This window comes from Strigops habroptila, chromosome 9, assembly GCF_004027225.2.
Source record: "Strigops habroptila isolate Jane chromosome 9, bStrHab1.2.pri, whole genome shotgun sequence".
NCBI classification, from domain to species: domain Eukaryota; kingdom Metazoa; phylum Chordata; class Aves; order Psittaciformes; family Psittacidae; genus Strigops; species Strigops habroptila.
Window position 1 is genome coordinate 4079841 of NC_044285.2, and position 288358 is coordinate 4368198.

General features: G+C 42.4%; 3 protein-coding genes across 5 annotated transcripts; 2 read left to right on the plus strand and 1 right to left on the minus strand.

Annotated features, from left to right (window-relative positions):
- The first annotated feature begins 25077 nt into the window (after window positions 1-25077).
- On the plus strand, window positions 25078-203935 carry IGF1R (insulin like growth factor 1 receptor). Of its 2 annotated transcripts, none has more exons than XM_030496692.2 (21): window positions 25078-26220; window positions 55149-55694; window positions 158341-158653; window positions 161189-161334; window positions 163121-163265; window positions 168369-168583; window positions 170493-170619; window positions 171892-172130; window positions 172608-172775; window positions 172961-173165; window positions 177651-177937; window positions 179210-179346; window positions 179704-179863; window positions 180946-181048; window positions 182432-182502; window positions 183782-184011; window positions 184283-184393; window positions 185847-186006; window positions 188244-188373; window positions 192619-192753; window positions 198924-200101. In XM_030496692.2, the coding sequence occupies exons 1-21, from the start codon at window positions 26127-26129 to the stop codon at window positions 199288-199290; spliced, it is 4089 nt and encodes a 1362-aa protein (XP_030352552.1). In that variant the 5' UTR covers window positions 25078-26126; the 3' UTR covers window positions 199291-200101. The 2 variants fall into 2 exon arrangements, with proteins under 2 accessions (XP_030352552.1, XP_030352551.1); XM_030496691.2 differs by having other exon boundaries at window positions 25633-26220; window positions 180943-181048; window positions 198924-203935.
- Window positions 203936-206596: 2661 nt separating this feature from the next.
- PGPEP1L (pyroglutamyl-peptidase I like) lies at window positions 206597-223268 on the minus strand. The gene is made up of 6 exons (XM_030496697.1): window positions 223130-223268; window positions 217165-217528; window positions 214462-214514; window positions 208934-209050; window positions 208232-208461; window positions 206597-207305 (listed from the first exon to the last, which is right to left on the minus strand). Exons 2-6 carry the CDS (start codon window positions 217322-217324, stop codon window positions 207137-207139), a joined length of 729 nt encoding a protein of 242 aa, XP_030352557.1. The 5' UTR covers window positions 217325-217528; window positions 223130-223268; the 3' UTR covers window positions 206597-207136.
- Window positions 222079-260723, plus strand: FAM169B (family with sequence similarity 169 member B). 2 transcript variants are annotated; one of them, XM_030496695.2, is made up of 8 exons: window positions 222079-222145; window positions 234213-234346; window positions 237123-237222; window positions 243905-243990; window positions 245555-245729; window positions 253508-253690; window positions 256031-256159; window positions 260336-260723. In XM_030496695.2, the coding sequence occupies exons 1-8, from the start codon at window positions 222112-222114 to the stop codon at window positions 260341-260343; spliced, it is 849 nt and encodes a 282-aa protein (XP_030352555.1). In that variant the 5' UTR covers window positions 222079-222111; the 3' UTR covers window positions 260344-260723. The 2 variants fall into 2 exon arrangements, with proteins under 2 accessions (XP_030352555.1, XP_030352553.1); XM_030496693.1 differs by lacking the exon at window positions 222079-222145 and adding an exon at window positions 227211-227286.
- The last annotated feature ends 27635 nt before the right edge of the window (window positions 260724-288358 follow it).

The following is a 288358-nucleotide window of genomic DNA, read 5'->3' on the forward strand; positions in this document are numbered from 1 at the left end:
ATATCCCACCCTACCCATGGTGCTGCAGGACATCCCTGGGACTGGACCACAAAACCCCTAAGGGATGGAGCAGAAAGGGATGTGGTACCTCTTCCTTGGGATGATTTGAAGTTTTATGGACAAAGCAGGATGTGGCACAAGGATGTAAAGGCTCTTCCCTGGACAGGGCAGGAAAATCTATTGTTGTGAGAGGTATTTGGGATGATACTACGAAACCCAGCTGCAATGTGGGCAAGACAAAGGCTTGCAGCTCCCACTCAGCACAGCAGAGTTCCTGACACCCTCATTTACATTTAGCACTATGAAGAAGAGACCATAACCCTGTCTCATTCATGCTCTGTTGTGAACTGGTATTTTGGATACCGGGTCTAAATTAGGTTTTAAAAATAGACCAGTGGTCCTTTTTTTTTTTTTCCTTTCTTGTTATAAACAGAAATTATTATCTCATGGAAACATTTAACCTCACATGGAACCTCATCTAATTTTTGCTGTGTTTATTATAGCCTGTGAAATATGAATGAGCATCACTGATATAACTCTATATGATTATTGAGCTGTGATGGGCCAGCTGGAAAACACTCAGCTGTTTGGATAAAGAACCGAAAGTTCTGATATCACACTGATCTTTATTTGAATGATCCTAACCTCTGAGGCAGATCATATTGGCTCAGAAAGCTCTAGGAATTGTCCTTTTTCATTGAATTTTATTGATTCTGACCCTGGTCATGGCTGCAATTGGGAAACACAGGAGTCGATGGGAAAAATGCATATCAGATTGAAAAGTTACTAATTTACTTGCAAAGAAAAAAAGTCAATTAAAATCCATTAGTTTTACACTTCTATTTGTATTTTTTCAGTATTAAAAATGTTGGTAATGCGGAATGTTAGTATTCATGTTTCCCATTTTAATGCAAGCCTAAATAATATATTTATTATATAGTAAATATAGCAAATATAACCTATTGAAGAGAATATATATATAATATATAAAATACATACAATAAAACTGTGATGGGAAAATTTTGACTGATTCTACAGAAAGGTATAATTTTGTTTTCATTTCATTCAAGCCAGTCTTTCTGCCATTACAAATTTAAAAGCAAAATAAGATTTTAAGCAAACCTTACCAATCCTGCAAACAAGTTTCTGAAAACCGCTGTGATTTATTTAGGATGGGGAATTCAAGGATTATCCTTTTGGCTCTGAGTCTGTACAGCTCCTGGGACACTGGCATCACATTTCAGAGCTGGGTTTTCCAGACATTATTCTAATAACCCAAATGATGGCTGTTAATGCCATGGAAGGGCTGCATGCGTGTATCCAAAGGGAAGCTTTTCAGCCCCCTCACTTAGAACTCAATTGATGCAATTAAAAATAAAGGATGCTAATAAAACTACACAGACTTAGTCTGCCACATCTGCCTTTATGTTTTGAAGTGGAACAGGCGTATGCTTTGCTATGGGATCGACTTCTCCGGGGGTAGGGCAGATCCCTGCCGCCACGAGAGCCACGACTGCTCTGTCACAACTGGTATTTTGGCTGCTCCTTGTAGCACATGTTCAGAATTACTCAGATTTCTTTTATGATGGCCCCGGTTACTGGTTACCCGCGGGATGGATACAGGGGGCCAGAATCTGTTCTCTTTAGACACCACTCACTGTCACTGCATTGACTGGCACTGGGTATCTTTAAAAGCAACAAACTGGGGCATCTTTTCTTGTAAATGAAAAGAGTTAGAGATTATCAGAGAAAATGAGTTTTACAGGTTGGTTTCCTGTTAAGAAAATAGCTGCATTTCTTAAGCACTCACCCTCTAGCTTTCCTCTCGGTGATGGAATACAAATACAACTCCACTGGGTGCAGCAGTTATACCTGATTTACTCTTGTAGTACTGAGGTGGAAATCAGATCTATTGCAGAGCGAAGCCTGATGGCCATTTTCACATAAATTCCTGTTACATTCAGTGGAAAAAATACTTTGTAAAGTGTCCAGGTATGGGACCATTTTTCACAAAGCCCCTGTAGAAGTCTATTGGAAAATGCAATATGTTTAATTCCACTTACTGGCTATTGCCTTAAAAATCCTAAATTGGAACACCCATTCTTTTTCTAGAAGAAACAAAGTTAACACCAAAATATTCTTTTAGTCTGAAAACAGAGAATTATCTGTACAGTTCTCCAGTCCATCGACTGGTGTATCGTTTGTAAAGTGGTTTAACTATAGCAATTGATGGTGGTCTAGATGAGTTTTACTTTAAATCTATGCTTAAAAATAACGTAATTTTAAACGGAAAAGATTAAAATAGTTGCTGAGGAACCAGTTACAATTAATGGTTCTTCATGAAGTGGACACACAAATATTTCTACTGAAAATGGTAAAACTGTTCCAAAGAATAAATCAAATATTGCAAATAGAAGACCAGTTCTACTGTTCTCTTTCCATTAGACTTTTTATACTTTTACATATGATACTTTTGGAGTAGAAATAATGTTACTTAATTTCAGTAATGCAGTAAAAAAGTTTAATTTCGTTTGTGGGCAAGGTTTTAAATATGGAAATAACTAAATAAAATTCTGGGGTTTTTTTCCAGACAAGAAAATAAAATAGAAGAATAATCAAAAGTGCATCTAAGAGCTACAGATGATGAAACCAGAGATAATTCTGTGGGACATCCTTATTATTAGTTATGTTATTTAATAATTGCATTACTTTTTAGGAGTCCAGCATTTAATTTTGGAGTGGTATATTCTCTCCTCAGCTAGACAGATTAATTTGTATTCTACTATCTTGGGGTTTTTTATTGTCTATTCAAAACCACCCAGAAATGAGAAATTGTTCAGTGCTTTGTGTTCATTTATTTAACAAAGCATATAATTTTAAATCTAGGCAGGGGCTGAGTTCTCTCTAGGTTCCCAAATATCCAATATTCGTGATTTCTTCGAAGTAATAACAAAATTGCCATTAAGCCATTTAGATGCCAGCATGTCCCTGTGAGTGAAATGATTTTGTATGCCCATGGGGTGTCATGGAGAGGGGAAGTGTCTGTTGAAGTGACACCCATCCCTGGTTTCTTGGGGGAGTCTCCAACATCTTTTTCCTCCTGGCGCCTTGAACCTTCATCGCAGTAGTCCCATATTGCCATCACTGGGGCATCAGGGCATTAAAAAAAGCCTGCTAAGGAATAGGCTGATAAGCCACAACTGGGGATGTTGCTGATCTATGGTCTGTAAGGGAAAACCAGCCACGCTTACAAGAAGAAAGAGAAATTGGGTGTGAATTAGAAGGTTGGAAAGAGTCACAAAGACCACTCTGGAAGGGACAAACTGCTCCCAGGGGTGTTCAGCTTTGGTTTTTGAAAAGCTGGGGCATGGGATCCGCACGGGGAAGGATGATGCTGAGCAAAGACGTCCTACATGTTCTGGTACTCAGGAGGGAGCAACTGTTCTGTGTTAGGGATGTGCTGGGAGTTCCCATCCTGGGTCTCCTGAACCATCGCCTATGGTGCTGCGCAGAGTCAGCAGGAGCCAAGAGTCACTGTTGCCTCTCCAGTGAGTGGGGAAGAGCATCACATGTCTCACCTACAGGTAAAACAGAAGAGGGTTAATGATGAGAAGCATGTGTTTGACTCAGTGTCCTCAGAGCTAAATAAATAAATAAAGTAAAAGGAGAGGTTTAAGAGCAATTAAACGATGCTCAGAGATGCAAGACCCTTCTGGCTTAACCAGGGAGGGGTGAGCACATTTTGAGAAGGGAACAAAGATTGGAAGAATCAAATTTAAAGCACCCACATGGTGCAAAACCGGTCTGTGCTGTGTTAATAATATACATTTAATTTTATGAGCATCCCAGGCTGCAGAGTTGAGCGATGTATGAGGGGCAGAGTTGAGAGAGCGTGTTAGAGGGCACAGAGTTGGTGCTCAGGAAAAGCTCTTTCCATTCCAGCTAACTTCCATTCACACCAGAAGACAGCCTGAGCAGTTTTAACATGCACTGCACTTCCCGGGCTCCTGGAAAGTTTCCAACATTCATCTTGATGTCAAAAAGCGTGAGTGCTTCGTCATAAAAATAATGTAGGAAGTGATCCAGCCAAAGTAAAAATACACAAAGAGAATGAATTTAGATTTCCACTTGATTTTTTTTTCCCATCTGCCTAATGCAGAAAACATTTAAGAAACAACCAAACTTTGCATCATCCCGAGAGATGGCTCCAGATGAAAGCAAAGAGCTGTGCTGTAACAACGTGAGTAAGTCCTGGCTGATGGTATCGCCATGAAAGAGGTGAGAAGGAGTGCAGGGAGGGAGCTGCTGCTCTGCAGCAAGTGAAGAAGAGTGTATTGCTGATCCACAGATTTAACTTGGGAGGATCCTTCGCAGTGGGTGTAAGATGCAGAGGGAACCTGCTCTCCAGTAGTGTCAGTACAATTACGCATAAGACAACGCTGATTGCCCAGTATTTAAACATTTCATTGATGGTCTTTTAATTAAGCAGGCGAAGGTGGCTGCAGCCCAGCGTGGAGGCTGGGCTGCCCCAGGCTTTGAGTCCTGGGCTCTTCCCTTGATTTGCCAAGCACTGAAGCATTTGCTGACTCGAGGTTAGGAAAGGTGGAGGCACCGAAAGAGCCTCATTGACTCATGATATTTTCCAGCCTGGCTTGTTTGTTTTCATTGTGCACACAAGTCCTGTTTACCTGGATCAAAGATGGCAAAATCAACAACAACACTATGCAGACAGGGACTTGCAAAATTCCTACCCAAGGCATGACTGTGCCCAGACCTGTAGCTCCTGCTTTCTCCCCCATCCTCTTTCTTTCTGCCAGTGCACATCGTTTCTGCCTTACCCAACCTGTGCAGTGCTGTCTGCCAGGAAGCACCCCCAGCCTCCAGTTGCTCATCTCATGAGAGGCAAAATGAAATCCAAGTTTCCCCAGGAGGACCAGCAGCAGGAGATGGGAGGAGGGAGGCACATGGGCATCACAAGCTCCTCCTGCCCTGCTCATGGTGTGGCTGCTGGACCTGCTCTTGTGCATCCCTTCGGACGCAGCAGCCACAACCTGATTTTTAGCTTTGCACTAACACCTCCTTGTCATGATTTATGGAAATATGTGGCCGCTTGAGTGTATTCTCCACTAATGGGCTTTCCCAACAGAGAATACAGATGTGCAGCCTGCATTCCCTCTGTTAGGGTCTGCGCAGCTCCTGAGGGTTAGGGAGAAGCAGAAAAACAATTAGGATGGTCCTGACATTCTCAAAGCTTACAGCAGGCCCTGAATGAGTTTCTGCACAGCCCCAGAGCACAACTCCTGTGTTCCATCAGGAACAGCACCACTAAGATTAAGATCTTCCTTTGCTCCAGCCTCTGGAAAGCTTCTGAACATGCACTGCTCGGAGGAGCCACTGCAGACATCCAGAGCATGCTGTAACAACAGAATTAAACCTGCAGACTTATGCAAAGTCCATCTGCAGTTTATGGGCATGATGCAATGGTCCAGCCTCAAGCAGCTCTTGCACAGGATTTTGTAGTAGTTGCGAGACCAAGGACCCAAACTTGAGAAACAGAAGGGGGCCTCAAGCAGCGCTGTCAGCCCTCAGAAACGAGACAAAAGGCATTGGAAATACTGTTTTCTTTTTGAATTTGCTCTGATTTTAATTGTTTAAATATAAAAGACCAACTGATTCTTCAGTTTAGGTTTCTTCTTTCCAGCTGAAGCCTGTGGCAGCTTCTCTCTCTGATCATAAAGGCAATTTCGTACAGGAAAGGCACTGAATGAAACTTTGCTCAGGCTAAGGAAGACTTTGCCAACAGGATGCCCACCTGTGGTCTTGTCTCAAGACTATACAACTCCACATAACACGAAGAAGCCACTCTTCCTGAGCGAGCCCCATTAACACCTTTCATTTCCTCCTCCCCATCCCGGTGGAAGATTTTATCAGACAATAATTCCACATATCAAAGCAAAACAAAGAACCAAGGCAAAGCCCGCTGGCATCAGCTCAGGTAGCCAATGTACCTGGAGAAATCTGCTCCATGATCCAGTGGTACCGTGCAGTGAATGGGTGTAAAACAAGCAGTGCCTGTTTACAGCAGAGCAAAGCCTGTCTGCAGGCTCTGCAGCTGGGTTGGGTTTTCTTCCTTTCCCTCTCTTTGCTCTGGATGAATAAGGGTTTTTCAATGAGGATCCAGGTTTCCCCAAGCAAAGTCCACCCCACCTCTTGCCGTGAACCCCCAGACACTCCATATGTCATGAGCAAAATATGCGGCACCCTAAAAACCGGAGTGGAGCCTCGTACGGGGAGGACGGGACCTGGAGGGACACCCATGGGTGCTGGGCACTCCCTAGGGCAGGGAGCTGGGAAAAACACCCACCAACAACCCCCCAGCATCCCATGGGAGCAGGGCAGCACTGGGTGTCTCTTGGAACCCCCCTGAGCCATCCCCGTCTGACCGAGGAGAAGCCACGGGTTGGTGGCCTCAGCTTTTAGTGCCCCTAGACTGAGCCAGGCTCTCCAAGCACTGAGGTTACATGCTCAGACACACACATACACATGCAAGCAAAATGATTTCCATGCCTCCACGGCTCCCATTGGATGTGGGTGGTCCTGGTGAGAGGAATGCGAGCGATCGGATTCACGTATCATCTCGCTGGAGACCTCCAGGGATTCTTCTGTAGGCGATTGACCCCGGGAGCATCCGAGCTCCAGCACGGTTTCCACGCACCTCTGGTCACAATCACGGGGAAGAAATCGATTTCTCCCAAAGGAAACATCCCCAAAATGACAAAAGGTTTCTTTTGCCTCCCCCACAGCAGCAGAAAAGGCGGAAAGAATAAAGTGTCACTGAACCCCTCGGTGCCTCACCACGACACAGATTTACATCTCTGAGTCAGATCTTTGCAGCTCCCTGCATATGGTCCGCATGATATGCAGTTCCTGGCTAGTGACTCACTTAACACCAATATAAAGAACACCACGTTTCAGATGGAGCAAGCAAACAACCCGAATTTTGCCGTCTTGGGCTCCAAGGGACACATCCTGACCTGGCCAAGCCTGACCCGGCTCTTGTTGGGCTGAACCAGGAGCGGCTCTACCAGCCCTGACATAGATTTTTAAACTTCTTAAAGTTGCCTTTCTGTCAGATTTTTGGCTGTGCTCGAAAATAACATCGAAGATTACTAAAATGGGAAGAGATAAGAAGAATGGGTTTATCTCATTCTTCCCAGGTTGTTTACTTGGTTCATTCGATATCGCTCTGCGGATGGGGTGTTTGGTTTCAGTGTTTCCACTGTGCGGTCACTTCGGTAGTTTCCTTTTGTTCTTCATGTGGGTATTTTTTTTGTCATAATGATGGAAAGGGAGCAAGAGGAAAAAACCTTTTAAAACGGGATGGTTGAAGCCACAAAAGCTGCAGGTGGGCTCAGTTCACACAAACCAAATCCAATCAGCTACTCATTAATAAAAGAAGAATGTATTGTGGAACTGATTACATTTCCAATGGATATGATGCCAGATGAGCTCACGGTCAGGTCTGTGGTGTCGAGTTTGTATTTTGGGTTTTTTTAGGTAGTTACAACATTTTTAAATCACTTTAAATACATTGAGCAGCAATTCTGCTGCCATTATAGAGGAAAAAATCATAGTAGGGCAAGTTGCTGAAAATACATCATCTAGATGTTTTCACAAGGATGGTTATCAGAAGCCCTATAGAAACATTGCTCTTGGTTTTGTGGTTCCCAGCGCTTTTTGCCTCTGTACCTTCAGAATTCAGAACCTGGAAATACTTCTCCTCTGTAACTGAGCAAACAGACTTATAAAAAACTATAATCTCAGGAATCCCAGAATTTATTCAAATAGCTTTAACCTCTCTTGATTTAAATAGCAATATGAAATCCAAAGCCATTTAATTAATTGGAAATTGCTACACTTAAGCGTGTACAAAAGAATGATCAAAAGGGATGCTACAGCCATTAAATAATCAAATAGCAATACCATTAAGTAAGTAATTAGTGTGTGCAATAAATGGCTAGACTGTGTTAATGAGATCTCTCGTACATCCTGAGTTGAGTCTGATCCTCTGCACAGGAAAGATCACCTAGTGTTGCTGATTCTCTCTTGAGGGATGAGAACACTTCCTTTCCTTTTCCAGGAGATCTCCTACATGCACAATTCTTCTATCCAGGCTCAAGTACCAGCATTTGCTTTCTCAGCAGTCCTTTGCCTAGCAAAGACTTCCAGAATGCTCCTGGGAATTCTGACTGAGGAGAAAATTAGGATCCTTTTTTCCTTATTCAGGGATGAAGCTCTATCATATTCCCTGGTACCATAGCAGGTGGCCACGTGATTTTTGCATGATACCAAGCCATTGACTAGTTCTGAAGAAGGAAGCAGCTCAGAACATACTCACCTGATGGCTCCTCCATAGCTATATGTAGGAAAATCTGGAGGAATAATGGGTGCTGACATTGGTAAGTATGACAGACTAGGTGAATAAAAAAATAAAAACACCATTTAAAAAGAGCCAAAAAGCACAAGTTTATTTGGACCATAGATATGATCTGTGGGAGAATTCATGGCAGCGTTGAGAGAAGAATGCTTCAAATGGTACCCAGATGATATGGTCCTGAAACATCCTTAGACATGTTACCATGTGCTTGTATTACCCTGAGCACCTCGGTGTGCCTTGGCTCCTGTACAGTACACCTGCAGAGCCCTAGGACCAGAAAATACAATTTAGAAAGTGTGAGCAAGGGCTGAGAAGTGTCTTGGCCAAGGTTGCCAAACAGGTCAAAAGCAAATCTAGCAGTAAACCGAGGACTTTGAAATCCTCCTCTGGAGGTGGTTCCTTGGACCATGCTGCTTCCCACAGGAGCAACCCCACAGGCAGAGGATAAATGACGATTCTTCTCCTGAAAGAACCTGGACTCCTCAGTTATACAGACACAGCTGCTGCTGTATCAGACAAAACAACTTCTTTTCCTCTCACCAGTAAAAAAGCCCCCAGGAAAAGAGATTCAAAAGCAACCCAGCTCCTTCTACAAATGATTTCCTGATCTTGACTGCTTACAGTCTACCACCCTGGCTCTGGAAAAGTTAATCCAGGCTATGCACATTCCTGGGAGTGGATCCCACCAGACAATGTAACACTCTAATGAGGTAGTACCAAGGCAACTGTTTACAAGCCTGTTCCAAATGCCTCCCTTGCGTTTGCACCCTCCTACTCCAACAGCAATATTTAGTAGAAACGTCCTAGGTAGAATTCTCCTGGGGCTTATTCAAATGTCAGTCAGCTCAGCAGAAGTACACTGTGAAAGCGGATGAAAACAAAAGAGGATGAGTTTCTGTCTTTCCTGGGAAGCAGAGTGTTTGTCAGGAGAAGGTTTCGGATGCATTAGCGAATGTTCTTCATTTTTGCTAGAAATAAATCATGAGCCCACTGTGCAAAGGGCTGCCCGGAAACCTGTAGTTCATTACCCAGGTCATATTCATGGCAAAAATGTATCTGACAGCCTGTGGCTCTGGTGGGACAGAAGTCCCCACATCCCTGTGCCACCGGTCGCTTTCAACATCAATAGCAGCTCCTCCATGGGGTACCTTGGCTGCTTGGTTGTAACACTGCAAAAGGGAGGGTGGGAAAACACAGTCACCCTCATTAATGTTTTCGCTGTAGCTTTTCTTGTGGTGGCTTTTCTTGCTTTTGGAGAGGAAATGGGTGCTGTTGAGCTGGGGTTGAAATGAATCAGATCTGATGTCTGAGCTGCTTGGGGGACACTGAGAGTCCTCCTGTCACTGCACATCCCAGCAAGGAGGAGTCAGCTAGTGATGGAGAGACACAAAAACTGTGCTATGGGAGGTTCAGAGTGTGATAGATGAGGTTCTGCTGTGGCTGTCTGCAATATTGTCCTTTTCATCCACCTCACACCATATGCTGTTGGCAAAATAGCTATAATATACAGGAATCACTTCAACTCCCATTGAAATGCAGCTGCGTTAGATACTCAGCTGTAATCAATGAAAGAAAAGTACTCGGTGCCTTTCAAGCTGTATGGGGAATTTACAGAGGCATAATGAAACTATTTAGTGTGAATTCAGCTGGGCTGCAAGAATGGGCAAAACGTTCCCCTTCCAAACTGTGAAGCAGAACTTTATCCAGGAGTTACGTAGGTTTCCTGTGATCACCACAAGGAAAACTACACAGAAAGGTCATGGATATTTCTCAGCTGATACGAGTACGTCTGACTCAGACCAGTGGAAATTACAGGATATTGTCTTGGAGGGCTCTTGTGAGTTAATAAAAAGTTTCCTGGAATGATTTACAAATCTGAATTGCACAGAGGAATACAATGAAGGGAAATGGGGAAACTCAGCTTACACAAGGCACTGCAGAGCATTTGTGAGAGTCATTTTCTAATGGTCATGAGTAAAGAGTTGAGGTCTGTGAGTTTCTGGGATTTTGTACACTGCTGAGTACTTATTTGCCTCAATATCCAGCATTTTAGTTACTAAAATAAGTAGTTTCACCTTTCCATTTTCTTCTGCTTTTGTACTGAACCAGTCTGCACTTTGGTCAGGCTGGTGCATCCTTTTATATAAGAGGGTTGGATTAAAACTGCATGCTCGCCTTGAAAATAAATTGACCCTTCAAAGGTTTGTTTGGGTGCCATGGAAAAGCTCAGGAGAGACTGGAGGACTGGAATAAAAGAATAATTGGTAGAATCTTCAAGGAACAAGAGAATAATGATCCTAACATCTGGCTTGTAGCTCTAATGCAAATAGCATAGCAATAAATCGTGCTTTTAAGTTTTTACAATAGAATATCCAGGAAGATCATCAGGCAGGTGACATCAATGGATCTCGGATAGTTTATGCCAGCTGGGAATCTCCTCTTATTTGCAACACAGAGGGGGTGTTATGAAGATAACATGCAGGTGTGGGTGATGTGGAGAAAACACAGCTAGAGGGACGAGCAAGGGGAAGTAAGAGTATACCTGTGGGTATACAGTAAAGGAAAGAAGCAGTTGGTATTTATATATATATATAGACATATATATAGGATGTCTAATGTGATAATTCATGCTTCACAGTGAATGTGAATGGTAGCTGAGGGCCAAAGACAACACGGGTTGGCAAGGATGGACTAGGATGCAACTGGTGGATGCTGGTATGTAATGTAAAGCTGCACCTTTCCCCTGACACATGTCTGCAATCATTTTGTTTTCCTTCCCACATGAGGCCCCATAGCTCAGTTTGGGGGCTGGCCCCTGGAAAACTGCTGTTATGATGCTACCAGGAAGGTTTCATTGGGGTGAACAGGGCTCATGGAGTTTCCCATGGCTGAAAAGGCCTCGAAAGCTCCTGCCACAGGCCCCTGGTTTTGGTAAGTGTCGGCCAGCCACTCACCAAATCTCTGCAGAAGACTTGAGTATTTTCTTCTCTTTTTGTAATCACTCAAATTCAAATAATACTGAGATAATTCATCGCTGTAAAATATTAACCTGGTATACAACATGCTCTGTGGAAGCAAGTCCTGGTATGAAGGTTATTTCCTCACTGTTACATCTGGTGAGAAGTGGCAGGTTTACAATTAAAAGAAAAAAGACTGAAAGAAAGGAGTGATACAGCTGGATATTCCTCTTCTTATTTAGTAGCAGGCAGCTACCGTCAGACTATTCAGGATTCTGGCATTACTATAGAAAAGCCCTATTCAATATGCATGGAATTTTTTTTCATGGGTTTGTGGTGACAAATTTATATAAGTTTATCTGGAAGATTTCTAAAACTAATAGCATTTGTCGTATGGATATTATACAATTAATGTCTAGCTGAAATACCAGCAGTCTACTATTAATTTTAACATAAGAATGGGAACATTAACATTATCTGAATTCCAATTACTGTGGGAAGGAGCAAAATATCACTAATGGGAAAAAAACCCCTTTTCTCTATTATTCCATTCTGTCCTGTGCTCATTGCCCAGATCCTGAGACATGTTTGCTGCAGGAGAGTTGTTTTAAGGCATTGGGAACTCAAAATGAAAGAGCCTTTCTGAGCGAGATGCTCTCAATTTGAAAATGTGATGACATTTGGTGTATCACAGACTGAATTTGTGTTAGCCTTGCATATGTGGCAGTTTATTACCAGAACACAAATTTTCTGAAGTGGCAATGAATTGTACCAACACTGCTACTGTTGCTTTCCACTGCTGTTCCTATACCTCTTAGTGATGGCAAATAAGGGATGCATTGCAGTCAAAATGCTGCTTCTTGCTTAGTCATCCTTCCAAAAAAAAGGAAAAAGTAGTCATTTAAAACCCACTTTTCAGAAGTACAGCAGTACCCTATGAAACTGCGTGGGTAATGCAAGCCGAGCTTGGTCCTGCCCTATAGTGGTGATCTTGGAAACCTTCTCCAGCAGGTTTTTGGGGGTTGTTTGGTTTTGGGGCTTTCTTGGGGTGGTTTTTTGGTGAGTCCTTCTACAGGCATTTTCACGTGGAATCTCAGAGAAGATTTCAGGAACACAAACCTGTGATCGGGTGCTAAGGCTTGTGCAGTGCCAGGAGGCTGCTCTAGGCAGGCTGCTCCTGTGACTCCTACAGAGAGGCAAAGGAAAGTAAAGCCCAAAGGCAAGGCAGCTTTTAACCTTATTTTCCAGCTATTTTCAGAGAGCAGATGGGAAGATGGAGACATGTTCTGCTCTCTGGACCCTCATAAAGGTACAGAGGCTGCAGAAGTGTTGAATGCCAGAGCTGAGAGGAGCATCATCCATGTCTGCAATGAGTAGGGAAAGGACTACGCTGCAGTACAGCTCAAATCTTGTTTATCCCCTGCATGAACATGGACAAGCTGACTTTGAGGAGTGCCCTCCTTGGGGCAGAAGGGAAAGAAGTTCTCAAAAATGCTGATTGCATCCGGGGGTTGGGTACAACACCGAAAGCCTCGCTTACAGCGTGGAGATATGTCAGGTCACACTGTGCAACACTGGAGATGTTTCATGTCCTGACTTGTGATTAAAGTGGGGAGGAGGGATGCTTCTTAGAGCAAAAAAACCTGGAAGGGTCCCATGAGCAAAGAAAACTTATTTTGCAGTTGAAAATGTCTCTTCTACTGCAATTTAGGTGATCTCCAGGCAGCAAAAAGCCAAATTCCCATCTTTGGTTACATCAGCATCAGTGCAGAAACTCCCCTTCAATCACACTGACAGCACTGCAATCCCGAGCAGTGTTGCCCAGCATACACTAAGCATATACACAGTAGAGAGGATTTTTACTAGGGATTAGAAGTGCTGGAAATTGCCCTCTGGTGTGCCAGAATTCAAGAGTTGCAGTGCTGCTCATTATGCAATATTAATAGCGTGATTTGGAGGGGCCACTGCTGCATTTGGGCTCTGAAGTTATATAGCACCATAAGCTACTAAACACATAAAAACATATTACCCTTTAAGATCTTGATTGTCTTCAGTTTACTATGCCTGCTCAAGAGTGTTATGCTTTACAAGGGACAATATTACAGTACATGTGATAAAACTACTGTATCATCACTGCAGCCAGAGTGGCTCGTGCTGTGCTCTGTAGGAACGCAGCCATGTGGGGAAGCCAGGAGGCTTCAGTGTTTGAGCGCCAAGATTAATGCACGGGATCCAGGAAAAAAGGGACTATACAGGTCTACTCTTGTTCTTCAGGAAGAATGACACCCTCTGGAAAGCTAGTATTCTTCAAAGCCTCTTCTGAGCTTCTTCAGACCTGGTAAAATCAGAAGATGCCTCTAAGAGTGATTTATAAAATGATTTTCTCCCCATGCCAGCCTCTGCACATACATTTCTAGTGAGAAAAATCTGATGCAGAATGGTGGTTTAGACCACCAGCAGAAAAAGTTTGAAGAGAAAAAGGCTCCTTTATGGACCACATCTTCTAGCATTGCCTGCTCCATCTGTTGCCTCAGAGAACTTGTGATTTCTTTTTTTTCCTGGGCATTGTATTCATGGTTCTTCTGGCACTGCCTAAGAAGTTGGTAGTTCTCTAATTCATTTTATCAGTTAAACGGTATATTTAAGGTGTGTGATGCACCAAGTGGCACTGCTGCATGACACACTCCTGCCATCTGGCTCCTTGCAGAAAGGCACTTCATAGAAATCCTCTCTCCTGCTCAAGGTAATCAGACCTCTGCCACGATTTCCCTGCAACACACCAGACACGTGCATCTTCTATACGCTTTTTCTTGATCGATGAGAATTTAGATCTAACACATAACACCAGAAATCTGTTCTGAGTTGTCTACCTACAAAAACCAATAACCTGGATTAAGAGCAGTTTAGAAGATCCCACAACTATGGCATGGTTTTATTTGATTTGTGAGTGGTAGCTCCTACTATGAATATGTGGAGTGGAGCAAAGGAAAAGCCACCACCTAGAAAGAAAGAGAGAAAATAGCTGAAGTCTCTTCATCACCCCTGCTCTGAGCTTGCTTTCCCACAGGACATCTCTGATGGAACTGCTCCTGCTGCCTTCTCAGGAAAATTCCTGCAATTCTGTGTGCTGGAAAGTGAAAATAACATTCCATAAACATACACGGGCAGATTTATGCCAACTAGAAGTCTACAAGAGAATTTTTCCAAGGCATATTTGACAGTGAATATGGTGCGACTAAAGGATTGGAGGAACATTTTGACAACTCGACTGGAGAAGGTAACATCGTGGCCTCGTCTCAGTTATTTCTATCCGGATTGAGAAGGTGGAGAAAGTAGCCAGACATCCTCATATCTAGCTCAGCAGTTTATCTTGAATTTACATACACTAATCCATGCCAAACTCTTGTCAGAATGGCCTTCTCTGAGAAGATCCTGCCCCTACAAAGATGGACATCTCCCTGGAAGAAAATCTGCTCCCACCAGATTTTGCTGACAAATCAGAATCTCGAGCCTGAACCCACACATAATTTTGCCTGGAGATTATAATGCTATTTTAATTTTTCTACACTTACTGTAGCAAATACTACGAGATGCAAATCCTCTGGTACGAAGATACAGTTATGTAAGACCTCATTCAAAGTGTCTTATTTAAGAGTGCACTTGAGCATATGTTCAGTTGCAATGAGACGTACTGAAGAGTGAAGGTCTCCAAAATGTACCTGAGAGTTTCAGGGATTTAAGTGAAACGTTATCTAATGCAACTGGGGATTTTTCTCTTTAAGATGACTTAGCAGAAAGAGCGTTTCTTCAGACAAAATCACGTTCCTTTCCAGGAGACATCCTTTCTCAAATGATTCGCATCAGAAGGTTTTCTCAGTGATGTTTAAAAATCTTTGCATAAAAAATACTGTGCCATGAAAAAAAAAAAAAGGAGACTAAATGAATTCTTCCTTTTAAGCCTCAAAAAGAAAAAAAGGTCATCTTGAACAGACAATCTTTAACCAAGGGGAAGTGTGAGTTCATGAGAACATTTCAGATACTCACACTGGGGTACAATAGCAAAAGCAGCTTTGCAAGACTAGCAGGTATTTTTTTCCCCCACAATCTCTTGAAAAGACAGACTGATTCCTTTCCTAGGGACAGCAGAAAAGTGTATTAAGCTTTGGTTCATTCCCTGCATTCAGCGAAGAGAGTTTTTGGGAAAGATGCCCAGATGCTATGGACCAAGTTCAGCTCCAGTGTAAGCAGACAGAATTCCCACTGAAATCAATGGGAGTTGCACCTGCTGACTTTGGAGTTGAATATGGCCCAATATGTGGATACTATAAAGGTTCTGTTTCCAAAGTTTCTTCTGGCTTGTTTTATGGGAATGCAGACCTGGCGCCAGGAACGTCAGAAGACCAATAAATTCACTATGGGAACTTCCAGGCAAATGACAACTCTCTCGCACAAAACAAATCCAGAAGCTCACACGATGCTGAAGGACAAATTCTCAGTGTTCCCCCAGTTCATTTGCATGAATACCAGTTTCAGAAATGCTCTGAGAGAAGAAAATGGGGAGTGTGCGACTGGGAGAGATATGATGGGAAATGCTTTGATTGGTTCGTCCCAATTATTTGGATAAATATTTTAATTATCCCAGATATTTGTTAACTTGCAGGGATGGTGGTCCTAAGTCACTAAGGAAGGTATACTACATGTATACAAGCTATTTTATGGCTGGTCTTGAGAGCTGCTACGCTACATCTTCCCAATTTGGACCGAATTTTAGCTGTGACCGTCTCCAGGGGCAGAATAAAAGTACAGACAGGGCTGGAGGAGCCCATCCAGAAAAAGCAGTAGCTTGAATGTATCCACGTGGCGTCGAACACAGAGGAGTTAACAAAAGCATTATGTAAAGGAGACAGTTTGTCTCTGTTGAGGCTGGTAACCGGGATTTGAACAACTGAGATTCAAAGTCCATTCTTCGGAGTAATTTCTCTATTGTGGAACCAGTCTCCTCACATAGCACACATGTTCTTGGCAAGTTGTCTGTAGGTGGTGGAAATAGAGAAACAGAAAACTAAGACTGCAAAGCAAGAAATTATCTTGGATCCCTCACATTAAAAAAGAAAGAAAAGAGGGGTTTAACTCTTCTTAAATTAGAAACAAACCCAGCATTAGATCCATATCCTGTATTCTGATCTGACCTATTTGAAGTAGGTATTTCTGGTTCGAGTTCATTTCATCAATACACAAACCAGGAGCCTTCTATACCTTTGACTTATGTTTTTAAATGCAGTCTTTTTCTAAACAACATGTCGAGAAGGACATAGAGCATGGGCATTGTGCCCACTCTGAGCACTCATATGTGGTATAAAAATAAGGGCAAAGGAATGGGGTAATGGCAGTGAGTACCCAGGTGCTGATGGAACGGTGTCTTTCAAAGGAATATTGTAATTCCTTGTATTTGGCATGCCCTGGAAAAGACTGTTTAGAAATTTCTTTTCCAAGCTGCTTAGGATTAACAACCTTCTTTCCACGTCCTCCATCTCTAGACCAATATTCCTTCTGCTGACACTGAACCTATGTGAGTCATCCCTGTTAAAATATGTGGTGGTCATACAGTGCACCAGCGTGCACACACACACATACACACGGAGTAAATTAGGGGAAAATTGATGTCAAGACCTATCGAGTATGAAAGGCCTTTTAAAACCAACCTTCAGAATCTGCTAATATTTACACATTCCCAAACCACCTGGAAATACGTTCCAACTGCTTGAAAACATTTTCAATATCATTTAAATGTATATGCAGCCATTCACAGTGGTACCTTAATTTACCCTAAAATCTAATGATAATTTGGTCTCTTACGCCTGGCTCAATCCTGGCTTTTATGGGAAGTCAAAAGTCCTATTTGAGCCAAGAAGGAGTCAGGGGGTTTTCTTCAACAGTTTTTGGTTTTTTTCTTGCATTTTATGCTGGGGATCTAATTTATTTGTGTTAAGGCTTTTCCATAATCTTTCTGAATAAACAGTTTTCTTTCTTCTTGCAAAAGTAAGATAGTTTGGATTTCATTAGGTCTGAAGAAGTTTTAATGCTGGTGTGTCACCGAACTGATGGAAACATGAATAAATGAAAACATATATTCATGTATGTATGGGGGACATGTAATGTTCATGTCTTTTTATGCTGTACAGAACTCTATCAAAGATTTGGTACAAATGAATACCTACCGCCCTTAATTTAACCCAGTATTGACTTTATTTTGGGTTCCATTTAGACATTTCGCCAAACTACAACAAATAATCTTAATTTTCATATATCCAGCTATGTCTGGAGTCAACTGCAAATACAGAGAGAAACCCAAAAAACCTAGAAGCATTTGCGGTTCTTTTAATTCTTCTGCAGGTAAAAGGGGTGAGCTTAAAGTCACTAGAGTCAATCTGCACCTGTGTTTCTTCCTTCCCAGTAGCAATAATTACCCTCTTTACGAATGAACTGTGACATTTAATTGCCTATAAACACATTTTAAGATCTGAGGATGGATGTTACTATTCAGTTGGAAAATGCAGCAAGTTTCTTACAGGCATTGCTACGATCACAGCACGTGCCTCTCGCTGCTGTGCGTCAGCATCATGTTGGCCCAGAGGGCACCTGGATGAGCCTGGTGTATGTTCAATAGGATTCACCTACATCCAAAGTTGAAGAGGTGAAAACCCAAAGTCCTCAGTGCAAAAACCACATAGTAGGGACAGATCCTTTCTCTCCATGGGCAAACTTCTACATGGGGTAGAAGTCTGATCCCTCTCCCAGTTAGGTTGGTGGAATTCTTGCAGGTAATATTACATACTAAAGCTCAAATATATGTTGATTCAAAAGAGTTAATAATACAAGATTAATAGCTGCTATAAGCACGTTGCAGACATCAGGAGTTTGTGTTATAAAATGTAATAAGCACATCAACAGATGGTCTGGTAGATGCTTATAAGCCACGGTTACAAGCCCGTGATTGACCTGTTGGACTCTGCAACAATCTCCACAACTGACTAGCCATGTATTCAAACACCCCCCAGTCATTCATTAACTCTTTGTAAACTATTTACTCACACACCATTAATATACAGCATGATCATGTTGCCATCGCCTGCAACAGGAGCAGGATAGAACCCTAATTACTTGCCACAGTTTATTAATCCAATACATTAAGAGTAGGCACGTTTTGACAGCCGTGGTGCTGGCACAGGGAAGCCAACAGACGTTGGAAGCGAGAGGGAGCTGCTCCCCTACACCCATCACGACGCTCACCTTCGGGGTGTCTTTTTGGACTCATTTATCACATTCAGAAACAAAAATGGGGAGGCAAACCTGAGGTTTGGTAGAGCAGCGAAGCTGCCCTTGCTGTGCCATGCCGCGAAGGCTCGGCGCGACTGCAGAGCGCATCGGCAGCCTCTGAGAACGCTGTCAGAAAGGCACAAACATCAGCATAATTTATCGGCGGCTATTTTAGGCAGGTGCACGGGAACTCTAAATATATGGCATTCACCGCTTGCTGCAGTTGCTATGGATATGATATCTCAGGCCTGTAACTAGGGTTATAAACGCTGTTGTGTGCTTATTATTGTTGTTGTTATTAAAACATGAATTTTATAGTTATTCCTGCTCAGCTGCTGCCCCTAAATTGTCCATGTAACTGCATATTTCTTTGGTTGAAGGAGGGACGTGTATTGGAAAGAAGTAATAAACAATGCCCTTTCTTCCCTGCTGCTTTTTCTTTGCTCCAGAAGGGACCAATCTTAAGCCACTGTTTGCAGTAGTATTAGGGCCAGGAGAATTGGAAATCACTCAGAGCGAAGGAAGTGTACCTTGTTTGGGTCTATCTATCCGATTAGTATTCTGGTATGGAGAGGGACTTTTTACAAGGGCATGTAGTGGCAGGACAAGGGGGAATTGTTTTCAATTGCAAAAGGGGAGAGTTAGATTAGACATCAGGAAGAAGTTCTTTACTGTGAAGGGTGCTGAGGCGCTGGCACAGGGTGCCCAGAGAAGCTGTGGCTGCCCCATCCCTGGCAGTGTTCAAGGACAGGTTGGATGGGGATTGGAGCAACCTGCTCTAGTGGAAGGTGTCCCTGCCCGTGGCAGAGGGTTGGAACTGGATGAGCTTTGAGATTCCTTCCAACTCTAGCTATTCTATGATTCTATTGAAGTCTTGCACATATCAACCTCCTTTTTTTTTTTCTTCCATTTATCTTAAGATGCTGGCCTCCTACAGCTGCAGGGGTTCTGCTGTTATGGAGAGACGGCTACTCTTCGCCCAGGGTTGCAGATTTGGGAAGGACGGCTGGGGAGGGAGAGGCTTCACAGGCACGCAGACCACTGCAGAGGAGTTAACGGCAACCTGCGCACCCTGTGTCCATTCGAGTGATTGCTCCTGTCCCCTTGCCAAGAGGAGACTGAGCATTTTCCTGCAGTCGGGAGCCCGTGAAGGTCATTGGTATGTGATGCAATTCACAGCAGGGCAAAAAGCAGCAAACATGGTAAAAATGGGCCACCCGCATTTTGCCTAACATTGAAGGGCTTGTTATGAGCTTATAAAATGCAGTTTATAAGTGGAGATTTTGGGGGAAAGGAGTGAAGTTCAAGGATTTCTGCATGTCCTTCAGGTGTACAAATCACACTCACCCAAGTTGTGTAAAATACGTAATTCCTACCTAGCACACTTACCTACCCACATCTACCTACAACTGAAATGATCAGCTTGAAACAGAGCCTGAACAACGTAATCTGTCAACATTAGGAGCCCCCGGAGAAGAGGAGGTGGCTTCAATGGGTTCTTTCTGCAAGACCATGCAAGGAGCTGCAGGGACCTTCAAAGAAGCAGACGCAGGCAATGCTCCGTGACGGCTGACCTTCGTCCTGGGGAGCTGACACGGTTGGAGGAGGCAGGAGAATAAATTTCAACAGCTCCCTTACGCTGGTAATACAAAATGTTCAGATGCTTAAAGGTTATGACAAGCCAGCGTCTGGTAAAGAGGTCAGTCTGCCCTGAAAGTGGTGCAGAAGCCAAAATAAAGTCTAGTCAAGCCTATGTGGAGTACGAGCACTGAGGCAGGGAAAATAGTGAGGCCTCTTTCTCCCCAGTGGTGGCCCCAGAAAGCAGCGGTAAGGCTGCTGTTAAAATTGAAATATGGCTGAGTATTAGGATATTTGCCTTGGGCAGATATATGTTTTGAGAGACCGGGGTCAGTGGCTGTTTTAACCGCGTTGTTTCATCCCCATTGCCACACTTCCTGAGTTTTCCACTTAAGCGGCATTTTAAACAGGACGCAGGTATGCTGGTGGCATTCGGCATCACACTCTGGAGGGTAAAATGTGTGTGTATTCATGTGTTTCTTTCTGTCCATCTGTCTATCTCAAGGACCATAAACCAGCAATGGACAAAGGGGAGAGATGAAGACCAGTGCAAATGGAGAGGAGGAATGGTTGTAGAACCAACAGGACAGAGGAAAAAGTAATTTTCTACCACCAGGCAAGATGGAGTCATGACAAAATGATTTCTTACAGTAATGAAAATCCTAGTTTAGACTTTATGTGCAAAAATAAAGAAGGGGAAAGCTTTGCACAAACCTGGACATGCAATATACATTGAACAGTGAATACCTTGTTTTTAAAATGTTTTATTTATTATTGGTGGCCTCATGCAGGAGACGTTGCCAAGGATGGGGACCCCAGTGAATTGTAGGCAATAACAAAAGAATGGTGACTCCTGCAGTTTATAGCTGAGGCACTGGGCAAGATGCATCAGGCAGAAAAAGTAGGAAGAGATGGAAGTCAGGGGGAGAATGACCTGACAAAATAAACATGTTAGAAAAATAATGGATGGGTGGTTTCCCCAAATCTCAGCAAAGATTGCAAAGTTGGAAGTTCCAGCAAAACATTTTTAATCACTTCTCAATCCAAAGAAAGGTTTAAGCCATTCAAGCTGCTTTTAGGATCTGAATGGTGTTCAGCCATAGGATGCTGGATCCGGGTTCTCAGTAAATAAAAACTTCTCACCATTCATATCAACCTCCTTTGTGCAGGTCTATAGATAAAAGCAGAGGCAAACAGTGTTGACAAGGAAACAGATTTCATCATGAAGCACCTTTGCACATTACCATGAAAATTAACTTTGATTTGTCTAAATTATAACTTTCATTTTGTACATGGTGTATGTAGTGCAGTTTGCCTGAGGTTTCCGTCATCAAAGATATGACCACGCTGTGGCTGTACAAGTTGAAAAATCCTGTCTTAAATATTTCTCCTGAAAATAACAGGACCATTCCTGGATAAAGACACCAACATACAGGAACTGAATCTGATTAAAAGTGTGCACTGAAGCTGAGTGTGTGTACATGCATGGCTGGCACTGAGACCTGCTGAAGATGTGAAAGGGTAAGGACACAGCACAGCTCTCAACCTTTACGAGTACAGAGCTATGGGCACCTCAGCATTCACAGAAAAAGGGCCTCTTCCCATGTACGTCCACAGCACAAAAGGTAAAGACATCCTGGCAGAATCCAGCCAAACCATTCCAAATTGTGAATTTCACATTGGCAGCTTGGGAGATGGATGACATTCATGAGGATGGAGAGCACTGTGAACGCTTTTAGTTCAACGCTATGCTGTTGTTATCATTTGGGGTTTTTTCCCTTTTAAAATAATCTGACAGATTCTAGAAACAAACTATGTTATGACACTTACAAGACTGTGCTTATAGGAGACTGTAATCTCTTTGGGGCACAGCACATCTTTTTGTTCTCTGCTTGTAGGGCACCCAGTACATCGTGCTTGTACCCACTACAATGTGCTTGTCCATGACTTACCCTATTCGTCAAAGCAATGAAAGAAAGGCTATTTTACAATAATAAAAGTTCTTTATGACAGCAGAATGATAAATCATAGACACCCAGTTCCCACTTCAGCTCTGAGTGTACACAACAATACATTAATTTGTAAATAACACATTACAATTTATTCTGCATCAATGCCATAGTACGCAGAGAAAGGACAGTTGTTCTGCTCAGTATCTGGCACTAGTATCAGGCATAGCAAAAATAAAAATGTACTGGACACGAAGATTTTTCTAGTCCAATCTAACTGAAGCCTTTAAAGCCTGTGTGCAGTTGATAAAGTCTATGGTAGACATGCGCATGGCAGTCCAGGCCAGTTTTATATATAAATGCCTGATTTTCCTGCACTGAATCTCAAGAGGGTTGTGCTACCACCCAAAGAGACACTCACCTATGCTTTGACTTGCTGAATTATTGACACAGCCCTGGATACACATGCATATGTGCCAATTATGCCTCTATTGTACTCAGTAAGGATTTTCCTCCTGACTTCTCTGACGCAGAATAAAACCTTTTCATCTTTCCTAAGGGGCATGAGAGCTAATGTGTAACTAAGACAGTAATACTGGACCTGACAGTCCAGTAATAATAATTCTGACAAGGCAAATGGTGTAAAAATGGATGGAGAAACAAGAAGAGAAGCATGTAAAAGGTTGTGGAAAACGATGCAGTAATATAACTGAAGGCTATTGTAATACAAGATGTTCAAGAAGAATTTAGGCTTAAATGTAAAAACTTTTGACACATTAATAACGTGACATTTGTGTGTTTCTATGTAGATTTTTCAAACTAGAAGATAGCTAATGCTCACAGATGTCTGCTTTCTTATACTCCAGCATCATTTTGATATCTCCCCATGCCAAAGTATTGCAACAAATCTGTGATTACTCAGGCCATCCATATGCCATGCAGCAAGGCTACTATGAGCTTCAGCAAAAGAGTGGGAACACGGCCCACATCTTCCGATCCCAGGAAAGCCCAAACTTTTTCTGCTTCAACTCATCCCGTCTCTCCCCATGCGAGGCCTGGGTGTACAATGTCGTTGTAGGACACTAGTGAATGGTGGAGGAACGTGCATGAACAATGTTGGAGCAGTCACTGAAGACTGTGGGTATGGAAAGGGTTTGATCCCTCAGGTGAGCCAAGCCTTGGCATTCCCTCGCTCCTGCCTCAACTGCACCCCTCAGCCCTTTGGCTGTGCTCAACCCTGAGGAGCAACTGCAATTAAATGCAGTAAATTCTGAATCCAGCTCCGGAGTCCTCAGTACCCGAAAGACATGGACCTGCTGGAGAGGATCCAGAGAAGGGCCACAAAAATGATCAGAGGGCTGGAGCACCTCTGCTATGAGGAATGGCTGAGAGAGCTGGGCCTGTTCAGCCCAGAGAAGACTCTGGGAAGACTTTATTGCGGCCTTCCAGTTCTTATAAGGGGCCTATAAGAAAGATGTGGAGAGACTTTTTAGGAGGGCCTGTTGCGATGGGACGAGGGGTGATGGTTTTAAACTAAAAAAGGGGAGAGTCAGGCTGGATGTGAGGAAAAAATTCTTTGCAGTGAGAGTGGTGAAACATTGCCACAGGTTGCCCAGAGAGTTGCTGGACGCCCCATCCCTGGAGACACTCAAGGCCAGGCTGGATGTGGTTCTGGGCAACCTGATCTCGTTGAAGATGTCCCTGCTCATTGCAGGGGGTTGGAACTAGATGATCTTTGAAGGTCCCTTTCCACTCAAACTATTCTATCAAATAAACGAACAGACCACGTGGAAATCAAAGCTGCGCGTTTCTCTTCCCTCCTAACTCCTTCCCTTCATTTTTAAACGATTTTTCCCCCATTTCTGCACAAACACGGAGCTGTTTCCACCAGCAGCACGGTCACTCCCTGTGCTCTCCCGCACTGCAGGATGCTCGCTGCAGCCACCAAGCCTCCATCTCCCCTCTCCCCGCACCCGAGGCCCGCAGCAGCCCCGGGGTTACAGCCGCTCCGTTCCGTTCCGTTGAGGTTCCACCGCTCCGCCTTTTGCTTCGCGCCCGCTCGCGCCCCGCCGCCGCCGCCGCCGCCGCCTCCGCGCGCGCCGCCGCCGCCGCCGCCGCCTGGGCGAGGGGAGCCCGCGGGAGGGGGGGGGGGGGGAAGAGAGAGAGGGGTTGGACGCGAGCGCGCGCCTCCGGGAGGGAGGGCGCGTGCGCGCGCGCGCGAGGGAGGGAGAGGGCGGGCGCGAGCCCCGTCCCCGTGCGGCCGCTGAGGGGAGAAGCGGCGGCGGCGGCGGCAGCGGAGCGACACCGGCGGCTCTTGTTTACCAGCGTCGTGCAACGAGGAGCTCAGCGCCGAGGAGGAGGAGGAAGGAGGAGGAGGAGGAGGATAAAAGGGGGGGGGTAGACGCGGCGGAGGAGCGCTGCGAGCCCTGCTGCAAGCGAGCGGCGGATTAATTGGGAGGAGCAGCGGCAGAAGCAGACCCTTCCCACCCCCCCCTTTTTCTCCCTCCCTTCTTCCCTCCCCGGAGGAATTACAGACCCTTCGCAACAAGCTTCTGGGCTTTGACCTTCAGCAAACCCGGATCGCCTTCCTCGTCGTCGTCCCCCCCCGCCCCCCTTTCGGCTTACACACATACACACACACACACACCTCTTCCCGGCTCCCCCTCCCCCTTCCTTGGGCTGGGCAGCGCGGGGGGAAGGTTTGCAGCGCGCGCACCCGGAGGAGGAGGAGGGAAGGGGGAAAGCAGGAAAAAAAAGAAGGATTTACAAATTCGTTGGGTGGTTTTTGTTGTTGTTGTTGTTGTTATCGTTCTCCTTTCTCCACCACCACCACCACCCCCCGCCCTCGCCGCGATGGCAAGGCGGCTCGGAGGGATGCGAGGAGGAGAGCTGCGGGAGGAGGAGGCGGGGTGCTGAGCTCCGGTCGCCCTGCTGCTGCTTTGTGTGTGTGTGTCCTGGATTCCTTTTATTTCTTATTATTTTTCATTTTTGGAGGAGGGGGGGAAAGAAGGATCCTGTGGCAGCGGCGCTGAGGAGAGGAAGAGGAGGAGTGAGGGGGGGGGAAGTCTTTCTAATTCATTTTCGATCCAAACCTTGCGTTTGGAGCCTCTGCAGGCAGCCGGACTTGCGGCGGTGGTGTTGTGGGTGGTGGTTGTGCGTGTGGGGTGTTCCCCCCCTTCCCTCCCCTCGCTGAGCGGGGAGAGCAGCCGCGGGGATCCCGCCCGGGCAGCCCCGTCCCCGCGCCGAGGGACGGCCGGGGAAGCTGCTGTTGTTTTGTAATAAGATTGCCTTGGGTCGCACCCCCCCCCACCCCCCCGCCTCCTCCTCCTCCTCCTCCTCCTCCTCCTTTTCCCTTTCCCTCCGCGGCCCTCCCAGTTTTTTTGTGTCTCTCCGTGTGTGTGTTTGAAAATGGAGGTGGAAGATGCAGACTGCCAGCCCCGATGTGCCTCATGTTCGCGGCTCCCGTGCACCACGTACCGCTGCCGCCAGCGCTGAGGGGAGACGGCGGCGCCCCCCGCCCGCCGACACGGAGCCCGCCCCGGAGACAGCGTCGCCCCGGGGCTTTTCATGCCTTGTTGTTGTTGTTGTTGCCGTTAATACATCTTGAATATCTGGTGTATTTTTGGTGTGGTTGCTCCGGAAGATCAACACCCAGGGACCTCAAAAACCCCTCCGGTTTGCCAGTCCGAAGGGTCTTGTGTTATTTTTTTCTTCATTTCTTGAGGCAACGTGGATTTATTTATCCAGCCCCGCTTACTCGTCCGCCTTTTTGCCTCCTTCGATATTTTTAGAGGACGGAGAGAGAAAGGAAAACGAACAATTTTGGACTCTTTTTGCCGTTGTTTTTGTTTTCGGAAAGGGGGATTTTGTCCAATTAAAAAAAGAGGAATGAAGTCTGGCGCTGGAGGAGGGTCCCTCGCCGTCGTCTGGGGGTTTCTGCTCGTCTTCGCCGCACTTTGTCTGTGGCCAACAAATGGGGAAAGTGAGTACGGTGCGTGTCGGACGGGGGTGGGGGGTCGGGTCGGTGGGGGGGCCCCCAGGACGTGTGAGGGGCTGCTGGGGAGGGGGTTCGGTGAGGGGATTCCTGTGTATGTGAGGGGATCGGTGAAGGGGGGTCCCTGTGTGTGTGAGGAGATCCCGGTGGGAAGGGGTCGGTGAGGGGGGGTCCCTCAGTGTCTGTGTGAGGGGGTCCCTGTGTGTGTGAAGGGGGCGGTGAGGGGGTCCCTGTGTGTGAGGAGATCCATGTTGATGTGTGAGAGGGTCTGTCGGGGGGCGGTCCGTGTGTGGATGTGTGTGAGGGGGTTAGCGGGGGGGGGGGGGGTCCCTGTGTGTGTGTGAGGGGCTGCGGGGCCCGCGCCGTTTCCCGCCGCCGCGCCGGTTTCGCCCCTGCCCGCAGGGATGTGCGTGTTTTGCTTCGGTTACGCGGTTGCTCCTCGGGCACGTTGAATAACCCGGGGCTGCACCCCCCATCCCGCCATCCCTTCCTTCTCCTGGGGGGGGGGCGGCTGGTTTTACAGCCGGGGCCGGCAGAGCCGCAGCCCCCAGCCCGGGGCGGGGAAGCGGGGTCGTGGTGCCCGCCCGAACCCTCCTTTGTGCTCCCCGCACCTGACCCGCACTGCTGCTCACCCCTCCACAGCACGGTGCGGCGTTCATCCCTCCGCAGCCAGCGCTGCGAGCTGCGTAGTAAACACTCGCAGGCTGGGAAAGACTTTTCCCCGCATGGAAAGAGCTTGATCTTTGTCAATATTTAGAGGCCGTATGCAATAACCTGCCATAGCGAGTGAAGAATTCCTGGAAATAAGCGCCTTGCCTGCCTTTTATTGCCGCTTTACTGCCGAGGGTTTCACCCTAGCTGCTCGGGGTGCGGGATTACGGTGGCATCCCGCAATCTAAAGGTCACAGTCTGCTGGTGTTTATTTTCTTAAAAATTAATTTATAGGTCGGTACTTTACGTTTGTGCGTAGATAGAAAGGTTTGATGGTGGGGCTGTGCTCTTAAAGGTGATTCTGTCTTTTTAAGGCAGCTGTGTTGCACCGAGCCTGAAGGTTTGTGCCGCTGACTTGCAGCGTGCGAGCTGCTTCCTCCGTGTGTGCGGGTGCTGCACCGAGGAGAACGCGGCTCCTTGTGCGGGACGGGGATGTCCGCATCCCTCCTGCCCTTCATCGCGTCCGTCTGTCTCGCTTGGCAGTTGCAAAAGCCCCGACTTTTGTTTTTGTGCGTTTCAAACCTGTGGTTCTGTTGCAGTGCCCGCCCCTTTCGGGCGCAGGGGGAAATAAAGGGGGCAGGGATGGCTGGCGCTGCGATAGATCAGCCCGCGATCATCACCACATCCATCCCGGTGCTGGGCGGTGTGTCGGGCTCACGATGGGTTGAGGATCTCCTGCATGAAATGAGCCTTCCCGTGTTTTCTGGAGTGTCTCTGTAGGCAGGGAGATGGTGGCTTTGGAGCCCAACCATTTTAAAAACTGCTTCCTCTCTCCTTCGGCGTCTGCAGGAACAAGGATGATTCTTTACTGCATCTTGATGCTTTAATTTCTTACGCTGTGTGTTTTTCAGCATACTCCTTGAGCTGTTGTGTGCATCTCGCTTTCGAAAGGGAAAGGAAGGGGGAGATCAATCTTACGCATTTTAAATATAAAGGGAAAGAATTCCGCAGCTAGAAAGGCTTCTCTAAAAGCAGTTTAAGATTGAGAAAAAAGGCAAGTTCTTTGGATGCACTGACAGTGAGGCTAACTACCAAAAAAAAAAAAAGTGAGCAGGGAGCTCATAGATGGAGCCTGTAATGCGCGTTGAGTAATATTGTGTTTCATTAGCCGGTGAATGCCAATTAACTCCTTGCAATTTAAGGCCCAACTTAGGCTTTGCGTTGTAATGGCAGGGCCAGCTAGGGCTGGAGAGTCACAGCCTTACTTCCATGAGCTGAGCTTTATAGCTAGAGCTGTTTTCAAGAGGGAAGATTAATCTCTTTAAGTTTAAACAGAAAGCCCCAGTGCCCTTATTCAGGGAAGGGCTTGCAAAGCATGGAGTAGCGTGGAGAAACAGAGCAGGAGGAGGAGATCCGGTGTATCCTTCAAATGCTGGGATACACGCTTACAGGGTTTTTTTTCTTGCCTTACCTGGTGCAGAACACCTTGAAATAGAAGTGCTTGCCCAGCTCTGGCAATAAAACAGTGCAGAAACAGTATGTTAGGATTTTAGGCTCTAGTCCTCCGAAGTGTTTGCGGTTGCCACTTAGCTAAAATGACCCAATTAAGAACCTCCCAGATGAAATATCCTCTTCTTCAGATTTAGGCATTTAAATATGGGAAGATATGCTGAAAAACTTGTCTTAGCTGAATACTGTCTCTAATTGATCGCCTTTGTAGTTTACAGTTTAATAGCCTTTGTTTTCACGAGTTATTGCTGAAAGAATTTTGCTGTTAGGGGGAAAAATGATCTCCAGAGCAGATGTTTTGCATCTCTTCATATTCTTCTCTCTCCCCACAATAGGGGAAGGAAGATTAATCTTAATTTTTATTTGTTTTTCATATATACTGTGTCATAGCTAAAAGGCACTTCCATTTTCGGTCAAACAAGCAAGGCATTCCTAAATAGGAATACAAAGGAGTTACAACTGGAGGGGAGAGACCCATCCCTTTAATGCTAAATTATATAAAATCTTTTCGCGGTTATATGACAGAAACCTCTCTAAAAGGCAGGTAGCTTCAGTGGAAAGCTTCTGATTCAAAAGCAGTCATTAAAAAATCCTGAGAATTTCCTGAAATTTTGTTAGGACAGCACAGAAATGAAAATAAAAAGACCCTTTGTTAAGATAAAGTATGTGCTAGTGCAACAGTGCGTTTGATATGTAAAGCTACAACTGTTGGAGGCTGTTTCATCCTAGGGGTGGGTTTAAGATGAAGCATAAACACAGTGTTTTCTTCCTTTCCTGCCTTGAGCATGATAGGGTTTTGATTTTCACCTGTGTGTATATTTACAAAGGGAATGTCCAGAAGGGAATGGGTTAAACGTTTAGGGTAATGATAATGGTTTTAAGTCTGATTATACTTCAGAGTGATGGATATCTTGATGGATCTGTTCATGTTAGCTCTGAGCTTTTGTTTGTCAATCCAGGCTATATTTTATGTTCCTGATGTTAATAAGCACTAGCTCATGCTGTACGTTTAATCCCTCTCCCAGGTTGCTTAGTAAAAGCCCTCATGACCTCCCGAGTGTCAGCGTTACACGCACCTTAGCTTTCACATCAACGTTTCCATGTACGCCTCGTGGTTAGTGAATGTTGTTAAACGGGAGTTGGAGAATTCCTGTTCTAATTGAGGTTGTGAATAGAAAATGCCAGTGTTTAAGGAACTGGTGTCAGTTGGGTTCACCAGAGAGAGGAGAGGAGGAAAGTGTTGAGGGCGTGCTGGAGACTGGAGTCCATGGGAAGGAGCGGTGAGCCAGGCAGTACTTTGGCTTTTTTGATTGTGTTAGATTGTACTTTCAAAGCGTTTCCATACCAGAACTGGAGCAAAGGCTTGCATGACTCAGAAACTGAAAGGGTTAGGAAATGGTAGTGACTTAGCTAATATCAGGCAAAATGCACTGAGAATGTGAGAAAGGAGGGGAATGGGTGTGGAAGGGAGATGTGCGTTAGAAGATTCAGTGCTGAACCAATGTTTCAGAGAGAGAAATAATCTTCTTTGTGTAAAGGGAAGGAAATTTAACCTAGTTCTGAAGTATGTTGTGAGAAGTGAGGAAAGGAAGGGGCTGCAGAGAGCGAGAAGACGGATGAATCAAATAGTTTAAGTTCAGTACAACAGAAGGCATGATTTGTTGGGTTTATGAGGGAAATTGTTCAGATTTGATAAATTATTGTGTTTAATTTTTAAGTCAGTTTTTCCCTGCCCAGTTGTGCTTTCAAGCTAATCCTAGAGCATAGTTACAGCACAACTCCAGTGCCACTGAAATAGTTTTCATCTTGAAATGTAACATGTAAAATCCACTGTTGAGGAATTTCCATGTGATGATTTTTGAATCGTTCTTCACTGGCAAATAATTAATTTCTACCAGTATATGTTACCTTGGGAAAAGTTGTTTCAAATCCTGTTTGCTTTTCAGCTAAACTGGCATTCAGTAAGAAAATCTTGGAGGAGAAGATATTTAATGAGGAGATATATTTGTTTTAAGCATCTACCATTTAGAATTAAAATGTATTTCAGGGCTGAAACTGTTCACTTAAAAGGACAATTTCAGTTCATGTTTAACTGAAGCTTTTTTTTCTCTTCCCCAATATTTTTTTCCCTCTTTACTCTGAGGTAGATTTCACCAGTGATCACTGAAACTATGAACTCGGTGAGACCAGAAGAGGCAGTTTTGTTAAATGATTAATTATATTGTGTGTGTATTTCATCCGTGTGAATTGTGAGCTACCGCAAACTTCATTGTAGAGAAGTTTCTTTATGTTCCTGAACTTTGAGAGAGGGAGGAAATAATATATGCAGGAAACCTGTTTTTCTCACACTAGATGTTAACTTTATGATCCCACGCAGAAAACAACTTATCTAGCTCATCATCTCTAATGGCCCCGAAGTCTATAACTTACAAAATGCACTGAATTAAATTATTTAAATCAATGTAGAGTGTTTATCTAGATTATCTGTAGTTAAATTAATGGACTGCGTGAGCATTATTTTACTGTCTTGAAAAGGTGATGACTGAGAAGTAATGGCTACTTTCTGAAAAAGTTCTTCAAACTTTTGCTTTATGAAATTGAATACATTCTTCCTTGGATTTTAGTGTAAAGCATTTCCCATTTGGAAATGCTTTGTGATGTTATCAAGTAGCAGCTGTTTTTTATTTCTGTGTGTGAGCGCACACATAGGAATGGGTAAACTGCACTTTGTTATTGCAAACTATTGTGTATGCTGAGTTTTAAAAAAGCTGCAGTTTGAGTAATTGTCTCGAGAGTCTCATAATTAAAGTTGCTGCAGATTTGTAGTTTCAGTTTATTTCAGATCTTTCTGACTAAATTGAGCTTTTAAGGTTTCTTAGTTTAGGAGGTAATAGGAAAAACTGCTTTTAAGAGTTACGTGTTCAGAAAGACTTCAGGAATGCCATGATGTGTTTGAAAGGTAGAAATACTGTTTTACTATTTTGATATATTTGACGTGTATAATTTTTCTATCACTGTAAATTGTATAGACAGCTTCTTTGTGTAGGTTACTTGGATTAGTTTTTATGATTTATGAAAGCTACTTTAAAAAGAATAGTTTCATATATTTTTTTTTCCTTTTATTGTACAAAAGCAGAACTCAACAAACAGCATTGATGAAGACACATTTGTGGTTGTTAGCCAGCCTGTCTTGTGTGTGGTTTTTTTTGGGCTGTTTTTTTTCCCTCTTAGCCAAGTCATGACAGGTACAATCTGGACTGATTTCTGTAGTACTATATTTGTCTTTTTTTGTGTCCAGAGCTGTCTGAGACAGACTCTGAGGACCGACAAATGATTAGCAACATACAGTGTTCATTCGTGTGTTTCTGTGCTCTGTAAACAGAGTTCTGCCAAGTCCTTAAACTCAGGAATAGGCTCTAGTTCCTTTAGGCAGGACTTGTTTTTGCTAAATAAGTTTGATAATAGTTTGGCTTACTCATTACTTAAGGAAATACATTCTGCCAAACCTAGAGTTAGCATGGTGGTGTTCTGGGAAGGTTTAACTTGACTTCATCACTGAAAGTTTTTCTTCTTAACCTTTGCAAATGTTAAATATCCCCAAGGATACCTTTGAAGATACCAATTAACTTCTTCAGTGTTGATATCCTCAAGAAGTTGCTGTTGTGGCACAATATTATTAAAAACATGCTGAAAAGCAAAATTGTTATTTATTTACGGATTGATTTGCATACAATTTGTAAGCTTCAGTGGAATATAATGTTGTTTATTGATTTTGGGATATCCACATGTGAACATTTCCTACTGCTCTGTTCCTTTCTTGGTAAACCTGATGGTATGAGCAGAAATAAGCATCTATATGTTTCAGTAACTCCCCAGGTAGTTTTTCAAGGAGACCTGTCTTTGACCTACCCAGTGAGAAGGGACCTTGCACTCAATAAAGTACCAAGATTGTTCCTCTAGAGGAACAAATCCACTGGTAAATATTTTGGTAGAATAGCAAATGAGTGCTTTTGTAGCAACACAAACTAATCTTAATAACAACTTGGAGGAATAATTCATGTTAAGATTGTCATTGAAGAGAAGTGCTAACCAGGTTGTTCCTCAAGAGCTTTATGCTGTGCTATGGAGTTTAAAAAAAGTGTGTATTATACAAATAAGAAACTTCTAAAGCAGGTAGTAGGTGAACTGCACATGTTTTACTGTAATAGTTTACAAAATAAGTGTGTCCTGCTTTTGTGAATACTTAGTTTGTGAAGATGTGTGTTTTGGTCAAGTCCAGTGACCTAATGAGTTTGTTTGCTGTGTGTTGCTAGTGAACCAGGTATTACTGAAACAGCTCTGTGACCAGTCAAGGCGACTGTTATCTGCAAACCTCTTATTGGTGCCATTACATGCTGTAAAGATAGCTCTGTTTACTTGGAAGCTGAGCATCAACTGATGAAAACACTTTCTCTTAACAGGTAGGCTTTTTTGGGAGTTCTTTGCGGAACATCCCTTCTCCCTACAGAGGGGAGCAGTGTCAAAGTGTGACAACATCAGGCAAATGCAGATAATATTTAGAATTCTTAGTGACAGAGGCAGACTTTACGTGTATGTTTTCCTCTGCTGTTGGACGGGTGGTGGGTCACTTTTACTGGTTGTTTTTATAAGCTTTACAGGGTTTTTCCTTCAATAAGAACAGTTCACATATTAGTACACTTAAGCCAGCTACTTCCACAGTTGTGTTCAAATAGCAGAGGGTTTGATTGGAGGCAGGAAGGAGGAATTTTCTGAAGTTGAGAATGCATGAGATGAATACACGCTGAAGTAGTCAGAGATCCCTTGTACTTTATCAGAGAGCAGTCTGCTTGAATGAAAGGTACTGTACCTGCTGTTAAGTTTATAAACTTGGTTTATACAGATTACTTTTTAAATTATTCATGATGCTACATTACAAGTATATCTGACAGGTTTAAAATAAATGGCTTGATGGTAAGAGGGAGCATGCATAAATTACAGCTGGGATAATGTGTTCTTTGAAGTATCTCTTCCATTTGTTACTACTGGAATACAGTAGGTAGCTGCAGCTGAATGTGTGATTCTCAAGTACGGAGTACATCATTATCTTCAAACTGTGTTATAGTGGCAGTTCTTATATAAGACAAATGAGATGAAGTGGCAGGAGGGCTGAGGTGCTTGCTTTGTATTTAGTTATAGACGCGTTGCTGCTCAAACAGGGAGCGTATTTATGGGGTGAAACTTCTGTAAGCACAACAGCTGAAAGGGTCTGCTGGTAGCTGTGTTTGGTACAGTTAGGATAGCATCACATTGTTTTATTTACTTTTTTTTTGTTAGCGTTGCTGTGGGTTTGTAAGAGATGTTGTAGCAAGGTGCTAGGAGGTTTTTCCCTTATGCTTAGTGGGACGTTATATCTGGTTTGCTTATGGATCATGGTATTTGGCTTGAGAAGGCTTCCTGATAGGTATGCACAGGAGAACTTCGCAGGAGCTGAACTGTTGTGTTTGGAAAAGGTTATTGGTGGGGAAAGAGATGCAGAGACAGCTTCCCCAAGCATGAATTGACACAGTGCGGCTTTTCCTGATTTTATAACTTGTTATATTGGAGGAGCAATCTCCCAAAGTAGTTTGTGGTGCAGAAGAAACCCTGAAATTGTGTGATAGAGCAACCCTCAGAAATAGTCAGAAATTTCTCTGGAAGTTGAAGGTGGTCTTAAAGAGATGGATAGTTCAAGTCTTAAGTCTTAATCAGATGGGAGCAGCATTTTGGAGAGAGGTCTGGTGGCAGCTGCTCCTGGAAACAGCCTATAACCAAACTTTTAACAGAGGATTGGCTTGGACTTTGGAAGAGCTTTATCCCTGGATCTCACTGAGGTGGTTTCTTCATTATTTGCCTTGGCTTTGGTTGAGAGTCATCTCCACATTTTGTCTTTCTAAAGATAGTACTCTTTGCCTCGTTGCCACTCATCTCATCCCCTTGGGTCCTTCTGTGTGAGAGTAGTGTGTACCTTGAAAGGCTTAATAAGCACATGGCAGACACCTCACATGCGGAGCGGAGGCACTGGCACTGCACTGTAGGAACATTCGCACTGCTCAGCTGATCCTAGAGTAACATTTGGCTGTAGTATGAGAGTTGAAATCATGATGGAAATACCACGTTTGTCCTGTCACTTGTGCTCTTTGCCAGTACAGAAATTACTTTTATTGTAATGTTTTTGTTGATTTCTCATGGGGCTTTTGATGTGTAGTTAAATTAACTGTTGTCTTCTCTAGTCAAATTTCATGTATCCCACTGGGGATTTGGTTTGTTCCCCAAAATACTGATGGGGTTAAACAGTGTGGATTGTTCTTGTTAAGCTTTCAGGTGGCTCTGCCTTTCTTTTAATTGAGAACTAGTGTTAAGAGTTAAGATGATGCACAAACTATGTTAAGAGTTCACAGACCCACTGGGATGGAGCAAGGAGCCCAGTGGAATTGCGACGGTGTCTGGCTGCCACGATGGGATTTTTATCTGCTGCTTCTCTCCGGTTGTTCTGTATCCCCAGCAGGTGGAAGCAGTTTGTGGTTCTGTATTGATTGCAGTTAACTTCTTGTTGCTCATGCACTTTGGATATGGAGATTTTGGTTTAATAAGTTATGTTGGTATTTGCTTGCAGCTCTTCCAGTGGCTACACCCATGATGAAGGTTGGATTTGGGCAGTTGTCACTGTACAAAAGAGCAAAAATGGGGTTAAAGAAAAGCATATTTGTTGTTCCAGACTTGAGACTTGGCTTGGTTTGAGACTGACTCGAGCTTGCCTGGGTCCTGTCTGTGAGTGACTGAAGGTTTTGATTGTTTGTTTGCCTGTTTTCTTTCTTGTGTGTGTGCTAATAAAATGTTTGTGTTTTTGTTATATTTGAGTGGGCTGACAATGGGGACAAATGTTTTCATTGATATTGTTTCTCCACAAGAGGCATATAATAATGTATTTAATAATTAAATTAGGCTATGAGAGTCCCTTTCAAAATTCAAGCTTGTATATGCTTCGATGGGTTGTGATTCTAAGATGCGGCCAGCGTTACTGGTGAAGGAACAAAGGTCCTTTCAAGTCGTTTCGGTTGTTACCCTACAGAAATAAGGCACAGAGAAATGCATTTGAGTGTGTTGTGTATGTGGTGGTGATCTGTGCTTCAGCAGAAACACATGTGAAATGGACATCTGTTTTTAGATGGTTTGTGTTTTGAGTATCTCTTTTGGTAGTTCATTGTTTAAATAAACATGTTGCATTAGCTGAAAGGCTTCAGTGCCAAATGCCCACTGATGAGATGTATTAGGGTTTTGTTGTTCCCAAGCCGTACTGAGAAACAACAGCTTTACAATTCAACAGATTTGAGGAAGATTACAGGAAGAATTTGGGGTGGATCGCAATCAGCACTTCAAAAGCAATAGCTTTGGAGTAACTCCGCTATAACACAGCACAGCCCATGGAAAAACACCGTCATCTTAACAGATGCAGTGTTATTTTGGAGATTCCACTGTATAAATACATGGACTGTGGTTAAATTGTGATGGCAACAGATGCAATCTCAGCTCTTGATTCCTTCATCTCTTTAATACTTAAAGATACTCCACAAAGTAAAAGAAGAAAACAACATCAAAGCTGAGAATTGGCCTGTAAATTGTTGGGGCTGCACCTTTTGGGCCTTGTTTCATTTCAGATATGTCACTGCCGATTAGACTTGGGCAGAGTGAATGCTCATCTCTGTGAGGGAGTCTGTGCAAGTGCTGCTACTCACGGCTTATTGTACAATTTGCATATGAATGGAATTATTCAGCTCTACTTAAGAAATGTCAGCAAGATTGAAGTCGGAGTTGGTTAACCTGGCAAAAAGATATTTCCAGTATTTTTCGTGAAAGAAAGTGATATTATGAAGACAAGAATTACACATTCCACTGGCTAAGCCAGCATTGTCTGAGGATTTTCTTGGTGGTTTTGTAGTTGCTATCAGTGGCTTTATTTTTAAATTTGTCTTGCAATACATTGCAGTGTTTGAGAGCAAGAGAATTGGAATGCAGGAATCCGATGTTGTATCGTAATGCCACACAGTTGTGTTCACATTTGTTTTTCTTTCCAGATTTGGTTTTGTATAGATACTGATTTGACAAGTATAAATTGAGAGCAAGAGTCTATTTTTTTTATGAACAGCAAATAAAGCATAGCAAGATGTTGTTGTCACTGCTTTCACCTCTGTCCATCCACTAGTTGGGTAGAAAAGCCTGAAGTTATATACTGTAACTGGATTTTAAAAAGGGACCGGATAATTTTTGTGAGCAACAACACTGGTAGTCATGCATGCTAAAATAGGGAGTGATCACATCTCGTGCTTCAGAAGCTGACAGTGTGCAAGGGTTGGGGAGAAATTGTATTCCTCCTCCGGGTGTTTGTATTTCCCTCCCCGTTTGTAAAACACAGAGAAATGCTGAGGGATTGTAAAGGGCTGTGTGTTTATAACATTGATGTGACTTCAGATGCTGGTGTGGCACTGTCCAGGTGAAGGCACGTTCACTGGGGAGCTGTGTGTTGTCAGCCATTCAAATACTACTCTGAGCAGAAGTATGAGGATGGGGGTGTTGGAATTGGCTGGCTGATAAGGAGATAGTATATTACACTAAAAATAAATCCCAGATCTTCAAAGGCGACTGTTAAGATTACCTGGTGTCACATGCAGTTAGAATGAAGCAGAAGTTGAGGTGGTTTGAGCATGGTCTGGCCTCCCTATGAGGCTGTGCTGTGATGCTGTCCATTCGTTCTATAGGACTTTCCTTCAGGAGCTGCACTCACAGAAGTGTGCAGCTATTCACTATTTTCTTGCTTGTGGCCGTGGGCCTTGTTTACTGCAGTATCAAAATACTGTTCTGACCTCGGGATGACTGTCACTGCTCAGTGTCTCATGCCTCGAGCTTGTCTGCAGACACCCTCGCAGCTTCCCCCAGACCTGGGGAGATGAGATGGTGTGAATCCTGTTTAATAGGGGGAAGTGGGTGGGAGAGAAGAGCAGAGGGGCTCAGGCTGGGGGGGAAATGCTGCATTTCGGATGTCTGCATACCCTGGTTGGGTCTGTCCCCCTCTGTTCTCCTGTTCCATCAATACCCAACCTTTTGATGGTGTCACATACTCGCTATGTGGTACCTTGATGTATTGGTTGAAGAAGAGCATGACTGCAAAGCTGGCTTCGTTGGTGTCGAGCCTGGTGGCCAGGAAGTGATGAACATAGTTTTAGGCTGTAGGTCTGTGGGATGCTGTGCACAGTCATAACCACCGAGGTGTTCGGAGGGGGGAAGAGTTCATTTTCTCTCAGTTGATTTAACTAGTGAGTTACACTGGCTTATGGAAGGGCGATGAGAGCCTGAGGGGTGGGACTGTGTGGTTGAGAGTGGATGAGGGAGCAGCAAAACAAATGAGGATGAATATGTTGCCATCAGCCATCTTTTCAAAATAGCTGAATTATTTGTATTGAAATATGGGGAGTTTGGTTTAAAATATAGTTTTAATCTCATGTTGCATATTTTTAGCTGGATTTTTTTTTTTTTATTGGCTGACAGCTGTTACACCACCTTGTGTCACAAATACACCCTTTTGGAAAGTACAGGGTTTTTTTTGCCAGTGAATAGCCTTTGCCATTTCTACACATGCGCGTAAATAATTGGATGCCTTGGGTACATTTACTCAGATCCTTAATTTTTATGCTTAAGCAACAAAATGGCCAATGATGTATTTTCCAGTAGATGACTTTTCATTTGTGTTGGTTTGTTTTATATGGATGGAAAATGGAACTTTAATCCTAATGCAGAAGATCTCAACTTTGAGATTTATGCACAGGCGTGACTTCACAAAATCAACAGAAAGAAATAGTTTGTCATTGTTTCTCAAAAGTTTAGAGCAATACATCTCACCCACTGACTGTTTCACAGGTTTCTATGCAGGAGTCCTTTTAATTTAGGATGAAGTGCTTCTTGAACTGAACCATTTGAATAAACTGCAAGGAGGCACTTCCAGAAGTAGCTGTTGAACGTAAAAGCTATCTTAGCCTTTCAACAAAGGGTGGCTCCAAGAGCCAGTAAATTCACCAGTCCAAACTTTTTTTGTGTAAATTATACGCTTTCTATTTTTATTTTATGTAAATCACAGTAGGCACATACGCTGTTATAATTCCATGCTAGATTTGTAATTAAGTTTATTTTTGGAAGAATGCATTTAAATAGTTTATAGAAAATGATTTTCTATTTTTGTAAATGAAATAATTGGTTTTTATTGACTTCTAATTTCATGCAAATGTGGGGTGGGTTTTTTTTTTTCTTTTGGCTTGGAGGTTATGTAAGCAGAAAGAAATGAACGATTTGAGGGTTCTCATGAAGAACAGAAGATTTGTTATCACTAGCCGGGGCACTGGTAGGCAGGGTTAACTCTTACTTAGGCACGTTCAAATCACGTGATGGATGTTACAGAATGTGGTATGATGGGTTTGTATAATAAACCTTATTTATTGATCTTCCTGCTTAAGCTAAGAAAACCAAATTTTAACTGTGTTTGGAATCTGACAGGGAGATATAAGGAAGATGGTCATAATGTTGTGATATCTCCAGATGCCTGAATATGTCGCAATCCATGGCAAATCCGAGTGTTAATTGTGTGCAAGCCAGATCTGCTATTTTTAATTTGGCCTCGCTATCATGTCTCTTTGCAGCTGAATTTGAAGGCTACAGGGAGCTGGATGATGAGTCATTATTGAGTTAGTAAAATCACAATTGATCTCCATTTCCTGTTGATTCCAAAATTCCTCAAGTGTGAAAGCTGAGAGTGACTGATGGCTTCTTGGAGGGGAGCTTGAGGGTGGAATGTGGAAGTGACTTTATCTGAAGTAATTCAATGCTGCCCTGGGTGTTAGCACAAAAATGTCTATAGTGAGAACAGGTGTGTGTCTGAGATGGGAGGCTTTGAAGAAGGCGAGATGGTCTGGCTCGGTGAGTGACCTAGACATAGTGTGAGTCTGGGCACTGAAATACACCCTTAAACAAGGTGGAGGGGAAAAGGTTTCTTAAGTGGCTCCTGATAGAAGCTTAATATTAAACTTTTAGTGGTCTCAGGACTGGAGATGTCTTCTGCTTGACCTGTGCTTCTGAATGTAGCTCAGAAGGTTCTGTCTTGAAAGCCTTTTGCTCTCAGGTAGTAGTTACTGTGCAGTGTGACTGCAGAGTGACAGACAGTGGGGTGTAGGGACAGCAGTGTTGCGTGATGGAGAACACACTGCGTGTCTCAGTTGTTGTGTGTCATTATCTTTTTATGGATTTTTGATCTTGTCAGTCTGCAGCCTTGTTCTGTTCTTGTGATGAAATTGGATTAATGCTCTTTTGGCAGATACTAATTGGAGACGTTGTGGTAACATGTGCGGGTAGGACTTAAAATTTCTTTTTTTTTTTTCCCCCTTCCTAGAACTTACTGTTGGCAGAACTTTGTTTTTTTGTTAGAAACTATTAAGTTACATTACTAGACTCTGCCCACATTGCATATGTGAGAGTAAATTCTGCTGAAAGGGGATTTGTTGGAAGAAATCAAAGGGAGGATATATACTGTTCTGAGTTATATTTGGAAGATAGCTATAAAGAAGCCTTAAAGTATTGCTTTAGGAAGGGAAAACTTGGTCTAGTTCCCTGGAGGAATAAGAGGAGGTGGGAGGTAAGGCTGTCCCTTCTCTGTTTATTGCATCCCTCCAAATCCTGATTATAAAGAGTTTTTCTGAAGGGGTATTTGGGAAGGCAAAAAACCAATCAGTGTTCTGTCCTACGACTATTCAGATGGCCTTTGAACTGTTGAAATTTGTCATGGGTGCACACCCTGATACACTGTATTAAAGCAGAAGTGAAGAACTAGGAGAAAGAGAAATAGACTTTTTGCCTTGGAAAGTGTGTACAAGCTTTTCTCACTGTTGCCATATTTAGGATTGTAGAAAACTGAGAAGGGGGAAAAGGAGGTGGTTGATCTTGCTGTCTGAGAACATCTTCCAGGCTTCTTGACAGGTTAGGTGTGTGGTTTTCACATTCAGAAAAGCTGATTCAGTCGCTCTGGCTTTTGCAAGAGAATAACTAGAGAAATAAATTGCTCTGAGAGAGTGTGAAGAACTTTGCTTTCCTCTAGAAGCTGCTGAGCAAACATGGAGCACTGAGTTGCATAGTTGAAATTCAGTGAAGCATGGGGAGGACACTGCTTTGCAGAGAGGTATGATGTTTCTTCAGGATGTTGTGAATTCAGAAGTAAGAGTAGCCACGCTTAAAAGACATGTCTCAGTCTTACTGAAGGCTGCAGGAGCTGCAAGAAGGCTTTATTGTGAGTGATCATGGCAGTTCTCAAGGCTGTTGCTCGCAGAGAATCTTCAGATACGTAAAGCCATACCTTGGTACCTTACACCTTATCTTGCAGGGTCCGTGTTGATGTGTCCCAGGACAAAAGCACTTTGTTAAACCAATTAAATGCATAATATTTCTATAATACTCATGTTTTGGAAAAACCAATATGACCAGTTTCCTTTTGAAATGACAAGAAGCCTGTTGTGCTGACAAAGTAGAATGCATTAGGAAGTGATGCTTTGTATCCTCTCAAGAGTAATGTGCTCTTGTTTTTTCTTAATCAGCAGGATGTTCTCCTGTATGTCAGATGTCTCGGTTGTTTTTGTGATCTCTATTGGAGAAGAGCAAGGGGGAAAAAAATAAATGTCAGAGAAACAGAGTAGGCTTAAATGTTTCGGAGCAGCAGAAAGCTCAGCCCTGTGTTCCTCTGGTTCAGTAAAATGGGTAATCACCACGTTGGACACTTTGTGTTTGTTTGTGTTTTAAACAATAAATAAAAGAACAACTTGCCCTTCAGAAGAACATAATGCATAGCCTGCTTAAATACTCCGGAATGTAAGGGATATAATTAACCCTTTTCCCTTCAGCTTGGTTATGTTTCAGAAGGCAAGATGTTTAAAACATCTGAAATCGCTTATTTACCAGTTGGCTGAAGTAAGGATTTTTCAAGTTGATTGCCTGAAGATCAAACCTCCTCTTCCTCTCTCCATTGCCTTCCCCTGTTTCCTGACCTGCAGTTTCCAGATTTGTTATAGCTCTAGTACTGATGGCCTTTGTTCAGAAACCCCCAAACTTAAAAACAACCATTGAGGAGAAAAGTTTATTTCCTGTTGCTCTTGCTCAAGGCTATAGAGAATAGATCTTGGAAGTTTAGGCACTTGTTCAGGCCTTTCAGAGGAATCTTTAAAAGATGCTTTGCTTTTGATGCAGTGAAGGGCAGTGACTTGAAAGGACTGACAGCACAGCCAGGGTTTGGCTTATAGCATGAACAAAACCTCTTGCTGTGATCCTGAAGGATTTTACTTTGCTGACCAAGTGCTCAACCAGCACAAATAGGTTCCGAACTGTTCTCTCAAGATAGTTTTGGTGTGATTCAGTGAAGTGGGCTGAGAGGAGACAGAACCTGAAATGCTTCCAACTTTTTGTTCTCCCTATCTTGACTCTCCTTGAAGAATGTGAATTAGTGTGAGAAAGTGTCTGTAGCTCCCACTGGGTCAAATAGAGGTTGAGATAAAAATACCTATCTCTGTGTGGATTGTAATATTGATCGTCATGTGGTAAATAAATCCTTGGCAGCAGGATCACCAAGTTTTACACTTTATTTGTAAGTTTTGGGTCCCTCTTGCTGCTGGCTCTGTGCTCAGACCTGCTTTTTGTTCTTTGATGGGTATCTTCATTACTTCCTTTTGACCAGCATTTCCTTTCTTATAGAATGTCACACTTAGGGTTGGTTGATGTGACTGAAGCTCACTCGGTCTATTAGTTCACTAGCTATTTAGCACTTAGAAGTTTTCTTATTTGTGCTGCCTTCTATTTTCCTGTTTGGTTTAACTCAACTTTGGCTGTCTGAATTGAGATTAGAGCATGACTCTTCAGTGTTTACACAATACTGTCTTCCTGTGTCCTCTATACCAAATGTAGCTTGAAAATAGTCTGCAGGCCAAGTTTATAGTTTGCAGCTTTGTCTCTCTGGAGGTGGCTGATAGGTACAGGCTTTTGCAAAGATTCTGGGTGAAGCCAGAGCAGGTTGGACACTGACATGTGTGACTTCAGCCCTCGTGCTGGGGTGCACAAAAGCATTTTACTCTGTGGCAGTTTTTGGCTGTGTCAGGGTGATCCAGTGTCTTGGGCAAGTAGAGGGCTAAAAGGGGAGGGCAGGTAGAGCTCTTGTGGCACTCTGAGTATGGGAAAGGAAGGTGGTGATGGGAACAAGTCTGCTTTTGCTGTCCACAGAGGACACCGGAGATGACACTGGCTATGGTGCCACCCGACACAGTCATTCCTGTCATGGGAGACTCTCTTTTTGGGTGGTCGCCTTTTCCAAAGCAGACTAGAAGACTTTGTGTTACAGTCTGTGTACGACCTCTCTCAGATCTGGGGCGGTTCATGAGTTCAGGAGTTTCCTGTGTCCTAAATTGCCGGATAACTGTGGAGGAAGTAAGGAGACTAAGTCCTAGTTTCTGCATCTGAAGCTGAATGAAGCTGGCATGTGGTAAAGCAAAGCATAGCCTGCGCAGATATGTTTTCTTAACACGAAACCAACCAGCCTTGCACAAATACTGTGGTTTTCTTTCACAACAGCACTGAGAGGCCAGTGGAACTGTCGGACAAGTGAGGCGGGGCCAAGGACTGTCCATCAGCTGTGCTCTCCAGATGATTTTGCCTTCAAGTGGGCAGTTAGAAAGGTGTATTCTGGTGTTTTGTGTCTTCCTTTGTATTCAGATACTTTTAACCTGTGCTCTTTTTTTCCTCCTGTTCTGTTAATTTATGTTTTTCGTCCTCAGATCAGAGCTAGTTTAAAGCTTTGCACTATAGCTGTGTTTAAATGTGTATGTGGCGCAGTTACCCAATGTAGTTGTGCCATCGAACACCCGCCCCATAGGTGCAGTTTATGTTGGCAGGAGCTGTTTGGCTGGTGTGACCTCATGTTGTTTGGGCAGGCAAATCAGAACTACAGGCAGAACACTGTTGGTTTGGGATGGCTGTAGTGGCACCTTAGAGGATTGGCAGCTGGTTTTACCATACATCGGTGAGGAGGGGCAGGATCGGGGTGCTCTAATCGATTCTGGCATTTCAGAGTTTGGTGAAAGCTTTCTTGTGTCCGAAGGAAGCAATCATGCCAAAAATTCATTGAACGTCAAATAGTCTGGATCCATAAAGAGATTTTCTGTGATGCAATCCTATAGCCTGTTCATAAATCTTCTGAGCAGCTTCTTGCCTGTACGACAGTTTCCTTCTTGTGAAGAGCTGTGCAGAATTATTTCTGCTAATGGTCCCTCTGTTTGAGAGATGGTTACTGAGCATCAGGTAGTGTTTTCTTGTTGGTCTTGCACAATACACAGTGGCTGTGTTGTTACTCTGATGAGTTTCAGAATGCAATGAAACTAAAGAATATGTCATTCAGGTTTAGGTATTTAAGAGTGTATTACAGGCTTCATGTGGTTTCTCTCGCTTCCCATGTTCTGTCTTATTTGTTGCAGTGGATGAAGTTCATTGTTTAAAGTAATTCTTAATTTCTCTAAGGAAACACTTTTTTTTACCATAGCTTAATTATAAATATACTTACTAAAATAATTTAAATATTAAGTAGTACACACTTGTTAACAAAGAGAGCACTTTGCTGAAGAAACACACTCAGCGGGCTGTGGTTCCAGGTGCTCTAGTGCTAAACCAGCTTTTGACAGCAGCAGCCACTCCACCAGTCTGCAGGGAGGGTGTTTGAATTTTAATTCAGTCAACCAGGTCATGGTGGTTGAGAAGTTCCATTGCAGTGATGAAAATCTGGGTCTGAAAAGATGTTCCTGCCCCAGATGAAAACTGACTTCGGAGAGGATGAGATCTTTCAGGATAATGATCTTTCCAACAATCAGTTCAGGTTATACCTAGTAAAGCGTGTTTAGATTCACTTTCTCCTGGTGAATCCCTCATCTCCTGTAACTTCTTGCATCCCTTCTTCCAGCACTTCCCCCAGTTTTGGCTCAGAAGGGGAGCAGAAAAGGCAATCCCTGATGATGAGTTGCTGAATGAGATGTATTTCTCTCACCCACTTGCATGCACTGCTCTCCCACTGGGTGGATTTGTTAGACATGCGTTAGGGCAACTTTTTGCATCCCAGGCTCTCCAGAAGTACCTGCCAGAGGATGAATAGTAATTCTGCTTGCTCTGCCATTCCAATCCTCATCTGGTAAAAGTGGATATTGTAACAATAATTGCAGTTGCCAAACAACAGAGCTCAGTACAGCTAGGCTGATTAAATACCTAAACCATTTTGTTAACCAGAATTACAACAGTGTGCATAGGCAGCATCTAAAACTGTATATAGGTTTGGAAATCCAATGTCTTGGGCAGTCTGCAAGCGTAAAATGGAGAGTGTGGGCTGAAATGTCACCTTGAACTTAAAAGCCTCATGAGTAAACCTCTGGTGGTGCTTTTTGTAACAAGGTGTATATTTAGTTTTCATATGTGCTTTTTCCCTCTTTTACAGCGAAGGTCAGTTCATTGTGGAACAGAAGATCTGCATATCTGTGTTGAAGATCCTGTACTTGGGATTGGAAGCTTTTCTCTATGTTCAGAGAAATGAAAACCGTGGAGTTTGGTAGCTGAGTGTGCAGAAGGGCTCTAGTTTTCCATGCTTAACCTATTTTTATCTGGTTGCTTCTCACCTGTATGCATTAAGGGTGCTTTGCTTGTGGTGAGACTCACTTTGACTGGTATTACAGAGGTGTTTTCACCCCCGGTTACTGTGCTGTGGTGCCTCTGAGACAATAAATACCGTGTGTGAATGCTGCTGCTGTAGTATAAAGGACGCTTCCTTAGTGGGGCCGTGTTCATGATACTAAAAGCAAATCAGAAGCATCCACTTGGCCAGAAAAGTGAGTTCCCATAAGAACTCCTGCTGGTGTAGCTCCTCTGGTTTGTATTTGCCTTAGATTTTGTGCTGGTGCAACTGTTTTAGGTTGATAAGACCTGAACTACCAGTAACCTTGTCTCTGGTGCCAACCCATGTGTTTTACCTTGTATTAGAAAGGAAGGTTCTTTATTTCAATCCAGTTAGCTCATGACTGGAAAGCCCCACGGCACCTGCATACATGTAATTTAATACCTTTAAAGCCCTTTTTGGGGATTGCAAGTTGGTCATATTTTAACTGCCTTGAGAAAGCAGGTTACAGCACGACCGATATGATTTTAAGCTGCGTGGCTGCCATGTGAAGGGAGGGTGGAAGGGCTCCCTGTTCTGTGAAGTGAACTTTGGTAACACTGTCTTTTTCTTCTGTGCAATTTGAGTTGTATTCATTTATTTTTTTGTGCTATCATAAGTCTCCATTCAGGTGGAAATGCGGATTTAATGGAAGTTTCAGTTCAATTTGTTAAAAGAGAAAGATTCTTATGGAGGGATGTAGGATTTCAGTGTGTGATCGCATAGAGGTGGTTAGCACAGGGGAGTAGGGCCTTGTGCTGCATGTTGCTAAGAGTAATTGCATCAGACTTCTCATTTTTCTGTGGATCAAAGTATAGGTTTGTGATGACTCTATTAAATCCTTTTGCTGGCCATTAGGGATGCAATTACATGTTATGATACTGTTTTACCAATCTGCTTCTAATGAAGCCTCAGTGATCTGGCCTGGTTGGCCAGTCATTGTTTAAAAATTGGGAGAAAAACACGAAAAAAAATCCCCAAAACTTGTCAGAGGTGTGTTTCCTGGATTACTGCAGGGTGGCAACTCAGCAGGCAGCTGAAAGCATAGTAAAGTCTCCCAAAATGTGAGTTGCCAAGCCCAGCCACATGATGGATTTTCATTCTGGAAGAATTGGCTGCTCGTCCCAGCTACCTAAGTGTATATCCCATAGGTTCCTGTTAGCCAGTTGCTGAGTCACTTGGATGTGCAGACAACTGTGTGAAAAATAAATAAATAAGGGCTTGCACACAACTATATTTTTTTTTTTTAAAGGTGGAGAACAGTCCCCAGGAGAGACAATTTCTGTTAAGCTCTATTGTCATCACAGATTGTGAAACATAAATTCAGTGTTATAAACAGCTTGTAATTTCAGTCTTCCATTTTTGCTTTAGCAGGCATTAAACTGAAGCTACTGGCATAGGCTTTAAACATTATTATTACAGTTAAAAACCTGTTTTACTCTTGTACTTATTGATCATAACACGACACCTACTCGCTTCCATGTCATGTATTTTGTATGGAATGGCATGCTCTTTATTTTGTGGTGCTGTCAGAAGAGTGATAATGCAGGGTAGGAAAGAGTCTGTCTTCCTATGAGGATGGAGCTTGTCTTCAGTGGGTTAGGCATTACCTGCTTTCTTCTGCAGGTGTTTCTTTGTGTTTGACTTGGACAATTTTCTCAAGCTGGCAAACCTGACCCTACTGTGACTCCAAAGTGTTGCACTGTAGTTAATGGAATTATTCTGGAGTTGCATTCAGCTGGTGCTTCCAACAGCTTTACCTTCCTTGTGAATACACAGAAGCATCTTGCCAGAGGTCTTGCGTGTTCAGCTCCAACCATAACGTTCCAACAGTGGCTTTCAGTGTTTGATTTATATATTAATGGGCATTAATGGGTGAGGAATTCACTGTAGTTTTATTCTTTCTGTTAGCTTTTTGTCTTCCTTGGTTGAGAGGCAGAGAATCTTGCAGGCGTTGTCCATAACCTGGGCACTACAGATCAGACTGGTGCTGCTTTTGCTTGGTTTGGCAGTCGGTGTGCTGGGGTGGTCATGCAAGCTCAGCCACTTGGATGTTATTAGCTCCACAATACCTTCCTCCATTTCTGCCCCGTGTACCCATGAGGATGAACAGAAATCCATGCCAACTGAGCCACTCGCTCGTGCTTTGCTATTTCAGTAGTAGGAGGTAATGTATGTGGCTTCAGAGGAGCCCCTGAGGGATGTGCTGGGTCAATGCAGTCTTGGTGAGAGAGGATTCATCTGGGGATGACTGTGTCATGAGGATGTTTTCACGTGAGCTAGGCTAAATCTAGACCCGCTTGCTCTGGTGAGCTATGTTAGAGAAGGCATCAATCAATATTATTAAAGGGATTCAGTTCATTTTGTTGGCTCCATTTTTTGCTAAGCTGCTGTTCCTGTTGACATTCAAAGTAAAATGTTGGCAGAGAGAAAGCAAGTGAGATGAGGGACAGAAATGTGATTTATTCTGTAACTTTTTTTTTTGTGTAAACTTATGGGGAGGTTGGAGGAAGTTCGTGGAAAGCAGCAATGCCAGAGATATCTTTAGCCAATGACAGCTGAAATTGCAAGAGCAGAAAGGCAGAGCCAGTTTGGAGTTTATGATGTGGGTTGTAGTCCTTCTGTGTGTTATTTTTGTGAATGTTTTGTTCTGGTCAGCTTGGTAACACACTGGCCCTTGGACATGGAATATATAGTTAGTAGAGTGGTAAAAGAGAAAATTGAAGTAGGATGTGTGTATTTTTCTAAGGGCTATGGGAGACGGCGAGCACATGTGTGCGGAAGGGGAAACCAGTTGGTTTTAAAGGTATTCGTGCCAAATTTGATTGGTCTCTTGTGGCACCACTTTTTCCTTCCAAATGTGGGAGAGGAGAATTCTGTAAAAGGTTGTTAGGAATGGTGAGTGACACAAGGTAAATTAATGATAATAGACTATATTTCTCAGAAATGACAAGCTGCAATGAAATATAATCTCCAGTCCCTGAAGTGTTTAGAAGATCATAGTGGTCTGGCTTTGTCCTCCAAAGCTTAGCTTTTAATTAAATGAAGAAAAAACCCCAAGCCCTCTTCCTGGGCCTTAGATGTGTAAACAAGAATGTTCTCAAGACTTACATTCAAATGGAAACAGTTGTTTTTTGTTTGGGTTTGAGTATTCCCTTTCATGTTTTGCAAGCCAAAGATGGCAGTTGTGCTAGTGCTAGAAATACAGAAGTTGAAATTCAGTTATGGACTTGCTTAGGAAAAGCTAAAATGGTGGTTGTTTTCTGGATTCTGGGGTGCCTTTTATCTATGTATCCCCGTGTAGAGAGATGTAACTTCATGGAATCTTGGTAAATGTAAAGCAGTACATGCAGCATATTTGATGACAAGGAATAGTTCAGTGGTTAGGGAGACAGCTCACGTAGATTTAGTTCCCTCCTTGTTACTGGTTCTGACATCCCAAGAGGTAACACAGAAGCCTGCTTCCCTGGGAAGAGATCTAGTGATTGATGTGACACATGCAGGATAGGTGAGCTTAGAGAGTACAGAAATTTTGTGGGAGGTTGTGTAAGTACATTAAAGACACTAAAATATATATTTCATTCATAGTGTCACTACGAAGGCAAAACCAAGAGCTCAGTGGGTGGTGGAATCCTGTGTTAATGTAAAGTGTCATAAGCAATCTCTCCAACCACTGATTTCTGTGAACTCCACATTTAATTTCTTCTTGCATAGTATGCAATTAAAGAATCCTTAGACTTCTGTAGTAATTTTTTCCCTTGTGTCTGCAGATGGTGCAGCTATGCTGAAACTTCATGGGCTCGCAGGGAAATCATGATTGCTAATGGGTTCCTTCTCAGTCTTTCTGCTTAAGCCCAGGGCATAGACTGCAGTACCTCTCTGTTGAGTGATGACTGAGTAACAACGCTTCCTTATTTTTCTTCTTCAGGGCTGTATGACAGTCCTGATGGTTTTCTTAAAACAAGCATAATACTCAGCAGTGAGAATGAAGAGAGAGGTTAAGGTCAGGTTTTACATTTCCCTGTTTATAATCTGTATGGGTGTAACGTTTTCAGGCTGTTCCCTCTCTGTTGCCACTGATGCGTCCTTCCGCTCTTCCCAACAGTTGTGTAGAAAAGGGGCTCCCTTTAAATCAGCTGATGGCCTTTATCATATGTTTAGTTCCTTTTTGCTAACCTGATTCAAACCAGTTTCTCAGATAACAGAGAGATTAGGATGCTGTCATCAGGCACAGTTGTTCGTTAACCTTCAAGTGTCTGCAAGGGATTTTTCTGAGCAGTTGGGTTTTTTCCAACATGCCAGACAACCCCTCTATTGAGTTGATCTGATATATAGTAAACATGTCCATATGCAGGCCATTGTACGTTACGTGGATGTAAATCCACCCAGTGCAATAAATGTGTTCCTTGTTGCTGCGAGAGAGGGGTGGTAACTCTAGAGATGCTTGCCTTAAAGAGGATGCTGCATGCTGGGATCTGCGATGAGGGCTGCTGGACCGCAGCCACGTTCAGTAGCTGCTTTGGACCCTTTTTTTATAAGGACCTGCCATAGATTAAAACTAAAAAACACATGATGAAAAGGAAGTGGCTCTGTTGGGAATAAATAACAACACTGTTCAGAAGATGTGCTGATCTCCCAAAAAGGCCCACAGCACTAAGCTGACATTACTGAAGGATGACGTGGTCAAGCCTCTTTCATTAGAGGAGCTGGGGAGAGAGCGAGGTTACTGTGTTCAGTAACATCAGCTCTTCGCTGACCAGAGAGCAGCAGTAGCTGTCTGGAAAGCGGTGCTCTCATTTAAGTGGAGCGTGCTCGGAAAAAGCCACTATTGGCAAAGTGAGATTTTTCTTGCGGTGGTGGTGGTGTGAGCAAGCTGCTCTCTAAAAGTAGAACTCGCCACAATTGTTTTGTGTATTAAGCTTTGTAGTTCCTTCTTTGTGTAGGAAATCATCCAGCGCTCATGGTAACACACTGTACTTGTTACCACTGTACAGAGTTTCAGCGTAGACGAGAAGTTGAGCAACCTCATGCCCTCCCTTAAAAGAAGCTTTTTGAACCTTATGGATCACTGACTGTCCTCAGGATGGGTGTTGTAACTCCTGGGCAGCAAAGGCAGTACAGGACTAGAACAATTGCTGCACCCAGTGTCTCAGTCACTGAGAGCTGCCTTGGTGCTGCTTTGGCTAAAATGTGTTGGTATTGAGAGAGCTGGGTAGTGATGGTTGCTCCATCTTTAACTTCTGGCTAGTTGAGAAGAGAGAGGCCAGGCTGTTCAGTGCAGTACAACCTTTCAACACTACCCAAAGAAGTGAAGGACCAAAGGCGAGGCTTAAGATGTGAGAGTGTGTATTTTCTTCAAGAAAACCCTGAACAGTTGTGTTACTTCAGAGCTAAATGGAGTAACTGGGAGGAATACAACATTGGGAAGCAAGATCTACACCATGATGAGATGGTTTCTTGTAGAAAATGAATTCTCTTCACAGTGAATATGTGAACTGTCTATCCTGCCCTATAACACCTCAGTATTGATAATGCGTTAACTGCTATGAATATATGTACAGCTGTGACATGCTGTAGCAAGCAGAAGTTGCATGTTAGACTGAATGTTGAACAGCAGGCTTTCTGTAGCATCCCGTTTTGCAAAAAGGATGGTTCCCTTGCAATACTGAAGGGCAACAGGCAAGTGCTTTTAGGAGTAGCTAGTGACCTGAAATATCTAGTGGGTATATAAAAAGAATAAAGACCTGCTGCATGGAGTAGATGATTATTTGATGATAGATGAGGATCAAACAGCAGGTATTTCTCAAGGTGGCAAAGTTTTGGTTCTTTTTTTTTTTCCATATCAAAATGTTTCTAGGATCAAAATGAGCTTTAGCAAATCATAGTTAGGGTTGAGATGAAACTGCTGGATCACTGTACTCTGAGCTCTGTGTGTCACACAGCGCATGGCTTTGGTCTGCCCAGTCTGTGTGTACTCAGTAGTGTCAACTCACTACCCGGGTGCTGTGCAGCGTGTGTGTTGTTCACAGCCTCTGCTCTGCTCCTTGGTGCCCCAGCCTGGAGCAGCTCTCAGGAAGGAGACTTGCCAGGAGATGCTGCCAGATGAAGGAGCAGGCTGCAGGTCGCATGAGTTACTCTCCGGCGTATGAACCTGTTACGTGCAATCATTTTTCCTTGTAGTTCATTGACCCCATCTTGGTTACATGATCAGAGCTGGATCTGTTCTCTGACTAGGAATGGGCTGCAGGTCCTCAGACTGTGTATGGAGTGGGCTTTTCTATTGCCTTTGGAAATATACTTGCCCCTGGGATGATCCTAGAAAATAAAGAGCACAAGTAGGTTTCTTCTTAGGCAGTAGATGAAGCTCAGTACTTTTGGACTAAAGCCCTCCTTCCAGAGAGGCATTTCTTGTCATCTAGGTAAAAAAATGTGTTGCTGCTTTTTGGTGTTTTGCTGTATTGGGCAGTTATCTTTTAAACAAGCAAATAGTGTATTTCTTTAAAGAACTAATTTCTGACTGAGGTGTTTAGTGTAGAATAAGTCTGAGAATGATAAGCAGTTTAAGGAAAGGCTTGGAAATCTGTAAGCCCCTGAATGAAAACAGCATCAATCCGACTATTGGTAATTGTTATCCTGCGTGTTTATAATCTACTCCAGACTATTGGGGCAGGGTAATAAACAGATGTTGCATTTTTTCTGTTAGTGAGCAGAATAAATACGTAATAGTTACGCTCAATTCAGAATTGGGAATTGAAACAGAGGTAGGTTACGCTGGTCATGTTAAAAAAGCTCTGTAAGCTGGAATATCAGAAACTTTCAAATGGAATAGCAATGCTCCAAAGAGCATTTTATGTGCACATTGTTGTGTCTGACAGACCACTTTATAGAGTAAGTCCATGTACTCTTTCTCTGAAACGGGATCCAAAGAAAACACGGCACAGCCAAACAGCCAAATGGAAAGTGTAGTTGACTTTGAGCTCTGATTAATTTGTTTTTCTCATAATCCTTTTCAGGGCAGTGAGAAAAACGTGAGAGAAAGCTGAGGCATCGTGGTATGATTAACTTCTGTGAACAATGTCAGCTTTACACAAATTCCTGCAAATAAGTACAACAAACCAGAACATGTACCTTTTTTCCCCAAAAGTCAGTATGGACCAAGGTGCTTGTCCCATTTCGTGTTTGGGGCTCTGCAGTTCTCATTGTACGCATGAAGTTCTGCAAAATGTAACTCACCGAATGAACTAGGAAGTTCTTAAACCACCGGTGTCAACAGCACATTAATCTGTAATCAATTTCTAACTTAGAGCCCACTGGACTTTATCCTTTTCCATATTAAGGGGATGATGTTTCATAACTGAGGGGAAGAGAGTGCGTACTTTTGCCATAAAGTTCTAGAAATCTCATAGATTTATAAAAGCATTAAATATCTAAAATTAAGTAACTTTCAAGCTGAAAGAAACATACAGCTAAAAGCAGTATGACTTTTAAAGCCCAGCCTCAGAATAGATGCATGAACAGATATATAATGCTTTAGTTAACGGTTGCTGCCATTTCTCTTACAAATTGTTCTTTAGGGTATTGTAACTCAGCTGTTTTTAAACCCATCACTCTGGATCTTTGCCTACAAAATGTCAGCACAAGTGCAAATTTTATTTCTTTAACAAAATAAAGGGCTTGGAGCAGTTGGGCTTTCTAAAATTTCATGGCAGTAAAATAAATTGTGTTACTTTGCTTTGCCATCCCAGGAACCTCCATACTGTTCACCTTGTCCTGCCAGCAGGTAGAGACAGAAACCAGAACAGTTCAATTGGAAGAACATTGTGTGTTCTGACTTGCACCTCTTAAACAAGAGAAGCCCAATATTGGAGCGTAAATATACTCGTAATTGTTGGGCTGTGCTTTGAGCTGAGGGCACTGGAGGGTGGATGCAGGGAGGGTTGCTTTAGAAGAAAATCTCACGAGTTGCAAGCAAGACGTGGATATCAGCTCATTGAAGGAGTTTAGTCTGAGTTGAGGTTGTCTTTCCTATAGATTCAGGAGGGAAGCCCACGTCTGCTCTCACCAGTATTTCTCTTACCACATCTACTATCCTGGAGTACTTTAACATTCCCCATCTCCCCTCTGGCTTCTAAAGCTGGGTAGTGCCAACCCAGTCACCTTTTTTGAATGTTTTCCTGAAGTTAAAGCCTTGGCACATATTCCAGGCTGTAGTATGCGATTGTTCTGTAGTCAGTATATACTGAAATAGGGATTTCCTAGTTCAAAGTGTTACTGTTGGTACATCAGTTTTGGTGTGTGTGTGTTTATTTTTAAAGGTTTAGGGAATGAATGTTCTTGCACTTAGCTGGTTCTGGTGCAGCAACTCACCTTTTAATAGCCTCTGCTTTCAGCTTGGATCTTTATAGAAGGAAGATTAGGTAATAGTTTGTGTAGAAAATATCTGTTTCTTACCGAAGATCTCACCCTGTTGGGTTTTTTTAAGTTGTCCCTCTAACAAGAAAGTCTTTAGTCTTTTAAAGACTTAAAGTCTTTTAAGTCCTTGTCAGGTATTAGAGTTGCTGTGCTTTTAGCATGTTCATGTTCTGGGTCCTTTGTTAGCTTAAGTTATTAGTCCTAGATAGATAAGTATTGTGGGATGGAAGGACTGCTTTCTATTGTCAGTGCAATTGCTGAATCTCTGGACAATTTGTCTGGGTTAGAATTTAAGGGTTTTGGCTCCAGTGCTTGTTTAGACCTTTTCCTTGTCTGAGGAAAAGACGTTGTTAAAATAATTAAGCCTAGCATGCATAAAAAGGAACTTTCCACAGAACTGAATGCTTGGGGCTTATTCAAGTTTCGTGTTGCTTAAATAAATTGGCATTTTACTCTATTTGCTTACAAACAACTTACCTATTCTGGGGAATCTTTTTCCATGTTTTCCACAAAAGACCAACTCTGAGGGTTTCCAAAACCAGCAGCTCTCTACGCTCTGTAGTTCTTTGTTTTACATCAAAGTGCATTTTCTGTGTCTAATTATTACATTATTAGTACACTTCTCTTCCAGCCCCTTTAACATTTTCTTTGTTATATGTGTCTAATATACAAAGACCTAGTATATAGAATTACTAGGGAGTAATCCTTTTGGTCATTGTTTTCTGGAGAGTGCGTCGAGTTCAGCCGGCTGTTTTCAAGGGAAATTCCTCACTGGGATGCTCTGTTCTTCTAAATACATTTATTCTGTGTTTCTTAGAAACTTTTTTTTTATCTTGGTGCAAAAATTAGTGCAACTTGGTTCACTGGAACACGCAAACAGGAATCCGGTGCATTAGCTACAAGTCCAAGCGCTTTCTTTTCTTCCCAGTCACAGTACAGGCACTGCTGACCACCTTTTCATGGATTTCGTGTTGTTGCTGACCTACCACAAGACTAGTGTTCAAGAATTAGGGCTAGTTTGGCTTGTGACCCTGGGGAGAAAGAGTCACTTGAGAAAAGTAGTTCTCTGGAAGGTGTCCCCTTGATTTGCATGTATCTTAAGAGGGGTGGGTGGTAAATTGCAATGTAATGACCAGTGGATCACTTGCTATAATACCTGATTTGAAGTCATGTGGCTGAACCCCTGCTCTGGTCACACATGTCATGATGTAATTCGAAGCAGGGTGTGCAAATGCATTTGGTTTATCTTTATGTTCTTCAGTCTAATGCAGCTTTTTTCAACAGCAATAACAAATCCACTTTTTTCTGTGCTGCGTAATATGGATGGGTTGTGTCTCTGCTGGTCCTGGTAGTGTTCATAGTGATGGCTTAAATGAGATGAATGTTCAGTGTAGGTGTAAATCAAGTCATCCTTTCCCATTTTAATATTGCAACCTAATTAAGAAGTTAAGGATTTTACAGCCGTCAGAATATTCTACTTTCATTCTGATTTGAAAAGGCTTAATAACACTTTCTTTACTAACTTGCCTTTCTCCTTTTCCTTTCTCAGTTTGTGGGCCAAATGTTGACATTCGCAATGACATCCATGAGCTGAAACGCCTGGAGAACTGTACGGTGATCGAGGGTTTCCTGCAGATTCTGCTCATCTCGAAAGCAGAGGATTACCGCAACTTCCGCTTCCCAAAGCTCACTGTCATAACTGACTACTTGCTGCTGTTCCGTGTGGCAGGCTTGGAAAGCCTCAGTGATCTCTTCCCCAACCTCACAGTCATCCGTGGGAGGAACCTCTTCTACAACTATGCCTTGGTTATCTTTGAAATGACCAATCTTAAAGAGATTGGGCTTTACAACTTGAGGAACATAACCCGCGGGGCCATACGGATTGAGAAGAACTCTGACCTGTGTTACCTCTCCACAGTGGACTGGTCTCTCATCCTAGATGCGGTGTCCAATAACTACATCGTTGGGAATAAACCTCCAAAGGAATGTGGGGACTTGTGTCCAGGAACAATGGAAGAGAAGCCATTGTGTGAGAAGACATCTATTAACAATGAGTACAACTACCGCTGCTGGACCACCAACCACTGCCAGAAAAGTAAGATTTGAGTAGATAGTGTTTTTGTTATCTCTTTGTGAAGTAAACGTTTAATTTTATGGTTTTACTTTAAACTCTTTAGCAACTTAAACTTTTATTCTGGTCATGTGTAGTCCACATAACAAGTTACCCAGTTACCACACATATATTCCTTCCAGCCAGTAAAGGATCATCTCACTTGATTTAAAAAAAAAACCCCAACAAACCAAAAGCAACAACAACAAAACAAGACCCCACAAACTTCCTGGGTTACTTCCCCATGGAAAAGATGCAAAGTAAGTGTAGAACTAAAACCATTATAGCAAAGCTGGAACCAGTTTTACCTCGCTGGAGGGGGCTTTGAACACCATCTCCTCCTCCTTGCTGAAATGGAGTTACGTGTGTGTCCAAGTCATTGCCACCCTGAAGCTGTTAATTGGACTCAGTTTGACTTTGTTCTTTGATTCCTTTGGCAGGCACCTTCAGAAATTGCTATAATGGTAAATTCTGTACATGAGAACTTGGTTCCTGAAATCAGATTTTACAGTACAGTCTGTAGTGTCAGCCAGTCAGTGGATATCTGGACTCTTGGGGAAATTATCCTTGCCTTTTTTTGTTCCTATCAGGCATGACAGGGGTTATGCCTTTCTGATAACAAGTATTAGCAAAAACAAAACCTGATCTCACTTTTTAAAAATAGAGTAAACAAATTCAGAGTTTACTCAAATAACATGATTACATGGCAGGCTTTTTGAGTTCATCCTGTAACTTCATGAAAGATGAGCCTTGCAGTATCAGTAAGGCTTAATTACAAGCAGAGCTCACTGGGAGGAACAGTTCCTAAATTCCACATGCAGTCCTGACCAAAGCTGCTGTACTGATAGTAAACACCAGTGTGACAGAGACCAGGGACAGGTCTATATTCAGATTACCTTCGTTTGGGGTCACTGCTTTGTAGTAAAGTGGCTCATCAGTTGCTTGTGAAACCCACATGTTCATTTAGAATTGAAACTAAAGTACCTCGTAGGGCAGAGTCAGTCAACGCATGCCAAAAATACCTCTGGAAAGAAGGCATTTATAGGGCTGTGCTTTTATTGATACTTCTGAAGGGAAATAAAGTTTGTTTTTAAACAAAGAAAACAAAATCCCTCAGCCTGGTAATGGGGGACTTTGTGACATGTCCAAGGTGAGGGACGTGAGCTGTGTTGCTATGAGTTGCTAGGGTTCTGCATGCCAAATTTATGTCTCCATCAAGAGAGTGTAGCTCTGTTGTCTACAGAGAGTGACCTGGGTGATTCCTGTGCAACCTCATTGCCTTTAGTGGTTTGAATGGACGTAACTAAAGTGTATTTAATGAAATGTAACAGCTTGCTTGCTTTCTGTTGTGTGCTCTAACTATTCGGAATAGACAAAAGTAATGTGCAAAACTTGCTGACTTTTAGGGGGATGTTAAAATAATTTGGATCCCAAATGCACATGACAAGATGTGTTTAAATAAAATGAGGTCATAGTTATACTGTGACGGCAGCACTTTAAGGCAAAGGTGTTTTCTTCTCCTGTATGCTTTCATCTTCCTTTTGTGGGAGATTGTGAAGAAAACAAGTATTGGAGAAGAACCTTGAAAGGCTCGTTAAGAGCATTAGACTGTGGATAAAGAGTGTAGGTTTAGAGTGTCTTGGGGTGCAGAGCATATAAAGAAATGAGCAAGCTCTAATCAATACAGAGGGTGAGAAAGTTGAACCTGTTTAATCTGTTTGTCATGATAAGCTACCGACTTCGAGGAAGAAGGCTTTAAATTTGCCAACCATTCATCTAAAAAGAAAACAACCCCAAAGTACTCCTGTTCTGAAGAAAAACAAGGGAGGTATAAATGTGCAGTTGTTCAAAAGGAAGCTTTTTGTCTCTCCTCCTAGATTGCTTGGACGCTTTGGCAATGAACTCTTGATCTGGAGAGGATTCTTGCAGTACAGAATTACACAAGACATGAAAAAGAATAGAAGCAAAAGACGCTGAAGTTACTGAGTGTTTCAATCTGCGTTTTCCTACCAGTAGAGAATGACACCTATGTTATTTTCCAGGGAATATTTTTCTAGTGTAGTATCTAATTTAACCCTGACATTCTCCCTGTGCGTCACAGTCATGTTAAGCTGAAAACGCTGTCTATCACTCAGGGTTCCTTTATGCCTTTTTATTTTTCTTCTCTCTGGATCTGTGGAGGAGTGTATATTAAGTCTCTTTTGTCCTTGTTTAGGTTTTACGCTGAAAGATCTGAAGTTGGTGGGTAAATGTTGTGTGGGAACACTCAGTACTTTAAGTAGCCTGGCTTCTGTTTAGTTCTGTCGTTGAGTGGAAGTTGTTTTTTTCCTTCTTTTTCTTGCTCACAAACAAAGGAAGAACCCCATGCTTCCTTCAGTATAACTTGTGCAGGAACAATGTTGAGGGTGGAGGGAGGAGAGAGGGAAGGATATGCTGTGTTTGACTTAGAATAAGCCATTGACATTTCTATAGTAGAACAAGCTACAAAGAAGCTGCAACTTCTGTGTTTTTTTCTTATTTCTTAAGGCTCAGCCTAAAGTGTTATCAGCTGCTCTGCCAGTTTGGTTGCCCTGGTTTCTGTGTAGCATACATACATTCCTTTACCTTGGAGTGCCCCAGGCAGCAGCCTCACGAGTGTGCTCGCTTTGGAGCTGCGGGGTGCTGTGCTGGGGTTGGCATGCTATCATCTCTCTGACTGGCACCTACTTTCCTTTTGGCATATCACATGCCAGCTGTACTTCTCTTGAGATGCAGGTCCACACAGAAGGATCCCTCAAGGTAAACGGAGAATACTGATGTTGTTTACATCAGTGCTTGTGCTTTGGGGCACAGGTGCAGATGGAAAAGATAAAAATTGAGAGTCCAGACATACAAATAAGATCATGGCTCTCTTTTTCCTCCTCCTTTTTGTGGCAGTTGTGACTGCAGGAGATGTTTATGGAAGCTGCCTGCGTCTTGCTAGCGATTGATGTGAGAACCAGGAAAACTGTTCCTGCTGCACCCCCGAAAGACTTTGACACTCTTGTTTTGCCTGTCCGTTGGTCTACTGGAAAGAAAACTTTGGTTGTTTTCTGTATTCCTTTTGCTGATGACTGAGTCCTGAGGTCTGCTGCTTTAGTCACTAGGCCTTTGTAAGCCTGCAGAAACCATATGTAAATTACAGCCTTGAAAGCCTGCCTGGAAGTTCAGGATCCCTTGTCTACCATAACCTTTGTTGTGTTTCGCGAATAAGTCCAACTAATGCTTCCTGAGATGCTTTTGCATTTGCTGGGGCCATAAGAAATGAACTAGTTCATGTGGAAAAGCAATAGCAAAGCTAGCAGTGATCCATATATAACGTACATGGTATAAGGATGGTTTTTTTCTTTAACTTCATCTTAATTATTTGTCTGCTCTCCATCCACCCTGCAGTTACGTTGGAGATGCTCTGTCAAGCATTAGCTGAAACCCTTCCTTTCGTACTCGGATAAGAGAAAGACTAGGGGTCTGGTTATGGGGAGGACAGACTGTCAATACCTGCTTTGAAGGGGTAATGGCGTTAACTACAGCTTCTGTGCAAGAGCACAGCCTGGAAGTCTAGGTCCTCCCTTTGTGAGAGCAAATTATGGTGCTGCACAGAGGGGATGAAGCAGTCATGCTTCCCATAAAAACAATGAATGTGTATCTGAATTGCATGAGGGACCTTTAAGATTAGATTTGTCACTGGCATAAAAAAAAGTAGGTTTAAATTGGCATTGTAGAGAGAACGTGGATTAGGGCCATAAGCGTTAAGCATTTGTTTCAAAAGAGGCGAATTTGACGTGCAAAACAATAGCTCACATGGACCGTGCTCCACAATACAACAGAAGACGACTTTCAGCTTCCGCATGTGTCAAACTGAAGACCACAGAAAAGGCATGTGAGGATTTGGAGGCTGATAAAGAAGCAGATGGCAGCTGAGCACAAAATGTTTTTAATGAAAATGTATCCTTACTCCTTTTTGAATTGGTTTGACAGTGGCCTGGAAAGATACGGTGTATGTGCGGAATGAGGAACAGGAGGGAGAAAATGACAGTGAGTGGGAAGAATGGTCCATATGTACCTTCTACTAAAATGTTTAAACATATGGAGACAGTAACATGATGTATTCTCACAAATATTCGGAACTTGCTCCTGTTTGTTTACACGGAGCTCAAAAGATAATGCAGTTGAGTGGTATCATTTGACATCACTTCATTGACTTGTGCAGTACTTCCCAGGGTAGCCATCTGGGAATGTGCTCCCTGTTGATTCAGCACAGTAGTGGTGAAAACCATGTGCTGGGATTTTTTTTTCCCCTCCTCTCCTTTTTCTCCCTTCTCTGAGGAGTATTCACTCTCTTCCCTTGTCCTTTAGAAATACTGAGCATGTGTGAACTATGTACACAAGAAGAGAGGGAGAAAGAGGTTGGGAGCCAGAGATGCCAAATCAAATTGCCTTTATTACATCTGTATGCTTTTTTCTGTTTGCTGCTTCTTTTAAGGTTTTTTATGTGTTTTCTTAAACTCTGAAATATAGTAAAAATTGCATATATCGGAGGAGAACATACTTTAAAAGTTACACTCCTTTTAGCAAGCATATTTAATGTAGTACAAGGTTAAGTGAAGCTGGTGTGTAGTGCCAGTCCTACCTTTGTTGGGCTAAAAATACAAATATTGTATAAACCTCAGCATTGAAAGGGACAGGTTGTTTGTCCATTTGGTTGCTGTACAAACTCACCAGCAAATAAACATCAGCTGAAAGGAATAAACAGAAGGGTAGACAATAAAAAAAAAGGCACAGTTGGTGTCACCGAGTTAGAAAAATCTGGAGCATGTTAAAGAACTGTTGTTGGTGTTTTCATTCTGAATGAAGTTTTTGCCTGAGCTTCGCTCCCCTCCTGAGCCTGCTCTTGAGCCAGAGGTTTCCCAGAATTTTTATTATGGCTGTGAGAGCATATTTAATGAGGAGGCTGGAATGGCCACAGAGCGGTTCAGGCCAATGTGCAGTTAATTACTACAGCAGTGGTTTATATTCTGAGAAAGGGGCTAAAATTAAACAAATGTATACTTGGCATTTTGCTTTGTTCTCTTGCAAAATGCCATAACCTGGGAAGAATATCTTGAACCTCACAGCCTGCACTAGTCACCAAGCTGCTAATGTCACTAAGTGCTAATGCTGAATACTCAGCCTGGCTTCCTAGTTTCTCTTGGCACTGCGATGTGTAGTGTTTTTGAGAGGACTTCAGATCTTGGAGTTGTGTTTTCCAGTACTGAAAGACGTGATGCAGTTAACCAGGCCCATCAATGACACTTTGCCATGGGTTAAAAAAAACCTGGTAAAAATCCCTTCAAAAGTTTAGACCATTCCCTCACATTTTGGGATAAAGAATTAAAGGATAAAATTAGAAGTGTCTTAGGGTTTTTGTCTTCTACTCACATGTACACACACTTTTTGCCTTCTCTCCTTAGAAAACATTGTATTTTGCACTTGCTTCAACTTGCTTTATCTTTTTCAGCCCAGAGGTGTGTTTATGCTCACCAGGTCATACTTAGCTATATTCCAGTGACCATCCATGCTGTTGGATAAGTTTATTTCATTTGGTGTTATTTATGGTAATAGTGAGGGGTAATTAATGTGTATCATTCATTGTGGAATGATACAGTAAATGTTGCCATGTTTGCATTGGAAATTCAGTGCCTGTGAAGTGATGGTTGGGAGGTTAAATGTAGATGCTCATGGATTCTGAGTAACACAAACTCTATTTTGCAAAGAGACCATTCTGATTTAAGAGAAATGAGGATTAGCAGTTCTAAAGCTCACAACAAGCTTGCTCAAATGAGGAATTGGAGTCAGAGTTTTTTGTGCTTTATGTAAATGCATCTTATAGTTAAACAAGAGCATGATTGAAACCTGCCTGGACAGAAAGCATTTCTGGATCTGCACTGTGCCTGTTTTTCATGGCTTCGGATGTTTGCCTCATGAAACTTTGAAATCATGAGTAATGTTTATTGCTATTTCAGTATGGATTTACTTGAATTGTCTCATGCCAAGCGACTGCTTCACTGTCAGAAAAACAACTATAAAAATATAATTGGAGATCACTTGTAGGAAATAGCCATTCGCTGGCTTTATGGGTTGCATGTATGTTAATTCCTCAGTTCAGTTTCTCTGATGCTCTGTGCTAAAGGGTGGAGAAGAAAACCAGTGCCAGTCCTTCTTAGAAGATACAAAAGCATCACTAGATTGTCACGCATACAGTGTGCAGTCTTTATATATGTAGTGCTTGAGGAGGAGTCCTGGTCTGACCTCTCAGTACATAGAGGCTCATGGGAGAAGGGAATGGACTTGGTAGCCCAGGGAGCCTGAGGCTGTGGAGCAGAGGGGGATAGGAAAGTGATCACATTCAGTGAGGGTTTCTAAGATGTTGCTTATTTATTTCAAACTTAAAAAAACCCCAAACACAACCAACCAAACCCTTTACAACCTCAGTGACATCCTAAAGGTACTTCCCAAAGCACTGCATGTTAGTGTTTTGGATTGGTTTACAACACTTCTGCTGTTCTTAGTGACTTGCTTCCATTCTAGAGGAGACTGAGGATGATGTGTTGTTTAGAGAATCATTTTCTGTTTTACCTTCCTGTGCAGCAATACCATGTTAAATCTATAAACTTAAATATGCATCTCAATTCGAACCAAGTCTTTGATTAACCTACTTAACGTAGACTTCCAGGCCCTGTTCATGTATATTAGCCAAATGTTTGTTAATAAATAGTTGTGTTGGCCTGTTAATTACATGTAATTTTATGACGAATTTGCAAAACGACTGGGAGCTGGGAATAGCTAGCAGCGTTATGGGGAAAATGTCAGGGAAAATGTCAAGTGCAAAACCAGAAGAAAGCTGTTTTTGCTGGGTTCTTGCAAATGTCGCAGGGACAAGGCAAACTCAGCCTGGCTGAGCGTTCTGTGCAGTTCTCTGTGGCTCTTATCCATGCAAGGAGTCTGGCTTTAGCGGGTTGCTGGCTTTCCTGGGCATTTCTGGTTTGACAGTTAATGCTCCTATGGATGTCTGACAAGGGCAAAACTTGAGCCACAGTCTTTTTATCTTGGTGGGGGCCCTAAAAAGGTCTGTCCTCCACCCAGCTGTCCCTTTCCATGGAATGTATAGAAATACATCTTTGGTGGTGCCTGACCTGCAGTTGAATTGAGCTGAAATGGGCTGCAGGCAAGTTTGAAGGTGGATATGTGAGAAAGCTCACTGAACCTGCCAGCCTACTTGTCGTAAGAACTAAAGGTAAAACTTGGGTTCAACCCTGGATAGGAATCATGCCCTCTAAAACTTCTGAATGGTAGGCACCATTTTCCTTGTTTTCCGTCCCCAAATGCACATGAATGTAGGAATGAATTGTACTTCAGCATTTTCATACATTGTTTTCATGTAGCAAACAAGTTTTTCAGTGTTCAGCAGTGACGAAGAGCCTTTGTTTAGCCTTCCTTCCCACTAATAGTGCCATTTCCTTCTCAAATCTGTTTATGGCTTTGAGAATTAACTTATAATATAAAGATGCTCAGATAATGGTGTGTTCATACAGATTGAATTGCCTTTTTCTTCTGAGGTGAACTCGGCCTGGTTCAGTTGTCCACTGTCTCTTCCTCCCCCTGTTCTCAGCATTTGGAATGGAATGTGCATGTGCTATCAGCCGAGCGCTAAAAATGAGTTAGCAAGTAGCTTGCCCACCATAAAATGGGAAGGGGCTGAGGTGCCAGAACCTGGATTTCTAAAGCTAGAAACCATATGCCAGTCTCTCAGTTATTTTGTTGTTTACTGTTTCTTGCTGGGCAAAGTGAACTTGTAGTTACCTGCCCCAGACCTAGTTCCATATGCCCTGGCTAATTATTAAATGCATTTGTATAGCCCTTGACAAGGTAGGTGGGAGTGAATGCAGCACATGACTTGAGGATCCCTCGTGGAAAGGCCAGTGATTTTTTGGAATTTGGTTGCTGATTTGCATGTTCAGAGAGGTTTGAGAGGCGACTTGAAGTTCTCCTTGTTGCTAGTTAAAGTTCAGCTTATGCTCTTAGGTGGATCAGCCTGTAGTTTGTACACCAGTGCGACCTCCCTGATGTGTTTTTTCCTTGTTGCAACATATTGGGTTTATAGGCGCTTAACTGTTCCCTTCTTATAAACAGTCCTCTATAGCTGTTGGGACTCATCCCTTCCCAGCATACTCATCCTCCCTCCATTAATGCCTTCTCTCACTTTTTACTAGCGTAACTCAACTGGGGGGTCTGTTTCTCCTACTTTGTTTTTCCCTGGTTAATGTGTGAGGAATACATATGGATGATTAAAGGTTATAGTTTTGGGAAATGATGCCATTTAGGAAGCATGTTTGAAGTGTTGAGCGCGTGGAGAAAGTCTTTTATATCAATGCAGGCCTTGGGAGGAGGAGATGTTTTTCTATGTATAGAAACTTCCCGTATAGGATGGCAAGAGAAGGTTGCAGGGGGATTGCCTGTCTCTTTAAGTGGGTTTATAATTGGCTAGGAATTTTTGTCAGCTTAGTCACTGCAGCATTCAGCGGATGAGGGAAAAAAACCACAGGCCCCAACCGTTACGGGCCGTGGATAGGCTCTGTCATCCCAAAGGAATGCATGTGAACAAAACACTTTGTGCGGTGCAACCGTTGGTCTAAACAGTGTTGCATTCTTAAAGCAGGCTCTGAGTCACATGGAGCAGATGGATTGTTTCACTAAAATGGAAGTTATGTATCACTGAGCGCTCGGATCAAGCTTTTAAGTGTGGTTTGAATAGGTCACGATATGCGAGTGTGATGAAGGGGTGTAAAGGTAAAAAAAAAAAAGGCAAGCTCCTTGTTCTGCGGTTGGAACAGTTTCTGCAGCATTAAAAGAGGAAGAAAGGCTTTTGCTGTGTTAATTACGAGGCTGGCACACCGGCCTGAAGGTTTCTCTCTAGACTTCAGACAAACATGGTCGCAATTCCACGGTGCTTTGTGTTCAGCTGGGAAGCTTCATGCTGCCCAAACTAACCCAAAGAAACTCCCATTGGAAGGGGGGCGTGTGTGCAAGGAAAACACCAAACCAAGCCCCAAACCTATTTGCTCTTCTCACAATGAAACCAGCTGCTCAGCTCTTTTTTTTTCCCCCAGCCTTTTGCCCAGAAATCTCTCTGTTCTGTTTAGTACATTGATCAGTGAGAGAGTAGCACTGTCGCTGTGGGTGCCTTTCCCTGGTTTTTTGGCTTTATCTCTTCCCTTTAAGGGATGTGAGATGATCTGATAGGAGCATTGCCAGTCTCCAGCCTTCAAAGCGTGCAGAGGAGGAGCTGTGACTTCTGGCTACACAAATTCGGAGCTGTCAAGTGATTTTTTTAGTTAATTTCCGCCCCCCCTGTTTTGTGGGGAATCCTCTTTAAAGAGTGGTCTCAGATTCCAGGATTTAGCAGGAAACCCAGCCTCCAGTTGGTGGATATTGACAACTGCTGTCATTTGGCAGGCTGTTGCTGTTCGGAGTAGAGCAAGTCTGGAGGTCTTAATCTGGTTATCGCTAGGGCAGGTGTTTCAGAATCAGTGCCTCCCCATGTAGTATTAATTGAATCTTAAATCATTACAACACAAAAGGGAAACATTGACTAAATTCCCTTCCATCTCTGGAGCTTTCCTCATGAAGGCAGCACATGAATAGGAGCTCTGCTAGAGAAGATGGTTTACTTTCTAAGTGCGTGATGAAGGCTGTTTGGCAGAATGAGAATTGACTGGTCCGCGTGAAGCACTACACGCAGAACCGAAATTGCAGTGAGTCACTGTCTGCTCTTGTCTTTTGTGATCTGAGAGTCTGGGATAAAACACTGCAGTGGGTGTTACAGATAAAACCCAGTATGCAAATCCTTAATTCAGAGATGAAACGTTCTTCCTCTTGTACTCGCTGCAGTTGTTTGTGTGCATCCATTTCTCTTCTGTAGAAAAGAAATTAAAATAATCAGTAGTACCTTGTTCCAGAAAATGGAGACAGTGGTGGCAGGGGAGACAAAGACCCCTTCCACCAAACCAGCTGTGGCGAGGTTTCAAATTCAAGGGCTGTTTTAGGATCAAGTGGTTTACAGAAGAGTATAAGGACTTGGAGCGTATCTTACAGATGGAAAAAACCATTCTTCCTAGTCAAAGAATTTATTCTTTTCTGCCCATAGGAAGCTTCTTTGTACAGTTCAAATTGTCTGCATGTGGCAGATGATGTATTTAGGTGAAAAGTGAAATACAGGTGAGCGAGTGAGAGGACATTTTTGGGAATACAGTGGATCAGTATGGCAGTGCCTGGTGAAAGGGGAAGGACACTGAGATCTGTGGTGATTGCAGGTCCCAGCCTCTGGCCTCTTGTGACTTGAAAGTTGGGCTACCTGGTTTAAAGGCACATGATGCTCTGTGAACTGGTGTTGCTGTAGCACGGCACTGTTTGCATCATACTAGGATCAGTGTTCTGTACCTGTGGTGTGCTGTTAGATTGTTGGATACAGTGCCCATATGTTTCCTGATTAGATAAACTTAACATCATGCATGTAGTACCAGAACACTTCAAGCTGTGAAACTTTCTTGCTTTTCTTATCTACTCATTAAATATTTAGTGAGATGGTGGCTGGCCTGTGATGGGGGAGGAGGAGGAAATGTTATTGAACAACGCAGGGCTTCCAGTCACCATAAATGGTGCAAAGCTCTGTGCAGATCCTCCAAGAGATGTACTTTGTTTACATAGAGCATGCTTAATAAACAGGATCAGCAGTAGGATTCCTTCAATGAAACTGCAAAGCAAGAAGTAAAAACATTTGCTTTCCTGTATGTGCTGAGTGGGCTGCGTGATCTGACCTGCATGCGAGGGTGCTGTCTGGACAAAGAATGCCATGAGCAAGTGGACAGCTATTTTGCAATGTTATCCTACTCATTCTTCTAGTATCCAGGAGACATCGGAATTGGTGCGAATAGCTCTGTGCCATGCCTGGTTAAACACAATGCCTTAAAGCAGGAGTTGGAAAAAACCCCTTCTAAAATGGTGACATTCCCATCCCCAAATCTTGCTAATATAGGCTGAAGGAAGAGTTTCCTTCCCTTGTGTTCCCAGCAGCAAGTGTGGTAGTAACTTGCCTGGGTTCTCGCAAGTCCTGCTCCTGTCCTCCTTTTAAGATCTTTTAAGACCTCTGCCTTTTCTGTCCTCCCCTTCCAATAAGCTCTTGAGCAACTGGAGCCTTCCCTTTGCCTGCATGGTCCTTATCACCGTTCCCACAGCAGCACAGAAATGATGTGCCTGTCTATTCCATTCTGCTGCTGCTCGGTGAGCTAATGAGCAGAGGCACTGCAGCTGCCAGGAGGAATTCCTTTCCAGCAGTTTTGCGAGAGAAGTCAGCGGGATTAGGGCCTGGTTAAAACTTGATGTTTCAGCAGATCTGCTATGCAAACCATTTGGGTGAGGGAGAGAGCAACCAGAGTGGCAACCAACTTTGCTTGAGGCAGAAACAGACTGTGGGAACAAGGAAGAGACTGTCTTGTTCTTTAGAAACCAGAGTGCTGCTTAGAGGGCTTTGCTGTGCTTGAGTACATACATACATATACATACTTCTTCTCTGCAACAACACCCCAAGTTACTGTCTGCCCTGGCTTAGAGGAAACAATTATTTCAAAAGCCTTTCTTAACAGCCTTTTGAGCTGCTCTGATGTTTTGCTGTTTTGGATGTGCCTGCTCGTGCCAGATCGTGCACTGGATCTCGCCATTCTGGAGCACCTACTTAGTTATCTCTGCAGGCAGGGAGCATCGGGCACCTCCCAAGTATTTAAAAATAGAAATAAACATTTCATACTGGCTCTTCCTTCCTTGATTAAATTTATAGGGTTTGTGTTGGGCTTGTTTTGGTTTGTGTGGGTGAGTGGGTGTGTCTTGTGGATGAAAAAGTAATTGCAGGAGAGCTGGAGTCAAAGGAATATGTTTCTGCAGTAGTTTGGAAGCCGCGAGGTCTTTGGTCATTTTACTTTGTGGAGTCAATTTACATGGAGGTTCTGCTTTCTATGCTTTTAAGATGTTGTTTTTGTTCCCAGTGCCTGTCTAGTGAAATGCAGCTGCTGCGGGAGGCTGCAGTCGTTGGGCCATTACCATGAAGCATTTCAAGGTCTCTCTCCAGAGACTTCAACTGCATTACCTGGAGGAGTGGGTGCTGAAAGTAGATGTTATCATGGTACTGTTGGAAGGACAGTCTGCAAACAGTAGCTTTCTAGGATATGATTATTGAAGGGTAGTGTTGGCAGTAACCAATAGAGGAAGAATCTACAGATGTGATTGTACAATATGTTCTTGAGTACAGTTAGGTGAAGCAGGTGCTGAACTCTTGATTGATTTTTCTCGTTAAGCACTTTGTTGTGCTCCTAATTTTTTTCCATTCTTGTGAAGCAGGTGAGGTTTAACCTACCTACCTGGTGCAGTAGTGAACACTTTAGACTGTTTTATGTAATATGTGGAAAATAAGATTAGCAGAAATAGCAAAAACGCAGTGTTTGTGCTGCTGCAGATGTGAGAGCTAACAGGACACCCAGAGGCGAGTGATGAACCAGTTCGACAGGGACCAGGCACTCTGGTTTAGCAAGCTGCTCTATTCCCAACACAAGTGATGGATGCAAGTTAGACAGCGATTGCAAACTTGCTTGGTTGACTTTGCCTCAGTGCTTCCTGAGCCAAGCTGCCTTAATTACATGAGGGAATTGCTTCTCAAAATGACTTCCAGGTAAATCATTATCTGTACTTGAATGACTGTTACATCTGAAGCAGTCCTGTCTCCAGGTGAGGAAAGTATTCCTGAGGGTCTGTTCTGCATGCATTTCCTTTGGAAGACCTTTATTGACATGTTCACGTCTGTTTTCTGACTTGTTGTATGGGACTGTGCAAGGAAAAAGTAAGTGTAGAGAAAAAAACTCTGGGCCAGATGGTCTGCTTTGAAGTATGCATCGTAGAGGGCTGTTTGATTTGTCTTCAGCACTGCGTTTTGTGAGTTTGAGCTGCAGAAAGCCTCCGGAGTACAGTAATGGTTCAAACCCTTCACGTTCTGTAGTGTTTTAAATGATACATTGCTCTGACAAACTTGTTGCTTCCAGTCAAAACGGAGGAAATGCTGATCTCCAGTTAGCTGATGAAAGGCCTTTGCAGATATTGATAAAACATGAAGAGTGCAAGCGGCCTTCAGAAGGGTTGCCTCTGTAGACAGCTGCCTAACTGAAATGACAGAGTTAAGTCTTTTATGTTATTACACATAAGCCTTTTCTTACATCTCTTAGTGCTGTAGTTTGGGCTGTGCTTTGGGTGGATAAACTACATGGTAGCTTGAGTCACAGTGGTGCACCTATCCACAGCTTCAGGTAAAGCATAGACTGAGGTGAGCTTGTGGAGGTCTGTCCTCATTAAGTGAGCTTTCAGTATTGAAACATCTCTTGTTCCTGTCATGTTGTTACTCTCTGGACTTTCTGCCAAAACCAGTTTGCAAACCAGAGTATCTAAATTAATACTGAGTATTTCTCTGTGGATGCATCATGTTGCGTCTTCCTCCATCCTGGGACAACACTGATAAAATAAAAGGCATCCTCCAGTCTATAGGAAAGATTTTTGTCTATATCAACTTCCTGTAATTGACAGAACTGTGCTGCAGCCTTGCCACTGATTTATCTTGTTTCTTACTCCCTGTGTCATCAGTGTGGGTTTTCTTGGATGAAGCAGTGGGGTCATACTTTAACATAAAATATGGATTCTCATTTTAATGCCTCACATTACAAATATCTCCTGGGAGAGAGGCTCAGCTCTTTCAGGATATAGTAATTATATTAAAAAAATGGTGAAATTTGGCTTTTTAAGTGAGATTCCCTGATTGATTTATTTCATTTATCTTAAGGAGCATTCTGGTCCACAGCTCTCTGATGGGCAGTGTGACAGCTCAAACGTAAGGTGCTTGAAACCAGGAGTCCCATTGGAAAATCTAGGCCAGCGGATTTTGCCAAGTGTAAACATTGTCTCATGGTGTGAAAACAACCAAACAATTTTAGTTCATTAATGTAATTTACTTGAAGACAGACAATGAACTTGACATGGCTGTTTATACCCAGGCTTTTATGCCAGTCGTTTATCTGATTGATTTTTAAATTGGTTGGTTTAGAGCAGGCCAACCCGAAGTGGCTTAATCTATAGTAGTAATTCCTGGATTGTCCAATTACACTGGATTTATTTATTTAAGCAGGCACCTTAGAACTAATCTTCTGTTTGACTTCAGCAGGAGTTTCATTGGGCCTTTCCATTGCTTTTTTTACTGAAACCTGGAAGGCATAGAGCCTTGGATTATTGCAGCTATTTCTGCAGCTAACTGGAGAGAAACCCCAGCATAACTGTGGAATTGGGTCCCATTCAACTCCCACTGGAGCCAGCCGGTGGGTATACACTGTGATTTTACTGTATTTCACGGTGAAAGCTCCAAACCCAGCATCTCAATCTTGGTGATCTGCCCTGGAAGCAGAGAGGGCTGGGAGAGATGCTGCACTGCGTCCTGGTTTGGAGCAATCTCACCAAGAATGCTCGTGCTCTGTTCAGAGGCAGAGCTTTGTGAGTTGCTCCCTCTCTAACAACCACAGCAACTCACTTTTGGGGGAAAGCAGGCATTGCACTGTAGTTAGTACAGCCCTCTTGTAGCAGCTGATGTCTTGTCAGTGTAAGTGGCTGGAGAGCTCTTCCTCTCTCCGCTTGGTTCCTTCCACCTCCCACATCTTCCCGGTTATAGTCAGAACCGCACCTGAGCTGAGTCTGTCTCCTGCTGCCTTTCACAAGTAGTTGATGAAGATGGAGAGCTGTTGCATCTGAATTCCCCTCTAGTTCTGTGGGCTTCAGAGCAGCTTCACCCTGTGCGTGGCTCACGTGGCTGTAATTGGGATTATGGAATCTCCCCAGTCCTGTGCGTTCCCCAGAGTTTGTTGTTGTCAGACCTCATTTTACCCCCCACACCCTTCTTCCTCTTTTTTGTTAATCCCTGAGTTTTGGAAATGTCTGAATAGTGTTTATTGCTTTTATTGTTTGGGTGGGAAAATGGCCATGGAGCTTTGATTGTTTTATGGCAGGAGAAGGGCCTTGTGGAACCCCAGGCACTTCTTTTTTTAACCCCAACAAGGAGTGCAGAAAAGAAACCAGTAATTTAATTCCAAGTGAAGAATTTCTTGCTGGTTCTAGCCTAGGGACATGATTTATTTGAGTCCAAAAAATCAACCAGAAAATAAATTTAATTACTTTCTAATAAGTTTTGTTAAAGCATGGATCAGTCTGTACTGCAAGTGAGCTTTGGAGCTACTGGTGAGGGAGAACATAGACTTGAGCTTTGGTGGTAGATGAAATGTTGGATGTCAGCGCTTTCTCTGATAACAGTGGTGTTGAGAACTGCCCTGGCACACCAGATTCCCCCGCATGCCTGTAGCTTGCTGTGTAAATTAACTCGGGACTTCAGCTTGTTTTGTCATGCCTCATTTGGAAAGTTTTGATTTGGGAAGGGGAAAATAATGCTGCCTGCTTCAAATCTAAACCAAAAGTGCAGGAAGCTGGAGTGGCTGATTTTGAAGCTTGTGAAAGAAGACTTACATTTTCCTTCAAAGAATGTAACTTAGTTTTATCTTGGTATATCTTTGAAAAGCTTGATCATTAGTATCATTAAAACATCGGCAGGCTGATAAATCATGACTTGCCATGTTTTTTTTATTTGGTTGCTTTCTTTTTTGGTCACATTCCTTTCTGCAAGAGGAAGCCCTTTCTCCCTGAACTTGTGATGTGTATTAATTTATTAGTTTCAGAAAGATGCTGAGCAATGCTCCTCATGCTCTGTAGCCTTAGTTTTTCCTGTGGGTGAAGAGAAAAATGCTTGTTTACTGTACTCCCAACAGTTTAAAAAGGAATGTTTGTAGATACTTTGTGTCTGTGTTAATTTATATGCTAAACACTGCTGATAGTGATTTGAAACATGTCAGGTTGTTGGATATTTAGTGTTTTCTGTATACAGACATTTACATACTTGGGGTTTAAAGTCGTAGTGACTATCCCTGGTGAGAGAAGTCAGGTGATTTATTACTATTGTTCTCTACATGAAATACTTTGAATAATCCTCAAACTGATTTTTTTGTTCCCTTTTCCAGGGTTTTAAATCTTTAATTATACCACAGTATTTAGATTAATCTGAACTTGTTCAGAATTGTGAAGGTGTTACCTATACTCTGGTAGATGAATTGTCTGCTCTATTATGTTTCTGTGTATGGGCAACCATTTAAAATGGTCTTTCACTTGAAGATGTTAAACTGGGCTCAGTTTATACCTGTCCTGTGCTTGCTTTATGGGAAAGACACTGAAGCTGCAGTGCCCCATCTGTCTAATAAGGAGGATAAACTTACTTAACATGAATATTGTGGTGCACCAGTTAGTGTTTGTGAATGTTTCCAGGTACATTTTAAATACAACATGCAGAAGTGATGAACATCTTGCTTGGAAATTTTGCTGTTAAATGCATTTTTGTTACCATATGAGCTTATTTTCTTCTATTGCACTGGACCAGTGATGTGCAGGACTATATTAGAGTGATGCAGCTTGCTGCTTCTGGAAAATACATCTGTTTGGGTGGGTATGCTAGAGGTTTTTTGGAAGCACATGTCAAGTACATTAAGCAAAAGAGACTTACATTCATCGCTTGGGTATAAATATCCAACGGGACAGCTTACAGAGTTCTCTTCCAGCACGTTGCTTAAAGACTTGAGGTATTGTAGAGGAAGGAAATACGAGAAGGAATACCTGCTTCTCCGTTATTTTAACTTGCCGTTTTCTTTCCTATGTCTACTCATATATCACAGAAGAATAGAATACATTGTTTTTTGGAGAAGGGGAACAAAAGTATATTTTTCAGCTAATATTCTGATTACCTTAATCTTTATCATATTAATTCCTGTTGCTCTGCCACTACTGGTGGAGAAGTAGCTAATGTGAACTAACTGTATTTGCTCTGGAAAGCCTGATTATTTATTATTATTGTTGTTTTAAATGCATCTCGGCAAGAGAGGGTGATGTTACCTGTGAGCAGCTTGAATGAAATGCTGTACGAATAAAACTAGCTCTTCTAAAAGGCTGAAAATGTGAAGCATCCTATTTTATAATTCATTCATGATCCAGCTCTATTAGGAAATGATCTGGTTTAATTGCTGCATTTAAAATGGGACAATTACCAGACCCTTTTCACATCTCCAAGACCAGCCTAGTTAGACATAGAAAGTACGTGAGCAGTGTGAATCCAGAATTGAATAGTCAAGGAGAATGGGAAGGTGAAATCAATTATCTGCTAAAATGCTGGTGCAGGTCTGTCTTTGGAAACATGAACTGCTATTCTCATACTTGCCAGGAAGCCTGCAGTGTGTATGCATCCTGACAGTGTTGTTTCTCATTGTGGGGGCAATAGATGTTTAAAAAATACCACCTGCCATGACTGCCAAAAGCTCCTACAAATGAACCCTCTTCTTTCTTAAATCTGAAGTTGAAAAGTCTCCACTTTGAGTTTTATAACAGTGGTACAAAAGCTGTTTGTCTCCTTTTAGTGTCTCTATCCAACCGAGCTCAGGTACGAAGGAATAATGTATTTTTGGCCTAGGAAAATGGGTCAATTCTGTATTTAGTGTGTCTGTAAGTGGCAGTTAGTGAGTAGCCTGCAGAAAGAGAGAGTGACTTACTTTAGTTGTTTTGTGAACATGTCAGCCGTGCCACAGTCCTGCAGTGTCTGACTTGCTGTCGGGCAGCGAAAGGGAAAGCATCATTTGACACAAAATGACAGATTCGGTCAGATTCATTTGGTCCAGGTATCACTCAGGAATATATTATGAATAAGGTTTTGGTGCATATTTGTTTTCATTTTCAAGAAGCAGAACAATGTTGACATATATATATATATATATAGGAATATATATATGTTGATATATTTTATAGTCAGCTCTTGAAACTTGGTATCTAGGACCATCCCTTAGTAGTCTTCTAGGAGCATGACTGTTCTTTGGGGTGTAGAAAAATTGGGAAAGGTTTTCCTGTGAAAAATAAAACAAGACTTTAGCAAGCAAAAATTTTATGGAGAGGAGGTTTTGTTTGTTTTAAATGGAACAATTTCCCTCAGGAATAACTGGTTTGTGGGTAGCAAATAGAGAAATGAGAATGTTGGAAAGACAGAGGTCTGTGTACATTTGAGACTGAACATTACTGAGGTTCTTGTAAGATCCTGTCTCAGAAAATACGATATGGCTTGAAAAGGTAAAGGTAAAGTCAACTGGAATGAGTGAGGCTTAGATCTGTGCATCGGGGAAATCATCCTGATTCTGAGAAGCATTTGGCTGTGGGATAATGCCATTGGAGGGACAGGAGGACACTTGTGCTCATGTATAGGGAAAATGAGATACAGAATACTTAAGTGACTTGATCAGATTCACGCGCCTAAGTACTAGCGGAAGGACAGTCATGCTGCCTATCTGCTAATCCAGCTAGAAGGTTGTGCTTTGCCAGCTTAGTGACAGCAACGTGGCCTCCTTCCCTCCATGGATTTGCTATACTTGTGGATTTCTAAACTACAGAAACTTTGCCGTGCATCTGTCGTAGGTGTAACTACAGACTGACATCAGAAGGCAGCATGGGTTTGTTTTTCATGCTCCTTCATTCACCTGCTAGAATTGGGGATTTACTGAAGTGTGAGCAGATAGTGAACATTTCATTTGTGGAAACTAGAACAAAGATGCAGTAAACTTAATACTGAAGAAGCTGAAGTCTTTCAAATAAATTCTCTGGGGAGTCATCCCTGTGTGCTGCCTTGACTGAGGAAAGATTGACTTGGTGAGGTTACGTTTGTAGAAACAAACATGTTTTCCAGGACCCTGGCTATAATTCATAGTGCTTTTGTTTATAAAGGCTCTTTCTCCTGCGCGTTGGCTGGAGCTCTGTAAGTGGTCTCTTTGCTCTGTTTGGATTCCCTGTAGCTGGGTTTGCATGGCTGGAAAACACATTGCTTTTGTGTGGCTCATAATCCACTGTCTGAGCATCATCCTCTAGTTTACTCACGAAGCAAACCTACGTTAATGATGCAGCGGATGAGTTCAGCCAGCAAAACTGTTATCAATGCAATGAAACGAATCCAAACAAGTAGGGAAACAATGAGCTGCCTTTTTTTCCCAGCTCTTAGGTGGCAAACAAGTCTCTCTTTTGCTGTGGCTTGCAGATGAGGCATCAGGATTGCTGTTCTTTTGTTGCAGATTAGTGTTTTCTTGTCTGACACACATGGACTAAGCTCTTTGGTCCAGCACGGCTGCTCTGCCAAAGTCTAGGGCTGGACACTATTGAACTGTGACCTGCAAAAGTTTACTTAGTAATCTTTCTTGTCCCCATTCCACATGGAAGACTCCCCTGGAAATGCTTAAGGGAACAAAAGAGGGTTTGGAGGTGGCTGGTTGTTGAAAGCAGTTAAGTTTTAGTAAAACTGGGCCAATTTGAGAGTTACTGGCACAGTTCTGTGAATTTACTCATTTCGTTTGGCTTGTTTTGCTTTTTGGATGAGACCTACATGAAAGGAGAACTCTGGATAGCGAGGAAAAAACTATTTTACTATTTTAGTTGCTCCTCCTTGTCAGTCGAGTAGTGTTAAAATCTCCATGCACCAGCAATGAGAAGGTTGCAGACTTCTTTAGGCAACACTTGCAGAACTGGACACAAGACAACAAAATTCCCCTCATCGTCCTGCCAAAAATAGTAAACCTTTAAAAATACGTGAAGCATACCAAAGGTTGTAAGTATACAAAGTTGTTGCATTTTAAGAGTGCCATGTTAGGTGTGTTGTGGCATGTTTGTGTTCCTGTACTGCAGGTGCGGTACCTTGGGCTGCCTTATTGAATCTTGGAAGCACAGGAAGGTCACTCCTGCTCAGTACTGGGAGGGAGAGCTTCAAAGAAAGCTTAAATGTTGGAAGAACTTGACTGATTCAAGTTGATGCTCTATTTTGAATTACTGATGCTGCAGCTTAGGACTGGAGGTTGTGTTCCAAGTGGTACTTTTTTGACTTGAGTGTTCAGTGGAGATCTTCACTGCTTGAATCAGCACTTGCCACCGAAGGTATCTGGAGAAGCAAAGTGTGTGTAGTTCAGGCTATGCAACTATGTGATGTTTTCCTTGCTTTTTCAATTTAATACTGTCATCATGGCTTTGGAAACATAACGGTGATGTGCTATTAATCACTTCCAGAGCAGCTGCTCTCTTGCTCCCAAGGAGTGAGTGAAAACAGTGATACTGTCTGCGAAGCGTGTTGGGGTGGTTTGAAATGAAAAGCATTAATAAACTTTATTTAGATCAAGCAATCTTTTTATTAAGTATTTGAGCCCTGTGCTACAGGATGATATTTGAAGACAAGAATTTAGGCTTAGAGTGATAGTTGTACGTTAAGAAAAAGAAAAGTATTATCCACGTTACATAAGCCCCAACAATTTGATGTCTGGGAGTACATTTATGTGAGGATCATGTTAAAATTCTGCAAGAGATCACCTTTGCACTTTGCCTGATCTGAAACCCTGCAGTGCTTGAAGTTGTATCTGAAGTTTTCTTTCTTTTCAAGTCATTACAAATTAAGCAAATAAAAAGAAAAAGGACTAGCCATGCTTCTATGCATTTAAACAGAGGATATGTGAAGTATCTGGATCTCAGATTTGCACAAAAACAATACATTCTTTCAAATAATTAAATATTTTACAAATTAGTCATACTTAAAGTGGCAATTTTTTGAAGCAACCATATGAGCATTTATTGAGCTAAAAGAGCCTTTTGTTGCTTCAACTGTGATCGACGTTAGTTTCTCTGATTCATCCACCCATCGTTGTTGTCTTGAAAACCCCTTAAGCTTCGAGATGCCCAAAGAAGTTTCATCCTCATTGTGGGGAGCAGTGTGACTTGTTAAAAACCCCAACCAAACACCGTCGTGTGTTCAGCTTTGGCACACCCACCCCGGGATGAATTCCTGGGCTGTGTGCTGGGCTGCAGCGGGATCGCAGGGGAACGTGCTCCAGCAGCTTGTGTGACCACACCTACGTAAGTCAGCGTCGAACGGGAATTTTTGGGATTCTCTTGGAATCCCAAACTTCATCTGGGCATTATCTTTATTTATAACAAACGCTGGAATAATGAGAGCTGCAAACCTCTCTTGCTCCAAGCAGATCTACTTTTTAAGCACTGGTGCAGTGAGGTATGAGATTAGAAAGAGTGAAAAAGTCAGGCAAAGCACTTGGAGTTTGTAAGAGTAAAGACACATGTAGTGTTATGTCTCTGTTTGAGGAATCATGACCTAATCTTTCTTGTAAGTATCAAATGAAGAAGGAAAATGTGCTTTCCTTGTGTGCGCCACATCAGCACCTGCAAAAAGCTGACGCTTAGTTCCTTTAAAACCAAAAAGGCTCATTGGTGGCACTCAGTGTCAATTTAGGGTCTTACTGACGTATTTCTCTACCAGTAGACATTTGAAACAGTAATAAAAATATCTTGGGCCTGGAACTACTTAAATTTGCTATGAAAATGAAGGCCACTCTTGCATCATTACCTCTTCATTGAAGCTGCTGTTCCTTCTCACAGCTGGGTTAGGACATGACCCAGTGGTTCCAAGGTGGCCTGGGCTGGCTTTCTCATCTGTAGTGCAGAGTGAGACTGATATAACGGCTAAAGGGCTTATGGTACACTGTGAAGAAAACCTTCCAAAGAAAAGAGGCAGTGAGGAAAATAAAACCTGTGGAGTCAGAAATAAGTGTTGATGTGCAGGTAGGGTTTATTGTTTGTGTTTGGGTGTTTTTGTGTGTTTTCATTCTTGGGTCCCAATTTGAATTCCAGGGATCTTGTCTTAAAGGGAGCCACAGTTGTTAATGATCACAGGAGAAGAGTGGATGTTCAGGGGGGTGTAGGGTTGGTAGAACGTCTAATGACTCTCTAGTAGGATCTGGGAATACAAGAATTGTGTGAGGGTTACTGCAGTGGCAATAAAAAGTGATATTTCATAGGTATTAAAGGAGGACACCTTGAAGATGCCAGTCATCAATCCAGGCACAGCTGCACAGAGATAGCTCTGCTTCTTTCATTTCTTTATTTTCCCTCTCGGTAGCATGCCTGGCTTAAATGCTTCCTTGCCCTGTACCAACCTCTGTGCTGATACAATTGTTCACGGGCTCGAGCAGTGACTGGGAGCAGAGAAGTCCATCTGGGTTAAAAATAACTTGGTCCCAGAAAATAAACTGTATTTTTAACCTGGCTCAAGTTTCCTGATCCAGAGCACTGCGCAGCTCTGCGAACACTTGGAGTGACACAAGCGCAAAGGTGCTGCAGGGGTCCTTGGGTGCAACTGAGGCAATTTAAGCCAGGTTTTATGTTAGACCCCAAGTGCAATAGGCTTGGCAAGGAGATATGGAAACCAATTTCTCCTGTTTCCCAAACTTGCAGCGGAGGGATGCCCGTTGTGGGAGTTTGGGGCCTTTTTGAGTGCTGAGTGTTCTGTTAACAAAGTAGCATGTTTTATATTGTCATTTAACTAATAATGCTTATTTTTCAGCAATAATAATTGTAAGAAATTCCATCTCTTGTAATACTGAAGTATTTTAGTGGCTTGGGGAGCATCCGGCGTGCGACACGAGAGACAGAAATGGTAGAATTTGGAGGCTCACGAAGTGTAATTCTACACGTTGCTTTCTCCTCGGCACTTGGTAGGTCTCTGCTGAAAAGGTGGGATAGTTTTCAGGGCCTGTCAAGTGGGGATGGAATACCATACCTTTTAGAGATGTCGAAGGGCTGCCAGTGATCTGTGTGTCACTCAGTGGAGACCTTTAGTGTAAGTGCATGTCATCCACTTGATCAGATGTGCCAGTTCATGAGTTGTCTGTCTATTGTCTCCTGTCACCCACCCTAGGTGGCCTCTTTTTCACATGTCTTCCACTCACTGGGGAAAAAAAACGTGTTGAGCCATCTTCTAGCCCCAGCAGTGTTATAGAAACAAGCCCGGTCTGTTGGACTTGCTTTTAGCAGATAAAAATTGGAATAATTCTGAAGCAAAAACGTCTCTTTTTCAATTCTAGCGAAAAACAAGAGCCCTGCTTATCTTGCACATGAATAAAAACCAACCCCATGAACATGTAGTTGCTAAGGAGTGAGCTGCATCCTGCCTTTCACATGTAAATTCTACCAGAAGGCTCAAGTCTTCTGAATGTGGATGTGCCTGATTTTAGGCTTCTCTGGTACAGCTTACATTAGTGTCGTGTTTCATAGAATCATGGAATGGTTTGGAAAGGACCTTAAAGCTCATCCAGCTCCAACCCCCTGCCACGGGCAGGGACACCTTCCACTAGAGCAGGTTGCTTCAAGCCCCTGTGTCCAGCCTGGCCTTGAACACTGCCAGGGATGGGGCAGCCACAGCTTCTCTGGGCACCCTGTTCAGGATGTGGGGAAGAGGATGGAGGTGCCCACCTTGGGCCTATAGGATTTTGCTTTCATGGTCTTCAATATGCATCAGGTTGAGATGACCAAGTCTGCCTTGGGTCAGTGTTCTGCACTCTTAAGACTTTGCCTGCATGTTGGGTTGAGGGCTGGATGAGTAAGTGTCATCTCCCACCTTAGCCACCAGCATTTTAGAAACAAGGGATCTGTTTATGACATAGGGTTGGGGGGGATGTTGGGTTAGTTTTTGAGTGTTGGTTATTGAAAAGTGTTAGAAAGTGGAGTGAAACCATTTCTCCTGGTTTTTTCCTTGCACTTCACAAAACTCTTCTACTATGGTAAACCTACTTTCAGTTCAGCTAGGCATCTAGCAATGGGATTCCTTGGTTCCTAATATGGCAGATACTACATCTGCTTCCTGTATGTTATCAGACGTGTTTTTAGGCCTGGGTTGTAATCTGCAAAGCTCTTGTGGAACTGGCCCTGGTTATTTTAGAGGCTGTTTCAGTCTGTGGTCTGGAATAACACAGTAATCAGGGACTCCAAGTGGACAGGGCTTAAGGCGATACTATCTGGGGGTGATGAGGAGCTTTCTTGGCAGCACTTAGCCTGGAACTGTGTTTTGCAAGATACGAGCCCAAGCCTGGATTTTACTGGTTTTAGGGTGAAACATGAGAAGGTTGGTTTTACAGGTTTTTCTGTGGAGATAACTCCAAGTGAGGGGACTTCATAGAGAGAGTTTCTCTGTGCCAATACCTGAATAGAATGTGATTCTTCAGGGCTTTAATTTTTTTTTACATAATTACCATGGTTTTCTATGTCCTTTTTTTTATCTTGTTAAGAAATAGCTCTATTCTATTTTGCTGTAGTCAGAAAGTGTCTGTTTGGCTGTGTCACGAGCGCAAGTTTAATCACTTGTATGAAGTGCTGATTATCTTTTAGCTCAGGAGATGTGAATGATTTTCAGATGTATCCTGATTTCACACTCCCTTTTATTTTTTAGATAAGAACAAACATCCCAATTCCTGAAAATTCTCATGTGTAATAACCCAAACTATTTGTGTAAGTCTGCTACTGTAAGAAAATGTGTGTTGAATATTAGACACTTAATGTTTGACAAAAACCTTCAGAGTGGCAACAGTGGAGGAGGTGGGGAAAATACTGTTTGTTTGAAGATCAGTGCACCCTGGAGAAGAAATTTATTATGATAGTATCAGAGTAAATAAAGTCCTCCTTTGGTGTAGTTTTGTTTGTGTCTTTCTAATTAGCATGGTTCCTTGGGGGTTAGTTTCTGGTGGAGACTGGCCTGTATGGGTTTATAATAAGAATATAATAAGATATTTATTGGTTTTATTCTAAGCAGTTTTTTTGCTTTCTTTACAACTGATGTATGTAGCACTTTGGTTACCAGCAACAAAAGAGAGAATTTCTTATTAATCATTCTGTTCCTGCATTGCTGAGATCAGCACCCTGGTAAATGCTTATTTTTACATAGGAGATGAACAAAGCCAGCATCTGTAAACTTTTGGGGTGGTTTAAGGGTGTAGCTTGTTCAGGAATGTGTGTCACTTCGTCTTGTGCAGTGGAGTTTCTTCCACTTAGTTGGCTGTGACCGCTGATCACGGCCTCTCCTGGTTGTGCATGGACCTTGTCATCTCCCCTGGAGTCACCCAGGACTGAGAAGCTCCACTGGGTGTTGCCAAGGCAGACAGCTGCTGCCCAAGGCTGCGAGGTGATCTCTTGCACCATTACTACCCCTTCCAGGCACAGGGAACGTGGAATATTGCTCCTGTGAGTAGAGCGAGCTCCCTGCATCGCAAGCCGGGAAGGTGGGAGGCAGTTGAGAAGCCTTTGTCCTCTGTAGGGCTGTGCTCTGTGCTGCCTGTCACCTCTGGAGCCAGGAAATAATCCCTGCTGCTTGTCCTGCCTGCTGAAGGGCTGCCTTGCCTTCCCCAGCCTAGATGTATGGGGTTAGACTGCGCACCAGTTAGTCTACTGATGTACTTTTATGAAGAATCGAACCAAATTGCTTTCCCACTCACGCATTTACAGATTGAGGAGTAGTTTTTCACATAATTCCATGAATTATTGATTACTCTGGGCTTCCTTTCCCTCTCGGATCCTGCTGCTTTCATTGAATGCAGTTAGAGATGTCCCTGCTCTGCAGCATCACCAGATCTGTGTGGCGGGGAGGGGGAGTGTTACGGTGAGCTAACAGTGCAGCCAGCAGAAGCCTTGTTGGACACAGTGATAACTTAGCACTGATAATCACCATTTATTTAATATGCTTCTGTGGTTAACAGCAGATAGGCAGTAACTCCAGGTCGCTGTGACATTGTTTTTACCTTGAAGAAAGCAGTGTGGTTGGAGAGCTGTCTGATATGTATGCCTGTGTTCTCATGTCCCATCCCTGTGGTGTCAGGCTGCAACAGACTTACGTTGCAATAAGAGAAGTTTACTAAAGCTTCCAGTATTTCTCTTGCATTTTTACTGATAATGAAGGGATGGGGAAAAAAAAAACATATGGTATTGGCGTTATGTATTTTGCTTAGAAAATAGCATGTTGCAGCTTACCTGCATAGCAGGATTCAGAGCAGAGACGTGGAATTTTCTCTTGGGTGGATGATGAGCTTGTTCTGTGTGCTGCTCTCGGCCCAAAACAACCATTTTATCTGTGACCTGAGTGTGTGTATTTTTTTTCTCATTTGTAAGAACTGAACCCTGCTTTTCTGCATGACTCCTATGCCTGTAGCTGACATTGCAGAGGTTCTTTTCATGGTAGTGTTCTCTCCTGTACAGAAACCCACTCCTGCAGCATAGCATGTGGCATGCTTCTGCAGCGGCTGCGTTTCAGATCCTATGCAAAAAAAGTGCCTCTCATAAGGGAGAGGCTGTAGAAATACCCATAATGTTACTGCTGCTTGAATCCTGCCCTTGAAAGGAAGAATGTTTATGGAATCTTGGTCGTATTCTTTAGGTCTTGCATTCCTCAGTAAATAACAGTATTTGACTGTAAAATACCATTTGGGGTTTGAGTAAGGAAATGCATGAGAGGCCCAAATGCATGAATCCGGGATGCTTTCCTTCTGTGGCCTGTGTAGGGGTTGGGTCTGCCTCTGGGCAGGGAGGAGAGCAGGCAGGGAAGTCAGTTTGTGAGGCTGCACTTTAGCTCTTTCTTGCCTATCAAGTGCTTGAGATTTACATTGTATTCCCTCTTCTCCCTCTGGAAAAGAAACACTCCTCTGTCCCTACTCTTTTCATGTGGAATGAAATGAAGTCAATCTGGGATTTTTATCAGCTGGGGTGGATGCTCAGTGTTCTGTGGCATAATGCTCTCAGTAACAAAATACACTGAAGTTGATCCTTTCTCCTCTCTGACAAGTAACGAGGGGGGTTGACTTGAGGCAGGAAGCATCTTCCCATCCTTCTCGGATAATCTAGTCAGCTTGGAAGGGCTTAATCACTGTGGCCTGGTTAGCAGTGTTCGCTGTGTGCAGGCAGGGAAGAACTGCAGCGCTTATCACCCCTCCTGTTTTTCCTGTCTTTGGAAGCTTAAAACTGTCACTCAGGAATTCCCCACACTGCAAATCCCCATTTCTTTTATGTGCTTGTGTTTCCTAAATGACCTTTATCTGCAGTGACAGGGCTTTAGTGACCAGTTGATCTGGATCTGGGTGGCCACTCTCTCTTATCTTGCCACATTGACTTTATTTTTGAGAGTGGTCATAAATGGAAATTACTGCAGTTCTTGCTGACTGACTGTTTGAATCCTGCTTTAGAAAGTGGATAACAGGTTTTAGATAAGAACCCTGAAAGAAAAAACAGGAATTGGGTCTTTTCGGGCTGTATGCCCTTCTGCTGGTTGAATATGGGAGCAGCAAACATCTCTGCCATTACCAGTAACGTGAATTCCAGCAGATCCAGTATCCTGTGATGATTGTGCTGACATAACTTGTGTTACTCAGTGCAGAGGACACTGAGTTAACTGATGCCATTCACACAGTTGCCTCTGATAGCTCTGTTCACCATCTCTCCTTTGATCACATAACATTCCAAAGGTGGCACATGGATAAATCTTGTTTTAGAAGCTATGGTTGTTTTTTCCCCTTTTTAATTGATAGATTTAATAAAGCAGGTGGAACCCATGTGGAGGATGTCCAGCCTTGTGAGGTCAGGCACCAAGGTCTTGGTGTCCTGTGGCTTGGTTTGGTGACTGTCGCTGTCACTTAGTGAGGAATGGAGAAGACCCGGAGTTAAGTAGCTTTGAAAACCCACCAGCAAAGAGCTGAACCTGCTCTCTGACACACACCAGAACCTTCTGAGGCGGGAGAGGGAGATGGAAAATGTCACTGAGTTTGAAGGCTCCGGTTGCACACACTCAAAAGGGAGAGTGAGGCTTTGCCGGCAATTCTTTGTCCCTGTGGATCTAAGGCGTTGAACAATTAGTACTGTGTCAGTGTCAAACGTGTTTGAAATCTCTCCAAGGCTTCTAGCTTACGTCGAAGTCCATGTCAGTAGTTTTCCATGTTAGAAGGGATCCTTCTAGTTCAAACTAGGTGCATGTGTCAGGACAGTTTAGTTTACAATGGTTACCTGTGCCTGCCAGGCTGTTAGGTCAGATAAAGAGCAGGAAGCTGTGGCTTTCCATGCCCATTGCTCTAATTTTTAACCCACTGGAGGCCAGAGCTGTTGTCTCTTCCCAGCTCATGTGGATGTACAGCACGTGTTCAGAGCATGGAGACTTCCCTCGCTTCTTGGATGACCTTAAAAGGCATCTGTCAAGGGTTTTTGTTTTTCAAAGGCGTGTTGATTGTAGGTTGGGGCCTTTTATAAGAGCAGTACACCACCCAAGCTTAAAACTATACACTGTGGTGGTCAGGAGAGTCCGGTATGCACAGTTACTCCATAAATACCTTTGCAGGTCATATGTGGACCATCTCCAGGATGTGTTGCTGTATTGTCTTACCAGAATGACACCTTCTTGAGCAGTCCAGGAAATGGAGTAAGTAGTTGCAGACACAAAACCTACATATAACCGAGGAGGACATTACTGGCATTTGCAGGGACCTCAGTGATACCATTTTTCTCTATCTTAATGAAGCATTACAGTTAGTTTACATAGTGATAAATATAATAATTATTGTAGCCATGGCTGTGTGCCCAAGATGCCTGGAAAGCTGAACATGAAATCTTTTTAATGGCATCATAATGGCCTTTGTAAGTGTTACAGATTTCCGTGTGTTATGTGTAATAAATAATGCACATTATTTTCCAGTGGACTTGTACAACTCGACAGTGTGTACACACAGAGAAGACTTTATCTTGAGAAACTAGATTTTTCCTGTGGCAACTGTCTCTGGTTGGACAGTGGAAACCAGATAAGCAAACTTACTATACTGGGTTTGCTGGGGAGCAATGTGCATTTGTGGAAGTGGGGGGAGATGAGATGGAAAACACATAGTAGGCTTTGGAGAGTAAGTTGGGTGCCTTCCTCTCTTTGCTAATGTATATTTGTGCATTAATTTCTGGTTTGTAAATAATACATGTCGCAAGAATACACAGACTTCCCACAGTATGGCTTCCTTCCCTTCTCCCTCTTAAGTCCCTCAAAGGAAACAATCTGTAGCCAGTGTAAGATGCTTGTTTGTGGATTCTGCTTCACTTGGCAAACCATGACTCTTTTCACTTTGGGTCTCATTCCTGGCAAGGGTCAAACGTTTAACTACAAATATCAGCAGGAAGCTGTTGGACCAGGATGCATCAGTCAAGAGAAAAGCTGTTTGTATTTTTTTTCCTTGGCTGCTTCTGGCAGATTTGAATTAAAAGTATGTGGAGAAGTGTTAGGCCCTTGAATTTTTAGTATTAAAGTGTCCTCCTTCCTCATGTTTAAGATTCTACACTGAGAGTGTCTGCACCACAATAATTTGAAGATGAACGATGAATTGTCAGAGTTAGTGCTGAATCCTGTATGGTCCCCACCTTCCTTAAGGCCAAGGGTTTCCAGCAACTCTGCAGTTTTAGGATACATGAGTCAAGTAAGAGTTAACAGTCAGACTGTTAGCATCTGAGTAGAACAAAATACTGCATCCATAGCAACTACAAATGAGACAATACTCAAATCAGTGATTTTAAAGATTTCTTTCTTGTGCCATATTTGTAGTGCTCTATGAAACGTAAAAGGAGGAAAAATAATGAGAAAATATTTATATCTCTGGTGACTTTTAGATTTCTTTGACCAATCTCAATAATTTAGATCATTACTTGTAAAGAGCACAGCATCTCAAAAGCATCTGGTGTGGTGGTGATGTTAGTTGATGAAACCCAGTCTTAGACTGATTTTTTTTCCTGTGGTTTTTTTTTGATGTTTTGACAGGGAAGAGAATGAAAAGGAGATAAGAGAAAAAGGGTGGCTAGTGAATAAAATAAATAGCCTTGTCCTTTAGGAATCCAGCATACATGGTCTGTGTCTCAAGGAGAGTTTTTTAAAGCTTCATTCCTGTGAGTTCAGGGTCTTTCATTATGAATATTGCCCAGCAGAACCTTTCCAGCATATCAGAGTGCTTTACGGTGTTTGTCCCATTCCACCTGTAGCCAAGGAACACTGTACTTACCTGACAGCCTTACAGGGGAGAACAACAACGTTGTCAGGCAAGAAGGAAAAGCTGACATCTCTGCTAGGCACAGTATTTTCTCTTTGTAAGCCCAAAGCAACCTTTAAGTGTGAAGAGTTTTGATGTACCTTGTGGAGCTCACTACAGACTGTATGTTCATGTTCTTGGATTTACTATGCTTTGTACAGGGGAGATTTGTGTGAAAAGAAATATACACATAATGCACACACAGATTGAAAGGTCTTCTGTATCATGTGCAAGGTGATTAATCTAGACAAATCTTCTGTACTTTATCCTCTTGCCACCCTAGAGACTACCAGTGTATAGGGCTGAGTAATTCCAGGTTACTAGTCATTGATCACGTCTGATGCTGCTCTAATTGTTGCTTATACTTCATTTCTAGTCTTAACCAGAGATTACTTTGGTCTAGCCACAGTGTCCAGATGCCTTTTAATTGCAGTGGTCAATATGTTGAAATTGTGTGGTGGATGTGGAGGTCTCTTGTCCTTTCCAGAGTTACTGGAAATGCTGGTTATGTACTCAGTCATGTTGAACGTGATGGAATACAGCTGTCGAGTGGGGAAGGACGTGTCCAGATGCTTCAGCATCTTGCAGAAAGCCGGTGTGGTCTCTTGGTTCAAGCTCAGAGCTGGAGGTTATCCCGTCCAAAGCTCAAATTCGGGATAGACAATATACTTCCTGTGACCTCAAGTCAGTCGCTTAATCTGAGTAATCTTACTTTGTGGTTTGCTTTCCTGTTTAAGGTAGGAGTGATAGTGTTAGCTGCTGCTCTCTCAGGTGTGTTAGGATTGTGGGTTAAATTTAGTTAAGACATGTCAGGAAGAAGTAGGAGAGAAGTGTAGTAAAAATGCTGCCGTTACTGAAATACCATCCAGGAGTAATCATCTTGCTAACACCTCCCAGCCACAATTGTGCTTTAGAGAGGGAGTTTCAAAGTTTGAACAGTTGAAGGTAGAACAAGTAAACTAATACTGGAAGGTTCTAAGTCATGCTGAGGTATGATTATTATTGTCATGTTGTCTCTTTTAATCATCCAACACGCTTGTTTGCTAACAAATCAGTTCCATCTATCAAATGAAGCTGTCACCTGAAGGCTGCCTGCAGCATTTGAAAGTAATGATTATATTGCGGGGGTCAAGTAGGTATATTGGTAAGGAGGATGACAGGTTGCAGCTGAGCTGGAGGCATTTCAAGTTGCCTCAGCTTCTGCACAGAGTCTTCACTAAGATAGGCTGTACACCCAGCTTGGATTACCTCCTCGCAGCTCCTGCTGTCTGCCACAGATAGTGTTTCCCTCCAAATGCTCTGGAAGTGAGGGATAACTATCAATGGAAATTTGGACTGCCTAAATCGGCTACTGCTGACTTTGCTAAGCAAGATAATGAGTTACCTCTCCCTGATGTAAGCGCTTAAAGTTTTTTAAAGGCTTTTAAGTAAGTACTAGTTAGGAAGTAGTAAGGAGGGAATTGCCCACTCTTCTTCCCTCTCTTTTTTGCCTTTTCCTTCTTTTCCTTTTTTCCTTGGAGAAACCGTAAACCTGCTGTGAGTCTGTAAAAGAGGAGTTTTGGGGGGCTGGAGCCGCAGAAGGGAACGGTGTTGGATGTTTTGCTTCTCCCTTGCCTGGAATGCTGGAGATTGAGTAACCAGGGTATCGTCTGGCATATCTGAGGCCAGCGCTGAAGCTTACAAAAGAGCTTAAGTCATTTCAGTAAATGAATTTAGCTGTTGTCCATCTACATCCTGTGCTTGTTGAGACTTTGCTGATTCCCAGCTGTTTTCTGCTGCTCCTGTGCCAGCAGTTGCTCCACCTCCTCTCAAGAGCTGGTGGAATAACTCGAGTGCCGACTTCCTCCAGACCAGGGCAGGTTTGCCTAAGCCCTGTGAGCGATGGGAAGAGCAAGGCTGGCTCAGGCTTCTGCAGTGGGCTGGGGGAGCTCCTGCAGTTCCTTCCCTCATCTTTGCAGTTGGGTGGCAGTGGCTTCTGTCGTTGCCATTAACTGCATTTGGAGAAGTGATTTTGATATCTTTGGAAGCCTTTATCTTTTGTATTCACTTAAGCGCACCAGTTGTAGTGCAGTAGCAGCTTGCTGTAGTAGAGGAGGAGGAGGGAAACTGTAGGAATGCTTTCTACAAATTGCTCAGATTTCCTGGAGGCAGTAAGGGACAAGAATGTCATGGTAATGTTTAAATCTATGTGAAATGGGGCCTTTGCATGTAGGAAGACTGTCGTTAGTAAAAGAGTAGGAGATTAAACAGGTGCTTATCCCAGAGGGTGCGAATTTCCAGAAAAGGGGAAAGAGAAGTTGAGATTTTTGTTCTTTTCAACATGCTGACTGTACCGTCCACGTTAAGATTCTCCACCCCATCATATCTATTGAGGAGGATGATTTGAGCTTTGTAGAGATCAGTCTATAATCTCAGTGGTGAGTTCTATATTCAGATCGATCCTATAGGTTTGGAGTGCTACAGAATGTGTTCAGATTTCTCTTTCAAAGAACGAGGACAAAGATGCTGTATATTTCCCACAAATTATTTGTCATGGACTGAAAAGCCATTTTTTCCTTTCCGGTTATTCTGTCCCTCTGATTCAGTAAAAAGCTTCAAATGGAGTCTTCCTGAAGACAGAATGTTTTTATTAATTTTGAGGTAGTCAAAGTACAGAGGCAAAATCCCTAGAAAGTTCTTCTAGTGCTCCGGTTTGTAACAAACACAGCCTTGGGAAACTGAAGTATTTAGGGGATTATGTTATGATTTGCTTTGAAACACAAGGAATTGAGAGGCAGGGCTGAAACGTGCTCTGTGGGGCCTTAAGCTGTTTGTATGTGATCTTTTTGCCTAGAGTGGAGGAAAACCTTTAAGCCTGCATTCAGTTAGCATTGGGTGATGGGGATACACAGAGGAGACTTCTGATTGTAACCTGGGAGCCTAGAAACGGTTTTAAATGGAGAAAGTGATCCAAATATGTGCTCTTCTTACTGAAATGCAGCCATCCTTAGAGCATCTCTCTATCCATCTGTAGATGCATCCCTATAGAGCATCTATAGGGTCAGTAATCGTCATAAGATACCACAGGTTCTGCTGAGATGAAAGTAGTGTAAAGGTAGAAGTATTAGTCTGAAGTCTCTCCAAATACTGGAGGTGTTTTTTGAATCCTGGAGGAAAACTAGAGAATAGTTTAGCTTTTTTTAATACTCTTTCCCTCTCTGAAGAACTCCTCCTCCTCAGTCAGCTATAATTTTAGTAGCACAGGTTAAGACTGGTGGCATTGATTTCAGCGTAGCTTCTGCCACTCTGTGGACAGAGGAGCTTGTTGTGTGTGGTCTGTCTTCACGTTTCCTTCTCTCCCCTCCTTCTCTCTCTTCCCGCCCTGCTTGTGCTGTAATACTGAGACTCTGCAGTTTTTCAGTTGTAGTAGCTGCTCAGTGGGAGTGTGAGAACTTGTGATGTAAAGCTCAGTTCTCACTTTGGAATTCCTTAGTAATTGGTACAGGAAAACAGAGCTTTGCTGAACTGCACTAGCAGTGAACTGGTGGTGAACCGGCACTCACTGGCTACTCAGTGATACAGAGCTCATCAAAATAAAGAAATATCTGTAGAAGGCATCACTTCATTCTGGCTATCTTGTTCTCAGGCACCTTCTAGCTCTGGAAATGCTCTCACTAAATAAAAATAGCAATACTTTTATAAAGGTTTGACAAAGCAGAGGAAGACTTCAACAAAACTTAACTGGGACTCACTGCAAATAAACCCTTTTAAAGTGAATTTTTGTTTTTACAGATTAATGGGCTCGATTTGTTTAATACGAGCAGAATATCTAAAATCAGAAGGTGCTTTTTGCATGGGTTTATGTTCTTGCATATATTTCGTTCTCAGTTTTGAAGGTTATGTTTTCTGAGCAGCGCTTTGGAATGTGGAACAAGTTGTGGATACTTAACTTGGCAAATAAATCTGTCCACACCTTATTTTCCTTTTGGGAAATTTGCTGGGAGTGAGGTGGTGTGACAGCAAGGGAGGAAGATGTGGCACTTGTGGGGAAGTCGCAGACACCAACACAGCAGCTTGTGATTGAGCTGCTATTGACACTGGGTACCAGCAGTACCATATAAATAATGAAATCTAAAAGGGTATGAACAGGCTGAGAGGGGTTCTCTTGGTTTCAGGTGAACAGGAGTTGTTCTTCATGCTTGACAAAGACTAGACTTTAAGATTTGCATTGTTGGCTTAGGTGTGTTTATGTAAAGCTGAGTTCTGGGGCTCGGTGATGCAAGCTTTTCAAACCAAGGTGTTGTGTTTGGAGGTGAGCCCTTTCTAACTGTGATAGCGAGAGCGAAAGTAGAGACTATGACAAAGCCTACATGGTGAATGTTATAGCGCAGGGAATAACCTAGTGGGTTTTATCCAAAGACTGTTTCATCCAAGTTTCTCAGTCAGAGATGCTTTTTTTGAAAGCTGTTGGTGTCAGTTTGGGGATAATGAAGGGGGAAGAGGATTTGGGATTAAAATTACTTGCTGCCTGGTATGTGCTATAGATAGCTGTGAAACAGCACAGTTTGCTCGGGGACAGCTTTGCTACCTGGAAATAGAAAATAATCCCCGAGTGAAGCTGTGTCCTGCCACGCAAATTTTGTAAAGAAAGGAGCCTTGTCTGCAATGACAGATGAATCCGCCCAAGTACGGGGCAACCTCTTCCTTCTGTGTGTTATCAGAGGCTTGCAATCACAGCCCTGTGCTTCAGACAAGTGTTTTCTGCACTTTTATGGTTAAAAAGAAATTAAAATTGTAGATTTGGGAGTTTAAAATAAAATCGTGTGTTTGATAAACGACCTTTAAACTTGTTTCTAATAATGTGACAGCTCCAATATACATAGTGTAAAGGAGCTGAAACAAATCCCTCTAGGAATGAAGTACTGCTCTGCCGGTGTGCTGAGAGCAGAACAACAGAGACATTCAGTGGTTATCTGGGATGCTGAATAATAGTTTTCCATCACTGAAACCCACTATTTGCTTTGGTCTGTTGTTTTTCTGGAAAAAGTTTGTTTTCTTTGCCTGGTGTTCCTGATAAAGATGTGTCCAAACCAGAACAGTTTATTTAAATCTACTTTTGTATCGAAATACCGATTTATTTCTCCAGTGGTCAGTTGGCCAGTATCTAGACTGTGAACTGGCACTGGACTGTAAAGCACTTAAGTACTGTTGTTCTAACAGGGTCACTGTCAATTTAGCTTTAGCTCTAAATATCACTCTTGTTTACTTAAGAAAAGAAACAAGGCAGTGGAATTGCCTGATAGGAATAAGAAAGTTTTCTATTTTAATCAAACATTGTTGGTTTATATCCTCATCTGGGAAGGGATCAGCTCAGCCCAGCAGCACTGATCTGGAATGCTTTTGCAACTGAAAAGTGAAACTGAGAAGTGTGACTTTTTGGTATGGGGGTAGGGAGCGTTTAATTCACTGAAAAGCAGGAGAAAGAAGTAGTGGAGAAGGAAAGACATGGAATGCATTTCCAGTAAATTTCGGTTGTGATGGCTGATTAAAAATAGGTGAATAATTACAAACAACAGTTCTTCATGCTGGCATTCAAGAATTCAGTATTTTATAGTCATGTCCCATGCACATTTTCATTCTCCTAGGATAATGTATCAATCTGAGCTAACAGAAGAGTAATATCTACAGTATGATTAATGCGGGACTTAAACACCCCTTTTCTACAGAATAACCCCTTGATTTTGAAAGGCAACCCGAAAACATTGAAGCGTCACAACTCCTCCTCGCACGCTGCAGTCTGCTCCGTAACATCTGGGGAAGCGACTTGCTCAAGGTCACAGTCCTTGGCATCGCTTGAAATAGAAGTCCAGTGCCAGACTTGCTGTCCTCTGACATAACCACCAGACACGCTTTCCCCGAGCACATTCTGGAGCCGTGATGACTGCTCCTAACTTGAGAACACGAGGAAGCTGTGTGGAGGAGTCACGGTGCAGGTTTCACCAGCCGTGGTTTGAGTTTCTGCATACACAGAGTATGTTTTGGGTATGAATTGGCACTATACAGTCAGGTGAAGGTATAGGAATTACCTGGAGAACATGGTCCACATGAAAAGAGTTAAGGTGAGGAATTGCAGTTCTCAAAGTGAATCAGTTTGCTTCATGTAGTACAGCAGTTCAAAAAGGAAAAAGGCTGAAAACAAAGTGAATGTGAACAGTTAAACGTCTCCGTTATCATTTTACTTGGATTTTGATCTATCAAGCAGATATTCCTCAAATTCCTTCTGCTCTTGATGAATTACTTGAGCAAACATAGACTTTATCAAGGATTTATTTCAGTCTCTGGTTGTCTGCAGTCTGCCTGCTGGTTTTTCTCACTGAGACACTGCAAACCTTCTTTCCCCTCTTTGCTTGGCTAAAACTAAAATCTTTAACTACAGAAATAATTTGCAGAGTTTAAGTAGAAGAGATGGAGTACTGACTTGCAATAGATTGATGTTTTCTCCTCACTCCTAAAGTCAGCATAGTCTTTAAAACAGCAAAGCTGCTGCTACCAGAATTTTAATACGTTGCTAGGAGTTGAAGTTAAAGGGTAAATTTTCGTTGCTATATGGACAGCTTGTAACAGGGCTCGTGAAGAGCTAATGCACGAGATGAATATAAACCTTTGTTCTTGATGTAATTTTTTTTTCCCTCCTCCCTGGGTGTACAGAAGATTTGCAGCTTGTTCTGGGAAAAGGATGCAAGAGGAAAGGAGTAGGAGGCATTCAGCTACAATTTCAGAGGTTCCTAGAAACATTTGTACTTGGCTTGGTCACCCAGTGCTGTGATGGGAAGTGCCACAGGTTCAGAGGCTGGGTTGTGTGGATGGCACAGCTTCCCACGTAGCTTCTGCATCTGGAGTTTTCCCCAGGAATTGCAGTTTGCATTGTGGCTGTGTTAGAAGCAGGATCTGTGCCACATTTATTCAGCTATCTAATAATCCCAGTCCTTGTCTTCCAGGCTTGTGTACTGCTGATCTACACTGATTTTGGTATGCTGTCCTTTAAATGTCTTCAAATCCCAACATACCAGGCAGCAATACAATGTACTGTGATACTACTTCGTTGCCAGGGTAGACCAAAAATGTTGTCACTTGTTTATTCACAAATCCATTGCAAAAATCCTGCTTGGGGCGTATGTGGTGGGTGTTTTATGTGGCTGTTATCTGGTGTGGGCATTTTGTTTTATTATGACTAATCAAATGTCTCGTAAGCATGCTCTTGACTCGAGTGGGTTTCGTTCCTGTGATGATTTCACTTTAAGCTCTTGCAGGGAGCAGTGAAAGGAGAATACTATTTCTGAGCGCTAGAGTTGGGAGAAGTTTGTCCCGAGCTGTGCAAACATCCAGGCTCCCTTTCCTTTATATCTTGAAGAGCCTCCTGGAACACCGCAACAAAATGTGAACCAAAAAGTCTTCACATCTCTCCCAGTTGTTTGTGTTAGGTAAACTTAATCTGCAGAAGTGCATCCCTGTGGTGTCCAGCAGCCCCCTGAAACATGGCCTTGGAGAGAGGATGCAGCATCTATTTTGCCTGAATCAAATTTGCTAATCAAAGGGTGCTGTGTATGTCTCTAGGAAATCTGTGAAGAGTAGGTGACTTGTTTGTCATAAGCTCAGAAAATCCTAGACTGGTTTGGGTTGGAAGGGACCTTAAAGCTCATCCAGCTCCAGCCCCCTGCCACGGGCAGGGATACCTTCCACTAGAGCAGGTTGCTCCCAGCCCCTGTGTCCAACCTGGCCTTGAACACTGCCAGGGATGGGGCAGCCACAGCTTCTCTGGGAAAAGTCTGTGCCAGCGCCTCAGCACCCTCACAGGGAAGAACTTCTGTCTAAGAGCTCATCTCAATCTCCCCTCTGGCAGGTTAAAGCCATTTCCTTTGTCCTGTCCCTACAGGCCCTTGTCCAAAGCCCCTCTCCAGGTTTCCTGTAGCGCCTTTAGGCACTGGAGCTGCTCTAAGGTCTCCCCTTGAGGAGCCTTCTCTTCTCCAGGCTGCCCCAGCCCAGCTCTCTCAGCCTGGCTCCAGAGCAGAGCTGCTCCAGCCCTTGCAGCAGCTCCGGGGCCTCCTCTGGCCTCGCTCCAGCAGCTCCACGTCCCTCCTGTGCTGTTGCCCCAGAGCTGGATCAGGACTGCAGGGGGGGTCTCACCAGAGCACAGCAGAGGGGCAGGATCCCCTCCCTGACCTGCTGTTCACGCTCTGGGGATGAAGCCCAGGATACAGTTTGAATATGTACCGATGTATTTTGGTCTTTCTAAACTTATTATGAGACAGTGATGTGTATATACACATCAACAGGAAATAACTTTGAAAAGGGGCTTGAATGTTTTAAAAATCCAGGTGTTCTTGCAGTTACTTGGTGGTTTTCAGGTTTCAAGAGCTGTTTTGCAGGTACTTCCTATCTGTCTACAGAAAGCTGCTGAGACAGTCCACTTGCCTGTTGTGCCTTGGTTGTGGATATCCTGATTCCACTTGAAACATGGGTTTATGAAATCCAGTGCTTTGCATTTGAAGTAGCAGGATTGGGTTGTTTTATTTCCAGAGCCTGGTAAACATCTGTAAGTGTGTCAGATGCCATTTCAATGGTTTACTGGAGGAACAGTTGGCAACACTTGGAAGTACAGCTGATGGCTTCAGCTATCTGAGCGTTGCATGTTTGTCAGTGGTGCTGTAGAGGCGAGCAGAGGGTTTGGAGGGCTCACAAGCAGTACCTTAACAGTGGTTTTGAATTCCCCCTAAGGCAATAGCAGACTTCTGAAAACCATACAACAGAAAATATTTGTTTCATGTGCTCTGTTGAAAGCCTTTGCTTGCAGTTTCTCATGTTACTAAGAGAGATGGAAATAGACTGTAAATGTGGTGTTGTCTTTTCCTTAAGTTTAATTCCTTTACACGCTGGCTAAGATTCTTGTCTGCAATCAGTGTCAGGTTTTTGCACATGGCCAAATCAGCCTGTTGAGAGGGGATGGAGCACATCCCACTTGGTGAAGTCTCTTTATCTGTCCCTGGAGGGAAGGAGGCTTCAGATCTACCACCTGGACCCCTGCTCCTCCCTCTTAAACCTCGCCTGGCTGCTGGATCTCTCCTGGCAGCCATGGCTGGCTTGGGAAGCCTTTCATTGCTTCCTGGAGTACTTCCTGAAAAGTCTTTAGGGGCTCAGTGAGATAAACCTGCTCATTTCCTCCACGGTTTCCTGATGACTGGTCTGCAGTACAACTTTTCCTGTTTCTAAGAGGGGGGGAAGCTTTTCTTTGCCACCCATTTGACCAGCCAGTGACAGTTCTGGGGTGTTCGTTCATCCATTCTTTTGCGTAGCTCTGTTTTACCTTTCTCGTGTTAGTTTTATTGTTCTTACCTCATCCAGACAGTTTAAAATGAAGTGTTTATATTTTGCCAAACCTCTGATGGCTGTAGGACTATTGGCACATGCTTCAAAGTGGGCTCAAACACACAAGTGGTAAGTCCTTTCCTTCCATTGCAAAGCAATGCTGCAGGTGGTAACTTTTTGCTGACCTCGAATCTACCTAATAAGCTGTTTTGTAGAAACCTTTTCAACTTCTGCTGTCCAGGGACAGATTGTTTTACTCCCTGTCCCCTCCCAGCAGACTTCTCTCTTTGGGATCTCTGTGCTACAAGAGGGATCCCAGTGATCTAATCTCTAATCATTGAGACTTCCAAATCATCTGTTGCATTTGGTAGATTCACTCATAGTTTGTGCCCAGAGCTTCCCTCTCAGCAGAGTGAAACCCACCTCATCTTTGCTGGTTTAATTGCTCCTGTTCGTGTTGCTGACTAGTACAAAATAGAAGGTACTGAAATGCATTCATTTAATTCACAGGTTGAATATATTGTGATCATGTGTATTTACTGTATTCCATGTATGTGTGCAGTGTTACATACAAATGAATAATGCATTTGTACTCTTAAGTGCTTTGTTATACTTACAGAAGGGGTGTGTAACGTGTAGTGTGTATCTGCTGCTTAACTGTTCAGTATGTGCAAGTCAGAGTTTGGGGCTGGAAAACTCATGAAATAGGAGTTCTGGGTTTTGGTTGTGTTACATCTCTCCCTGCTGTAAAGGAAGTGTAGACCTAAGTGTTGCATTTTTATGTGTCTGTAAGAGCTTGTATGATTTTGTGGGCACATACTGACTTGAGTTTGGCCTCATCTAGGTATTTAAATTTGGGGAAATAATTTAGGGGAAATTTGAGGGCTCAATCTGCAGCGCAGGACTTGAAGGCTTTGATGGTGAAGCTGCTTTGTTTCTAGTGTCTGAGAGCAGTTTCATTTCACATGCCCATCCTAGCATGCGCCTGCCCTAGGAATGCCATCTTTCCAGTGGTCTAATGAATCCTATTAATTTAATTTGGAGATCATTGATGGTACAGAAGCAACCTGTATTTTACTACATCTAAAACCACACACAGACAGTGACTGTGTGCTCAGATAGCAGTGCTGGTATTTTGGGTTTAGGATCAGTGTGTTTTCTGACCTGTTAGGCAAGTTACTGAGTCCTGTCTCCTGTCGTACACAGAAGCGCCTTTGAAAGGCTGAGACCTGAGCTCTGTAGTCTTTGGCTTTTGAAAAGCTTGAGCCCGAACACGTGGTTGTGCATCTTGGAGTTGCTCAAATCGTGTGTCGCGCTGTATTAATTCCCTTTTCCATGAAAAAGCTCTTTCTGTAGCTGAAATCAGCAGGTAGTCTGATATTTCATATCATCTGGTGATGCTAGCTTTCAGTAGTCCACACAAGTCCTTACCGGTAAGAACTTGCGGCAGGAGAGGAGGGCAGGAGGAGTGCAGTAGATGGCAGCTTGTCAGTTAAATGAGTATTTCTGTTTCTAGTAGTATTGTATTCACTGGGGGGAGGAACTAAAACTGCTTTTCATAATCTCAGCATCGCTGAGTAGCTGCAAACCCAACAGCTGCAAGCGTCTGCTCAGTGGGGACCTGCTGCTGCCAGAAGTGGAGCTGATAATGATGAGCAGCTCAGCAGTGTAATTAAGGTCATATTAACTCCAACAGCTCCTCCTACCTTAAATATAAGAATGCAGGAAACCCATCGTGTGGGGATGGGTCCTGTTAGATAGAGAGCTCTGAATCCTGGTGTTGAAACACAACGGGAAGTTCAGAGAAACCCAAGTTGATCATAGAGGAATGTTTGATACAAACATCCTATGCTTTCAGGACATCTTTCACGTCACATTGCTGGAGACAGTTCTTCAGCAGCCCGTCCACAGCACACACAGCTCTGTGCTGCTCTGGAGGATTCCTAAGAATAGCTGGAGAGGTTTTGTTGCTTCTGAAACTGGGGGAAGGTGGTGTATAAGCTATCATCTAGTGCGTGCTGTGGTGGGGAGAGTGGGTGAGCAAGGCTGAGACATCCAGGAGATGCCTTCCAGCCCTGGTGCTTTTTGCTGAGGTTCTGAGGCGTGATTTGTGAAACATAACTGAAAAATAGTGTCAGTAAATGCTGACAACGTTGACTGTGTCATCGAAAGGAAAGTCATGCTCTGTTCAAAATCAGGGGGGTGTTAAAGGAGCGCAGAATTAAGTGCTTGAAGTAAAACCACATGTGGTATAGGTGTGCTGTAAGGGTGCTCATTTGTTTCATTTTCTGTTCAAATGACTTGTTCTAGCTGGTGAGACATCTTTGGAGGAGCTGTTGTCTTTCAGTCTGCTTCTCCAAATGTCAGATACTCTTCTGTATTGAGTTTATGACCTGTAAAAGGATAACATCATAATTTTAAGCTGTTCCAAAAGCTGCTCTGTACTTGACGTAACTTATACAACAGATCTTTAAACCAGAGATTTTTGGTTGAAATGCTCCTGGGCTGAGACTTGGGAGTAACTCAGAGCCCAAAGGAAGTCCTGTGAACTAAGCAATAAACTCCTTAAAATAGGGTTCATAATGCTAATTCTTCACTGTAGCAGCATTAGTGGTGGTTAAATGTGTAGTAGGCAAATTGATTTTTTGGGTGTCAAATTAGCTGGTTTCCTTGATGCTGTGCTTTGGCTGAAACAACCACATTTAAGAGTTTGGAAGAAAATCCCTAAGATAGCGCACTGGTGATAACATCCAACCTCGTGCTGCTGAGAAGTTATTTATTGTAGCTTAGGAGCTAACTCTCTGACCAAATGGATGGTTTATCACAGCCTGACACAGGGTCTCATTTCTTGCAAGGGCAAAATGACAAGTTCATCTATGCAAATACTCCTCATGTAGCCCCTGAGCAGAGGGCTGTGCTGCTTTCCTTCTCTATACTGTGATCTAAGTGTAGCTGTAAGTAGCAGCAGTACATTTTTCAGTGGTTATTAAAATCCAAGAATCCTTTAGAAGAGTGGCCAAGTGGGGTTGAACTGGATTTGCACCCCATACAGGAATAGCCTGCTTCTGTTGTATTTGCTGTTGTATTTTAAAGCACTGCAAAGTCAAACCTGCTTGGAACAATAAGTTTCTAGTGACTTTCCAGAAGTATAAAAGTATTGAATAAGTTTTCATCACTCTGTTTTGTACGTCGGTCCTGTCATGAGGTGGTCAGTTCAAAAGCTTGTGTGTCCAGTAGACAGTGTTGCAGGGAATGAGGAATGAGTCCGGTATGCCAGGCCATTAAAGCTTTGTAAGGTGCTTTTCCTGAGTCCAGTCCATAATTAAGGAAATGACTGGAAATCTTGCCCTTGCACTTTGGGTTTAATGGGGTTAGAGTGAGGGAACTGTTCCTCGCTCCGGCTTGTTTTGATGGCTTGAAATTACATGCAACTGTGTCACATCTGTGTTTTTCCCCTTTTCCCTTTCTGAAATGAAAAGTGGCCACCTCAGGAGTGTTTTGAAATCTTGCACACAGAAAGCACTTGCATATCCTCAGGAAAAGCTCTGTTCGGGGCTTCTTTTGCATTCTGCATTTTGCATTGCATTTTGCAAGTCGTCATTCCTTAGCAAGGAAAGTAATTACGTTGTTGACTGAAAGCCTGTTTAATCCTTTGGAGAACAGGTTTCTGTGATTGTATTTCCTGCATGTTTTTTTTTTTTCCCCTTGCACTTTTTTGAGACGTGAGTTTGTTTTGCATAAAGATCAACAAGTGTTGCCTTTAAAAGGTTTGTGATGTCTCTCATCATGCATACCTGGGGAGGATTCCTGCTCCTTGTTACTGGGAAGCTGGAAGTACAATTCCTGCTCCAGGTGGTTGATGAGAAGTCAGGCTCTCCGTGCTGCAGCGCTCCGAGTAGAGGTGTTTTCCTGCACCAGAGGCTTTTCATGTGCCAAGGATGTGTTTTTCAAAGCAACACATGCAAATCAGTGTGTGTTTATGAATCTCTCTCAGGGTGTGGCTGGACCAGGCTGGCGCTTTCTGTACTCAAAGCCATGAAAACAAACAGCAGCAACAACAACAGGGGCGAAGCAAACCCAGTGCTGAGGAGACGGGAGCGTGTGCTTTTAAACATGGGGATGAGGGAGGGTAACTCGGTGCCTCCTTCTCCCGCCTTTGCGAGGCCCTGTGTCTGTTTTAAGCTGCTCCCGGCACTGCAACCTAGCCTCAGCAAGTGTGTCAGCGTGAGGCACCTCGAAAGGGGGGAGAGGAGAGGGTGGCCTGTTTCTGCCCTTTGTGTGTGTGTGTGTGAAGAGCAATGACATGGAGTTTGGCTTTCCACACAGCTTCTTAAACGCGGAGCCTCCCCAAGCCTCAAACTGAGGATGCTTGTTTGCCGTGAGACCAGAGGTTTTATTGTTGCTTGTATCCCAGAAAGAGGTTTCTCCTGGCTGTGTTTATGAGGCTGTGCTGTTTGAGCTGGCTGTGATTGGGAGGAAGGAGGGAGGCAGTGAGTGTTGTGCCCTCTTGTTGTTTTTCTCTTGTACAGGAAGAAAAAAGCCGAGGAGCCTGTCCTCCTCCTCTGAGTCAGCTGTGGTTACCGTTTGCTGAGTAGGCGAGCATGTTTTGAAGGGTAAAGCAGCTTCAAATTAAGTCAGCTAAACACTGTGCACAAGTAAGTTTGGGGAAGTTCCCCCACCTTGGATATTCTCTTGCTAGAGCTGACACTTTGGGGTAAAACTGGTTTATGATAATCACTGAAACAGTTCTGTGCATTGGGTGATTCTTTAGCTAAACAGGAAAACAGGTTCTGTGCCCTGGTGAGTTTTTCACTTTGGTAGCTGGTGTTACTGCAGCAAGGTGGGGAACTGAGCTGCAGTGAGGAAGTATGATTCAGTATCACACCAGTAGTATCATCTCCCTCCTGTAGGTACATCCAGACCTGCTAGTACAGCAAGGGTGAGCTGTCTGCATGTGTTCTGTGCACATTAAGTTGGGTGACTTGTGGTCAGCATGAAAAAGAGGGTTTGGAAGAGGTCTTTGTAAAATGAGAAGAGGGGAGGCAGAAGTGAGCATCTTCCATGTGGTGGGATAGAAGGCAAAAGGATGCCCAGGGAGTTCCTGTAGGGATCTGACAGCACAAAAAAGTTATCTGAGAGTTGATAGATAAATGTAATCGTTTTATGAAGCAGTCCTCTAATTACTAGAGATATTAGAAAATGACACATAGAGAAACCCACTTCCACCACGTTCTGCCACTGTTGTGTTTGGCCTGTCGTTGTCATACACACCAAAATCATTTAGTTGAGAACTTCACTTAAAAACCAAACTGATATGTGAATATTTGTCTTCAGCATATGCTTTAAGAATGTACTGTGCTTCAAATTTGTGATTAGTCCTGTTTGTATGGGTTGAGTACTCCAGGGAAGTGGAGTTGGCACCAGTTCTTTCCATCTGAAAGCAAATGTGTGCTCTGTAGGGTGTGCTCTGTAAGGTGTCCTGCTTCTCTTTTCCAGTATCAACTGTGGAAAGTACTGGGACACTTCAGGGAATGTTCAACTGAGCCACATGCAGATGCTTTTAGATCACGTGGTGACAGCTCCAGTCTCAATTGTCAGTGCAGGGTTGAAGTGTTAGCTATAGGTGATGCGTGGACTGACCGGTGAGCGGAAAGGTGGGAAATAAAGAATATCCCAATCTCCATGCAGCGATAAAATGGGTGACCTGTTGCTGAGATAAAGTGGAGGTAAGTGAAGTTCCTGTTCTAGCTGTGACTCAAGGACTGTGCTCCGGGGCTCAGTGTTAGGACTCAGGAAGCAGGTCATACTGGCTTGATTTGGGATATAATCTCCGCAGTGTTTTGCCCGAAAGCCTGGCTCCAAACCATGCACCTTGTGATGCTCTTGTTGCCAGTGTGACAGGAAATGTTAATTCCTTACTTTGTCTTTAGTTGCTATATCTTTGCTAGCAGAAATAGTCTGTTCTTACTTTGTGACAGAGATGGAAACTCATTTGCTCTGCTGTTTTGTGTATCTTATCTTTTTTTTCCTGCTGAAGTCAACATATTATGATTTTAGTGGTTACTTTTTGGACCAGCTGAGCTGAAATGAAACGTAAATGACACTGTGTATTTTACCAGCACAACTGGAGTTCTGAGGGTACATCCTGTTTGTCATTTTGTTTTGCTGTTTTGTTAGGACTTTGATCATGGTGAAGTTGCAAGAAAGTACATAATGATGTTTAGGTGGAAGAGGAATGTATAAAAGCTGTTTTACTAATCATAAGACAGTGCTCAGCCTGTGTAAGACTTTGAGCTGACACCCTGAGGAAAAAAAACCCAGGAAAATATGTGGGCTTTCTGGCTGGATGCAAAATTAACATTTTGAATGGATATTGAATACTAAGATGTCCCCTCTAGAGTTTCTGGTTCAAGCTGAACAAGTTATTTCCATCACTGCGTGTTGTCTTGGGTCTTGGTAAATTGCTGAGATTTGAGACCAAGTTTCCTCTTGTGAGATACGATCACTGCACTTGCAGTTTGTGGCTTCTGGTTTTTGTACTAGAAGTTTAAGTTAGCTGTAGGGTGTTGGGGAGTTCTTTGTGGCTCCTGATGTTAGAGTACATGTGGTGTGGAGACTCTGTGGACCCTCCAGGACAAAAGCATATCTCTGTGCTGCTTGAGGTTGTGGAGGATGAAGGTTAAGACAGAGAACGACTCGTTCAGATTGTCACATTTTCTGTACTGAATGTATCTGATTCATGAGCTAGAGGAAGAGCTGTGATTTGTGGGCTGGAAAAACAACCAAATGTGTTACCTGAAAAGTTTGATCTGCTTTTGATAGTAAAGAGCAAGGTATTGAAGAACTCTAAAGGATACCATGCTCCAGAGTCGTGTGGTCTGTTGTTTGGGGTTTTTCTTTACGTTAGTAGGCTATTTTACTTCCCTCCGAGGCTGTCCAGAGACTTTCTCTCATCACATAGTACCTCTGCTAAAGGACTTATTTTTGGGGGCAGATGCACAAAACATAAGGAAAATCAAGCAACTTCCTTCTCACTAGGTTGTTTCCTAAAACACTGCAGCAACGAGCAGAGGTTTATGTGCTGTAAGAAGTGCCAGTGCTGTGAAAAAGGTCAATTGTTGTGTTTTCCTCATAAAAGTGCTTCTTTGATTGTAAGTTGTGACATTGCTTTGTTCATTGAAGCAGTGCTAGGATACATCCGCATATATGATGTGTGTTTATGTATTATATGTGTATATATGGATATAAAAACATTAGTATGAACTTTAGTTGATACTTTTAAAATGTGGTCAGTGCACACCAGGTTTAGCTCAAGGCATGTGGCCTTGAGCACTGAGAAAGTAACTGTTTGCTGGGTGTCTTGGCCAAGCAAACAATACAGTCTAGACAAATAAGGCCAAACAAGCAGCTGAACAGGCACTGCCCCCAATTTATCTCACTGTTTCAAGTGCTGATATAGGAATATGTTCCACTTAGCACGTTGTGCGTGTTTTCATTTCTTCTTGCTGTAGAAGTGCCCAGATGATGTAAGCGGGAGATGGTGTTACACTTCTGCTCTAAGCATCTTCTGTCTTTGCTAATGCTGTTTTAATTAAAACAGTTCCACAAATGGAAATGGAAACGATGCCCATAGAAAACGGGTGCTGGAGCATTCATTAAGAAACGTTCCCCTGCAGAGCTTGTGGGTTCTCAACCCTTTCTTCTGGAGTACAAAATCTTTTGGTGATCACACCTGTGGGATACAACAGTTGCAAATGATTTTCATCAGATGCCAGTGGGAATTTCTCCCCAGAAGTATGCTTTAGACAGAAACAGGCAGCTCTCAAAATACTTTACAAATGGTTCATCTGGGGAGAGATGCCAGCTGTGGTTGATGCCGTTGGATCTGATAACAATATGTGTGCTCTTCAGGGGCTGTGACTATGGGTGAAATAATTGTCTTCTGGGTTTCATGGGTGTGTGACAAGAGGGAATGGAACCTGAGAGGTGATGTGGAGGGAAAGGGGGCCGCCTCCTGCATTTTTTGAGTGCCTTTTGTGTGAATATGAGCTGATTGATACACGCCTGGAGTAAACAGTCATCTCTCAGGAGTTTTACTGCCTCTTTTTTGGTAACTGAATACATCCAGGTGGGTCAGATGTGGTAATGTTATCTGGTTGAGAGTTTGGAAACCCTGTTTTCTTTTGAAATGCCTGCAAGATGATGGATCACTGCTGAGGATCTTGCATCATCTCACAGTATTCTGTGGGCACTTTTATGAAACGTTGACGTTGAAATATGTGTGCCTTTAATCCGTTCGATTCAAGTTTGCACTTGTGTTAATTCAAGGCCTTTTTAATTTATTTCCTGGTTTAGAGAGAAAACTGTTGCAGTGATAAAGATGTATCTGGGATCTTGCGTTAGTTCTGTGATACCTCTTTTTCCACTAGTGTAAATGTGATCCATCCTTACTTCCTACATAGTGTAAGAGGAACAAATGAGCAGGGCATGCCGCCTTCTCCTACTCTCAGTTGGTGAGATGCCTGCTCTCACTTGCATGCTGTTTGGGCTGAGGGCCCCCCTGGAGGTTTAGCAAAGCGGAAGAGAGATGTTATTTGTCATCTTTTACATTGTCAAATGAATCTAATTTTGGAATAAGGAACTGCTTTCTTAAGGGGATTACTTATCTTCTTGGAAAGTTGGCTGTAAAAGTAAGTCTGTTATTAAACGGCTTTGTAAGAAGTGGATTCAAACTGCTGATTTATTGTTTAGCAGGAGAATTGTTCATTGTTCAGCAGGAATTTGTTTAGCAGGAGAACCAGAAGTGGGTAACTCACACTGATGGTAGCAATTTCATTAAGTACATTTATTTTGTGATAATGAAATGAGGTCTTTGGTCAGGCCTTGGCTCCCTTTTACCATCTATCATTAGTTTTGGGTTAATGCTTATGAATGTTTTTTTTAGCATTCCTACATCTGTGCGGGTCCTGAGCACGCTGGTTTCATCTTCACCCTCCTTCATGCATCTTCCTCCTCTCCACATTTTCTGTTTCATTTTTCTTCTCCCCTTTTTTTTAACTTTTTGGGAATTCCCCTCTACAGCTACGAACAGGATACTGTATTGCCCGTGATTTATTAGTACTGGTATTGTTATGGCACGTTGGAGTCTCGTTCTACCTAATTAAAATGTTCTGAAGGAATTCTGAGCTGCAGATAACAGGAAGACAAACGTGAGGAGTAATACCTACTGTGCGCTGGGATGCATAGGAAAGCTTTCCCATTGCTTTTAAGCTGGCAAAATTTGAGGTGATGACTTCTTTGTGAAATCTTGTTTGTTTCTCTTTCTATATGTGCATTTACAGAGTCTTTTCTTCAGAAGCCCTGTCACAGAATGAGGACGAAGGTAGCTTTGAGAAGTGGGGCTGGCAGGAGAGGTGCTGTGTGACCCAGCTAAGATGCTGGAACTCCTCTTGCCCGATGCACACACATCTCCATCACTGGGCACCAGTAAAGCCATTCTGCTTACATAGTCTTCAACCATCCTGAACTTCAGGTTGAGGAAGAGGTTTGGGAGAGGAGAGAGAGTGGATGGCTATGGGAAAAGTGATTAAATACTTGTTGAGGAAGTTGTGTCTGCGCATGGGCACTGGGCTCTGCAGCTGGAGCTCCCAGCAGCCCTTTATGAATGAGGCACCAGAGGGGGAGGAGAGGATTGCAGCTACAGGAGCAGCCTGCTGCTGGGTTTCATTCACTTCTTGCAATCCCACTGTAATTGACGCTGCGTTTTGGTAATACTGTGTCCTATTCTCTTTAAACAAAATACATTCCTCCTTTTCCTAGCTATGATTTCCTTCTATGCTGTTTCCTTCCTGCTTCCCTTGCCCTTTCCCCCCTGAAACTGACCCCTATGTTAAAGGTTGTGGTTCCTGGCTTTGCTTTTCCTTTAAAACAAATGACGGAGCTGCTCCATTTCTCTCCTAGCCCAGGTAGGAAGCACAGGCAGAGCTGTGCGCCTCCTCGCTCAGCTCCCCTCATGCCCCTCACCGCTGTGTCTGTCCTGCATCAGCAGCCCCTGACATGCTCTTGTCGCAGGAAGCATCACCCTGGTTTGAGGCACAGGGAGAGCTGGGTGAAGGGCACTGTGGCTAGTGCAGAGCTTCCCCTCCTTCCTCCTTCCAGCTACTTTAGGTAGCCCATTATTTTCAACACTTCAGACCCCTTTGTTGTGACTGAATCGAAGCGGGTGACAATGGCACCCTTGCTTCCTATTCACAGGAAAATGAAGAGACAAGCCATTGTCCTGAGCATAATTGAGCCTCTATCAAAACAAACACACAAAGAGATGGGCAACTCAGTTAAAGCTGCTTGTTTGAGCTGTAACAGTGGAGGCTGCTTAGGACTAGAAACCTAATTACCAACAGTAAGCTTTTTAAAGCCAGTGCAGCATCCCTTTTTAATTTAAGGCGTGCAAGTTAAAAACAAAACGAGGAGTTCTTTTTGAGATACTGGATGTTACTCAAGTAGTGATGTTGCTGATGACACCTCACAACCCACCTACTTCCCAGTTCTGAGGTTTTTTGTTTTAAACACAAGCAGGTCCACAAGAGATCAGAATAGTAAAAGAATATGCCCTCAGCCTGGGCAGCAGAGACAGCAGTTTCAAATAAAAGCTTAAGAAGCTCTTGCTTGGTCAAGTTTATGTTGTCTTGCAGTTTCTGTTTGCCCCAGTAAAGCTGTGGTGTTAGCTGTTGCTCTTTGTCTTTTTAAAGGCTTAAAACATAACTGGTCATCTCCCTGAGATGTCATGTCTGAAGAAAAGTGTTAAGGGATGAGAAAGCTGAAATGACCTGGGAGGCTGTGGGCTGGGAGAAGCTTCTACTGGATAAAGTGCAGCATTTTTCTGTAACCAGGCTTCAAAAGAAGTGCCTTAAAGTGGACAAAAATACCCCCATTTTTGTTCCTTTTCCTTCCTTAAGTGGGAAGCTTTGCAAGTCATTTCCAATGTGGTGGTCGCTTGGCTGTAGGAGAATGTAAATGTTTGTGTCAGTTAGTGGCAAGTTGATGCTGCTGCTCATCGTCCTCCTGACTAACAGCCCAGTCTCCTCCTTATCATCCTTGAGTAAAGGGCAGTGCATGCAGGGTTAAAACAATAAAAAGCTTGTATTGTTATTTCCAAACAAGTTGGTATTTTGATCAGCTGAGGATGTGCTAGGATTTAATCCACTTATCCTTGTGCTGAGTAACTGGTAATTTCCTGGGAGATATTGGAAAGTGTGCATGTGGGGAGGCAGGTTTTCCAATAAGGAAAATCTTAGTGAAGAGCACGGATCTCCAAGCTGGCCTGAGACTTCAGAAGGACTTAGAAAGGCTTATTTGGCCGGATATGGGAAACTGATGAAGAGGTTGGGAAGTGTGGTGAGGGAGACTAATTTCCTGTTTTTCTAATGTGATCCTTTGGGAATTGTATTGTCCCAGGGATGGATGGATGGGAAGGGTCATCTTGCTTTTTTCCTGTTCATACTGCAATTCCAAAATATTATTCTAAAACAAAATGTTCCAAATTAATTCTAAAACTGGGTAAGCACTTTATATTTTGGAGCCAAATGCTAAACTGTTGGGGTTGGTTCAATGTGGTGTTGAGCAGCTCCAATTGCTGGTGGCTGTGGTTGTGAAGTGAGGGGAAGGCAAAAACATCACCATGTGTTTGGGCAGATGGAGCTGAGCAGAACTCCCCTCCTCAGAGCAAAATCTGGCCAGACCACTCTTCATTGTGGTGGTACCAGAGTAAGCAGTGATAAACTTCTAATGGTATCAGACTAAGGAATCTGGTTCCCTAAGATCCATACCCTTCTTGTGTTGGAGTGAAGGGCTTGTTTGTGACTTGTATCCATTAATGCAGGCACAAGTCTCTGTCTGAAGTGTTAAGGGATGAGTAAGCCGAGGGCTTATGTGGGCTTTGAGAAGCTGGTTAATAGTGACTGGAATGAGACTTCAAGTTGCTACAAAAGATGTCTGCAGACTAAGTTAGTTTCTCAATGATGAGCAATACACATAATGGACTATAGCGCAGAAATCAGTTTTCATGTGAAGAATTAAGTACTTGGGGCGTAGTCTGGAGCTAGGAGTTGCACCTTCGAGATCCAGCAGATGGGAAGCTTCTGAGCAGTAGAACCAGGCAGACGTGGCTGTTCTGCCACGCCAGCCTGCACAGAGTCTTACTTGCCTTTTTTTTCCCCCTGAAAGTCAACCAAATCAACACTTTGTTTCTGTGAGTGTAGGCTGTAGACATGTTTAATATAACCTCACCAAGGTGGTGCACAGGCATCTGCAAAATCTTGCTCCAAATGTTTCAGAGAGTTTGTTGGGGCCAGTTTTTATTTAAGCTTTCTATAAACAAGGAAGATACAGGAATGTTTGGGGTTTCTTTTCTGGAAGGTCCTTCTCGGTGTCTCTCTCTGCAGTTCTGTATCACTTGTGTTGGTAGGATGCTTAACCAAGCACTTAAATGCTTTGTGAGGTTGTTGGTGTAGCTCAGGAGATTACCCTTGATGCTGGAACTTGTGATCTCTCTTGGACCTGGCTCAGGAGGCAAGCGCAGTTTGGGGGGTGGATGGTTTGTGAGTTGTCGTCAGCGATATCGCTGCTTGTAAATTCTTGCCTGGCTATTTTTAATATTTGGAAAAGTGTAAAGCCTGTCAGCGTGCCAGTTGTATAAAACCAGGGAAGAAAGTGTAGGAAAGAGCTCATCTCGCACCACGTAAGTGAGCTCTTCCTGTGGAGGTTAAGTAAGTGGACTCTGAACTCTGCTGATCAAAGGCAGGCACACTTAGCCAGCGAGGAACTTTAGAGGTTTAGCTCCAGGCAACGTGCAGTGGTTGCCCTCCAATTCTGAGCCCTCTGCTAATAAAACTCCTTTCTCCTTCTCTGGGATTTACCTAGTTGCACATGAGGGACTAGGATTTGGGAAGTGGGGAGCGATGTATTTGTGGCTTTGCAGTTTCAGGCATGTTCTTTGGTTCTATTTAGTGAAACTGAGCTGAAACAAAGAAGGAAAATACCTCTTAGTTTCCTCATATTAATATATTATTAAACAAACAAACCCATAACAATTGTCAGTTATGTGGAAAATATATTGGTTTATTTTGTGGTTATCTTTCCTTGAAATTAAATTCATTTGTTGCCAATGGGAGCCTAAATGAAAACTGAAGGGAGAGAGGGGAAATCCCGGGTTTTCTGATCTTTATGTCTAGCACGAGCTAAGCCTCTGGTCTGTGCTTGCTAGGTGATTTCCATTTGAGCAGCTTGAACATAACAAAATTAAGGATTCAAAACGAGCCCGTGGGGTAAACTGATGGACTATTCCCATTCTTCAGAGGGAAACCACGTGGAGGGAGCCCAGGCTGGCTGCAAGCGGAGCTCTGTGTAGGTACGCGGAGCTGTGACCTTGCTGCAGGTTAAAACTGCGCACGAACTGCTGGCTTGGATACAGCTTTCACTTCACACGCTTCAGAAGAAGCCCTGTCCTTGTGCATCTTGACTGCACCTGGCTTTAAAATCCCCCTGTGATCTCCACATGAATTCTTTTTCCTGTAGCATACGCACTTAATGCAGTGCTTCCAGGCCAGTTTGGTGTTTGAACATAAAGAACACGTTATCTGCATCTCTGCCTGTCTCACTGATTTCTTTCATTGCAGAGCTTTTTTTGCATGACGTATATTTGTCCTCCCTTATGTCTGGGGCAGGAATTTATCTGTGGTTCAGCAGCAATGGGCTGATAAATAAGGTAATACTGTGTGATACTGTTACGGGTTGTTCTGGGCTTTAGTTGATGCTGTGCTGCTGCAGAAATGTTTTAATTGCCACTGACTTGAGCACTTTTCTAAACAAATTAAAAGAACCCCAAACCCCAGCACCAAAGCAAAGCATGAAACATGCCACTTCAGTGTTCCTGTATGCTGGAATCTTTGCCTTGGAGGTAATTAAAAATATAACAGTTCTCCTTAATGGGATTACTTCACAGCTGTGTTTTTTACCAAGCATGTCTGGGTGCAGCTGGTTAAACAGAAACATCATAAACACGAGAAATGGCTGGTGTTCTACCCAGAGGTTCTTAAATATATGTGTGTGTATTTAAGAGCAGATCCCGCACAGCAGCTTGAGTTACACCAGGTAGCCCAGAGAGCTTTTCAAAGTGACCTTGGGAAGGACAAGTGCAGGTAGGGAGGTGCTGGCTTGGCTTCTTATGGCAAGAGCACCTCTGTTTTCTGGTCGTGTGCTGTATAGACCATGTTTTAGCTGCTGGGGGCAGTGGGATTGGGTGTTATTTGCTTGTGTAAGTTTTGTGGTTTTCTGTTTTGGTTTTAGTTTTGTTTTTTAGACTACTGTAACTTGTCTCCATGCCCCCGTGTTCTCCATAGATAAAAAGATGAACTTGGACGTGGGTCAGACCTGTAATTGCTTACCATTGGGGGTGACGTGCTTTGGTTAAACCGGGCCCCAGCTAAGATAACCTTGCAGTTCGTCCTTCTCAAATCATCGTAACTGTGTACTGGGGACTTGACATCTCATGGCCAGGGATGAGAGTCTTTTATCGTCATTTGAGCACCCTGACTTCACCGAAAGACTAAACTCTACGAGGCAGGCTCATAGGAAGAGCTGTACAGAATGCCTTGGCAGCCTTGAACTGCATGTTTACATAGTTTTTCAGTACTGTTTAGGTACTGGCTCCTGGAAAGTGCTCTTGAAGGAGTCCTGTTTAGAAAGAAATGAGTTTTGTTTTCAGCTAAAGTTCATGGCAGTTTTGTCTCCCTGCTATCTCTCCTTCCTCAACAATCCAAACACACACAGCACACAGCGAGCAGCTTTGCCTCTGTGTGTATCCCTGCCATGTGGGTGCAAAATACTTCCCCGTTTCAGCTCTTCAGGTACAGGTTCAAACCTATTCCATTTTTCTTCTGTAGTCCTGTAATACTGATGAGTGGATCAAGGTGTGCTGGTTTTGTTCCTGCCTTTGCTCACTGGTGGTTTTCAGGGCAGCTACTTATGTGCCTCCAGCTCTGGAATGAACAACCATGGGAGCCCAGGAGCAGAGGCAGTGGGTGCCTGCTGTGATTGTCTGGCCTCTCTTCCTTTGAGTGGACAGATGGGTCAGGCAGAAGTAGTTCTGTTTCTCAGTAACCCTTCTACCAAGGTGGCGAGGGTGGTAATGAAAAAGGCAGCATCGCCAACCTTTACCTTAATGGCAGGGTGTTGTCTATGAACACCTTGGCTTATATCCTGGTTAATTTAAGCAAAACAAAGAAGTGGTGATAGCAGAGAAGGTTGTTGACCAGCGATATTTTGGCTGTTGGCAGGACTGGGAGACAGTCTGCTGCTTCTGAGAGAGCACAGAGCTCTGAAGTGCAGCCTTGGAAAAAAACAAATCCAAAACAACAAAAACCCCAGCAAAATCCCCCAAACTACCCAACCAACTCCTCTGCAGAAACACAGTGTTCACTACTGGGTGTTTGCAAGCACCATGTTACTACCTTGGGTGCCTGTTGCTGAAGGCTTAGCTTTTGTTTGCATGGATTTTGTGTGGCATGAGGAGCCCGGTCTGGAGGGCAAGTGATGATGAGGCAGAGCTGCTCAGGGTCTCTCTCTCCGGGGCCTGGTCTTTCAGGAGGGCTCTGTTCGATGGGTGAAGGCTTGAGACAATATAATATACAGCATTTCTTTCATGTTTGTTGTCTCCATCTCTGTCACTTAAAGAGTGCCTCTTCCTGTAGGCCCGGGATGCTGCGTCTTTGTAAGAATCAAGGTCTGGATGATGGGATCTGAATAATACACTTCCCGGTGCTAAAACAGAGACTGGTAGCTATAAACCTAAATGTTACGTGATGAGCCCTTGATGATGCTACTCTTCATAAATAGGGAACCAGGCAACGTGCACGTGGAGGTTGTCTCTGGATTTCTTCTAATGTACTAGAGTACTGAATGTACCGTATCAAGTTATTACATGCTGTTTTCCTTCCTTTGCCATCTGTTATCTGTCTTCTGGTCCTTATCTTTAACTCTGCAAATCCTCTTAGAAATTTCTTGAAAATACTGAAGGGGAAGCTGGCTCTTAGGTAATGCTTTTATTCACAGAGCGTTTGTTTTTATGTGCACCACCCTCTGTTTCATCCTGATATCTTTCTGTGTATTTTGGGTGCAAGACTAGTGTGATCTAACTTGACTCCAGTAATATCGTGTAATGTAAGAATGAAGTACTTGAAATCCTAAGTTCCGTAAGCTTGTCTCTTCCTCAAAGTAAATATTAAATATTAGATGCACCAGCCTTTTCCATCTCACATCTGATGTATAAACAACCTATTGTCATGCTCATAGAAACTTCGAGCCCCTGCTACACGTAATACTTGAGGACATCCATGTAGTGGTCACCACCTTACTTTGTTTAATGTGCCAGTTGGTGAGATATTGCCGTACATTTATTGTTCTTGAGGGATTTAGTAACTCAAAGGGCAGCCCGAGTTTCCTTGATGCTCTCCGTGTATGATACTGGTGCTCCTCCGTTGGTGTTTCAGTGTTCTCACAGTGAAGTCTTCTGATCTAACAAATAAGGGGGAATAAGATGGTGCAGGCAATAAGATGCTAATGAAGTTTATGGCATTTGGGGTGTGAAAGTGAGCTGAATTCATGTTAAGAGCATTCAGTTATGTGCTTCAGTTTGTTTCTAGGATAAGAAACTACTGTCTTGAAACGCTGCGAGTCCTTATGGCTGCAGAGCTGCTTTTGAGTACTGAGAAGTTTCAAAAGGGGTAACAGAAGGATTGTTCTGTTTGTGAGGGTGGGAAAGGACATTCCCCCCTTCTTTTGGTAATTCAAAATCCCTTCATTTACTTGTTCTCAAAATGAAGGCAGTCATAAGTGATAGCTGAATATGATACTGTTTGTTCCGTTTATATAAATTGTGCTTTGAGTTGAGTTCTGGCAGCTTTGCTGAGTGGGAAGCTGATATGTTTGGCCTCTGTCATGGCTGTGTGGGCTGTCATTAGGAGGTGTTTTGCAGAAGTTGCTGTATCTTACCTTCTCACTTGGTTATAAAGCTTAAACATGCGATCTGCCCTCTCCCAGCTGGCACTGTGTTTGTGGGCCTGAAGTGGTTTTTAAAAGCCTTGGGTTGCCAGGCTTGCACAGAACATAGCTGGTGTTGCAGATTGGGTGGGAACTGCCGCACTATCTTGCTGCTTTTGTACCCCAAGTATTTTTATTAGCGAGGTACCTGCCTTTGAAGGATGGATGTAGTTATGAAATACTACGCTGCATTGCAAAACTGGGTTTCCACAATCAGATAAGCCTAAACACATGATCCTAACCTAGGCTAAATACTGTTTCTTGCTATTGGAAATCAAGCGTTGTGCTATTAAAGCAAAATGTGATGAGGTGGAAAAACATCAGGAGTGTGAGGGAAAGAGAAAGTTGTCAGGTCAAATGCTACATGAGGGACTCTGTTCGAGAATGGTTCCTTATGGTACGTGGCTCATCCTGTAAGATCACAGAAATAAAGCGTGCCAACAAATTACCTTTTAAATAGTTGAAATAAATGAACTTACAAAGGAAAATTACATCTTTTTTTCTGGCTATTTGCGCGTGTGAGTTAAGGGCAAACTTCATGGAGACGACGACACTGGTCACGCAGATAACGTGGGAGGTGCTGGTCAGTGTTGTCAAACAGCTCTACTACGTGTTAAGAGGGGAAATGTAATTTCTACGTTCTCCAGAAAAACACTGGAGCTTTCCCTCTAATTTATCTGTATGTGTAGAGGAATTTTAACTTGCATAACCATGAAATTCTCTTCAGGGTTTAGGCAAACATTCGTTGTGGAGACCTACAAAACATCAAGGCAGAAATGAGCAGAAGAGCAGCTAGCAGATAAGCATTGCAAATGCTCAGATACTTATCTGAATCTTTTTGGTTTAGAAATTGGGTTTGGGAATCTTGGGAGAGCCTGTTCTCACGATAAGATGCCTTGTAAAGCCCAGACTCCCACTAGTCAAACTCAGCACACTTCTAGCCTTTCATTTAAGGGCTTGAATCCCTTTTCTGAACAGAGGTGATGTGAGATGTGCCTTGCATCTAAATACTACAGTTAGGGTCTTTGGATAATTTGTTCTCAAGTTCCATGTCAGAAATAAGAATTCTGTAGTGCACTTCTTGGTTTCTGACATAAGATGTCAATTTTCTTTGGCTATAATGAAGAGTCTGTAACAAAAATCACTCTTCCTACCAAGCATGATGTTAATAGGAAAATGAGTGTTTCTCCCAGACTTGCTCCAAGTTTTATGCCCAAGTTTGTAGAAAGGCAGATATTGGTCCAAGATGCAGTTCTGGTGAAGACTGGCTTTGGAGATGGCAGCGGAGGGTGCTTCTGTCTGCTTCAGACCATGTTGGCAGTAGGTGTGACTGACTTCTGCTACCTGCCTTACCCTGACCCTCCTAGGAACCATGAGCAAGCACAGCCAGGAGGATGGGCTCTTGTGGTTTTTAATGATGCTCAGGGTTTGGTGATGTCCAGATAACCGCTAGAACTTGGGCAGCGCAGGTATGGAAAGTCCCGTGTGAAGGTGCTCTTTGTTCTTTTCTCACTCGTGTGTTGCAGCACTTGCGTACTTTCTGATGATTTAATGCTTTGCGATCCAGGCTATTGTATATTGTCAAGTCACTTCTGTTTATGATATAGAAAAGGAAGGTAGCTTTGCTAAATTAATGAGGGGTTTTTTACATTTTCACAATTTGCTCTTTACTAACCCTGAAGACAGGGACAGGAGAAGCTTTCTTGCATCTCCAGGTGGCTGAGAAATTTTGCCCTTGTCCACCACTTGGCCCTGCTGATCCACACGAGACCCCCATCTCCTAAGCCCTCAGAATATCAGGATGCGGCTGTACCAGAGATCACTGTTCTCCCCAAACTGAGAGATTTACCAAGGCCAGGTTGGAGCTTGTCACAACAGAGGTTGCTCACAGTCATTGTGGAATGAACTTCTAAAGCAGTTTTGGACTAATTTGATTACCTGCAGAGTCCATTGAGAAATACTGTGTTTATCCAGCTTTTCACTCAGAGTAATGTCTGTAAAATATATCTATAAAAGCTCCAGGCAGAACCTTCTGTTACCTGAGAAAAGGAAAACACACAGAATCTCGGTAACCCCAAACTAAGCTCTTACATGTATGTATTGTGGAAACATGTTAGTGCTCAGTTGATGGGTGGTGGTTTAAATCTCTCTGCAAATTATAAGTAATGAGTTTGAAGTTAAAAATAGACATTTATGTGTGGAGAGCCGGGGGAAATACTGCTGATGGAAAATAAGAAAGGTGTTTTCATAGAGAACTTCATTAATTTTATTTAAGTGCCTTGGTGGAGTTTGGTGGAGTCTCTATTAGTTTATGTGGTGTGGGCACCCACATGTTCAAGACATCTTAAGTGTTAATGTTGAGAAGTGGCAGGTATTGGAGTTGGAGGATCTCCAGGGCGATGAGGGGTGCAGAGGAGCTGGTGGTGCCGCGCTGGGGCTGGTGGAGGTGAAGCCAGACAGCTCTGCTGCAGGGCAGGGAGGGAACACCTCCGCCTTGGGATGCTCAGTGTGCTGTGACTGTTGAGTGACTTACAGGAATGCTCCTTTTGTAGGAAAGGAGGATGTTTTTCAAACACACTGTCATGTCTCAAAGCATGTTTTTCAAAGCAGGAGCACGTAAGGTCAATGATAAGGTGGTTTTGCTCCATTAGCTTTTTCCCATTTTCTATATGCCTCTTTATGCCTTAGCCTATAGAAAACCAGGCAGTATCCGTCTGTAGCTGCACTTAAGAAAGTTTTTTAACCGTGTATTTTTATTCTGTATTCTGTTTTTCCTGCAAGTTTTGAAGCAGGCGCTTTGCATAAATCTGTCTTAAATCTGGTTTGATTGCTGTGGCTAGCACCTGTCTCTTGCTTGCTTTATGCCTAGTGTGGCGGGTGCTTTGAAGTGTAGTTCAGATCAGTTTACCTGCACTGGTGCATTTATTTCAGTCTTTTTGATGCCCTTCAAAAAAATAACCAAGCAACCTGATTTATTGTTAACTGGTGTGATTTTCTGTGCTCTTGCAGCTGGCCGTGCATGCTCTCGTTTATTCTGTTACAAGGAACGTAGAATCCCCGACTGGTTTGGGCTGGAAGGGACCTTAAACCTCATCCAGTTCCAACCCCTGCCATGGGCAGGGACACCTTCCACTAGAGCAGGTTGCTCCAAGCCCCTGTGTCCAACCTGGCCTTGAACACTGCCAGGGATGGGGCAGCCACAGCTTCTCTGGGCACCCTGTGCCAGCGCCTCAGCACCTTCACAGGGAAGAGCTTCTGCCCAAGAGCTCATCTCAATCTCCCCTTTGTCACTATCAGTACCTGCCCTTATAGAAGGTCCCTCTCCTCTCAAAGCTGATTTAATGCTATTCAGTTTACAAAGAATAATGTGTTATATAAATAGTAAACTATGGTAAACATTTGGTTTTGGGGAGATTACAGTGCTGAGATGGTACTAGTACGGGCTGCTCGTATCAAGTAGAATTAATGCATATTTCAGGCAGGGTTGGGCCCTCCTGTTCCTCTGGCTCGGTCGTTTCCCACCCTGAGTACTTCCTGATGCCGCTGACATGTATATATACAAGTTTTGAATGTGCTTATCTAGGAGGTGGGGTAACAGCTGAATAATCTGTTTGGAAGCCGTGTTTTGCCCAGAGCTTTGGGACCTGCAGCTGGGGTTTGGGCTCATCGCTCGCTGTGTGCTGTGGGGCTGTCTGGGACATGAAAGGCAGCAGGAGTGCCTGGCTGGGAGCTGGGCAGTGCTGGGGCTCTTTGATCTTGCTGGGGCGGGTTGTTTTGTAACTCCTAATGTGAAGGAGGAAGGTGAATCAGTCCGGGAATTACAGCTCTCAGGTTTCCTAATGGGTGACTCCTTCAAAACACTTTATAGGCAGAAAAAAAGGGTCTTTTCATTGTTTTCTTTTAACATCCACAGAACAGCTCTGCCTGGTCTGTAGTGGCTGCCCTTGGACAGCGTTTATCTTAAAGCCATGGAGAGGCCGTGCTCGTTCAGGGGCTGGGAGAGCAGTGCGATGAGGCAGAGGTGCAAAAGTGGGTGCAGGTCGATGGCTGTGAAGGCCACCAGCACCCCCAAATCAGTCCCACAGCACTCACATAGAATCCTCTTCTGTGGAAATCAGTGTTGCTCCATGTGAGGTCTGTGTGGGCCTGAGGGGCTTTATAACAAGCTGTTGTTTGTTTGGTTTTGCTGCCTTTTTGGGGTGTTTTTTCTGTGTGTGTGTGTAGCAGGAGCCTCTGATGGCTGCCACTTCAAAGTCCCAGCGGAGGGACAGCATGGGAAGGCGAAGGAGTAGGAAGGGAGCAACGCTGCGGAGCAGGAGCGAGAGGCCCCGAGCCCTGAAAGCCGGCCTTTGTGTCCCCCTCCCCCTGGGCCCTGCCTAGGGCAAAACATGACACAATCTAGCTATTGTTTGCTTGGAGAAGTCCACGGCATCCTATTGCAATTATTTATGAAAGAAAACGTTTGATGTTTTTGTGGAAGGTGGGTGGGGGAAGCTTGACTTCACCTCTCTTCTTCTTTGGAAGTTCATATTTCTTCCTTCTGCTCTTCCTGTCCAGTTGTTCCAGGGTTTTTCTAAACAGCAGAGAGTGCCCATGCCCGTCGTCTGCGCTACAGTGGAAGTCTTGCTATTAAAACAAACACACACCCCCCAATTCTGCAGAACTTCATGCGGTGTCATAAATAAAGATACCCACAAGCTCCTTCTAGGGATTTGGTTCATGTCCCTCACACTTCTGTCTAGTACGTTTTGCAGTGGTAGCATTTGGAAATGTTACATCTTCCACAGTTTTCCCTGGAAATGTAGGCGTAGTGAGAGAAGGAAGGAGCTAGGGAGGATCCAGGAGATGGTGATCCTGATGGAGAGGCTCAAAATAAATGACATGACTTGAACCCATTTTTCTCAGCTTGGGGCCCTCTCTGCAGGTGATGTGGAAGGCATCAGGAGTGAGGATTAAAAGTAACACTAATAATTAAAAGTCTTTACACACTTGCAAAAGAGAACTAAACCAGAAAATACTAAATGAGTAAATGCCCAACACTTGTAATACCTTTCACTTTGTGGCAGTACTGTGCAAAGTAAATCATAGTATCACAGACTGCTTTGGGTTGGAAGGGACCTTAAAGATCATCTTGTTCCAATCCCTGCCACGGGCAGGGACACCTTCCACTAGAGCAGGTTGCTCCAAGCCCCTGTGTCCAACCTGGCCTTGAACACTGCCAGGGATGGGCCATCTCAGATCCATTTTCCTAAAGGGCAAGCGGTCCTTCTCGATTTGTTGATGTTGAACTTGAGAAACTCTGTTCTAAATGATTGATGGGCTCCTATAACATGATTTCCAAAAGAAATCTATCCGAGGCTGATGCTCATCAGAATTACTTCACATAAATTCTGGGAGCTTGCTTCATGTGTATTTTGGGGATATACTTCATTTTAGGTGGTGGATTTGGGAACTTCTGTGCTTGTTATATTTGATCTATCTATAGGACCTGTCTCATGATGCCTTGTCTTGTGTGTTCTTGCCTCTGGCATGTGATGGAAGAGTCCTCTTGCAGCAGTGACTCCCCCAGTCCTCTTTGAATCATTTTAGGCTGATACTTGTAGTAGGTTGGTTGAGGGAATATAATGAAGGCTCATGGTGAACTGCGGTGGTTAGTAGGAAACTCCTATAATCCCATAGCCTAAATCACAGTGAGGGCAACTCAACTTCATAATTCTTTGAAAAATTAGTATCAGATCAGGGAGTAAACATTTTCCCTTTGCCAAAGGAGCTGAAGAAGTGCCATCTCTCTGGAAACTGTAGGACAGTTCCCCAGGGCCATCCCTGCTGCAAGGTATGCTCATGTATGGTGTTGGATGTTGCTGGTGTGATTGTTGGTGAGAAGCATGGGGGAAGAATGTTCTTGTGAGTGATGAAAACACATTGCTTTGTGCAAAATGAGCTGGGAAGCGTGTGATAAATGAAGAGATTGTTATGTTTCAGGCCCTGCTTAACGATTGCAGCCTGTTCTGCTGAAGTCAGGAAAAGCTTGCTGAGCCAGAAGGCTCACTGTGGTGCTCCAAGCGTGACCTACTCCCTTGTGGTGGTAGCAAAGAGCGCATCTATCTTCCAGCAGCTGTCTGGTGTCTGCTGCAGAGGCTCAGACAGACTAAACTGTACCTGCACCGTCCCTGATGCGTGTGGGGTTTACCCTGTTAACCCCCATCGACATGCATCGATGAGAACAGATGCTGCGTTTTCAAGTCAATTCTCACGTGGCAGCAAGGAAACTGGTCGCTGAGATCACAGTTGGTGGAAAATACCCCTATGAAATACCATATTCCAAACCACACAAGGTAAACAGAAGAAAACCTCGCTCCTGTGTTTGCTTAATTTCACCAGTGTTTTCCACCCACCTTGTTACTGTCTACAAGGTGAAGCCAGAACAGTTTTATAGCATTTCTATTTCATTTCCACATAAAAGCATTCAGTTTCCTTGTGTCTAAGGAGGGCTGAATTACTGTCTTAGTAACATGTGCTGTGGTAGGAAGCAGGATATATTAGAACTTAAACTATTAAGACATAGTCTTAACAGGAGTTCTGGGTTTTTGGAGATAGTTTTTAAAGTAAAACTTAACATCTTGATTGAGTGTCTTGAAATACACTCTCTTAATATAGAAGAAATAGTGGCATCACAGCATGGAAAAATGATTAGGCTAGTGATGCTGTATGTGAATTTAGGTACAACTAAAGTTACGTTGGCTTGAGTTTAAATAGTGGCTCATGGTGCATGAGAAGCTTTTGTCTGAAAGCTTTTCTTCACAGGATGTGTTAGGACAGCAGCGCAGCCTGTCTGAAAGCTGCGCTCCTGCATGGTTTGCTGCTCGCCTGTTTTTATGCATGGCATGGGTCAGAGACTCAGGATTTGCAGAAGAGCCATCTTGAAGGATGTATTTCCCATACCCCACACCATCCATGTATCCTTCCCACACGGATGGTGTGGGGTATGGAACATACGCTTCAAATCCCTGAGGCTGGAAGTGTGCAGAACATGCATTTTGTAAATACAGGAATTAGTTTCAGGAGCACAGTTGTATTTGCTTGCTTATTTTGTGTAAATTGCTCATAAAACACGTTTAAATGGCAGGCCCTGTAGGTAGGGTTTTGATACATCAATAGGCGAGCACAGTACGTGTGGCTGGGATGAGTTACTCCCTGTGCCATGTTATGAACTCAGGCTCAGCATTAACTAACATATTTTTGTACTTACTTGAAACTGATCTTCTGCTTGATTGATCTGTGTTCATGTGCACATGAATAATTCATGCATATATGCATTTGTAGGTATGCAGGCACACACATCCCAGTGCTTATGCGTGTGCTAGATAGAAAACATTTGGTTTGGTAGGTACACAGAGGCAGAGCAGCCCATTTTCAGTTTATTTTCCCAAAGCTTTGTTGTAGACCAGATATATTTTCCTACAGTTGTATGTGCTATAAAATAATATTTTTCAAGATGGGGAAAACATCAAGTTCCTTTCATTCTGTGCTCTTATAAAAATCACTTGAGAAATTAACATTCTTTTGTATCAGGTTACAGGCGGCCGAGTTCAGGAGGGGCGATAAGGGGAAGCAGGATGTTGAGTTGGAACAAAGGCAGCCTCGCGCTGCGGAGGGGTAAACAGGAGATGATAGTGCCTTGCGTTAGATCCCTTATGGATGCTAACATATGGATGCTAACAAAAGAATGGATCCTCAGGAGCAGTCTTGGGAGGAATTTGCCCTGCTTGTACGCTCCTCATACATGTTGTGTATCCATGTATGATTGCATGTGTGTGCATGGGTGGCGTTAACTGCGTTACGTTGCATGCGGTTTCCATTCTTCAGTCTTCAGGTCTTTCTGCAACAAACCTCGTAAGAGTTTTGCTTCAATTCTTGGTGCCTTGCTGTAAGGCCATGACCCCAAGCCACACAACCACCTTTCCCCAGCTCAGAAAACCGTCTTTAACCAGAGAAGTATCAGGTCTCCCCATTTTGCTGCTGCTCTCGTGCAGGGAAGCCCCAAGGTGGGGAGGGCAGGTCAGGGCTCTGATGTGCTGCCTGGGCCGAGCTGCCTCCCTCCTCTGGACTCGGCGGAGCTGTGTGAGGTCTGGAGGTCCCCGAAAGGGGGAAGCTGAAATGCAAACACAAAGCTGAATAATAAACTGATGTCACTGGCAGCCAATCCGGAGGGTGATCCTGTGCCTGGCAGCCCCTGTGCCCACGGAGCAGCAGCCCCTCCTCGCCAGTTGTCCCTTTCTCACCGCCCGGAACCACTGAGGATCAACCCTTTTGAAGTTTATCGTTGGAGAGTTAAGTGCACATAAAACACAATTCACCGCTCCTGCAGTTCATGAGATTCCCAAGTTTCCCAAGACCATAGGGCTGTGCAGAAGCTCTTACAGCTCTTTCATGAAGCACATGATGAGCAGGCAAACTGATGTTCATCTTTTTTACAACCCTTGCACCTAGTATATGTGGTGTTACGTGATTCCTCCTTTTGATGTGTGTGGTACACCCTTCTTATTTCCTTAATTTTGTGCTATACATTTGAGCCTTATTTTTCATTAGCAAATCCCATAGATTTGCTGCATTACTCATGTTATTTCTGTTCCCTCCTATCCAGTTAGCAGAGGCTGAATTGTGCGTCTTGGTAGATGAAGCTGTTGGAGGCTCTAAGAGCTGTTTATTATTTCTGAGTGAAATTTAATAGGTTTTCAAACCAGAGAGCTGAGGCACCCTTCCTGATACTCCAAACAGTGACTGTATGTACAGTTTGAGGTAGATTTAAAAAAAGGATAAAGAATATCACACTGTGTGAGGACATTGGCACCAGCCCGAGAAGATGTGAGCAAACAGATCGAGAACAAAAACTTAGTCTTAGAGGATAGATAGGGTCTTGTATTATTATTTCTAGTACTGTTTTGTTTTGGGGTTTTGTTTGTTTGTTTTTCCCCTGCACAAACATAAATGGTGAGGAGGAGGGAAGGAGGAATATTCTGCTGTTACATTTTGTCTGCATTTGGGATAAGGAGAAGTAATGTCAAGGGGCACTGATGGTTTTAGGTTTTCAGTGGTCAATAATCTTCTCCAGTCCAGGTACTGAAATGTCTTCCCTATTTTACTCTACGTTGACTTTCATGCGGCATGTACAAAAGATGTTTGATCAACTTCCAGGGTAGCCCTGTGACCCAGTTTGCGATGCCTGAAACTGTTGTTGGAATGGAGCGTCAAGCGTGAAGCCTGGGAAACATTACAAAGGTGTTGTTAAGGTTGTGCTTTGGATCGCTTTTGTGAGGGTGAGAAAGTAGAAAGAGCCTTTATGAACTGAGAAATCACAAGGTGAAAGGCTGTGAGCAGTTGGTTCCTCCTGACCCGTGGCAAGTAGCTGTAACTCGGAGCTGCTGCAGGCAGAAGCTGAGCAGTGGAGCAGCCTGCGTGTGCTCTGGTGGCGGTGGGAACCGTTCCTATCATGACCCAAATGAAAGGGTTTTGTTTTCATAGTGCGGTATAAAAGTGATTTAGTGTTTTGTAATTGTTTTCTTGGAGGAGAAGAGATATTTATGTGAGCTTCGGTTAAAGATGCAGCTACTGTAATTCATTTCTGAAGGGGCTGGAAGATTTTGTAAATGTATGCAGCAGCTTAAGGTAGCTGTATTATTAGGAAACCACACAGGAGCTATAAATCAAAACGCATCTTTGAATTTATGTTTTTCTTCACTGCCAGGTGTGTGGAGAGCTCCCATATCATTAGGCCAACGGGAGAGAAGATTTAAGATTTCATTCCTTTTCATAGTTTTCTTCTTTTCTTATAAAGAATCCTGCTGTAATGGCAAGTATTGACATCAGAATAAAATGCTTTAGAAAAATAATTAAAATAACATGACTCATTTAAGTTCCTCTTGGGTGGTTCAGCAGCATTGATGCTGAGGGTAGGAGGATGTTTACCATGTTTTATCACTATCATTGTGTTCCAAAACTGCTTAAAACACCTAAAGAGGTCATAAAATATTCCAGCTGCTGGATGGCTGTTGGTGTGGATGTCTGTATGTAAATGTGTGTGTGTGTATAGAGGCATGGAGCATGGATTTCCCATTCGTATGAAAATTAAATGAGCCAAAGGCACGTGAAGTGTTTCACATGAGGTAGGTGGGGGAAGATGCTCTGAGAGGATTCAGTACCACTGTGCTGTTTGCTGTTTTGCTGTTTCCTGTGCTTGTGGCATGCTCAGATAGGTGCTTTGGAGCTTCTGTAATGAGCAAGATGAAGCCCAAACAGATCTGAGTCCCCTTTAAACAGAGAAGTTGCAGTTTCTGTACTGGACAGTCAGTCGTTATAGGGTGTTGTTGAAAAATAGCAACTTAAACATGGTTTCCTAGAGGTACTGTTCTGCTTTCAACTAACAAGTGCTCAAGTTAAGTGTTTCTGTTTTTAGCCCATCTAATTCTGGGAAAGTCTTATATAGCTGAGCTGAAAACTGAAGACTAGACATAATGATCTTCATACCCTCAACTGTGGCTCAGAGTCATTCCTGATGTGTTAAATTGGTAAAGTTTGTATTGTAATAACACAAACTGGAGATTTGTGGGGCCAACACAAAGACCGTAGATATGTTTATTTGAAGAAGTGTGATATAAAAGTGCACAGCTATAAGAAAGCTGGTGTGGCCCAACCACATTAAGTGCATGTGTATCCTGCTCCTTCATTGTGTTTTGCAGCCATAAACAGTCAACAGTTCTTCTCATTGTTTGTGGTAATAGAAATCATAATCTGACAGAGGAAGTGGCTTATTCCTTTACATAGGAAATGTAAAGTCAAACTGTTGAGTTGTTAGTATGCTAAACTTGTACAAAACTTCTGAGGTCCTTTAATAAGTGTTATGTTCCTTTGTTGGATTTGTGAGCAGCATGAGTTGGAAAGCATGTCAGCAGTGCTCCAAGTCCCCATTCGGATGCTAGACTGGCCTTTTGGGTCACGCATTGGGAATTTCTCAATGTGTTTTACTTGTTCTGACTTGCTTGATGGCTTGATTCTCTTTTAATAGTGAAGTGTGGTGATTTGTGGAGGGAGGATTTCCCACTGCAGCATCAAGGTTAGGGGATGCAATGGTCACCCAACTCATAGGTGATGACTGTGTTTTTGGCATCCTTCCCACTTCAGCTTGTGTGCTACACCTTGAGAAGTCCCTTCTTTGCCAGCAGGGACACTTGGGTAGATGAATGGGGTGGTGATGAGATTTGTCTCCTTTTAAAACACAGACTGGCGTTGTTTATAAGAGGCCAGATTAAGGAGCTGGGGATATAATTGTAGGCAGTTGGTTAGAAAGCGTTGGCTGATGCTAGTGTAGGAACTGAAATCATACAGCTTCTCTTTCCATCAGAGTCTTCTAGCGTGCTGCATGAGCTTTAATTTTATGTCAGTAATATATCCAAAGCTGCATTCTGAGGTTGGGCTTCACTTGTGAGTAAGCTGATATTAAGTTTAAATTGATAGACAGAGTTACCCAAAAGGGCTTGGCTATGTTTCTGCTTTTTGTTCTCTCCTTCCTCTTTCCCACTTCTGTGTTGCTGGCAGCTGAAGTGACATCTCTGCAGACATCCCCACGAGTGGCACAGCTGACCGCTCGTTCCTCAAGCACTTGGGTGTCTTAACTGAGTGCTGCAAGGCAGCTCGGCTGCCCCCTCACTACACTTTGCTTTTCCCTGGGGTACAAATGCTTTGTAGGGAGCCTTGTGGTCTCAGGTTAAGTTCTGATGATGGAAGGAGCAGTGAGCAAGGTGAGACACAGAACATGCAGCTTACATGGTCCAGGGTTCAAATCTATGGCTGATGTTTATTTGAAAGCACCCTGAACGTGCTCCCTGTTGCTGCCTGACAGCACTGTGTGATGGGAGCTGGTTTTCAGGTGGCTTTCTGTGAGATGCTGGTTGCTGGTTCTTTCTCTCCCTTTCCTCCCCCCTTGCAATTCTTTCAGTGCTGTGCAAATAGATAATTAAAGTGGACCCTTCCACATAGATGACAAAGAGGCAGTTTCTGTTGAGAGTGTGTACTGCTTTTTAGCCAGCGTTTTATTCTGGTGTTGCACTTTGAGCTGCTTGCCTGTAGAGGGACGATCACTGCTTTAATTCAGTTGGTTTCTCTAAGAAGCAGTCTCTGAAGAATATTGGAGGTTTTTTTGTCCCAAGAAAGCATCGTCCTTGTGACTCCAGGCTGTTTTGGAACATTTTGTGGCTTCTAAATCTTGTAACGTGTACCAATTCTGACCCTAAAAGAGGGTGGCGGTATTGGCACTGAGTCTATTGGAAGTTTCTTCCTGGGTATGATCATGCCGGAGACCAAAACAATTTCAAATGGACAAGAAATTACATTAGGCGACTTAAGATCTTAGCATGGCTCAGTGAGGCTCACTGTTGACACTCTGTTTTCACCTTTTTTTCGTGGAGAAAATGGTGTTTGTTTTTTAATACAAGCTTTTGATGATTTCACAGTGTTGAGACTTGTAGTCCTCTCATTCCCAACTATACCTTCCTCTACATCAAATGAATCTTGGAAGTACTGAGACTAATAAAATACTGTAGAAAACTCTTAAAACTAGGTTAAAAAAATAATGAAACCAGCTTTTTAATGAACTAAAAGAGAAAGTGACTGACCTGTACTCAGGATTCCCTGATGCACTTCATATGTGCCTTCATCAGGAGCGGGATCTGCCCTTGAACGATGGGTTCTCACTCTGGGATGTGATTTCTGGATATGCTTTTTTTTTCTGGCACTGGAGGCTGTTGAGTGTGGAGCGAAATCTGCTTTTAGAAACTCAAATGTGAGTGTGGGCTCTTGTGGCCAGTTTTGGACTGGTGAGATTTTTGTGAAGCAGAACTGTCTTGTGCGGTGTTTGGTTGCAGTGAGGCATCAGGAGGGCTTCTTTGAATGGAAAGGTGAAGTTGTAAAGGCTGACTTCCACTTAGAGGTACTCACAGTGTGCAAGCCCACCTTATTTATGCCAGTCTACCATAAAAATTTGAAATCCACACATAGTCACGTGGGGGGTTTCTATTTTTATTTAGAAGTAATAACTTTAAACCCCTCTGAGATGTCACGTTACGTCTTATTGTAGAATCTTGTAGATCAAGTTGTGAACTGTTGAGGGAAGTTGGTTATTAATGGGAATACAAAAAGCCAACACGGACACAATGAAAAGTGGAGGTGAAATGTGTCTCTGAAGGGAAAATGCAGCATCTAAAGGTAGAAAAACAATTTTTTTCAAGAAGGCACTATTTCAAAGGCTGAGGTTTTTTGAAAACAATTTGGTGCCAGGAGCTTAACCTGTTTTTCATAAACATGGCAGCCAGTTGGAGCCAAAACAAACAGTCAAGGTCCTTACATGAACCGAAGAGAGGAATCAGAGCTACCCCAGCTACAAATTGTAAGTGCAGCTTAAGTGTGAGTCAGAAAGGCAGCTCAGGAGCAGGACTGGGTGCTGTGTAGGGCATCCTGCTCCCTTCTTCCTCAGTGCTCCTCTCCTTGGGGGTGTGTAAGAAAGATGCATTAGCAGAGGGAATTAGAGGTGATCCGTGCTCCAGCCTGAAACCAAAGTGGCTGTAACTTGACAGAAGTGGAAGGAAGGCCAATATAGACACTGTTGCATGTGAAAACAGTGTCAGCCAAAAGTATTACTGTGATGGATATTTTTAATCACTCTTTGCTATCTCTCCTTTTTGCCTTCTGCAGCACTCCCTGCCAAAGATGTCATTTCTCTATATGCAGTACATGTCTCAGGTCAGCGTCCTGGCCTCTGGCTGGCTGGATCGAGACCCATTAAGCTTTGTTGGAACATGTCCCTGCTTTCAGTGATCCTTGGAGTCCAACAGTGTTTCGTTGAGGGAAGCTTCTAATGCTGAGGGCTACCTGGAAACTTGTGCATGTAAAGAGTTACCAGTAAAGGCAGGGAAGAGCAGGCTGTGTCCTTACTCTGAGCGCTGCAAGATACAATGAGAATCTGTTATTTTTAGGAGCATCCTTCCCGTACCAGCTTCCAGAATATCAATGATCTTGTACAGAAGAAGATATGGTTGGTTTCTGGCCTTTCTCCCTCCTGTGAGAGCTAGGCTGAGTCTTCTCCTGGTTTGTTATAAATTGTAATCTTCTGCTCTGTCTTGCTTTTGGGTTGGTTTTTTTGTTACGCTCTATGAGGCTTCTGAAAACAACTTGGTGCCAAATTGGCTGTGTTAGATGGTGAAATACTGAGTGAAGCTTCAGAAAATAAAGATATCCTGTCTGCTGAAGGCATGGCCCACATGGTTTATAGTCAGTATTTTGGGACTTGCACAAGTGACCCAACGTAGAGATTTTATGGAATGGATGTAGAGTATTGGGAAGACTCTGGGGTTTGTGGGCATCTTGGGCAAGTCCTTCTATGCCTGTGCTTCAATTTTCTTGTCTAAACCACCTTTATAAAGATCTACAGGCAAAGTCAATGGGTTTTGCTTGACTAAAGAATTGCAGATGCTAGTAGAGATATACACTGGATGGTCTTAAAATGGCCTCAGCTGTCTGAAAGATTGAACAGCTTCTTGAGAGGTACCACAGCTAACCATCATAGCGATTGGATTTCATCTGCTTTTTGTACGCTTCTGTTTGGGAAACAGTTCCAGTCTATTCCAGAAAGAGAGCTCAATTACAAGCAAAATCCCTTTCTCATGGATAAATATTTCGAATTTCTATGTGTTCCTTTATACTCAAGTATGGAAAGGACAGACAGGTGAGAATTACTCACAACCATAAAATGAAATGGAGTTTGAAGTTAATTTTAAACTTACCTACATAACAAACCACGGGTGGTAGGGTTTTTCTCTTGTTTTTACTCTATCCGTGCGAGGAGCATCAAACTGCACGTTATTTACAAGCTGTTGCAGATATTGGACTTTTGCATGACGTCTTCACCTCATAAATGCCTTGTTGGAAAGAGAAGAATAGCTGGTACATTTCATTTTCCAATCCTCCAACTCCCACAGACGTACCCTGGTTATCTACTTGACTGTGTGGCCGCCTTTGACAGGAGATGTTTGCTAAGTGAACTTGCAGGAAGTACTCGGAGACACATCAGCTGGATGTGTGCTCAGTTCACTATAAACAAAATACTTGTCTTTAAACATAAACCAAAAAGGAAATGAAGCAAGGAAATGTTCGTAATGGCTCCTTAAGGAGTGTAAGTAACAATGCTGGTGTTGGTGCTTTCCAAAAAACATCATTTCTGCCTGTTAAAAGGCTTTTCTGGTGGATGCGGAGTCTTCACGATCACAGCAGAATTCCTGTAGAGGATTGGTACAGCATGGCTTTGGCATTTCTAAAATGGGCCCTTTCCTCAAAACGTAGGACCTAAATCACAGCTCCAGAATCTCTATATTGCTGGAGAAATTGCTTGAAGAGAGCAGGTAGAGCATGCTTGGAGAGTAAGAAAGAGCATGCTGCAGGGAATGGGGACTTCAGCTAACATGGAGCCCTGCTGGCGAGGCAGCCCTGTGCGTATTTGTAGTATTGGGGTTTTTTATCTGTTTTCTTACTGAAAATCAACAAGACTTTTCTTGCTGAAATCAAACCAGCTTTTGTAAATGTTCCCAGTTGAAATAGCTAAATGAGAGAATCTCTTTTAGTAGTTTCAGTGAGGAGAAATCAGAGGGCAGGACTACTGAGAGCAGTGATTTAGTAAGTACTTAAACCTAAAGGAGAATAAATCTTGATTACTGGAAACAAATCTCATATACTTAAAGGCACTTGGGAAGAGCTTTTAACTACCTGTTGCATAAGTAAATACTATGCAGGCAGACACTGAAATTAATATCAATGTGAATTCCATGTTGGGCAATATACAGAATATCCCATTTCCTTCTCTTGTCACCCCGCAGCCAACAGGTGTTGCCCTGGGTGCAGCGGTGGAGCCCTGTGAGGAACCAACTGATGTTTGGCAGAGCACAAGAGAATTCCTGAAATACTTGAGAACTTCTTGGAAAGCAGCTTTGACTGTTTGTTACCGCTTTGTTTCTGAAATCAATGTTGGGTTCCTTAGCAGACAGAAACCAGTGATGAGCCTAATGCTGGACTTCTCGCAGCCATGGCCTTAGGAGGTGGGGGCTTGATTCCTCTCTGGAAAGGAAGAGCTTCTCTCTTCATTTTTGGCTTTTGGCACATGTTACCAAAATATTTGCAATGCAGTAACATGTATTCTTTCATCTTGAAAGTGGGAAATAAAACGTATTTGTTCCTATATGTAAATACTCTTTTCCCACAAAAAAAAATAATGTTTGCTTTGTAAATCCAGTCTGGTTTCCTCCTCATGGTGGGAATTCCTGGCAGCTCTGTTCCAGCAGGCAGGCACATGCACTGTCAGGTTATCATGGTGCCGAAGTAAAAGGGAGCTCACAGCACTTCCCCTGATGCTTGCATGAATAGGTGAGACTTCTTGAAGAAAGGCCCCCAGCGTAATGGTTAAAATGACCTTCTTAGGAAATGCCATTCATGCCAGAGCACATAACCTTCCTCCCCATCTCTTCCCCGGCATAGGAGGGGCTGTGGGATACAAAGGAGCCTGGGAGAGGGAACGCACATTTTTCTGTACAAAGGAAGCTCAGAATGCCATGGTGCATACATGGGTCTCTGTCTTCCCCCTTAAAAATGTTTGGGTTTTTTTTTTTTTACCCTGTGATCAGAGAATTTTTTCCTTATTAATTTTACTTTGGGTGGAGAGAAGAGGGAAAGATCTATTGTTTGCATGAAAGTCACTGCTGGGGGCAACAACTGGGCTATTGTTGGGCTGTAATTCCAGTCTGGCGCTCCAACAGGAGGTGAAAAGGAGGAAGAGGGACAGGAACAAAACCAAGTATTAACTCTGTAATAATCTCCTGTTGTCTACCTGAACAAGAATAGCCAGAGGTTTAGGGTTTGTTTTTTGCTCCCTCCTGAAGGCAAATCAAACACAGTGTTGTTACAAATGGTGATGCTGCTCTCCCGGGAGCATCCGGGAGAGGGGGAAGAAGGGAACTTTATTTTTCCCCCTCCAGCTGAGGGTATGCAGTTATTTTTCTGAAGCCAAAATCAAAACTGTTAGTTGAAGGCAGAAACAGGCTTCAGGAAATGCTGTTTCTTCTGGCAGCAGGAGACAAAGATCCTTGTTCTTCAGACCAGCCTTTGTAGAATTCAGAACAATAATAATTTTTTTGAAGTCTGATAAAGAACAAGTACTCATTATCATAATGTGTTAACAGAGCTATAATTAAGATTGTTCTTGTCACTTTTTTAATGTACCCTCTTCCTTTGGGAGATTTTAGTTGTGGAAAAGAATTACTGTGTATTTACCGTTGGCAAGAAGAGATTTGGGGACCAAAGGTTTTAAAGCAGCGCTGTTTGCTTTACCGGACTCTTACGTGAATATAAGAGAGAGAGAAATTGAGGAAGGAGAGGAAAGATCCTGTGGATTAAGTCAGGTGTTGCTCAGACTCTGTCCAGAGGAGGAAGCAACCACTTCACTAGTAGCTTCTTGCAAACATTCTGCCTGGCTGATGTTTCTGGATTGCCCGAAATGTCCCAGGATTGCTTTGGAATCACCATTGCATCCCTCCCCAGGGCATGCTGACAAGACATTTATACTACCACACTGGTATATATGCTTCTGCTTTGCAGGAGACCCTGCTTTTGAGGGTTTGTTACTTTGATTACTATTAGAAACGTTCATTTTTTTTGTGCGTTTGGTTTTTTTTGTTACACAGTATTGATCTCAAGTGCTGACTGCTTCTAAATGCTGATGCTCTCCTGGTCCTTTGAGCCTCTTGGTGGAGAAGTCACGTGTACTCCAATGAAGACTTTTAATATTCACTTCTCATTTGAACTGTGACTTCATCCTCAATGAGACATGGGATTTTAATGGTGTTTTCACATGTGGCCCTGTGAGGTGATAGTGCTGGGGAGGGAGGAGCTGGACATACCTGAGATCTGTTCACTTTGCGCTTGATGGCTGGTTGCCTGCCAGAAACAGGGAATACTTTTAATTTCTATGAGCATTTGAGATTTAAAATGCTTACTCCTTGTTGTCAGCTGTAGAGTCTTTGTATTTAAAACAAGTAATCTTCTTTTAAGTTAGCATTTCCTGAAGGAAACTATTTGGCTATTGTGAAGTGCTCTGTCAACAGTGCTGCATCCTCACACCAGCAGAAGAGGAAGGATTTGGTGTCATTACCCAGAGGTAGGGAGAGCTGACACAGAAGAAATTCCCATGAACAGAGCTTTCTGCTCCCTACTCTTTTTTTCTTTTGCACAGATGGGTCTCTTTGTTTTTGGTTGAACATTAATCAAAAATCAATTTATGACTCCATGTAAATGGTATTAGATAAGTCTCCTTTTATCTATGGTAAATAAAAACGTTGTTCAAACATGAACAAACAACAGTTCTGGCTTGGTTTGAGTTTAAAAGAAGATTGGGAGAGAAAAATATAATTAAAATTGCAGATTTCATAATTGAATGTGTTTTTCTTTCATGAGCATATTTAGTTTAACTGTAGCAGGATAAAAACCATACTGGAACTAAACATCTAAATGTCTTGCATAAGAGCACAAAAACAGGATTTGAGATATATTCCAAGAGGAAAAAATGATTTTATGAGTAAAGATGAGATTCCTGAGTAGGTAAACTGTAACCTTACGGGGTGATGGACAATTTGCAGTTTGAATACCTTGATTCACTTCAAAAGTGAACTGAACATTCACCTTCAGAAATATAACAGTAATGAATTTTGAGTACAGCTGCTGGCTTGGAGGAGCTGAGGCCGTTTTCCTCTGAGACTGAATTACCAACCCGGTTTGGCCAATGGATGCTGGTTATGGAAGCACCGAGTCTGGAATCACTAGATTCCAGGAATCACTACCACCAAACACTTCATTCATTTTTTCAGTTGGGTTTTGTAGGGAGGAAAGGATTGAGCTACCTGAGTTGCCATTTAATTGTCCATTAGATCCGTGTCCTTGGATCTGGGTGTCTGTTAGACTCTAAGGGTAATGCTCCTAAATTTTACAGTGGGAAAGCTGGTGTGGAGTTAAAATTAACTGCTGTGGAGATCAGTGAGTTCTGCTGTCCCAATTCCAGAGTACCTGCGAGTTGTGCGATAATGCTGAAGTGAAATGCTGCTCTCTAAATTAAACATAGTGTTTAAATGGTAATAAAGACAGCTGGCTTGTAAGAATGTTGATTAATATAAACCTATTACTTTTATTTGCAATGAGCCATGCAACAGTTTTAGGGCCTTCCATGCTATCAGTGCTGCCTTACAGCCATTGACTCTGGTGTAGTCATGTGAATTTACATTGCTTGAAGATAAGACTTCTCAGGAGACCTGTTGTCCTCTCAGACTTATTTTTAATCATAGCCGGCATAGAAAAACAAAACACAAGACTGGACTGGAGTCTGGTATGCCTTTTATCCCTTGGTCTGGAAAATAAGTTTTGGAAAGGCTGATAAAGAGCAAAATTAATTTCTTTACACTAGCAGTATCTCTGGGTGGTAGAAGGAATGTGGAGCTACAGTCCAGTTATTCCTAGGAACTAAATGTGGGCTTAAGCATTTTACTCGCAGTTTGTCAGACAGTAACTGTGATTTTTAATTCTCTTTGTTTTCTTTCTTCAGGCCAAAGCACTGAAGAAAGGTCTTTGTTTTCATGCATATGTGAATAGTTGTGGGTCTTTATCATGAGTCTTTGTACCTTTTCTAGTTTTATTCCATCCTTTTTGAGCTGAAGGGATCTGGGTTGCAATCCGTACTTGAGATGTGGGCAATAACATTTACAGTGTTATAATAGAGGTGCTTTTTTTTCCTTTTCCCACTATTTCATCCAAGTTTTTAGTGGTGTGCAGTATCTGCAGTGCAGAGTCCTCACTGGTGGCGTGGATTTTGGCCAGGTCACCCCTCTGGGTCCCACAGGGAGGATGCAACTGTGTTGAGAATAAAGAGAGGTATTCCTTATTCCAAGTGGGCTTGGGCACTGTGGCTTTCTGTTCCGTGATGAGAAGTGCTGGACCATTTGTTGTGCACAAATGATGTAGTAGTAGTTGGAAAAACTTCTTGGCCAGCTTTGACTTGTTCTGTTTGTTAGTTTTGTTTTCACCCAGAGTGCAGGGAAGAGGATTGAATTAAGCTTTAGCATCCTCTGTTATTGGGCCAAATGCCACTGCTTTTGCTGCCAATAAATCCTACAGAAGATGTGTAGGCATGAGGAGTGTGGGAGTTTCAGAATACACAGCATCTCTTAATTGACACGGGATTTGTAAAGTGCAGCTTGTATAACTGCTGATACCTAATCTCTCTTGTCCTTTCCAAGAGACACGTTGATGATCCATATGCTTGTTGGAGGTGTGTTTGTTTAAGGGAGATAAGAATCGCAGAGTTGATCAGAGATGTGTCTGATTTGCCTGCAGGCGGCCAAATTTGTCATAAATTCAGAATATTCTCTCGTTAGATGAAAGTTTGATCTTTTAAATAAGACAAACAAACAACAAAGCTGCAGCATTGGTGAGATGTCCCATCCCTGGCAGTGTTCAAGGCCAGGGTGGACGGGGCTTGGAGCAACGTGGTCTAGTGGAAGGTGTCCCTGCCTGTGGCAGGGAGGTTGGAATTAGATGGTCTTTATGGTCCTTTCCAACCCAAACCATTCTAGGATTCTATAATAATAGAAGGTTACACCATAAAGTCAGGTGCTGTACGCTGCTGCTCCTCACAACTAGGTGGATGCATGAAATACAGCTTTGCAGGTATTTGGTTACTTGATAGGATGTCATTTCTCTGAGTGAATCAGCATGTCAAACCTTGCCTGATCCCCAGAAGCTGTCATACTGCTTTCCCAAGCTTCCTTGTGGAGGAACCTGTTAAGGACAGCAGCTACAATAGCTTTGGCCTTTGGGACTGGAGGGCGATAGCTCATACAGGCAGCGCTGCGTGGGGACTCAGGAGAGTGTCTCTAGGAAGCAGATGATACCTGAGTCATAGAATCATTGAGGTTGGAAAAGAGCTTTAACGAGTCCAACTGTAAACCTAACACTGCCTCATCCACCAAAAGTCAGGCTTAAGCAGCTCAAAGAGTAAGTCTTCAGACACTACATATGTCCAGGAGAGCAAAGGGAATTGGGAGAGAGTGGAAAGGGTTTATAAATATTTCATTACTAGGTATAGAAACAAGGTATGCTGACATCTGTTTTTCTTCTACACATGCTGCGTACTGCATGTGGAATAGCTTCAGCCTTTCTTGTGGCACTGTCCTCCTTAAAAAACAAAGCACACACAAAATCCCCACAAAACAGTGGAAGTGTGAACCCCACTAAGCCTACAGACAATAAGCTTGCTTTTGTTAACTGTTAAATTCTGAAGACTTTGTTTTCCCTTGGAGCCTGTGCATCCCAGGTTGAGATTCCCTGCTCTGGGGGTTTGAGGCAGCAGCCTGGTGGCTTGGGCTCTGGTTTGGCAAGATCCCGAAGTTACTTCCTAATTTTAAGCACAAGTAATGCCATGAAATTTAATGTAGGTTCTTCATAGCCTTCAAGTCAGTTGGGGGTTTTCTTGTCTTCCCTGTATCAGGCATTTAATGGACAAGACTTTAAAGCGAGTTCTGGGGTGATTTCAGTTCCTACTTACATTGCAGATGGTTTACAGCAGGGTTTTTTGGTCCTCCTTGTGGGCGCTTCTGGTTTCAACCTCAGCACCCTGACAATCCCCGTGTCTCCCTAATCTCCTCTTGTGTATTTGAACAAAAGAATCAGTAGCGTGGAGCTGGGCGCTAATCTGAGAGCACCTTTTTCTCTGTCCCTGCATTCCCTCCCATGTACTTTTTTTAAATACCCAGATTTGGAGTGTGATGAAAGGGCTCAGTCTGGTTATTCTCTGTTTTGAGAGGATAGAAACAAAACGCCAGTCAAGTTTCATTTAAATTTGTGTTTAATTTAGTGTTCCTTGATGTGTGATGTGTTGGCAGTGGTGGTCGTGATGTTTCATAGAGCTGTGTAAAAAATTAGGAAACGCTGTGCTATTTTAGAGCACTTGAAGAAATTGAGGCCAAATTTGTGCTCCCTTACGATACTCTGTGTGTTGCCATTGACTTCAGAACAGCTAGGCTTATTTTCTTTGTGTAGTTGTGCAGTGATATGAAGGAGGATGACTTTTTTCCTGGTGATCTCGTTTTTAGATTCTTTCTTTTTAATGCTGGGGGGACTGGGAGTTTGAGATGAGTCTTTTTTGGTGCCACTTCATGGACTTTCTTTTATTTCTTTTTTAACATTTCCTACAATGCAAATCACTTTTAAAACTCGATACAGGAGCCCGTCGTGTCTAAAATACTCCGAATGTTTTCAAAGCTTAGCTAGTTCCTGCACCAACTCTGTGCCTCCCAAAAATAGTCACCTGAAGTGAAACCCAGAGGGTGAAATGGAGCTGGGTTTCGGTCTGCCCTGCGTGCTGTCTCCCCACACGCCTGCATTCCTCCGGCCGGGGGCCTGGGCCTCTTTTGAAAGCAACCTTTCAGGCTCATGAAGCTGCATTGTGTAAACATCTTCAGCAATAATTTATTCTCTTGAAAGAGGCCAAACTAATCCTCCCATCCTGGTTTAGAGCTGCCTGAGATGCTCGTCTGAGCAGCACGTTTTCTGTCTCGCAACAGGCGTGACATCACATGAATATAGCAGCATAATGTGGTCAAATACCATTTTAAGCAAATTTGAAAATCCTCCCCCGAGGGCTGGATTTATTGGGAATGTTCTTCCCTCATGTGTCTGTTATCAAGCTAAATACCAACTCTTGGTTTTGCTAGAATGTTTCTATATGTGTAGAAGAACCCCCGCTGATGATTTCACTGTGTTGAGAATTTCCCTCCCCTCTTTGTTTTCTGTCTCGGAAAATGCAGTTTGTAAAAGGGAGGAAAAGATCTTTATGAAAATCTACCTGCTTGGAAAATAAGTGAATTCCTTTCTGAATTTCAGAGTGTTTTGAACACAGTTTGTCGTAAACAAATCCAAGAATTCCTCTGGAGAAACATATGCTTTGTTATTTTTTTCCCTTCTTATAGGAGCAGCATTCTTAACTTTTGCTTTACGCTTTTCCAGTACAGCCTCAGCAGCTCTGTGTTGTTTTTGTCCTGTAATAACACCCGCCAGAGCAAGGACATGGCATCTTTGGGGTTTACCTCTGTCTCCAGCCCCCGGGAGGTTGTTTACTACTTTCTGCCTGGAATAACAGGCTGGTCCCAAGGATCCTCCTTGGGGAGCAGGATTATTGACTTCTGCCAAAATACCACCTCTGTGCCCGGCCTGGCTGCAGGGTTGGCGGCGGCGGGATGCTGCCCTTGGGGATGTTGTCCATGGGGGTGGCGAGACACTGGCCATGCCCCATGGGGCAGCGGGATGCTGCCGGAGGGGTGTGGTGGGATGCGGGATGCTGCAAGCAGCGCCCCTGGCAGTGGGAGTTCAGCCCATGTCTCCTTTTGGGGAGGGAGGGGAATGAAAACAGTGAGACACTTTTCAGGAGTGAGGTGTGTTTAAGCCTATATTTGGATGCTGCGCCTCTTCTAAATTTGGTTTCTCCTCATTAATAGAGGAGCTGTTTTAATCGCCCTGTAGGGAAAAACATGGGGTTGCTGTAGGGTGGGTTTTTTCCCACTTTTTATAAAAGGGCAAGGTCCGTTTTGGAGGACTGGAGGGGAGGGAAGGTGGAGGAAGGGGTGGAGGGCGGGAGGGAGGGTCTGCTCCTCTGAGCTCCTTTGTGTGGGGAGCCTCATGCTTCCCTCTTCACCTCCTGCTGGCTGACGAGGGGCACTGGAATGGGGGCAGCTCCTTTGCTTACTAATAAAGGCATTGGGGCAGAGATGGCTGCGGGGACGTGCACCGTGGCTGTGCTGTGGGAGTGGGAGCTGCGTGGTGGTGTTTACATCTCCCCTTCCCACGGCAGCCTTTGGGTTTCCCACAGGGAGGTGACTGTCCCTGGATCGGGGGAGCGTGGAGAAGGAAGCGTGGCGGCGTCGTGTTAAAAGAAGTGTTTTTGTACCTTTTGCCGTGACCTGAATCTGGTTCTCCCCTTTGCAGCAGCACGATGTGCTCGCTTGCGGTGGGTGTGATGGAGGAGTAGTGGATGGAGTTATTTGTGTCGGGGATGTTGGGAACGCGTGGAGTGGAGCTGTGCGTGGGAATGGGGCCGCTTGCCTCCCAGGCTCCTTTGCCAGCCGCCAGCCTCTGTAGCGCCGTGCTGGTACCCAGGCTCTAGCCGGGCTCACTGAATGATTAGGTGTCTGTCCTTGAGTGCCACAGGTATTTGTATTTGCCTACAGGAAACCTGGAGAGGGGCTTTTGACAAGGGTGTGTAGTGACAAGATAAGGGGGGAATGGCTTTAAACTGATGGAGGGGAGATTGAGATTAGACATTAGGAAAAAACTCTTCCCTGTGAGGGTGCTGAGGCGCTGGCACAGACTTTTCCCAGAGAAGCTGTGGCTGCCCCATCCCTGGCAGTGTTCAAGGCCAGGTTGGACACAGGGGCTTGGAGCAACCTGCTCTAGTGGAAGGTGTCCCTGCCCGTGGCAGGGGGTTGGAACTGGATGAGCTTTAAGGTCCCTTCCAGCCCAAACCAGTCTGTGATTTATAAACTCTCTCTCGCTTTGTGACAGGGTTATGGTCAGGATGTGGATGGCAGTGGATCACACTTGAACGTTGCTGTATCCATCAGGGTGGCTGAGGGGCCTGGTGATTTTGTCTGCTGGCCGTGTCCTAGTGACCTGCGCTGGTGCCAGCATCTGACTTTGATGTAATGACCAGCAGAGACCTTTGCATCTGTGCAGTTGATGATTTGCAGTAATCACTTCCAGTTGCAGCAGGATATGGAGTGTGGCTGGATCCTGTCCTGGCTTAGGGACATGGTTTAGTGGTGGCCTTGGCAGTGTTGGGTTAATGGTTGGACTCAATTATCCTAATGGTATTTTCCAACCTAGACAATTCTTTTCTATTCTTTAGGTACCTCTGTGGAGGTCCTGATGGAAGTAAAGTTTCAGAGAAGATGCTGATAAGTATGAACAATACAAAAGAGATATAGGCCAAAAAAAGCAGCATAAAGTTAAAGTGCAGCAGGGTATAGCAGTAAAATCATAAAGGACTTTGGGTTCTAAGCTTAAAAATCCAGGTACCCTAAGGAAATACAACAAAATTGGATTAGTTGCAGGAATTAATTCATTTTTGCTAACTCCTGCTATTAATCATTTAAATTATCTGAGATGGAATTTATGATTGTAATAGGTACTTCTTGCTGTATTTCAGGGTACTCTCCCCTCCAGTAGTTTGACCTAGTTTACTGGTGTTTTAATTCCACTCTCTCATCTTCTTGTTACCAGCTTTGTCAAGTCTTCTAAATATTTCACTGTCTGCTCCATTCCAGGGTCAAATGGGACAAGCATTATCTTCTGGCTAAAGAGAAACTGTGCTGAAAACCAGTGCTAGTGAAGTCCCTTAGTAGTTCAGATACATCCGATGCATCTGACCTGAAAAATTACTTACATGCTCCAAAATTCACCCACACCTCCCAACAGCATCTCAGAAAAGATTGTTCTGCTGTAAAAATCCAGAGCTTACATCCTTAGACCATTCAGTTTTAGGGCTGCCCACCTTTCTATCCCTATGTGCTGAAATAAGGTGGGGGTTTTCTGTTTTAACTTCGAGTAGTTCTCTGTAGTGAAGATGAACTTCATTACTAGAAGTTGCTTTTCAAGAAACTTATTTGCCATTTATGAATCTTCTGTGGAGTTCCTGCTGGAATTATTTGTTTGAGATGACTTTCATTGTGTTGCATAAATGCTGCACGTGCTCCAGAGGGAAGCAGCAGATTCTGGAGGCAATATGTGTGCAGAGGAATCTTGCTGTGTTGTGATAGCACTCGGTTCCAGGCCAGATGTACTTCACTAATTTTTTTTTTTTTAATTAAATGCAAATGTTTTCTGCCTTGTGTTACTGAATTTCCACCAGTTTAATAAGATACTTTTCATTTGGACTTATTTATATGAATGAAACACCTAGCAACATACTTCTTGTTATTAATCTATCTCCTACCTTGTGGGCCAGCGCAGTTTCCATGGTGTTTGAAAAATGCATTAGGTAGATTCCTAAAAAGCTTTTGAATGTGTATGTGCTGTTAACTGGCCTTTCTGTAATGATTTCCCCCTCTCATTGTACCGCTCCAGGCTGCACGATGTAAAGCAGAGCACAGTGCTGGTGTGAAGCTCTGTACAGGTGCTGCTCATGGTCGCTGCCTGCACCACCCCTTTGGCCATGTCCAGCACTTGGTTGTATGAGTGCCCCCAGTGCAGCTTTCCTGTTGGTGTTGATGTACTTCAGGCAGTGCTGGCTTCCTGACACATTGAGAGTTCAGCAGACTTGGGGTTTTGTGAGCAGGAGTTACTAAGCTTTCATTTGGAAATGAATCTCCCTCTGCTCCTGTGAAGGCTTCAGGCTGTGACCTGCATCCTCAAGGTTGTCTCCTCACTGCGTCAGAAAGGGATAAAGTCACATCACTCTTCCAGCTAATGTTTACATTTCTAGCTGATGAGACAGCCCAAGTAAAACAAATGCAGACTGTGAAAGTGCTTGAGTAGCTTCTATCTGTCTCTCTTCTGGTTTCCTAGCCCAGAGCAGGAGGCCACACTGCCTGATGCTCCTGCATCGCTCACCTGCCTTATACAGCAACCTGGGCTGCTCACATGATTCCCCTCAGGTCCATCATCACAACATCAGCTCTGAAAAGCGTTGGTGTAAGTTATTACTCAGTGCATTTAAAATCAGAGTGCATCTAAAGCCACTGGATTTACTACCTGGATCTCCAGATTCATTGGTTGTCTTTTCAGTGAAAGAGAAATAGCTGCTGAGGGCTGATGGATGGTGGCTGGCCTCTGCAGCAAATCAAAACAGGGTGGGAAATGAGGGTGGGTAGTGTTTGACTGATCAGTAGCACTGACTGTAAGGAGCTTAAAAACAAAAGGAATCATCTTAGAGTGGCTGTAACTTGCAGGAATTCAGGATGTCTCACTTGTGGCTGTAGAGAAATCTCTCTTGCAGCTCTTGTTTTTATATCCTTTGTCCTTTGCCTTGCTGTTAGGGTTGGGCCCTTATTTATTTATTTCCTCCTCCTATCGGCAGCTGCAGTGCTCAGACTGGAAGGCTGAGATGCTAACAATGCACTGCCTGCTGCCAAGAAAGGAGGTATTTGCATTCATTTTCACTTTCTTACTCTGAATACAAAAAACAAATGACCCCCCTGCGGTCCCACTGAGTCCTGCCTCCCCTCAGATGTAAATACATGTGCCAGCACATGATTTAGAGTGCTTACTGGTGGTGTGTTACAGACATCAGCTTACGAGGCAGGGAGCAGAAGTGTCCTTATTCTGTGAAATGAAGCAGTTTTATAATAATCCAGAATAGCCATATTAAAAATACTAGTAATAAGTTTCATAGCAATTATTTAACAGGTTCTTATTCTTTACTCATATTTTTTCTCAATTATTTTGTTTTCCTCAAAATTGCAAATTGTTCATAGTGATCACATCAGGAGCAGCCGGTGTACAAAAAACCAAAATTGTTTGGTTTTCACTCTTTAAGTTAACAATGCAAGAATGAGGAATGAGAGACTTGTTTGAAGCCCCTACAAGTGCAGCATTCGAGGTGTGGAGCTGAGTGGCGGGTGAGATAATTTAGTGGTGGGGGGAGAAAGAGGAAACTGGAAAAGCCCAGAGATGGGAACTGCAGGGTTTTTACATTATAAAATATTGATTAAAGCAGATATCAAAAATAACTCTATTGCTGTGGCAATTGGCTTTAAGCTGAAAGAGAGGAGATTGAGATGAGCTCTGAGGCAGAAGTTCTTCCCTGTGAGGGTGCTGAGGCGCTGGCACAGACTTTTCCCAGAGAAGCTGTGGCTGCCCCATCCCTGGCAGTGTTCAAGGCCAGGTTGGACACAGGGGCTTGGAGCAACCTGCTCTAGTGGAAGGTGTCCCTGCCCGTGGCAGTGGGTTGGAATGGGATGAGCTTTAAGGTCCCTTCCAACCCAAACCATTCCATGATTCTGTGGCGCTTGTTTTTCGTGTCTGCTCAGTTTTTAGTAAGCCTCTTGTTCAGATTCAGAGCACCGTGTAGAAATCCACAATGCCATGTTTTTTTAATGCATTAAATGATCTACAGTGTGTTCCTTTTGTGGTTGAAACCCCACTGCCTCAGCATGAAGAGCGCACAGCATACATGTGTCTTTGTTTAATTCAACATGTTTTCCTCTTTCAGTCCTGGAAATAGGACATTTTAGTTCTTCAGTCACTGCCACAGCAAAGTGGTTCAGGGTGTTAGAAAGGACAGGGAAGGTAAAGGCAGATCGCGCATTGCTCACAGGTACGCACTTCACATCTAGGCATGTAAAGCCCATTTGCTGTTCACCAGCAGCTCTCACAGGTATGTGTGTCTTGAAGAAATCACACCCAAGGAAGCATATTCCTGCAGTTGTGAACTGTCCTTCTTCGTGTGCAGCTCGTGGCTGGTTTTTCCTCCTGAAGCATCAGTGTGAGGAATCAGAGGGCTAAAGAATATAATAAATCTGCTGGTGCTTGTTTAGAAATATCAAATAACCTCCAGTGTGGGATTTTTATCTGACTGTCTTTGTGGTGAGAGAGGCAGAGAAAAGACAGTTGAAAGCCCACGACAGCGTAGCCTGTAGGAGCTTTACAAATTGATTCAGATGTTCCATTCAGAGCTGAGATTTGATACAGGGTAACGGAATCGAATGGCTCAAAATAATCTTTCATTGATTTTTACGGTGAGAAATCTATACCTGCAGAATCAAACGGGTTCTGGTGTAAGATCTGCCTTTAAATCTGGCTTTGTTTTGTGCATGTGTGCTTTTAAAAGCACCTTTTTTTTCCCCTGCGCCTTGAATGGCTGCTTCTGCTTCCCTTGTAGTCTGAAATCAAGAAATGCGTGCTGAAATGTTGACAGCCTAAGAATGCTTTACCCTGTGTAATATACGTGTTACACGTGCAGGGCTTCGAAGAGCTATTTCTTGTGGGGATGTGCTGTGGTTTCGGGGGCACGGTGGCTGTGTCCCCTGCCCGTGGAGCTGGTCCCCGTGGGGCGCAGCGGGGGACGCGCCTCGTGATGCTGCTCCAGACTCATAAACAAACCATCACGTGGCTGCGCAGCCCTGCAGAGCGGTGTGCCGGCAGCGAGGGACAGCCACGGCACTGTCCTCATTGGATTTCCCCTCCGAGCTGGTGTCCATTGGAGTGTTTGGGAATGAGTGGTGAATGAAACAACACAGGGTGCCTTTCTGCCTCAGCTTTTCCGTGGGTTTTTTTCTTTTCACTTGTGGGGTTTGGGATTCACAGAGAGTCACTGAACCTGTAAGAAGCATCTCTAAACACAGGTGCTTGCAGCGCAGCCTTTGCTTTTCTTTCTTGGCAAAAATGTTAGCGTGAGCAAGCACCATGCACTTGCTGCCACGTGAGGGAATGCAGAGGTGCAGATAAAATAACCATTACACTTGAGATTTTCAAGTATTGCGTTCTGTGTATCTTCCCCCCCACCTCCCATTTAACCAATAGAGGTTTTATTAAAAATGGATTACTCTGCTTGCTGGCATGTTCTTGGTTGCCCAGAGAAGCTGTGGCTGCCCCATCCCTGGCAGTGTTCAAGGCCAGGTTGGACACAGGGGCTTGGAGCAACCTGCTCTAGTGGAAGGTGTCCCTGCCCGTGGCAGGGGGTTGGAGCTGGATGAGCTTTAAGGTCCCTTTCAACCCAAACCAGTCTAGAGTTCAGTGTAGTTCCTTAGACCCGCCATGTACCCAGTGGAAGCTGCAGCAAGGATTCAAGATGATTCTTTGGACCAGTCTGCTAACCCTTGATTGTAAATGATTAGACTTCAGAAGCATTTAGCTCTAAATGTGATTATAGCTCAATTTCTGTGTTGAGTCTTTTGATTTACAGTATGCATGTTGTAAATGAGTAATATACGGCCCATAAAACAATATATGCTGCAGTGCTTCGTTAAGAACATATCTTGGATCATGAGATCAGACTTACAGCTGAATACTTCTTAGCTGTAATCTTCATCTTTAGACACTGGAGCTCAGCAATCCTTCAGTTTGTTGGATGCGTGTCAGCGTTGCTGATTTATGAAGCTCACCCTGATTTAAACCAGCAGAAATTAGATGCGGGCTTGCATGAACTTCGTAGCTTCTGGTTATTGATAGGGTTGCTATTAGACTGTATTGACGTTTGGGAAGTACCAGGTTCATGATGATACTTCAGTAATGGTTTGGAGGGAAGAATTTACGGGGTTGCATTTTTAGGAGTCTGGTGTAGGGACGAGGCTCGAGGAATGCGGAGTGCGCAAGGATACATCCTGAAGGATACTATAGGCCAGGAGGGAAGCAAGGGAAAAGCTAACATACAGCAGCACATGGCAGAGCGAGCAGGATCCTGTCCTCATCTGTCCAGAGATGGGACAGATGTGAGCAAAGCTCCATGCTGCTGTGCAAGTGAGATGAAATCTGAAGGAATGAGAAACCAGCCAAGGGGCTTGTGGACTTGTAGAGTTTCTTTTAAGTTTAGCTTGGCAGATTTCAAACTACACTTAAAAAGATTTTGGTTTCCAGAGACATTGCTATTAAGTTATTTGTGCTGAGCCTATTCTTTTTTTTTTGTTACCCATTGCACCAAGAACCACAAAATGCTTTTGAAATCCTCTTTTCTCAGAGGTACTTTGTGCTCAGGAACACATTAACCTGGTAATGTCATTCTCTAAATGACAGTTTTTAAGCCAGATACACTTGTTCATTTTATAGGCAGTTTGGAGAAATCTCCCTAGTTAGGATGAGATGGTTTGGACTGTGTCCCAAGCTGTGCAACTGTGGGCAGGTCATGCAAACTCCAGGCTCCTTATCTGTGCCATGGGTGAAATCCTGTTGCTTCCTCACTAGTGTGTTGAGTAAGGCAGATAAATCCACCAGTGACCACGGGGTATTTGAACACTCGTGGCTACTGGTGGCTGAGCAAATCCAGTCATGACTGACACCGGTTGTGTAGTAGAGGTTGTATCAGACATGGAACAGTGGGGACCAGAGGTGAAAAGATGGGACTGAATTTATGGGAATCGTGTGTTTCAGGAAGTGGCCTAACTCTGTGTGTGTGTCTGTCTCACAGTGCAAGAGGTCACCATCTCTCTCCAGTGAGCATGGCAAGCAGAATTGGGTTAACTTTTCTTTCTTCAAGTGCCAAATTCGGCAGTGATATCTCTTTAAAAACAGTTCTTGGCATGATGTTAATTCACAGACAGTCAATAGTGGAAGCCTGTAAACTTGCCCAGGTGGCACCATCTGCATCTGTGATTAAAAAAACAGGAGGATGAAACAAAGAAAACAACATAGTTTAAAGAGCGAAATTAATTTGTAAACCCATTTGGCTTATTAGTTAAAAAGCCTCCGCAAAACCCTCCGAAAGCCCTTGAGTCAGAATATCAAAGGTAGAAACTTTTGGAAAAGATAACTTGTGTACATTTTCTTATAAGAATCCCAAGTTTCTGTTTTGCATCCTTGTCACTAATGCAGTTTACAATACTCCTTCCAGCTCAGTCTTACAGTTAAGAGATGTAGTGCTGACTTTGTGTGGATCTGTCATGTAGCACCGTAAAGCTGTTGGCTCAGTACTGTTCCATCAGACAAGTCTCACTTCTTTTCATGCTGAAGATGGTGATATTTGTTGTCATCCTTTAAAGTCTGCAGAATCTTCACCAGAATATCTTTGTGTTTGATGTTACAAAGGTATTTTGAATTTCAGACTAAGCTGTGGTCCACTCTCAGAGTTAAAACATCTATTTCTTCGTGGTTTCTGACATATCCACTGGTAGAACCTTTTGCATATAGCCCCAAAGCAAGCTGATTTCTTTTAAAAGATAATTTTGCTTCTGCTTTGTCTTTTCTCTAATACCCTGGCAAGAAAATACTTGAACCTCAAGTCCTCTGAATAGCGTTCTGCAATCGTGTACTGAAGTCTGTAATTCAGGGCTTGTTGCATTTTAAAAGAAAATTATTATGTTCATGTAATGTAGTGTCAGGGGCTTTTGCATATCAAGACAAACGGCTTCTATTCCTCAGTCTTCTGTTGCAGCCTTGAGTAACTCATCATTTTTTACCACATCTCTTCCCCCCCTGCCTTAAAATGGGCACCGAAAACAACCACTCGATTAGCTTTCATGCTTTGTAAAGCATTTTGAGAACTGCTGATTAAAAAGCACTGTATAAATGTGAAGTATATATTTTTCTGTTACTAAGCAGTCATGAAGTTTAATTTGGAGGAACCAAGGCCAAGAAGCTGATGTTAGTAGGAACAAGCTTTTTAAAACCTGGGAAAGGGGAGGTTTGTCAAATGAACTATTAGTTGAAAAGCACTTCCCAGGAAAGGTATAAATGGATTAAAAGTTTCCCATGTGGGGAAGGACATGATGTGGGGAGGAGGAGGGAGTAATTAGTCACTTTGGAGATCCTTCGATAGCAGTTAATCTCCAGCGCCAGCATGGCCACCAGCGGATACTACATCCTTAGGGATGATCTCCGAGAAGCTGCTTTACTTTGTCATCACTTTAACAAGCCACAGTGCCTCGATAAAGGGCACCAAATGAATCTGAGAAATATTTAAGTTGAAATATGTATTAAGGGTAGTAGCTAGCCCAGCCCCCTTACTTTTTCTTTGTGTCATTCCTAATTCATAAAAACAAACCATAGAAAACCCTTGAACTTTGTGCAAAAATCTGTTGCTCTATAATTTGCAATTTAAATGATGCTTCTATATTTGACTGCAGGCAAAATCAGCCATTCTATTCCCATCCAGTTTAATGCTTGTAGTTTTGGGTGTGTGTGTGGGACATCCTGGAATGCTAATTATTTTTTTCCCCCTCCTTGTTTCCTGTTTCATAACCGTCAACAAGCATGGTTACTTTCAATTCCCTTTTATTGTTTTTCAGTGAAGGTTCTGTCTGCAGACTTGGGTTTATGTTGTATATGTATTTATCTGCAAATCTGCGACTTACAGAATCAGTCTGATTTCTAAATGGTGTGTTCAGGGTAGTGTTTGCATTGTTACAGAAAACTTTATTTAATACATATGGAAGTTTAGGGTCGTACAACTGCAGAGAAGGCAGGGCATTCCTGCTTGAAATAGAGGCAATTCCATTCATTGCTTCACTTTGCAGTCATAAATATTCAAAGAGAAATGCCATTTCTAATGATGGAATTGGAAGGTGTTTCTCAAATTGAGTGTGATCTTGATGGCAATACTGCATTGTCCCTCTGTGGTTGGCCAACACCAGCCACTGGGCTGTATTTATAGTCACAAGTATCTGGACCAGGAGTGATAGGAAACTTTGTCACAACATTTCCCAACATCAGCATTGAATGTTTCTGGAAATGACATGATAGTGACAACCTTAGCATAGCCAGAAATACTCATGTTCTTGGTCTGCTTTGTGTGCTGTAAACATACACCTAAAAGGACTTCTGAGTGGCATGGCTGGCATGTTCAAATAGATCAGTAAAAGGAGGAGGATGCACTTCCGAATAGTAAAATGACAGCTGATCATCATAAGGAGTTTGAAAATGGGAAGCGTGATGATGCTTTCACCCATTTGACCTCAATAACAAGAGATATTTGCAGTTGTTGGCTCAAGGAGACCTGTAACTGGTAGAAAAGGTAATTCCAATCTTGTTTACTGCAGTGTTATTGAGAAATAAAGCTTAGAATTCATTAGGTTTTCCATTTGTGTTTGTAGGTGTCCCATAAATTTAATAATTTCTAAGGCAAACGTGGTTGTGAGAAGTCTTCACAGTCTGTCTGAAGTCTGCACAGAGAAGCTATAAATACTTTTATCACTGAACTGTATAGTGCTCATTTGTTTTGGGAACTGCGTCTTCTGTACCTAATACTAACCCTCTGCAGAACAAATTAAATGCTTAATGGAATTTTAACATTAAAAGAGAATTAGAAAAACCTCTAGAAAAGGATCAGTCAAATTAGAATGCTTTTGTGGAAGAATATCTATGCTGTAATTACTGCAACATCAACATTTTAATGGTGTAAATATATGGGGGGGGTTTATAATTGCAAAAGATAATACTAAGCTTTGCTGTATTTAGTTCTTCAAAGACCTTTTTATAGTTTTCCTCCCTGATTTTGATGGATGAAAACAAATATTCCATACTTGAATCCTTCCCTCAAAGTGAAGTGAACTTTAGGTGCTTGGGATAAATTTAGATCATTTTTCTTCTTGCTAAGTAGGAGGAATTTTTAATACCTTTTAAAAGTTTGTCTTCTGTTATGGGTATGCAAAACGATGGAAAACAGTTAGACCAGTAGCATTGCTGCTTAGATGGGGAGAGGCACAGGTTATGTTCATTCTTTGAACATCTGACTCACCGGCATTGTCCGTTCATCTTGACAGCTTTATTGCAAAGCAATGAAAGGTTGAATAAACTGGGGGAAAAATAATAGCAGCACTCTCGGCAGCAAAGACTGACCCTGGGATGAAAGGGAAGGAGAGGCCAGTGCTTCCCTTCTGTGCCTCGGATGGGAACTGAGCTTAAAACCAGTGCCGCTCAGCCTTTGCTGGGATGACTTCAGCCGCGGCACGTTGGTTCAGGTTGTTGTAATTGTTTGCAAAACACATTCAGGGCTCTCCCCGTGCTGGTACTTGTCCTGAGCAGTGTAATGTGTAATGTGCACACAAAGCAGACGCTAAGCACCATGAGGGTTTAGGGTAATGTTGCTTTGTCGCAAGTACCTGTGTCTTCAGGTGCTGGTGTTTATGTTACTCTGCTCGGCTTTCAAAGCAGTAATTATACTGAATGAACCAAAATACACCTTTGTTGATCTCTGCCCTTTTTTCCTTCTGGAATCTCATTTTGCTTTATTAGGGTGATTGTGGTGATTCTTCTCTCTCACATAAAATATTTTAAGGAAAAAAATTATTTTGCTAGAGGAAAAGTTTCTCAGTTCAGTTAAACAAATTAGGCCATGTTGGTCACTTGCTTTCGTAGTAATGGTTTTTGTTTAGTGCGTGTGGAGGCCTCATCCTTTTAAGTATAGTCCAGATCCTGCCACGTTTTCCTATGTGAAGCATGTAGATCCACACATTAATTCTCCTGAACATGAATATGGTCTGACTAGCAAGTACTAGCTCAAGTACCACAACGGATCAAACTCCATGAGAGTTATACCCCAATCCCAGTGACCACAACATGTTACGAATTTGAAAAATCTGCCTGCGTCTTTTTCTCTTCTGCCTTTTATATAGATACTTAATTGAACATACACAGGATCTGCAAATTAGAAACAGTTTCTGTGCCCCGCAGGTGCCTGGAACATGTTAAAACCCCATCGATAATGAGGCACCTCTATCATGGCAAAGACAGACTTCTCTCTGGGATATATGAACTAGTGAAGTGGGTGTTTTCTGTGGTTTGTTTTGTGGTGGTGTTTTTTGTGTTTGTTTTTGTTTTCTTAAGATGAGACATGGTTGGGGAGACATTAAGACATTCATACAGATTGCGAGTGTCACCTGGTCCTCATGAAATCCATCTTTTCCCTCATTTTGCTGCATTTTGATACTTGAGACAGTCTCTCTCTGCCACCCACCTGAGGTCTGCAGTGTGCCAGCATCACTGAACACTGTGTGGTCTCGGGGGGGAATTTGGCTTAAGTTTGAGGGTTTTGTCTCCTTTTGATTCTAAGAGGCCAATGAACAGTCAGTTAGACTTTGTTGTAATGGCCTGGATGTCCCTGGTGCTTCTGGTGTGTCTGTAATGTAGGTGGCTGATGGAGCTGCTCAGCATCCAAGTGCTTTGGTTTGCAGGCACTGCTAAAATAAATAGGGTAAGTGTGTAGCAATAGCAGTATTTGGGCTGTAAATGGGCCTGGGCTGTAGACGGTGTATCAGTAGCATCGATACACAATCCAGTGCCAGTTAGGCATGTAGTTGCACAGAAATGGCCTCTAATACCAGTTTGAAGAAGAGCTGCCAAAACCACAGCACTCAGGGCCTCTCCCTCTGAGTTCGGCCAATGCTCGAACGAAACAGGCCCCAGCTTGTTCCTCCGGGACACAGGCCTGCCTTGTTAGGAAATCGGTGAAGTTTGGGAACCCACAATACCTCACATAGCTCTGTGTACAGTAACGGAGGGTGGAAATAGGGCCATAGGCATGAGCAACCAGACGAGTTATAAATATAGAATACTCTCTCAATTCCAGTTTCGTTAGTCATGGGAGGACAGTGAGAGTTTTATAAACTTATAAGGAATATACAAACAGTTCTGAATTTAAAATAACTCTGTATAATTTTTTTAGTGTGTGAAAAGAATATTCTTTTTTGAGACCATCCATGTAAGTATCTGCTATACACAGAGTGTAAGGATCTGCGTATTTATATGTTCATGTGAATGTGACTTGTAATGACAAAAAAAGGTACCGGAGAAGAAAAGTGTAGCTCTAACGTGCCAAACTCTAGCAGAAACAGAGTGGGAAGCAGCGTGCTTCCCGCTTTGTGTCTCTATCAAAAACATGAATCCCCCTTTTTTCTCTTTAATAAATGCCATCTGATGCAGCCTCCAGCTTCAGAGCAGCCGGGCAGTACAGCTGAGCTGGCTTTGCTGCAGCCTGGAGCCCCTTGTCAGATCCAGTGATACAGCTCACCTTGACTGTCCTTCCTATAAATAAATAAATAAACCTGGCTGGTGCTCCCTAATCTGATCACAAATCCTTACTACAGGAAAGGATTTAGAAAGACTGAAGCAATGCCATTAGTTTTTTCCACTCATACTAATAGGAATTCCTCAAAAGCGTGTTCATGCGTGTAAGCAGAGACAACTCACGCATCCAAGTATTAACTGGGTATTTGACTACATGGCCAGCAGTGGTGTGTGTTCCATTTGTCCCGTGAGTACATCTGGGTGATGGCGTAGTCAGGCATGGTTTTCCTCATTCAGTTTATTTTATCGGCGTGTTGGAAGAACTGAAATAGTTCTGTTTTGTAACAGAGGATGGTTTTAAAGGTAGTGCACTAAGTGCAGGCTGGATGACATAATGTCATCCTCCACTGGGGTGAGAAGAAAACACCGAGCAAACCCTGATGATGTTCCCATTAGTGCCCCTCACTGACCCAAGTCACCTTTTTCCGATGTCTTCTGATTCAGGAGTTTCAGTCCTTTGCTTGGCTTGAGCCAGCTGGGGATTCAGAGCTGCTGAACTTGCAGCTTGGGGATTTCTTTGGGCTCATAGCAATGCCCAGTGCCTCCGTAGATCGGGAGCATCCTTGTGCCTCTCAAAGCCAGCTCTGCATCCCGGCTCAGCCTTTTCTAGCCACAAACCATTCAGTGACCCACAAGCAAACAGGCAGCCATTGCTGCAGTTTTGTTCTTTGGAGATCAGACCACAGGATGGAGTTAAAAGTTCATGTCCAGACAGCTCAGGATGATTTATAGACTATGAAAGCAATTTACATCAGGTCTGGATAGATACTCAACATTGTCCCTTTTCCCTCTGAAATGCTTCCACCACAGTCGTGGTGTAGGAGAAGAAACTAATTTTAGTACAGATTTCAAGTCAATTGTAGAATTTCTGCTGTAAATCTATTAAAGTGCATTAAGAGATGGGTTAGTGTCTGATATTACAGTCTGCTTTTGGGTCCTACAAACTCTGGAACCTTCTGTATTGCCTCTGTGTTTATTGTAAAGATTCAGAATGAAAAAAAACTATTCCACGATTATTGAAACCAACGGAAGAGCCACCTTTAGTTGTGGATCTCAAGAGCACAACCTGTAATTGCTGTCAGTTTTGCTTATGCTCTCTTGTATTTCTGGAAGTCACGAAGGGAGTACTTTGTTTAATTGTTTTGAACACAGTTGCCTTAATACTGTTTGAAGTGATGATGCTCTTACCAGGACGCCTTCACTTGCAAAGGGCAAGTAGCATAAGTGATGACGTACTCCCAGATTTACTAGTCCTTAATTTAGAAGAAATGCACCCACATGTCTGTGATAACTTCCCAAGCCATCAGTATTCTTGCATCCCGGTTTGCCCTTCCATTGTAATTCTCTTTTCTCAGATTCCTAAATATCTAGATCTTAATCCTGGTTTTAGTGGGCTATCTCACCAGCAGGTGAACAACGTGAAAGAACTTGCTCTGTTGTAAACCACGTTGAATGTTCTTGCTCTTTCTGGCTGTTTCCTCAAGTTTTCATCTTTTTGATGGTTAAAACTCAACCGTATTTGTTGTTAATGGAGGTATCCTCATTGGAGATGAGCAAAAACTTTCTATGTTTCCCTGCTGTGTGTATTGTAAACATGAGTTTTACTGAAGCTTTTTATTTTCCACTTCATTTTTAGTGTAGTTAGCCTTCGGCCAGAGCAGTGTTGGTGTCTGCCTCGAAGATGAGCATTATGTTTCCTTGCTTGTGCCAGAATGGTTAAGCCTGTTGATGGGCTTCATGCATAAATGTGAAGAGCAGTCCTGAACTGAAGCAGGAGTTGAATCCCTCCGAACCAGTGACTTTGGTTTTGCCCAAGATTAAACTGCTGTTATCCTGCAGCATTAAGAGAACTACATAATTTAGTCCAGTGTGATAATGTTATCAAACTGTCTTCCTCCTTTAGAGTAAAGCTGGAATGTGAACAGTATTCTTCCTTCAGCTGGGGTTTTGCCAGGAGATGACTGACCAGCACTCTTTGCTTGCAGTATATTAATTAAATCCTGTAAATCTTATTGCCTTACACTTGCAGCATTTGGAAGACAGGCAGATTAAATCTAGTTTTAAGCAACAACAAGCAAAAACCCCAATATATTGCTCGTAATCTGGAGTGAAAAGAAAGATAATTTGCTTCAGAGCTGTTCTGCAGCAGCCCTTTTCTTTCTTCATGTGTACTAAAGAGTTCAGGAATTTCAGTTGCCCCTTTAGAAATGTGAACACGTTTGCGACCACGAGTAGTGGGTGACTGCAGTCCCATCCCCACTGGCACCACTGTTACTGTTGTGATTTTTAGCTTCCAGTGGGAAATTTCCCTCTTCATAGAGGAAATGTTTCTAGAACAGTGCACTACTGATGGTAAAACATTCCCAACCAGTTTGTTTACTTAGTGTTGCAGATAGAGTAGAACTGGCCTGAATGCCTTAGATAGCTGCTTGTGTATACGCCTCAGTTGGGTTTGTTTATGTTCTGAATTAATACTGGTGTGGAAGGGACAAAACAGGCTTGTTTTTTTCCTCTTTCTCTTGAGTGCCAGCTGCAATGATGCCAGTCTGGGTTGTGCTGGGCAACATAAACTGTTTTGAAAGAGAATGCAATTCGTGCTGCCTGGGTTTGTCAATAAGCCGTGTTTATTTGCACCTTCCTCGTCGTTAGCATTACGCACTTCGGAGCAAATGGAGTAACTGTACTATCTATGGGTTCCTGTTGACTGTGGTTTGAGATGGTTGTTTTCTTCACTTGGGTTTCCATTTGCTCTAATTTCAGTGTGATGCGAGTAGCTGTAATGCTGCTTGAGCTTTTAGCAGGGTTGATTGCTTCACTTGCAGACCTGAAGGGATGGGAGGTTTTACAGTGCCAAATAGCCTCCTCGAGTCTTCTAGTCACTCTAAATGAAATGGATTTAGCATACGTTATGTATCACATCTAGGAAGCCTGGAAGCTGTTTTGAGGTGTCTTCTAGGCTAAAGAATAAATGATAGGTGGCCGAAAGGGCAGGTGTCATCAAACTCCACTGTACCCAACTGAGATACGCCCTGGGTTGTTTCCATTGTTGGTTCATGTAGGCTGCTCTGTTGGGTTCAGCTGGGAGAGAGAGCTGCAGGTTTGTTACGCTGAAGTATGTGTGTGTGTGAGGGATTATAAACCATGCCAGGGGCCTTTGGCCCCTCGGGGCTGTGCTGATGTGTGTGAAATGCTGTACGTACTGAAACTGTTCTGAGGGGAAGGGAAAATACTGATGTTGAACAAAAAGACCTGTAGAACTAGAGGGCATGCAGTACCTTACCACAACAATATGTTCCAGCAAAGCGTTTGTTTCATGGAATGATGAATGTTTCCTCCCTGTTTACTGCATCTGAGAGTCTCCAGGTGCTGAGTGGTGTTGGGCTTTCTTCTCTTAACCTGTCTTTGCTCCTTTCTGCTACTTCCTTTGCTCTAGAATCGTCTACAGGTGCTTCCATCTGAGCAGTTGGATCCAGCTGCTGCACAACTGGCTATTCGGGCGTTCAGTGCGGCATTGGCTTTCAACCAGAAAATCCTGAGGAAGGGGTTACAAGAGTAGATTCCTTTATCAGTCTTTCATATGATGAAAAACCTGAGCCTTTAGTGGGCTGATCTCAGGTTCGGCAAATCCTTGAAGTTATTTTGAGGTTCTGGAGGCTTCATCACACCTACTCTTTCACTTAGGGGATGTGGTGTGCAGCATCTGCAACAAACTGAAATACCAGTAAGCTGGAGACCAAAAAGCTTTGTGTGGAAGCCAACCAGATGTAGTTAAACTTCAGCTGGATTTGTATAGTGGGGAGAAAATAATTCACGGAATAACTTCAAGATCCTTGGGAAGGTCTGCCAGATAAAATGGGCTGGTAACGACTAGGATGTAAACATGGAAACACATGACTAGTGAAATGATGTCAAGTCAGGCATAGCCTTGCAGGCTGTAGACTTAATGCTCTCCTCTCGCTTCTTGGTGAAAGTTTGTGTAGACCTGTCCAAATGTTTTTACTGGTGGGCTTGACTGTGTATGTACTAGAGGTTTAAAGAGGAAGGAGATGATCACTTTCAAGTCCTAGTATCAGTGCTGGGTTGAACTGAACCTTTCAGATCTGGCAGTTTATTTCAACATCTCCCAAACTTTGTGCCTTAACCACTAGAAAGCAGTTCAATATGGCAGCGGGTTTTTCCTTCAGGATTTCCACTGAACTTGAGATAACCAGTTTTAGAGTGGAGGAAAACAGAAGAGACAATACACCGTTGTTAGTATGTTGCTAGTACCTGTTTCTGTAGCAAAATATTTTATACAGCTGCTCGGAGTGGTGTCTTCAGTTCTTTGCAGATGAGGTGTACCCATGTTTCTGTGATCAGAACACGTTACTGCATGTGTTTAATATGTTTATTTCCTTATTGCAGCCTTTATTCTGTAGTTATTTGATTCCAGCCCTGGCCATGAATCACTGAAACTGGATTTTCTGACTAATGTTTCTCCAGTCTCTCTATTCTCACCATATACTGGGCAAAAGAAATCAGGTCATGTATAGGCTGCCTGAGCATTTGCAGTCAGCTGTTTGAAAGACCGTACCAAAGTTTAGACCATTAAAATGCAATACTTTAAAAATTGTGTCATGTAGAGGGATTAACTATCCAAAAATGACGGCTTTTTTTCTTGTCTTTGTGGATAAATTTAGACAGCTAATTTTTTCAGTAGTTGGCCAGAAGACGACGCTCCCTTCCTGCTCTGGTTCCTTCTCAAAACCAGGCTTTTCCCCCTCCTTTTCTCTCTGAAACATTATTTTACGTGAAGGATGCTCTAAAAAGGCAGGAGCAGTATAAAAAAGGAAGGATCAAATATCGTTTTACAAGGAGAGAAAGAATCTTTAAAGAATATTTATCCCACACTTGGCAACCTTTTGCTTGCCCGCATGTGACTGGCGCGGGGCCATCCTTGGCAGGGGCCGGTGCCTTGGCTTGCCAGGAGTCTTCCTCTTCTGGCTGCATTTTCCCTCCCTGTGACTGATTGTTTATTCACCTGATTTTTCTGTTTCAGCGTTGTTGGAGTCAGGGCATCTCGGAGATGATAAGAACACTTTGTCTGTCCAACTGTACAGTAGCCATGATGTCAACGCGGAGCATTTGCAGCAGGCTTTAGCGCTGAGCGTACTTCAAATAACAGGGAGGTATTAGATGTCAAAGTTACTACCACCTCCTTAGCATGAGGCTGTCTAAAAAGGAACTGCTGTAAATACAGAGAGATGATTTGTTTCTTGCTTTTTTTGGAGAGTTGTGTTTGAGGATTTCCCAACCTTGCTTTGTGTTTGCAATTTTGGTTTAGCCTCTTGAGGATTTTAATTCAGAATAATGAGTCTGAATCTCTGAGTCAGATTCTCTTGGAGCTCCTCTTGTTGGTAAGGTCTTTGCATTTAGTTTTAAGCTATCTCAGGTCTGAGTCTGATTTGCTCAGGAGGTGGGCATCTTGGAATGAAGTATTTCACCTATTTTGTGAGTGATCATAGTATCCTAATAGTATTTGGAGAATCTCCTGGATTTTGTTGACAAGGAAAACTTCTCATTTGAAGGAATCAAAGTGAAGCATAGATGGTCAAAGAAAGTACTGTTGTTGGTTTTGCTCCAGTGAATTTGATTTGTGGCTGTTGGTACTCTTGTAATGCCAGTCTCTGAAGATCTGTGATTATTCAGTACTTTCACTCCCTCAGTGTAAATGGACACTCTGATCTAGTCAAGCCTCTATCTAATAAAGTCATGAAGGGTCTGCCCTTCTCCAGGTCTTGTTTTGCCTGCCTTCTTCCATGGCTGCCCTCCAAGGTCTCTGAAATTTTCCATTATCTTGGTAGCTCCACGTGATGACAATGAAGCATTTTTTGCCCTTGTGCTTGTCAGCAGGGATTTGTTCAGGCGGTTGGGACTTTCTGTATACGGTCACCAGCCTTCGAGATGCAAGGCACTTTTGTACCTGGCTGATAAATTCTGTCCCCAAATGTCAGCCCCCTCTTTGCTTATGTTTGTCTCTACAATGTCCTTTGGACTGAAGTCAGCAAGTTACTGAGCGTATTTCAGGGGTTTTTTTTGGCAATAGTATTTTGGAACTTGCGTTTTAAATGCTTTGGTACAAATCTGGCTACAGATTTGGTACAAATCTGGCTACAAATCTGTTAGCACAGTTTGGGAGGGCAGGGGGGAGGATAGATGGGGCTGGGTTGTAAAGCGAGACATTAGTAAGATTTAGTTTAGTAAGGTTTTGATACCAGGGATATCTGAGGGAACTGGCGTGTGAGGCAGATAAGGCTTTGTATTGTTCAAAATATATCCTACACACACAAAACTTCATGTTCTGCCTCTTCAGAGAAACAGGATACCCGTATTGTCTCCAGGCTGAAAACTATGCCAACGTTAGCAAGAACAAGGAAAAAATAGGACTGAGGGAAAAGCGAGATTGCTGAGCTTTTAAAAAATTATCTTTAAAAAGTTTTCAGAGTTCTTGTTAAAATGGTTGTGATTAAAATATTACTGTAGTTTTGAGAACCTGTTTCCCTGGTTGCCTTTTTCATGTGAACTTGTGTATCTTTCTGTGCATCAATTTATATTTGTGTAGACGAAAGTCAGCAGATTTACCAGGAGATGCAGGGAATCCTGTTTGTACAGCAGGCTGTTCCTGATTGGCAGAGGCATTAAGGGAATACAAAAGTCTTTCCCAAGAATGAAATAAACTGAGTCTTTTTCCACTTTATTTATCTCAATCATTAATGTAGCAGGATTTGGGTTTTAGCAAATTGTCTAGATGAAAACAAAAAATGCGTGTAGTTTATTGATACATCTAGTAATGAACTTGATGGAGGCATGGGGGGGCTGTGTGTGTTGTTATTCTTAGTAAGGCTTTGAACTGGAAATGTAGCTACCACATGAAACCCGAGTTCTGGCACCCACTCAGAACAGCAGTCCATCTGCTAGCAAGATACACTGAGTTTTTAATCCCTTAGCAGTGGCAAATGCAAGTACTGGAAACCCGAAGGCGAGAGGCAATTTGTGATGTCTTACTGAAGATGGCATTGGGGCAGACTTTACTCCTTTTGCAGCAAGTTGGTGTCAAAAAAAGAATAGACACCTGCATGCTTGTTAGTTTTTGTGTGAGGGTTTGGTGTGTATGGGTTTTTCCTTTTCAAGAGGGAAAAAAAAATCCAGCATCGTTATGCAGTGCATCATTTAGCAGTGATTTTCTCTGCATTCCTGTTCTCAGTCGTCTTACAAGGAACTGGCTCTGTAGAATTCATCTTAATTTGGCCTGTATGTGACACTTGCGCTACCTGGGCAGCATTTGGCCATCCTCAGGCTTTCACCTCATTGTTCTCTTAGTTTCCCCCCTCGACTCCCGCTTTTCTGCCTGCTTTCACTCTGAATAAATGAGTCTACAGCTATGGAGCAGTGGTGGTAACAACACTTAGAATAGCAGTTAGAATAGCAGTATGGGCAAGGAACATGTACCTAGGCTATCCGTAATGCAAGCTGCTTGTGTTAGTGGTACGTGGCTATGTATATACAAGTAACAGCCTTGTCAGATGTAAGCAGGCCTATTTCATAGCTACCTGCTTATATAGGGGAGATGCTGTCAGGTTACTCAGGGAGTACTTGCAGGTGGAATTTCCTCCACAAAACCTTCCTTAGTCTTAATTGGATAAGGAGAACCCAGCTTTATACCCAGATGCTTAAACTGCTGAAGTTGGGTAGTGAATAAAATGAAGCAAGATCAATATAGAACTATTTTGTTAAGAAATTCAAAATTTTCTGGCAGTATCACGAGACCTTTTCAAGGTGGACACTACCTTAAAGCTGGCAGAGGGTGGCTTCTTATAATCAAAACTTGCCATAAGATGTCTACATCCTGATACAGAGCTATGAACAGGCTCTGCTTAATAGCATTATAAAAACATCCTGTAAAGTTTAGACCTCATTATGTGAAGAGGAGGTGGTTGAGATTTTAGGGTGTTTAGTCCTGCATTAAAACACTGTAATTGCAATCTGAAAGATAAACTGCAATGCAGAACTTTTGTGTAACTGTTACAGTTCCATTAACGTCTCTCTCTACAGGCTGGGCTCTGCTGTTTCCGTGTTCATTTTGGGATATGAACTTCTTTGCTGCTTATGTGTGTTCTGCTCAATCACTCAGTTAAAATGTCTTGTGGTGCTTTGCTTGGATCTCGCTGTAGTTGTACTACTGAAATTCTGTGTTATTGCTGTTATTAATGGTACTGTGTTCAAGCTAAGTTGGAAAGTGGAAAGCAGTTACTTAATGCAAACCATATTTCCTATCTGTGTGTGTTTACAGAGCCCCTGGCACACAACCCTCATGGCTAAAACATACAGGCCATACAGGGCTGAAATCAAAATGCTCTTGTTCTATAAATAAAATGCTTCCACTTCTTTTGATGCAGCAGCGGTGAGCTCGTCTGCTGACCATTCTGCTCTTTGCTTGTGTCTTCCAAGCTGCAGTGCGTTCACTTAAATCAAATGTCTCCATAAACTTGCACCCCATTTTTTAATCCCTTTGATATTTTGTTCTCTGATTCGAGAATTTGGGGATAAGGCAGAATTCTGTTACGTTCTTCAGAGGAAAATAGTAGCTCCGTGATTTCATAGTATTTGATGTGGATGATGATTTGATATGTTATTAAACCTCATGCTGCGTATGTAAGCAACATTGGGATGCTACATTGGGGTCAACCTAACCATTTGTGCTACAGTATAGCAGTACTTCAGTGTACAAGCGTCATTAAGTTGTTTAAAGGAAGTTCCATTTCTTGCCAGTAGAAGACCGATTTGAAGTACAAATAGGAAAAACAAAAAAGGCTTAGAAAGGCAATAAGCACTCAAAAAATAAAAGTAACGATAATACTAGGTCTGTGAAAAAGGTTCCAGTACTTGACTGCTTCCATTACCCTTATGTTGATCTTGCTTCCAGCAGTTTTCCTTAGTATTTAATTGGTTCATATCATAAATTTGATCTGAGAAAATGATATTTTCAGGCAACTAAAACTGAGAAAACCAGACTTTAATCTGTCAGTTTTACAGGAGTTGGTTCTTCTGCAGAGATTCTCTGGAGCCCGGGGACTGAAAGCACAGACTTGCGTGGATCAGGGTTTTTCCTTTAATGCCATTCGCTGTATTTAACAGCTCTTGCTCTCTCTGTCTTGCAGTGTGCCCCAGCTCATGTGGCAAGCGAGCCTGTACAGACCAAAATGAGTGTTGCCACCCCGAGTGCCTGGGGAGCTGCACGGCACCCGACAACAACACGGCATGCGTGGCCTGCCGCAACTACTACTACGAGGGAGTCTGCATGCCCACCTGCCCTCCCAACACCTACAAGTTCGAGGGCTGGCGCTGCGTGACCAAAGAGTTCTGCTCCAAAGTCCCTGCCACCGAAACAAGTGAATACGAGAGGTTTGTGATTCACAACGATGAGTGCATGGCAGAGTGTCCCTCCGGATTCATACGCAATGGGAGCCAAAGGTAATGCACCTTCTGGGAAGTCCACCGGAGTTGTCATGTTTAGGTTTTTCCACCCGCTATTCTGTGGCAGCTTGTGATGCAAATTACATTGGGTAGAAATTAGAACATACTATGGGGAATTGCCTGACTTCCTGGTAAGGGCTTGCTTAGATGAATACGCCACTGAAAGTTCTGTGTGTGGACATTGCATGTCAGTTCCCACTGGTTCTTCTGAAGGACTTGAGGAGGGCATTGTACCAGTACAATGCAGAACCAGGTCTTCAAGTAGACTGTACACAATGAAAGTGAAAACCCAGGAGCACAAGGCTGGAGTTTGGCTGATGACCATTATCACACAGAACAAACCATAGGAGTTACCTTGTTTTGCATATTATTTGCTTTACGTGTGCTTGCGTATTTGTATTCTTCAGTGTATTTAATTTTATTTCCCTTTTCTCACTGTTTCCAGAAGATAACAATGTTAATAAGATAACAACAAGATAATAATGCATCAGCTGACAATATTATACAGAATAATTTCTTGCAAGAATGTCACTCACCTGCTCATATTTAATTCTGACAGTTGGTGTGATGTGTGCTTATGATCATCTTATTTTCCCAGTAGTTTAAGCAAGCAGCTTTAGATGCCTACTGACCCTTGGAAGTCATGGACTTGGAGTAAAGGATAACATTCATAGTGCTTCAGTACTATGCTAAAAAAAGTCTTTGTAGGCTCTTCTAAGATGTTGGGTTTTTTGGAAAGGTGGTTGTGATGATGCCTGCATTAGTTGTGTGTTTGTGCATGCATGCGTGTCATCTGTCCTTTCGATCACATCATAAGGCAGTCTCCAGTTGTCATTTGGATGTAAGCAACTTAACACTGCCTTTGCTCCAGCCCAGATACTCACCTGAGAAATGTTTCTTTTGTTATCTCCTTGAGCTTGTAGTACCAGCTGTTTGAACCACTTATACTGAAGTGCACGGCCACGCTATCTTATCTCAGTGTTGTGCTCTGCTGCAAGGATTGAAAGGAGCTGTAATTCAAGGCTAGGGAATGTTTTGTTCCCCAGAGGTGGTGTTAACAAATAGTTGCAAATGGAGAGCGTTTCCAGCATTCTTTGTATGTTTAGTTGAATGCCCCTTGCTTGTGTCGGCAGCTTTTAGTGGTTTGTGGCATGTTACAGTGCAGGATTTTGAAATAGGAGCTTACTACTAAGAAAAGGAAGCTTCTTCCTTTTATTGTTTATGCATGGAAAAGTGCTGTTATCAATTTACATGTGTCTTTAAGCCTCAGTAGTACCCTCAGTATTTAAGAAGAATAAATAGGAAGTCCATGTTCATTAGCGTTGTCATCAGAAGCCTTTGCCTGTGGAGCTGGGTTTGGTTTTTTCTTTGTTATTTTTCCCCTCTGAAGTGTTAAGGTGGAGTTAAGTAATAATGAAGTAAGAAGGAAAGTTCTAGAAGAAGTTGAAAACTAAGGATGACCTTAGATTGATGAAGACATTTACAGGAGTAGTGGTCAAGGGCATGTTTCATGTGTACATGAAGTGTCCAGTTTTGAGATGAGGGTGCAAACAGTGTAACATGGACCCTTGAAAAAGCTGCTGTAGCCAAAGGCTGGGCTGGCCCGAGTTCTTGTTCCTTGAGTTTGGCCACTAAAAAATGCTTATGAATGCTTGTGAGTAAAGCAGCAGGAGCAGTGAGCCTGTGCTTCAGTGTTTCCTCCAAGGAAGTTTGGGCTGTGTCTGTCTTGGAGTTTTATAGTCATTGGTGGACCTGTTCTCTTTCCATCTGTATAATCCCTTTTGAACCTTCTTGGACTTCTGTCCCATCTCTCCAATTCCTGTTGCAAATTAGTTTTGCCTTGCATCAGCATACATCCTTCTGTTTGTTTAGACTTGCTGCTTTAATACCTCTTAAACTATAAGAAATAGTGACTAATTTGCTGCTCGCTTTCTCCACATCACTGATGACTGTATGCTCCCACAGTTGTCTTTTCTGAGTTAAAATAGCTAGGATTGTGGAATTCCCTAGTGCTGAACTTCAAATGTTGGTTTAAGGGCATGGAGACAGACAACTTTACAAGAACTTGAACAGTATTTTCCCGTCTCCGGTTCCTGGCTGGCCTATTTGTGGAGGTTGGGCCTGGATCATCAGTCTTCCCAGCACTCTGAGGCTGCCTGCATCAATTACACCCAGAAAGACCATGTTTCTCACTAAGTTAGAGAAAATGCACAAACGCAACGGCACTGGCTTTTACCTGAAATGCCTTCAGCTTTGGAAGGACCACAAAGCCTTTCAGAAGCTGCCAGGCAGTGGTTATGGGTGTAGTCATTCACTCCCGTGTTGCTGTAAACGGGAGGGATGATGTTGCAGCCTCTCTGGAGTCTAGTGGGCAAGTGTGCTAAGTTATCTGCAGCCCTCTGCAGAAGTGTGGTTAACTTTCATTCTTGAAGCTTTAGAGGGAAATGTCTTCCAGAATTTAACTCGGAGCAGCCCTAGACTCAGAGTTCGTGTACTGTTGCTTATTTTCACTCTCCTTTTCTTTCCTAACAGCATGTTCTGCAGTCCTTGTGAGGGGCCTTGCCCCAAGATTTGTGAGGACGGGAAAACAAAGACCATCGACTCTGTCACATCAGCACAGATGTTGCAGGGATGCACGATTCTCAAGGGAAATCTGCTGATCAACATCCGTCGTGGAAGTAAGTGTTGCCCTCTCTTTATGAACCTCTGATAAGGCTGCCTTTCATATTTTCCCTTTTGTCTGTCAGCATAATGATAAGAACATTAAAAACTCAGCAAACTGTTTGCTTTCCAGTCCCATAGCAGTGCTTCTGTTTGATTTGGCCAACGGTAGCACCATTCTCCAACATGTGGATGGAACAGGGATTCAGCTACTGAGTTAAAGCTGCTATTTTCGTTAGCTTTTTTGGCAGGATAGGGAACCAGGATTAGGCAGTGAGATGAGCAGTAGTCTCAAAGGAATAATAAAGGCCGGAGAAGGTGGAAAAGTTGAAAATCCTTGCATCTGGGTAGGTAAATAACTTGTCTGCTACTAGGGCATGGCACTGTAAGACTGCCATATCCTCCCTTCTGAAGGTAAGGTGTGGTGTCTTGCTAAAACATGGAATCCAGGGTGCTGGGAGCTCATATAAAGCCTTGCACTGTGCTTCTGGATGGTCATCATTAGTGAGCTGGCCACCTTTGTTGCATGTCTTGAACAAGCGCTGGATTAAATTTGTCAGAGCAGTGATTCATCAGCCAGGGAAGTGTTGACAGCTGATGAGCTCTTAAAAGCAGAGTAAAAATCCCTGTTAGTTTTTATTGGAAATGTATCTCTCTATGGAAGGTCCCTTTTGGTTTCATGAATAAGGATGAATTGAGATATATTTGATTCCTTTCTTCCTGTCTGAATGAAAACTTCAGGATTTAGAAACAGCAACATATGGATTATTTCACTCATGGTCCTACTGCTACAGGTACAATCTTCTTTTATGGGAGATGTTCCAGTTACCCCGGGGCAAATGTGGGAGTTTACTATTTTTTTTATTCAAGTATTATCTTAGAGTACTGAAGAGCATGTGCTTCCTCCCATCTTATTTGGTATGGAAACCAACCTTTGGTGTTTGGTAATTGGGCTTCCCAGGTATCTGTTAGGACTTTGGTTTGCTTATGGCAGCAAACACACCCCATAGCAGCTTCTTCCATCCTGAGTGCATAAAACTTCCTCTAGCAACTGCAGTGTAACTTTGCAGGACGATGACACCAGGCAGTGGGCATGGGCCAAGGGTTGCTGGAGATAAGGACTGCAAAGCTTGAGCCTTGTGAGGGGTAGGGTGTTGCAGACCTAGGCAGGGACAGTATAGTTCCTAGGGAGAAGGCAGTATTGAAGTGTAGAGCTTGCCGTATGGTCATTCTAATAATTTATTATAGAAGATCACCTTTAGTGAGTTATATGGAGCATGCTCCATGCATGGCACAAGGATATCCTTATGGTTTTATCTTTGCTGTTTCATCAAGAGTTTTCAGTTTTGTAGCCAAAGCTTTTTAGGTCAGTGAAAGCAATGATTTCTGCTCCAGAAAAGACCAGTAGCGTTATCTCCAGCCTTTCATCTTCAGTCTCCATTTTCTAATGGAGCTTTCTGCCTGAGCTTTGCTCTGTAGCTGGAGAGCAATTCCAGTCCTGTGGATGTGTACAAGGGTCTTTTCATCCCTGCTAGAATGCTGGCTCAACATTTGGTGCTGGCTTCAGAGTGCGATGTCCATGGAAAAAGCAGGTATACCAGTGTGGAAAAGCAAGACTTGATTTTGCCCTTCAGCCATCTGTCCGCACAGGCAACAGCTACTAGGGAAGGAATACCAGTGTCTCTGATTTTCAAAGACAACAAATACAGATATTTTCTTTCACTGAGCTAGTACTGCGTTAAGCAGAAGAGCAGTTACAGCTCTGAATTCTGCAACAATAAAATGACGTTTTTCTTACTGTAGATAACATTGCCTCAGAACTGGAGAATTTTATGGGTCTGATTGAGACAGTAACGGGGTACGTGAAGATTCGTCATTCCCATGCATTGGTCTCCCTGTCTTTCCTGAAGAACCTGCGGTATATTCTGGGAGAGGAACAGGTGGATGGGTAAGTGTTCAGATACTTGTAGATGCAACTTCATGTTAATAGAAAGCCACAGAGAATAAATCTCCTGATAAACATTCACGTGCCCTTTACAGAATCTTCTCTTCCACTCATATGCAGTGTTTCTCTCCTAATGAACACCGCTGCACAGTCATTGCTCATTTGCATTGCTACCCAAATCAGCATATTAAACTGAATATATTAAGAGTATTTTTATGGTAACTTTGCTTTTCACTTGAGATTTTCTAGGGAGGTTCTTTACATTGATAAATTGTCTTAATTTGTACAAACAATTGGATTTCCTTACTGTTGGCTTTTAGCAGAGTTTTATGGAGAATGTTGGCTGAAGGGAAACCTGAACTTTACTAACCAGGGAGTGCAACTGGAAGTGACCCAAGTAGTATGAAATAGGTTGCAAGTTGCAATTGTTTGCAACTCCTTGAAATGCTGACACTAAATGAATTATCTATTGAGCAGGAAAAAGACTGGGCAGGAAAAGTAAAGTTGATCCTTTGAAATGTTTGCTGTGGATTATATTGCTTCTATAATTGTGATACTTTCTGGTGTATATAACTCCTGTTTTCCTATAATGGCAAGAGATAGTCATAGAATCATGGAATGGTTTGGGTGGGAAGGGACCTTAAAGCTCATCCAGTTCAAACCCCCTGCCATGGGCAGGGACACCTTCCACTGGAGCAGGTTGCTCCAAGCCCCGTCCAACTTGCCTTTGAGTCGAGGCAAGAGTTTTAATCTCTGTGGAACTTGCAGTGCTGAGGTGTGGTGATGGTCCTTGAGCAAACTGCCTTGCTCTTTCTCTTCCTTAATCAAGTAGCCATCCCAAGTTTAAACTAGGGTGCTCTCGGGTAAATAAATATCCCTCAGTAATGACAGAACTATTAAATGAAGAACTTCGGGAACTCATACAAGACAAGGTGGTGGGAGGGTCATGGGAAAGGTTGCTTGTGTCTGATTTGTCTGCCCCAGCAGGATAAAGTTACAGCATGAGGGATTCTTCACAACCTCCCTCTTTCTCTCAGGCTAGTCTTTGGTCAGCCCAAAATTCTTAACATTCCACCATCTGACAGAGCCAGTTAAAGGGCAGCTCTTCATCCTGCACTAGAGAAGCAGGCTGTCTTTCTCAGGAAGAGCACTGGCTCTATAGAAAAGCTTGTTTCTAATTGCAAATCGTGGAGGCTTGTCACTATCTCGAGCACAAGGCTTATTCAGCCCACTTAGGATGTGACCTGCTCTTACAGGTACTCCAATCATCGATTTGTCTTTTCTTCTCTCCCCTTCTCTCTTGCTCTCTTTGAGTTTAGCTTTGTGCTTCAAGTAGCAATTATGTTTATGGTACCTTGTGTATCAGCAAGCAGAGTCGATATGAAGGGAAATGGCAGGTTTTTAAATCAGACTCCCAAATAGAGAAGTAAATAGGTGCAACTTTGAAGAGGAAAACAAGGCTGAGTGGGGGAGGTAAAATAGATCTATAGTAAAGAGCTACTTGTGCTAAAATTCACCCTTGTTAGGAAATTACTGCAGTTATGTACTTTGGGTCAGGGGCACTCTCCTTGCTTGGAACACACCCAGCATAATTTAGGCATTACCACAGCCTAAATAACCTTTCCAAAAATACTTAGGTGTAAATAGGCACCTGGCAAGGAGAGACTGAGCTTGAACAATTACTTTGTCAGAGTTAGGAACAGCAGGGCGGGGGGATCTTAACCTGGGAAGTCCTGGGCTCCTGGAACAATGGCTGTTTATGGCAGCATTGCCCTGGGGGCGAGAGGGAGGTTAACTTAGGATCCCTTGTGGTAGTTGCTCATTACACAACTGATCCCACCACCACCGTCCCTTTTTTACGTTCAACTGGACTAACAAAACAGGACTTCAGTGTTTCCTTTCTTCCTTATTCATTTACTAGTGCCTGCCTTGGTTATCACAGAAAATTGAAAGTTTAGAGGGAATTTACTTTGTTTTCGGAGTGTTTGTTGCTTGTTTTGAACACTCTGTCTGTAGTGAATGTGCTCCCATGGCAAGGAAAGAAATCTCTTTGCAAACACGGAAACTGGAATGGAGATGTGCTGTACTGAAGGATTTAGTTTTAGTGGGATTTTTTTGTCTTCCTCATCATCGTAGCACTGGGAGATGAATGTCTTCTATTCCTTCTATTCTATATGTCCTGCAGGGTTGCTTGTGTTGTCCCAGAGTAGTTGGTCTGCCTTAAACTTCTGCTGCCTGTCATCTTCCTGTATCCAGCTCATTCAGAGCCCTCTGCCAGTTCTCATTCCCTGTTTGGTGCAAGTCACTTGTCTGTATGGATCACTCATTGCTCTCTTATTAAGTGTGCTTATCTGGTCATTACCCCTTCCAGGAGCTTTTTGCATCCTGTACACTATGGAGGGGAAGTGCAGGGGGACTGAAAGCTTGTTGAAATGTTTTCATCACCCACACCTCCTTTTGGTTTGGATCTCATGTTCTGCCTCATAGCTTTACAGGAGGTGAATGTGCACAGATGCAGCGTTGCGTGCAGATACAGTGTGAAGCAGGCTTTGAATGTATGCAGTCAATAACTAAGTGGCCGTGGGTGCTCTGCAGTTGGGGATATGCATCATGTTGTGGGAATTCTCTCCTGTGGGTGTACATGGCTTGTGCAGGTCGCCTTGAGGCTTTTTATGGCAAGCCTGGGACCAGATGTGCCTCCTACTCCTGCTCAAAGGTTTAGCCTGTCCTTCAGGCCATAATCTCCAGCCATTCCCTTAGTTACTGTCTCCAGGGCTTGACTGGCAGTGCTTTGTTTTCCTACAGTGAATCTTTTATTCTTTCCACGCTATCTTCCTTGGCATCCTGATTTTTTCCACAGCTGTTAGAGCCAAAGTCTGATACAATCTTTATTTATAACTTTATTTATAACCTAAGCCCTAAATGCACTCTGCTCGCCCTCTGCTCCACCTCTCAAGCCATGCAGTGCTGCACCTCTCCTATGACTGAGACTGTGTATAGCCCTCCAAACGTGATTTCTCTGGTGCTTTGAATGGTGCTAGAATAACTTCCACTAATTTATACTTCCAGTGTATATCTGAACCCTTAGGACCTGTTTACCTTGCCTCAGATGGCTGCTCAAACTCGTGCAGATGGCTTTAAGGTATGAGCCACAGTAACTCTCAACTTTGGCCCAGTCGCTGTACAGTTGTGTAAAGCACCAGCATGTGTTTGATTTGTCTCATTTATTCACACTCTTAAAAGCTCAGCCACGTTGCTTTGATACAAGAACTATCTCTAGTCCCTGCAGCATAATTGCCACAGTTGTGAGCAGGAGACAGGCTAGGCTGTTATTAAATATTTAAGGTGGTTTCTGTAGAGCCACACCTCTGCTTTTGTTGTATTCAGTTTCAGTCCAGCTTTTTGGGTCTTTCCTGAGCAGTTCAGTTGCCATCACTTAATCACAGAGCTAATTATGGTGAGGTGTCATCTTTTTCAGCAGTGCACAGGGAGCTGCAGGGATTTTAGTCATCTGTAACAGACTAATGGTTGTCTCAGATAAACACAATTTTTTTTGGTGATGTCTGTCAAATCCCTCTTGCAGTTTAGCATCCTTGTTCTCTCCTGGCAAGATGCATTTAAAGCATCATCATGTATGTGCTGCCTTGTCAGCTAAGCACATTCTTCTCAGCATCTGTCTGAAGTGGTACCAGTATATTGACTTCATCATCAATCAATTCCTGGGCAATGAGGGGACAGTTAGAAATAGGAGAAACCACTTCTCTTCCACATTGTTCTGCAAATGCACTCAGCGTTTTGGTATGTTACAAGAAACTGCAACAGTGGTCTGTGCAACCGGAATGCAGTTTCCACTTCAGGTTGGGTGAGGGAGGAATTAATGGTAGATTTTAAATGAAATAGTTGGAGGAAAACCATATATGAGTAGTATGCCAGCTTTATGGCTCGTCTGCCATGTTTATCCTGCAGAAACTCTACCTGTAGTTAAAAGGATTTGTAGAAAGCCTAGTTGAACTGCGTTGACATGGGCTCACCAATGCAAAATGGCTTGCAGAGGTTGCAAGGCTCTGTTGTGTTACTAACTGATTTTATGTAGTTAATGCTGGTGGGACTTTTCATAGAAGTATCATAAATGCTGCCATGATGGGTTGGTTTGATTTAGGTTCATCAGCTATGCAGAACTTTAAGTCATTTTCCAGTTGTGTGTTCCTATTCCTACTATCCCAAAATCTAAGTGTCTTTGCAGGTGGTGTCTTGCTGCCTGTAATGTTGCTTCTGCTGCACTTGGTTTGTTGGTTGGGGTTTTTTTCCCCAATTCAGCACAATTGGGTAGTACCAGGGCTTTCTTCTCAATATATAATAAGATTTACACACTCAACTTTTGTGTTTAGCATCTGTGGAAATACAGGATGTTCATGTTATTCCAATGCTGTGCTTGGGGAGTGGGCTCAGCACATGCTGCTGCGTGGGTTGTTTGTCCTGTACTTTGAAGTGTGGATCCTGTGCTGTGCAGTCACTGCAACTGTTCCCTGTCAGGTTTTGATGTATAGGTGGAACTGTACTTGGCACAGCGTAGGAAATCTTTATTGGGCCAAGAGGTGAACTAAGGCAGAGAGGGCAGGAAACCTTGCTGTGCAAACTCTTATGGTTGCTTTTGTAAACACAAGCAAGACAGCTGTGGTCACGATTGTGTTTTATTGTCAGAACCACACCATGCTTTTCCTCCCATAAGGTCTATAAGGTTATTGCTTCCCTTTTGCCACAAGATGGAAAATCCAGTGTAGAAACCTGCTGTTCAGAGGACGTAGATTCAATTCCTCATAGCAGCTTCTATATGATTATTAAAACATATGTTGGAGTGGGCTTTACATGATGTGATGTCAGCCTTGGAGTCCTGTGTTGCAGTCATTTCCCTGCTCTCTGACCAAAGTGGGTATTCAGGGAAAACTTGCCTCATGGGAGAGAAGAAAATCTTTTACTCTGCTGAAGAGCTGTTTAAAATAATAAGAGGAAACGCAGTGTTTAAAAGTTTTCTTATATTAAGGTATTCTGCGTTGGAATTGGCTGCGAATTAAAACTAATATTTTTCCTTAAAAAATAACCTTCTAGGAATTATTCCTTCTACGTGCTTGACAACCACAATCTTCAGCAGCTGTGGGACTGGAACCATCATAACTTGACAATCAAGGAGGGGAAGATGTACTTTGCATTTAACCCTAAACTGTGTGTTTCTGAGATTTACCGTATGGAGGAAGTTTCAGGAACCAAGGGGCGACAGAGCAAAGGAGATATAAATCCGAGGAACAATGGGGAGAGAGCCTCTTGTAAGTAAACACTGCCACATTGTTGTCCATTACAGTACCTAGAGTTGTGAAGTTTACAGTAGGCTTTCAGTCATTTGACTTGTTCAGTTATGAAATGTAGCTGTGAAAATATGTTCACATGTGTGGAAAATTATGTGGTTACACAGTCACTATCTCATCTGTAAAAACCATTTGAAGAAGATGACTGCTTTTCAAATACCCTCTTTTTGTGACAGCAGCATCCTATAACAATAGGAACCTACCTGGGAAATGAGAAATAAAATGCAGTGTTTTGGTATATCCAGAAAGGAGTAGCTTCCCAGTTTCCTTTGCAAATGTACATCATTATAGGTATTTTCCTCTCTGATACCTACTTTTTCTTGATACTGAGGAAGCTGCTGGATAACAGTTCCACAGACACTAAAACTGCTGTGTTCAAGCTCCTTTTCAGCTCCTGCTTGAATATTGTACCTTATTGCTAGAAATGCTTGTTGTAAACTCTGTGCTTTAGTTTCAAATTGTTTGCTTTTGAATTGGGAACACTTTTTAGAGTTATGCACTGTTCTTAAACTTCGGTCTCTGCATTTCATTCTGTATTCTGCAATGGCCATATTTGTTGGAGAGTTGTCTTTTGGCTTTGGTAATCTACACATCAGCTCTCCAGGTGTAACCAACACAGTCAAAAGCAATCTCTCATCTAGGAGTTAAGATGACAAATTTGACCTCATACTCAAACTCCTAGACCCAGCAGTGCCTTTTTCTCTGGTCTGTTTGTGGTGTTCTTGGAGCTGAGTAAATTAGAATGGATCTTGTGTATAAGTCAAGTCCCCTTGTTCTGGATGGTGTTTACAAAACTAGGACACGTACTCTGCTGAATGTCTCTTTAGGCGTGATGCATAAATGCAGATGGCATAGATCCTTGTTGTAAGCACACTCCATTCTTTGCACACTGAATAGAGCAAAGGCTTGCAGTCCTCGAGGAGTTACAGACACACAGCCAGGCCTTACTACTGCTGAGGCTAGTGCCAGCCGCTGCCTGTTCTTTAAAACAAACCATTACAGAAAGCTTTCTGACTCTCAGAAGGGGAAAAGAATCAACAAAAGCTAAACTGCCTTTGAAAAGATAGCACCAATAGTGCCAGTGTACATGAGGGTGAAAACCCCTTTATTTTCACAGGCTTCTATGGAATGTTAGAAACTAACTCATAGTTGACTCTTGGAACACAATTTCTTCATCCAAGAATTAAGTTTTTAAAATGCTATTTTGTTCTGGATTGGAAAGCTCAGTGAGTTGGGAGTGGGAAGCCATTCATTTCAAAGCTGCCAGCTTCCATCCAGCTCTGTTCAGAAGAGTAGCTGGAAGCTGCTGCCATCAAATGGTTGTGCCGTATATGAGCTGAGTTTTGGAGTTCTTGGGCCAGCCTCTCATGACTGGGAATGTAAACTCCTTTGTCCTTTCCATGTTGTCCATTCCTCAGAAAAAGAAATTGTAGTTGTCAAAAGTTGTCCTGGAAGTGGGAGCTCGGAGGCCAGTTACTGCTCTGTGTGTGCACTGGAGTTGGATGATAAATTTAGTGCTTCTAAACCAGTCTTGTGAATAAACAGGACTTCATTCCTCGCTCAGGGAGAGTCTGAAGTAGTTTTCAAGAGCTTTCTGATGATACATTAGAAGAAAATTTGCTTCAGAAAACAAAATAATGAGTAGCTCCAGCATGTTCTAAAATGATTGCCAAGGTCACTGCTTACCCTTAAGCATCAAATGTAGTAGGATGAAATACGAAGCTCTACAGAGACAAAGGCTGTTGGCATGCTGTGGTATCAGAGGCGCTACTGGAAAGGCTAATTAGCTAAAAGTGATACCTGAGAGAGAGCAAAAACTAATAGGTGATGTGATGCTAATTCTGTTATGTCCTGTCCTTTTGTGTTGCAGGTGAAAGCCACATTCTGCGTTTTGTTTCCAACACTACGCTCAAGAATCGGATTAAACTGACATGGGAACGGTATCGCCCTCCAGATTATAGAGATCTCATTAGCTTCACTGTTTACTACAAAGAAGCGTAAGTAGATGTTGTCCAAGACAAATCATGACCAAGAGATAGTAGACAGTTCCATTCTGACTGATGGATACCTCATCCAGTTTACATATTTCATCCTCGAGTCCTCCTTTTTGTCTGATTCTTTCTTGGTGGAGCACAAGCCCCCTTTTGGAAGAGGATTTTTTTGACGGAAACCTACAAATGGATTCCAAATCCATCAGAAAGTTTCAAGTTTGAAACAAATGAAAAATGAGGTGGATGGTTTGGCAGTTCTCAGGGGTCTCATGTGGAGCTCTTCATAAGTCATGTCATCTTTACGAGATCTTTTCCTTCTCTAGTCATAGTACTGACTACAGAGCATCACAAATTGGAATTTTGCTCTATCACATTGATGACTTGTCTGATCAAGGTTTTGGGTTATTTAGCTTACGTGCCTTTTGTAGTTGTCTGCATTGGTATCTCTTGATAATGAAGGAGTGGGGCAGTTTCTAGAAAGATCCTAATTTTTTGGGAGGTGACCCTGCCTCTGCACATCCTTGCAGTGTCTCAGCTTTAAAATAGTAAAAAATACAAATAAGTACACCAAGAACTCCCCAAGCAGTTTGGAGGTGTGAAAGGGAGATTCAGAATGCTGGTAATGACATAGGGAGCAAGACTGCAAGAAACAGAAGCACAAATTGTTCAAGTCCAGCATCACTTGAAAAAGAACTATCATTGTGGCAGTGTACTATGATGCAATAAACTTAGTGCTTGATGAGTCTGTAGTAATTAATAACAAGAATAGCACTTCATATACTCTTGCACCAGTGTGGCAACTTAGGAAAAGTAGAACTATATAAGTGTGTTTGTACTGTGTGGAAATAAAAGGGGCAGAAAAGCCTGTTGAACTGGTCAAGGCCAGTCATGGAAGTTTGAGTTCTTTATGGTAAGACGCTCAGTCACTATCAATAACTGGTTTGAGATGCTTCTGTTTCATATGTGCTTAGCTAAAGTCTAAATGCCTGAAGCATTTCACTGTCTGTTTTGAATAAAAACAGATAAATTTAGTGTTTTCTTGGAGAACTTTGCCTTATTGCTAGTAACTGAAGATAAGACCTGCAGCTAAAGCTGAACTCTGAATTTTGTACCACTTGGTAATAAATACGAATTTTATTGTGTTTTATTCTGCTATGGAAAACAAGTAATCTTTATTTGCTTCATTGGGCAACATTGAAGTGAGGCACTCTCATAAATATATGACAATTTTTAGGAGAAAATAAATATCATGTACTATTTTTTCTTTTAATATTTCAGACCATTCAAAAATGTGACAGAGTACGATGGGCAAGATGCGTGTGGCTCCAATAGCTGGAACATGGTTGATGTTGACCTGCCACCGAACAAAGAGAACAATCCTGGAATTCTACTGCAGGGACTGAAACCTTGGACTCAATACGCCATTTATGTCAAGGCTGTTACCCTCACAATGATGGAAAATCATCATATTCATGGAGCAAAAAGTGAAATTGTATATATCCGAACCAATGCTGCAGGTGAGATCCTGGGCTCTTGGGTAAGAGGTTGATAATGCTGCAGGTATGCTTATTATAACAACAGAATTATTACGCAAGTTCTGTTGTTAGTGCAGAGATTGAATTTATGTGCAGGTAGCATGTATAATGATAGAAAGCTTTCAGTAATTTCAAGAGCATTTGAACTAAAACTTTGTGGTGGTTCAGACAGTTCTTTCATTGGGAACTCCAGGATATAACTCCAGGATATTTTTGGAGTTAGGATTTCAGACTGTTTTCCTTTGGTGAAGGTTAGATTTAAGTACAACTGTGTGTGGTTGCAGATGAACCCTTAGTAACTGTTGTTAGCAGGGCAGCAGTAGGAAATCTTTTCTTTGAAATAGGATGGTGTTTTTTCCTGCAGTATAGAAATGAATTGGGATTTGCTTTGAAAGCTTGCATTGGAATACATTGTAGAATGCTTTAGATTTAAATACGTTTTCTTTTTTTCCTCTCCAGTGCCATCCATTCCCTTAGATGTTATTTCAGCATCCAATTCCTCATCCCAGCTGATTGTGAAATGGAATCCTCCCTCTCTTCCCAATGGCAACCTCTCGTACTACATCGTACGATGGCAGCAGCAACCTCAGGACAGTTACCTTTACAGACACAATTACTGCTCCAAAGGTAAGAAAACAAAATGTGGTTGTGTTGAAATGCCTCTGACTCTTACCTGCCAGTGCATTTGATTGACAAGAGCTAAAGCCCATGCCCTGCTTCACGACTAGAAGGGAATGGCTAAACATGGATTGTTGCTGTATTCATAATAGGGAGAGAAAAGAAACAATCTGCTTCTGTTCTTTTCTTTCAAGATAAAGTCCCAATTCGAAGATATGCTGATGGGACCATTGATACAGAAGAAGCTACTGAACCCACCAAGCCAGAGGGCTGTGGGGGAGAAAAAGGACCTTGTTGTGCTTGTCCCAAGACAGAGGCAGAAAAGCAAGCTGAGAAGGAGGAAGCAGAGTACCGCAAAGTCTTTGAGAACTTCCTTCACAACTCCATCTTTGTCCCCAGGTAATGGATTTTGGACACTTTCTCTTTACAAGTTGGGCTAATAATTTCATTTTTTAACATTTCTTAGAGCTGAGGCCTCCTGGACATGAAAGCATACATAGATAACATCTGAAACACATAAACGTTGCCTTTTCTATGAGACAATCTGCAGCCTTTCTTTGCAGTTTCTCTTATTCGCTAATTTTCATCTCTTTCTCTCTCAATTTTAGCTAATAGTAAGGGTTCTTACCTATATTGTTCAAGGGCTTGAGTGATGGTTTCTTTTCAGAGTCAAGAGTCACTTGAGCTATTTCTCTAAAAGGGTTTCGGAGATGAGCAACATGTGGCAGACAAAGGGTTTCCGATGTGATCTTTCTCTAAATAGCCATTTAAGTGCTTGTGTTCCCAATCTGAAGATTTATTTGCCTTTGCAATTGAGGGCATCGTCACCTCGTAGCATTGAAACTCGTCTTCCTTTCTCACTGCACTAATTGCAAAGGGCATATTGGTTTCCTGGATTCATGCTGCATAGAAGTATTAAATATGCCCACTCTTCCACAATAAACACTACCGCTTACACATTAAGTGGAGTAGTAACGATTTTATGCTGCAACATAGAATAGATACTACAGAATTAATTGGTGATTTTGATTCTTGAGTTTCCAATTTATCCTTGACATAAGCTGTTCTTTCTTCAGATAATTGGATCCTGGGTCCTCGCATGCAGTGTATAGCTGTTACGTTGCAGTCTATAAGCAATCAGATTTCAATCATGCATGTTATCTCATTGACTCTGCTGGCAGGTCAAGTTTGTGGTGAATTACCGTGTTTGAGAACTCCAAACTGTAACATTGTTGCTCACTAAAACTGGTTTATATCACTCTCCATTGTGATTTTTTGGACGTTTATTCATGGATGTGTTGGATTGACTTGTTTGGTGTTGGGACTGGGATAAGTGCAGAGCTTTATAGCTTTATCCAAAAAATGAGGAATTAAATACAGCCTCTCTTTAGAAGTGCTAAGTATTGTATCTGAGCTATGTTTGAGTCGCATTTACCATTTGTGGTTGAACTAGTGCAGTGTTTCCCTACTGGTGATGAGAACCAGCAGCAAAGAGAAGTAACAGCCACTGTGACTGGTCAGGTTGTAATTCCTGAGCCATGTCAAGTCTTGGAAATGTGATCTGATTCTGGGCTTTATGAAATAGCACAACAAAGAGTTTTGAAAGGCAGGTGTCAGGTTCTAAACTACTTGAAAGTCTGTTGCAGAGGAATCTTTTTATTTCACCAAAGCTTTGTCATATAAGGAAGAAGCTCTTCCCTGTAAGGGTGCTGAGGCGCTGGCACAGGGTGCCCAGAGAAGCTGTGGCTGCCCCATCCCTGGCAGTGTTCAAGGCCAGGTTGGACACAGGGGCTTGGAGCAACCTGCTCTAGTGGAAGGTGTCCCCGTGGCAGGGGGTTGGAACGGGATGAGCTTTAAGGTCCCTTCCAACCCAAACCATTCTAGGATTTAAAATATGTTATCTTCTCCCAAACTTTCTTACATTCCCCTCCTCCTAAAGGAAACTTGCAGAACCTTGAACTCAGTAACAAATGAACTGACCAGTTCACAAAGAATTTCCTGAAAGCTTGTCTGTTTCCCTTTCATTTTTTTTTCCTTATCTTACTGCCATAAGGGTGTGTTTTGTAACAGCAAGGGCAGATAAAGTACAACACTCAAATAGCTGCATAGCTAAGCAACTTTAAAGAGACTGTATGTCAGGGAAAATAAAGATTATGAGCTAGTGAGACGTCTCCATGGGACAAATCTAAGCAGCTTTTTACTTGATGTCGATTTTTTTCGCCTTTCCCAAAGGAGAAATTAATTAATGTGTTAATGTAAGTCTCAATAGTAGTATTTGTTTCCAGTGTTCTACCTGTCTCCAGGATATTATGAAAGAGATCCAGCATGTAATACAGCGTGAGAATATTTGACCGAGTGGTTTTAAGCTTGTTGATCAAATCTTGTCTGCAACTTCTTGATGACCCCATTTGTGTTACTGCAGTGGTGAGGTAGATTTCAAACATTAGGACTCTGCTTAGTCTTGAAGAGACAAAACCACAGGAGGATGAGTGATTCTTCCAAGTTTTTTGGTTCCCCAATGAGCAGGATCAGATGGGCTCTGTATGTAGTAGAAGGTATCTGAGAAGTAACATTAAAATTGCCATCAAGTATGAAAGCAGTTAGCTTTTTTGTTAAATGACCCTCATTTTTTTTTTCCTCCTCTTCTTAATTTCTTGTTTTAATTTTTTATAGTGTTATTTTTGATTTTTCTCTTGTATTTCTCTTCCTTCCTCTCCTTTAACAGAATAGATGAATTTTCATGTTTTTATCTCTGGACTTGTCCTTATTTCCTTGAATGAGGGTTTTTGTCTTTATCTGTGCCTTTCACAAAAGCAGGAAGCTGCTTGACCACGAAGCAATGGTGTCAAAACTCTTGATGTTTTAATCATGTTTGCCTTGTGGTTATCCTGCAGGTCTTTTTCTGCTCCTCATATGACACTACTTTCACCAGCAAGTTTTGTGTTGCTTTCTCTTTTTTCCCCAAAGGCAATGTTGGACTGTACATCCCCCCACATACCACCAAAGAGTTGAAACTTGTGAATCCCAGTGATAGACCAAGTCATGCCTTTGGGGTTGTTGCATTGGCGTGTGCTTTTGTGGTTGATTGAAAATGAACTTCCCGTTTTCACTGCTTTTATCACGAAATCTGTGCAGATGTTCATCAGTTCTGTCCTAGACCTCCCGTCTGCTTTTAGCAGTTCTAAAGTTTGTTCTTTCCATTGAGTTAAAGCAGTAAATGAATACTCATCCTAAGCAAGGTGAATAGGTTTAGTAACTTCAGTAAGTTCCAGTGCAGAGGAGTCACGAGTGCTTACATCTCCTATGGAATCCCCCCATACTTCACTGACAAATGAAGACAGTTGCTTGTATGTTGCTTAAAAGAATTTCTCGATAGCTTAGGAAGTCTTTTCCTTGTCTTGGTTTATTTCTGTGCTGTGGTTTACATAGCACCGGAGAGTGTCAAAACGACTACTCGAGACATAGTAAAAGGATTTTGGAAAATGTTGTAGTGAACTCCTAAAAAAGAAGGGGAAAAAAAAAAACCACCCTTAAAATTTCATCCAACCTCTGCCAGAAGATTTCAAACCCAAGTCAGCCTGGTTTTGGCTCTCTCTGCAGCATGCTGTTCTGTGGCTGAGTGTACTGAGATGGTATATTTGACAGTGAATTAACTTCTCCTGTTGAGTCATCTTTCTTCCTGTTGTGTGTTTGAGGGAGGTCTTATGTGCCTGGTTTGTAACTGGCTCTCTGGCAGAAATCTGTTAGACCTCACCCTTGTCCTTGATAACAGTTGCACTGGCCAGGTACTAAATGGGCACTGGCTAAGAGATTCAGGTGGGGTAGGATTGAAGCCCAAACTGGTTTTGTAATGTGACTTCCTACGTTCTTTGACTCCCCTGGTGCATTGCTGTCCAGGCATGAGCAGTCCTGCAAGCTTCAGAGGCATCAGGACAGCAGGAGCTGGAAAAGCCAGCTTGCCCCATATAGTTAGTGCTCCTCTGCAAAACAGTCTAGGATCTGACATGAGGCCAAGTGACAGGTCTAACCTATGGCAATCATGCATTAGGTTGCTAATACTACCCAAGTGTTTATAAGAGCATTTTCATGTTGACCCTTGTACCAGTACTCAGGCCTGTCCTCTACAACAGCTTCTTAGACTGGAGAAATTAGTGGTGTTGCTGTAGATGGTCAGGTTTGTAACTCTGCATAAATTTCCTACAGATGCCTGTAAGGCAAAGCAAAGTTGCTCTTTGCTATACACAATATTAGTGCTGCGCTTTCTCACGTAACAGGATTGTTCCTTTGCAGAGCTTTTGTTTGGGTGACAAAAATAGACACATAAATTACCACACATGAATGGTGGTTAACACTCGTGGTCTTCAGCTTCCTTCTGGTTTTTTTTTCTCCGTGCAGTACATTCAGATATCTGTAATTTCATTGCAACTGAAACAAAAGTTAAGCCTACTGAGAGTTGGCTTTGCTAATCCAGCAAACTCCAAAACAGTTTTTTCCCTAACCTTTTCAACCTTTAACATCTGATTTTTATTTTAAGCATCAACATTACTGTCACGAAATACAAATCTAGGACACTTACTGAATAACAGTGAAGCCATTTTTGCTACTCAGTTTATTGTGTGAGGTCAGAAGTTTGCCTGTTTATCTTGAGATGTAGTGTGAGCTTCAGAGGTCTGGTTGGTGTCTGCCCAAAACAGAAAGAGGTTATGCTGACATGCTGCAGGTTCGGGTTAAGAGAAAGCTTTCATCTTGTTTTGCAGTTTCCTTTATTTAGCTTTTTTAATAGTAGTTACCTGTTTTACTGGGATTTTTGGACAGTTTTCCTGGAGCTGGAGAAAAAATGGGTTTTCTCTAAAGAGACTTCTCCTTAACCTGTTTGCTCCACAGACCCGATCGGAAGCGGAGGGACGTGTTCCGAATCGCAAATGCCACTTTGGCCACTCGGAACAGGAATGCGACTGGGACAGATCACTTCACCAATGTTTCTGACGCAGAGGAGAGTGAGGTGGAATACCCCTTCTTTGAGACCAAAGTGGATGGCAAGGAGAGAACTGTCATCTCCCATCTCCAGCCTTTTACTCTTTACCGCATTGATATTCACAGCTGCAACCACGAAGCCGACACACTTGGTTGTAGCGCTTCCAACTTTGTCTTTGCAAGAACCATGCCTTCAGGTATGCTCTGACCAGTGCACAGCTTTGTTGTATTTTCTGGGGAGAGATCAACCTCAGGGGGGACAAACTCTCCAAAACCAGGTAGAAAAACATTGAGATATAATAAAAAAATTCTAGGCAAGAAAATAAATTGATTCTGTGTATAAGTTTATTAGAGTAGGTTAATGTCCTTGACTGGTCTCTTGTGTGTACTGAGTCTGTCCTGTGATCTAGACAAAGGTAGAAGTACATGCCTCGACTACTGAGATAATTGTGAGAGAATCTGTTTCCCAGATTAGGTGAGACCCAAAGACATGGTGGTTGAAAGGTTTCATTCTTGAGTTCCTTGTGTGCTGACTGAAGACAGGGGAACATTTCTCTGCTAATGTTTCGTTTTGCCGTGTTCACTCTGAACTGTTTGCAGATGTTAAAAGAGTTTTGCTGGTGGGAATGCTCGCCAAATGTTTGTTCTGTGACAGAATGACCATGCATTTGTCCAGCCTAGAAAGAGGAGGAGCACTGTATTGCTTTGTGCCCATCTAGAGTACTTCAAATGGGAAGCATTGAATGCTGTACTCGTGTTTGGGACTTTTACAGATTGTACTTCTTCTCAAAAGAATAGAGATGATTTTAGTGTAAGCTCATATGCATCCAGCAAAGAGCTTCTGAATCCAGCAGATGTCTGGGAATATTTGATGCAGAATGAGAGCAATTTTGTTTTGTTTCTGGAAGAAAGACTGTCATAATCCGGATCCAGCTGTGTCAGTAAAAAGGCAAAAAGTATTGCTTATTTCAAGGAAATAAGGAAATCTGTGAGATCAGGGAAAAGGAAATAAGTGTTCCCAGATTTTTTTGCACATGGCTCTGAAAATTAAAGGCTGAACAATTCTGTTTTCTTCTTCTAAACCTAACAACTGTATTGTTGAATAAGTGGTCTTTTTTTCTTTAACTGAAACGGTCTTCATATTCCTGTTCCTGTGAGAACAGCTACCTGCAAACTTCAGTAGAGGTCTGGAAGGAAAAATCAGATGCTGATAAACAGGGTTTTGGGCACGCAGAGGCTTTTCCTGGTGAAGCTGTATACGCTGTGCTGTGTTCCTGGTAACGAGCAGTTCAGACTCTGCTAATCTCTCCCTGACCAATGCATTTTGTTCTCTGGATCTCTGCATAGCCCTTACTGCAGTGCTTTGATACCTAAAGAATACTATGAACCTTTCCTTTTCCTCAACTGTTGCATAAGTTCCTGTTTCAGTAGTAGGTGTCCTTCTCACATCACTTGTAAATATTTTACAGAGGGAGCAGATAACATTCCAGGAACGGTAGCATGGGAAGCAAAAGAAGAAAATACCGTCTACCTGAAGTGGTTAGAGCCTGCAAACCCCAATGGGCTGATACTAATGTATGAAATCAAATATGGGCAGCACGGAGAGGTGAGGATTTGACATTTCTTCAAGAGTTACTGCTTGTAACTCATAATTTATACACAAAATTATACACATAATTTATACACTTCTTAACATGCTTCTGTGCAGTGCTGCAGATCACAGATAGGAATTGCACCTTCAAACACTCAGCACCAACCAGCATGTCATTCCCTTGGTTTGTTTGATAATTTTGAATTCTATGTATCTCCTTAAGGTGTTTGAACAAAAATTGATGAGATGGAGCTTTCAGTTACCAAAATTACCAAATTCAGTTACCAAAATTAGCTTATCTTGCAGTTACATTGTTTTCTTAAGAATGAAGGAATGTGGAGATATTAACATGAACTGTAAATTGCTTTTTAGGAGAAGCGGGAATGTGTTTCCAGGCAGGAATACAAGAAGCTTGGAGGAGCTAAACTAACCCACCTGAACCCTGGAAACTATTCTGCTAGAGTCCAGGCCACTTCATTAGCGGGAAATGGGTCATGGACTGAGCCAGTCTCTTTCTATGTGCAACCCAAATGTAAGATGAATGTTTGTTGGCTGCGTCAAACTGGGGGACTATGGTCTTTTTAATAATAACTGTTATTACATATGTTTACGTATGTGACTGGGCATATGAGTCTCTTGCCTGTACTCTGAACACTCCTCTTTTTTGCTGATGCTTCTTTGGGAACTCTTCTCTGTACCATCTTTTCAGCAAGTGTTGACAACCAGGAGGTGCATCTGAGGTGTGGCCCGTTTTTTGACACTCATTGTATTATATATATGAGAGGTGCAACCAGGTGGTGGGTGTGTAGAACACACTGCTGTGGGGCACAGCTATGGTAAGAAAGTGATGGTAGCCGTAACAACATGAGTTGTATTGTACAAAACTTGTGGCAATAAGGGAAACCTGCTTCAAACTGCAGAATAATACAGGAAACAAACAATTTGTTTAGGTTTTTGGCTGGCATGTTTTCTTAAATATCAAGATGCTTTTTCATATGTGACCTATTACAAGCGACATTTGATAAAGATAACATCCTCATGAAACGGTGATGCTGCTCCCGACAGTGGGAGTAATTTATATTTTTGGAAGAACACCACTGTAGTGTCCACAGAGACCCTCTCAAGAACTCCTGTATTTAGTCATAGAGCAGATGTATCCACAGAGAACTGTAACTCCATCTTTTATTCCTTTTTGGTTTTCTAATTGCTGGATTTCGAAGAACTTAAAGAGCAGGGTGTGTATATTATGAATATAAATATAAGCAATTGCAAGGTGAACAAGGTGAACAAAAAGTGGAAAGAAACTGAATATGCAAGTGAACAGTTACATATTGTTCACTGAGGTCTATAAGTCCTTAAGCATAACTTGTGAAACAAACCCCAGACAGACACTGTTCTTGTACAGAATTAATGCTTTTTCACTGCCTGTTTTCTTGTTCCACTCATCTGCAGTCAGGGAGTGTTTCTGAGTACATTTTTCCACATCAGACAAGAAAATGAGTACTTTGATTTCTTCCCTGTATGGAAATACACTGAGTGGGTTTTGAATGTTTCTTTGTTAATGGAGATTTTATAGAAACCCTGATACAATTGTTTTCTTGTTGGTTGCAGCAGCAAACTATGGGAACTTCCTGCATTTGATAATCGTGCTCCCTATTGCTTTCCTGCTCATCATTGGGGGATTGCTGATTATGCTGTACGTCTTTAACAAAAAGAGGTGAGTTGTATATGCTTGCGGTTAAAAGTGCAGGAGGGGAATGTTTCATTTCAAATCCATGCCCATGAAGTTAGTCATTATAAAGGGAAAAGGCATTCAGATGACTTGAGAAGCTGAAGTAGATTCTGTTTTGTTGGTGTGTAAAAGGAGGTGGTTTAGAGTTACCAGCAAGTATCTGGCTGCTGCTTGAGATGTCAGGATACTTTTTTTACAGTATCATGTTTGAGAGGGAAGAGGAAGGCTCGTCAGGAGCATATCCACTAGGGCAGTGATGGCAGACTGAACCTATATAATCAGAAGATTTGACTGAAATATGGGTCAATATAAATGATGAAAACTTAGTTTCTGTTTGGGTTAATTTGATTTCATGCAAATTCTAGAGGTTTTTTAAAGTCTTCACATCCACTTGAAAAATCACATCCTGGACAGAGCAGTCCAAGGGACTGTTCCATTGATTCGTTTTCCTCAGTTTTGTTCTTTGTAACTAGTGATTTTTTTTTTTTATTATTATTATTTAATCGAAGTACATGATGAGAGCATAATACAAGTCAGTGCCAGTGTTCAGCCTTGCCACTTCCTAGGTATGGAGGCTTTTTATTACACTCATATAAATGACGCTCGTTGAGTATCCCATTATTTTCAGCTCTAATTCATTTGTAGCACTGCAGACAGGAGGACCAGTTCTCCTCAAGCACTCCAGAAAGGGCTTTGTAGCCAGTGAAGTACAGTACCTGCTTGGCTTTCCCTTGGGCTCTCCTAGGTGAAATGCCTGTTAACTCATCCTTCTTTAAACTGTTGTTATAGCCCAAAGAACGTTTTGTCTTTTGATTTTCTAAGTCTGATAATTTTGGATCTACAACCTGCCTCCTGCAAGAGCTCTCACAGTGCTGAATGTGTCTTATTCTGAAAACCGCCCCAGTAAAATGTGTGCGTGTTTTTGAAATAAAATAGAAATGTTTATGAAATAGTCGAGTGGAATCCCCCATTAAAAACAATCTTGTCCTTTGCTAGATCACTTCTCTCCCACAGTAGAGCAGATGATGTTAAAGTGTGTTCTCAGCCACAGGTCTCCTGGGTTTATCACCATACAGCTGCCTTTCTTAAAGGAAGTTTATCCAGCAGCTAAATGTACCTCATGTCTACGTTTTTCTGGTGCTGATTTGGTATAGACTGCAGGCTTCCTGGGAAAGCTATTCTGGGTTGTTTTCCCATTGATTATGTGAGGTGGAATAAGAACCTGGTTTGTCCCCTTTGTCTGAAAAGCTCTCCATGTACAGTAAATATTACTCTGTGGTTGAGCAAATGGTGGAAAAGCTGTAGAAGAGGTGGTCTGAAATATACTTAGGTTTAAAGAGTAAAAAACAAACAAAAATATTTCAACAGGAACAGTGACAGGCTGGGCAATGGAGTGCTGTATGCTTCCGTGAACCCCGAGTACTTCAGTGCTTCAGACGGTAAGTGTGGCCTTACACTTCTGCTGCTTTTATGTATTCTGTTTGTGTCCAGGTTTGGAAGGTATGAATCTGGAAAAAGGATGTTGTAAACCAGCTTTCTCTCTTTGTTTTTTTAGCACAGATGTGAATCCATCGTCGATAATATGTCAGTGTCACCTGTCTATTGAAATTGGGGAGGGTTTGACATTTTTCCTGTAGTTTATTCAGTGGAGGCAAATTTGGAGGCAGTAGTTTCACTTTCAGAGTATCGTCTACTCATCCAGTGATGTTTTCATTGGAATAAAGGAAGAATTCATGAATTCATTGTCTTTCATGTTTGCCCTTTTAAGCCCCATTCTGACTTGCTGGAACAAATCCGCTGCTTGTTTCTGTGTGCTTCTCATGTGGAAAATAGTAACACTTACAAAAACCAATTCTGTCTCCTCATTTCCCATCCCAATAAAACTCTCTTTAGCCCAGGAGGCTAATGAGCTTAGCCTATTTTACTGTTACATTTTTTTATAGTGGCACCATTAGGGTTAAAGGTCTGTCAGTGTTCATGCTATAATCCTCTGTTTTTGCATCCTGTCATTTCACCCATCCAGAGCATGTGACACAACTGTCCCCTCCTTTGGTGACTGATAGGGAGCAGCATCAGTGACTACTCAGATGTCTTCTTGCCTGAGGCAGTCCTCCCTCCTGGCAGACACCACCTGGGATCTCTCATCTGCCTCAGATCAAAGACTTGTGGCAGCAGCAGCAGGTTCTGCCTTTACTGGTGCAGCAGTGCTTGTACAAGTGATCAGAATTGTTTCATGCAAAGAGCCTACTAGATCAGAGAGTCTCTTCTAGTCATAAAATCAATCTGTTAATAGAGAATACAGCAGACACTGAACTGATACTGTTGATTAAGTACGTTTGATGCTGTCTCGAAGAATTAGAAAACCAAGGATCCCAAGAAAAGCTCAAGCCTGAAGTATTGATTCAGACCTCTTCCCACGCTGTTTTGGTGCCTTGAGGTTCCTTCTTTCTATCCCATTATGTTAGTACCATAGTAAATCCACTTCAAGTCCATCTACACGTTTATTTGTATGCCAAGCATCCATCTATCTATCTATCTGTCTGTCTGTCTGTCTCTGTATGGGAAAGACCATGGACTGTTTGCATGAATTGCTCAAAATCTCAGCATTGTTTAGTGTGTTTTACAGTAGAACTCTTTGGGCAGTTGGTATCATAAAGTGGTCAGTGATCACACATCTTGGAAAAGCAGAACATTATGGTCTGTTCTTTATCTCCTTAGTGTATGTTCCAGATGAATGGGAGGTGCCCCGTGAGAAGATCACCATGTGTCGGGAGCTTGGTCAAGGCTCCTTTGGAATGGTGTATGAGGGAATAGCCAAGGGAGTGGTGAAGGATGAGCCAGAGACCAGGGTGGCCATCAAGACTGTCAATGAGTCTGCAAGTATGCGTGAGAGGATAGAGTTCTTAAATGAGGCCTCGGTGATGAAGGAGTTCAATTGTCACCATGTGGTAAGTTGTGAGAGTGCTGTGATTCATACAGCTGTGGTGCTTGTTGACATGAGGGTGTTCAGGGTGTTCATCTTCACTGACTTGGGATTTTAGGTTCAACTCTGTGCAGATTTATAATGTTACTGTGAAACAGGAGTCAGCAAGTGAAACCAGATCTACTTTCAGACCTTTCCTGCAGGTTCACAGATGTTTGGGGCTACATCTCAACATGAGTAAATGGTTACTACGGTTCAGTTAGCTGTATTTATGACTGAACATTTGTCTTTTCCAGGTTCGGCTGCTTGGTGTTGTTTCTCAGGGCCAGCCTACACTGGTTATTATGGAGCTGATGACACGTGGGGACCTCAAAAGTTACCTGAGATCATTGAGGCCAGACACAGAGGTGAGTGAGGAGCTGCTTGATGTTTTTTATTTCTTCAGTTAGAATCATCTTGAATGGAACAGCCTAATGTTGGAAGCAGCAGGCAATTAGCCTTTCTTGCCCTTCTCCTTAAGCTCTAAGAACAAAACATGAGCTGCTCTGTGATCTGCAACACGTTTTTTCATGAGGTAGCTGTTGCAAACAGCCCAGTGTGCTGCATGGAATATGTCCCTTCTTGTGTTACTGAGTCCTGTTTTCTAGGTTTGAATTAAATCTTGTGTCTAATCTGATTCCTCATTAAGATATTAAACTAAAAATTAGCCAGTTGAAGCAGGCGTGGTAGGGTCATTGTTTCATGTTGTATATCCTGCCTGTTGCCTGTGCTGGGAAGTAAAAATGTAGTCTCTTAGCTAACCTGCTACTCTGATATGTAGCCCATCAGTCTAACAGCTAAAATTGCCACATATGATAGAGGGTCTGAAGGACAAAGATAACATGTAGGTCACTTGCCACTGAAATCATAGTAGACTATGTAGAAAATGAGCTCAGTAACTTTTGCCCTTGATCTAGAAATTCAGATGCAAATAAACGAGCACAGTATGTGCACAAGAGAATGAATATGATATAAACGGAGGGCATTGCATCTAGCAAGAACAGATTGATTAAGTGATTTGATACAGAAAATAATCATACTGAATACAGGATTCAGGAAATACCAGTAGGACTATGGAACTAAAGGCTTGATTAGCATCTATGATTAATAAAGTTTCAGGTTATATATAAATAGTTTTGGTTGAATTCAACAAACTTCATTAAAAGGGACAGTGACATGATATAAAAATCACCAAAATGACGAGCTCCGTGCTTGGCTTTTCTGTCTTGTATGCTGGTGCTCTCCAAAGCAGCCAGTGCTTGTCTGTTCCTAAATTCCCTGTCTTCCTTGATGTGGAGTGTAGAGTTGAGCAGACTCTTCTGAGGACCTGTATGAGGAGGAAGGCAGGATGCTTCAATAAGATGTGGGTGGAGGGCTTGCCTGATCACTGGCTTAAGTGATAATTTAACCATGCAGCTCCCATACCCATCTCTTCCTCCTGGGGATCCAACTCACATTGGTCCTTCTGGGCTTTCTTGGTTTTATCTTCTTGGCTCCCATAGGGATGGATGTCCATAAGGGTGAGCATTTAAACTCCATAGGTGTAAGATATCCTTGTACCAAAAAGTCTTTCTGGATTGTGTTCATTAAAATAGAATGGCCTGTTATAGAACAGCTATTTGGGAGTTATGTTTGTAACCCGGCTTGATATGGCCAGTTTTCCCACTAAGCTATGGTGTACATCATCATGAGTTTCTGTTTCGACTGGATCATGTCTGGCTGAACTGTGATAATGTGATTTAAAAACTAATAATAAGAAAAAATAGTATCTTGCAGTTTGATGTTTTATTTTACCTGTTTTATCTTCTTAATCTTGCTCAGAATAATCCTGGCCAGGCCCCTCCCACTCTGAAGAAGATGATTCAGATGGCAGGAGAGATTGCTGATGGGATGGCATACCTCAACGCCAACAAATTTGTTCACAGAGACCTTGCTGCGAGAAACTGCATGGTGGCAGAAGACTTCACAGTGAAGATTGGAGGTGTGCTTTCTTGACTTCTATACAAACAAAACCCATCATCCTTCTAAAAAAATCAGCATTTTAGAAGGCATTTTCATGTTCTGAAAGCTGCTCAAAAGACCTTTTAAAACTTTGCTCTAGTTTAAATTTCTGAAGCATGCTCCTTGTGAAGGCTTGTTGTGATTTTGAGACCTGTGAGCAATCAACATGGAGTTGAAACTCTTGGAATACCTCTACTTGCTGTTGTTCCACTGAGGAAATAGTATAGTATGTGGGTTTAAAAAGAGCTAGTGAAGCAGTGATTGAAGGTGCAGATGCTGCAGACATCTGGGTGGATGGTGTCATTGCCACTGGTGTGTCATTCACTTGTCTGTTAATGTGCAAAAATAATTCCACCTCCTGTTTATTGATTCAAGGATAGGAATTTTAGGATCATTTTAAAGTATATCTGATGTAGAAGTGGAATGTAAAGCTTGACTTCAGCTGGGTGCTTTCCAGTCTGAACTGGAGTTCTGCTTTCCAGACAACAGAATGGCTTTTCTTCTGCTCTGCTGTTTTTCCCTTCACCATCCCTCCAAAATAGTGTCAGATGAGTTTTTTCAGACTTCTCTCCAGAGGATGCTTTTAAGCTTTTGGCTGTTTTTGAGTTGTGCATATTAAAATAACATGTATAGCAACAGCCTTCTGCTGTAGGAAACTAATTCTTTTTCTCTGAGCTTAACTCAGCTATTTTGATAATTTGTGTAAGTAATCCTGTCATTTGGGAGAAAGAAAAAATGATTTCATTTTGAGTCAGTTAATTAGGAAATAAGATCTTTGGGGGATTTTGTGCATTTTCTGCAGGTTTGGGGGAAGTCAGCCTGAATCCTTCCCATTCCAGCTTTCTCCCTCCTCTTCCCCCTCCCCAGCATGTTTTACAGTTCTTTGAACTGGAGATGGTGCATTTCTTCCCTTTAACATGGTACATGGTTATTGCAAAAGCATTTCATGAAATGTGCTGCACTGCTCTCGTTTATGTACCAGTACTGAAGATCCCTTCATGGAGAAACAGTTTAGGAGCATTTTGACTGGAACACGCCAACTCAGATGTTTAGATCTCAGAGGAAGAGCTTTATGCTACACTACCCTCTGCTCGTTGCCTATCTGTTTCTTATTTGCATTACATCTTTAAAGAATTTTCCATTCAACCAGGATAAAGTCACCCTGGTGTGTGGGAGTGATGGAATAGCTGCACAGATGGGCTTTTTAGTCATAATCACTGAAGGTACCAGTGGTCCCTAGCACACAAGGAACGAGAACAATCAGTGGTTGGTCACTCATCCAAGCTTGGTAATAACGACTTCCATGGACTGGTAATAAAGACTGTGAATGAGAACTGGAGGAATTCTGTCCTCTTTTCACTCCACTTTTCCCAGAAAACAAGGGGCAGCTTCAGGTCTCTGTTGGTAAAATGGATTTTGCCCGGAGTCTGCTGTGTTAGCAGCCAGCATTTAATATTAGTAAGAGATTTGATGCCACCTGATTTATTAACTTTCTGGTTAGTGTCTGAAAACACAGTAACCGGTTTAAATAGGCTACTCCAAAACCCAGCAGTTTCATGTGTGTCAAACTGATAGTATAGGGAAAAAATGCTGGACTAAGTCTGAGTTACAGTCAGGAGACACGCAGTGTTAGATCCAAGTCTTGCAAATGCTTGCATGTTTACAGTTAAGGACGTACGTATAACACAAAGTACGTCTTTAATATTGGCCTGTGTTAGTCATAAATGAATCCTCTGTAGCATTCGAGATGGAATATTGTACAGGAATTGCAAATTACCCTTGGAGAGAATTAAAAAGAGAAGCATTTCCCTCAACGTTTGAGATTCTTCAATTAGAGACAATAGTATTAACTGCTAAAGGAGCTCTTTACACTCTTTAAAAGGAAAATTGTTGAATTCAGAGAACAGATTAGTGAATTATATGACCTTCAGAAGATGTGGTTTCCTGCGAAGCTTGAGCATAAATCCTGGAACTTTTCATATTTAAATCATTCAGACTGCTCACCTACTGAAGTCAGTTGGTTTTGTTGGGAGGGAAGCTAACCACAGCCCTAAGGCAGCAGGTAAAAGGCAGGGATCCTGGTAAGAGATTGCAGATTCTTTGCACCAAACTGTGATTCTGTGCTGGTTTCAATGACTTGTAGTAAGGGAAATGTTCATCATTTTATCCTGCAAACTCAAAGCATTTACACCTTCTTGAAACATTTATTCCTTCTAGATTTTGGCATGACAAGAGATATCTATGAGACAGATTATTACCGTAAAGGAGGGAAAGGTTTGCTGCCTGTCCGCTGGATGTCCCCAGAATCACTGAAAGATGGAGTCTTCACCACGCACTCCGATGTCTGGTAACAAAAAAGGGGCTCTGAAAAACTGGTTTAGCCCCTCTTCTTTCTAGCCTCTTGTTTGGTAGACTTAACTAAATGTGCTGCTTCTCCTGTCTTCTCAAAAGTAGCTCTCTTTTACCACTGGGAAGCATTCTGCTTTGTATTCCATCTTTCCATTGCAAAGTCAGGAATTCATGAGGTTAAATTCTGCTCTCAGAGAGCAGGAATAAATGGATATCCCACACTGGAGGTGGCGGCATGTTTCCTGCTGTGGGTTGTAAAATCAGTTGTGCAGTGAAAAATATTTCCTTCACCTGGAGGAGCAAGTTGTTGTTTTCCAAATTGTCGTTCTTCAAGAAGAGCATTAAAAGTTGCCACGAATACAGAAAGGTTCCTAGTACTGACCTGCTTTTCTATCAAAACCTTCTGTGTAAATAACAACTCTCCTTTCCCTCAGACGGGTTGTGTACACCAGCAGGTTTTTGTCTTGGGAGATCTCCCCTGTGTATATCCTTCTCCATTTGGAGCTTTGTTTGCTTGTTTTATATACCGCAAGATGCAGAAATAGTTTATTCTCTAAAAGCACATTGTCCAGTTGTTGTATTTGTGAAATTATTAATAGAGGCATTCAGGGTATTTCAAAATACACTTCTTAGAAGAAATAGTACCCTGGAACAATTCCCCTCACACACTCCCCCCCCAAAACTTTTGCAGATAGGTAGGGAGGACTTGGCAGCAGATGAACGTGTACTGGCAAAACCTCTACTCTGTCTTTTATGGTTTTTCTGCCTTCCTAACAAGATGTTTTTACTGCTGATCTGTTGCAGAATTGGCAGCTGATTGCCTCCAAATGTCTAGAAGTCAGTAGGAATGGTATTTTAGTAGTAAACTGCATTTTCTTTAAACAGCTTGAGGATTTTGGAGTCGGTGGACTGTAGTCCACAGCACCAGCTTTGAGTGAAAGGTTCATAGAGGAATCATGTAGCAAGTGAAAAAGCAAAGCACCAGAATGCTGCATAAATTTTTCTTTGCATATGGCTAGTTAACTTATTTATGAATCCAGTAACCCTCAAACTTGGAAGTAGATGAAAATAACCACTTCTAGTTGATGGGGAAGCTCTGTATCAGCCATTTATCTAATGGAACAGCGCAGGCATGCTTTTGGCAGTCTCCTGCAGTAAAAGAACTTCAGGACTTGTAATGGCTTCACAAAGCAGACAGAAATTTGGAATATAACACTAGAAATCCCCAGGTGTAGAATGAGCCTGGAGTTGAGGAGCTGGCAAAACCTGCCTGTTATTACTGTGCAACAGAACTGCTAAGCCCAGCCTTTGGTATCAGAAGTGGACTACAGCAGATGAGGTGTTCTGCTTCGGTGACGCACTGCACTGGTTCCATACAGGCTTTGCTTTAACCCAGAACTGTTAAGTGACGTTACTGATTAAACATAACTCAAAATCCAAACAAAAAACTGCACAGATGTGACGCCAGATCAGGCGTCAGAAGTAAATTAGTGCTTTAGTTGTTGCAGGAAGCACGTAAGTTCTCCTTTCAGTGTTAGCAGGATTTGGCATCAATCGGTGATTCAGGCCATAGCAGGGTTGAGCAAACAATATTGCCACTTATCAGTGGGACAGGCTGTGCAAGATGTCATAGCCAGAAGTCACATCAAGTAAAGTGGCTCACTGATTATAAGATTGGAAAGTTTAAAAGGAGGAGGAGGTAAAATCTGACAGATTTTTACTTGAAAGCATAGAGAGGAAAAAAATGTTTTATAGAGAGTCCACAGTTCTCATCAGGATGTCACAGTTCCTCCTTGGGATGGTTTGTCGTCTTAATTGTGACTTACTCTGCAGTTTGGTTCACATAGGTGTACTGTCTTGAGGTACAAAACCCCTGGTTCAACATGAGGAATATGCTGTTTGTTTAGTACATGTTTATATTTGTGTTTGCCACATATATCCACAGCTACAGATTCAGGAATTTCAATCTGAATTCCAATGCAGTAGAGCTTGACTTACCACTCTCATGAAGTACTCTCTGTTGACTTGATCTGCTTGTGGCTAAAAGGATCATTCTGGTTTACTTATCAATAATTTTTAGACCAAATACTGTACATTGAAGGTCTCTTTGCCAGGAAAAACTACCCGACTCCTTGTATTGGTTCAGATTTTGAAGTTACTTCATGTAAACCATGTAACTTGGCTCTTTTGGAGGCCATTTATTTTTGTCAAACAGTAAAAAATGTTGAGATTGCTTTTCCTGCCTGTTTAATAGGATATTGTGACATCTGGTTCTGTGTTCTTCGAGATCAGTTGTAGAAGCCAGAATGTCAAAAAGACAGAACTGTGAGAGTGGTCAGAGTCCAAGATTTATAAGCTGTAAGGTGAAATGGCAAACTGCAGAAAGAGCATCTGGAGGTTTTGAAGGGTGGAGCTTTGTTTTAGCAATTCATTCTTTTATTGCTTTTCAGACTGAAGGATGAGGTAATTAGACAAGACTGTTTTTGTTGTACTTAGGGAAGGAGAACATTTTAATGCAATACTGTTCAGGGTGAGGGTGTTTTTCTATAAATAAGTCTTGAGCATCTTGCATTCTTTCTGAACTGGTAGTTGCCTTGAAGGAGCAACATAAGTTTATTTGTTATGATAATATGACTAGTAGGTGTGCAAGGCTTGTTCTCATTATTCCTGCAGTGATCGGAGCAGCTTCAAAGGCACCAAAACGTTGAGCTGACCCTCTGTCCCTCCCTCCCCTGAAAGACAAACAATTGCAAGTCTGTTTGTGGCTTCTGGCTCCAGATGCAAACCATTTCAGATACAGCGGAGAATGAAAGATAAAACCACTCTACCATAACCAGCTAATAATACTGGACTCCTGTTTTCATAACAATACCCTATTGAAACAGTGCTGGTTTTCCTCTAAGCTTGACTCAGCAGTTTAGCTGCAGAAGACAAGACAACATCTAGATGTTCTTTCTTGTGCACAGCAGCTCTAAAAGTAGATGACTCTTCAGCACAGACAGTTTGAGCCATGTCTGCTCAATAAGTTAATTTTAAATGGAGATATTTTTAGCAAGTGTCAATACTTACATCCAAATTCCCCAATTACATAACTGTGCTTTCTTCACCAGTAATCAATTCCTATTATTAGACTTCTTGTTTCACTTCTGCTGTCCTTTGTAGTTAGTTGGAAGGAGCTGGAAGCTCTGTTTTGAGACCATAGTTACATACATGTTGCAAAAGGGATAACTGGGTTTCTCCTGGGGACTGAAATGTTTTGCTTCTGAAGCAGCAAATTAGAGTCTTGATACAAGAAGCTGGAGAACATTCACATTTCTTCCATGTCTCTTTCAACAATTGGCTTTGTTGCTTGCCGCTGTGTGTCAAACGCTTTGATCCTCACTTTGCACCTTTGACTTAGAGCGTGGAAGGAACCAAAGCAGAGGGATAAATGGAAGGTATTACCCAAGAAGTGTTTATGTGCCTGGGGAGCAGAGGTTGGTGCGTTTGCCTGCTCCGTGTGGTAAGGCAGATGAGAGGCGCAGGTGTCTGGTGTGTGTTTGCTGTGAGCTCTCGGCTTGCTGGAGCAGTAACAGGGAAATGCAGCTTTTAAATCGGATTGGAGCAGCTCAGGCATTTCTGATGAAAAGCTGCTTGTGCTGGAATGAGAGCTTACGGTTCTGCCTTCTCCACTGCTGTGGGGTACCTGACGTGGTACGTAGTGATTTAGAGTTTACTTTTATAAATGTACAGGGGTTTTTTCTTGTTACCCCTGTGGTTTGGAGGGGACTTGTTGAGCTCACTTTTAATAACCAGCAACTTTGCCACTTGCTTAGAAGGTTTCACAGAGTCATAGAATCTTGATTCCCTGCACCCAGCCACACAGACTCTAATGATGAGGTCTGTGTCCAGCCTGGAAGCACAGAGATAGGAACAGGATTTTTTAAATTACTTTTTTCTTTACCTGCACCTTTCCTTTTCCCCTGTTCTTCCCACTTCTCCACTGTTCTTCCCACCTCACAGCATGCCTGAACTCTGAGTTCAAAGCCATGGGAAAGGGAGATGAGATGCGAGCTGGTTCTCCAGGCAAGCTCACAGCTTAGATCTCCTCTGAGTTAGGAGGCTTCTGGTCAATGCAGTGAGTTTGCGGTGGCTTTTTTACTGTTGACCTGTACAGAACTGTTGTAACCAAGGTAGCATCAACCTGAGAAAAACACCCTTGTGAATATTGCGTGGATTCCTAAAGTTCTGGTTTGTTTTCCAGGTCTTTCGGTGTCGTACTTTGGGAGATCGCGACGTTAGCGGAGCAGCCCTACCAAGGCATGACCAATGAACAAGTGCTCCGCTTTGTGATGGAAGGAGGCCTGCTGGAAAAACCAGACAACTGTCCCGATATGCTGTAAGTGTCCACAGCTACCAGTGTTCTCAGTGCACAGTTCATTCTTCCTGATCCCTTCAGTGTCCTCTTCTGCCCTATCTACCACAGAAAGGGTTAGTAAAGAGTGATGGTAATGTGAGGTGCTGCTTGAACAGTCTTTGTCAATCTAGTGTTTTATAGTAATTAGACCAGAAAACAACTTTGCTTCTGGCCACAGTCTTTCTTTGGGCCATCTCCTCTAATGAGGAAACAAAAGCCAGTCTGTGTGTTCATGAACAAAATTGTCATAGGACCACAGAACCGTTTGGGTTGGAAGAGACCTTAAAGCTCATCCAGTTCCAACCCCTGCCATGGGCATGGACACCTTCCACTAGACTAATAAAAGCTCATAAGTGACATTTGCTACAGCAGAAGACTTTGTGCCTAAACCTTGCCTCTTCTGCTTAAAGTAACTCTGTTGAGCATAAAGAGAGAAAAGAGCATAGGCCAAGCTGAAATGTGTTGTGCATGAACTCTGTGGGATTCAACTTTAGTTCAGCATCCAGATAAAGGGATGTGTCGTTCCTTTGTCTGAAGCAGCATTGGATCTATTTCGGTCACAGTGCTCATCACATGGAGATAAACAAATCTCCCCTGCTAACAGTTTCCTCTCTTGTAAGCACGGAAAGAAGTACACAGAAAAACCTTTGCCTTCCCATAGAATCAATACCAAGCCTTGAGCAGAGGAGGGTGTGCAGTGCAGCAGGCTTCAGTTTTTAGCTTTACATTGTTGAAATACTTCTGCTGGCTTTTGTGTACAGCAGTTTCAGTTGTTCAGACTTTATTACTTTGATATACTTCCCAAACTGGCTTTTGGGGAGGAAATACTGTGTCTTGCAGTTATTGAAATTCGTTGGAGGCCCATGGAAGGGATACAATCACTTAAGGGCCTCAGCTGCTTGGGATTCTTAGGAAAAGAGCTTTTTTGGCTGGAGCTCTGGCTTTGGTTTCAGATGACAGGCAGCGTTGTTTTGTTGTTTGAGGGGGGCGGGTGGGATATGCAGGGGGAGGTGTAGCTGCCATGTGATTCCTCCGTTTCACATTCTTTCCCTTCCATGATGCTGTGGAGAATTCCTGGCAGTCCGACGGACTGGACATTGTTTAACATGGTCAGAGCTGTGTAAGGGGAGGGGTGGGTGGGCAGAAATGGGGGAAGAACAGGAGATGTGAAGGAATCAGCTCCCCAAGTCCATAGGGGGAAGATACCTCTACAGTGAGGACATTCAGCATTAGAAATTGCCCATTAACCTGAGGCATGTGTGCTGTGAACAGGGGGTAGGAGGGGAGTCACTGCATGAAGCCGCTCTTACTGCAGCCCACCCAGCCCGTTCTCCTTCCTCCTCTTCCTCAGAGATACTCCTCTGCTTGCTGGGTGTTGCTCCTGGATGAATCCATGTTCAGGGTAACTGGCTTGTGAGCTGGGAGAATTTGGTTAATGCCTGGTAGAGCAAATCTTTGCACCAGTCTGTAACAGCAAAGGCTTTTCTATGCTGATTTTAATGAAGAAGCTGTTCACACGTTAGTTGTAGCCACCAAGACTTTAGGCTGACACTGCATCAGAACAAGGGCTGAACTCACAACTAAGGCACATCCAGTCTAATGGTGTCTTCTTTTTGGTGATTGTTTTGTATAAAACATCCTGAGTCTGTCCAAAATGAAAAAATAATTAAAAGAAAAGGATGCGTTGACCTTAGCAGCTTATTGTGACTTGCTTTAGCTCCCTTTCAGCTTGTTTTGTCTTTGCCTTAGGACAGACAGTCAAGTCTGCTGAAATTCAAATAGGCTGTTGTAGGAATAACAGTAGGGAGCTCCAGGAATAATCTTCACCTTTGTTCCATGCATTTGGCATTCAAAGAACCTGTTCTGCGTTACTATGGTGCTTTTTTCTCTGCATGTTTTCGCTGCTTTCCCTGTCTTCATCCCGTTTGCCCAAGATGCTGTAAAGATGCTGTGTAACGCTCTGTAACCTGACAGCTCCTGCCAGTCCTGAACCTCGTGTGTGGCTGCTGGCAGGGACAGAGACCTGGGCCTTGGCAGGATTCCTCTCCCCTCTCCAGCTGTCTGGTAATCTGCTTCTCAGCACCAGACCTAGAAAGAAAATCACTGAATGGACATGAAGGTGCTTGTAGCAGAGTTGCAGAGAGCCCTAACATTGAACATGGATCTTGCTATGCATCCCTCCATATTTCAGCCAACTGCTTGCTCAAGTGCTTTATGAAACCCTTTGTAAAATAAGGGATCCTGTTCAAAGGCCGGTTTCTTGGCATGTTTGTGCTGGTGGAAGGTATTTTTCAGACGGTATAAATTCTTACTGGTGAAGATCAACAGGTTTGTGATATTTTAATATTAACTCTATTAACTCACAGTATTAACTCAAGATGTCCAGAAAGCAAAGTCCACCTGCTGTAGGGAAGTCGATGCACTTCTTGTGCTTGGTACTGTGGAAAGCAAGTGAGAAAGGGAGCCAGGAACTGCACTTTTACATATCTCATGTGCTGTAGGCTGCAGATGCAGAGATGCTGTTTTCGTTAAATCAGTTTGACTTGGAAACAACTAAAATTAGCGGCAGAACAGAAATCTACCTTTCTGCAGAGAGAGAGGACTGCACTGACACACAGAAACCTCCAGAACAGGTGGAGTTGGTAGACTCTGATGGCGAAGTGTCGATGAGAATAGAGAGAAGAATCTTGCTGCAACTGTCACCAAATCTACTATATTTAACCTTGCAGATGATGTGAATGTTGGCACAGCCGTGCACGCTCCAGCCACAGCACAGCAGTTCTCATCAGGGCCTCTCATTGCCACCCCCCCCCGCATGAATGCTGCATGGTGTGAGCAGTCCTGGACGTTCCATCTCTCCTAAGACTGCAATGCCAGTCGTGCCTGTTAGTGGCTGTGCTTTGCCAGCCCCTGGTAGCAGCAAGTCAGTAGCTTTGAGCTGGATCAGAGACAGAGGACATGAAGAACTGGAGAGGTTCTTGCTTGTGTTGGGTGCTTGTGCAGAGGGGGATTTTATGGCATGGTTGTCTTGTGGTTCCAAGAGGTGGTAAATCCCTGTGAAAGGGCTGAGCACAAAAGGGACAGTATTTCTAGAGGCTTTTTTACTCTTACACAGGGTGAAACAAGACTCAGTTCTGTTTTTGCTACACCCTCTTGGCATAGTTTGCATGGTTTTACAGACAGAACCATGCAACAAGACAGATGGTTCAATGAGACAGTGCCAGGAGAAGCTTTGCTGTTTTTCTCCTCTTCCTGTGTAATAAGTCCTGGTTTTATGTACCACCATTGTTACGGCAGTGCTCATCAGGTGATGGCTGCGTGGCAAGAAGGTTTGTTACAGCTGAAGCTCTCAGACAGCGTGTTCCCGTGGGGCTTTTAAAACTTGTGGAGGCTGGAATTCCACTCTGGTTTTGAAGCAGAATTGCTTCCCCCACACGTATTGTAGATGACGAGACTATTTACGCATTGCTGATGTTCCCTTTGTTCCTGGCGAGCGCTCGGTTACAAACCAGGGTCTGCTCTGCAGAGGTAATGTCAGCGTGTAGCAACAGCAGAATAGCAGAGGGGAGGCCCTTTGCTTTTCCCCACAAAACCAAGTCTGATGCAGAGCACAAACACTCAAATGGAATGCAGCTTCTGTAGTAACTTTGCATTTTCTGCTTTTTACTGTCTCAGTGCAAGAAGTAACTCAGTTTCTGCTCAGTTCTCTCAGCAAAAGCTGCATGAGACACACTGGCTCTTCCTCTATCTCATGACGATGCCTTCAGCTTCCTTGAGCTCACTTGCCGCCAGTCAGCAACACACTTTATAAAGCTGCTCAGGTGCTGTTAACAGCCTGTAAATTCTCCATTGTCTACTGGAAAGGGTTTGGGGTTTTTTGTTTAAGATAATGTAAACAAGGCCTTGAATCCTCACAGTTAAAAAAAGGAGAAAAAATCCTTTTATGGGAACTCGGTAGGGTTTTTAAATCTGGAATGGCTTAAAAGAAACATCACATGTCCTTGTTTGTGCTGATGTCACATGCATTACTCCGCTGCTTGTGGTATCTCCTTAGCACTGCCCTTAGGCCTCAGGGCGAAGCGCCAGCGAATATCCAGTGTTCTTGGCTCCAGCTCCCGCTTCTATTCAGGGACGCAGCAGTCAGCTGGAAAGGAAACAGCAATGAAGTAACAGCAATGGATTTTATGTATTTATGTCTCAAGCTTTCCTCCCCGTTCGTGGCTGAGGGTATAGTGCAGTTTTATAGTTTGGCTTCACTTTCGCTATGAAAGACCTTTTAAAGACTCAAAACCAAGCAATAGTTTAACAGTGTTTATGTGTCTACGTGCCTGTCACAGTACAGTGCTGAGTACCGGGGCAGTTCTCCCAGCACAAACTGGTTTTGCCAGCTTCTTGTGGGTGTCACAAGGCCGTGCTCAGGTGGCTGCCTTCATGGTTCATGCAGAGCGGTGCCAGCTGAGTCTAGCAGGACTATTTGTGACTTTAAATGCGCTTCAGTTAAGATTGATTTTGTTGGGGTTGAAGTGCTCTCAGCAGTGTTTGCATCCCAAACACAGCAGCGTTCGGTCTCTTTGCTGGTTCACGTCTGGTGCACCCGATGAGGAAATGCAACAGTGTTCCCCAAGGAGCGAGTTCCTTGGAGAGGGGATTGCTTTGCTTTGGTTTTGTTTCAGGCCAGGGTTCCCAGAGTCACCAGACTCTGTTGTGGGCAGCAACACACAGCAACAGGCTGCAGAGTCCAGGGTTTTCCAGGGACAGCCCTGTTGGAAGGTTTGTTCTGGAGGCTGGGCTCTGGAGTCGCTCAGACATCTCTCTGTGATGGACTCAGGTGCTGTTCAAAACAGCAGCGAATTTGTGTTCAATTGGGTTTGTCTTTTTAATTAAAAAGTAAAATAAGATCATTCCACACACTGATGATCTAGTAAACTGCTGCCTGGGCACAAGGCAGTGAGAGCTAATTTAAGCATCACATAGAACGTCTTGCTTGCTTTCAGGAAACCTGTGGAGGTGAGGAAAATGGTATCATTGGTTTGTAGAACCAAAACTGGCAGTTCAGGTGGTCTGGCTAACGGGAATGCTGGCAGAGGTGGGAAGTGGCCAGGAAGTTGAGGGGATCTTTCTGGGACTGGGGTCTCAGTGCTGGGAGGGAAGTCAAGAGACATGAATGAATCTGTGCTGTGTTACTTCAACCAAGAGATTTTTCTTCAGTGTTTTCTTAGATCCATTCTTACTCCAGCACACAAAGCAGTAGTTTTGGCCAGCGGTGACTTCTTACATGCAGCACGTTCCTCTGAGTGCTGTGTACACACAGGATTGGCTCAAAGAATTAATGTCAATCTTCCTTTTCTTATTTAAATTTGTCCCATTATTTGGGCTGTAACAGAAGACAGCCCTATTCCACCTTCACAGGCAGTGAAATCCTTTCTTGTGTTTAAAGCTCAGGGCGATCTCTCAGGAATATCCAATTTTGCTGTGTCATGAAAATGCTGTTTTCATTATGTAGGTATTACTGTTTCATTTTGTGGTTTTGTTTTGCCAGCGTGGGACATTGTGCAGATCTAATCGTGGATGTGCTTAAACAGATGATCTCACACTCTGTGAAATATTAATGCAGCCCTGGCCATAAATGAAAACAACATAATTCTAAAACAAAAGATTAGAGAATGTCTTCGAGGGATTACAATTAATTTTAATGTCATTTTCTTCTTTCAGGGGGGGAAAAAGCAGTGCTTTACCTTGCGTGTATTTCCTATTTTCATGTTTTCCAAGACAGTATTGATAGGGTAGGGATGGGTTGTTTGGGAAAGAGACTCCAAGAGGCATTGTCATGTAGCTGTATGGGTGAGTGAGCACAGGGCTTTTTGGAGGAAGAAGAGAGAAATAACCAAGTCAGAATAAAAGTGCAAAGTGCTTCTGGATGTTGGGTATCTATGAGATGGTTTTATGGGCAAGCGAGTGGAGAAGGTGGAGATAGGAGCTGTTCTAATCAGCGATTAGGAAAAAGGTTGGAATGTGACGGGGATCTTGGCCTGTAAAGGTTCTGTCACTTTGTCGTCCACCAGAATTGAACGATTCCATCACGGCTGGTTGGGCTCCAGCCAGGGCTTGTAAAACACCTCAGTAAACGGTTTTACTGTGTGTTTCCTGTGCAGGTTTGAACTGATGCGCATGTGCTGGCAGTACAACCCCAAAATGAGACCCTCCTTCCTGGAAATCATCGGTAGCATTAAAGATGAGCTGGACCCAGCGTTCAAAGAGGTCTCCTTCTTCTACAGTGAAGAGAACAAGCCTCCGGACACAGAGGAGCTTGACCTGGAGACTGAAAACATGGAGAGCATTCCTTTAGATCCCTCCTCCACCCTCCAACCCACTGACAAGCACTCAGGACACAAAGCCGAGAACGGCCCAGGCGTGGTGGTGCTTCGGGCCAGCTTCGAGGAGCGACAGCCGTACGCACACATGAACGGGGGACGCAAGAACGAGAGGGCCTTACCGCTGCCCCAGTCGTCGGCCTGCTGATCCTTAACAGCCAGAATCTCACAACACGGAGCAACACCTGCATTGGGGGAAGAAAGAAAGGAAATCACAATGTGTTCAAACAGCCTACTGTACCTCAGTGGATCTTCAGAACTGCCATAGCTGCACTTGGGAGAACCCTTTTTTCAGTAAAACAAGTTGTCGTGGTTTTTTTTTTTCGATATGCAAGCAGATGTTTGTTTCAGTCCAGGACTCCATTCATGGGGCGCACAGTTGGCCTTTTAAAACTCTGATGTTAACACTTCATAGCAACAGAAAACTTGAGATCTGATGTCTCGCTCTTTCTCCTTTCTCTCTCTTTTCTTTCTGTCTCTCTCTCTCTCTCTCTGCTTCATAATGGGAAACATATCTGCGTGCAAGTTCAACCGTACAGCACTTTTGTCAGATCAAAGATAGCGCAGGCCGGGGGGGCTCCGGGACCCTCCAGGCACCTGCCTGACACTGTAGGTCTTTATAGAAAAAAACAAACAAACAAAAACCCCACACAAAAAGAAAACTCAACTAAAAAAGACTGGATTTTTAATGTTGCTCTTTAATCTTTTTAGGAACACGTAAAAGAATAAAAAGGGCCATCATTCGTCCAAGGTTGTTCCCATTTTCAACGCTGCCAAATTTTGCCAAAAAAAACGCCTGAACTCTCTTGTTTTTTGTTTTTTTGGGTTTTGTTTTTGTTTTGTTTTTGTTTTGTAGGCATGAAGGAGCACAGTAATCAACTGCTCTGTCTAAAAGAGATCCTGACCAATACGTTCTGTTCAATCATACACTGGTATTTAAAACAGAAAAAAAAAAAAAATCTTAAAAAAAATAATGAAATTGTCGAGATCTTTTTTCAAAACTGGACAAAATGTGATTATTTTCTTTTCTTGTGATGGAGAAGATAAAAGGGATGGGGTAGAGAAACAGCCCTCCCTGCCCCCGTGCCCCCATCCCGATCAGTTCTGGACAAAACTGGCAGTGGTGAGCTAAACCAACACGTGCATTTCGTACACAACAAAAGGCAACCGCACGCCAAAACCGACCCAGGAGAAACCTGAAAGGAGGCGGCAGAGATCTCCGGCGTGGCAGCCTGCCCTCCCGCACAGGCTCGCAGGAAACACCACCTACGGAACATCGATTGGAGAAGACACAAAAAAGCAGTAACCGGATTCAAGTACATGATGCTTTGTTGACCTTTTCTCTTTATTATTAAGACTTCTCGAAGGGTCTTGCAGTTCTATGTTAGACCATGGATCATTTGCATACACATTGTCTTTTGTGTCACTTTTATAACTTTTTTACGGTTCAGATACTCATCTATATGTCTGTACAGAAAAAAGCTGCTATTTTTTTTGTTCTTTATCTTTGTGGATTTAATCTATGAGAACCTTCAGGTCTGCCCTCCTTCCCTCCCCTCCCACTTCAACAGATTTTCTTATGCTTTGTACTATAGTGTGTAACTCTTTACTTCCTCCTTCCCAGTAACTGATACCTTTCATATGATTTGCCATGAACTGTTTAATGCCTTTTTATAAATACATTTCCTCCTCTTTTTTTTTTTTATTTTAGTTTTTTATTTTTATTTTGTTTTCTCCTCTCCATTAGTTGTTTTACAACATCTTGGCTGTGTGGGCTACAGGGCTTTTGAGGGGGACATGGAGAAAGAAGGGGGACACCCTGCACGGAAACAACTCGAGCAGTGCTGTGGTGTGTTGAAGTCCCGGTTTTCCTTCCTTCCCACTATCCTCTGCCCAGGCAGCGTGCGAGGCTCTTACAGTGCAAGGCATGATACAAACTCAGGTCAGAAAAAAAAAAAGAAAAAAAAAAAAAAGGTTAAATATTTAGTACATTCTTGTTCAGTGTTTATAGTCATTGTTGTACAAGGGTCCTTCCCCTCCTTCCCTCCCCGCTTGTTTTGGTTGCGGCACACATCCACCCGCCCATCCCCACACACACTCCCCCCACACAGACACACATATATATATGTATTTTGTTTTGTATTTGTTGGGTACAACAGCAGACACCAGGCTTTTGGGTCACTGATTTTTACAAAGACTATTTTGAACCCTTCTACCCTGTGAGTAAGAGCTGTACCGGTTGCAGCTGGTGATGCCAGGCAGCCTTAGGGTGGCCACTGAAGCTCCAGCAAGCCCCAGCTCTTCACTTTCGTGATGAGGAAGCCCTCGGGGAGGGCCCTCAGGCTGCACTTCGCACCCTGGGGAAGAGAAATGACACCAAAACCAACTGGAACCCAGCAGGCTGTTTCCATGGGGCTGGGTGGACAGAGTGCAGCTGGGGCCAGTGGCTTGGCTAGCAAACAGTTCAGTGTTGGCAGCTATGGAAACCTGTACAAGTACAAGCTTGTTGCTTAAATCTTAGACCAAACCTCAGAACAAAAGAAAACGAGTAAGCTTGTTTGTTCAGTTGCAGAAGCCTTGGTGACAGGGGAAGGAGGGGGCCACCAGAAAGTCTGCAACCACCGAGTCATACCAGTTGCTCCTCTTAACGTTAGTTACAGCATCTAAGCCTTTGTTTAGCACTGATCCAACCAAACGATGGCAGTGAAGAGGTGGTTCTGGGATGGAAATGCTTCAATCTTTTTGAGTAAGAACAAAGAATTAAAATAGACTGATTGCTAGTTTTGACTGGAGATTTGAAAAAGTTTGTAGTGCTTTTTGCTTGTGTAGTTTAGGTCCCATTATCTTCTCTTACCTCTGTCCCATAGTTATTTTTCCCTTTTAAAAATGAAAAAAGACAAAAAAGTTAATTAAGAAGGTATTCTATGTAGGATTTTTTATTTATTTTTGTGATATCAGTTTAAATCACTGTAGAGATGCCCCATAATAAATTTAAATACTGAGATAAGGGTTTTTGAGTATGACGGGGACAGTTTTTGATTTTTTTTCAAACATTTATCTACCTCACTCTTATTTTTTTATATGTGTGTATATAAAAAAGAATACATCTCACATTTCTCAGCAGCCAATAAATGCCGTTGATACTGGTAACCTCTCACTCCATATACCACATGCTCTAGGTTCTGGAGGGGAACAGTCACTGCCTGTCACAAAGGGTCACTTCAGAATATTTGCCTCCATTCCAAGGAGTTTTTCCAGTTCTTTGGCTCAGATTCATTACTGTGAGGAGGAATCCCAGGGCTGTCTGACTTAGGGTGACCATTCTTGAAGGAAACATGAGGGCTTTTTAATGCGCTCTCCTGGCAGTCCTCAGGTCAGCAACAAAATGCTGTGTGGTTTGATGAGTTGGAGACACAGCTGACCTGATACGAGGACTTCAAATCATGAGTATTTGTTGAAATCTGTTACAGAAATCGGTTGATTACAATGTTTGAAGGCCCAGAATTGTAGAGTGAAGGGAATGGTCTTTCTGTTTGTCCTGCAGAATGGGCTCAGTCATGCTGGATTTTCCTCAGATTCCACAAGCACCAAAAAGATATTTGGCTGAATCAGCACCTAAAAATGAATTGGCTCGTACAGCAACAGCATTGCTGGCTTGACCAAGAAACCTGCCCCAGGCTGCCTGGTGATACTGCTACATCGAGTTTACAGCTTCGGATCTTTGCTGCTTCTGTTTCATGAGAGCACTGATGATTTTTTTCGAAACGAACGTTGAATTGATTTCTCTTAATGTGCCAGTAAAAACTCAGTTCCCTTTTCTTCCCCTGTTTATATGCTTCATATAACTGTGGATTCTGATGGACCAGCCATCAAACTTTAACTGCCCTCTGACAGCGTGTAACTGGTTTACAAGCACACAGGACTAACACGAGCTTGCCATCAACTTGATGTATAATGTTTCTCTTTTTCCAGCTCAGGCAGCTGTTGGTGCAGGTGTTGGTTGTGGTGTCTGAATAACGTGGTGCTTGGCTACTACGAGTTGTACCCGGCCTCCTGAATACGCAGTGCTGTGGTTAAGTACTGCAGAGTTGGCCTTTGGAGGGAGCTTTTCTAGCCCCAAGAAACCAGCCAGATTTAGTGTTTTTACCGGGTTGGGCTTGGTTTTCCATTTTTTTGGAGGCTCCCGTGACCTTTTGGTGCAGTGGCTGTTCCCCTCTCTTGCACATATTTGATTACCACAACTGGAGATCCTCAGATCTTTCAGCTGGCTAGGAGGGTTTTGTTAAAACTGTCCAAGTTACTGGTTTTTATAATTGTATGTAGGTGGTTTTAAAATGCATTAGGAAGAAACACTAACGACGTAGCACCCATCACGATAAGCATTTCAAAAAGCACTTCAGTAGAAGACAGTCACGTGACATCACGTCCACACGTGTGATGACAGTCAGCTCTCCTGGACCAAACCACCTTCATGATACCATTGCGTTCTGTGTTTGCAATTCAAGCTTAATTCCCTTTTTGTTCTGTTTGTTTCCATAGCTTTTTTTTTTTGTTGTTGTTGTTGTTGTGTTTTGTGCGTTTTGAATAGCTTTATTCACATGGGTTTTTCATGCAGACTTCCCTTGGACAGTAAATCAAGTTGTTTGTGCATGTGAACAACTGAGAATTAATGTTGGCTTGATAGAGTCATAATATGGTTTGTAATGTTGTTCTTCCCTGAGACCACTGGCTTGTCTGGTATGGAAAATTTATTTAGAACTTCAGCTATGTTTGAATAAAGTGAAAGTAATCCAGTTTGTTTATAAATTGCAAACAAAAGCCCACCCAGCCCTGAAAACCACCTTTTTGACAGACGGTACCAAGATGTTTTCACGCAGCAGGGTAACGCGCTGGCGTCGCTGCGGGGAGCGGGGGCTCTGAGTGTGGTGCTCGGCTGTCGTGCTCCCCTGACTCGCATTTAACAGCTGCTCGGTGGCACACAAGGTGGTTTGGTTGCAAAGGAACGTGAACACGAAGTGTCAGCTGCGTGGTACTCAATAAGATGCTCTTTCAGGGGAGTGATGAAGCAGCCGCAGGAGCCGAGCGTGACGGGAAGCGCGAGGCCGGCCGGTGTGCACCGAGTCTTTCCCAGTGCGATGCCTCTGCTTGTCGAGGCTGGCTCAAAGCCATGTATGGCTCTAGGGGTGTGCACACTGATGATGCTCCTCTTGGTCTTGAAAAACAAAGGCATGAAAGCCCAGTTTGCCCAGGACGACTGGTCACCAGGTGGAACTGCTGTCAGGTCCTCTGGGAACTGCTGAGGGGTGTTGGGCACAATCAGAGTCTAAGTGAACAACACTCCTGTTGTTGGTATAACTCCATACATATATATCTATATATACATATATATATCTGCATATGTATATCTATATTATAGATATATATCTATTTAAACCCTTTTCATTCCATTAGTACAAGTAACACTTGTTTCCTGTTATTATTATTTTGTTTGTCAACCGTGTATTTAATCACTGGGCTGAACAACAGCGGAGGAAGGTGCAAGGGATCCACTCCTTACTAACCAGTGATAAAAGCCAGATATTGCAACTTAACCCACGAGTAGTTGTGCAGACAAGAATTTAAAACTGATGTGTAGAAACAACACTAGTGGCCAGGGGTGCTGAAGATACAGAACTATAAACAGGCAGGAGGGCTTCCAAGGATGCCTCGGTTCCGAGACTGGTTGCTCAGAAGATGAGCAGCCTCTGAAATTGAGCGTGGCCAGGTAGATCAGAACCGAGAGGCATGGAAACAGGATGTGGAAATGGGTATCTACAAAGACACAGGGCTTGGCAGAAGTTGGAGGTGGCTTCCTGAGCTTCATCTGTGGGACAGCATCGGAGCTCAGGTATCACAATTCTGATCATTGGTACTTGTAACTAAACCTCTGGACTTCCCATCTGGAGTGGTAAATTGATTGCCAGGAGTTTAACAGTTGGTGTCATCAGTCTGTGTGAATCTGTAGAGTTGGTCTGTTCTGCAAGTACCTGAAGACTATCACTAGTTTGTGTGTGTGCATATGCGTGCGTGCTCATCTTTTATTTTCTCTGTCTGTGTTCTGTTGATTAGTAATCCATTAGCATTTTCAATAGGGCTTTAAGTCCAGTAGATTACGGGTAGTCAGTTGACGAAGATCTGGTTTACAAGAACTAATTAAATGTTTCATTGCATTTTGTAAGTACATAGAATAATTTTATAAAATGTTTGTAGTTTATAAATGCCTAAACTATAATTTAAGGGCACTTTCCTGTGTCTGTGTATGGGTGTGTCTGTCTGTGATCAGTTGTTTTTCACGGTACCAGTTTACTAGCTAGCTTTACGATATGCCAAAAAGGATCCCGAACTTGTCCAATCCGTGGCTTGTCCCTCTTCCCGCCCGCCCAAGCTTTGTGTCCCAGTATACAGCGAGTGAATAAAGGAGTTGGGGAAATGTTCTGTATCTTCAGTATCCTGGTCTTCCAGAGCCCTCTGGTTGGGGTGGGATCATCTTAGCTGGTCATTTCACGTTACTGTCTAGGGCAGTTGGCTTAATGGATTACAAGAACCTCACTGGTCGGGGAAACAGAACGGGTTTTGCTGCTACCCAGGCTGACGTGTGCGGTGCAGGACCGGCCCGGCAGCGGCCACGTGGTCTGAAGGATGCGACTGTGCAAGAGAGAGAGGGAAGGTGGTTTTTGTAATTGCTATTCAAGAACTGTTTGCTGAGTTCTTATCGCTCTGGAAGTTTGTGTGCAGCCTCTGAAGCTGTTGAGCACCGTTTGAAGCTTTGTTGAAACGAGCAAGGCAGGGTCCCTATTTATTGTTATTTAAGAGTACTGATGATCCCTTCACCCTCGCTCCCCGGAGCTGGCTGACCGCATTGCTGAAGGGTTCCCAGGATCTAGATTCTGTTCAAAAATCAGCTCTTCTGTTTGCTGAACCAGTGAGGTTTGAGATGAAAGGATTGGCCAGAGTTTGTCTACCTCTGGGACAAAAACAAAACTAGAAAGTGCTAAGGAATGGATGCAGTTGCAAATACATTTTCCAATTTTTCTTGTTTAAATTTTTTTAAGAGAAAATTAAACAATAACATGGCCAATTTATTACATAAAAAGACTTGCTGTGTATAAATTATTCCTAAAGAAATTCCTGTGTTTATATTAAAATGAATCAGTAGATAAAAAAAAAAAAATTCAAAATGTTTTTGTATATTCTGTTGTAAGAATTTATTCCTGTTATTGCGATATACTCGGGATTCTTTACATTATGAAAAGAAGAAACTTTGTCTATTTTGAATGGCTGAAGCTAAGGCTCCTTTAGTTTCTCTTACTCTGCTTTTTTCTAGTAGTTTCAGTACTACATGATTTAAGTTAAATAAAAGAATTCTGTATGCATTTGCCTGTTTCTGGATTTGTTTCTCCTTACACAAAGCGAGTACGGGTTGGAAAACTCAGAGCAAACCACCTCTGTTTTAACTCTGCCTTTTGGGGCGGCATTTAACTGAGCTCTGACTAAATCTCAGCAGAGATCAGTGGTGCCACAATCTTGAAATCAAAGGTATTTTCCAGGGACACTGAGCTTGTGGACCCTTTTCTGATGGGACCTTGAGTACTGGTTTGCAGTAGGTAGTTCCCTTGAATAAGGTAAGCCTTTCTATTTAACTACTTCTTTATTTGAGGAAAGCCTGCTAGTTTACCCTTGCAGCAATCCATAGATGAGGCATCCAGCACGTGCTTGACAGTTTTCTGCAACAGTCATTGGAAAAGGCAGTGGCAAAAAACAAAAAGGCACTAACTTGGTGTTCCCAGTTCCTCTGGTTCTTGTCATCAAACTAAAATAAGGCATAATGGTGGCCCAAAGCCTCATCAGCTGTCCTTGTTGTTAGGTTTATCTGTTGTCCTTTTTATATGATGCTTGAGGAATGGGCTTTTGTTTCGCTGGAGAAATCCTCTTTTTTTTTTCTTACATGATCCATCTCACTCCATCTCTTCCCCACACTGTTTCAGCATTTCTAGGATAATGGTCTGTAATGCTTTTCCTAGAAAGTCTGCTGTTACCGATGGGGATAATGGAGGCACATGGATGAAAGCTGCTCTTCCATTGCCGTAGTACAGAGAAGCGTAGTAGGTGTAATCACAGATGTACCTGCAATATTAAGGTAACAAAACCAGAAACCTGAATTAACAGTAAACTTTGATTAAATCTAAATATTCTTTAAGTAGCCAAACCAGATCTGGTTTATGAAATTATTCAAAACATATTTGCTTAGTGAATAAAGGAAATGCTGAAAGAAACCAAGTTTGAGAAACAGATGTTCCTTATCTGATGGTTTGGTTTCTCAGACACCCTCTCAGAAGGAACTTTAAATAGAAAACAAGATATACATTCTTTTCTAGGCTCCTATAAACCAGGTGAGATGGGAAAGGTAACATCCAGCCTACTGGAAACTACCACCATGTAACACATAGAGCTTTTTGTGTAAGTACAGTCTCACTATGTGGAGGGGTTTTGTCTTAGCCCCCTACCTGTGAACTTGCAGGTGCAAATCCTGACCTTAAGGGCCAATTTAGTTTTTCAAAACAAGATGATTTACTGTTTTGTTCCCCTTTTAAATGAAGACTCAGGTAATTGCTACAGTGCTACTGAAACACACGACGAGCTCACAGACGTGGGTCTGAAGGTACCTGTAATTGCTCTGTTCCTTGGTGTATGTGTTTACGTTTTGTATCCTCCCAGTTGGGAAAAACAGATTAAAATCTGGTACTGGTCGGTATTGCTTTCAGACTCTTAATAGCTCAGGTTTACTGGGGTTATTAATCACAGGGTGTGCTGTGTTGAAACTTGTTCCTTTTGGAATTTAGAAATCTATCGCAAAATATCTACTGGCTGTAGGTTTTCTGGTTTACATAAAATTTAAATTCATCCCAATTTCATACTTGTGCCCCTCTGCAGACTTTGCTTTGAAGTGATTGTGGTTGGAGGGAAAGTCACTGCAAAGATTCTTCAAGGTTAAATGAGTTTATGCAGTTACTTCTGCTTTCACTGTGAGCCCCCGACACGCAATGCTTTACCTTCCTGCATCTCTAGAAAAGATTATCTCAATCTCTTCCACTGAAATGTTTTTCCAGAGAGTCTTCATATTAATTGCAGATTCAATCTTTTCCGGGCCATCTAGCATGCAACAGGCACCTTCTGGGAGAAAACCACAAGCATCCATCTCTTGGTAGCCTTTGTTCTTCCCACACTGCTCAAGGATGATGAGTCCTTTGGCGGCTGAAGCCAGCCCAACGTGAACAGTAAGCTGGTTTTTCCCACCAGAGTGAATAACAGGAAATTAAAAACAAGGCCTGTTTTTGAAAAGCATGTAATGCAATAGTGCCAAACATGGTGTGAAACACTAGCTGCAAGGTGGGGAGTCTTGGTGTAGCTCATGCCTAAAGAAAACACTGATAAGAGATTATAAATGAGAATAAAATCATGCTTTAGTCTGGTTTTGTCAGCTCAGGACTTCAGAGCTCGGTACCTTTTCTGCAGTTCGTGGTAGCTTTTTGTTTCCCTTTCTTCAACACTGTTCAAATGTCACAGGGTTAAAACAGCACACTAATTACTGTGTGCTCCAGATTTCAGTTTGAAACCTTTACCACAGTTTTAATAGTCACTTCCCAGAGTTGTCTGATGCACATATTGCACAATGCTCTTCTGGAGATCTTTTTAAAGATCCACTCAGAATAATGACACTCATAAATGAAGGCAAAAACTTTCCAATTACTCACTAGTGGCTTGAGAGTTGTCCATATCTTGAAGATTTGCTCCTTTGCTTTTTGGTAAGCCACCGGCAGCTGCATGGTACGGAGATCTATGTTATTGCCAAGGCCTCTCTTGGACAGCTCCTGTGTTTACAAAAAAACCACCATGGACTTGTGAGAGCATTGGATTTCTCAGACTGGGATAAAGAATCAGGCTGATACAACTGTGGAAACACCTGAAAGAACGAAGTAACACTGTCTAAGCCTGTGGTTCCTAACCACTGTCTGCAGTGAGAATCATTTGTTTAATGGTAGGCCCCCCTTTTTTAGCTGGAAGAGACTAAAATGTGCTAAACCATTTCCTAATGGCACAATCCATGTGTTTTCCAAAGGGATGCTCAGTCTGCAGTGGGTGGGAGTGGTTATTGCTACGAGGCTGGACCATGGGGAACAGTGACATACTCGTCCACACTTGGAAGCCTCTAAATAAGCTTTGATGTAGGCAAGAGCTGTTCCTCTGAAAGCTCTAGTAGATAAACCTGCACTATCAAGAGACACAAATGAAGGACAATCCACATTAGCTGTCCACTCCAGCGATCTGCTGGCTTCAGCTGCTTTGGGTAAGCTGTGCTGGAGGTGTCAACATGAGAAAGGTCACATTTAGACTGGGTTTAATTTCTTTTTTTGGTCTAGAATATGTTTCTCTAGTAAAAGGAAATGTCAGTTACTGGGAATTGAGGTGGAAGAAACAAAGGCACGCTGCAAAGCAGCAGGTTGGCCAGGTGGTAGAAGATGGTCTGGAGAATCAATGTCATGTGGAAAAGACTTGAAATTATGTTGTCAGTAGAACAGGACTAACAAACAAGCCTCTAATAATAAACCTCTAAGTAGGAGGTGGGCGGCTGCAGTAGCAGGATGCAGAAGGAATGCTTTCTTCCTGAAAAGTAAAATGGTGGTTGAAAACCCCTGTTGCATTTGAGTAGGGCACTACCCAAGGAGAGTACAGAGGAAGTTTCTAAGGGGGCACAGGCAAAAAGTCAGCAGCAGGGATATGTGATTAGCCCAAAACCCTGTAACTTTTTTATTACATGTTATGGTTTTCATTTCTCACTAGGGATACTTGGGTGGACAAGACCCAGAGTTCCAAGCTGTGCTAACTGGGAAATTTGCCCTTCAACACTGGCTTCCTATATAAACTGTTCCAATTTTCTTGTCAGCGGAAGCATTGATTAGCTGTGCTCAATAAACTATTTGACACAAGCAAGGAAACAATGCCTGCAGGGAAGTAAACACATTCAGAGAACAGTGCCAGCCTGTCTTGCTCTGGGCGCTGACAGTCTTTGAGAGCCCATTGCATCATCTTGTTTAAGAATGCTGTACTGTGTCTTAGCTTCCAAAAAAGAAAACCCCAGCTGGTTCACAATTAGCATTTTCTTTTCTAAAGCATCTTGAATTTTAACATTTAATGAGATTCTTCCTTTTTAGCTGTAAAGCTCAGAGGACTCAACTCCCCATAACTTCGATATGGAATGTGGAGACCCACACTAAGGTGTTAGGCCATTCTTCTCCCATGCTCTCTGGATTGATGTTCTGTTGTCACCATCTGTCATGGGAGAGACATGCAGAAATGCTTCAGTGCAGGACAAAACCGGTCCTAGACCAAGAGCAAAGGGCTGGGAATGTGTGCCAAACGAAGACAGTTCACTGTGCCCTCAGCTATTTCAGCATGTTGTCAATAATGTGTATAACTTTGTTGTCCAAGAATCCTAACCATGGGCTTATGCCCCTTTAGAGCAGATGTTGTGCAAACATGGAACAAAAAACCAGATCACTCCTTGTCTCAGCCTTAACCAAAACTATTTTTGCATTTAAGGTGAGAGACTGAAGATGGTTAGAGGAGGATAACTGCATCTGGAAAATAGAGCTCACACTGGTGAGGTCATTCAGTAAACAAGTGCCTGTCTTTTGTAGTTGAAAGAGCAAAGAGAACTTCAAAGGAGGACACAAGTTTTGGAGGACTTTCTTGTGGGAAAAGTGGTTCAAAAGAAAGCAGGAAGATTCTTTGCTGGGAAGTTCTTCTAACAGAGGTATGAAATCCAGCATTATCAGCTGATGACCTTGAGTAGTTGGTGAGTTGTGGTTACAGCCCTGGTCCGCTGGAACTCTGGCCTATGTTGTTACACAGCCCTCCCCAAAGAGAAGAGATTTGCAGAGCACAGTTGTGCTCAGAGGCAGTGGTTGTGTGTCTCATGGTGTGTTAGAAGCATCTTGAACTTCTAGAAAGAAAAATTGCTCCAAGTTTGCCTGAGTTTTCACTGGTTTGGGTTCCCGGGCAGGGGGCTGCATGTGTTAATTTGTGAACCTCATTCAAAATGTCTTGTGTTGGTGCAGAAAGAAGACCAGGAGTTATCAGTTGACCCAGTCAGTCTGCAAGTGTGTTGCAAACAAGGGTTTTCTGTTGGGTGGGGATTTTTTGTTTTGTTTTGATTTTAATCCTGCAGATATCATTTAAAAGCTTTCGGGGTGTAAGAAAGTTCCAGAACAGAAATGGAGGCATTAAATAGCAATGTCTTCTTAGTTTCACAGATGATGAAACTAAAGCAGAGAGGGAGAGAGACAGAGAGATTAAATGACAAATTTCCAAAGACGACATGGTCAGTGGCAGGATGAAAAACTGCACCCAGAGATCTGATCCTCATCTCCTGATAGCAAACATAGTTCCCAGAAGCAGTTGGAAATGTGACCTCTTCTTTGCACTAACAGTTTAATTACTATGAATGTTGTCACTCAGCTTACATTTGTGCCCTATTAACTGGTGACTTTGACCTTGGTGGTAGACTGTCCTGATAGGTTATTTCACTGTTAAGTTGAAGACAGGAGTTTCTGGAGGAGATGCAAGTCACATCATGGGTTATTAGGTTTGACCATCAATGTGTAATATGGAAGAAATAATTTGGAGGATCTGGGATTCTGCGGGTCCCACGTGGTGCTGACAGACTAACACATCATGGTAACTCAATATGATCTGTCAGCAAACGTAGAGTAAATACTCGGTGGTGTTTTCCTTCACAGCACGTCCCGCGCTTCCAGAGTTCAGTGGTGTTGGTGGAGCTTTCGTGCATGTTGTAGGAGGGTATTTCAGGTGAATGGAGTTATAAGAACCATGAAAAACTTAGTGAGACAGGCTTCTGAAAGAGAAGCTGTCTTACTAGTGCTAGACACCCATGTTGGGCCATGTGACAGTGACTGTAAAAGCTCTGCAGCTTTTCTCAGTGACCCTGAATTGGCAGGTTCACCTGTACTTTCTGATCCATTTGCCTCTCCTCTTCCCTGAACACTCAAGGAGTACTTGCTGAGGAATGAGAACTCCAGGGATGAGACGCTGATGAATGCCTTGTGTGTGGTGAGAACTTGTGCTGTGAAAAGAACTTGAGTTCATGCAAAACCAACAGGGTTCTCCTCACATTCGTGGAAAACTGTATCTTCATATAAAACAGGCAACACGGGAGAATGCACTGCTACTTCTGGTGGTATTCATGAGAAATCCAAGAATGCAGAGCAAATGCTCTTCCTAAACCAGCAGAAATCAAGATTTGGAGAGTTTTAGTAACATTTATCATCTGATTCCTGAGCATTTCAGAAAATGGAGATCAGCTTATTCACCGAAAAGTGTAGCAAATGGTTAATTTGTAAGAGAAACAATACCCCACAACCATTTTTCTGAGTGCCCAGTGAGGGCACAGAAGGGATACAACTACTGGCATAGGCCGTGTGCTCACTGGTCAGTCTCTGATCCTCCCTACAGCAAAAAAGAGGTTTGGGAAAACAGCTGATCCCATCAGCAAGGCTCTGGTCTGGCTGCTCAGTACTTTCTTGAGTATAGAATCATAGAATCATAGAATCGTAAGGGTTGGAAAGGACCTTAAGATCATCTAGTTCCAACCCCCCTGCCATGGGCAGGGACACCTTGCCCTAAACCATGTGGCTCAAGGCTCTGTCCAACCTGGCCTTGAACACCGCCAGGGATGGAGCATCCACAACCTCCCTGGGCAACCCATTCCAGTGCTTCACCACCCTCACTGTAAAGAACTTCTTCCTTATATCTAATCTAAACTTCCTCTGTTTAAGTTTGAACCCATTACCCCTTGTCCTACCACTACAGTCCCTAAGGAAGAGTCCCTCCCCAGCATCCTTGTAGACCCTTGTAGTATGAGTTTGAGTGTGCTCTTGCTCGGTTCTCAGACTCGGCAGGAGGGTTTTATGCCTCTTTAGTGATCCATGCAGGAACCTCAAGCCAAGACAGGATTACTTCCAGATGTTAATACTAAATTTTGCTATCTTTAATACATGTGCACAAGCTTCCTGAAGACCGTAGGGCTACTCTTGTGAACAAGGCTAATGGAACAATACCATGAGATTGCTATTTAGCATGGAGAAGCCTATCAAAATTCAGAGTACTTCCAGATTTGCAGCAAATTTCCCTGATTTGCCTGGATTAACCACCTTTGCCAGGGAACAGGAAACCAATGCAGCATCCCCAGTATGAATACACGTTAATTCCACGCAGAGGGGGTCACATCAGAGGGAAATGGAATTGTTCTCCTCCATACACAAGGACTGACATCTGTTTCATTACGGAACGCTGGAGCAGCCAGCACATGGCGTTGATACAGAAAACTCATCGGTGTGTTTTGGTTTAGGTTGTTTTGCTTGCAGATAAAGAACATGGTTTATTTTCAGCCCAAAGAGGATGATCTTGTCCCCAAAATTAGAACCAGTAGGAATCAGGAAATAATGAGCAAGACGACTGTCAACTGACAACTATTTGTGGTTTAGGGGACATGTCAAGTTGGACTTAAGATAATTTATGGATCTCCTGTGATGACTGGGGTGTGGAAAGGTATCACAGAAGTATTATTTTTTCTTGTTAGGCTACAGGGATAACGTCTCCCATGATTCTGAGTGGGGTAATAAATTTATTCTACCAAACACCAAGCATTCTTCACGCAACAAAGCCAGAATAGAAAACACATAGGGGTTGGTGGAGTTGCTACAGCTTTGGTCTTTGGTCATTTGAAAGTGGAAGCCAAAGTTGAAACATGAAAACACACTTAGAATTGGCATGCTTTAGGTTTTGTGTTCCTGACGTAAGCAGAGAGATCTCAACAGGCTACACCTTAGTGAGAAGGAAATCACCTCACACAGACATGGAAAAATGAGTTATGGTATGAGATCATGTGTTTACTGACCAGAGATAATCTGTGGTATATGCATTAGCTGCAGAGAAGGCAGCCTGGGTAAAAATACCCTTTTCCAAAATCAAGAATAATATTTTGAAAAGTGCTTAAGCAGCACACAAAAAAAATCTTGCAAATAAAATAATGTTTTACTTCTTAATTATCCTTTCTTCTATGTTGGGAGTCTGCTCCATGAGGCATAATTCTGTTTAATGAGTCATGAGAAATAACTTTGTCGAAGGGAATGGAAAGCCTGAAAACGATTGTACCAGGATTGCCACAAAACAAAACACCTCCCTCCCTTTTTTCCATGCTTACCTTCACTGCTTCCCAGCTAGAATTAACCAGGTATTGTCTAAAGGGACCAAAACCTGAAAAGAAAGAAAGTGCTTCTAACCTATACTTGCTCTGCAATCATAGGTTAGGTGCAGACATGTATGCACACACATATTTGTTCTTTATCTTCATATTTTTGGTTATGGAGGTTGAGTTTTTAGATAGGATTTAGCCTTTATAGCACTTCAGGGATTAGTATTTTAATTTTTTATGTGCACTGATATAAGAACTAATCTCATAATCTTCATTCACGTCAAGGCTTTCTTATGAGATAACCTTAACTGAAGCTGGTAAATGTACTGGAGCCAACAGGATGGATCAAAGAAATGATGATTTTGGGCGAGATTCATCACTCATAGAAACACTACGACTACAAGATCTGGTGTTAAATGCTCCCACGCCACAGCCAATTCTTGTAAGTACCATTCTTACAGTTAAAGCTCATGAAGATTGGCATATTTAATGAAAATGATTGAAAGAGTAATATTTTATTTCATTTATTGTTGGGTTTTGTTTTTTTCTTTTTAATACCAAGTAATGAAAACTTTTCTCTCAGGGAAGATGTGCTTTTTGTGGTACTGGGCAGAATCTCTTCCTTTGCTTTTTCCCCAGAGGAAAAGAGAAGAGGAAAGGGAAAAGGACTTTTTGAATCCAAAGTACTACATTCAATTTTATGCACCCTTTTTTGTGAAAGACTTTTTTTAAATAAAAAGGAAATAAAACCCCTCATTTTGGGCTAGATAGGCGTTATATCATTAAAACGTTTGATGGAAAACTCCCACTGTCTTCATAAATCTCAATTACTGTTCTCAATCCCGAGTGTTACCAAGTCTTAGATACTGGGTGGCCAGAAAACGAGTTTGGAAAATGGTTTCAATGCTGTAACTCTTCAATATTTAAAAATCCTTAAATGAACAAATAAATACTTGACAGCCTATGATTGCTATTTTTCACAGTGAAAAGTACTTGTATGCGAGGACAATTAATCCTAAATGCAGGTTTATGACGGCTTAATGCTAGACTTCAAGCATTTCTTAATTTCTTAATACTTATTTCATAACTGCTTCATCTTTTCTCTTTAATATTATGAAAAGGCTGATGGTGCTAATAGTTTTGACAATGTTTTCCCCAGGTTTAAGTTTGTACTATGGGAGGGAACAAGGGAAATAGTACTCATTTCACATTAACAAGGAAGATAAAACCTCATTAGTGCCACTCTATTCTCTGAGCAAAATTAGGGTGACACCTACTCCCTTTTGAAGCTGTATAGTTGTTGTGCATGTTTCTGTACCTGTGTGTGCGGAACTGTAGAATTATACAGAATTATATCTAAAGGTATTAAAAATCTCACAATTAAATACATGCATCTCAGTGGTGGCCATAAGAAACTACTGCTTAGGACAAAATTCCATGAAAAAATGGCTTAAGGTAAGAGTTTTACAGTACAGAACTACCTGCAACAACTTGGAGAGCTAACTGGCTTAATATTATTAGGCACTACATAATAAACTGGGCTCAGTGCCGGCAGGTTTATATTATGAGCAGGTGAAAATGTGACAGAGACAATCTCTGTAATAGCTTAAAGATGCACCTGTGTCTGTAATGGGACACGCTAGTCTAAAACTATTTGAACAAGTAGATTTCTGTACCTCAATGGCTATCTAAGGGGAGGAAAAAGCTAACAGGATGCTAAGAAGTGTGCCCATCAAGGGTATGTGCCATAAATGCCATAGGACAGAACCAGACTGTCAGCCTTTTAAGAGGTTAGCAAAAACATCTCGTTCTCTCCTCCACTCCCACTCGGCTCAACTGCAGTGGTGTCTAGAGCAAGCCAAACTAGTTCTGCCCATCTTGCAGCTATTAAAATTAAAAAAAAAAAAAAAAAGGTGTTTAATTGAAAACAGCAAGATGCAAATCTCTTTGATGTAGCTTCAACCTCATTCCTATGTCCTCAGATGACCTGCAGTGGAAAATTATCCAGCAACTCACATGTCAAGATATGTGTAATCGTTGCCTTTAGACGAGCCAGTGGCAACTAGAGGAGTAGCGAGTAGCAGCATTCCTTAAGAGCTTTAACCTTTTAAAGCTCAGAATTCTTTAGCTGGTGGTTCTGCCACTATGATTCAGCAGTAGTTATAGCCAGCAAGAGAAACTCCAAATTTGGTCCCTTGTGCTGCATGTTCAGGCATGCTCCTTTGGTATATTTAAATTTAATGGTCTAGTTTAGCGGTGATGAGGCAGCATGTCCTGTTTAAAACTCCCTTACTTTGCCATGAAACTGAGACCCTGAAACTTGCCATGTGTTGCTCTAATTCTGGACACTGACTATGTGACATTGTGATGCAACCTGGTTTTCTTGCTTCAGAGCTCCTTTTGGGTAAGCTTTATCTCATACTAGCCTGCACTGCCTTGAGCTATGTGGTTTGGATCAGAGAGAATGTCAACAAAGATTAAGACATGGAGAGAATGAACAACAAACCAAACTGGGTGGCAGTAAAGAGGGCAGGCTGCAGTCTGTTTCCTGACATGCATCTGATTTTTCTTAGGAAGGCACAGCAGCAAGTTATTTTCCATTTGGAATTGTTAGTATGACCATTTGCTACTTTTTTTCCCTCCAGCGAACTGTTTATGACAAAGACCAAGCATGTGTGCATACCATCTCTGGCTAAAAGAAAAAAATCTTACCAGTTACAACCACACTGTTGGAATTTGAATCCATGAAATCTATGTTCCAGAAGGTGAAAACTTCTTGTCTTTCAGTTCCAACAGTATTATAATTCATGTATGTGTGGCAAACTTCTTCATTTGGGGCACCTTTTTTTCCTTCCGACTGCGAGGTCTGCATTCACATGACAGGGATGACTTGTGATTTACGTAACTTTCAAAGCAAACATTGTTACGTCTCTGTATTAAAGATAGAAGTCTGACTGACAGGCTGCTGACCAGGACTATCCCAAACTTCTTCAGGCATGCAATAGTATTTAGGAAGGACAGGAAAGGCTTAAAGAAACTTCTTGCAAAATATCCAGCCACATTTTTCATCAGAAACCTGTTTATGTACAAGTAAACCGAAAATTAATTGAATCAATTTTATTCTATCTCTGTGGATATTCTATTTTTAGCACAGTTATAATTCACTTCAATCGTGAGGAATGACTTAACTACAAAAACATATCTGTCCATTTCCACTGTTCATAGACCTTTTCTTACTGACTTAACTCAGGGGTAACTTTGCTGCTCCTCTTCGTAGCAGTTGTTAGCCAGTTTACTCATCTTGATCTTTATCTTATGCTCTTTCTAAAAGAGTCCAAGCACCTTCAAAACACCATTAGCAAAATGTGAGTATTTGCTAATCCAAAACATTTACAGAGTAATATCCCTGAATAGGCAACATGTTACAAAATCTCACTCCAACTTGCAAGGTCAAATGAACTCTAGAAGCTGGGTTATGGCCTGCTGAAACTGGTGAGCTTAATAACTGGTCTGTGTTCATTAAACTGAAGCATGAGAACCAATAGGGGAGGGCCCGAAATCAAAACATATGCACATTGTCACTGCCCAAAACAAAAGCATATGCAAGTTCTCTTGGGAATTATAACTATGTGGGCAGAGGGTTTTGCTGGGTCTTGTTTTGAGTAGGAAGTGTATGTGTGTGCATGTGAGAGAGAGAGAGGGAGGGGAGAAATATGCTAAGAATAGAAAGCCACTATATAATCTCAAGGGAATTGGTAATTGTGAGACCTTAAGGAAAAAAAAAATCTCTGAAGAAATCTCTTGGATTGGGTGGTGCCTGAATGAGGTTTGGAGCTATGGGCTTTTTCTGTCATCTAAATCCTCCTGTGCTGAGACACAAAGAAATTTGTGGATTCTTTTAAATACAAAGACCCTGATTCCACCAGCCACTTCTTCCCCTGACTAATACAACTTGCAAATTAACTTTTACTCACTGCTGAGGCTGAAGGAGCTGCTCATCCAGCAAACAGTTCTCTGCAGCTTTAAATAAGGCAAAATCCGCCACTGACATCAGTGAATTACATCTAAAATTCTCCAGTTTTGGTTTTTTTTAAATCTGAATACAGGTCTAATGAACAAAGCATATGCAAGAAATAAAGCAATATTTAAGGCCTACAGTTGCTTAATTAATTTCCTGCATGAGAATTTATGTATTTTGTTTAGTACAATTTAGCTGCTTTATAGATATATATGAAGGGTATTGCTTGGATGCTGTAAAACAGTAAGTATTTTATTAAATATTCATGCACAGCGTAGATAAAAGCCTATGAGCTCTGTGCACTCTAAAATAACTGATGTTACTTGTTTGGACTGTAGTACTAGTTTTCAAAGTTTTCACAACTCACGAAAGAAGGTAGAAATAAAGATGGAACAAGGAAGATTATGTCATTAATCCTTTATGAAGAAACTGATAGAAATCCCTCCAAGACACTTTCTAATAACTCATCAGTTGAATATTGTCTTCACCAGTTTAGTCCCTTTCCATAAGTAGAGGTTTGCTGATTTGGTAGTAAAGATTCCAAGATCTTTCTAGTGGTTTTGTATGCTTGTGCAAGTCTGGGAGGAATGGTAGTGGTTTGAATAAACCAGGAATTTGACAGAGTGCACCAAAATTAGGTCTTGCAGTGATTTAATTTATTGTTTCTGTTCCCCAGCTTTATGTGCATGGTAGTATACATGGAGGAATAATGTGTGTAAAGCATGAGCACTACATTTCTGTAACATGCAGAAAATAAAGGAGAGAGTAGTTCAAAAAAGAATAAAAAATCTTCTGGTTAGGTCTAAGTTCTACTGAGAACTTTATTCAGAATGAAACCTTTTCTTTCCTCTAATATTTCTTCAGCTGAAGTTGAAGCAACTCCTGAAATTTTTGTGACAGTATGACTATAGCTTTACTATTAGCACTCACATGTGTGTATGTGCCCATAACAATAGATACACAAGTCACTGGATACTTGAGGTCTGTGCAAATTAATCTCCCCATCCATAATTAAGAAACCAAGCCCTGGATATTTGAAGACAAGTCACAGACAGAGCTGACTCAGCTCAACACTAGTTGCTTTTCTTCTCTCTATACACAAATGTGATTGGCATGGCACTCCTCCTGAGGTGAAGAAGAAATGGAAGCAACTCGACTATGAAAGCCCTGGTTATCACCTTGAATATGTTTCTGTAGAGTTGTCTGATTCATTTTAAAATTGTTTGAACTGCTGAGTTAGAGTAACATATATTTTCTGCAAATGCATTCTGACCACATTGCAGAACTGCCAGAACACTGCTCAAATAGATTTTTAGTACTGATGGTAACAAGAACTGAATATGGCTCTTCATTTAGAAACAGCTCTTTAATTTTTATCTCATTTATTATTACTTACATATAGATTTTTTATTTCTTGTTATTGGCAGTCACTGACCAATGCTTTAAACTGTTAAGTGTTTAATATATTCCATTTTTTATCTCAGCTGTTCAACATTTAATGAGAGGAAGGAGAAATCAAGCTGCTATGCTATTTAACATTAAACTATTATGGGACTTTAAATAGAAATTTCAGGATCTAACACTCTATATTTCTTTTCCATTCTAATAAAAATAAATGATCCTCAAGAAAGACCTAACATAGTCTTCAGGTAGATGGAAAGCAATGTCACAAAAAGAGAGGTGACAAACATTTCAGTGTAAAGCTCACTCTTCCCTGTGGAGCAATGCCTCTTCTACAGCAAACTCCATAGAAATGGTAAATGGAACAATGTAATGGCAATTTCACTTACCTTTCTTTTGGATAGAAGGTGTTACATATTTTATGTTGTTGCCTTATTTATATTAGCTCTTTTGCAATTGATACTACGAGTGTATACCCAATGCTTAGCAATAATGGAAAAAAATGAAATTGCATGTAATATAAATGTGGCCAAGCTGTTGGGTGATTGTTATCGTTTCAGTTCCTGTCTTCTTGCAGTATTAGCAAAAGCCAACTGCTGTGTATGGATGGATTGTTAAGTTTTATTTTTAATTGTTTATAATAGTTTAATGCAGGGAGAAAGTACTTTAGCAGGAGAGCATGCAACTCACGATCAGTGGGTTGCTTTTGATCAGGTGTCATTTACCGTGCACAGACTCTGCATGCAGGATACACACTTTAAGTAATTATTTATCAGCTGATATGCAAAATAGATAACTAGGCCTAACAGATTACAAAGGTAAACAGTAATATGCTTACCACTCCTTATAAAAAAACTGAGGAGTCTTAGCTGGCCTGAAGTTTCCAATATGCTGTGGAAAGTCAGTCTGTGTCGTTTGTTGGTATGGGCTGATCCTCAGCATTACTGAGTTATCTTCACATTTTCTGCTTTTCTTTCCTCTGGCATCTTTTCTATTGAATCTCTCACCAGCCAACAGTAGCACTTCTGTGACTTTAGCTTCTTGTCTTTCATGCCTTTAGCTCATGTACTTTCTCGTAGCTTAACAATTTTCTCAGTAAACCTCAGGCAAGGTCACACAGCAATGCTGCATCAAACCGGGCTGAGTGTGACATGGGGAGTGGTGGAAGGTACAAAGCTTCTAGTGATCATGAGATTGTGCTGAAATCCACTGATGCACTGTAACGTGTGGTTGTGTGATACCTGTTTTTGGGGAGCATCAGTGTATGAGCTGAGATCGCTTTGTCCTGTTGAGGAAAGAAAATACAAATCCACTTTACTGTGTGTTTTAAACCGTTTGAAAGGAGGAGCAACCTTACAGACCTTTTGGTCACGGTGCTGACAAGCAACGGAGTACTTAATTAATGTGAAGCACTCAAGATGCTGTCTTGAAACACTCTCCAGGTCACAGCGCTGTTCCCAGATAGCCTAAATGCAAAGGTAAGTTTGTTTCTTTGCAAACATACTGTTGTTTCCACGTACTTTTCAGGTCTTTGACTTTGATAAGTTAGATCTTGTACTTTAAAAATAATTAAGCGATCTTACACTCAGGTAGGAAGGCTCCCAGGAGTCAACACCTGGATTCTACTTTATAATTTGACAAGTGTGTGTTCGTTTTAGTCCCTGTACCTCGATTTTACCATTTGTAGTAACAAACAGCAGGCTGCTTGCCTACGTTTTCCAAAAGCCTCTTTCATGTTGACAAGTCACTGCAGCACATGGCTGAAGAATACTACAAAAATGTCGGTTTTACTTATTTTCCCTCGTAAACCTTGTGCTTCTGCCGCCCGAATTTAAAGAAACTGGTGTTAGCTCTACGGTCTGTCACTGTGTGCCTTTTGAACGAAGAATTTGGAACTTGTTCTCGGAGTTTTGCAAGTTAAGGCGCAGCCCTGTGCTGGCACCCGCCGGAGGCCGGGTTTTGATGGCAGAGGACGAGGGCTGCCCCTGCGGCAGCTCGCAGCCAGCTTCGCCTCGTCCCTCCGGCCTCCGCTCCCACAGAACCTTCGCCAGACTGTTCCCCGCCACCTCCCCCGTCCCTTTGTTTCCGCAGCCGCTTTCCGACGGCCGCTTTTCCTGTCAGCCGAGCCCCAGCCCGCCCGCCAGCTGCCCTCCGGGCCCGCCCTCAGCGCCTGCCCGCGCCGCCACCCCGAGCGGGGCAGGGGCGGGCCGCGGCGGTGGGAGCCCGCCTCAGAGGAAGTGATGGAGGCCGCGGGAGGAGGAAGAGCCGCCGCTGGTAAGAAGGGAGGGCGAGCGCTCGGGAGCTCCCCCGCGGCCCGGCCTCCTCCCCGACACCGGCCCCTGCCCCGGCTCTGCCCTCCTCGCGGCGGTGGCCGCCCCGCTCGCTTCCCGGGCCGGCTGCCCACCCGCAGGGGCCGGACATGGTGCCGGGCTGACGCACCGCCCGCCCGGGCTATTCGGGGCTGGCGCGTCCTGTGAGGAGCCCGAAATGGCGGGCTCCCCTTGGGCAGACGTTCCACAAGCGGCCGAAGCGCCGCAAAACACTCGGGCCTTTCCAGGAAAACTTTGTTCAGTCGTCTGCGGTCATGACCGGGCGAGCCCCGGCTCTTCGCCGCCGTGCTCCCAGCGCCCTGCTCTCACAGCACTGCCTGAGGGAGAGGGGCCAGTCCGACCCCCTTGCGCAAAGCAGGAACAACCAGAGCAGGCTGCTGCAGGGGTGTTTGCCCTTTTCCCAAGCGTACAGGTAACTCTTACAGGTTTTAGGCTAGTCCAAACCTGTGCTGAAGCGGAGGAATTTGGCTAAGGGATTCCTGTCGGCTGTGTTTCAGCGAGTGATGCTGTTGAAAGGCTCACCAAACACCGGTTTCCAATGTGTGTTTAGAGGTCTCACAACACAGGTGCAGAGATTTGGGACTTTAAGTACTTGAGAACTACTAAAGAGCTGAGGGAATGCTGTGTAAAAATACTACTACGTTTTTAAGGTCAAATCTCAGGCAGCATCAGCAAGTGTTTACCCAAACTGAGCGAAAACATGGCTTAACAAAAGAAGCATGGTTAAACAGGGACAAAAGGAGCAGTAAACATGGTTCTTCTTGACTACTATAATTAGTTGGGTTATTTTGGTGTAGAGATACAAAAGGCTTTCTATACTGCAGAGTACTTAGCTTTCATTAAAAACTTTGCTGATCATGAGCTGATTAGAACAAGAAATACGTGGTCTCTAATGATGAATTTTGAGGGAGGGGGGAAAGCTACTCACCCTTCGCCTCCTTTCAGGAGAAGTCAGTTTTCTGGTGTTTCTGACAGTAGGCAAAGAGCCGCTCAGCCCAGCAGAGGCCAATAGAGAGAACTCAACTCATTCGGTACCTGGTGGACTTAACGCTGCTTTGAAACGAGCAGACATTATGTCAGTCCCAAATGGCAGCGCTCCTAGTGCTTGGTAAGGGAGCAGATTTTAGGACAGGTGGATCTCCTGCACATGCTCCACCGTGGATTTCCAAAGGAGTTAGCGTTCCTGGTTTATATTTGACTAGGAGCTCTTCCAAGAGTCTCTGTTCACACACTTGTTTGGATAAGGGCCCGTTGCATCACCTCAGTTAGCTTTTGCACTGCTTTCTCTCCTGCTCTGTTTTTATACTCTTCTTTCTTAATTTGTCACACTAGCAGGTAAATGGAGAGAAAGTGAATTTATCTTCTGAAACACATTTTAAGTTGCTACCATTTATCTAAAGCACCTACTTCATCCCCTTCAGTAAAATAATGATGTTGTTCATTAGTTCCTCTAGCTGCTCATGGCTAAATGCACCGTAGTCAGATTGCTCTATTTTTTAGCTCCTATCAGCCACTTATGAAAGTCAAACATTTGTAATAATGCTATTGGTTTTTGGGGTTTTGGTTTTTTTTTTGTTTTTTTTTTTTTTTTTTTTCGGAAGATTCTCAATTCTGGTGATGTTTTAAAATAAAATATCTAGATGAATGGGATTTGGGGTTTTATGTTTAAGCAAGCATTGTACTGTTGGGCGCTTCAGTTAACGTCTACGTTTTTCCTCTGACTTTTTCATTACTCTCAAATTGAATGTTTAGAATAGTTCTTCCACCCCCTTCCTTTTTTGGGACAGCTGCTGTTGTTTTTAGGTATTGTCTGAGTTTTGGCTTAGTTACTTAATTGGATGCACCTATGTTTGGTTATGGAACAATTTGCGATAGGTTGAGTATACAGCTCACTTTAAGAGCATATTGGAGTCAGCCATTAGCTCTTCTTGTGCAAATGGTGCTGTTCAGTTTATGTTGTGCTGTAATTGAGATGCTACAGCTAGATCTTGAGGTCTATTCCTGTAACTGTTTTTCACAGGGCAAGATTGCACTTCCAGGTTTCTAATCCCCTGTATAGATCCTAGGCAAACCTCACCATTGAGAAGCAGGACAGCTGTTCACCTAGAACTTGAGATTCTTGGTTTAAATTGAGCCTTGTCACAAGTTCTTTTTGATTTTAAGACACTCTGGATTTGTAAGAATTAACCATCAGTAAAGCTAGGAAGGACATTCAGTGGGTAAGAATGTATATGCGACTCTCTGGAGCCTGAGAAATAGTGACCAGATGAAAAACCTGTATGTGTAGTTTAACAACTGCATTAATGAAGCCTTGAATTTCCATCTGTCACTCTAGGAAGATGGAAATCTCCCTGCCCTCCATGAAATCCATGTTAATCAGTTTACAGGCAGGAGGTCAGCAGCCTGGAAGGTGGAACCACAAAATTCAGGTAGCATGAAAGTGCTATATATCACGAATGTGGTGCCCACATCTAGAAGAGCTGCTCAAAGCTCTAAGATGAGACTGATCAACAACCATACTCCTCCAGTGTAGCTAAAATCTTATGTGTGGAACAGGCAGAATTTTACTCAGGCTGAGGAATGTGTGTATCTAAGAGGTAAGGGCTGTCATAACCTCCTTGCTTTCCATGCCAAAGGTAGGGCAAGGTACTAAAACTTTGCTTTCTTTAACATAAATATGTAGTTGTGGTCTAGAAGGAAAGAAAACAGGAAACAAAACCCTAACTACTTCCCTCAAAAGAAAAAATACAGTCCAAAACCCAGCAAACAAACCCGAGTCCCTTTCTATAATAGCACTGCAGTGAATATGCTCTTTCCCTTGGGGGAAAGTATGAGAAAACAAACAACACAAGAGAAAGTCTAGCCAGTTTAAATTTGCAAGTGGGAGGTGTGCAGACATTATGGTTGTGAGTGTATTATAAGAACCTACGTAGAACAAGCTGGTATGTGCTTTCCACATTGTATAATGGTTGCATACTGAGAGACTCCCAAACACCTCGCGTGGCAATTCACAGTTCTGCTGTGTTGTCTTTGCAAAATGATTGGCAGGCCCTCAGGTTGCACATATCTGAAGTAAACTGTGTCCTGCTCAGTTATCAAGAGGTCTGTGGATGCTTGAAAACGTTGTGTTTGTAACCTTTGAAACTGCTGTCTGGTGGCTGGTCTTTATAGTATTACTGACAACAGATGGCAAATGGCTCTGCTGATGTAATTCTTGCTAGTGTTTCATTCCTGTGAAGTTGCACAGTTTCAGAATCTCAGAAAGTGCCTCCATAGTTTTCCTGCCTCATGGTTTCAAGCCAAACTAAATAAAAACATTTTATATTATTCAAATTCCCGTGGTGTCATGTGACATTCTGTAATGATTGCCTTGCAGCAGTTTCAGATAAGTGCACGTTTGGTAGCAATTTAAGGCCTGTGTCCTTTAAGTAATGCTTATTAGTACATAACAGATGCCGTTTAGAAACATTATGCCTTTTAATAGGCTCTGCTTTTAGACTACATGTTCTCATTCCAGGCAGGCTGTGGATCAAGCAAGCTTGGAGGTATGCTATCGTTTATGCAAAGCCTAAGTCAATTTTCTGCTCTGAAGTCAAGCCATGTGTTTTTCCTTGTTTCTTCCATTCTGGTCATAGCTGCCTTGCTGTGTTGTTCCCCCTAGTCATATCTTTGGCTGATTGTCAAGCCATTACAATCAAAACCTTTTGCATTTTTAACCACCAGCAGTGGTTTCTTTTGTCCTCACAGAAGAGCCTGTGCAAAATGAATTTGAACACTCTCAGCTTTACTGTCAAAAGCACAGCAAGTACAGAGGTAGCCCTCTGTTGCCAGCCTGTCCTTCTCTGTTTCTTCCTCCTTCCAAAAGGAGAAAAAGGGAAAAGCAGAACCATGCTGATTTTGGAGCACCTTCAAAGACATGTAGAATAGCTGACACAATGGCACAGAGAAACAAAAGAGATGTTTACATATTTCTTCCACTACTTGCAGCTGTTTATTAAGGCAAATTCTGAGACTGGCTCAGAGGCTTGTGATAGCTAGTGCAGGTGATGTGTTAATTTGCAGCCACATAATAAATTTAGCAAAGTGGAAAACACTGGGGGAAGGGATTTTTTTGTTTCTTTCCTTTTTTTCCTCAAATGAATTGCTTTATTTTGAGATTATTCTGGCTGTACAAATTGCTCCTTGTAAGTAATTTAGAGAAAGGCTGCTGGGCTTTCTTAGGCAGACTTACGCACTCTACTGGTGGGAGTAGTAGGTTTGTCAGAGGTAAAAGCATTTGCAGCTCAAATTATGTGCAATCTGAAACTGGTATCCTTGACAATCTAGACAGTTGTCTCATATTTTCATTGCTTCTTGGTTTGTTCGGGAAATGTTGTTGTTTCTGATAGCAAACCAGGGCTTTCAGGTAATCTTGGTATGGCACACATACTGCTGCAGTTTGTATGACGTGAGGGTAAGGGCTGTCTGTAATACAGCCTTAGGTTTCCTACACATACCTACTTTGAATGATGGTAGTAATACACAAATGCATTTAATGTGGTACTTAAATACTAGCTCTGGTGCCAGATTGTGACAAGTGGGTTTTTCAGTAATAATTTTAAATGCTCCTTGGTCTTAAAATATGGCTTTTCTTTCTGAAACTGTCCTGTCTGGCTGGCTTCTCCCCATGGGATGAAATCATCGTTATGCTAGACTATTTGCCAAACTTAGTTGTCATTTCCTGCTCTTTCACTATTCCTTGTTTATCACCGAGAGACATTATTTTCCTCTTTTCCCTTAAGTTGTAGAATGACTTTTGACCAATGCATCCTCCTTTCGTTCTACCTTCCACCTTTGTAGAGGATTGAATTACCACTATCTACATTTGAACTTGTGATTCGTAAAAGCTCTACTGCTGTTCAGGGAATCTTTTCTGTTGTTTTCCTCTCCAATCAGCCTGTTTGAATAATGAAAATACTTTAGTGATATATTTTAGTGCCATTTAGAGCCTCCCATTTCTTCTTTGCTTAGGTTTTAAGAGTCAGACTCTAATTTGAGGTCAGGCCTGGATGATGAAATTCTGCTGGCACACTATTTTGGCTATGGGTATGATGAAACAAGATGTAGCACTGACATAACTGCTGGAAAAAGCCCCCGGTATGGACACAGTTTCTGGAAAACTTGTCTGTTTTTCTTCTATATTTTATTTTGTTTAAGGGGTAGGCAAATAATAAGTTGACAAATTTAGATATTTTTTTTTCTTACACGTACAAGAAAATCCATACCACTGCCTTCAGTAGTTGAAGTTAGACTTTACCAAGATCATTTCTGCCTGTTTCTTAGTTGTGTGAAAACCAGTACCTATTAAGAACTGGAGTCTGATGTTCGCATGTTCAGAGGTATTAGCAGCAATCCCACTGAATCAATGGAATTTCCTTGAGGAAAACCTGATGTGAACACGAACCTTAAAGCCTTAATTAACTGCAATCCTGAATGTCCCTCTTCTTCACTACTGCAGCTTCTCCGAGTTATTCTGTAAGCTCCTTCCTTCTTTTTTATGTCTAAGCTCTGTGAAAAAGAGAGTTAGATGTGTAGAAGTATGAATTCCTGATATGTCACAGTTACAGCTGGTAGCACTTCCATGGTTTAACAGTATGCTACAGTTTTTATTAATAAGGTCTGTTTCTGGGCCATAGCACCTCAGCTTTTTTCAATTACATTAGGTTAGAACTTTGTGCAAAACATGCCAATCCAGATGTGCATTCTGTGTATAATAGGACAGGGGGAGCCTGTTTACACAGATGTATTTTAATTTATCTGTACTATGAGTTTGGCGTGGCTTTATTTTTGTATGTGTAACACTGCTAAAGGTCCATCTGAGGAAAAATAGAGTTGGAACCTGTTTGCTAGAACTTTCTGTCCGGGAGTACTGCAGATTAGAGTGGAGGAAATACGCCTTCAGCAGGCACTTGCCATTATGTGAGCCTTTCAATAGGCACTTGCTTTTCTAGCCTTGAAAACATTTTAAATAATGTGGTTTCATCTAGGTATTTTTCCAAAAAGAGCTAAGTAATGAAATCAATTATTTAATTCCCTTGTCCGAGGTTTTGGGTTGTTTTTTTTTCCATTTCATAAATTGTGGATTACTTTAAATTTTGGAAAATAAATAACACATGTTTTATACACCCCAGTTCGATGAGGTTCTGAGGGTCTTCAGAGCTCATTAAAGTGAGTGGAAATTAAAGATGTTTGGTGTTTTTCAGAGTTAGGCTTGTCTAGTCTCTGCCTTTGCTCATCTGCATTCTGCTAAATGTATGTGTATCCTTAAAGCTTTTCTCTTCCCTTTTCTGAAATCAGCAGTAAAAACGTGTTAGCAGGAATGAGATGGCAAATATGATTGCATCCTGCATTTGGGATGCCTGACATTTGGTCTGCCCTCCATTTCAGTGTCAGAATTTGCAGTAATGACATGTAGCTACGGCTGAACTCATCTGTTTGGTTCCTTAACGGGGAATGGGATTAGGATTATTTATTTCCCATCTGCCTTTGTATATGGATTCCACAGCAGAAAATGATTTACAGACAGAAACTTGTATTTGGTTTGCCTTCTGTAACCCTTCTTGCCATTTTTTATTGTGATGGAATAGTAGTACATAAATGGCATTTTTGAATGGAAACATGGAAACCTGTTCGCGCCAATGCGCTTTTTCATCCTTTATGTTCCAAGAGTGATTGCTCTGTTAGTACCTGTGGGAAGCAATGCACTAGAGAAGCACATTGTTTTCATTAATGATGTACAGTATGTGGTTAAGAGCTGCCTTGCCATGTTGGACAGATACCACACCACGGTGTTTGCCCAGTATAGCTCCATTGCCACCGCACGTTGTTATGATACTGAAGTTTCACTTACACTAGAACTTGGGTTTTTGACATGTACTTGCTCAATTAAGTTCAGGATATGAGATTCAAGTTCTGCATGTACTCCCGGGAACGTGCCAAAGACCTCTTCCTTCCTCTGAAAGGTTAAACAAATATGGTTGTCTAATGATAACCACATGCATGGAGCTGTTCAAGCTCACTGGAAGGAAAGGAGAAGAGTTGATGTTAAGCACTGCTGTTTGACACAGAGCTCCCACTCCTGTGAGAGGGTGATGGAAAGCACTGTTGTTAGATGCGCATGATTTAGAAGGGCATAAAAAAGTTTTTTAGATCCTAGACACTGTCGTGGTTGTGCTGCCATAGTGTGGAAATGACAGTCCACAGGAGAACAGGGGACAATTTCTGTTATATGACTTCTTTGTCTTCGTATGTTGTGACTTCAGAGCCACTGATAAGGAAAACATCACATCCTTTTGAAGTGGTAGATAAGACATACAGTTACCTGATAAGAAACCAGACAGAAGATGAAGTGATTTGTTATGAGCCACAAAAACACACCTGTGTTAGGAATAAATCTCAGAAGTTCTGGTCTCAGTTGCCTGGCTTAATTACAAGAACATTCTCTCCTAAATATTGGCATAATATACTGTCATTTTGTGTTGATGCACGTTTGTCTTATGTTGCAAAGTGTTTTTTGATTAAAAAAGAATTGGAAAATACTTCTGGACAAAACCCCTCACAGTGCTGTCAGAAACACTTAAAACCTGCTGCTTTGTTCTGTTCTTGTTCTTTTTTTAATTGTGAAATATATTGGCATGAAAATAAAGCCAATAAATAAAACCAGTGCTGCTATTGCAAGCATTAGGAATGGCAGAACTAAATGCAAAATGATGAAATTTGAAGGTTAGAAACGTTAAGTTCTTTTTCTCTATCTTGTTTCTGCACCACTAGAATTCAGACTGAAGTATTTTTCTTATTTTTACATGTAAAATTATGCACAAATGTCCAAAGATGTACAGTCCAGATACAAATCTTGTGGTGGCTGGTGGCTCTTCAGTAAACATACAGTTCTTAATGGATGCTTGTAGTATCATTCTCTGTGTTTGTAGAACATGAAAAAGTAGTTGTAGAATAAATGATTAATTCACTTCCGACACAACACTTTTCATGCTTCACCTATGGTGAGGTTGATGTATTTTGCTTTACAGTCTGGCTGCATCCTAAATGCCCTTGCAAATCTCTGAAATGGGCTTTTCAACAAGTAGGTCTTTCCTGGGAGTACCAGCAATCCCTCAGTGGTGCGCCTAGTCTGAAAAACCTGCACCACCAACTTGGTTGGCTGAAGGAAACAGTATTAGTAAGCTACACATGACTGCAGGAATAGAAAATTCCTAACAATGAAAGCAAGTATCTCTTGTTTAGTAAATGGTGTATTGGCTTCATGGTCAAAAAGGATTTAAGTATAGTGGCACTATATACTAATTTGAAACTGAAATGATTATTTAAGACATCTTTATAAAGAGAATTGGTTGTTCCAAGTTGTAACTGATTTGTTAGATAATGGCAATATAGTAAAACTAATACACAGGTAGTAAAAGGAGTAGTCTAGTAAAAGAGATCTTGAGGGGTATAATAGTGATTTGACTTGCCGTAGCATTGTGTTCATGAGGTAAGTCTGTGGTTATCTGTATCCTAGTTATCTCTATTATGGCACAGGGTTTAGTTGCAGAGGATATAGAAGGATCATCAGAAAGAATCTTCAGAATATCTGACTAGATTGAACTCTGTCATTGACCTTCAGGCATTACAGCAGTCTGTAGTTTCACTTGTGGAATTTCACGTACGAGTGTGTGCTCCATGTGTTTTCTGTTGTATTGAGAAGAAATTCTTTTGCCCATAGAAAAATGTTTCCTGCTTACTTTAACTGATAGAATGAAATTTTTGCTGAATCTGTAATGATGGAGGTCTGTCTCTAATCTACAAAAATTAAGTTCTAGTTTAAGGTAGAATATTGTCTTTGGTTTGTGACTGCATTTGTTCTTTATCTACCTGATGCAGAACATAAGTGTGTTAATCGGATCTATCTGGATTCCCACATACTGATTTTTGTGGGTCATAAATGAGTTGAACTTTGCTTGACTTTTACCTCTCAAGAAGGATATTTGTCCACTTCCTGAAACCACCATAAAAATCAGCTCTTTCTTCTGGAGCGGATCAGAGGTGGAATAGCAGTGGGTTTAGAAAAAGGTGAGTTTAGGGATCAGGACTGAAACAGGGGCCTTGATTTCTGCCTTATTGGCAGAGTTGTGTGACGTTTTAGCCTGAGGTACCTATAGGTGCTGGAGGGGTGGGATCTCATGAAGGTGACGGAGGTGTATGGGCAGTACCCGCTAGTTTGTATAGCTGGGTTTAGCTGTAGCTTTTCACTTTAGAAATGAGATTCTTAGTGCAGTTGATGACAGATCACTCGAGTGAGTAGAGATGCACTTACACATCCTTGCTTGAGAATGCGGCCCAGGCTGCTCCATGGAAACAAAAGAGAGGAGAAGCAGAAGCATGTTAGGTTTTGCTTTAAAATCTATTCTGTATGCTTGAAATGGAAATACAGCCATCCAGATTTCTCATTTATTTATTTCTAAATAAGTTGTTTTATTCCTTTGCCCTGAATGCCAGTGCCATGTAAAAGACAAAGTCTGGTACCTGTCTGTAAACCCTTCATTGTCACTGCTGCCACAGAATCCACCTCGATGATGTCTTGACCTTGTTTATCAGCTTTGGCTATTTAAGATGTCAGCCACTTCAGCATGAATGTCAGGAATCCCTCTAATGCAATAGGCCTCCTGTTCTAAATTTACTCTCCTTACGGTTTATGGTCCCTCCTCTGTGGCTGCAGCAAGAGGCCCCCTTTTTATGACTCGCCCCTCCTGCTCCCCTTACTCCCCCCTTCCTCACTCCCTCCTTCCCGCAGCTGGTAACCCTTTGTGCACATGGACTGTTAGAAAGAAGTGCTCACTGAGTGTCCAGCAGATTGGCTGCCACAGTGTGCTCTTTTGTTGCCGCTAGGTAAGATCAAATTCAAGTGAAATCCTGTAATTCACATTGGGTTAAAAGGCTGTCCTTGGAATTTAGCAGTTTTGGTATCCCAAGATGCTGATAGGGGACTCGGACTGAACCACATGCAGAAGCGCTGCTTTTATTTTAAAGCAAAGTTGATCAGAAGTTTTCTCTAATGCCTCATTATTTAATCTGTGACATTATTTCATCCTTCAGATGGTCACTATTACCTTAGAATGCAAGCACAGAATGTACCAGAAAGTTAGTGTAACTTTGAAGGTACCAGTTGTTTTGTTCAGTGAGGAAGAAGCGTGATTGTGCTCATTAAGTTGCCTTGGCAGAACAATGGCAGGATGTAGCTTTGTAACCAGCATCTCATGAATAGTATTTATTAGCATGGCCAATATTTCTCTTTGTGCTATACCAAAGTCTTACATGCTGCTTTTTAATAAAGAATTAATTTACTAGTAAATCTACTTCATTAAATTACTAAATGTTTTAATAATACTCTTTAATTTCTTTCCTTTCTATGGCTTCTTTGCTTGCTGATGTTACACAGTACACCAGGGACGGCTGCTGCAGAGGAAAGCTGCCATTGCAAAGTACTGGCTAGGATTTTATAACGTGACTCAACTCACCAGTGTTGCAATGCTGTTTTCTCTCCCATTTTGTCACATACAAACATACTATGAATACCATTTACAGGGTAGCTTCTTTTCAGCATTCTGACTACATAGCTTTGCTGTCAAGCTTCAGGATGTAAGCTGTTTGTCTGCAAAGGGCAGGGAAATAGTGTTTAAAGCATTTTAAGCAGTGCTGGGTAGTGGTGAATTACCAGCTGTAGTTTCTTACCCTTTTGCTGAGGTATCAGATACTGATCACTGCCAGAGGGATAGTGGTGAGACCGTGGGTGAATAGTCTGACCTGGTACGCAAATCCCATGCTCCTACTCTCATGTGGAAAGGTGTCATTTTCAATATAGTACTTCTATGATTCATAGTTTCTGAATCTGTACATAGACAGTTCTTGCAGTGTCCATCGTAAAACTGTCCATCATCTCAGCCGTTTAGTTTGCACTTACTGTCCCTGTATTTATTTGACATAAAACTTGGGTCACAGGAGCTGCCATGTGAGAGCAAACCATGATTGAAAGTGGAGGATCCAGAACTAAGGTTGCAACTATAGCAGAGTGATAGAAGATTTTGTGCGCAGTTTGGGGCTTACAAGAGTTGCAGGTGTATCTTGTTGATTGAAAACCCCTTAAACTGAAACCATTTCCTCCATACGATAGAAGACTGTCAGCGTATTATTTGGGCTGCTAACCCATTTGTTGTGATGTTCTTTATCTTGAGCTAGTGATGAGCCACCAGTCAGTATGGTTTGTTTCATCAGAAGCAGGCTGCTTGGTTCCTCACGAGCACCGAGCTGAACTTTGCATTTAGGTAACAGGCATCAGATGTATGTAGTTTGTGTTTGCATGCGGTTCACAAACACCTCGCATGAATACCCTTCAGCATCGAGTCTCAGAGATTAGAAACTGTTGCATAAAAGATGATAGTAACTATTTTGGGAACTTACGCAGGTAAATAGTGTAATATTCATTGTGAAGAGCCCAATTGAAGTTACTCAAAAAAGAGAAAGAGAAAACTAATGATACACAACAGGTCATGGACTGACCATAAAGGGGCAGTCTTCCAAGAAAGAGTGGAAGCTGTGGAATTCTTTTCCTGTTATATTTTTGGACAGTACTAAAACTGAGGCTGTGTTTTGAAGACTTCTTCTGGTTTTGCTCTTCCAGCTTTAAAGCTATTTACTTACACGTAGAGGAATTTGAGACTCTGCTTGTTGAATTCAAAGGAAACAAATGTGATTTGATGCTGTCATGGTTCTACTTTGTAAAATTGCATGTCAAGAGGTAGATAACATATAGAGAGGTTTTTACCAGCCTTACTATTTTAGACTAGGATTATACCAAAGGCTCTAATGGGAACAGTAAGGGCCCTATACCAAGCAACTGCTGGGGAAACAGAGATTTTAATACTCATGTGTCTCAGGTCATTTAACAAGTAAAAATATCTCGTGTTTTATTTTAACTACAGGTTGCCTTTACTTGGTAGATACATTAGCAGGAGATCCAGAGGTTCTGCAAGCAGATGCTGAAACATACTATGGAGAACTAGTGAGGAAATCATCGTCCATTCCTGATGTTTTTTCAACCCCTGGAGGAGAAGAGGTATGAGGCTGATGTTTTTCATACTGCAAGTTAAATAGTTGCAAACTACTTTGTTGGTTGTGCTCATAGTCTGTGAATAGGGGTAAACTGGTGTGGCTGGATTACAAATCTCTTAAAATCAGCAAATTCTGCATGATTTCAAATGGTTTCCATGCTGCAAATGAGAGATAAGTTTGAACTACAAATCTAAATCCCTCTGAGTGTAGATGAGGGTTTGAAGTACTCAGCTGAACTTTGCAGCTTGAGCTGCCTCCTTATAGGACCAAATCAAAACTGAATTTGATAGATGTTTATACCATGGTGCAGCTCTGTTTCCTGCCTTTATTGTGCACTTTACACAGGTTTTGTGATATAGTCTGTCTTTTGTTTCCATTCTTTCCAATACTTAGATTAATGATTTTGAACACGGGTTCTCCTAAAGGAATTCTGATGAGATGTGATTGATAGGTGGTATAAATACAGTAGGTGCCAATGCTTTAGGGTCCATTCCTGAGCCACCTGGGGGGAATGCATTGGAGTTAACTGAGCAGGCCTATTAAAAATTCTGGTTTCAGTCAACCTGTGAAGCCTTTCATTCTGAGCATTTTCTAAGTCATAAAAGGTGTGCTGGGCTAACTGTTATTGTACTGTCAAACCAGTAAGTGGATTAGTTGAAATAAATGTTTGGAATACGGTGGCTTTTTGTACAATTCAAGAAAATAATATGCAGTAGTTTCCAGAAAACCACCGTTTCAGGTGGGTAGCTTTGAGCCGTGATAACTAGCTTTAAATACTCTTTTAATGCCCTCTAGTGGACTGTGTAGGGTTAAATACAAACAAACCTGAGAATGCAAAGATCCCCCAGTTCAGGGCTCTGTGTCTTCAGCCTTTCGTGCCTGGTTGTACTTTGAGAGGCTCATTTGCTGTTCCATTAGAAGGGAGGGTAAATTAAAATCCCAGGCAGTGCTGTGTGTGTTCCTGCAATAGCGAGACACAGTGAGATCAGTTAAAGGTGGACTTCTACCTTTTGATTTAGAACTGTCTTGATTTTGTGGTTTGTCATCAGAGCTTAAGTATATCACATGACTGGTTTGAGTCTCATAGCAACACGTTTCTCTGTGCATTCATTTAATTCAGGTCTAATCTAATCTGCAGTCAGACAGCTAGTCAAGGGCATAAGTAATGGTAATGTTCTTGCTGTATTGTTTTTTTCCTTATGCTCTATAATAAACAGTTCAAAGGATGTTGATACTTTGTAATTAAAAATAAATGTAATAAGGTAAAGCTCCCATCCCCAGTGAACATCCCAGCTGACAATCTCTATTCTATACCTACAACTTGAAGGATGAGGATTTTGGTGTTTAATGGCTGCAGTTTCCAGGCGGCTTTTTCTCTGCACATTTGAATTAAAGCAGGTTTCAAGCGGCAGGACCAGCAACCACGAGTAATTATTTAGCAAGTGTTAAGTGGCTGTCAGCCCACTTGCTCGGGTCACAGAACTTCTTTTTGGTATGGCGTGGTCTTTGGTCAAGCATTCAGTACACAAATAGCAAGGATTAGTGCAAGGCAGAATGGTAGCTCATTGGCAGCAGTTCATACACAGAAAGCTATGCTTGGCTCCTGCTGATGTTGTTAGCACCTGTGAAAGTGCACATTACCTTATAAAACAAAATACCAATCATAGCAGTATTGGAAATAGGACTGGCCTTTTCATTATAGTAATGCTCCCAGGTGCCATAAAGACATGGATGCTGTTAGAGTTGAAGTATGCAAAGAACGCCCGAATCCCCAGAACATACTGAGGTTTTGGGAAGCTCATGAATACAGATTTCAGACAGTTTCCTATTTTTTTCCTGGAGCCCAGTGTTTACATAGATGATCACAGGATTTTGGCACTCATAAACCAGCGCACACCAGTTTCAACTTCAAGTCGTTATCTTGAATAATCCATATTCATACTACTCCTTCCATGCACCAAGAAATATTAAATGTATCACATGACTGATTTGGGTTTCAGAGCAAACTGACAAATGGGTGCAATTAGAGAGAGAGGCACACCCACACATACACAATGGACCAGATTTTTGAAAGTACAGTACATACTGTGCTAAATCACACACGCTCTTTGCCTTGTACCTAAACTTACATGACAGCATTTGCAATATTCATATGGAAATCGTCATCTCTATGCATATAGAGCTGTTTGAGCACAGCAATTTTGTGTTTATGTGTCACATCATTTAGAAGTTTAGTCTAAGACTGAGAGCTTTAGAGCTGCATTTTGATTTTAGCTTTGCCTTCAACATAACCACCTTGTGCCAATTATCCACCCTCCCTGTGCCTCAAAGATAAACTGCCCAGGCACTGCCCTAATGCTTTGATACTCCCTGTACCCTCAGGCTTAATTCATTGTTTGCAAAACACCACAAGTACTCAGCTGGACGATGCTGGAAGAAGCGCAAGTTGTATTTTTTTTTACTTCATGTGTCTGGTCTTTCATAACTCTATTTGTCTGCATGTAACAGTCTTCAAAGCCAGGTTATGTACTAATCATATGAAGTCGGTTTTAAAGTCTTTACTAACTTTGGTAGCTTGATTTCTTTCAAATTAACATTACTTACTGAAAATCTTAGACTATTATGTATGTTTCAGTGCCATGAAGTTCAGGATTGAGAAGGTGTTGTGCTAAGCTTATCCCATGAATGTTAGTAAAACATATCCTAAGTGCATCTAATACATGAAATACTTCTTGCGAGCGTTGCAGTACAAACTGCTACAGGGCTTGTTTGTTTTTTAGGTTAAACTGGAAGAATCCTGTGTGTGTTTTGTCCCTCTCTACCGAAATAATCCTACTTGCAAAATGTTGCTGTTAACTGATCCAAAGGATAAAGAGACAGGTTAGAATTGGTCAAAATATTTTGAAGTTTGAGTAGTCGTGCTTTCTTTTCTTTTAAGATGGTCTGTTGCTTGTATGTTTAAATATTTGGGGGTTTGTTTTGAATATGAAGTGAATTCAGTTTCCCTGGCAGGGATTTGTGTTGGTGGGCTACTGATCAGAAGGGAGGATTGACAGTCAGAGCTTCTATGTGTAAATAGCTCTGCTGGTAGCTGAAAAATCGCTTTGGGTAAATCTGTGTCTCTTTCTGAGTCTGTTCAAAGGGGTAATATTTTTCTAATTCAGGTTGATGTGAAATTTAATGCATAGTTTGGATAGAATTTGGAAATCCTTATAAAAACAGTAAATATCTATGTGAAAATGTATTAGGTCTTACTGATTCTTTTAATGTTATTTTAACTTTATGGTATCTTCTTCAGTCCTGGGTTTAATTGCCTTGTATTTCCAGTACTGGTGTGTGAGGGGTAAATTTAGAGTGAGACCATGCTCAGGAATTGAGTTAAATCAATTTTATTGGGCAGTTCTCCCAAGATACTCTTTAAACTTTACCAGCTTTGCCGTGCTTGCTGCTAGTAATGCTGGTGTTTTCCTATTGCAGCCATGTGTCAGCCTGACAAGGACACACTGCAGTTGTGTTACAGGCAGTAGAAGTCGGCATGTGCTTACTGGTGTTTCTGTTTCATGAGTCACTGCTTAGAGTATCAACAAGTTATTAAGATTTGATCAGTAGTTGTATCTAAGTTTTTTATCTTCCTGCTATCAGGATCATGGTATCTTCAGACACAGCTTAATTTCTTCCTACTTACTCCCTTAGGCATGTGTCTTTGACTATGGAATGTCAAAAAAATGTAAATGTAAAGTAAATAACACGTCTTGATATCACTAACAGGAAGCTTGGCTCCAAGTTGCCTAGTATCAAAAGCCCAGGTTGCAACCCACCTAGATTAAATAGGGAGTGCTGGAGCTGTTGTGAAGCAATGGGCTATAGAATTTTGGGAACATTTACAACAAAGACATGAACCTATGCATTGACCCATCGTGTCAGGGAATGTAGAACAGGTGAAACATCTTAAACTTTCAGCTCCCAAATGTGGCAGCAAACTAACAACATCTGTCATTAAAAACATACTTTATTTTCTTAAAGGATAAGCCTGAAAGGCTTTAATAGCCAGTATTCTTAATAATACAGCAAAGGCAAGGCAAAGAAGTTTAGCACTCTATTTTCAGTTCTAAAGTGTGTCAGATAAAGATCTTACACTTCTAGAACAGGTACTATTAGTGTACCTAAGCGTTCATTATTCAGTCCAAACCCTATAACCAGGAAATTTCTTCATAAGAACAAAAAATAGATTAAAATCATCTGTGGTTAGAGGTGAACACTGCAGAGTTTTCCAGCTTCTTTTACATATGATTTCAATTGGATGTTTGCTAATGGGTTGTGATTCACAATTGAAAGTAGGAGACCTTTCCAAGTTACAAGTGTAGTCAAAAGACTTTCTGGTCCCTCTAAAACTATTGATATAGAATTACTTTCCTGACATTAATTTATATATTCCATTCATGGTTTTCTGAAGAGAGAGAGGCACTGGTGTGGTAAAGGAGAGGAGCGTCTACACTGGAGGCCAAACTTGCTCTGTGAGTGCAGTTGTGCAGAGCTACTGACTCATGTTCAATGGAATGTGGTTAAAAACAGCATTAAGTTAGTTTGGGCTGCACAGGAGGAATGGGGATCTGTAACAACTACAATGCAAAAATAGACTTATTAAATGCAGGTGAAAGCAGTGCATTTAGCACAAACCTTCAGTGAAATGATCCAATATTAGGAACAACAAGTATTAATGAGATACATGTACACAAGGTAAAAATGATTTCCCACAGGAACAAGTCAAACAAGTCCACATTGGAGCCTAAATTAAATGATAGCTATCTCTATTAAAAGCTTGAAGCTAGCAGAATAAACACCTTATTTTATTATAAACTACAGACTGACTGACTGCTGTGACCCCCTTGCAAAAGTTTAGCTTGAGTCACCAGCCTGTACTCACAGAGATCACTAAGTCTGGTTATTTGAGTAAAGCCTACATCATCTGGCTTTTAATATTGCCTTTTCAAAGTATAATTTAAAGGATTTTACTGGAAGTTCTTTGTTTCTGGATTTTATATGCTATAAACATGTGGCCAGTCTTTTGACACACATTAGGTTTGACTGATGTGATTTCCCCCCCCCCCCCCCTTTAGATGAATTTTAATCAATTTTCATTAGTACTCTAAAGCCTGCTGGGGTGTGTGTATATGTGTGTGCATACCTAATACATATGAGTATATCCATTTGAACTGCTTGGTCCAAGGATTTTTCTCACAGTTGAACAGTTTTGGAATTGACTCCTATGGCAGCAGACTGTGTTAATGTGGCAAGTCCATCTGGATTTGCTTACCTATATGACCTTTTGTTCTGACCACTGAAGAGATCCAATTGTTTCAAAACCTGTTTCTTCAGAGAAAAACAGTTCTTACTGACTTGGTCATTGTTCCTTAAGGACATGGGCAGAAAGTTAAAACACAAAATAGGTTGTGTGATTTTCTTCCTCCCTTGAGCTTTACACTTTCCTTGTGAACTCAAGTCCCATCCAGATGGGAGAAGCAAACAGTCTTGCTGGGGTTGAGCTCTTCACTTTCTCATGTGCTGTCCGGTGGATCTGCATTTTAATTTTACTTCACACCAGGAGTGTTCTTAGAAGCAAATTTCCTGGTTGTCCCCACATACTGTGCTTCGGTTCACATCAAGGAGCACTCTCGGAGTGTGTGAACTGGATTGCTTTTGGCTGAAATGAAACTAGAAGATGTACTCCAAAAGCACAAGGTTTCAGGACCAGGCTTGAATTTGTGAACATTAGGTTCTCTGCGCCAAATGTTTTGCTCTGTGAATTCAGTTTTGATAGTCTTGCTAATGCAAACGTGGTCCTTGATTCCAACACTGAGATTTATATCTGATCCTCTTGATCAGATGGGTTGTCTAGAAGCGATGCGTAGCTTGTGGTCTGAAATGACCTGCATATTTCAAAGAGAAAATAGGTATGGCAGCTTTTCCAGAGGACTTGGTCTTGGTTGGGAGCATCTGTAATTTACGTTTGGTGGGCTGAGTGTTCTGTTCTGTTAGTATATCTGTACAGATATTTTTATGGGAATGTAAATTGTGTTGCAAGGGCTTCCAGAGCATAGCATGGGTGATTAACATCTTGATAACACTAAATAAACATACCCTATTGTGGCATTTTCTGTCTGCTGTATATAATCATTTACAATAACTGTAAGATGCCATGGAACATTTATCACAAGGCATTTGCAACAAATCACTGAGTAAAACTGGAATTGTAGAAGAAAATATAATTGGTTGCGGGAAAGAGATCTATCTTAGATACTTGAATGGCTGCCATTGCTGCAGCATCTGCATGCTTCCCAAGCTATAATGTATTTATTTCAATAAGACTCTTAGGAAAGAGAGGGATAGGCTCTTATTCCAGTTTAAAGACAGGGAACTGGGGGCACAGCTATTCAGAGTATGTTGGTGCTGCAGAATGCAGTTTGATGTGTATTCTCTGAGCTTCCTCCAGTGTTGGCACTGACGTAGGCTCAGTTGCATGGAACTACTTGGGGTAATTTACCATGCTCCTTCCAAGGCGGAAATCTGGCAAAAGCAGCCTCTGTAAGTGTGTCATCCATCTGAAATAGTGCCAAAATTAAGGTAAAGGTGACTTTATCTAAGGTGAAGAACTGTTGCATTCTGTATTTATTAAACAAACTCCAAGTAAATCTCTCATATATAGCATTGCCTTTAATTTAGTTTGTGGCTGAGGGATGCGTATCAGCAATTCAGATGAAGGCTGGGGAGAAAGAAGTACCAAGCTGGATGTTGCTTTGATTTTTCTGCTTTACACTGTGTAGAGTCTTGATGAGCACATTTCATTCAAATAGTTGCACACCAGTGAGGGAACGTTTGGCCAGCATAGCCTAGAAAGTGAAAACATAATCCAGGCCTGGGCTGGGAAGGGATCCACATTTGCCTAGCAAGAAGAGGCATTTCATAATCACAATTGCATTATGCTTAGTGCCTGATTCAAGTCCATGTTGTTCAGTACTGTATTCCAAATACCCATATGGAATCGTGTGCTTCACAGGCTCCTAGCTTCTTGCAACACTCTGAATATGTTTGTCTGACTGCAAGTGATCGAAGTACTGAGGTTTAGCAAGCTGGTGCTTACAGGGCAATCCACCCAACCGAGCATGTACATACTCCTTAGTTGTGAACTGAAATATAGAGGACTTAATCCATTTCACCTAGTCTTGCAATTGCAAGATCAAGCGTATCAAGTCTTGCAATTGCAAGGTCATTGTAATTACATACACAGGTTTTGGGTGGTGTGTGTAACCTACTGTCAGCACTAACTTGATCTCTTATGATAAGGTGAATGTAGCCAAATGTCTTAGAACAAGACTGGGAAAGGAGAGTGAAGGAACATGTGGTCTCCCAAGACATGTTTGCATGTGAAATAGTGTTCCTGAAAGTTGATTATAAAATGAAAATGAGAATATGGGGAAGCATGGATGGATTTAACTGCGGACCAGATGTTGACTTGAAAAATGATAACAAAAAGCAAAGTACATATGTTTGTGTGAAATCTGGAGAAATGTTTTTCCTTCAGGGAAGGCATCCATATAGATCAGGTTGCTCAAGTAATGTGATGTGACAGTTGCTATGTCAACTAGTGTTCCCTTCCACACATTTAAATTATTGAATAGCACAGTAAATGTTCTATAAAAGTAGCTCCTTACAACATGGTTATGCACCTTCCTATTTTCCTCAAAGCTTTTGCAAACTTTCCTGACCATTGCTATGTGTCTTAAATGGCTGAACTATGTGCCAGCCATCCGTGCAGCTCCCATTAAAGTCCACGTTTAGCCCATTATGTCCCCTTTGACTCAGCTCCCATTGTAGCTGCATGTTTCATGGGTGTGTAATGGAGCAGTGGCTGCTTGCATTTGAAAGCAGAGTGAAGGGATTGAGGGAACAGATTGAATCCATCACAGAAAGAGTATGAAACCCCCATGCAAGTAAGCGCATAATATTTAATGAATTGAATCTGGTGCTATAAACAGGCATCTGCCCTTGCGTGCAATACTTTCTTCATTGTTAAGCCAGTACACAAAGTGTAACACTTTTTGGCACATGCTTTAATAATTTATTTGACCTATAAGTTAGTTAAGAGAATCTCCAGCCTTAAAGCCAGTGGGAGTTGGTAGAGACTGAAGCAAAAAAGGAAACTAACCTGTGCTCATCAATGACATTTGTGTAACCTGAGGCTAAACCAGGTAAATGAGGAATCCTGTTAAAGCCATTTCACTTCCTTGTGGGTGCATTTGTCTCTAACTCATAGATGGTTTTTAACTTTCTTAGGTTTGTCCCTAGTTGGGTAGCTTAGAAAGCCATAGAGAGTGCACTCTCTCAGGACTCAAGAGGTGTGAATTCCACGCTGTTCTTTGCAACATACTTCCTGTATTACATTTTATCTTTTTGTCTAAAGATGGTGATGATAGCTGCCCTGTTTGAAGATAGCAAAGGTGGTGATGTTCTTGAGCAATCCTGGAATTGTGGCCGTGTGCTTTCTTTAGGTGGACGTCACCATGATAAAAGTTCTTTTTGCTGAAATACTTGCTTCTTGATGTGTCATAAATGATCAAATTTCTGTTTTTATTCTAAAACTTAATCTAAGCCTTTAGAATCTATTCTATATCCTTTGAAATGACCCTGGGTTAAAACTTTTCTTAGTGAACAGAGTTTGGGATCAATTTTTGTGTCACTGTTGCTGCTTCAGTCTTTCTCTTACACATCTAATGGCAGACAGTGAATTCTGTAGATGAACATGTAGGAGTAGGGTTTAAATCCATGTTTCTGCATATGTGAAAAATTGAGGAAGGATGAGAAGTGGGGTGCAAGTTTTGCATAGCTCCTACATAAGACTTGACTTATGTATAGGTTGGTAATGCATTTCTGCTTCAGGGCTGCGTATCTTACTCATATGTGCATATGTCTGTCCTTTGTTGGTAGCAACTTCTCTATATGCATTTGAACTTGTGTGAACATCTGTCCATGCAGAGATTTAGGAGTCTGTTCTCTAAAGTTTCAGATATGTAGAAATTCCATCACATAGGCAGCTGAAAAGGTATTTGATAAAGTGGATGTGAAAACTTGTATTTGACTTGTGTGGGTGCACATAGGGGCATGTATACATGTGGACAGGGAACAGCCTGAAAGAAACTTCACAAATGTAACCTTTAGCTAGGTAGCTCTCTCTGTCCCAAATGCCACTCAAACTTACTGTGCTGCTGCTGAACAGATGTTGTGCAGGATGTGCTTTATTCACGTGGCACACAGGTTGTCACACCAAAGTCACATCAGTTCCTGAGAAAAATTCCCTTTACCTGATGCCTTGTGCAGTAGTGAAAATTGGATGTCAGGGGGCACAGAGGTGAAATTGAAATACAACTGTTGTTCTGCTGTCTCACAGCAGATCAAACTGGAGCCAGCTGGAGGGAGAAGTAGATCAGAGGCTGCTTGTGGAAAGGTTCAGAACCAACTTTGTATTTATTTGCAGCTAACGTGTTCTCTTATCTCTTTCTTTTTGTAGTTTTGGCAGTTTATTTGAACCAGTGTTGGTGGCCTGTTGAAGATGTAGTAAAGACAGCTGATCCTTCTAGAGATGGCCTCATTTCGGTAAGGATGCTATTTTAAACACTTGCCTTTACCCTGGAACTTCCCAGCTAGAAAGATCCCATGTAATTGTCTGTGGTCTCCTATAGCTCATGCTTTATAACCCATGGGTTCTGGGCTGTGTGGCTCACGAGGTAGTTCACATGTCTCCCATTGCGCAGCAGCATGCACATAAACCCTCCCTAAACGATTTTCTGCATGCAGTTGATGATTTAGCTGTGGGATTTATGTTGGTTTGGGTTTAGTTTACCCTCTCTGCCTACTAAAGGAATAATCAGCTAAACCTAATTACTACCTTAGCAGTAACTCTCCGTGTTAGTGTTGCTTGACTGTTGGAAGGTGTTACTGCCCTTTGGAATGATGTCTTATTTAGCTAGTTATGAACTTTTTTACCTTGGATAATGTTTATAGTGTGTTCATTTTAAGAAATGGTTGTTATTTAATAGGTTCTATATCTGTAATTATTTTTCCAAATAAATTATCTTAGTAAGGAGCAACTACTTTTTCATAATTTGAGAGATTTAGGTGACCTGTAGTCTGCTTAAACTAAGAAGTCAGATGTGAGCGTTGTGTTGCCATGAGGCTATTAAGTCAGTTCTGTTTCATACCAAACCCTCTGTGTCCAGCTTTGGTCTTAATGATTCTAATCCTTTATCATTCCCCGATATCTGCCATGCATAGAGTTGAATTATTCTCTGAATTAAATAGGCTTTTTGTGAGTAACTGAACTGAAGGGTTCAATCCTTGCAAGATAGAACTTGGAACAGAAACACAGGCCTTCAGGCTTTCAAGAGTCCGCTGTATCAACAGAGAATAGAAAAATATCTGAAAATAGAAAACTTGCCCCTTCTATGTCATTGCTAAGGGGTAAGTTGTCATTACTTGTGGAAGCTCCCGTTTTCTTTGTCAGCGTTCATATAAAGCTTGTTGGCACCACTTTTTACCTGGATGAGTGAGATGGTTTTGTTCCTTTATATTCTTCCACCTCCCTGTCCTTGGAGGTGGTCTAGTAAGAAGCATGGCATAAAAACTAATTGTTCATGTTACACCTAGATTATAAGCTGTTTGGGACAGACTATATTTATTCTCTGTTTTGTGTAGTGTCTACCTCAGTAAAGTCCTGAGCCACCAAAGTTCTTTGATGCAGGACAGCTAAGAGGGAGAGGTGACCAGGGTAACACAGTGACTCTTGTCTTTATTTCACTTTTGGGTAGATTAGATGGCCTTGATCCTGTTTCCAAATCTGTGATTGGTTTGCTGTGACTACAATCAAGATACTTCTTTTCTTGCTACTTTAGAATTTCTCTCTGTGACAACAGGAGATATGCCAAGCTTTATAAATCATTACTAGATTATTCTACATCCTCTAGATAGAGGGTGGACACTGGGGAAAACCTTTTTTATTATTCTGTTTGAAGCAATTCATGAGGTATTTTCCCCAAATTAAGTGTTCATGTTTCCTGACCTCCTCCTTCCCAGTCCCTTTCAATTTTGAAGCCTTTTATGAAACACAAAATACTATGCTCTGCTTAATTTTCCTTTGGTCTGCTTTTGTTTGTTCTCTAAGGTCCAGACATTTGGAGAAAGGATTGTCCTCTTTGTTCTGAACTACATTATCTTTGGAATGCTGGAAGGGAGTTCAGCTAATGATGCATTCTTTCTACCTCACTCTGCCACCGAGTGTGCCAAGATACTCTGGAGAAATGGTGAGGCTGTTGCCTTCTACTCGGTCAAGATGAAAGGTAAGGTCATTTTAGAGACACATTTCCACCGGTTCCTAATAGATAGAAATGTAATCCTTTTGTTTATCTTTCCGTATAAGTAATCCTGGCTCTCCTACACATTTTTATATCAAATCTCTCTCAGAATGAATCTGGGGAACAAACCTTCCCAGAATTTGGAAGCCATCCATACTACTTTCATTTAAACATGATGATTCCAAACTATATTCTCAGTTACACTCAGTGATCTGAGGTACTGGCTTATTCCAATAAAATATGCTTTAATGCAGCCAAGTAGAAGGTCATACATCTAGGAACAAAGAATGCAGGACCTACCCACAGAGTGGAGGACTGCATCCTGGAAAGAGTGATGTCTGAAGAAAAGGAGTACAGTTCACAGTGGAAAACCAGTGTATCAGGAGTGGCTGGTGATGGGGAGTGGCAGTATCCTTGGATACATAAGGAGCAGTGTCTGGGTTGTGTAGAGGAAGGTGTATGCGCTACATCAGTTCTAGAATGCTTTGTCTGCTTGTGGTACTCCCATAACCTTTAAACTCTCAGTTTAAAGGATGATGATAAATTGATTTCATCATTAATTGATTAACTGGCATAGAAAAGAAACAAAACATATTTCATTCTTTAGGGATACTTGCACCAGTATAAGCTTTAGTGAAGGTCTTTTATTAAACAGAGAGTGGTAAAAGCTTCATTAGAATAACTTCAGGTATGCGGTTGAGTACGTACCCCTATGTAGGAGCTGGTTACCAGTTTGTGTTAAAGATTCATGGGTCTCATCTTGATACCAGCAGCTTAAGCGTAGAGAAGTTTATATCTTTGGTGGTAAATGTATTGTTCAGGTCAGCGATCAGTAGCCATCTATCCAAAAGGGGAGAACAAGAAATATCTTGAGAGCTGTACAGATATGGATTGCTTTGGATTCCAGAGGGCAGGCTGAAGGTGCCTCCTCTGAGAGTCTCAAAGGCCAGCAACAATAAGAGATGTTCTGCTCTTCTGCTGCCTTGGGATGTGCAAAATCCTTACTCACACTGAGGCGTAGCTCGTACACCACTGTGTTTGTACAGTGCTACTCTACTATCAATGATGAATCAAGTCTCAGCCTATAATAAAGGAATCTTGTATATGTGTGTGAATATGCTGATGAACTGGTTTGTAATTGGCAAACACTTCAATTGCCATAGTACATTTGCCTTTAAGCCCATAAATATTTCTGAGCAAAGCTTTTGGAAAGAAACACTTGCATGGGCTGTAATGATTCATGCTTCAGTAAAATAAATTTGCACAGTAGTCTGTTATGGGTGGAGTATTAGCCAAGTTGAAACTGTTTCTGAGTAAGTTGAGAGTCACAGTTTGGTTTTAAACCAGGTCCACATAAAATACAAATTCTTCAAGTCCAGCTTTGTCAGCATCTGTCTTTTGTTGCCAGTGGTTTTTTTTTATTCTGGGCAGCTATATTTGTTAGTTTTTGGCCTGTGTCACAAATTACTGCAGTCTCTTGCCAAAGCCTTTTCGGGAAGCTTGGAACTGATTGTTTTTGCCCCTTTTTGCTATTCGCTGTATGCATGTAGAAAATAATTCCTCTTTCTGAAGTTCTGTGATTTCAATTTCATAGCCGCCATGCTCTGGCTGATCCTATTCTCTCTACTTTCTAGAAGAGCCATGGATTTATTAGAAACAAGCAAACAAAACCAAACAACCGACACCAGGCTAAGATGATAAATATCTTCTTTTAGAAGCTGTGTTTCACATGGTTGTTTCAGATACTGGTTTTTTTTCTTAATTTTCTTTTTTTCTTTTTTTTTTTAATCATAATATAAATTCTTTGTCCTTTTACTGTCCTGGTCAGAATGTTTAGTAGGGGCAGCTTTAAGTGCAGGACTTTATATGTTCCTCGACCTCTGTTACAGCTTGTGGTCCTAGGAAGAAATTACTTTTCCTTGTGCCCACCATGTGATTCTGATTCCCTTTAGTCCCATGCTCTGCAATTACCTGGCTATTCTTTATAGTTTTATTTTCTTCACTATGTAATTTAGACTCTCATGCTGATGTTGTATTCAATTGTATTTCTCATCTGTGAATTTTCCATTATCTACAGTATGACAAAACCCATGCTTCAGTGGAGCCAAATAAGCCAGAACAGATCTGTGGAGCATGGCTGTTTCAAACATCAGTCATCTGGGTGAATCACGGAAACGGTGACCAAGGAGGAGAGAGTCTGTTCAATCTTTGCTATGGATTTAGTGTGCCGTTATGCAAACTACATTTTCCATGGACTTCAGTGATTCCAATTAACTATCTTGGCAATATTGTAAAGCCATTTCCATTTGCCAGTTCCTAGGGGTCCTGTACAAAGTGAACTTGGTAATTTTGGTCCAGTTCCACACATCCATCCGTCTTATGAAAATCCTTCGCTGGATCTCTTCTGATAGTCTGGCTAAAGAGGGACAGATGGTCTCGAGCACCCTCCTTGCTCCGAGTCGCAGTAACTGCAAGTCAAGGTTTTGAGACAATTTGGCAGCTACTGACACTGGCCATCCTGCACCTGTTGGGTAGATAAACAGAAGACTCATTCTTCAAGGCTATCACTTTCCGTGAGCATTAGACACCTTTATTAAAACGAAATTTATTCATGACTACACAGATCATCAACCTGGCCTCTCTGGTATGTGCCTATTCCTCTCCAATGTCAGGCATGCAGCATTTACCACTGGGTATACTAAAGATTGATGAGACGTACTAAGCCACTAATGAGGCTGATAAGACACTTTGTCACGTGCCAAGATAAATGTCTCCAATTTTATCTATGTCAGCGGCTTCCACATTAGGCAGCTGAGGAGTGAGACCTCACTGAATGTAGCTAAAGGTACAACAGGAAATGACAGTTCCCTGTCCCTGTCTTTGCAGAGTGCAACCTGAAAATGAAATATTTTGCAGAAAACCTTCGAACAGATACTTTGGTTTTGAGATCTTTTTTATATTCTTTTAAGACTTCATATACATACTTTGGGTTTGAGATCCGGTTTATATTCTTTTAAGTATTTCTTTCAGATTCTTTTCTTGATATGCTCTAAATCTGTGTGAGAACCTGAAAGAGAATGTGTTTTGTGTGGTGATGCAGGATTAATGACCGTGGATACTGACACTATTTTCTGTGCAGTGAGACCATGTAATTCCCTGAAAGTTTTTCTTTTTTATTTACTGAGGACTAGTAATTACAGCAAATGGACTTTTGCCACCTTCAGATAAATGTCAGGAGAATGTGGAAGATTCATATTCCAAATAAATCACTAAGGAAGTTGGAGGATGCTATGAGCCATAAACCAGAACACTCCCTCTCCCCCCCTTTTTTATATAGAGCTTTTATTCCCTACTGTTATCTATTACTGTTTCTACAACACTTAGGAGCTGCCCAGTTGCAGACCAGGCTGTCAGTGGAACAGAAAGGAGTCAGATTGTCAAAGCTTGTCCCTTCCCCATCTTACTGTGCCTCTTTTGTCAAACCTTAGTAGTGAAAGTATGGAGAAAGATGGTGTTCTCTGTTATGTGAATCAAACCAGCATTAACAAAACTGCGTCCTCTAAGAAGGCTGTAAAACATGCACTTGAATCTGGAGTAAATGTGCTGTTAGCTTCTCATTCATTCTTTAGAGATGCTCCACAAATCACAGTTTGGGAACACTCGACTGCAAAACTCTAAGCTGATATCAAGTAGCAAAGCAGCCCTAGCACAGGCTCTGTTTTTACCTGTCACAGAGCCTTAGAGATGGTCTTTGGAAATGGCTACCCAAGCTAAAACTCATTTCACACCTTTCTTCATGCAAGCCTTCACAAATTTCTTTTCATACTTTGGTGGCCCAGGTTGTATTCTCTAGAAATAGATCCCCAAAAGATAATAGGATTTTATTTTTCACTGATTACATGTATTTCTTTTAGAATTAAAAATTAACTCAGAATTGAAGTTAACCTGACAGACAATTAGCTGAAATCTTGTTGCGTAATTGCTTTTGTCTCCCTCTGTTTTCTAGCAATAATATTTTTAATGTGCATTTCTGAAGCAGACTGAAGGTTCTGGCTGTAATAAAAATTAAATGACTACATACCAGTCAAGACATGAATTAATTTAATTTTATTGAAGCCAGAACCTTTGTTCCCCTTCTCACATACAAACTCACACAATGGGTTGACCTTGGGTTCTATTCAGCAGAAATATTCCCCACCCTTTACACAAGCACTCAGCCTGCTTAAGGCCTGTCCAAACATGTGTGTGCCAAGCCAACTTGTTCAGCAGGGAAATAGTCAGTATGCACAACCTTGTTTTGTTTGGTTTCTGTTGGATGTGGGGACCGGATTGTTGTTTTTTTCTGGTTTGTGGCTCTTTGGGAATGCTAATGGCTGTCTGCTTTCCTGCCCTTGTAATATCTGTTTACCATTTTGCTGGCTCATAAGTTGGTCATTTGGCACTCGTGACCTAACCAAACAGATCAAAGGCTTTCAAAGGGCAGACTCTATGAATACTTCCATCTCCATCCCAATGCCCTTATTTTCCCTGTCTCCTCCCTTACCTCAAAACTTAGTCTGTTTGTGTGTTTCCACAGTGAAACAAACATCTGAACCAAATGTGTGAGATCCTGGTGGTCACCTTTGGGGCACCATTAGCTTATGGTAACCCCTGTGCGATTGGGTGGGAACTAGAGACAAAGTGGCCTTTGTTGCAGAGGTTGGTTTGTTTGTTTGTTTTGTTTCAAATGGCTGTGGGCAATGACTCTTCCAGTATGTTTCCCAAGGACAAGGTAAAGAATGGCTTCATGGTTTCTGTATTCACAGTGCCTTTAGACATTACAAGTTTTTGTCGCCTTCTCAACACAAATTTAGGAGCGGGGACATAAATCACTCAGCTCCTGGGATTGCTGCAGAGCAGTCTCACCACGATTTACAGGAGACAGACTCTATGAGATAATAATAAGCTTATAAGGACACTTTGCAACATGCAGGAATTCTTAAAGCTCTTGATTTCAGAAGGAAAAGTTTGTCCCTTTCTTAGAATGTATGGTGCAACACTGCTGGAATCCAGCATCTCTGTTGTGCTGGCAGCTAATAATGGGACTGGGGATATACTCAGTTTTTTGGCTGATGGAAAAAGGGTGACTACCCATCATGCGTTACAAATATTGAAAGGTTATAAACAGCACCACAAACCATCCTTTTCCAACAATATGCTGGAACATGTGTTTGAAGTTAAGCACGAACTTTGATTAAGCAGGGCTGGACCAAGCCTGGATGTGAATGGATTGGTTATAGAGCGACATACTCTTGTTGTGTGGCTGAGTATGTGTGGTTGGATTCTTCACAGCCTGGGCAAATCAGGGTCTAGAGTTAAATATAGTCATGTATTGCTTTGCAGAATTGGCATCCTAGAAAAGAGAGTAAATCAAAGTCAGGCCTGGTGACTGTCAGCAAAAGGTACCAAGCACCAAGTCAAGGAACAGAAGTAGACCTCAGTGCAAGATAGCTAAAGGGATACAATAAAGAAAAACGGAATCTGCTAACTAAAAGTCTTACACTGGAGTTTAGGAACAGCCGTTCAGTAGGATATCTGTAGAACTGTGAAATAGGTCTTAGTGAAGTGATGAAAGTTTCATGTCTCATGACACTGAAAACTAGACGGAGTGGTGTGCTAGTAGGTGATAAGAAAGAAAAACAAGAAGGTCTCAGTGAGGTTTAAGCATCGAAGTAAGAAAATGTAATCTTTTTCTGTTACAAAGGCAGGGATATCCATTTCTATTTAAACTGCCATGTACCCAGATACAAGCAGCATAAAGTTTTTCTTAGTATTTTCTGAAAATGAAAATAAATCAGCGAGATATTTCGATGGTGACCTTATCCTATGTGTAGGTAGTTGGTGAACTGACGTTGGTCTTTCATTTCAGGGTTTAGTGCTTATGCTGTGAAGTAGTTTGAGATTGTGTTTTTATGGTATTCTGCACTGTCGATTGCTAATGTACCTCCTGCAGTAGGACCCAAAGTTGTTTAGGGTGAACATTAAAAGTTTGGACCCTGAATGTCTGTTCTTAATCAACTTTCTCTTGACTTCAGTTTGAGTTTACCATAAGTGATTGCAAAATAAATCCCTTGGTTCTCTTTTTTTCTTTTTTTTTTTTTTCGACAGTTTTCACTGCAAACTGAGTTTTTAATAGCTTGGAGGCTTATACTCGAGTCTGTATTTTGTCCACAAGTAGAGCATTATGTCATGTCCCTGTGATTTCAAGTGACTGACTTGATGTGTTTATTAGCAAGAACCATCCTGGAGTGAAAACCCTGGTTTAACACTGATAGCAGAAGTTCAAGCAATGGACTAGAAGCACGTACATGTGTGATAAATTACCATTCAGTAGAAATCGAGTGACTTACAAAAGAGCACTTACAGCACTTCCTTAAAAATGCATCACTCAGTTGTTTATGGCTTTATACCCAAATGCCTTAATTAATGTCTATACTCATCTACCTACAGAGGTGTGACTTTTGTGTGCTGCAGTGAAAGGTTGAACCTGTGAGGGTGCTGAGGCGCTGGCACAGGGTGCCCAGAGAAGCTGTGGCTGCCCCATCCCTGGCAGTGTTCAAGGCCAGGTTGGACACAGGGGCTTGGAGCAACCTGCTCTAGTGGAAGGTGTCCCTGCCCATGGCAGGGGGTTGGAGCTGGATGAGCTTTAAGGTCCCTTCCACCCAAACCAGGCTGGGATTCTGAGCTGCTGCTGTGAGCTTAGCCATCACTTGGATTCTACTTGGTGCTTTCTCAGACATGGTTCTTCCTCTTTGGGAAGTCATTTGTCTCCCTGTTACAGTGCTGGGTTGTTGGGGCTCCCCGGCTTCTGCTCTGTTTTCTGAAGGAGGCGAGTGGTGGACTTCCCTTCCTCTGGCCTGGAGTCGCTGTGAGCATGAGCAGTTAGGGATCTGTTTCCAGTTTCAGGTGGAGCAACCCCAACACTTTTTGTGTGGTTCTTTTACCAACAAAGGTTTGAAGATGATTCCTGGGAATGTGTTGACCCGTAACTGAAAGAGAGAAATATTTTGTACAGTTGTCTACAGAATTCAGTGAACTAGGAGAATAAAGACTGAATATGCACTAGGGAGGTTGGATAACTTTCTGACCAGTAAAAGTCAGAAGGGTGTTAAGAGTGTTACCATACCATTTGGGAAGGCACAGCAGCAGTGTATGCAGAGGCCAGGAGAGCCTCTCTTCTCTCCCTGCAGTCGTTATGAAGTTGGTAGCTTAAACAGTATTGAGAGTTTTCTCTGGAAGCCTTTTCCACTGCCCAGCTGCATTAGGCAGTATGGACCTTCTGAGCATTTAGGTTATTCTGCATCATGTGGTTCAGTGTATCTCCTAAAAGAGTTTGTGGGGTGATTTACCAGAATAGCCAAAAGCTAGAGGAATAGACTGAGATTACATTCAGAATGTTTATGCCTCCCTGGCTATAGCCCAGTTCTTTTCAGTGAACTTTCCCATGTATGTTGCCTGTGTACCTAGATGGCCTGATTATGAAGAATTGGGGTCTGGAAAAGACTGTATGTAAGACCTGTCAACCATATGTTAAGCAGCTTGATGGCACAGATCTTCCTCCTGGAAAGTGTTTTACTGTCTGTGCAAATGCACTTTAGTTGGGGGTCACCCTCATAGCCCGTGGAAAGGTGTCAGGGATATTTGTGGATAGAATCATACAGCAGTTAGTGCAGAAATAACAATTCTGTTTTCAAATTCATGTATTTTTTACTGTCTGCTTTCAGGGAGCCTGTGTGATGGTACAACCAGTCAGTGTTATTTGCTGCCAGTTTTGGATACTATATTTGTCCGGAGAAAGTACAGAAGAAGTGGCCTAGGGATGAAAATGCTGGATGATTTCTGTCAGTCTTTCGTGGCTGAGGATGCCTTGGGGATCAGCTGCCCTATTTCTGCTGCCATGTATCAAGGTAAATCATTTGATGTGGAAACGTTAGGTAAGGGTCATGTATAATGTATATGTTCCAATATGGTCTTGGTAGGATTTTCTGAACTGTGGAATCGTTCAGTGCACTCGTCTGAACTGCACTATTGTTAGTGTGGAACTGGTCACTTTTCTTGAGGCATCTGGAATTTCCTGCAGAAAGGTAGGCCAATATTTAAGTAAGATAATGAGAAGCATAAAACTCATCCTACCTTTTCGACGTAGTGCATTCATACCTCACTCTTAGAAACAGAACTATGTCATTGTCCTACACAGTGACTTACCCGCTTTATTTTACACCAGAGGGGAAAAAAAATCCTAAGATGTTGCCAAGTCTACATTACACTTATAATGCTCTGGTAGACACTGCGTTTGTAAGAAATCAGATTTAATAAGCCATATATCTAGGCTCTGCTCATATGAACACTTTCACATGACTGAACACTTGGCACTTCTATAAGATCACTAAGTAGTTACATATTTCTCTGTGGTCAGGTTGAAGGTCTGTTTTTGCTAGTAAAATTTACAGAAAATACCTGTGCTCACATTATTTATAAAACTGTTTTCTTTAGGAAAGCATTTCTCTCTGAAGTTGCTCTGTATGGTATACAGCCTTTACAATCATTTTGGGGGAGATGTTTCTATTGACTTATGAATTTATGGCCATTTCCTAATAAGTGTCAATACAATTTTGACTGTGTATGTTCTTTACGTGGTCAGTATGTGCCATTAAATGCATACAAACGTACCCCAAGAGTTCCTAAGGTGCTGCTACTTCAAAATTCAGGAAGGAATAGTGTTTACCACATGGTTTCTCTTCTCCCAACAATATCCCTTTTCCTACGTCAAGCACCAATGGTTTAGACACTATGGATGTGAAAGCTGTGTTGTTTATGTGTTAACACTAGCGATATATATTGCAAGACTATGCTTTCATCTCAAGTTTAGAGCTAACAGTGAATAAATTTGACTTGCATCATGTTCTAATTAGGTTTTCTGGGTCCCACTTTTATAAAAATACTAATACTGTAAGTTAAATTTTGAGTCTGTTGAAGCCACTGCCTGTTTTTAATTTCATTGGAACCACAATCTCATACTTTGACAAAAGAATGCAATGTTTTACTCTAAATCTCTGTATGAAATGTGCACTGTTTTCACAAGGATGTTATTTAATGTGCTTTAGAGGCCTAAAAGGAAGTAAAAAGCCATTTAGCAGATATCTCTATTTTGGTATATATGTTACTTTCAGTAGCTTTTATTGAAATGATTAATTTAGTTTGGATATCCTGGGATAAAATTAATGCCAGTGATCTGCTCATTACTGTAAGGCAAATGTTTACATACCAGAATTAGCCTTTTTGTTTTGACATCCCATTGTTAAACTCACCTGAATGTTGAAGATGAATTGCCCATTCTGTAGGATGATAAACTACAATGGACAGAGGAGAGCACGAAAACACTTTAGTTGTTTACAGATTGCTGTCTTAGTGCAGTTGATGAAACTCATAGAATGGTGGTTAAGGAAAGTCAAAAAATCCCCTTTAAATTTAGTGAACTGTGTGTCCTATGACATATTCTTCCTCTTGGCTCTGCAGGCATCCAAAGGAAACCTCTAAATAAGACAGATTTCAGTTGGATAACATAAGCAAACCAAAATTTGATGGTTTATCCAAATTACATTGATGTTCAGTGGGTACTGTCAGTGATGGCAGTCTGTGGGAATATGGTTTCTAAGGGCAACTGTACATCTAACACAGGTATCACTTTTATTCTTCTGTTAGTTCTTCTTGTTTACACACCCGAAGAAGTAAGTGAACCCCAGCAATGGAGTATAGGGTAGCAGTAGTAAAATGGAGGGTAGTATTGGCCCAAGAACAAACTGCTACAAAGTTTTGTTTACAAATAGAAATTAGAGTAGCATTCTTAATGGTTAGAGCTGGAAGATGCTGAAACACCTTTCATTTCAGAGTAGTGAGGGTGAAAAAACCCACACTGCTGTTAGTCTCAAACCTGCCAAGTGTCTGGAGATAGTTCTGTGATGCAGTGCCAGAAGAAGGTGGATCAGTAAGTCATTTCAAGTCCTGTATTTCTGCGCTCACAAGGAAGTAATCTAGACAGAAGCAGATGGACATAGACTCTTCCACATAGACTCTTCCTAAAAGCCCCAGCTAAAAGAAAAGAAAGGAAGACGAGAAGAGAAGAAGAAAAGATTTCCAAAGGAACTAATGAAAGTAGGTCTGAGAGAATTTGTGGGATAGAATACACTCCCTCTTCCACTGTACTTTTCACTCATTCATGCCTTTACCCCTTGCTTTCTCTTACTCAGTTTGCCAGAAATTCTTGCAGACTTATCCTGAGGAGCAGAAGCGACTGTGGGAGGTGGAAGCACCAGGAGATTGGAGCCAGCGAGTGAATATCTGGTTAAAAATTCAGATGGAGTCATCCTCTTCAGGAAGTGAGTTAAAATAAACAGTGTGAACTTGGCCATGTTAGTTATATAAAGATAAGAAATAAAATCAAGGGTTGAATAGTGATAATAAATAGGTGGTTTCTCTGTTGTTTTCACATGGAGAAACTCCTGAGTGTGCAGTCCAGTTCACTGGTCTTTTCCCAGTAAACAGGACAATTCTTAGAACTTATGAGGTAATGAAATTGAACTACAGAACATCTGAGAGATACTGAACAAAGCACAGTCTTGGCATAAAGTGGCTGTAACTCCCATTGCAGTGCACTTACAGCAGGGTAGAAGTTAGCCCAAAAAATTCCTGTTGCACAACACAATGTCTGGGTTATAGAGAGGGGTTTGTTTCTCTGAAATTATTACAAAAAAGAAGCTTGTATGGCCAATGGGCAATGTGTTTAATTACCTTCAATTTGCTGCCAATGCCATTCTTGGATGGAAGCACAAACATTTTCATTATGCCTTTTGGAAGACTCAAAGTGCTGTCCTACAGGGCAAATCCGTCTTGCTGGGAGCATTTTCTGTCTACTTCACAAAAGATAGTGATAGAGTAGGAAAACCTTTTGGCAGTTCATATGGGGATCCTATTGATGTAATCTGTTCAGCTGGCTTGGGGATCCAGACAGGCCCCTCTGCTGTATGCACACAAGCTGTGATAAGCATTAGGTTGCAAAAGAAGGGCACATATTGTCTCTTTCTGGAAGTGCAGTGAGGAGTGCTACAGAGCAAATTGCTCCCATGCCTTCCCACATCTATCCTGCTTTGTATTGGCTTGGGGACCTTCAGTTGAGACATTGCTTTTCATCTTGTCTGCAGCATCCCACAGGAGAGTTAAGTCAGAATTTAGCCCTAGGCTGGGTTCCTCTGAAGCCATTATATTTATGTTCCTCATGCTTTAAACCAACAAAAACTGGTGCTGCTCTTCCCTTTAATCCATCTTGCTAAGTTCAGTTTATTAATGGCAGTTGAAGAGAACTGTGATCACATCAGCAAACAAAGTGGATCGTGGAGGAGACTGTGCTTCTTATTCCTTTTTTTTGCCATCTTCTACAAAAACAAACAAAGAGAAACGACCCAAAACATGGGTAAATATAATTCCACCAGAGTGGCTGTCAGTAAAAAATACACATGAGGCTTGGGAACTGCCTTGGCCAGTTCTGCACGTAAATGAAATATCTCTTATCTACAAAAAGAGCAAGGAAAGAAAGTATAAGCTAGAAATGGGGGCTGTTGTCTGTGTGTTTATATGGATTGTGAATCACAATGTAGTCTTTATAGTGAAAAGGAGCAGAAGCAAGTGGATTTGGCACTAAAATATATAATAAAAATCTGCTTTTTAAATTCTATTCTCCACTCTGGTGCACAGCTGACTGGGCATCACTCTGCTTTACCCTGATTGTGCTGAACAGGCTTTATTTCATCCGTCTTCAGTGGAAAATCAACCCACTATAAAAAAATAACTGAAAACAGTGCTTAATGTATTTATTATATCTGTTTTACATATGGAATCTACTGTTGTCCTGCTTATGCTTGTATTTTCCCAGTACCGTGTATATTACACACCCAGGGAAGTGCCAAAGGAGGGTACAGGACAGATAAAGCCTCCTAAAAGTAGGGGAGGTTTTCCCTGGTTTTGCTTTGTCCTAAAGGCAACATTACTCCTGCATAACTCTGTCTGATAGTTGGTGAGCAAATAACAAGAGAATTTTCCACATCTTCATGCTATCTGTTAATAGTAGATAAAGCAGGAGCATTTTCTGAGTGCAGGAATCCTTTATCATCTGAGCTAGTGTGCTGCTTACCATACACGTAAAGAGAAGCTTGTGAAGGCGGGTTGGATGGGGCTCTGAGCAACTTAATCTAGTTGAAGATGTCCCTGCTCATTGCAGGGGGGTTGAACTAGATGACTTTAAAAGGTCCTTTCAAGCCACACTATTCAGTGATTCTATGATTCTATCTTTAGGGGGTCACTTGGGAATAGAGTGCTTCATACTGACTTGCTCTGTTATGTAGAAAGCAAAACACAGTGTAATTCAATAGTGTCAACTCCAGTCTGGATCTATGGCAACAACCATGAAAATAGACAAGACTTGTTCTGCTCTGATTTCTTACATCCCCATCGACATTTGCCATGCTATGGTTTGGAACAAAATTATTGAGAAGAAAAACTGGAAATTCTCATTTCCCCCCTCCCCAGTGCTCAGGATTGAACGCTATTAATGTTGTTGTAAGAATTCTGCAATCAGAGAGATGCCAAGAAAGCTTTCTATAACCCCGAGGTCAGAGTGTTATATTTTGCGAGGTTATGTGGCTGCATCTAGTGGCAGTACGGCTAAACTGCAGCACACTGTTGACTGGATGTGCACATATACATAGAGAGAGACATAAACATATATTTCTGTCATATATCACATATATCTATTAAAGTAAAGCTGTTTAGTATATTGTCACACACAGCTGCATTTGTTCCTTCTGAATTAATTCTTATTGTTCGAAAAATGGGGAGATTTATTTACAGCAAATAGTAACAGGAACACAGTGACAGTTGTCTCCTGGGGCTGATCAGAGGAACAGAAATCATTTAACATGATTTGATTCTAGTTGCTAAATCTAACAGGCAGTGAAAAGTAGTTTAGTAATATACATAAAGCATATAAATGTGAAGTAATGCATAAGATAAGCAGACTGAGCAGGAGTGAAAATCAATTTTAAATGATTGCTTATAATCCTGTATCTGAATTGGTCAGACTATCTGCACTTTCTGAAAGGGAGGAAGGGATATGGGAGATATGGGTTTTCTGGTTGTGAGAGATGAATGGATTATCTATTTAGCAGAACTTTCATGCTAAGAAAGACCCAAAGACATTTTGTTTCTAGCAGAGTTATTCACCTTGGTCTTTTGTGGTAGTGTCACTGGGCACCCTGGTTTGGTTAACTAACCAAAGCAAGACAAGAGGGCTTGCAGGCAGCACTCGGCTGGCCTGTCCTGGTGTGTTCTTTTAAACAAGAATTGCCATGGAAGTCTGCTAAGATTATTTCCCTTTTAACCTCTTTCTGGGGCAAAACTATTCACCTCATTTCTCCAGAGGCTGAAATGGGCTCTTGCATGGAGAGTGCTCAAACCAGTAAACCCAGACAAGCAGATGTGGACCAGATGAATAATATACAGTCACTAATTTGCTATTTTATGATTTTTTTGTTAATTGGTGGCCTTTTTAATGAAATAGCAAGGTTTAAATATGAAAGACCATCACAGACAACTATAGGTGGGTTTTTTTACTACTGACCCACAGGTTTATGTAGGTAATCATAACTATATGATATATATGCATACATATAATTGATTCTTGTAACTAATTTGGATAGATATAGTAGTTTGAGAGGCTAAAGACTACACGATAGTTTTCACTAAGTGTTTTAGTTTGATCCTTACTGAGATAAGGGAACTATAACCAAGATGGTATACAGCAAATTTCAAGGTTTGTGTGTGCAGTGGCTTTTGGAATTGAATTATGATTTTTCTTGTGCCTATACAGAGGCTTTAGTGTGCCATCTTTGGAATGAGTACACCAAACTCTTTACAGTCTTAATTATTTTATCCCACTGCTGGGCTGCAGATCTGGCTGTGCTTAGTTTTATGTGGGATGGAGGCCTAAAACAGGCTGAGAGGTTTGAATGGAGCCTTAAACCTAGTTAAGGGTACATGTATCTGAGAAAACAAATGACAGTAATGAAGCTTTTTCAAGTAATAAAGAAAAAGGAGAGATGAGTGGAAGCAAAACAAAGAGCTGTAGGGGTTGTTTCCCCAGCACATTTTGGTTGCCACACAATTAAATCAGTTTGTTTTCTTCAGACATGGGTTTCCTGGGGGAGCTATGACAGCACTGGCTCCTGTGGCGCACACTCTTGCATTATGTGCTGTGGTCATGGCTTCAGAGCCCACCCAGCCAGATCAATGCTTCTGGGTACTCCCAGTTTTCTTTATGCTGACATTTCTGGGAACTCAAGCAGAGCAGCAGGAATGAAGCTGTTCTATACAAACAATGCAATTGCCTTGCATTTACATGTTGGTCTTGGTTGACAGAAGCATTTTATGTTAGGATTAAGTCACTGTTTATGTTTTTTTGTGTGTATAATTTAGTGTTCCCTGTGTCTTGGTTCTAATTTCAGGGCGTTGAATACATTCCTGGTGTTGGGAAAGTGGCAGGAGATGCCACAGAGAAAAAGATGACTCAGCAGCAGCAGCAGGGACTCTGAACTCACAGGATCCTGAACAAGAGGACTTAGAACAAGGTGCAGGCAATACTCAGCAATGAAAAGGATTCTGAAAACAGAGCAGGCCTTGGGCGCTTAGTTGGAGATAAGGCCACCAAATAATTCAGAATTATACCCTAATTGCACTTTTGAAACTCAGCAAAATCTCAGTATGGCCTTAAAAATTGTAATTGACTGTTCACGATTTGTAACACTGGAGAGATTTCTTCAGGTAAGACACAATTTGCTTGCAAGACACATGTTCTTCATCTTGTGTTTTGTTTTAAATAAAGCTTTTGTTTGCTAATTGTCCTTTTCTTCTCACCAAGTCATTAAGTAGTAGTTGAGCCTGGCTGTTTCCCTGCTCTGAAAAGATTCTATTGGATTGCATGAGATGTTGAAAAGGGAATAATTGGAGGGCTTGTAGATACTGGTGTAAGAAGATATTTCTATGGAAACCACATCCTGCAGTATGGAAGAGAGATACCACAACACACGTTGGTATCAGAATGACAGCTGTAACCTTCCTTTCAAAGCAAACAATTGATCTTGAATTGCTTTCCTTTGAGCTTTTCTAGCAGAAAAATCTGCCTCAAGCCCTGTGGTGGACAGGGTAATGGAGGAGAAGTTTGGTACAGAGAAGAGTGAGCAAGCTACAGGCCTTAAACTGCCTTTAAATTCAGGCACTGTGATCTTGTTATGTGTTAGTTCAGGGTGTAGAACTTTGTGTAGATTACATATTGCATGTTTTATTTCCTGTAGGCTCTTTCCTGATGTTTAGTTAATTTCAGTAACTTGTAAGTATAACATTTGACTAGATCATTCATGGTATGGCTTGGTAAGGAAATTTTGATCTTTCACCACAAGCTGGTTCTGTATTAAAACTTATTTTATTTTTTTTAGTGGGGAATTTCTAAAGCTTAAACATTGTGCTAATGATTACAGGTGAAAGAAACTCATAAGGATCAGATCAGGTCCAGTGGCAGAGAAGGTTTTGCAGAGGTAGGCTCAGTGGTGAACAGCAGTAGCGTCTTGATGAACCTGAATAGATCCAGCAGCCTTAATTCTTAAGTGGGTGCCTTGAAACAAGGAGAAGTAGCTATTTCTTTCCAGAAACTTAAGCAGCATTTCCAGGGAGACAGTTCTTGTAGGCAGGCATTGTGGGTACACTTGTAGGGATGTATATTTCCCCCACGTACGGCATAATTGCTCACACATAGCCCTGTCGCCCTGTTTTTGTTTGATGTCATGATTTAATATAGCATTTCTTCATGTATCCAAGTAACTCCTCCCCTGTTGAGCTGCTTGGTAAACCATATGCCTGAGACAAATCGAAATCAGACCTTTCAAGGCATCTCTTTAAAAAAAAAGCTATAATTGGAAGTTACAAGTTTTTGCCAAGAGAATTAAAACACTGAATTGTGTGCCAGCCTTAATCATGTTGCTATGGTTCTCTTGTCTCGAAGAGAATGCATTTAGCACTAACTTTATAATCAGTTGATCTTCAGGTTGTTGATTCATCAAGTCGCAAAGGGTGTGCTATAGAGACTGATGGAAACCGTGTGTCGTCCTGTGCAGCAGCCTATATTGTTACTTAATGTATGGTTTTATAAATATTCAGTTTTTGTGAAGAGTTGCAATACCAGTTGCTTCTAAGTATGATAAAAATGATTGTATCTGTCCTCATGAAAGCTGATCTGGAGTTGCAGTAGCCTGGCAAACTCACTCATGTCTAGTTTGCACAGGCTTGCTCCCGGTTATTTCAGAGGTGCTGACTTATAGAGCAATTAGTTTGAATATTGATTTTTGTTTCTTTTTTTATGTTTTGGTAATATTAGTGCTTTAAGGTGTCTGATTAATTTAGATGTTTGGACCTGCAACTCGTTCTTGGCAGTATGAAATACTTCTTAGTGAGATCACAAGAATCCTAAGAGGGTCTGAACTAAAAAGAGATCCAATGTCGTCACTGTCTTAATAGAACATACTAGAAAAAAACCCAAAACAACAGCACAAACATCTTTTTCTCAGAGTGGAAATTCTTTTAAATAAATCTGCATTTACTCAAGGATAGGATGGTTTCAGAGTGCTGGAAGAGTTGGCAAAGGCTTGAAAGAGCATTCCAATTTTTGGAGTTTTTTTCAAAACCTTGGATTTAATCTCCGTCTGAATCTACGCTTTGGTGGTGGTAGCTTGACACAATGGGATTTCTGCTTAGGAGAGCCAGAGGTAAGTGTGTGTGTGAGAGAGAGATGGCAGACGTGCTGAAGGGAAATGTGTACCTATTGTTCTTACAAGCATAGACACTTAAGTCTGGACTACAAGTTACACAATAGACATCAACATCAGTGTTAGCAGGGGCCTGGGTGTGTGCGTGCCAACTAAATAAAGTATTTGAATCACTCTCAAGGCAAGTAAACATATGGATTTTAAGGCTAGGCAATTTCATTACGTTAATCTGTCATGATGTTTCACATAATGTAAGCCAGACAATTTCATGCATGGTTGCTGGATACAAAAATCATTGGTTTTGGTTGAAACAACCCATTTTTTAGAAAGCTTGTTTTGATTTGACATTTCTGCTTTTTCCAATGTTGGGCAGTGGGAGTTCTGCCACACTCACTGGCAAGTTGTTCTGAAGTTTTGTGTTTACAGGTGCACCCAATTTTTTTAGTCTGAATTCATTTTGGTTTAGTCTCCTGTGATGGATTTTGCTTTTCTGTCTAATGCTGAGCTATGGCTCTGCTACTACCACAATTCTTTCAGTGTGGGGATGGATACCTCATGGTCCATCACAACATCAGTGAACAGCACTGGGGTTTGGATCTGTCTCTGTGGATTAGACTTTCCTGACCTTGATTCATCCTTCTTATCCTTTCAGAGACATTTTCCATTTTTCCTGTTCCGCTTAGAAGGCTGAACATCATCAGAGACTCAGTTCCAGTTACAATCCCACTGACTGTTACGGGTCAGCATTTCGTGGCTGCTGTGACTTGTGGTTGTAAATCATCACGGATTCTAACGTGCTTTTGGGTGTCCTTATGGTGAACATGCCCTTTAAAACGTATCTGGTTTAATGTGTTGTCTTTAGTGGCCACAATGGCTGCAGCACGCTACTGAAAATGTAGTCGATCCAGCGTCATCTTTATTATTACCACGAGATGGCACCATTACATAGCGTAACATTGTCGTCATGTCGGGTGCTTGAGACGTTGACCGTGATTTAAATACGTCACTCGTTGGCTTGATTTCTTCGGAGAGAGGAGGATGAGGATGTGGTAAAGTTTGTCTTGTGTTTGCCATTCAGTCTCATTGTGTCAGTGGAGTTTGTCTCGAGTGCGCCCTGGGTTGACATTTCAAACATTTACGAAGCCAAGGTGAAGTTCTAAGCACAGAATGCAAACTGCGCCCGAATTGTGCCCCTTTGTATCCTTGTTTCATCAGGAAGCTTGGGTGGGACTTTTCCACGTTGTATGTCATAGTTTACCAGCATGAGATGAATCTGCCTCAGTTGTTCAAGAGATAACTTGAGCATCTTGTTTTCTGTTTCTGTCCCTTCTCTGTCTGTTATGGGCATTGCATCAAAGTACTACTGAGCACTTTCTTTGACTTTTGTCATGTAATATGCTGTTAATATTCTCAGCATTAGAAAAGAAGGATGGTTGATATTTGCCCTAAAGGCAAATTGATTTGGGTCAATATCCTTCCTTCCCATCTCTGTGATGACATTAATGTATTACGGGATCTGTTTGGACACTCATGGACTGCTCTTGAAGGGTCTGCTAGAAGTCACCTTATAGAAACTTCTTGTGTCTTCTTTCTGCTATGTTTTTTGTGGGAAATGTTTAGAAATACAAATTAAAGACTTTTCACTTGTATTAGTTGAGCCATCCAAAAAGCTGCCGTATAAGTAGGTGCCAAAGTAGAAAAAACCCAGCTAACTTGTCTGAACTCATTAGTGTGAAAAACAGACTCACTTGGCACCTTTGCATTGACTGTGTCCAAACAAAGGCTCGGTGACATCCTTAGAGCTGAGTGCCTGGCTGACGTAATTGGGATTGATTCTGTCTGAATGACCCATGTTCCTAAAGAAAGCCTTGGCAGGTCTATAAAGCACAGCAGTTGATTTGGAGTCACTTAGGGGTGTTCGAATCCACACTTTAGTGTCCTTTTCTATGGATGAAGAAGGGAGGGAACGCTCTGTACTTCAGCACCTAAGTGAATCCTTCTTGACATTTGCCTATCAAGGATGTTGCAGGAAAAAAACAAGTTAACACATCCAAATAGAATTTCTGCTTTGTCAAATTTATTGCTCAATTGCATAAACAAAGAATGCATCCAGCTATAGTTAGTTATTTGGTATTGACTTAGGCCTTCCTTTGTGTATGTCTTTTTACAGATGAGCATACAATAAAATTTAAGTACACAGGAGACAAAATTAGGAGTTTGTAATTAGCCGCTATTCAATTTGCAATCCAATGTGATGGTAAAGTCTCAGTTTAATCTTCTCTATTTGCCTTAGACTTTATCCTTGCTTTATTGAATTTTTCTATCTTGAAGGTTGTTGGGGTTGTTTTTTTGGAGGTGGGTTTTTTTTAGGGAATCTTTTTGGGTTTAATTTAAACTGAAGGCTCCATTTTTGGAAGATCAGTAAACTCCATCTGGAGGAATTCTTTTCTCCCAGCCACCTGACACTTAGATGAAGCTGAACTTTTTGTCTTGTTCTCATTCTCAGGGAGGAGATCAGAGGTTGTATTCACCATGACGAGTACATTTGGGGATGTCGGTATCCATTCACCAACATCTGATTTGTAAATTAATAGCTCAGCCTCTCTGGACTGTGGGCTGCTAAAGGTCAGTGACCATGAGAGGAGAAACACCTCTGAGCTGTGTGTGCCCTCTGGTCAATAGGAGTGGCTTTGGCTTGATGGCATTAATTTCATGCTGCTTTTAAAAGATACAGATGTGCAGCATACCTTCAATCCTCCTACCTGGAACCAGTAATTCCATCCCAGCTTTCTGCAGGGAGCAGGGAAGGAGATGAGAAAAGCCCTTCCTAAAAGGATTAGTTCAACTGATTAATTTTCCAAGTTTCTCCTTGCTTGGCATGTCCCCTCTCCTCCAAGCCTTTGATAAGTATCTTAACTAAGATGCATTTTAGGTAAATGCTGTCTTCAAGAAGCATCATATAAAAGAGCTTTCTGATTCCCCCGCCCTCTCCAGATTTTGGGGCTGGTTCAATCTTTTTTAAAGCTATTTCTCTTGTGCTGCATGCTGAGCCCATCTGCTGTAATACAGACTGAAATGCTGCTTTTATCCTTGTTTGCGTAGAAGGTTGGTGGGTAAATCAATTGGAGTGAAAGACGTATTGTCCCTCTTTGCTCTATGTCACAAGCACAAATATCTTCCTTTTAAAGTGTCTCTTGGTAGAAGCCAAAGCCTTTGGCCCAAGCCACGTCTGCTAGTTTGACCTCTTTTGTGCATCTGGAATGGAGGAGCACCTCTGAGAAGCACAGAACAAAACCAGCAAAATAGCAAGAGAAAAGGTCAAGAAAGGGGTCTTGCTCCCTGTAGACATCAGAAGTTTCTGCAAGATGATATTTAGCATGTCCTGCCTGAACAGTTAAGGCATCAAAGACGCTAGCACTTCGATAGGTAATGTCCTTGTGAGTTGTCAAATAGATCGCAAAGCACATTGCTCTGCCATGCTGGGGATGGGAGGGAGGGACCTTAGGTCTTTCGACTCATTGAGGTAGCTGAGAATGAGAGCTTCAGAGAGCCTTTGCTTCCAACAGATGGATATACCATGCTGTGCTCTGTCCTTGCCTGGCTTTTGACTTACAGGCCTAAGCTCTCAGAGCGGTGCTGCAGTCCTACAGAGGAGTGGGAAGGCAGGTTTCTACCAAAGACAGAGCTGTGACATAGGTTATGAGCAATAGAAGTGCTTGATTTTTGCATCTATTTTTGCCTGATCACAGCCCTGCAGTGACTTACCCTTGGACCAGCCAGTCTCTGATGCAGTATAATTACAATGCCAGAGATGATTCCCTCCCATTCCAGCAATGGGATCTGAAGGGGAGGTAAGACATACTCTGATAATTCACTGCTCATCATAGCAGGGTCAGGACAAACAATATCACCTGCCTTAGCCAAAGGAAAAAGCTACTGGTATTAGAAATCCAGGAGGCAGCCAGTACTCTGCTGCTCAGGACCTAGAAATGCAGGGAAATACAACCCAGGCAGCTTTGATGCTAGGTTATTCTCTGTATTTGTAGCAGTGGATTGGTGAAACTGATCACAAAGAATCATCTCAGCCAAATCCCATGGTTGAACCCCTGCCCAGGACAATAAGCTCATATGGTGATGACATGGGCCGAGTTGTGTTCTTCATTGTTGTTATGGATTTTTCACAGTCCCCTGGTTTCATCTGCAATTTTCCATGCACAGGCGCAGTTCTGCTTCTCTCCCCTTGTATCCCACCCAGGAGTCGCACGGAGCCTCAGCTGAGGCCGCTTTCCCTCACAAACCCTGCCAGTATCTGCAATCAATTCAGAGTGACTTATCCTGGGTTCACTTGTCCTTACTTAAAAATAAACATGAACTGCCAGGTTTAGATATAATGCCTGAAAAAAAGAGAAGAAAGGAAACAGCCAAGCACAGAACAGAACTCGATTGATACAGAGGCACATGATACAATGTCAGTTTGGTTAAAACCTTTTTCTGAATGCTGGAACTTATCCAGGGTGTTGCTGCTTTCCGATGCTAACCTCGCTCATTCGACACCCATATCAGTGCACATCAGTCCTGCCATTCTGGCCACAGCCTCCAGGCAGCTTGAGCCCCACTGTGTCCTGACAGTGGGTGTTCCTGGGAGGCACCCCTCCATGCCGTGCACTGCTGATGGGGAGCGGTTTGAACTGAGGGATGCTCAGGCTAAAGTTAGTAGCCAACTCGTAGCACCACTTGTTGAGAAATGTCATTTGAATCTCTGGTTTCTGATGCTGAGGAGTGAACTCACTGTGAGCAAAAATGAGCCAGGATGTATTTTGGGCTTTATTAAATTCCTTTAAAGCTTTCCAAGTCATTTGCAAAGGCGCAGATGAGAGCTTTAGCGAGCTGGTAGGTTGAGGAAGAGATTGAGACTCTTGGCTTGGAGAAAGGGGGGTGACGAATTAAAGCGCCTTTGTGGAAGTAAGTCTCCTTCTGCATCAAACTGTACTTTCAACCTTCCTAATTAATGTTGTTGTTTTTCTTCTTGCTGTATTGCAAGCTGTCCTGACCTGTTGGTTCACAAGATAAAAGGGGTTAGCTAATCAGAATGGAGATCCCCTCTACTTACCCAAATCTTTACTCTAAACGGGATATCCATGAACACAACTAGAACAACACATCTAGGAACTATGTATCTGGGAGTTTAAAGGCAGGAGGGGTAAAAAAATGAAAATAGTCCGTGTTGCTTTGAGGTTATTTTAAAAACTGAAACTGAATAGGTCAATACCCCTTAAGATTTTCGGTCTTTAATTGTCTTAATGGTATGGCAGAAATCGTTAATTGTATTATTAAAAAAGCTTTGAAGACTGTATTAATGTAATGTGGCCTCGGCTCAGTCAAGATCACGTTTTCATTATGATTAAAAGATTCCTTGTCCTGAAACATTGATCTGATCTTGAGCTGGATGTCAGATGGAGAGGGGCCGTTCCCAGTCTGAGCGGTAGATGGCAATGGTGCATTTCATTCTGCAGCGTGCTCTGCTCTCAATGCTCACCTCAGAAAGAGGCCATGAACTTTTTCCCTCAGCTTCCAAGAGCGGGTTTGCACTTACGTAGCGTGTTAAATATTCCAGAAATTCCAATTTGAATCCAAATTTCTTCAGTGACTGCCGTCAGGTTCCTGAGTTACAAACTGCAGCATCCAAACAGTCCCAGTCGTGCATGTCAGCTCTGAGAATGGGCATTGTTAGAGACCATCAGCGTTGTCTGCCTTGTAGCAGCGATTCAGTGAAGCAGTAATATGACCTCTGGAAGTAACATCTTCCACTTGTTCATTGTGGTTTTTTGTAGCTGTTTGGTGGATTTTCCACCTTTGCATCAAGAGAGTGAAAACTGAATCAAGTAGTTTAGTTTGTATCATGATTGGGGAAGTTCAGAAAGGCACCTAACTAACACGTCGTCTTCTGTTGTACTGTAATATTTGGAAAGACCTTATAGCAGGTCCTGGAGAAGATGAGAAGAGACACTTTGCAAAGAGCTGGGAATCAGGAAGGTGTGTGTTACAGGGTCATACACATCGACTGCGCTGTGCCCTCATGTGCTATGCTGCTGAGTAGGCGGGCAAGGATTTCAGAATGAAAGTGTCATCTGGGGTCAGCGATTTATGAAACTGAAATGTGCTGTGGCAGCTCGAAGATACCGTGTGTGTAAAGTGCTACTCCTTCCTTGTCCTGTGGGCATATGCCATGTGTCTCCACAGTCTTGTGAGGTACCAAGGTAATTGCCTTAAAACTCCGTGCTACTCGGGGTGTTGCAGGATGCTAGCAGGCACACTGTGTGATGGGAAGCAGAGGGGTGTGCTGGCTGGTGTTAAGCTTCAGTGCTGCTGACTTTTCTATAAATAACTGCTGTCTGCTGTAATTGGTCACATCTCGGGCCATGGTGATCTTTTATATTATTGCTGGCTGCTGGAAAACTCCTGGAGGCATAAAATAGATACCAGGAAGAACCTGCCCCCAGCAGAGTGTTTCCCCATCAGGCACAACAGGGTAAAGCAGAAATAGTGTTTACCAGGAGCTGATGAAGAATTTTCTGCAGCAGGAAGGATGGAAAAAAGAAGGAGATTGCACCTTTAAAATGATAGCAGCAGGCCACTTCTCATGCAGGATATTGCTGGGTCTTGTGGAAAGAGAAAATCTTCATAGGGTTTCTAGTGGTGAACTGAATGGGTATTATTTGCCTCTGACTTACTTAAGGGTATTTTTCAGCTCTCCATAAAATGACAGTGTCTTGCAAGAAATTGAAAACTAGAAGGAAAAAAAGCAGGTAGTTGACTTGTGTAAGATGTGTGGGGGTAAAATGTGTAGTGTTCTCAATCCTGAAGGATTCAGAATGCTTCACAGATCAAGAGTGCTGAATGCTACGTGCCACCCTCTTTTAAGTGCAGCCAGCTTGGGGTGGAGCACAACATTGAGATGAAGCTGCCCAGCATCAGGAATCAATGTTTTTGTTAAGGGAGAGCAGAAAAGCACTGGCGTTAGGTGTTCAGGAAAGGGTTTGAGTGGAAAGGGTTGAATTGCCAAGCTTGTCTCAGTAGTGAGCATTCGAAATAGAACCGAGAGCTGTAGTGAACTGCTGTAGAACTGTAGTGGCTTGAAGGCCACCAGGTGAGCGTGGGTTGTGTGTCCCCCTCACACACTTCATTTCTACCTCTGTCCTAAGCTGCATTTGCCTCTCTGCAACACGCGGTGCAGTACACTAAATGCATTACAGAGTACATGCTTCAGTGGCCTAATAAAAGCTTTGCTCATGTCGACAAGGAATTTATTAGAGCTGAAATCTTACCAGCACTACACAGAAGCTGGCACAAAGAACAAGACTGTGGAGGGACTTGTCAACAGCCTCTCAATTGACTTTTGCTGACTGATATTTCAAGATTAGGTGCTATTGTAGGGCATTTAATGTAAGAAAGGATTGCTGTGAGATCTTAGCTTCTGTCCTGGTTATTTGCTGTTGGTGGGAACTCTTTGGTTCCAGTAATTTGGTTCTTTGTGATTTGGAAGAAGCATTGAAAGTCCACACAGCTTTGGGTCAGATATGTGTTTTCCTTCAAAATATGCCAGGGAAGTGTCAATGTGACAAGAGCAGGATAAAAAGTCCACAGGGAAGAGAACAGCAGGATGCCTTCTGTGGCTTCACATAGCCCCACCAAGTTGTTCCTGGGGCCTGGCTTGAAAGCAAGCTATATTGCTTGCTGTAAAAAGGCAGATACTGTACAAAAGCCATTGCTCACTTACGAAGAAGTCCAGGCTATTTTAGCATGGATTTGCTCACCCAGGAAAGAACTCGCTGTGATTGGGCAGGGTGCCTAGTTACGGTATGACATTCTCTCCTGTGTATATTGAAGTGTCTAAAGCAATGAAGAATCTGACCCTTACAGAGCAGAGCACTCCAGTAATATGAGACTAGGCTAAGACTTAAGCCTGCTAATCTTCATTCAGCCTTGGTGTCAGCCCTGCTGTATGACAGTGTCAGTTTGTGTGGGTGAAGATGCATACCCAGAGCCGTATTCAGATCACCTGATCATGTTTAACTTTCCTTGGTTTCCTGTTTTCTTGCAGCCAGGATCCGCTAACTCTATAGTGAGTGCTCTCAGTTGTTCATTGTGCTCCTGAAGTTACATGCCTGCCTTTATCTTAGGTGCTATTGTAAGCAGCCTGCGTATGGCCTATGTGTATGGGCTGGTCTTAAAAACCAACAATGTAATGACTGATTTATAGCAATTGCTCCTCAGACAGTAAAAAAACAAACTATAAAAATTGCACAGGTAATTGGCAATTGATAGACTAGACTGGAGAAATGGGAGGAGAAACTTCAGTAATACCTGAAAATCCGGATGGAGAATTTCAGATGTTTGATTTCCTTTGAATACTGCCTAGGTAGGAATTCATCACTGAGACTCCTCAAACTAAAAGTGAACACTCTTGGGAGAATACCCATGCTGGTTCTGAATACCAGCAAAGACAGTGACCTGCAAGAAGGAAAGCTCTGGGAGTATAAAATCCCAGCTGAAAACAATGCTGCAGTCAAGGAAATGAGCACATGTGGTATAGCTCCTTGTGACTCAGCTGTAATCCTATGCAACCAGTTTGTATTGGGAGAAGACAAAAATGAAACAATTATGTTTGGAGAAGACTGCGGTCTGCAAACTGCAGTACGAAAGGTTTTCTTACCATCTACCTTCGAGGACTGTGCCCCTCCAATCTTCTGAAGTCAAACTGGTGCTTTCCACACTAGTCCACGCTGCTCTGGCACCTTGCAGAAAGATAAAGGTAAGCTGGTGAGACACTTTCTGCCTCTTTCTCTTACTCAAGCAGTTCTTTCTCCATGAGATGACTAGTTCTCATTGTAACTAGATTGGGGAGGGAAGAGGACTTTCGGCTCTTAGATTGCTGATGTAGAGTTAGATTTTTGTTTCACTAACAGGTATTACTTTTTTCACTAGTCTTCAGGTACTGGGAGAAGAAATGAGCAACCCCTTTCACCATGACAGTAATTTGAGTAGAAACAGCTTTGCCTGCAAATAAATAAATAAATATTATATGAAAAGCTTCGGCTGGAGCTGCCATGTTCATTCTTGTTTCTAAAGCCCCCACAGGCCATGTCACATATGTGGGTCATGAGGTCTATCGATTATGTGTCAGACCCTTAGGTGTCAGTAATCAATAACACTAACCTGCAGAAAATGCAGCAGAGATTTGCTAAACCAACTCTTCACATTGTTCCTTTTTCTTGTGTTTAGGTTTTCTGTGCCTCACTAAAAATAACAGGCTGCATATCAGCAAAGGCAGGGGAGACAAAAAAGTCATTTGGCTGCCAACTCGTTTACTGTCCGTTTTCATCTGATTCTGTGTGGTTCTTGGTGAGAAGGCAGGATGAGGAGGGGCAAGACAGGAAAGGGTATTTCCAATTGAATGGCTTCTGAGAAGTAGAAATGAAAGTGATTGAGTTGGGAGGACCTAAACATTTTGACCCCGACAGCTTATTAATATTTAACAAGGTGCCAGATTTTTCTTTGACACTGGAAATTGTTGCGACTGTCTGTCTCCAGCAGACTGAGTCTGCTTTCTCAGTCCACCATATCTAATGTACCTGCTTCCAGTCATGAATAGTCCTTATTCACAAATGCTCTCCTTTATTTGCTATTTCTGAGAATAAAGAAAGGTAGTTTGGCAGATTAAGTTGTGAATTTTTTCATTCAAACTTCATATCTCTTTATGTTCTCAATGGGTCACTGAGCAGACTGTGGTTTTCTTGTGTTGATTGTGGTTTTTAGACTCATTCCTCAAAGAACTTTTAACAAAGCATTTATTTGCCTTTTTAGTTTGCAGATTGCTTGCGAGCTGTTCACTGTGACAGTTACATCTTTTAAATGTAAGCAGCTCTGATGAGATAAATATAACAATTTGCAAGTTGTATTCTTATTTGTATTAATGCACTACAAGATGGTATATGAAATCAGGATCCTGGTGGGGGTGGGAGAAAAGTCTACGCCATAAAGATAATGCAGCATCGAACAAACAATACTCAACAGGGGAGATAAAGAGTAGGAGAAAATAATATCTTTATGTATTATTTAGGTGGTCTGCATCCCCGCCCTTTTGGTGCCTGTCTCTGTCTCTCTGCATTAGCAAGGTGGATTAACTTCCTAATGTAGATGCAAAGACATAAATGACTTTTCCAAGGTCATAGAGAAAGTTTGTGGCAGAGCTGGATATTGAACTGGTTTTACCAAATCTCAGTCCAGTGTCCTCAATATGCTTTTTTTTAAAAGGGAGTTTCAATCATCCGTAGAATCATAGAATCATAAACCGTGTTCATTTATCTTTCTGTACTCCCAATTAAACCTGAGAAAGTTAAAGAATCCCTTTGCTAAAGAGTTAGTTTTGTGTTAAATTGACATAGAGGATCTCTACGTTAGAGAGCTGTTGGGGCTGTTGGGTTTGGCTTTAGGCATTTCCAGTCAAGACCATGAATTCTCAGTGCTATTTTTGTGAATGCTCCACAACATGGGTGTAAACTTTGAGATCTCAAAGTTTCAGTATTTAGGGTTTTCTCTTGCACCCCAAGACCAATGTCAAGGACCTTCTGTCTTTTTGGCTTGTTTGGATAGTAATCCAGAATATATTTTACAGTTTTATATAGTTTTTTACTGCTCCAGCTGCTCTGTAATGTCTGATTCTGATAATTCATGTGTTCCCCTTAATAGAACTAGGCAACCATTTGGTGATTTGAGTTTACAATGTGTATTTATGCCTTGCCATTGGGGAAGCAGCTTCCATTTTTGCATTTAGAAAGTTTTAAAATGAAACCTGAAAATATTTTCCCTCTCTTTACAATGTTTGAATTGCAAAGCACCCTGTTGCTGCCTTGAGCTTTCTGCATTGTGTAAAATCAGTCATTTCAATGATAATCCACTTACAACTGTGCTCAATTACCCACTTGTGCTGTGAGTTGCCAAGTATTTGCCTAGTTGCAGAGGATAAAACCTATTCGGAAAAATTGGGCAAAAAGTGGATACCAGGAGGGGTAAACCTGGAGGGAAAGACTACCAGGGGAAGCAGAATGCTTGGAGTTGAGAACAGAGGCATGGAAGAGAGATGGACATAAAGAAGAAACGTGGTAAATGCTAAAAAGGCAGAGAATAAATAAAGAAATTAAGAAGAGAAAATAAGAAAGCAGTGGCTTGGGTGAGGTCTGGTCTAGCAGATGGAAGGAAAGATTTATGCCCAACTTTGCATGTAACTTCTGGGTGAGCATGGACCATTTCTATCACCTTCTTGTCCTCAGTTTCACCTTCTGTAAAATAGGTCCTGTGGTACTTGCCCTCCTCTGAGGTGCATGGATGGGAAGGGCTAGACAGGAGCGACAGTAACACTGGTTATCCTGATTTATTGGTTTTCCTTTGCTAAGCCAGCATTTAGCCAGTGGCACTCTGCCCTTTCACTTGTAGGAGCGCTAAAAACCTCAAGGAAGAAAAACACACTGCTCCTCAGCTCTCTTTCGGGAAAGGAGGGAGGCTTTTAATTATTTAAGCATCTCCTTTTCATGTTGCTTCTGGTTTTTGAATCGTTATCACTATAGCTGTTAAGGCTATAGGCTCTACATAAATCATTTAAATAAATAATAAATAAGCCATATCATTAAGTAATACACTGGTATTTTTTATGGCTGTAGAGAGGAATACTGTGGATAAGGTTGTGTTTAAACTGAGAGGAAGCCTTTCTTAAGCTCATCATTTTAAACCTTAAATGCCTTCTGGAGTTAAGGCATTAGCTTTTGGAAACTGTCCTGGGAGGTGGATTTGCTCTGAAAGAATTGGCCACCAAATGAAGTATCTCTGATTCTGCTGTCCATTGGGCACACTGCATGTCCCATGGCGTGGCCCCTGCTGAACGTGGTCCCGTACTCAGCATTGTGGTGTTTTGAACAGCAGTGCTGTCCTGAGCGCACACTGCGGCATTGCCAAGCTTTGCAAGGGCTCAGGTCCTGCAGCAGGACATGTACAGCACTGCCTTCACCCCTTGCTTAGGAGGATGAAGGCCTGATATTTACAGGGCTGCTCTGAAAGTCTTATCTCAGCTTCACCACTAGAATCCTCTCTTCCTCAGTGAAAAGCAGAACCACTCATTTCAAGTTGGAATATATATATTTACAATATTGTAAACAACGTTAGGAAGATGTCACTTCAAAATCTGATTTCTGAAGTGAAAAATCAATTTAATGTTTAGTGTGTTGTGGTTAGAGAGGTTAATTTTTGGTTTTGCTCCGAGTTTTTGTTTGTCTGATTATTTTTCCTTGGATGAATTTTCCACACAATTTGAGTATTTGAAAGAAAAAATTTGTCTCAGCTAGCCTTGCTGGTGGCTCAGCATTGCCAAGTGCTGGGGACACATCAGTTCTGTAATTTGGTATAAATAAGCAAGGCAATTATAGAAGAATTATCAGTAGGTGATGAGGAGAAGTATAATTTTATCAGTAATTATGTTTCTGTGCAAGGTGATAAGTATCTTTACTGCACTGGTACCTATAAACACTGAACTGTTTTTCAGGAGGACTTCTTGAATCCAGATGAGTCACGTAACACCCCAAGTGTCCTCGGGGTCTGCCCTGAACATGGTCATGCTGCTGCATGTGATGGCACCATCCCACACCACAGTCTGCAGTGAAACCTTTGCAGTAGGACAAGACGGAGCCAGTCAGCATCCTTGTGAGGCTGCTCAGTTGCACAGGTAAGACTTTAGGTGCCTTTCAGTCTTGAGAGACGATACCAAGGGAAGGAGCAGGGCCAGGTGCTGGTTGCTCTGAAGGGTTTGAGACAGAAGTAGAGCAGAACCAGAAGGGACAGCAGGAGGAGGCTTTTGTTGCTGTGGGACAAGGTGGGCAAGAGCACAGCTTCTCTTTTTGAGAAGCACTTTCTGGCTTCTCTAAGATGTTACAGCCTTACATTTTGACCTTCTCCTCAACTCCAAAAGTCACAATTGCTGCTGCCTACTTTTTCTGCACCTTAGGCAGCTTTGGTGGAAACCATACCAGCTATTCTCTGGAAGCAATAGGTTTTCTCTTCCTGGGAATACGCTAACTTTTAGAGACTAGATATTCACAGTACATAGAGACTCAGAGACACAGTCAGTGAAAATGTATGAGCCTGACTTGCATGTTGCCTCCACCACACACAATGTCTAAACCCACAGCAAACTCCCACCATTACATGCTGTGTTTTAATATCACATGGTGATACCCAGCTCATCAAGATGCTGCTGTAAGGAGTGTCCTAGATTAGCAGAAAGTGAAGAGCAGAGATACTCATTGCCAAATAGGTAGTTAGTTAGCTGTATGATCTGTGAGTCCTTTATACCTAAGTAGGTCCTTTATCCCTAAGCAGAGATTTAGTTTCACTTTCTGAGGTGCTGTGTTCCACATGTGGTTACTTGCCTGTGTCCCGAATGACTTCCAGAGTGGGGACAGAATAGATGATGGATCAGTGCAGTAACTTCACTGAACTCATTGATGCTGATCTGTTGACACCACATTTATGCTGTGCATGCCATTTTCACAGGAATCTTTTAAAGAAAAATAAAATTGCCTTTCAGATTCAACTTCCGAGCACCTGCTTGAAGTTCTAGAGTAGCTACATTGTAGGACTTATCTTCTCCTATATAACTGAGAAGTATAGTTTTTCACTGGCAAGTCCTGTCTTAAGGACATATAAACACAATTTCCTGGTCTTTGCTTTTGAATGAGGTATGTGGACCTGACTCCAGTGAGGTGGGAAAACTCTGAAGTTTCTTTTCCCCTGGGGCAGGATCCATCCAGCTCATTGCCAGTGAGAAATAGCACCAAGACAGCAGGACTAACATTTGGGAATTAATGCTGCCCTTACCCTAAGTGCACATCTTCACTCAGCTTCAGCTCACTGCACTTAAAGGCAGAGGTTCAGTGCACTAAAGCAGTTAGTGCATTTAGCCAGCACACTTTCTGATCCCCTCACCCAGTCCCACCAATCACTGGTGCAGTTTCCTCCTGCTTATTCGAAATTGGCTTTAATTTTGTTTTAAATAATTCTTAAGAGTGACTTTTTCAGTACAAGACTGGGAACTATGACTAATTATAAAATCATTACATGATTAAACTCAATTAACTTCAAATAACCCTTGAAATTTGCTTAATGTCAGCCCTTGGCCCTGCTTGAACCAATAAATATTGCTCACCTTTTGTAATGGGGATGAAAAGAGGTGGTTGCAGAGCAGGATTGTTCAGTCAGCTGAGCCAGAGAATGGCCTTACAGAACAGAGTTAAAATGGTCCCAGAGAGTTGAATACTGCCACATCAAGAAGGGGAACAGGGTCTTCTGCTCCTAACTGGGATATTTTTCCCCCAATATTTTTCTCTCAAGTAATAAAGCCTTGAAAATTCTTTTCAGCCTTCCATTCAATGGTCCCAATCTGCTTTGCAAATGTTAATAAGGGTTAAACCTCACAAAACCACAAAGGCATGGGAAAGTACTATCATCCCCATTGAGACAAGGGATACCAAGGCATAGGTGGGTGAATTGCCCAAGGATCAGCAGCAGGAGCAAAATCCTAAGAGTTCTGATGTCCTGTTTTATATTTTAGCTAAAGCTGTTTTTCACATAATGCTGCAAGTTTCATCAAGCTGCAGGAGAGCAAGGGACTCTTCTCAGTTACTGGGCACATCTGGTCATTAGGGAGTTTTGGTGTTTTTCCTTCTTCTTTTTTCACTTTATGAAGCCATCTCTGGATCCAGTCTGTCTTACAGCTAGATCCTGGCAGGAGAGCTGGCAAAAGTGTGCAGAAGAATCCCAGCAGCTCTATTTCTGTGTTCAGCTCCTGTGAGGACAGAAGGGGATGTCATTATTGCTACTGTTCATGGCAATCTGCTCCAACTGGGAAACTGGAGCGGACAGTAGCATTCTTCTCACTGAAGGTAGACGTGGATGATGGATAGAATATTTCCAATAGGTAATTAGATGGGCATGGTAACTAGACAGTCAGAAAGATGCCTGATCATCTACTCACCAACATCTCTCATGTGGTGTGCTGGCCATGAAATGTTCTCAGAACTGTACTGACTTCCAGCCCTTCTCCTTGAAAAATCTCAGCATTCTTGCTGGGTCCTGCCTGAAAATGGATTTATAGGCTTCTTGGGGAAAAGATTTCACTCTTCCCCCACCCCCTTTTTTTCTTCTTCTTTCTTCTTTTTCCTGTAGACAGCATAAAGCTCTGGAGTTGCCATTGAAATAATGGTGTTTGGTGGTAACTGGCTCTTAAGGAAGCAAGAGAACAGCCCATTAATGCACCCATGTGCAATAGAGCAGTGTATTTGGTCTTCACATTCTTTGACTCTTAATTTTTTTTGTCTCTTTATGAAGAATGTGAGTGGATCATTGGTGTAGACTGTTAGAGTCTCCTTTTTATTTTGATTGCTGGAATTCATGTAGCTCTTTATAGACTCTTGAAGGACATCACATGAGATTTCAACTGGTTTTATGAAACAATAGAAGGAGTGAGAGAAAGAGAGACAGGATGTAAACACTCATCCCTAAACATGGGCATTTACATCCCCAGCTTGCTGTTTGAGTCTGATTCCATGGCTGGGAGTGCCCTCAGGTCATCACTGAGCAGCTTGTTCAGCTGTGACTTCTGAATGATGAATGTCTCCACTTAAATTACAGATGACTACCCCATAACAAAAATCACCACTATTATTGGCCTCCTCAGGGGCACCAAAGGGTGACTGGGCAGTGGTGGAGGGCTTCACCTGCTGCAACACTGCTCTCTCCCTGACAGTAAATGGCAATTTGTCAGCAGTCTGCTCTGTAGGATGTGTGGTGGGGAAGTTTGGCTCAGCACTTGCTGCTCTGGCTTTTTACTGTAGACAGAGTTCTCCTGTCTGTGGTACTGCCCATCAGATTAGTTAGGGTCAGAAGCTGAATACTTGGATTTTTGACCTTTGAATGAACTTCACAAAAAATAAAGACAAGGAATTCAGTTCTGCTGTGCTCTGTCCAGTACTTGAAGATGGATTTGAACATCAAAGGATGGGTAGTTCAGAAAGACAGAGACACAGCTATGTTCTTGAAATCAGAAGAGAGTATAAATTCCCCTTTTGTCTTTGGGGAAATACCTCCCCGTGGGTCTAGCTCGTGCCTGCTGTTTGTATCGTCATGGCAAAAGGAGCAATGCAAGTCCTGATAGGAACAATTTAAAAGAAAAAGTGGGGGTCCAGGATGGCTGGGAAGTGAAGTGGAGGGTCCATTATGTTTAATTACTTGTGTTAAAGTGTTTTGTAGACTGGAATTAGTTTGGGAATGTGTGTCCCCCTGTTTAGAGAAACGAAAAGCTGGATATCCCAGCAGGCTGCCTGTTCATCATCTACCTGCTGGACGCAAAGCAAAGTCCTGTTTTCCCCTCAGAAATGAGCAAGTGTAGCAGAAGCAGCAGTGGTTGGTGTGCAGTAAAAGTTTGGGCCATGCTGGAGCGTGCTGCAGCCAGCAGCGTGAAGGCAAATTTTTGACAGCAATTTCCTACCACCAACCTGGGGACCTCCCCTTGTGCTGGTCAGTCAAGAGCCAGTTGCAGTGGTAATACCTCCCTTCTGCCCCTTGACAGATTGATTTTGACCCTTACCTTCCCTTCCACCTGCTAATGGCTTGATCACGTTCTCCCCCAGTGCCCTTTCCACCTGGTGGTGGCCTGGTTTTGTCATTCACCATTCTGCTGCTGCCCTCTCCACCTTTTGGCTATTTGTTCTTAAAGCCCTCTCCTCCTCACTGCCTCCCTTCTCTTCCTGGTTATCCCAAAGTCCATCATTAATATCCTAAAATATTTTGGACATCCAGAATTTGGGGGATTTTGCTGACTCGCAGCAATCTGGTCTCTAAGGCCTGCTGGCTGGTGGGAGCAGGGGAGAGGAGTGAAAATCAGGGGTTTCCCTTTTAATTTGAGCTTTGTTGCTGCTGTTTTGACCTTTAATCAGGTATCTGGCTGCTGTTTGCTTGCTGATGGCTTTTACAGAGTGGTCCCTTGTAAATATATACAGAAAGGGCAGGAGAGTAACTGGAGATCATAGAACACTCTTTTATTTCCTGGGAGCCTATTAAAGGCTGTTTCCAGTTTATCCATCTGTCTCTTTGTCAAGTTGCCTCCTGTGTCTGTCCACTTGTGCATTTGTTTAGTGGTAATATTAGCTACTGTATCATCCTCTAGGACTATAACAGTGTGTTTCAGAGTAAAGCCAGAGATGCAAAGTGCGCTGAACCCATTATGAAAAAATAAAAGGGCTTTCCTTGATGGCATTTAGCTCAATAAACACAGTTTGTCAGAGATGTCTTTATCTCCTTACATTTAAGCGATTAAATGTTGGTAAAAATAGCTTCAGAGATAAAACATGAAGAGAGCTTCTGGCAAAGCCCTGTCCAGTTTAATTCATACATTAAATATTTGCTAGTAGGGTCAAAAGCTGAATGCTTGGATATTTTGCCCTTTGAATGAACCTAGCTAAAAGAAAGACAAGGAAATCAGTTCTGCAGAAGCTGTCTCCAGAATACGAGGATCAATTTAAACATCAAAGGATGGAGAGATCATACAACCAGCCAGCCATATTATTCTGCACAATTAATACTCAGAGAGGTGTTTCCTGAATTCTGAATCTTGTGCAGGGAAGATAATATTAAAATTTCAGAGTTTTAATTATGTAAAAGACAGTCCTTGATCCTTAGCTCCTGAAAACCAGAGCAGTTTATTCTGCATTAATGAATGTAGAAAACATCCCGTGGTCTGAATCTCTGCATTGATGCAATCTTTGTACAGTCAAATCAGCATTTCTATTTCTAAAGGTAATTTTTAGCCAACACAATAAATGAATGATATGCTGGTAACCTCCAGATGGATAAAGTGGTGCTCGTACGGCGTTTACAATGCTAATTGGCATGAGATTACATTGGCTCTGTTGATCTTGAGCACAGCAAGTCTGCACAGAGGGCAGGATCTCTCGTGACTTCAAGTTTGGTTGTAGGATCTGTGCCTCACACTGCTGTGTTCACATGCACTGTCAGTATGCGGTGTAGAGTTAAATTCTGGAAAGGTTTCTCCAAATTGGAGCTTATTTATTTTGGGGTTGAGCTCTGTGATTCTGAGGTCCTGACAAGAAGGGAGCGAGCAACAACCAATTGCTCTGAGCAACTGGAGCTGAAATTTGCCTGGAGTCTGCTGTAAGTCTGTCCATCTCCATATAGGCTGCGAGTCCCATTTGTGCTTTGGCTTTGAATAGTAGCTTTAATCTGGTTTAGTAATTTCTGTATATCCCTTATTCTAACGAGATACTGACCAGGATTTCAGGATTGGGGTGAATGAATTTTGTAGTTCAGAAGTATTGTTGTAGTGTTGGGATTTTTCAATGGCTACTAAAACTATACTTCTAACTTGAACTTTCTTTAGGCACCCGAATAAGTGTCCTCATTTTTGTTATGTGGTTTCAAGAGCTCCTGTGCTTTTAAAGACCATACCATGACTTATGTTACCTAACTGAAGCAATCAGTCTTCTGGAGATCTTAGCCATGATTATTTTCTCATTGTGTATCTCCAAAATCTGTTTATTTTTTAAGTAGAGGATTGTGTTGCACCATGTGGATTTTATCGTACCATTTAGCTTTGGCTCTTAAGTGGTATTAAGCATGGATAAAAATAAATAAAATAAGGTCCAAGGTTCTGATCTTTGTCCACTGAAATAAAAGAGAATTTCATCTTTCACTTCTATTGGATCTATCTGAGAATTTCTGTGAGGTGATGAAGTACATAATATTTGCTTAGTTTGGCTCATGTGGTAGTCAATGGAGTGACTTGTCTTGGGAAGCTGAGCATTGCCTCCCTGTATGTAATTAACATGACAGTGCTGTAGGTTCTGCATGTGGAAAGCCAGGCTATTGTAAATTGTGGTTTCCTTGCCAACCATATCTCAGCTCTCGCTCTTCTGTAGTTGTCTCTATGATGCTTTGTGCAGTATTATTACCCCTCACCTAATACTGGAGCTGGATAGATCTGCAAAATCCATTATTATTCTTTCCATTTGAAATACATTAACGTGAAAATAAAAATAAAATCTAAGATGTTTCACTTCCCGAGAAACATTAAAAACAGACTTGACATTGGGAATGTTTCAAAAAGATATTTTTTTGGCAAAGAAAATAGCCATAGCTAATTCATAGCTAATGAATTTGCATTCATAAATGTAAGCATTTATATCAGAATCGTGATTAAAGCATTAACATTGACTCTTCTGCCAAACTGTAGGTCATATAGCTTGAATTTCGTGTTTTGAAAATCTCATACTTGGAGCGAACTGCTTGCCAGCAAATTACAGACCAAGACTTATTCTCAAGAATTACTTCTGGTGAAGTTCAGGTAATGAATATACATTTGTGTCTGTGGAAGCTAATTTTACTGGTAGTGTTTTTTCACTGACATTGTTTGGGCAAGTGGCCATAGAGAAAACTTACTTGAATTTCTTCTTGTTTGTCTTTGATTTATGCTCAGAAGATATTGACCTGACTGGATCTCCAGCTGTGGGCAGGGTTCATCCGTGCTCAACAACTTTTTGTGTGCTCTAGGCAGCATTTTCTGAATTGGAGATACCTATTCACAATGCAAGTAGCATCAGAGTGAATGTGCTTGTACTCCATGAGTAATGTGTATGCAAGACTTTCCTTGTTGAGACAATTGTTTGCATTGCTTGTTTCCGTGTCATTTTGGTCTAATATGTAGATTGGGAGATAAATCTTGTTTCTTCTCGATTAAGGTTACTTTACACATGGAAGACCTCTCTAATCCAATTTATGCCAACCCTGCATGATCCCCTAGGATGCATATGCATGCCTAGGAAGGAGTGGAATACAGCAGTCTTCCTCCCTTATGGTGCCACATCAGGAGTGTAGTGCAATTGCACCTTAAAGCTTGAGGAAAGGGTGCAGAATCTGGCACCACCCTTCCCATGTTTTATTTATATGTCTTTGAACTGCTATAAGCAAAAGGTAATGAGGCCAGAACCTCAACAGCTGTAATTTGGTGGCTTTGCTTATCTTCAGTGGAGCAGTGCTGTGGGATCCTGCTCAGTGACCTCCACCTCCTCTCCATACCTGCCCTTGTGGTCTCCACACTTCACATTTACAGCCTGGCTGACTGCAGTGTCTAAGGTGGGATTTGGTGCGTTGTCCTTAGGTGGAAGACTGGGATGTTATTCTGCTTTCATTGTGAAATCAGAGATCCTCTCTGTTCTTCTGGTTCTTTCACAACCCAAACTTGATACAGTGAAGGTTTCAGCAAGCTTTCGAAGCCAGAATAGTTCCTGGATTGCAGTGCAGCACTTGGGTGTGTGCAAAGTAGAGGATAGCATATTGTCCTGGGAGGACAGAGGCAAGGAAGGAGAGGCTGGAATATCTTAGGCTGGTCCTGCTGCCACAAGCAATGTATTGTCAAACTATGGCCTAATTTTCTTACCTAGGGTGTGTTTAAAGAGGGGTTGGCATCAGGAGCAGGCCATTAAGTGATTGAAACTGTAATAGAAAAACATAACCTTATCACAGATTTTTTTTTAAAAACCCTTGGAAAATAGCTCAAATATAAGGTTAATTGGAGCCAGAAATGTCAAACTAATGTAGCAATTTACCCTGGGAGACTGCCCTGGCCTTTGAGTATAGCAATAGTACAGACTACTGAGTAGGATAGTGAAGAAATATAATAGGATTTTATGTAGTCCCCTGTCATATTAAACGTTCTTTGCAATTAATTTCTTGTTGCAATGTTATTTTCACTGACCTATTTTTTTTTGACCTCCTACAATCTTTAAGCTACCAAAGTAGGGCATGTGGGAATTCACATTTCATAAAAAAAATAAATTAAAAAACCCCTTCACTTAAACTACTATCAATATACACATTGCAGTGTAGACTGGTACTAACTCAGAGCAGTATAAAAATGCCATTGGCTCATTCTACAATGGGCTTTAGTCTATGAGCTGTACTGATCCATTCAGGCAAATGCTGCTTTTGAACAGCTCATTCAGAAACAAGTGGGAGTTTTCTTGGACTCGGAGTATGTCTGCCCTGTGAATGAAATGGTCCTTTTGTCCTCCTGCTGCTTGCTGGCTCTGTATCTCCTACTGTTAACTGGACATAAGACTAAGATAACTTGGTACTGTGATTGAGTCTGATTGATCCAGAACTGCTGGACTCAAAGTTAACAATGATAAAATCCCAAAGTTGTGGACTAGCAAGGGCATCCTGGTAGGTTCCAGCTGTTCTGACTCCAACTGAATCCCTTTCCACCTGGCCTGGATACATAATCCATTTTGATTTTTTAATCAAACATTACTGAAGTGATTTGCTCTCTCTATTTTTACACAGCTTCCACAGCTTACTACAGAAGTGGCTGTATTTCTCCGGAGGCCTAACGTTTCCTGAAAGCATCTTTGTCTGAAGGTGTGAGTGGGTAGGATAGTCAAATCCCAAAATAGATTGCTCTGGGGGAGTATTAGACTTCCATCACAGAGACAGACAGATGTCTGCTAGAAACAGTCAGGTGTCTGGGGAGGGAAGGAGAGCTCCTGATCTCTGGAAGTCCCTTTTGCTCCTGTTTTTCTGTCATTCTAAAAAGATGGAAAGTGCTGCCCCAGGAGGGGGTACCTGTGTCCAGGTTTGCAGTCAAGGTGACCAGCTTAAAGGAGAGAGAACAGTACAGGCAACAAAACTTTCTAATCTTGAATAAGAGCTCTTAACATAAGCCCAAGTGTTTTCCAAGCAAGTGTCCTTAATGTTTTTCCCTGTGGTAGTAAGGATTTTTGGGTTTTTTAAAGTGGAGCTGGAACCAAGTATCATTGAATCAAAGAAGCCAGCATTAATCAAAGCACATCAAAGAGGTTCCTCATCAGTTGCCTGGAGCAACAGAATCTACAGCCTATCATCTTTCTTATGCTAAGCCAGAGGAATTCAGAGAAGAGAATTTTGTCTGCTCTCCGATGAACACAGAAATAGCATTTTCAAGATTTCTTTAATAGTTCAGTGCATCAGTCCATTCAGGTATCTTAAATTTCTCAGTCCCAGACTTAGATTTCCTGGGAATGTTTTTCGTATGAAAATCAATCAGAGGAGCCTTTAAAGAAGTGGTGGGTTGCCTCTCTCGACAGAGTTACAGATGTGCTTCCCACTCTTACATTGTCTTTTTCTGTTCCCTCCCCTCTCTAGGTCATGAAAATGGTACCCCTATGACTCCTGGTTGCTTCTCTACAGATGCATTCCATTCTTAGCTAATAGTACTTAAAAGGGGCAAGTGACTCAGCTGGAACATGGTTCCCTACTCAAGTAAGAAATCCTGCCCTTAGATCAATATTTTCTGCTGTTCCCTGATCCAGAAAATAGGGGTGTTTGTATTTACTATCTAGTTCCAGAAGATCCAATTGTTACCTAAAAACTTGTGGGCACTCAGTACAACCAAATGATGACTCAGAGTAGAAAGGCCTGAATTTTAGATCTCAGCTGGATTGATTTTTACATTTGAGCAGTACTGAATTGATTTTTACACTTGAGCAGTTGAGAAAATACCCACCAGCAAAACCTCTTGGTCCAACCTGAGGACTTTCAGGCCAACACTGGTAGATACCCAGCCCTTTCACGCTGCCTGCATTTGCCAGCAATAAACCCCAGCAAGATGTGAGCATTGTGATCAACCTGCAGTATCACTGAGGTTGGAGCTCTGGTTTTATGGTGTTCCAGGTCACTTGTTGTGCACCTCCTTACTAACGAGTCCCAGAACGTTTTGCAGAATGTGTACCCATGGGCAGAGTCCCGTATCCCAGCTCCGAGCTGGAATGTGTTGGCATTTCAGGGCGAGCAACACTTTGCTCTAGTTGTTAAAAGAGGAAGTGAAGAACAGGAGATCCCCAACTGAAACTGCAGGGGGAAATTTAGTGCAGTAGAATGTAATTATCCAAACTGGAATATGGCCAGGATCCTGGAGTTAATAATACCCTCTGCTCTTGCAAAAAGTGCTGTAGGATCTTTAATGACTGCTAGTGGTCAGTGGGCTTCACCTCGCATCTCAAAAGATACACGTTAAACAGACCAGAACTGTAGGTATTTCAGTCTTCTGTAGAACACAAATATTTCTGGCTGGCCTCTGGCTGCAGCCTTCAGGTTCAGGAGGGAATTGAGTTGAACAGCCAGGGAGGAGACATTAGTCTTAATGAAAATGATCCCATTAAAGGCAAATGACATGCAATTGGTGAAGGACAGCTGAGATGTACAGTGAAGTGCCCATAAGGTAATATTTGGGTACCCCAAATCACCCGTCATCTTTGGTGACCATCAGCGTCATGGAATGTGGAGGAATAGAATAAAAAAGATGAAGAGCATCCTTTGTATAACAGGGTCAGCTCCTGTGGAAATCCGTATTATGAATTTCCCCTGATTTCTAGTAATAGTAGAAGCTTTGTGCAAATGAGTTGGGAAATGGGTGTAAGTGGCAAGATTACATTGTGTTAATTAGCCTGGCATTGACGAGCTGCACAAAGCCTGGGAACCTCCAGAGCAGGAAAAAGAGCACCTTGCAGAGAACCCCTTTCGTCACAACTGACTTGTGCCATGGGACTTCAATTAAAATCCAGACCAGGCCACTTTTAATCGCATTAATGAGAAATTAGTGGGGTTTTTTAGATCTTTTTTAAACTACCTGTCTACTTTTCTGCAGTGTAGCCCATCAGGATGGCAGGTGAGGTGCTGATTATCTGTCTTGGCTGCTTTTTCTGAGCAAAAAGTTTGCTATTCTATACTGCACCTAGCACCATAGGCTCTGATGTTTGGGATCAGTGGGCATTGCTATGCTACCAGCTGTAATAAAGAGCAGAAGGCCAATGATCCTGTGTGTGTTAAAATGACGAAAGACTTGCACACTTCTCTCCCTTGGTACATCCCTGTACATTGGTACTTACACCATAACAGTATTATCTCAGGGAATATAAGTCTGCTACAGGATATTGCCACTTTAACCACCTGAACTGCCTTTTAGTTCCAGTTTCAACTCAGTGTCAAAAATATTACCCCTGTTTAAGATTAATTTGTGACAAAATGTCATATTAATACAGCTATATTTCCCAGGGGATAAATATGGCCTTTTGAAGAGCAGCTATGGCAGAGTGCTATATAGGACTATAGAGAATTATCAACAAGGTTTTGCTTTAGCAAATGTCATGCTACCAGAAGAATGGTGCAGTTTGCAGGTAAGTATAGCATACAGTCTGTTTTATTGTAAGAGTGAGGTTATGATATTTTCTTCCTATTAATCCATATCTCATCCCTAATTATATTAGCACCTCTCAGTGACACCTGATTAAGAATCTGAGGAGGAAACTGTCAGTTACCTATAAATCCATCAGCATTGTATCATGTTTATTTTTGGCATCTCAGCTATTTTGGGAGGCTGATGTTTACCTTGAGGCTTGTGCATCATTGGTAGAATTACTTCTGATTTATACTAATGGGTTTGCAATCACAGTTGAGCCCTATGTGATGCTGAAGGGTTTACTTGTGAGGGGCTAAATCCAGCACCAGTTGTAAGCAACTGTAATCCAGTGAAACCAATAACAACTGCACCTGCATGTGCTAAGGCTGACTTTGGAACAGTTTATCAGGTATTCTCTTTGTACTAAAGTAGAATAAACTTTGTATTTCATTGCACCTTCGGTACCTGTAGTACGCCTTGGATGTGTCTGAGCTGTGGAAACCAAACTTCTTAACAGCCCTCAGATGTAAAGAAAGGGAAGATGAAAAGAAGTCCTAAGACTAATCGCTTGCCTCACAGCATTCCACCAGGATGACTCAGAAAGTGACAAGGGAACCAAACTGCAAATTAGGGTCTAGTGTTTGTTGAGGACATTTGCCACTGGTAAAAATGAGTTATTGAAACAGTAAAGCTCCGGACTTCAGAGAAACTTTGATTGACAACAATAATTACAGCTATTCTTGTTCCTATAAGAAATACAGTGCAGGCTAGGCATAATAAGTGTATGAAAATGATATTCTGAATCTGAGCAGAAGTAGATGTAAGTCCGAACAGTTTAAGTGTCTTCTGTACAAATTTCTGTGCATTTTTATGTGTTAAAAGTAGCAGTAGTTACTGGGCAGGTGTGTAAATTTACTTTACATGACTAGTCAGCTAAGCATCGAATGTTTTCTCAATAAATTTCCATGAATAAGGCTGCCTTGCATCAGTAGTATTCAGTGCTGTGGAACACTTTAGGTTCAATGCCCAAGCCAGGCTATCTAATGCTATGGCAGACTGTCGTATGAGAGTATAATACAACAAACATTTTGTAACTAGTAACTTCTGTTTTGCCTTCCTAACTTGATGTCTGCCTTCTATTTCCTTCTGCTGTTGCAATTATGCTTATTACCAAAAGACCCTATATCCTTCCCAACCTTCTCACATAGTGAAGGCAGGCTGTACTCTGCTAGCGCTAGGAAATGGTTCCAGTTGCTTCCCTAGATGTTTCTGCTGTGAGAAGGTCACTTTCCCTCTTCCCTGTCCTGCTCTGAGATCTGGATTCATTTTAGGACACCAGGCAAAGCGTGGAAAAGGCAGCACTCTAAGTAACCCTGCTTACAAGG

Excerpts from the sequence above, each read along its gene's own strand:
- FAM169B (XM_030496693.1), top strand. The coding sequence starts at position 227,250 with ATGATGAAATTCTGCTGGCACACTATTTTGGCTATGG. Across the intron at positions 234,347-237,122 it reads CAACCCCTGGAGGAGAAGAG|GTTAAACTGGAAGAATCCTG; the intron begins GTATGAGGCTGA and ends TTTGTTTTTTAG. Across the intron at positions 243,991-245,554 it reads CTAGAGATGGCCTCATTTCG|GTCCAGACATTTGGAGAAAG; the intron begins GTAAGGATGCTA and ends TTGTTCTCTAAG.
- PGPEP1L (XM_030496697.1), bottom strand. The coding sequence starts at position 217,324 with ATGCAGACCTCGCAGTCGGAAGGAAAAAAAGGTGCCCCAAATGAAGAA. Across the intron at positions 208,462-208,933 it reads GGACAACTCTCAAGCCACTA|CTTACTGTTCACGTTGGGCT; the intron begins GTGAGTAATTGG and ends GGGAAAAACCAG. Across the intron at positions 207,306-208,231 it reads TTTTCTAGAGATGCAGGAAG|GTACATCTGTGATTACACCT; the intron begins GTAAAGCATTGC and ends TTAATATTGCAG.
- IGF1R (XM_030496691.2), top strand. The coding sequence starts at position 26,127 with ATGAAGTCTGGCGCTGGAGGAGGGTCCCTCGCCGTCGTCTGGGGGTTT. Across the intron at positions 179,864-180,942 it reads TTTCTATGTGCAACCCAAAT|CAGCAAACTATGGGAACTTC; the intron begins GTAAGATGAATG and ends TGTTGGTTGCAG. Across the intron at positions 181,049-182,431 it reads TACGTCTTTAACAAAAAGAG|GAACAGTGACAGGCTGGGCA; the intron begins GTGAGTTGTATA and ends ATATTTCAACAG.